The sequence below is a fragment of the Cupressus sempervirens genome, chromosome 5 (assembly GCF_028749045.1).
Source record: "Cupressus sempervirens isolate cs-2001-9-10 chromosome 5, ASM2874904v1, whole genome shotgun sequence".
Lineage (NCBI taxonomy): Eukaryota > Viridiplantae > Streptophyta > Pinopsida > Cupressales > Cupressaceae > Cupressus > Cupressus sempervirens.
The window spans coordinates 749211385-749499742 of record NC_143122.1 but is presented as its reverse complement, the minus strand read 5'-3'; the positions used below and the strand labels follow the sequence as shown (position 1 = coordinate 749499742).

General features: G+C 34.5%; 1 protein-coding gene and 1 long non-coding RNA gene across 2 annotated transcripts; both read right to left on the bottom strand.

The window, feature by feature from the left end:
• Positions 1-164527: 164527 nt before the first annotated feature.
• On the bottom strand, positions 164528-165021 carry LOC149558093 (uncharacterized). The gene is made up of 2 exons (XR_016352436.1): positions 165011-165021; positions 164528-164901 (listed from the first exon to the last, which is right to left on the bottom strand). It is a non-coding gene; the product is annotated as an uncharacterized LOC149558093 (long non-coding RNA).
• Positions 165022-223853: 58832 nt separating this feature from the next.
• LOC149558092 (disease resistance protein Roq1-like) lies at positions 223854-228393 on the bottom strand. The gene is made up of 3 exons (XM_089832488.1): positions 227568-228393; positions 224537-226435; positions 223854-224409 (listed from the first exon to the last, which is right to left on the bottom strand). The coding sequence occupies exons 1-3, from the start codon at positions 228122-228124 to the stop codon at positions 224040-224042; spliced, it is 2826 nt and encodes a 941-aa protein (XP_089688614.1). The 5' UTR covers positions 228125-228393; the 3' UTR covers positions 223854-224039.
• Positions 228394-288358: the final 59965 nt, after the last annotated feature.

The window sequence follows — 288358 nt, the reverse complement described above, 5'->3', positions numbered from 1 at the left end:
TGACTATTTTGAGTTTATAATGATCCCATGACCTTTTAGGTATCGATTACTATTATGGGATGAGTCAAAGTAGTTGTCAAATCATTATGGAGTGGATCTAGAAGCCATGAACTCCTAAATTCATGTGCGAATGAAGCACAACCTTGAAATGTCCCCTTTTCTGATTTGATATGTTATTTCACGCCTCTAATCAGATTTTTAAAATCAAACAACTGATATCACAAAGATCCACCAAATTTCTCAAGAAACCCCAAATCGGGTATGCCGAAAATAGTGCCAAAAAGCTTCACCGCTTCACCTGTTATTAATAAATCTGAAAGTAGACATTTTTACAGAAATTTGAGCAGCATAAAAGCCTATAAAATGTCATTTCCAGATATGTATAACATGCACACAATAGCTCCCAAATGGAGGACAAAAACAATGCTCATCGGGCTCCCGAAATTAACACAAAAATGCCCGGAAAGACCACAAAAACACTAATAAGCTATATCAGAAGTTTAATCACATCCCAATACATATATTCAGCTCTATTTTAACATTTAAAAGTCTGATATACAGCAGAAACCCAAAATGATATGAAATACTCAACCGGAAACACCAAACTCTTACAAAAAAATACACCTAAAAACTCACAAATCTGCACTGTTTAGCACAAAGGCAAACTCTGCATGAGCATGCACATGGAATGGCTTCAAACTCCCATCCTTAGCCTTCCTGGAAACTTGCAAACTCCCGTTCTTGGGTCTCCCTGGAAACCTGCAAACTCTCGTTCTTGGGTCTCCTTCTCCACAGGTTTGGCAGCCTCTGAAGAATAACAAAGAATGAGCAAAATCAAGTTTTGGAATGAGCCCAAAATGCCTCCAAAACCCCTTAAAAGAGAGCATAACTGTAACTCACATCCAAGAGAGGTTAATGAAACATATTTTAATAATAATTTTCATTTATTAGTCCAACAGTTTCCAAAGATTAACCCCCCTTTTTCGAAACTTCACTTTCTTGGGCCTGCCTGCCTTAGCAAAGATTATTATTTTTTAATTATTTGAAAAGGGGACATGACAAGTCCTCCCCTCCCAAACATTGCTTGTCCTCAAGCAATGGCTGAACAATAAACCAATCAATCCACCTGGAACCCAAATGTAGTCATGAACTATACTACTACCAATTAACACAGGCTCCTGCAATATCCTCTGCAATATGACCAAGACGAATCCATAATCAAACTGACAATTATAGCTCAACCAAACTCCAAAATCACCACTACCACAGTCAGAAACCCATGAGACACAAACTCTTAGAACATTAGAACCTAAGTAAAGTGGAAAAATCAAACTGCCAACACCATAAATACCATCAACGCATCCCACTGGCCTATACGGAATGTACAATCCAACTCGGCAACAATGGTGAATGCTCTCAAATGAAACTATACCAGGTATGGAGAATCCACACACTGTGCATCTCCTGTAGTCAACAAAACTCTGTAGATCATCGACAACTGTCTCATAACCATAACTCCCATGCACCCCTGATGGTGAAAAGCCATCACAAGATAAACAACAAGAAATGGACCCCAAACCAAATTTTCCTGCCATCAACTCCTCAACACAAGGATCATTTGCTAACTGATGTACATGCCCTGCAATATAATGTTGATTAAAAAAACCAACCTCAGTCAACAACTCACCATGAACAAGTGATACAACCCACTGTGACTGATCACTAGCTAAGTCATGAGATGTCATCGCAAAAGGAGTAGAATCAATAACAACACCTGCTAAAGCATCACTCCAAAACTCCTGCTCTAAGTCATGTATTATCAAGCTATCAATTGCAGGACCTATCGCCATGTCATGCCCATCACAACTCTCATCCTGAGGCATCAAACTCACAGTGTAATGCTGATAGAATGCACCAATCTCAGTCAGTGGCTCAAACTATAATCCAGATGAAACTAACTCCAATTGATCATTAACCATGTTGGAACTGACTACTAACTCTGAAGATATCACCAAGGGAGTAGTATTACTAGTAGGAACCATGCCAACTGTCGACTCACCAACATCACACATGATCTTTGATACATCTCTAGTCTCTGTGCCATCATTACTAGAGGCCACCACCATGTCAAGCATACAACAATCTGCTACAACACCCAACTCAACTGAACCTGACTCTAGTGGGAATGAACTTGATATGCCAATGTTAGTATCAAGGATGGATGCATCCCCATCTCCACTTTCTCTGACAATCTCGGCCATGGACATCCTCGAATCACCAAACACCATAGCTTGTGACTGTATAGAATCAGGTAAAGACTGTAGTCGCTCTAACTCCATGGTCACCTTAGCCAAATGAAACTGTGACTCCTTGAAAGCCAACTGTGTACTCTCAAGAATCTCAGAAGTCACCTCAAGCTGCTCAGTAAGCTCACTCACCTCATCTTCCTTGGACAACAATGCATCATATGCTGTACTACCCCACTTCATAAGATAATCTCTGTCGGCTACCAACTGCATATAATTCTGTGTCAAAATTTGAATAGCCTCCCATAAAGAGTGGATCTCTGTCAAGGAAAGATAACTTCCTTCCTGCTCATCACTAGTAGGAGAACCCCATCCATAAACTGCTAACAACTGACGAGCAACATCAAAATGTTGGCAAGTGATAGCAATGTCTCGGTCACTAACTCTCAACTGATTAGACACATGATGGCACTGGCTTGACTGTCTCCTACAAACCTCCTCTGATGCACTATCTAAAGGAGTATAATCAAAGTCACTAGTCTCTAGAGTATTACAATCCATATCCTGTGAATCAAATCTAAAGCTCATATCAACATACAGAGTATCAAAAACATTAGCATTGCTATCCAAATCCTCTATACCCAAGGAAAATAAGTCTTCAAAACTGCCCACTGCATCCTCCTGGATGTCATCAATGCCAATATGATCCTGGGGCTCATCTATACACACTGCCAAATATGAAATATCATCAACACATTCTAGCAAGTATGGTCGACTGGATATATGAACAAAGCCCAACATCAGTGTATAAAAACTAATACCAACATCAGATAAGATACTGGCACAAGAAAAGACAACACCATGTAATCTACTAATCAAATCCATGATAGCACCCAAACAAACACTGCTACCAAAAAGTGTTAAAGATCTCCAGTCAACTGAATCCCAAATGCCAATATAACAATCTCGAGTCCATATCCGTAAACTAGAATCAATTGGTAACTCAAGAAAACTCCTCACCTGAGTAACATGACCAATACCAACTAACTCCACATACCTGTCATGATGAGATAATGAAGTCACAATACTATCTTTGTTCACCTTCAGCTGGCTAGACAAATCACGTGAAGTACTACCAGCCTCAACCTCATGTGGTGAAGCATCTAACTGTGCCTAGTACTCTTTCTCAACAAGATCATGAATTCTCAATGTCTTCTCATCTCTACCAGGTATCTCACCATCCTGCACAACAACATCCTCATAATCATCATCTGAACCCACTACACTGTAGTCACTGCCTGTTGTAACTATACCATCCTGAATACCTGTGGCATCACCCTGTGACGACCTGTAAACAATTGTCTCAATTTGAGTATCAAGTTGACCATTACTATCAATTTGTGTAATATCCTTTCCCACCACCTCCTGTGGCAGAGTAGAATCTGAGACCTCTACCTCACTATCAGCTAGTTTCTCAAACTCTTCATGCAAGTTCTTGGGAATTGTGTCATTTGTCTTGTGAGAAAATCTGCCAAATAGAAATCCAGTCAACTTATCCACCTTAGCTAGGTCAGATAACATGTCATTCATTATACGGTGGTGCTCAACCAACTGTATAGACATGTCATGGCTTATTTTCATAAGTTTATCTCAAATGTCTAAATAACCATCCTTTCTACTGTTTTGACTCTGGCTATCAATTGTCCAAGATCGTTTCCTCTGAGACTCTGTACTATACCTGTCCATTCTGGATAAAGTAGAGTGTAACCCCAATAGGATATAACTTCTTCAAACACAAAGAACTAACATGCAAATGATTAGAAGTAGCATGCAACCATAGATTTGGACATGCAACTAATTAGAAGCAACATGCAACCACCAAATTATGACATGCAAGATCTGGGTAGTTGTCAAAACTGACATGCAAACTTCTACAACCACCAAATTCACTAAGAACTAACATGAAAATGATTATAAGTAGCATGCAACCATAAATTTTGACATGTAGCTGATTAGAAGCAACATGCAATCATAAATTATGACATGCAAGATCTGAGTAGTTGTCAAAACTGACATGCAAGCTTCTAAAAACCCTCAGGCTGGCAAGATCATGGCTCTGATACCACTGAAATGTCCCCTTTTATGATTTGATATGTTATTTCATGCCTCTAATCAGATTTTCAAAATCAAACAACTGATATCACAAAGATCCACCAAATTTCTCAAGAAACCCCAAATCGGGTATGCCGAAAATAGTGCCAAAAAGCTTCACCGCTTCACCTGTTATTAATAAATCTGAAAGTAGATATTTTTACAGAAATTTGAGCAGCATAACAGCCTATAAAATGTCATTTCTAGATCTATATAACATGCACACAATAGCTCCCAAATGGAGGACAAAAACAATGCTCATCGGGCTCCCGAAATTAACACAAAAATGCCCGGAAAGACCACAAAAACACTAATAAACTATATCAGAAGTTTAATCACGTCCCAATACATATATTCAGCTCTATTTTAACATTTAATAGTCTGATATACAGCAGCAACCCAAACTGATATGAAATACTCAACCGGAAACACCAAACTCTTACAAAAAAATACACCTGAAAACTCACAAATCTGCACTGTTTAGCACAAAGGCAAACTCTGCATGAGCATGCACATGGAATGGCTTCAAACTCCCGTCCTTAGCCTTCCTGGAAACCTGCAAACTCCCGTTCTTGGGTGTCCCTGGAAACCTGCAAACTCCCGTTCTTGGGTCTCCTTCTCCACAGGTTTGGCAGCCTCTGAAGAATAACAAAGAATGAGCAAAATCAAGTTCTGGAATGAACCCAAAATGCCTCCAAAACCCCTTAAAAGAGGGCATAACTGTAACTCACGTCCAAGAGAGGTTAATGAAACATATTTTAATAATAATTTTCATTTATTAGTCCAACAGTTTCCAAAGATTAACCCCCTTTTTTCGAAACTTCACTTTCTTGGGCCTGCCTGCCTTAGCAAAGATTATTATTTTTTAATTATTTGAAAAGGGGACATGACAAACCTATTATTTTATTAAATGATGTTGTGTGTTATCAATCTTGTCATATCCTTGATGTTGGAGGATTCTAGATTTTAGGAGTTCTTTTTTATGTCAATGTTATAAGTAAGCCAGAGTTTAGATTCTTGAGTTTTATTATCGATGGGAAACTCTCTTGTAATCTAGTAATAATGATATATACAATTATGTTTTTTCAATGTGTACTTATGAGTAGCTCATGAATAAAATGATATTTATAGTTCTTAAGCTCTAAGTTGTTGTTTATTCATTCTTTTGTGGGGGCCCACATAGAAGGTGAATGTAGTTCATAGCTAGGTAGGAATCAAACTTTCATTTCCATAGAACAAAAGCATTTTAGAACTCTACTGCTCCTACAGCCATATGGTAACATAACTATTGGTTCTTTCCTAAAACATAAGTAAATAGTTTAGTTTCATGTTTGTATCCTCATTTTTGAGTACTAGGTTAGATTGCTATTCCATTTCCTAGCTTAGTATTTCTATCAACATTTTTTTGTAAGGTCACAATGACATATCAGATGGATTAGAGCATATACTTTGTGGGAACTATTTCAAGTTTACATCCTTAGTTGATAATTTAATGAGTTTAGTGTGTTTTTGATTAGATAAACAAGTTTTACAGGGATCTTGAAACCCAAGTTTGAAACAATACAAAAGGCTGAAAATAAGCAATTAAAGCCCAACCAAAGGACAACGGCCAAACAAAAGGCCAGAACAATAGATCACCAAAAAAAAGGTGACCAAAGTGGCAACATAATAGCTACCAACACAGGTTTTGTCTAGGCTCCTAAAACCCAAAGAAGATAAGGGAAAAAAGTTCACAACCATGATACACAACAAAATACAATAGGCCAAAAGCTAGGGGACAAAAAAAGTATGATAGGCCAAAAAGACCAGTCATGCTTTGTCTTTAGATCCCTTCTTTTGAGAACGTAGTGCCATATCAAAAGAGGCAGTGGAAGGCTTGATATTTTTTCCTTTTACTATAGTCCATCCATCCTCCACCAAGCCAGTAGCCTTCTGCCACCATAAATCAGCAACCCCAGAGCCAAGCCTAGAAATCCTTGAGACTAGGGAAGAGGCCGCAATAGGAATATCTACAACTAGAGAAGAAGGCACAGGAAGGTCTAACCTTGATAAAGAAGAAGTGGAGGGCATGACCATATTTCCTTTTACTAAGGTCCTTCCAACCCCCACCAAACCAGTAGCCATCAGGCTCTGATAAGCAGCAATGCCACAACCAAACCCTAAAACCCTTGAAGCTAGGGGAAAACTACAACAGAGGAAGATATAGCAGAAACAAGAGAAGGAACATCAACCTGAGAAGGAGCCAGAGAGGTGGCTGCCCCTAGGACACCAAAAGATAGAACAACTGCATCCACAGAAGGAGCCAAAGGAAGATCCTCCATCAAATCACTAGAAGATGGGACAACATAAACCAAAGACTGATTTGCTGCAACCAAAGGTGCCAAAGGATGATCCTTTTTCGAAGAGCTAGGAACAGTAGAAGAATCCTCCACCAAAATATCTTGAAGAGAGTCAACATCACCTGTAGAGAGGACCTTGTGGATTATGTAGTGACCATCTAAGGCCCCTTTCCACCAAGAAGGGGGCATCTTCAGTCTAGATTTACTAGCGGAGTAGCCAGAAGCCAGGTGACCAATCTTGCGGTACTTCCTATCGCGGAAGGGGATACCCTCATAGTCAAGAAGGATATCCATGATCCTAATGTAGAAGCCACTGAAATCATATCTGGAAGTCCCTTGGAGACATCAATCTCAACCAGTATGCGAGCATATGTTGTTCGAAAAACATTGGATGAATCCTTATCAATCAGGCAGAATGCACCAAGGGATCTCCCCACCTCCTCGAAAATAGAATCTACCCAAAGGTGAAGGGGGAGATTCAATAACCTAACCCAGATAGGGAACGTATTAAAAGATTATGTCAATGGGTTGAAATCTTTATGCCAAGGTTTAGCCATTAAGGGAAACTTTGCTTCCCAATAGAAAACATGGCGAAGGATGGCATCTCTATCAGCAATAGATTCAAATTTAACAATGAACAACCCCATAGGAAAAGGGTAAATATGGGCTATCTTTGAAATTATGGGGTCCCAAAAATGGGAAATCTAGGCATGCAAGTTCGACAAAGAAGGCAAAAAACTCGTAAAATAAAAGATAGCAGGATTGGCTGAGAAGTCAGCTATACAGCTTGAGATCTCATCAATTATATTAGATTTTAAATCAATCTTTAAAGGGTTACTTACCACAACCAGAGCCCCCGAATGCATGGTATCATGAAGCCTTGGCTTATTAGCAAGTCCACCAAGACTAGCCTCAAAGGCAGCCACATTAGCATAGGAAATGGATGAACCACCCACACCAGGCAAACAAACCTTGGAAGTTAAAGGGACCTCCATAAAGCTAAACATAGGAATAAACTCGATCTAAAGCTAGTCGCTAGAGTTAGAGCAAGACTCACATTGGAGCGAAAGCCGAATCTAGGAATAGAAGCCGAGTCAAAGTCAAATCCAGGCACAAAGGCAGGATCGAAGCCAGGGGCCAAAGTCGAAGCCTAAGCCAGGCATAGGGAACTAGGCGAGAAAAAATCAAAAAGTTGTAGAGCCAATCAATGACTCCATAGCTAAGAGTCCATGTAGGTCCAGATGCAGAGGCTAGATCGCTAAGGACCGAAGCCGAAGCTGAAGCTAGGCAAGAAAAAAATTCAAAAATTGCAGAGTGGGCACTATTGATTTGGAAAATAATTAGCATAATGAGTTTAGTGTGTTATTCTAGTACATTACTTGGCATTGATTTTATACAGCTCAATGTAAGAAGGATGTCCAATCCTTAGATACAAAGTCATTATATTGACCAACCATTTTTGGTGTCATTTCTAGGGATGGTGTCAATTTAATCCATATTTGAAGTCATTGTGTTAGTTTAGCTTGTGCATTTTTATGCCTACAAGAAGAGATCATCTTGGGAGATTCCTTCCTTAGGATATTCATTTTGAACTAGAAGATATCTTTTGTTGAAAATATTAGATAGGCTAGGTTACTAAGAGGGGAGGGGTAAATTAGGAACCAATAAAACTTTAACTTAATTGACCAATTAGTCCTTCATATAATATTCTAATCTAATTGCATGCACGAGAGATTGAAAGCAGTAAAACATTCATGACACTTTGACACAAGATATGGTGACCTAGAAACCTTCCAAATAGAGAGTAAAACTGAGGTGGGGATGATACCCACAAGCATTAGTACCGCAATATAAAGTTGGTTGGTGAAGGCTTACAATTGATCACTTCTGATGATCTACTCTGTTAGGAGCAATGAGGACTGCTAGGTCCACCTTGTAAAAGGATTTACAAAACATACAATGAAGTATGCACTTGGTAAAGAGATTTGTCAAAGACTATAATGTCTATTTGGTTAAAGGATTTAGATTATATACCTGTTAGGATGAACCAATGGTTGATCTCTGATCTACAACTCTCATTTATTGGTTGAGATTCCTTTGAAATGTAAAGATCACCTTGCTATGATAGATAAATCTTTTTTGTCCCTTATACTACTTGTACCCTCCTCACTTTGCACTTTTGCTCTCTATATTCACTTCATACTTTCTTCTATATTATTTAGATGTGATACAATACATTACATATATACCAATCCAAATTATAACTCATCAAAGTCGACTATAATATAAGTTTCCATCAAGATCACAAAGTTGGCCCAACTGTTGGCACTCGGGTTCTGAAGAAAAATTTGGTGAGGTTTTGATACTCAGCAACCATAATCAACACTTGGCATTGTCATGCATTCAGTAGACATAGAAGCTTGGTTCACACTAATCACTTCCAAGTAGCTTGAACTCAGTCAGCACTTGTGTGACTTGGTGAGCACTGCAAAACTCAACATATAAACTAAATCACTTGGTTGATGCTCCATGGCTTGGTCAACACTAACACTATGAGCTCAATATAAACTGAATCACATGGTTGACACACCTTGGCTCGGTCAATACTAGATTCACATCATCAATACTACAAGCTTGGTAGATACTAGTGACCATGATTGACACTATGCAACATGGTTAATACTATGAAGCTCGGTTAACACTATCACCGATCAACTTGGTAAATATTGCTTGACATGAACTATATAATGATTGTGGAACTTGATAGCAACTATAGAACTTGGTACTGCCTAGATTACTTGGTCAACATTGCAAACTACAAGATAAGCTCGGTAACAACTTAACCAATTGACTAAGTGTGAGTTACTAATAAATAAACTTTGACCTTAATGTCAAAAATCTTTAATCTTGAACCTGAGGAACCTGAAGTTGAGAACGAAGAAGAAGAAAAACTATTTGAAAATCCATTTGCTGATGTAGAGGGCCAATTACCTCCATCATCTAAAGAGTCACTACACTTGAATGATCCTTTTGTTGAACCTAACTATTAAGATAATCTATTAGCCCTTGTTATTTATCAACTCCAACAACCAATTCCACCGCAAAGTATGGCTCAACTTACATTTCCTTTCCCCATCCCCGATTTACATGATAACAATAATTTGAAAAATATACTTGCCTTTGCACTTCCCAAATTTTATGGCCTTATCACAAAATACCCTGAAACCTTCCTCTTTGAATTTGATATAATCTGTAGGAGTTATGATTATACATTAGATGCTCACAAGATGAAGTTTTTTCCATCTACTCTCAAGGAGGTTTCTCTAAGATGGTTCATGAGATTAGGTGCCAATGTTGTAAGAGATTAGGATGCAATGAAAAATATCTTTCTTGCTAAATACGAGGAGTATTGTAGGGGTCATGATATGATTATGATGATGGAGGAAGGTGTTGTCTTAGGTCACTTCATTTCATCACAAGGCATTTAGGTGGATCCAACAAAAATTGAAGTAATTAGTACTTTTCCTACTCTTGAGAAGAAAAAGGACGTGAGAATTTTTCTGGGGCATGCTAGTTATTATAGAAGGTTTATCAAAGATCTTAGTCAAATTGTGACACCTCTCTACAATTTATTGAAAAAGGACTCTAACTTCTCTTGGGAATCTGATTGTAACAAGTCTTTTCTGTAGCTTAAAGAGGTTCTTACAACAACACTAGTATTGAGAGATCCTAATTGGGGATTACTATTTCATATTCACCTTTATACCTTCGAGTTTTCTATAAGGGAAATGCTAGGACATAAAGAAGAAGTGGTAGATCATGCCATTTATTTCATTAGTAAAAACTTGTAGGGAGCTGAATTTAATTATACACTAACAGAAAAGGAGTTGCTTGCAGTCATTTATGCACTGAATAAGTTCAGATATTGTATTAGTAGTTATGAGATATTTGTCCATACTGACCATTCAACTATTAAATACTTGATGAATAAACCTACCATATCAAGCAGAGTAACTAGATGGTTGTTGCTTATGCAAGAATTTGATATCACCATTGTAGAAAAATTGGGCAAAGCCAATGTAGTAGCCAATTTCTTCTCTCGTTTACATGTCCTTGAGGATCCTACAATCATTGATGATAGTTTTCTAGATGAGTATCTTTTCTTACTATTAGCACAAAATCCATTGGTATGCTAATATTGCAAATTATCTAACCATGGGGAGGAGACCAACTCATTTTTGTCCAAAGCAAGGGAAATTGTTAGCAGAGATTTTTTTAGTTTTTCTTGGATAGCTAGATTTATGTTCTACATTGGTTCTGATCAAGTAATGCATAGATGTGTTAGAGAAGATGAAACGTATGCCATCCTTCGGGCATGTCATGATGAACCATGTGGAAGTAATTGTGTAGCTAAAAGAACATCCTTTAAAATATTGACTACATGATACTATTGGCCAACACTTCACAAAGATGCAACTAGGTACACCAAGAAATGTGATAAATACCAATGCATGAGAAGGCCTACAAAATCAGATGAGATGCCCCTGTAGCCACAAGTTGTTGTAACACCCTTTGACAAATGGGGGTTGACTTTGTTGGATGACCTATTGAACCTACTTCACAAGGTAAATCTTATATTCTGGTTTGTACTAATTATTTTACCAAGTGGACAGAAGCCAAGCCTATGAAGCACCCTAGGGATAACAATGTCGCCAAATTTTTATATGAATCCATTTTCACTAGATTTGGTATTCCAAGAGAATTGGTATCTGACCAAGGTCCTTAATTCACTTCAAATCTTACCTCTACTCTGATGGAGGAATATAAAATTTTACATGGAAAATCTTCCCCCTACCATCCAAAATCCAATGGCTAGGTGTCGGTCACTAACAAAGAGCTTGAAGCAATCCTCACTAAAATAGTGTTAGTTCATAAAAAGGATTGGGCTGCAAAACTTCCTAAAGCACCGTGGGCTTACAAAAATACATGGAAAACCACCACTGGATTCACCCCTTTTCAACTTGTTTATGGTAAGTTAGTGATGATGCTTGTAGAATTTGAGCACAAGACATTAAGGACAACATTGGAATTAAATTTTGATCTTACTACTACCCATCAGGAGCATATTTTAACACTAAATGGACCAGATGAATGGAGGAAATTGGCCTTGCATAATACAGAGATAGTGCAACAACAAAGGAAACAATGGCATGACAAGTTTATAAAGGATACAAAATTTACAATTGGTGATTGGGCCCTTCTTTATGGTTCCAAATATCAACATACACCTGGAAAATTTCAAACAAGGTGGTTGGGGCCTTGTGAGATTGTTTTTGTCTTTCCAAATGGTGTAGTTCAATTGTCCACTGTTGATTTTGTGTATTTAAAATTTCTTGTAAATGGACAAAGGCTTAAGCTTTATCATAAGCCTTAAAGAAAACATAAGTTCCTACAACAGTTTCAATCTAATGATGCTAAAGACTCTCTTGTAGCATCTGGACTCAAGCTTTTTGCTCACAACCATTCTTCTCTTTAGAGTTCAAATCATTTTATAATAAATACTTTCTCTTTGAAAGTACTTTCTTCATAACAAATTCCATATTTCCACCTAACAACTTCCTCTCATTTCATCTCTCCACCTCATCATTCTTCAGCACAGGATGAATTTTTTTCTTCTTCCATTAGCACTTTTCCAGGTTCATACATACTATCCATGGTACATATTTCATCATTTGTTTCACTTTATTAATAGCACTCTTGTCACATGTACTCAATTAAGTTGGGGGGGGGAGATTTTATTTTCATTTTACATGATTATTTTTGTATATGCTATTTATTTTTCCAAATCTTCACAAATCTTGCCACATATCCAATTTTGTCCATGATGTGATAGTTCTAAACAAATTATTTATTTCACACACATTTTTCTAAGGTGGCTAGTACGTAAAGTTTGAGGAGATAATTATGGGAAATGAACTTGAGGTATGTTGAAGATTTGCAATTATTGTTCCATAACAACTTAACTTCTCTATCTTTTTCATTTTCTCCCATGATTATTTCTTTTTAGTCTCCATGTTTTAAATTTTTCTCTTCTACAAATCCTTGTTGTGATCTTGAATTTCATTTGTTGCTGTGAATTTCTTTGTCTCTGTGTTTGATACTCTGAGAATATGGGAGGAGTTTTTGTTCATCATGAACCTATAGTTCATAATGTTTTATCGAGGGACCAAGCATGTATATCAAATTTTCAAGCCAGAGGTTGGCTTGACTAAGTCTAGGAGCTTACCAACTGGAATGATGAAGTGGCTACTCAGTTTTAAAGCATCTTGAGGAATAATGTAGCTATGGTCAAAGGATTAAAGGTGTCATTCACAGAGTAAATTATAATAGAAGTTATGGGATTTCCATAGGAAGGGGAGGATTTTTTTAGAAAATTTTGACCCTACAATAGCTACAGCTCAATTTATGTTGCATTTAGACTCACAATTGGATGTTGACAAGAAATAGGGTATGAATAGATTGTCATTGCTAGAACCCTACAGAAATTGTGCAATATATATCATAAAATACTTTACCTGTGAAGGGTGGAAAATGTTTCCACATTCAGTTCATTTTAAGTTTGTAAGTTATTTGTGCCATGATAATCAACCAGTGAATGTTCCCAATTTCTTATTCCATATCTTGAACAAGAGGGCTTTACTCATGCAAGGAGGTAATCTTAACATTATTTCTCATCATAGTCTGATTAAGCTAATAGTGGGAAAGGCACTAAGGAAACAAACAAATATGTCATGGGAAGACTTTCTTTTAGGAGAATTTGAAAACTAGACCCCTAAGTCCTATAGGGCAGAGAGTGGGAAAATGGTTTCACATTGAACATGGGGTTAAAATGATAATTGAGGAGATGGAATCAACATCTTCCTCTAGGAAATCTAGAAGCTCTAGGTATAAAAATCCTTAGAGTTCCCCTAGAGCCTCTATGTTTAGGTCAAACTAGGCTAAAGGCAAGAAGAAAGTTAATTTTTCTGAAGCAAAGACTACACACTCTTCCATACAAACTAGGGCTTCTATGAGGAAGGAACAAAAAGGAAGTAAAATACCCTTTAGTTCTTTTCAAAGGAAAAAACAAGATGTTCCTATAGCTTCCCCTATTTCTAAAAAACTGAAAAATAATGAAAAAGAAAAAGAGACACTAGTAAGGAGAAGTCCTAGGGAGAAGCAAGATTTGTTTGCATAAGCCACAACCTAGGTCCACAATTAATCCTGAATCTTTTGAGCTATTGGAACAAGAAATAAATGAAATTGATTATCATCAACAAAGTCTTTCGAATTAGCCACCTAAGATTGAAACAAAGAAACCCTCTGAAGATGAAAAAGGTGAAGAACATATAACAATTGAAGATGATTCTAGTTCTTATGAACACAACTTTATATTTTAGAGGATGGGTTCATCTTCTTAGGAGCCCCATTTAATTAATTACTCTATGAACTCATAAAATGATAATGTGTCAGAGGAAGACTTCCTTATGGAAGAAGACATTCCAAAGTCACCTCTTGTAGCATCAGGAGGAAATTTTTTTGAAATAGATTTCAAGGTTGACATGAGTTTTTAAAATGAAGTGGTAGAAAAAATACTCAAACAAGGCTTAGATGCACTGGCCTCAGCTACCCAACAATTTGAAAAACCTAAGAAGACGAGAGTAGAGGAGACAAACCTTGTAGGGGTTGAAATTTTGGTTAAATATGAGATTGCTATTCCAAATACAATGAGAGGAGACCTTAGCATGAATACCAACTCAGGTGCCTCTCATTATGTGTCATTACTCTCTATTATCTTTTAGTTGTCCAATCAGTCAACTTTGGAATGAGAACAATGGAAGCAAAAACAAAAAAGGTTGAATCAAGTTATTGATAGTCATTATTAGGATCTCTTGGAAAAGGAGGAAGAAGTAGAGAAATTACAAACCAAGCTTACCAAGGTAACCTCAATGGTACCTAAAATTATGAGCTATCGTTCTCCATCTCCAATTTATGCATTATTCTTGAGAGAACAACTCCTAAATTATCAGATGACTTGTGTAATAAGGGACAAATCTTCATCCTTGGTTGAACCCCTTAAGTTTTTACAAGATTTTCATAGTTCTCCTTTAGCAATACAAAATTTATTGTGTGAATTTTTACTTCATAACCTTATAGTACCTAAAAATAGAGAATAAAATCCCTTATTGTATGTTGGGGATATTCAATTAAGAGCCCTAATGTCATGGATCCAAAATGAAATCAATAGGGAAGTACAAGCTAAGTCTTATAGGGAATCAGAGGAAGACATTCCCCTATACTTAATGCCTAAAGCTAGAGATCCTAAGACTTTTTATTATGATTGGTTAAAATTTTTCCCAACAGATACATGAAGCCATGCAATTTATCCCCTCAGAAATGCAACATTTGATGGGTATGATAAAATAGCTAAGATAGAGCTGCTTGAGGCTATGAAATAAATATAGTGGAGATGGGCTAGTTGGAAAGAGGATCTTAGAAATAAAGAGACACATTCACCCCTTAACTTCATTTTGGCTAACATAAGAGATCCTTGGTACATAATGTTGGGCAGGGTTCGACAGAGTTCTTGGATTCTTCTTACCTTTCAGCCACCTATACTTATTTCTCCTTTGTTGGCTAATGCTAAAAAAAATGAATGATTATGATATGGTAGAGGAGGTAAGAAAATGGGAAAAACACAGAGACACAAAGCACTTTTACTGGAGCTTTACAACAGAAGGTACAAGACAAAAGACTGCTGTAGATTACATAATGTCAGCCAGGGTAAAGAACTTCATATTTGCTAGAGGACTAATAAAAAATAAAGTTGGGGGGAAATGATGAGGCTAATCTAAGGCCTATTTAGTTCATATTTTTTTTATGCTTTTACGGTTAAGGCTTGAGAACTTTATGAGTTTTTAGTGAACTTATTCAGACTATTTATAGTTATACTATTATATGTGTGCACTTTGACATTTCTGAGATTGTATTAATATGCTACATATATTATATGGTTACATAGAATGGAATGATGTATCTTTCTATCTTGCATTGATTGGGTTGTTCTTCCTTTAGCCATGTGATAAGAGAAAAGATAATATGAGAAAACTTACTATGAATTTTATCTTGGATATGTATTATGATTTTTGCATGTGCACGATAATCTTTTGCAGGAAAATGATGAGTCAACAATGGAAGAAGAAGTTAGCATCAAAAGATCAAGTGTTGATAAGGAAATGGTTGACAGTTTTGAGTTCATAATGATCCCATGACCTTTCAGTTATCAGTTATTGTTATGGGATGAATCAAAGTGGTTGTAAAATTGTTATGGAGTGGATCTAGAAGCAAAAAAATCCCAAATTAATGTGCAAATGAAGTGCAACCTATTCCTATATTAAATGACGTGTGTTATCAATCTTGTCATATCTCTGACATTGGAGGATCCTAGATTTTAGGAGTTTTGTTTTATGTCAATGTTATAAATAAGCTAGAGTTTAGATTCTTGGGTTTCATTATCAATGAGAAACTCTCTTGTAATCCAACAGTAGTGATAAATACAATTATGTTTCTTCAATGTGCACTTATGAGTAGCTCATGATACAATGATATTTATAGTTCTTAATCTCTAAGTTGTTGTTTATTCATTCTTTTGTAGGGGCCCACATGAGAGGTGAATGTAGTTCATAGCTAGGTAGGAATCAAACTTTCATTTCCATAAAACAAAAACATTTTAGAACTTTGTTGCTCCTACAACCATATGGTAACATAACTATTGGTTATTTGTTGCAGCATAAGTAAATAGTTTAGTTTCATTCTTGTAGTCTCATTTCTGAGTACTAGGTTAGATTTCTATTTCATTTCCTATCTTACTATTTCTTTGAACATTTCATTGCAAGGTCACAATGACATATCAAATGAATTAGAGTATATACTTTGTGGGCATCATTTCAAGTTTACGTCCCTGGTTGATAATTTAATGAGTTCAGTGTGTTATTCTAGTACATTACTTGGCTATATGCAGATCCAATGTAAGAAGGATGTCCAATCCTTAGATACAAATTCATTATACTGACTAACCAATAATACCCATGATCTCCTTGGTGTCTTGAGATCTCTTGCTTGAGGGTATGGATAGGATCCTTTTAGAGGTCTCATGATGCCATGATGGTAGGGTGGAAAAGAGCAAGTTGTGAATGTCTTAGTTATCATCTTGTATTTTTGTTTTTAGATATTTATAAAGAAAAAAATTACACTTTTCCTTCAACTTGAGTTGATTGATTGCAACACTATTTTAAGATTCAAGGGAAGTCCTTAGCTATTGCATGTATTAAGAGTTCAAGGGTATTTCCATATGAAAAATAGAGGAATGACTATGATGGCACTACACTTTCAAAACTACAATGTTTCATAGTGTTTTATTATAATTTTTCCTTGAGTAGTTGTAAAATCTATTAAATACAATACATATGTATAGATTTATACAAAGAAAAAAAATTAGTGTTTTGCACTTGACTAAAAAATCCATGGGCATGAGAGAGAGAGAGAGAGAGAGAGAGAGAGAGAGAGAGAGAGAGAGAGAGAGAGAGAGAGAGAGAGAGAGAGAGATAACCAAAGAAGAGATATTTTTTAAAAATTGAATGACTGGTAATGAGAAGTTAAAGGTTGTTCAATTGGATGGGGCCTCTAGCAATTTGGAAATTAGTTGGAATCAAGGCTTAGTGACGTTTGAGTAGTTAGAAAATGGGAATAATTAAATAGGTATATTAGTGTGAATTTGAACTTCATTTTTCTGTTGTCATCTCTTTTATTGCTTTTTATCTTATCCTTTCTTATTTCATAAGTGTGGTATATAGGGCATATGAAGTTCACAACTTGGGCATCTTATGACAAGTTATCTTTGCTCTTTTTACATCATCACTTTGGACAAGTAGTCACTTTGCTTACCTAGTTTTAAAATCAAGTCTATTCTAGGTATCCTATTTGCTCCTTATATCTTCTCTCATGCTGGTTACAACTGTACATCAGATTCACCAAGGAAAGAAACCCTAGGGAAGCTTTGACAAGTCACCTAGAGGAGAATCAAAATCTTTGTGTTTTAATCCCTTTTCTCATACCTTTAGTGAGCCTACACCTTCCTTACCTAGGTTTGAAAATGACCTTTCTTAAAATTTAACCATGATAGAACAAAATAGGAATATTGATGAACTTTTGAAACAAATAGTATATAATCACTTTGGACAAGGAACCCAATAAAAATTGAACTTAGAATCTTTGGGTGATAGAATTAGATGGTTGGGTCAAGACTTTAATCTCATCATAGATCAAGACATGTCTTAGAAAATAATTATCGCCATACTAGGCATGCCTAACATGGCTAACAAAGTGATGATTTAGATTTGAAAATAATTGAAGAGGAAACCCTTTAATTCCTACGAGGCAAACATTTGTAAAAACTTATGTAGTTGACCTTAGATCAAGACAAAGACAATTAATTCATGCACTTGGCCTCTCAAGGAGTAGAATTGCCTCAAAATTTAAATGTGGATAACCTAATTCAAAAGGAGGAACCATAACCTTTAGATGTTATCATGAACCAAATGGAAAAAATGAGGAAGGAGATGTTACACATGAAAAAGGAGAAAGAGTAACCAAAAACATCTTTTTCACTTGATTCTATATGTTCATTGCCTTTTGACAAGACTTGAATATGCATCCTTTTTCTCATAAGGTTGAATTTACAAAGTATGACAAATATGATGGTAGTGGAAATCCTCATGATAATATTACAGAGTTTTTTGCACTAAGTATGGAATTATTGCATGAACCTTCTTATCTCATGAGACTTTTTCCTAGTAGTCTTAGTGGAAAAACTATGGAATGGTTCACCAAACTATTTCATCCACTTAAGTCATTTGGCCAACCAGTACAAAGATTTTTTCAACAATACTCTGACAAAATTCAACATGTAGTCAGTATGCTATAATTGTGCAACATTAAACAATTCCAAGGAGACTCTTTAGTTTCTTTTCTTCAGTAATAGAGGAAGCTCTATTCATGATATCCTTGGAAAATTCCTAAATCAGAAAAATATTGTCATCTTTGTCAACAACCTTGTGCTTGAACTCTATTATGAGCTTAGGAAACAAATTGTTTCCACATTTGACATGATGATAGAAATTTCCTTATGAATTGAGGATGTTTTTAGTCAAGAAGGGTGAACTCACTTTGAATAAGGACAATTCCAACAACAAATAAGGGTAAATCACAATCATGGAATGATAACAAGCATGTGGTAAATGATGTAGTGGATACACCCAAACCTAAGGATCCTATCTTTAATTTGACTAGTGGTATCCAAGTTACAAAATGAAAAGATGTTTATTCTAAAAATAATGATTCAAACATGTCCAATGACTCTAGAAAAGGTAAACCATCATGGGTGTCCAAACCTAAGCATAGTTTTACACCTTTGGGACATTCACTTGAAGTGGTGTTGACAACTTTGGTATCAAAGAAAACCAACACATTTCCAAATAATTCAAAGCCTTCTGAAACCCCCTTTTTTTCTAAATGGTGGAATGATGATCACTATTGAAATTTTCATAGGAACAAGGGTCATAAGATGGAAAGTTGTATGGGACTTAAACACCTCATTTATGACCTCATTGATGATAAGAAAGTTGGGGTGGATGCATACATGGATAATAATGATAATAAGGTTTCCAATGAGCCCTAATCAAGTATGAAAAAGGAGAAAGCTCTAAGAAGAAGAATGAAAATGTTAAGATCAACTACACTTCATAGGTAGTGACAATTTCATACACATTCTTGAACCTATTAATGAGAATGTCAACATGATTAGGTTTAAGAGAAATAAGTAAAATTATGATTTAGATATTGATGAACCACCTAAGATTACCCCTAGCACAATTGACCCTACTTCCACACCATAATCTTATGACTTTGGGAAAACACAAATGTAATAATATATGATCATCCTCAAAGGAGGTGATCCCTCAATGCATACATAGACTAAAAATGCGAACCTTGACTAGAAGTCAACCAAAGATCATACTCAATGGTCCTAACTCTTCCAAATAGACACTACCAAATAGTTGACATTTAAACAATTAGGGACCTCATCTTCTAAATAGACGTCCACCTCTACTAGGTCAAGCTACAATTTAGTGGACTAATTACAATGTACCCCTACTTAGATATACCTATTTGAGTTATTGGAACTTTCTCCTACTCATAAGGAGAACCTAGAGAAAGAACCACTCACAAAAAATATTCCTAAAGACATTAACATTGATCACTTCTAGACCATGATTAACCATCTCGCTACACCTCATACTTGAACTTTTCTAAAGAAGATGAAAAATCACTCAACCATCCACATAATCTTACTTTACACATTGAGATTAAAATATATTAAACTTATGTCAAGTGCATGTTGATAGATTGAGGTGCAGGATTAAACATTTATACATAAAATTTGCTAAAATAATTGAAGTTTTCTATACACACTATTGATCCTAGAAGAAAGATCACTATAAATGCATATGATAAATAGGAAAGATCTTATAAGGGTCTTGTTGTAAGTTTCCTATTCTAGTGGGTCAAGTTGAGAAGGATGTTGTATTCCATGTTCTAAACTTGTCTCTTGCATACAACATTTTTCTAGGAAGACCTTGGATAGATGACGTGCAAGCAAAACCATCTACATACCATCAACGTATCAAGTTTTCTTATAATAAGATTGAGGTTTATAATATATGGGCTAAAACTATGTTAGTAAATTCTCTTACTACTAAAACCTTTATACCACATAATAGAGCTACTTAAGAGACTAGAAACATACTTATTGAATGTGAAACTAAATTGAAATTGTTGGATACTAGGATGGGAGAATATTTGATTGGATTCTATTATAGCACTTCCTATTCCCCTATACTCTTATGGAAAACCTTTTAAGGAAATAAAACCGTCTTCATCCTCTATGCTTATCTATGGTACCTTTTTTCAATCCTCAATATCTTTGGAAGATGAGAATGAAGAAAGAGTTGTTAGGGATTGGATTTATCAAGGAGAAGATGTTGAAGAAACTACACTCATTGCTAAAATCTGCCCTAATAAATATGGAAAAGGAAAAAAAATTCTTACCAAAATGCATTATCCTGGTAATGGTCCTTTGATTAATATGAAACATGCTCTTTTTGAACCACTAAGTCACATTGAAAGGTGTAATTCTTGAGATACTACTAGATTGGGATTCTCTACCATTGACAATGGACCTATTTTTGATGAAGAACTTGATGACATTGAAGAGTCTGAAGAGGAAATTGTACCCATAAACACTATCTCTCAAGAGGATTATGATTTTACCCCATCCACATCCCTTCTTTAGGTAGAAGATAAAATAATTACTATTGATCAAGAAAAAGTTTCTACCTCATTCCAACATGATGATTCAGACATTGAAGATCCTAACATAAAACAAATCTGCACAAACGTTGCATGATTACTAGAAAGAAAAGATATTATTGAATTACATGACTATGGATAGGAACCTCTTTTACTTGAATCTATAGAGTCAGAAATTGATGTTATTCATAGTTGTTCTAACCAACCCAAGGTAGATGATGAGTTACTCACTATGCTTGATGAGTCAAATTTGCACATTGCTCTTATGGACCAAGTTGACCATGCTAGGAGTCCTATTAATTTAGATGTCTTTGAAGGGGACTTTATAGAATCTGAATTAGTTGTTATTAGACATGTTTCCCATCACATTAATACCTTGGAATCTTCCACCCCCCTTTCACTCATGCATCTTGATCTCATTGACTGATCTTAACAACACCAATGACCTCGACTTTTCACTTTACAAAATTACTATGAGATTTCTTGCTGCCTAAATGTCATTGAACCTATACCCTTTTCTACCTGTGGACCAACTACAAGCATGGAAGAACAATCCATCAAGTATCTCAATCACAAAATAAAAATAAAAAAATAGGCACTTGGATGACGAAAACCACTTTGTCATAATGTCAGAGCCAAAAATAGTAAAAAGAAAAGATGTATCCAAAGGTGAAAACCTCTATGAGGTTCCTGCAAATGAGATACCTGACAGTCTATCTAGCTATTTTCAAGAGATCAATAGTTTTGATATAACCAACTTATCCGATCAATATGTTGGCTCCTGATTTAACATTTTTTTAATAACCCAATGATAAGAACAAATATGTCTAGGGTGTAGCTAATTTCCATGCTCAACACATCTATTCAAGAATTGGGGCCAACTATGAGGTTGAACTCCTTCTTCACTTTAAGCTTTGCAAAACCTAGGCAGGAAGACCTTAGATTCTATTATGTGACCACTGCAAAAACCATAAATAGGAATATATACAAAATAGATTGAAAACCCAAAATCCTTCTATACTTATGTAATAATAGAGGCATGAAACACTAATAACATGGCCTATGCATTCACAAGCTAAGTGAGGGTTAACCTTTTCAACTCTACAACATGAAAGGGAAAATATATTGATTATAAAATTATATTAGCATAACCCATATATGAGAAAACAAGAAACATTTAGATCCTTTGACTGATCAATGCCCTATCCATTTGGTATTTCATAAATCAAAACATACATTAAGATATCTACGATCTATCCTTTCACTTTGTGAATCATACATCAATGTTCAAACTGAACCTCATACTCATCAAATCCTTCCATGAAATTATCAACCTTGTTAAGATATACTGAGCATTTGCTTGATTCTTTGAATCAATGTCAAAATATATCAAAACATACAACCCTAAGGGGCAACAACTGAGATTTATGTTCTTTGTCCATAAATCACAAAAGATTGCAAACAATAGAGATAGGAGACAAGAATCATAATGAAACTAAATTCATTTACTACTTTTGTATTCATTTCTTTGAGATAAATACATTTAAAATAAATGAAGTTAACTTAGAAAAACCAAATAAATCAGAACTAGAACACTATAACTTCATTGTTGCTACTCATACAAGAGTGAATACCAAGGGTGTGGAAACACAGCTAGAGCTCTACTCAATAGACTGGAACTAGCCAACCCTTTATAATGAGAAAGAGAAAGAAGATATAGAAAGAATGGAGAGTCTCGGATCTGATCTATATGTGACATGTGTCCACTTGAAATCTCATCTTATTATTGTTGTAAAGCCTCTCTCCTCTCCTTTCTTCCAACTGCATACCAAATCTTCATCATTGCTATTGAAAAACAAACCTGAACTACTCAATGATGAAAGAAAATAAATTGCCAAAAATATGTCAGATCTGCAACTAAAAAATTGTGCCAAAAAACACATCAAAAGGTTTCCAAGGTAAAATAACACTATTATGAACATTCCACCAAATTTGGGACAAACCCAAATAAGCCCCCACTATATCCTCCCACCTGCCCCAATTAATGTACGTCTGCTAGAGTACGAGGCTAGCAATAACTAAATAAGTGGCGGACCCTTCTAATTATAGTTGCTAGCAAGATAATTAATGAACTGATTAATAAAGAGGGTTCTTTTTATTTCTAGCCCCTTAGAATTGTAGGGCTAACAGGCATATTAATTTACTGATTCCCTACAATTCTATGGGCTCGAAAGGCAACTCGACAGCCATTGAAGTGGGATATCAATACAGATGGGAAGAAGGATCAACCACAACCATTTTCTCTAAAGCTAAAAATTAACCTCCAAGGTAAAATCAAGATTGTTTGTTGCGAATGTCCCCTATTTTACAAATCTGATAATAACTTTGACCTGGTTGGACCTGCTCACAAATTGATAGTAAAAATGGATTCCTTGTCTCTTCCCCTTTCTGATGATATATAATAGTCCTATAACAGGACAAAAATGATGCCATGGGTGTGCGTTTGTAGTTTTAGGCTTAAAATTGATTAGCATGCCCTTATTTTGCAAAAAACTTCACTTTATCATAAAGTCAAAAATTTATAATATAACCCAGTTTTATTTAAAACTTGATGCACATTCAAATGGAAATAATAATAAAAATTATTATTCTTACCACTCTAAGATTTTTCCTCATTTTCAAATCTAGGTCAAACTAGGTTGACTAACCTGTAGGCACCACATATAATCATTTGACAGGCCCTTGAATCCTACATCATTTCCAAATCATCTCCAAGTGGGGCCCACATGCCACTTGTTACAATATTAGCCTTTATCTCCAGTTCTCCACCTCTATTACTAACTGCCTACAAACTGTGGAGATCACGAGATTAACTGTCATCTCCACATCGCCACATCTCCACTTCTCCACCATCTCCACTTCTCTACTTGTGTCACTAACTGCATGCAAACTATGGACATCATGAGATTAGCTTTTATCTCCAATTCTCCACCTCTATCACTAATTGCCTACAAACTATGGAGATCACGAGATTAGCCTTTATCTCCACTTCTACACCTTTATCATTAATGGCCTACAAACTATGAAGATCATGAGATTAGCTGTCATCTCCACATCTCCATATCTCCACATCTCCACTTCTTAGCATCTCCACATCTCCACATCTCCACTTCTCAGCATCTCCACTTCTCAAAATCACCATTTCTCTACCATCTCCACTTCTCCAACTGTGTCACTAAGTACATGCAAACTATGGAGATCACAGGATTAACAGTCATCTCGACATCTCCACTTCTTGACATCTCCACTTCTCCACCATCTCCACACCTCCACTTCTCCATGGGAACGAGCACTTTGTGTTCCATGTCATTGTTAGCCAAGTGTTAGGTTGTGGTTGGTCAAAATTTCTTTACATATCCCACCAAGTCAACTAGGCTTCATGTGCACATGTCTTCACTATCAAAATCCCTTATGCTTTGACATTTGATATGTTTTCACTTGCATATGTAAACAATAATAGAACACTCAAATTGATGAATGTGGGATAAATCCCTTGAAAAATAATTTTATAATGTTGAAAATAGTTAAGTAGCCTTTGGAAATGACTTCAAAAAGTGACCAAATCGCATTCTCAGAAGTTAATGCTTTGCATGGTGATAGACTTTCACATGGAGAATCCACAACAACAAATGGATTTTCATTTGGATATTGGTGGAAAAAATTATTCACTTTCAAAGTTTCCCATTTAGTCATTTCTGCACATTTAAAAAATTGGTTCTAGAAACCTTAAAAAAATGCATAATGTATGAGCTTCAAAAGGTTATTAAATGGAGAGCTGAGGGGCCATGAATCATAAAAATGGTAGATAATATAGTATAAAATCATGGAGTATCATTGGTTTTAGTTTTAGGTCAATATTATGTGAGATAAAAATTTATGATGAGGGTGTTTAAAAATCTACTAAATATGCCAACACAATATCAGAACAATTTTCATTTTAAATGGCCATAAGAAACCTATCAAATGGACTTATGAGGGGGTCAAAATGGATATCAAGAATGTCTCTCATGTTTACAACACAAAATTGAAGTAATTTCATCAATAGAATCAACCGGGCACACAATATTAACCTTCAAAGTGGGGTATTCAAATTTGTGACATAGTGCAAACAACAGATCAACATGAAACACTTGATTTTGAGCAATTGAAAACCCTATCAAAACTCATTATGGAGACTTTAAATTTGAAATGTAGGCTATTTGATAGCCAATGTAAACATATACAAAGAGATAAGTCATGAAAATAAGTTTTGAGATATGCAAAGTGATCTTCTGATTACTGTTTGACACCTAAGCAAAAATGCAAATTTGACAAGTGCTTAAAACAACACCTCACCAAATGATTAAAAAATTCAATCTAATGACCTAAGGTGCATGAATATACTGAATGAATGACAACAATAGCTTGAAAAATATTCCATGGCTCAAAATGACAACTTGACATTTAGGCACAAAAGCATTTATAGTGTTTCATTTAGAAAAATTATTTAATATGGTACTCAAATTTCACTTGCAATTTTGAGTCCCATCACAATATTTGGATAGATGAAGTACCACACATCATTCACTTATATTATTCTCTATTAGAAGAGGAAAATTAATAATTTTCTGATTTATTCTTGAAGAGAATGATAAACTTTTCTTGGAATTACTTAGATATAAAAGGTCTTGACACTAATCTTATCATACATTACTTTCCCATATCTCTTGGTGGTAAACTTGTTAAGAATCATTTGAGAAAAATTCACCCATATGTGGCTCTACTGGTTAAAGATGAACTAGAAATGATCCTTAATACTAGATTTATATGAGCTATTTATTATACATAATAGATTTACAACATTGTTCTTGTTTGTAAACATGACAAATCCATTTGAGTTTGCACTAATTTTTGAGATCTACACAAGGCATTCCCTAAGGATAATTTTTCACTTCCCAATACTAACATGATAGTGGATATGGCTATGAGCTATGAGATGTAATCTTTTATGGACAAATTCTTGAGATATAACCAAATCAAGATAGCTTTTAAAGATAAAGAGAAACCAACCTTCAAATGTGCATGAAGAAGCTCTTGTTAGAATGTCATGCCATTTAGACTTAAAAATGTTGGAGCTACATGTTAACAAGATATGACCATAAGATTTCATGATATGATGCACAAAACTATAGAAGATTATGTGGATGATACCTTGGCTAAGTATACGAAAAGAAACACACATCTTGAAGACTAGGGGTTAATTCTAGATCACATGGAATAATTTAAGCTTAGGCTTAATCCCTAGAAGTGTGCATTTGGGGTTATGTTAGGAAACTAACTTGGTTACATCGTATCTACCAAGGGAATCAAAGTGTATGCCAAAAAAGTTCAAACTATCATGAATATTCCACCTCCTAGAAATATCAGTCAAATGAGGAGTCTTCAAGGACATCTACAATCTATTAGGAGGTTCATCTCTCAGCTTATAGACAAAGCACAACCATTCAAAAAAACCTTACATAAAGGAGCTAAGTGTGTGTGCATGGACTAAAGAGTGAGAACAACTTGAATGAGATCAAGGAATACTTGGAAAATCCTCCTATTTTGATGCCTTTGATTTTGAGAAAATAACTCATTCTCTATATTTTAACTACATAAACATCCTTGGGGGGTATTATTAGCACAACAAGATGAAAATGGAAAAGAAAGTGTTACCTAATATATCATTAGAACATAGGTATCTTATGAGATCAATTACAAAAACATTTAAAATGCTTTCCTCGTGGTAATATTTGTGTCCTAAAAAAATCTGACATTATATGCTAGCATATACTACACAACTAGTGGCTAAAATTGATCCATTGAAATAACTACTAAGTAAAGCCACATTTAATAGTCAATTAGCTAAATAGATGATGATTCTCTCTAAATTTGATATTGAGTATGTCATCTATAAGGCTATAAAAGGACAGGGAATTGCTGATTCATTAATGAATTTCCCTCTACAAGATAATACACTTATTCATATTGAATTTCCTAACTCATCTATCATCCATATGACTGGGTACACTTGGAAAATGTTCTTTGATGAATCCTATACACTATTGACCTTATGGTCAAATAATTTGTCTTTTAGTGACTTAACACTTAGTTGGTTTCATTGCTACTAAGCTCTATAGTTGCTATTGAGTTTATCATTCTTCTAGCAGTGCCAACCAAGCGTATCAATTGCTACCAAGCTGAACAATTCGATTGCAGTTCATGCCGAGCTTCATAGTATCTACCAAGCATCTAAGACAAATTATAATGCTTGTTGAGTTCTATAATGTCTACTAAGCTTTGGAGGTAATGTACAGTATTACCCAAGCATAGCAATGGCTACTGAGCTTTTCGGTATAAGCGAAGAAGATTGCAGTGTTAACCGAGCTTTGTAGTGTTACCCAAGCATATCAGTGCCTACCAAGCTTGTAGTGTTAACCAAGTGAATTTAGTGTTGAACAAGCTATGTAGTGTCAACTGAGTGTTTCAATATCTACTAAGTTTCTCAATATTCACCAAGTCATACAATGCTAACTAAGTTCCTTCTACTTGAAGTGATCAGTATGGACTGAGATTCAACATCAATCGAGTGCTAGAGTTTTTTGAGTGTTGACAGTGTTTTCTGAGTGTCAGAACATCACTGATTTGTCTTCAGAACTTGAGTTATAGCAATGGGCAGACTTTGTGAATTATGATGAATTTGGTATTGTAACCAACTCTAAAAGGTAATTAAGTGGATTGAGATATGTAATGTATTATATCAGATCCAAAATAAGAATGTGGAAAATTTAGAAGTAGATGAGTGTGAATTAGTGAAGGCTATAAGAAGTATAAGAAATTCCAAAGACTTATTTATCACATCAAGGTGATCATTGTAATTCAAGGAATATCATTAAATAAATCAAAATTGCAGATCAAAGATTAACCACTGGTTCATCCTAATAGGTGCATCAAAAAAATCCTCTAACAAGGTAGACTTAACAGTCTTATACTAAATCTCCTAACAAAGTGCATACTTCATTGTATGTTTGTAAAATCCTTTCACAAGGTGGATTAATAGTCCTTATTGCTCCTAATAGGGCATGCCATTAGAACTAATCAATTGTAAGCCTTAATAGGCCAAATTTATACTGCAGTACTAAAGCTTGTGGGTATCGTCCCCACCCCAGTCTTACTTTCTACTAGGAAGGTTTCTAGGTCACCATATCTCGTGTTAAAGTGTTATGGATGTTTTATTGTTTTCATTCTTTCATACATGCAACTAGATCATATTATATGGTGATGGTTTAATTGGTGAATTAAGTTTAAAGTTTTATTGGTTCCTAATTCACTCCTCCCCTCTTAGTAACCTAGCCTACCTTATTTTTCCAACAATTGGTATTAGAGCATTTAGTTCTCACATTAGAAGTTTAACAACTTAAGAAAAGATGAGAGACAATGGAGGTATACAAGTTAGAAAAGGCTATTGAGAATAATAAGTTGGATCTAGAACTAGCCATTGGAAATCTCAAGAAAGAAAAGGAGCATCTCTCTCAATCCTTGCAAAGAAGGAAGTAACTAGCAGTACAATTGAATGACAATCTCTACATTAATGAAACGATTGAAAATTTTTTCCAAGAGAAAAGTTTAGATGAAGCTGATGCAACAATCAAAGACCTACTTGAGAAGAATCTCACTCTTCAAGAAAAAGTCAGAATGATGAAAAGAGAGAAGGAAATCTAATTAGTTAGGATGTGTGAAAACTTGGAGCAAATGGACAAAATCAAAGAAGAGAAGATATTGCTTACTGAAAAGATATTAGAAAAAGATAATGAAATCCATCAACTATCTCTTCAACAAGCAAATTTTATTGATCAACTTAGTAATGCATATCAAGAGATTATGAACCTAAGATTAGAGAATGACAGACTACAGAATGATCTCAACATTGAAAAGAAAACCAATGAGAGGATGGTAAAATCTCAAGAAAGAATGAATCAATTGAATGAGAAAAATCAGTATAGATGCAAAGGTAAAGTCAGATTAGGATACATAGAAGAAGGTGAATCATCTCAGCAAGGAGCTCAAAAGAATAAAAGAACTACTTGAAAACATTGTGGTAAGATAGGTCATACATCAAATAAGTGTTGGAGCAATGGTAAATCAAAGTTTAGTGAAAAGTGCTACAATTGCGATAAGCAGGACACAAAGCAAATGAATGCAAAGAGAAATCCAAATTTGAAGGAAAGTGTTTTAATTGCAACAAACAAGGACATAAATCTTCAGAATGCAAGACCAAGAAGTGGAACCTAGCAGAGAAAATTGTGAAAGAAATATTTGGTTGGGATTACAATACATGGTGTAGATGTCACTATTGTGGTGAGTTTGGGCACAATGGAGAAAATTGCATAAAACATCATATGAGGAAAATAGACACTACAAAGAGATGTTTTTTTTGTATAGAACTTGGACATCTCACCAAGAACTATATGAATAGAGGAAGATTTGAAGATGAAAAGAAAGCCAAGTCTAACAATATTAGAAAACAAATGAGGCAACAACAGGTGTAGAAATATCTAGAGAATACAAGCCAAAGTCCAAAAATTATTGACACCTAAGTCAATGAGTTGGATGGCACAATCATTTCAACTTACACATCCATGGAGATTACTGGAGCTGAGATTCAGAAGAAGACATCCCATACTAGTCCTAGTCAGTAAGCAAACAATCCATATCAACATTTAAGATGCATGGGGATCATCAAGCTATGATGACAAATGAAGACCTTACCAAGCAAGGTCGTGTCACAAGACCTTACTAAGTAAGGCCAAGTTGCATATCTTTACCAAGTTTTGAATATGCTGAGTTGGTAACTCTATGAAGTACCAAGTTCAAATGGTAAGAGTCACCAAGTTCAAACTGAGTGGTGGTAACATTACCGAGTTGAAGATGTCTTTCGAGCATTAAAGACCTAACTGAGTGGAGGACATCCTATCACCAAGAAAAAATTTGTATGAAGCATTAATGGTGATTGTAAAGATATAATTTTGTTAAAAATGAGGAAATCAAATGTATTATTTCACCACAAATTTTTAGAGCAAAGAGAAATTTTAGAGGCCCCTAGCAATTCAAGTAGTTGCTATTGAAGATTTCACCTATGTTCGAAACCCTACCAAGTGATGGAATCTTCTAGCAACAAGATAAAGAAAGCTTTGGAAATGTTGGTTCGTAGAGTTGATTGCAAATTGCCTAAGTTCAAACTAAGTCTAGCAATTGCAGAAGCACTTGACCCTGCTGGAGTGCAATCTCAGATTCCACAAAAGGTACTTCTTGTACATGAAATTTGTTCATTTTATCACTATTTTATTCAAGAGATGGGAACCCTAGAGATGAACGAGGCATATAATGAGCTATGTGTAGATGACATTTTGAAACTCAAGCATAAACATTTGGAGATGAAGGGTTTGACACATATTTTACATATGTTGAGGGATTTTTAAGTAAAGTGGATTAGATTCATCTTGAGTTGAGTCTATGACATGCTATTATGGTTGATTACTCTATTGTGATAATGAAGAAGATGATACACATAATCATTGGATTACCCATGTTGAACAAAGTGAAGACCACAAAAACCCTAGGTTGGGTTGAATTAGCAAAGAGGACTCTTGCTAAGTGGGATGGAAGAGGCATGAAACTAAGTGGAGTGACTGACATGGAATTGAATTTTGGTATCCATGTGATAGCACACAAAATCTACAACCTAATTTGGTTGAACAATGTTCATGTGAAGCTGTTGACCTGGCATACAAGGTGGTAAAGAACAATTTATCCTTCGACCTTTTTGAGTTGTAGTTGAGCCAATTGAACAAGAACATGGACAACATCTGAGTCTCAAAGAAAAAATCATGTAAGTTTGGTTCTTTGTTGATATGTTTATTCTTTTATGTGCAAAAGCTTTTTCCTTCAAAAGGAACTATGGCGTGGAAGAAGGATACACCCGTGTTATATCAAATAAATGAATTTACAACAAAGATGGGAGAAAAATTTGACAGTATTATGGATAATTATTTTGAGACCTTCAAAGAGAAAATGACGAGTAGATATAGGATACCAAGGAAATTGGTAGAAGACTATGAATAGGATATCTATTTTCTAGTTAATTATAGCAAGGTCTATATCCAAGAAATAAAGCCCAGAGTGCCATGGGTTAAACCTCTAGAATATGAGGTTAACATAGATGACACCAAGGACATCATTGGGGCTCTCTTGAATGAGCTAGTAGATCCCAAGGCTCCATATTTTGGAACCTATGAGGAAGCAAAGGCTAGAATTGAACTTGAAATCAAGCTACCCCAAGCAGTAAATAAAGGAAGAAAGAGGATAGAGAAAATGATGATGAATACCAAAGCATCAAGCTCTCCCATCATGTTAACTGAGGGTAAAGGACATGACATAAAGGAAGATGAAGGAGAAGAGGAGAATGAAGAGGAAGCATAACCTAAAGAAGAGTAGCCTTCCAAGAAGAAAGGGAAGGTTATAATAACAAAACCTACAAAGTCTTCCCCTACTGTGTTCACCAGAAGAATTTCAAGTCAAGAAAGAAGCTAAAACTGTGTGATGATGAAGATGAAGATGAACTAAACATATCATATTTTAGAAGGCTGACCCTACCTTTGAAGAGAAATTGAAAAGACTAGGAGGAGGAGGAGGCATGGGGATCTTTCAAATCTCTTAAATATGATACTAAGAGTGCAACAAAGAAGAAATAGATAGAAGATGCCCTATTGGAAAATATGGCAAAATGGAAGTTTTCCTTTGATGAACTGGTCAAACAAGTTCGTAATGAAATCTTGAAAGCTGTAATGCCAGTATGGGAGAATGCACTCAATGTGGAAAAGGACAATAGAGAGAAGACTTTGAGGCAACTAATGCCTAATCTATTAGATAAGGAAGTGAAGGAATCATTGAAGAAAAATGAGTAGAAGCTCACACCAAAATTCAATGCACTCCTAAACCTTGCAAAGGACATTAGGTCAGTTGTGAAATCAAATACTATTGCATGGAAGAACATCTATATGCTACATAAGCCTAGTGATCAAGTTGTACAGATAGAAAAAAAGGATGATGAAGAAGAAAATGTTGAAAAAGATAATGAGGACATTGCTGATGAGGAAGTTGACAATGTAGAAGGAGGTGATGCTAATGAGGAAGAAGATCGAGAAGCTAAAGGAGGAAATCTTCCTAAGATTCAAAGTATTCAAGAAACTAATGTAGAGAGGATAGCAATAGAGGTTATGGCCTCCCTTACCCATTCTCTGAGCAAAGCCTTAGTGCAACCTAGCTCAGAGAAGGATTCTATCGAGTTGGTTGAGGTGAAGACTTCCGTATGAAGCACACAACCAATCTCTAGAGCACCATTACTGAGTGAAAATATGAGTGAAGTTGCTATCACTTCATCTACCAAGTAGCAGGCTCAAATCATTCCAACATTAGGCTTGACTAAGCAACATCAAGGTACTCCTGGTGTTAGTGTTATTTCTACTATTCCTACATTTGTTGTTGTTCTTACTTTTTTCAACTATTGTTTCTACCATGGCTAGTGCAATGATAGTTGAGACTCAGTCTCAACTGAGCACTGAAGTTTTGAATAAAGGAAAATAAATTATTTCCTCTATTATTCATAAGGAAAAGGGTTAAGAGGGTGAAGTCTCTAAGGAAGAAACTGATCTAGAGGAGGACATTGTAATACCAGATTGGGATCTTTCCAATGTGACTCCTGATCAGATGGATAGCCTTGGTGAGCTCTAGAAGAAAAGAGCAAGGAAACAAAAGCTTAGAGAGGAAAAGAAAAAGAAAAACTAGGTACTTGAAGACATCAAGAGAATATTTGTTGATGCTTTGAGCATTGAGGTTGATGAGAAATAACCTATTTAGGATCAACTTGTGGAAGTTTCTTACAAGTACAATGGGGAGTTGAATGGGAAAGAAAAACTTCTATAGAGGGTAGAAAGAAAGTTTGAGAATAAAGTTTTGGAGTAGGTAGCATAGAAGATAGCTATTGACCAAGTAGAATTATCTACTATTATTCCTACACTTGGAGTATATGTAAATAATATTATTAGTTTGTTTGTAAAGTTAAGTGATACATCTATCTTTTCTAAGGATATAAAATATAAATTATCCAAGATAGATGAGGATACGAAGGCAAGTGCACAACAATTGTCACTTGATCCTAGTTGCAGCTCTACACATTTTGTGAAGATCAGGTACTTGAAAAATCTTCAGGAATAATTATTGAGGGAAGAAGCTAGGATTAGGGCTACACTTACAGGTATTCAAGGCATTATCCTTCTCAACATGGATGAACTAAAAAATCATATTGTACATGCAAAGACATTGATCTATGACAATAACTTCTCCATAGAAGACCACATGATGAAACTTTTAGCAGAAGTGCAAATAGCATTACATGCATCTAAGGTATTGCAAGAGAATTAGAACAAGACCATGGTAATCATCTTGAAGGTACACAATGATTTCTTGTCACATTTTGGTATTAACTTATAAATATTTTTCACCTTTGGCATTTATGTCAAAAAGGGGGAGAAGATTATAGAAGGAGAATATTATCATACTCCAGATAGATATATGTACGGGGGAGTAGTAATATGAAAGGAAACACATTTATAGATAGCATAAAATATGTTTACAAAAGCAATTTTGGAAAATGAAAAAAAAATAGAGTAAGAGGTTACAGAGCTACAACTATAGACAACAGTCAAAACTGAGTTGGAGATCCAAATTGTTGATAAAAGGAGTTTTGACTTGTAATTTTGAGAATTCATATTTTTGGTATGATAAGTATTTTTTTCACTAATGCCAAAGGGGGAGATTGTTGACCTTATGGTCAAATCATTTTTCTATTAGTGGCTTAACACTTAGTCAGTTGGTTTCATTTCTACCAAGCTCTACAATTGTTACCAAGCTTATCATTCTTCTAGAAGTGCTAACCAAGTGTTTCAATTACTACCAAGCTAAACAGTCAAATTGTAGTTCATGCCAAGCTTCATAGTATCTATCAAGCATTTGAGATAGATTATAGTACTTTCCAAGTTCTACAATGTCTATCAAGCTTCAGAGGCAATGTACAGTGTTATGTGAGTGTAGAAATGGCTACCGAGCTTTCCAACATAAGTGAAGAAGATCTTAGTTTTAACTAAGCTCTGTAGTGTTAACCAAGAATATCAATGTCTACCTAGCTCATAGTGTTAACCAAGTGAATTCAGCGTTGACCAAGCCATGTAGTTCAATAGAGTGATTCAATGTTCACCAAGTCATATAGTGTTGATCGAGTTCCTGCTACTTAAAGTGATTAGTATGGACCAAGCTTCAATGTCAATTGAGTGCTAGAGTTTGCTGAGTGTTGATAGTGTCTGCCAAGTGTCAGTACAACACCGAGTTGTCTTTAGAACTTGAGTTATAGAAGTAGGCTAAATTTGTAAATTATGATGAATTTGGTATCGTAGCTTACTCCAGAAAGTAATTAAGTAGATTGATATATGTAATGTATTATGTCAAATCCAAAATAAGAACGTGGACAAGTAAGAAGTAGATGACTGCAAATTAGTGAAGGCTACAAGTAGTATAAGGAATAGCAAAGACTTATCTATCACAACAAGGTGATCATTGTAATTCAAGGAATATCATACAACAAATAAAAGTTGTAGATTAGAGATCAACCATTGGTTCATACTAATAGGTGCATCAAATAAACCCTCTAACAAGGCAAACTTAATAGTCTTATACGAAATCTCCTAATAGAGTTCATACTTCATTGCATGTTTATAAAATCCTTTTACAAGGTGGATTAATAGTGCTTACTGATCCTAACAGGCTAGGTCATCAAAAGTGACCAATTATAAGCCTTAATAGGCCAACTTTATACTGCAGTACTAAATCTTATGGGTATCATCCCCACCCCAGGCTTACTTTCTATTTGGAAGTTTTCTGGGTCACCATATCTTGTGTCAAAGTGTTATGAATGTTTTATTGCTTTCATTCTTTTATACATTCAACTAGATCAAATTATATGGTGATGGTTTAATTGGTGAATTAAGTTTAAATTTTTATTGGTTCTTGATTCACCCCTCCCCTCTCAATAACCTAGCCTATCCTATATTTCCAATAGGTGCCATAGTTTTGTTTGTCACACTTGAAGGATATACCATTCCCAAAGCATAAAAGTTGTTGTTTCCTTGTACAATTAATATTGCTGAGCACGAGGCTTCAAAAAATGGTATAAAACTACCCATTAAATGGAAAACAACTTAATTGCATGCATTTTGAGATTCATTAGTTATCATCAACCAAATAAATAATAATCATCAAACCAAGGATAAGAAATTGATTCCCTACAAGAAGATGGTTGATGATCTCAAGAACTACTTTATCTTTGTAACCTTTCAATAGATTCCTAGAGATGAGAACAAAGCTATTGATGCTATGGATACACTTTCTTCTATCTTATAGTTGCAAGAACATGAATCTAGACATGAATTCCCAATGGAAGAGATACGATTCCCCATAGATGACTCCCCTGATAACCATATTAGTTGCTCCATTTGATATAATTACCATAGTTTCCAAGCATGCACAATGGGGTCCTAGGATCTCAAGCTAGATCTTGATGGGCTCTAGTTCCCTCAAGACTAAATACACCAATGTTAATAAGATCATTTCACAATATTTTCTCCTAGGATGTTCTACTAAGTTCATAATGCTCTTACTTTTACCCTTAATCCTTGCAATATATTCAAGCAACCTAGCCTCCAAGTCATGCAAAATTTCTTGGAGGAGTATGGAGGTCATGAAATTTCACTTTATTCATTGAACAAGGTAAAATAATTTCACTTCTAACCTTCTTTTCCTTATTGATCCCCTTAATTCTTCAGTGAGGCCTTGTAGTCTTTTAGGGCCTCAATCAACCCTCTGATTCTATTTTTTAGGTCTTAACTCACAAATATTCCAAAGGGATTTCCAAACTAATTCCCATTCCAAATACCATTTTTGAAACCCTAAAATATTTTTTAGGTTTTGTTCCTCCATAACTTCTGTGCATGCCCTAACACAAAAGTGAGGGATTCTAGGCTATTTCAAGGCTTCGTTAACTAGTCAGTAGTTTTTGGCTTCAAAAATTGATTGAATGGATTAAAATATCCTTCTAAATGTTCACACACCTTTTAAAGTCTCTGAGCAACACTTTTGAATCATTGGTTTGATTCATTCAATAACCTTGTATGTCTGCACCTAGCTAGCTTATGAACAAACTCGCTTAGGAAAAGACTTAAAAAATCCACGCTTGACAGTCCAAGGCCCAAATCAAAACCAAAATAATGTACATTTCCTCTTATTCAAGACTTACAATGGCCATTATGATCCAATGATGGAGTTGTGATAAAAAGGCTTTCTTTTATTGAAACCATGAACCAATCCAGATAACTATTCAACTCAATTTGAATTTATTTGCATACCAAACATTTAACTTAAACATAAACCAAATATTGAAATTAAATAAAAAAGCTACTCTAAGTATCTATGATAAAAAAAAACCAATTTCAATCCATAGATTACAAGATGCTTGAATTGCAATGCAATTGCACACAATTTAGCAAAAAATGTCAAAGCTTTTGAATTCAAATTCGCTAAATCAAAGCATCCAATCTTAAATAATGCACAAGGTGGGCTTATATAATTTTCCCCTAACCATTTCAGCTGATTTCCAAGTGCTCCCAATCGTATTTCACATTTTTTCATTTTCTTGCCAAAAGTTGTCAAGCAACTTTTTAAAGTTGCAAAGTTGTCATTGACAACTTTTTGCAATTATAAGTAACTTTATACATATAATTTTTCCTTGCAACCAAACAAGCGTAGAATTTTTTAAAAATGTTTTTTATGCCTATATAGACTTCAAACATTCCCTCCTATCACTTACATAATGGTTTTGCATACTTAGCCCAATTTTGCACTATTAACACCATTTTTCTCAAATGAGAAACTTTTGGCCAAACTTGACACATTGGAGAACTAGATTTACTAACCCAATCCAAAATGCAGATGGGGCTTCAAAAATATCCCTTATTATCATCATATGACCATCCAATGGTCTTATAAGCCAAAATTATAGGGTGTTCACAACTAACCCTAAGATGCTCATGCACCACCATTTTTGGTCATGATTCCTCTTGCTATGCTAAAATCTATTCCTATCTATGTGATCAAATCATCCATGATAACCTTAATCATAAAAAAAATGCCAAGTCATATGTAATGCCTCTCATTATATTGTTATCTTTGGTGACTTTTTTAGGAGGGGTGTGTTAGGATTAACAACAAACAAAAATAATAATTACATGCAAATATAACCAATATCATAAATAAATAATGCACATAGAAGAGAACACAAGACACAAAGATTTAACATGGTTTGCCCAATCCCTGGGATACATCCACCAATAATAAGTGCAATATTATTATTATCCTTTGATTTTAACTTGATTATAATCTATAATCCCTTATAGCTTAATACCGCCACAAGAAGCTACTAAATCATCATAAATCATGAAATCCATAACCCTAAGCCCTATTATACAAGATTTTGCTTCTTAGAAAATTAGGGCTAGATTATTTTGACAAAACTTGGGAAATGATTGACAAGTCAACTAAAAAATCCTTGACGAGTCAACCAATTTTTTTTGGGCGATACCCCAAAACCCAAAGAATAATGAAAAGTGTGCAATACTTTCTTGATCAGTCACCCCATATCAATAATCTCCCACTTGGCGATTGATCAGGCTCTACACTAAACCACCTCCCACTTAAAGATTAACCTTGCAGCCACAACACTACTCACACTAGTACATTTGGGTTCCATTTTTGATCTAAAATTTTGATGATAGGACAATTTGGCTTGTCAAATTCACTTTTTTTTAATATGATCTCGATAACGTTGAAATTTCGGTGATACTTAAGAATTTAGTCAAAATTTCAATCACACTTAAGTTTATTGTCAAAATTTTGACCAGTGTATAAAGAAAAAATGAAAAATAAAACTTCATTTTATTTTCACATGGAAAAGTACAGGTGGGAGGGTTCAATGTTGTTCATAGGCATGATAGTGATCTTCTCAACGTTGTTCAAGGTAACTTCATGGTTTCACTAAGTAGGGAGAATGCTAGGGAAAATAAAAGTCATTAAATTTTGATTGATTATATTACAACTTGATCTTCCCCTTCTTATCCATGTCTCTGCTTTGATCTTTTTGAATGGAAAAGGAAGAAAATGAAGGGTTTTGTATACACAACGTAGCATAGGTGGCTTACATACAACCACATTTAGGGCCCGTGGGAGTAGCAGGATGCTAGGTCAGTACATGTGGCTTACATATATTAAAGCTACAGGGCTTTCATTTGACAATGAATCCTTCTAATCCATGTTGCAACATACATATCTTGCAATCATAAAATCTTAAGATCTCTTTGAGTTTTGTTATATGCTCATTACTAGTTGCTTGCAAATTTAAAATATTTTTCAACCAAATTTAGTAGAACTAAATTGTATTTGAGAAAATGCATGGGCAATGTATTTGAGAGATGCTAAAAAGCTAAAATAGGAAGGAATGTAGCTTCAAATTTAACACATTGTATTTATCTTTATACCGTCATCTATTTTAGTTATTTGTGTTACTTCCTCCCCTCATCCCTTGCCGTGCCTCTGTCCTATCAATTTTTCTAGAAATGTATCCTATTCTAGAACCTTAAAGTAACACCACAAGTTTTGGAATAATATTAGTTTTTACTGAACTATGCAAGATCATAGTGGATGATGTATCTATATTGAATGCTCATTTTGAAGTTCCAATCATTTGAAAGAAAAACTTGTTATAGATGACCATTTTAAAGATTGATTTCATCATTCATGCACATCTCTTGGAAGGTATTTTGAGATGATAATACTTTAATTAATTCAATTGAAAAACAATTCATTATCTATTAAGAGATTCTTTTGTAGTCATATATTATTTTTGATTGTTTGAGCTGCTTATTTATTGACATGCATTGAGCAATAATGAAACCTTGTACACCCACCTTCAGTAGTTGAGCCACAAGCTGTGATTTGATATTTTGGTCATATATTGTATGGTATTAGTGACATTCAAGGTCAATGAATGCAATAATATCAAATTTTTCTATCATGCATTAATTTCAAGAAATGCACATTGATCATATATATAGATTAAGATAAATGATAAAAGATATGAATCCAGTGGAATGAAGAGACAAATAAATGCACTGCTGAAAAAATGATGTTAGGAAACATGGTTTTCTCTTTCAAACAATGTTTCTTGTTTCTTTTAGAATGTGGGAAGACATTCTTTTTATAAAAAATATTATATTTTCTTATGGAAGGTTAAGGTGTACTTTTTATCGAAGTTATTTTTCAACCACTCAAAACCTATTTGGTTATGTGTGTTCAAATTTTGAGCATTGAAAACCTTCTTTCATTAGGGATTTAAACATCTTGAAAAAAAATACATAAATTAATGAATTCTTCATAGTTTTTCACAAAATAAAGCTCATTTTTAAGGTATAAATGATGATGATAATTAAATAATTAAAATTATTTTGAAAAATAACTTTAATTATTTATTAAAAGTTAAAATGAGCCATGTATTTTGTTGAATAAATAGACCTTAATTTTTTTAACATTTGACTGTACAAGGAACATGATAACAATTGGCTCTAACTATAAACATTAATTGTAAAAGGATGTAGGAGGAACCCATAGAATGCATAATTATTAATGTGTTATCCAAAGGGTCATAGAATCATAAGGAAACCAATAAAAGAGACAACTTATATACCAATTGGAGAAACTCAAGGAAGTCCAAAAATGGAGGTGACAAAAAAGAAACTTATACCTAATATATTTATATGGTAGGCAGACCCTTACTTTAGGTAGCTCTATTAAAACTATGCAAACCCATTGACTTGTTAAGAAAAATAAATTCAATGGTAAGCTAATAGGAAAAAATTGAAAAGTATCGATGAACTTATTTGTTATCTCACTCCTTTAGATTTGGTTTTAATATCCCTAAAACAAACATCATCTTCGTATTAGGTAGCATGTCCAAATAACCACACCTCAAAAAAACATTTGAATTTGGAATTCACTCTTCTTCCTGTCACATGTCATTTACAACTACTTCTTAAATAAGCTAAACTATTAGAATTTCAAGTCTTTTAGTGCACCTTAGATTATATTTGCATCTATAAATTGGTGACTTGAAGAATCCTTTTCTATCATTGGATTAGAACAACCACATATATTAAAGCTCTAGAGCTTTCATTTTGTGGATTTATCCCTAGACCCTTGGGTTGTAATATTACCTTTGTATCTTATTGAGAAATTTTTAGAATAAGCACCACTATGTACAAAGTTTTGTTTCATTGGTAAGATATTTGGTCGTTGGGAAGTTTTTTCAATTATAGTTATATATGGTTACACTGATGAAGTGGTCAGTAATTTTCTATTCAACATTTATATGTAGATTTTGCAAATGTTAGGTAGATAATTGGCAATAAGAAAAATATTGATAAATAAATTTTCATTTAAATAATGGTAGATGCATTCCATTAGGAAAGTTTGATGCTTCAATATTATTTTGCTTCTTGTTTGGGCATGTTTAAAATGTGGACATTAAAAATAAAAAAATTGTTAGATCAATGTCATTTTTTTGTAACATGCAAAGGTTATAAATCTAGAACTTTGCATTTTTTGTAACGTGGCTCCTCAAAAAGAGCGACATCTCTAGTAACAATCCCAATTTTTTGTGAATTTATCCATATTAATGTAGGGGAAACTCTCTCTCTCTCTCTCTCTCTCTCTCTCTCTCTCTCTCTCTCTCTCTCTCTCTCTCTCTCTCTCTCTCTCTCTCTCTCTCTCTCCCTCTCCCTCTCTCTCTTTGATTTCACACACACCTTGCAAAAGCCATTCAATTGACTTGAATTAAATTTGAAAACTTAAAACAACCATGAGATTCAAAATTTTAGAAAGCATTATAGTATTCTTCTTGATGTAGGGGATTCCTTGTACATACCACAAAATAATTGCTGCAAATTCCACTATGGAGATACCTTAATGAGCTCTCAAACAAGACCAAATTACCACACTTATATAAATTAGAAACCTCTCTTAGACATAAATTTCAATATAAAAATGCTTCAAAAAATTATGAAAAATTTGTAAACTCCAATAGAAATTACTCATACCAAATCAATTGAATTGACATGTCAAAAAAGAAAGCTGAAATAACATTGATAGATAGACATAGGGGCTGATAAAATCATCAAAAAATGATGTAAAATTGATCCATCACAATAATCTCACATAAGATTTAAATTTGAAAGAGAAATGAAAAACTATTTACATCTCTAAGTCCGCAGGCTTCACAAAACACCTTCAATTTTTGAATTTGACATCAAACCACCTTCAAAAGAAACTATAACACAAAGCCACATACAAATTTGATTACAACCTTCATTCCTTCCTTTTCCAAATCCAAATCAACAAAATCTTGCTTAAACTGGGTTGTCTAGCTTCTGCTATCTCTTCATTCTCTGCCTTTCATGATCTTAATTCAATGGTGAATTCACTTGCAATAAATAGGTATGTGGAAATTGCAAATATATTGAGCAAAATGGGAATTAGAAAAACTCATAACAAGAGTTATGTGCATCAAAATTCCCTAGTAACTTACACAAAATGATTTCTATACATATATCTATAATCCCAACACTCTCAAGATTCCAACCAATTCAAAGTGACGAGTTTCTTGGAGAAAAAATAAACTAAAAAATTACAAAATTCTAGAAAACTACGAAATTGGATACCCCAACTTGGTGGAGTCATAAGTTTCTATTTGGTGCCCCGAATTCAAAACTACTTACATTGTTAGAAAGGTATCGAAGAGATTTAATTTCAGTATTGTAAAACTATGCCTTTGATTATTGATTTAAGTGTCTGACAACACTTCCAACCCTAGAGTTATCTAAAAATTCCAATTAGTAAAACAAAGGAAATACCAAATAATTAGATTCTAGAAAGTATTTAGTAGATAGCTCTTTGCATTTTCTATTAGTTTCTAAACTATTTTGCAATGGAATAAATTTATCTTCTGAGAGATATTTTCTTCTGTATGTTATTCATTGATTTTCTTATTGATACTCCTTGATACACTTTAAGTAAATATTTCTTTAGCAGTGTTGTTTCCAAAAGATAAAGATTTTGTATAGGTTTTGAGCATGAATTGGAAAAGGAATTCCAACACCTAATTGGATTCTAACTTAGTGTTGGAATTCAAGTTCCACTATCTGGTCCAATTTTGACCATGTCTTGCAATTTTTCCATCCTTGCGTTTTGAAGGGTTTATAAATCCACATGAGGATTAATTTTTTTAGGTAATCAATGCGCAACTCTACATACTTTGTACCTTGAAGAAGTGCTTGCTACATTTGATAAGAAAGTGCATGTGAAGAAACTCCATGCCTAAAAATATGAAGCCAAAACAAAATAAGGTGATAATTTCTAGATTGTGGTCTCAGTTGAAAAGAAAAAGTGATGGAAAATGTTATTGTCCTTGCAAAAAATGAAAGGTCTTAAAGAATCAAAGAATTCTAATCACAACAGCTCAGAGACATTGTAGGGAACATGATCACATTGAAGGTGGAAATAATTTTTGTCCTCTAGTGAATGTTGATTTTGAGCAGGTGGAACATGGAGGTGTGAATTTAAAAGAAGAAGGTAATGATCCCATGGAAGAAGATGATCTAGAGGCAGAGAACACAATTGAAGATGTTGGTATTGGTGCAATTGATAATGTGCCAGAGAATAGGATTGAAGAAGATGTTATTGGCACAACTGATGAAGATGATGAAGACAATGATAGTAGCGCATGTAATGATGACAATGAAAGGAACCTTGATATACCTATAATTTAAAATTCATATGAGCCCCTTACCAAGGCTCCCAAACAATGCTTCTCTTCGATGTATTATTGTTGGTAAACTCTAAGGTTATGAATGGTATGTCCAACGTAGCAATCTCACGTATGCTAAGGTATAGTGTCATTTTTGTCATCTTCTATGTTAGCGTACCATTAATGTTCTTTATATTAATTTTTTCTCCACATAGGTTGATAGGTGAGTGTTTTTTACCACCATCAAATATTATACCTCTCTCTTACCGAGAATTATTGGCCATTATGAAAGATATTGGAATGGAGTATCAAATAATACATGCATGTCCTAGTGATCATATTATATATGATAAACACCATGAATTTGTAACACAATGCAATGATTTTTACATTCGTAGATATCAATCAGATCAAATAACCAAAAATATGCCTTACAAGGTTCTTCGGTACATTTCCATTATTCCACGTCTATAAAAATTATTCAGGTGCACTAACTTGGCACAATTTATGGATTACCATGCACGCAATAGAAGTCAAGATGACATTATGAGAATGTCTATAGATGGTTCTAAATTTAAGGACATAGAAGATAGGTGGCCAATATTTAAAGAAGAACCTCATAATTTGAAGCTTTCATCGGCAATAGTCGATGTCAATCCATTTGGAGAGATGAGATCAGTTTACTCAGTTTGGCCTATTTTTGTTATTAACAATAACATTCCTCCTTGGATGTTCATAAAGAGGGAGCACATAATGTTGGCAATGATTGTACTAGGTATTTTTCTATTTAATTATCATTTAAATTAATTTATAAACATAGTTTCAAAATGACCATAATAATTATGTTTTATTTATGTCCATTCAACTAGGGAAGTACCGAGTGAAAGATATGAATGTATATATTGAGCCCTTGATTGATGTGTTAATGAAATGGGGTCAAGATGTATCTAGACTAATTGGTAAAAGATAATTTCAATTTTGTGCAATGCTTTATGGACAATACATGATGCCCCTGGACTAACACATTTTTGTGGTATGTAAAATTGTTAACACATATTTATGGTATCTCATAGTGCTAACACATTTTCATTGTATATTTAAGTTTCATGTGATAATTGTAAATATGAATCTTCTAGTACACATGTCATCCAATTATACACAATCTTATAGGTCTTCAGACAAAGGGAAAAAATTCATGTCCAATTGGTGGTCCAAAGATAAAATCTCATCATTCAAAAACTTTAGAAGAGTAGGTGTTCAATGAGCATAGAAAATTTCTCCACAAAAATTATAAGTATCGAATTACTGAAAGAAATATTTTCAATGAAAAAGAAGAGACAACATCAAAGCCATGAAGAATGACACCTCACATATGAAAGCTGGAATACAATGGAATAAATTGTCGAGGTAATGTCATTCCATTTGATGCGGTTTTTTGTATGAAATTAAAATTTGGATACTATCTTTTTCAGTAATGATGTAATTGATGTTCATGAAGGTCACCAAGGCATTGATGAACAACTTCCAAAAGGACTTAAATGCTATCCTAGACAATTTAGTAGGTTGTTGTACTATGAGCACCTCCCAATCATGCATTTGTTTGATGCTATGCATATTGGAAAGAATGTATAGAGACACAATGGAAAATATTGGATGGAAGGTGTGACAAATAAAAATTGGTCAAAACTTGTAATGAAATTGATGAATCCAATCATGCATTAAATTTTTTCCTTGAATCAAATAGCAATGGAAACTAGATTAATATGAGTGCCATTCCTTATTTATTAACACAATAACAAACTGATGACATAATTAAAGCATAAAAAAAACTAAATTTCTCATAGGATTTTTTACAAACATAAGCAGTCTCATATCAAAGAAAGGTGATTCTAGGTTAGGGTTGAAAATGCATGATTGGCATACCTTTCTCAAGGTAAGTCATGTTCTTCTCTATTTACAATAAATTTGTAAAACATCATGTACTTTTCATTGTTTTATTTTATAATATATTGAAAAGATCATTTTATTATTATCACAGCATGTTAGATACCTCTATCTCTCCCACACAACTTTGACAAAATGAGTGTCAAACAAGTTATATATGATATTGGGAAATACATGAGGTTAGAAATGTTATTTGTTATATTTGTATATATATTATTTTTGCATCTTACTCTGCTTTTTCTATAATTTAGTGTATAATTTTTTGTAGAGTCTCGTTAATATGTTTTTGCATGATGAAAATCTTCTAGGTGGTTGTCATCTACAAAAATTGATAAAAAATACATAAAGCATTGGAAGAGAAAATTCCTCAACTTTTGTAGGAGATGCAAAAGTGTCTACCTTCAATTTTTTTCAATGCACAAGAACACTACCTCATACATCTAGTTGAGGAGATTTAATTATGTGGACCTATACCAACTAGATCAATGTGGATGTTTGAGAGGCATGTGGATGGTTGAGAGGAAGTTAATTTTTTTGAAGAGCTTAGTTCGACAAAGAACACATCCCGAGGGTTCCATGGTTGAGGGATATATGGTATGCCATACCATGGTGTACATTAGTGAATCTTCCCAAGTTTGCATCAAAGATCCATGTAGATCACATTTGAAATCCCAACTCCATTACTATATGTGAAGGGAAGTACTTGATGGGGAAAGGTAGATTGAGGAAAGCGAGATTTAATTATAAGTTGTTATTGTAGTTAATTAACTCATATCCATCATCAATATAAGTTGTTTCTAATTGGTCTATTTATTTTATACTATTGCTCATGAGTGGGATGCACTTCACTTGTATATTACAAACAATCTTGATTGGATGATGGTATGGATTGAACGATCTCAACAAAATTGTCACGCATTAACATGAGAAGATGTTGCTTCATTGGTTAAAGAAGCTCATCATAATAGAGATTCCAATTTTACACTAATGATAATTGATCTAGCAAATAGTTTAAGAGGTGGAAAGGTACATATAATTTAATCTATCATGACCTATTAGTTTAATATCAACTCACAAATGGATGTATAATTTTGACATGTTTGAAAACTAATAGGTCAAGCACCACAAATCTATGTACTACAATGACCATAAATTTCACATAAAAAAGGTGGATGACACCAAGAGAACTTGTGATTATGGGATAACTGTACTCTTTGAGGTTACCAATATTTCATCTAGAAATGATATGAAAACAAATACTATGATGTTTTGGATGATATAATTGAGTGCAACTTTAATTCCTTCAAATTAGTTCTATAGTTCTTATCAAATGGTATAGGTTATGACTAAATCAAAATGATCCTAATATAACTATTATTAAATATGATAATGGATTTACAATGATTAATTCAAGGTTATTTGGACCAGTTGGAAATGAGCCCTATGTTCTTCCTAGCCAATATGAGCAAGTGTTTTACTTTGGTGTTCCACATAAATCAGGTTGGTCATTTGTCATTAGACATGATCCAAGAGGAATACTAATAAAGTATAATGTGATTGAATAAGAAGATACCAAAGAAGTGGAAGATTAAGTAGATGATGATAATGGCAAAGATGAAGATGATGATGGCAAAGATGCTCATGATGATGGTGATGGCATTGATGATGGTCATGGTGGTTTGATGATGATGATGATGGTGGTGGTGGAAATGATGATGATGATGATGATGGTGGTGGGAATGACGATGGTGGTGGTGGTGGTGATGGTGATGGTGATGATGATGACAATGATGATGATAATGATGATGGTCATAGTGACAATCATGATTCAATGACGATGGTCATTGTAATGATTTGGATGATGATGGCGATAATGATGTTATTCATGATGATGAGATGGAGGAAGAAGATGATCAATGACATAATCAATGCAAATGCATTAGGTGCTGCCTAGGTGCAAATATTTATTACGAAGCTCAATTCTTGGTGTTGATTACATATAATATTTTTTTTTGTAGAGGTAATGAATTAAAAAGTATACAATTATTATGATGTCTGCATATTGTTCATGTTATGTTCTATATAATTTGTAACATAAGTATCATGAAATTTGTAACTAACTTAAGAAAAATGATTTAGATATGTAGGAAACTATACCCCTTTGACGAGGATCATACATAGTGACATGAATCGAGAGGTATAAGTTTATTACATGCTTGCTTTCTCTTTACCTTCAACATTAACTTTAGGCCAACTTCATCAATATTAGCTTCATTTTATAGAAAATATTTCATTCCTTCAACTATATCTCTCATTTGATGGGATAGAGGTACCACCAAATAGGTATTTTTCATATTTGTCTTCCTCGAGTGAGGGAAATGCAGGAATAGAATAGGATAGTGAGACATATAGTAGGTTTATAAAAGAGAGACAAACTAGAGAGCAAAAGATTAGAAGAAAATTCAATAAACATATGCAAATTTTCCTTGCTCAAGGGGGGTCATGTTCTTATGATGATGAGAAAAAGGGTGACATCAAGGTTCCCTTGAGGTAAACACATCTTCAGAAAGAATGGGTACTCAAGGAATTACCTCCAATTAACACTGGTTTTTGTGTTAATGAGAGGATATATTGCATAACTCCATCATCATTACATGGATTGGGCCTATTTTCCATGGATGGAATAAAGGTTAGTTATAACAAGGTTTTTGAATTGATGGAGTATGTAGGACCTTGTTACAATTACAATAATTGGATGTAGATAGTTCAATATAAAAAAAGTATGCGTAGATATGCACTATCAAAAAATTATCTACAATGAAAAGAAAATGATAAAAGTAAAAGACTTTCTCTATACATTCATGGAAGGCCAAAAGTAATAGGGAACATTGTACATTTTATAAATAGTATGCATCTTGGGTCAACTAATAAGCAACCAAATTGCATTTTTGAGGCATGTGAGGGAAATCATGTTTTTGTATGTGTGATAAAATCAATAAGTGCAGGGGAAGAGCTGCTAATAGATTACAATTTGAATCACATAGATACAAAGAAAGTTACTATCATGGGACTTGTAAGTACTATATATGTAATATTTAAAATAATTACTTCCAATTAATAACTCCAATATAAAATATACCATTTTATTGATAAGTTTTTTTGCTAAGCCAACTATTCTTTTCATTATGCTGATGTTTATATATATATATATACATATATATATATACATATATACATATATACATATATACATATATACATATATATATACATATATATATATACATGTATATATATATATATGTATATATATATGTATGTATATATATATATGTATATATATATATACATATATATATACATATATATATATATATATACATGTATATATATATATGTATATATATATGTATATATGTATATATGTATATATATATGTATATATGTATATATATATATATTCTTTGTCATAGGGCAACATGACCGATGCATTGGATGATAGAGGCAGGTATATGCTCCCACCCCTTCTTCAATGTAGGTAAACCTTTGTATAAAAAAATGTGTAACTGTAATTTAAAAAAATGTCATATTATAATGTTATTTTCATTAAAGTTTTGAACTTGTTTTGATTGTTTTACTGATGTTTTTGTCACAATTTGATGCTTAGGGAAAGAGAAAAGAACCAATTACATAAGAGAAATTTGTTATTGATATGGAGGCCATAGTATTATGCAATGATGACATTGCATATACTAGTGACCCTATAAGAATGTGTAAAAAGAGCCTTAAAAGCATCAATCTACAAATTCTTGCACTTGTGATGGATCCAAATCCAACCAAAGAGAAAAAGGTGATAAGAAATGAATAGTGTCAGAGAGTACATTGTTTGGAAGTAAGAAATAATGAATCTTTAGCTAGGACAACAGTTTAATAAAGCTTTATGTTTTATACTAATTTATGGATCATGAACGAAAATATGTGTGTTGTTATAGCATTTTTTGAGACCTCATTGAGTTGTTCCACCTAATGAGGGTAGCAGTGCAACTCCCATAGGTATGTGATTTCAATTTTCAACTATCAGAAGGGACATCATCAAAATCACCAATGCTTGTCTATTGTAGTCCATTAATAGTTAAAATTGTACCATTATTTTCTTCATGATTATTATTGACAGTTTTATATTTTGCAGTCTATACTTTAAAAAGACAATACATTGTATATATGATTATTTTTTAGATCTTGATGATGTGCATACACCTCCTTTGATGAGGCTTGTCAGCACTCCAAGATTGTCAACTGCAGGATCGACAACAAGGAGCATGCAAACATCCACACCTTCTACAACTAGAGCAAGTAAATCCTTGTTTTGCTACATTTTGTTATGTGTTAAATATGATTTGATTTGTACTTTATTGTTCATTTGATCATAGTATGACATTGATTAACTTTTTGTAGTGATAGGTACACCTTCTCATGATGATATAACAAATACCAGTGCTGGTGATAATTTAATAGCCTTCCTGGAGCAACCCTTGTTACTTCTACTAGATTGGTGGAGGCATCATTGTTGATGGCCAAGAAAGATATGATTCCATTAAAATTGCCTAAGCTTTTGGGTACTTTAAAATTGTAATTATTTAGAGTGTAAATGTAGTTTACTTATTCATAACTCATTTTTGACTAATGATCCTATGATGATTTTGTAGGAAATGATCTTTTTTATGAAACTTTTTATGATTTAACATTGAAGATATTTGGATCCACATTACATAACAGGTACGTAGCTTCATATAATTGGTTGCCACATTTTTTCATTCATCCATTTGTTGTAATATATTCAAGGTACATAACTTGAACTAATCTTTTATCTAACAATTTTATTTTTTGTTAAAAGGTGAAATGAGAAAGACCCCAAATTAAAAGATCAGCTCAAATATCTATGGGCCCATTTGGTAGCTGGAATTAGAATGGAATTGGCATTCAGAATTCTAAAAAAATTCTAATCCATTGTTTGGGTCTGCACAATCGAAATTGGAATTGGAAAAAAGTGGAATCCGGTATCCCCATTTGACCCCCAAAACAAGGATTCCCAATTCCTTCAAATACTTGTTATTTGGAATTTCCGTTTTAATTCCCATTTTAAATCCCATTTTTTGAAAATGAGGATTTCAACTAAAGTAAAATTTGATTGGGTTTGACTTTCGGATGCCCATTTGGGGGCACTTTTTTTTGCATTAATTTTTTTTAAATGGGGGGAAAATTTTCTGCTATTACTTGCTTATATATTTGCCACTATTGAGTAATTTATCAGGCTTTTTCTGCCTGATCCGCCTCAGTAGTTACTGCAAAAAAGTTTGGTGAAATAACTTTTTCACATACATTGTTTGTCAGTTAAATGAATTGTATGCAGGAAAAAAACAATCTACTCTATTGATTTTTTTCTGGCGTAAAAGTGTTTCTTGGTAAGATTTCGTAAAAATTTAATATAAAAATTTAGACTTTGCACCTGTGAGTTTGAATGTTGTGATGATCAAATTTTTTATTGGATCTCTACAAATATGTATATTTTTAATGGGATGTTTCTGACTCGTATTTCATCAATTCTTGTGATTCGGATTCATTCAATGAGACTTGAACAATATACATATTTCATATCAGTAATTATGTGAATTATAATCAATGGTATTTTTTTTATAGAGCAAGAGTCATAAAAGTTTTAGTATCCATTAGTACAATCTCATCCTCATCCGTTATGATAATGTTTACTTTCAACATGACTTAATCTTTGTATACTTGTTAAAAATGTTTGGACTTCAACAAACCAAATAAGTATTGAATTTTTTTGCATGATGATAATGCTACAGTTGGATGATAATATTTTGCATGTTATTTTGGCTAGTATTCCAATTCCATAATGTGCAACCAAACGGAGAAAATCTATATTCTCACAATGAATTCTTGGTCAACCAAATAGTCCCAAATTGAATTCCCTAATCATAATCTGGATTCCAAGTTCCAGAATCCCAAAGCTAGCATTCTGAATGCCAATGCTTAATTTATATTCCAGCAACCAAACGGGCCCTAGAGGATCTCTTTGGTCAAAATATTTTTAATAGAGTCCAAATTCTTAAAAAAGATTGCAAACATCTAAAGACTGTGAGAGACCAATACATAAGGGCTCTAAAGGTCAACCCAAAGTACGAACTTCCTCCTATGGTTTGAGAGTTGGAGTGGAATGAAATCATTGAAGATGTAAAAGAGATAAGACTAAGAGATAAAGGAATTAAACCACCACCCAAAAAAAATAGGTATGTGGTAGTAGTAATGTAATTTTGCAGAAATTAGTGATCTTTATATTTATATAATCTAACACATTTCTAACATATTTCAAAGTTTACATATATAGGCTATAACACACATCAAAGGCTACACAAGCTAGAAAAGATAAGGTTCGTCAACACCATCTTGGCTTTGGTGGATATATGAAAATTCACTCACGACTTGTAAGTAGCAGTAAATAAAATTTCGTATCAATTTTTTTATATAAAATTACAAATAAGAAATACATTCAATATTGATGAAATTATGTAAAAAATGTAGGGCATTGAATTTAATCCAACACCTGTAGAAGAGGACAAACAAATTGGTTTCAAGCAAGGCTATAAAGCAGTGGTTGCCTACCACTACACAAATTCTAGTGGCCAAAGAGATGTAGAAGATTATAGTGCACCAATTCACATGGAAGTAAATAGGCCTAATGAATAATAAATAAAATTGAGAACTTCATGAGAAATAATCTATTTGATGTTAATTTTGAATAATGATAACAATGCACATGACATTTCACTGTAACCTTCTACTCCCAACACATATCCTACTCATGATGACGAAGGCACATATCCTACACATGATGAAGGCCCTGATGTGTATCACAGTAATAGAGGTACATATTCAATTTCATTGAAAATTATGTAATTATTAATAAAATTTAACATCTTAAATTATAATTGGTGTAACCTTTATGTGATAATTTTTGAGTATACAGAGCGTCATGATGATGGAGTCAAGCTTGATGGTAATATTGAGCATGTTGAGGTTGAGTCTGAATGAAATGTGATAGTGTTAACCTCATAATAGTTTTTGACAATTGAGTGCCAACACACTTAATTACATTCTACATTGGAGTTGAGTACATCATGTATGCCGAGCCACAACATGTGCCGAGTCAGAAAAGACATCAGGTGTCGAGTAATCTTCAAGTGATGAGCAGCTTTTAGGTGCTGAGTGAAGATTAGGTGCCGAGTGAGTACAGGTGCCAAGCATGATCCAAGTACCGAGCATCATTCAGGTGTCAAATCTTAAAGGATGCCGAGAAAGATAGGAGCATGTACAGAAGTCGAGTTATAGAAGGTGTCGAGCATCAGGAAGCAGTAAGTGCCGAGTAACACAGAATCAACATATGAGTTTGAAACTTCACAAACTCAGATGTAAAACATTTTCATAGCCGACATAAGACAAATCTCGAAGGATCTAAGTGATAAGATCAAATCATTTATATTTCCTATGCAATCTACATGCAGCCAATAAGAAAAATGGAGAAGGCATGAAACAAATAAGTGATGTGCAAGGAATAAGAAAATATCAGAGATTAAATATGGATCATAGATCCATACCTAACCCTAAGTATTCTAGTGTATTTATAAGGAAGATGAAATCATATCAAGATTAGATAGAGGGGCGAATGAAAAAGGTGTGTAAAGAAAACTATTTCATAGAAAAGAGTATCAGATCTCAAAAAGGATCAAGATCACAGAAGAGCAGATCAAGTGCCTGTACTCAGCAATCGAAGGATTGTAAGCCATCAGGTTTATCATACCTAATACTCTTTAGCCATTGTATTAGAAAGTAAACCCTATGATGATAGGTTAGCTTAGCAACTATTTTGTAAATCCTTTCAATAGGTGATTAAATCCTTTAACAGGGTAACACTTCATGTAAAGTGTTTGAAATCCTTTAGCCAGGTCACTATTGATACAGTGTAAAGCCTTTGATAGGGCAGGCCTTTAATAGGGAAAACCATCAGAAGTGGTTAAACATTATTACTGCAGTGATTTTGTGGGTATCATCCCCACCCCAGTTTTTCCTTCTTATTTTTGGAGGGTTTCTGGGTTACCAAACCTTGAGTGTTATGTGGTGATGCATATTTGTTTCTTATGATTTCTTAAAGTTTATATGCATGCATGCTCATTTCAAAAATATGTTATTAAGGATTTGAAATAGTGAAAAAGGCTAGTACTTCTGATTCATCCCCCCCTCCCCCTCTCAGAAGCATTCTTTCCAATAAGATAATCCAAAAATTGGTATTAGAGCTTAGTTTCTCTCAAAGAAAAGCCTAATAGCTTGGAGGAAAAGATCTAAGGATGGAAGTCTTCAAACTTGGAAAGATCATTGAAAACCAGGTGATAGATGTGCATCTTGCTCTACAAAAGGTAAAGGAAGCTAGAGTGGAATTAAGAAAATCTTTAAAAAGAAGAGAGGAGATAGCCATAGCTGAAAATGACATACACTACAAGGAGATTGATACCACACAACTGTTTTCCAATGGAGACACTAAAGAATTTGATGCAGCAATAGCAGAACTGATGGAGAAAAACAAATATCAAGCAAATGAGATAAGATCTCTCAAGATGGAACATGAATCACAGGCCATAATGTTATGTGAAATCATTGAACAAAAGAAAAGAGCAGTTGAGGACAAAGTCATGATGGAAGATGACAAAAGAAATCTTGCAAACATACTGGAAGAAAAGAGTGCTGAAATAACAAGGATCTCAAACATGCAGATGGATACACTTGCTCAAATGATGAACCTTCATCATGAACTTAATATGAAAGATATTGAGATCTCTACTCTGAGGATGCAGAATGAACAATTACAGAATGAACTAAATAGAGAAAAGGAGATAGCAGAAAATCTCAACAAGTCAAGTGAAGCCATAAAGTACTTTGAATAGTTACTAAAATTCCCAAGATCACCCCATGATACATTAGGACTTGGATACAATAGCACTGAAGTTGGAGAATCATCAAAGAGTATTGAGCAAAGAAGTGACAAAGGCAAGGAGTCTAAACCCACTTGTCATTTCTGTAATAAAAAGGGACATACTGCTAATATTTGCAAGAGTAAAAGAACCAATCAGTATAACACACATAAAAGCAAGAGTTATTGTCACAAGTGCAAAATGCAAGGACATATGACACAAGACTGTAGATTCAAAATCCCAAGAACACAAAGATTTGATGGACATTGTCATAACTGCAAGAAATATGGACATAGGGCATTTGAATGTAGATCAAAGCCCATGTGGACATCATATCAACCAGAAAAAGGGAATGAAAGTCACTACTATTGGGATTACAATACTAGGTACAGTTGTCACTATTGCCAGGAATATGGACATAAACCCCAAAATTGCATAAGAACACATTTCAAGGGAAACTATAAAAGATGGTTGAGTCAAACTACATGTTTCAGTTGCTTGAAAACTTGTCATACCAGCAAAAACTGTCCAACAAGGTCCAAAGCACCAAATACTAATGCCAACAAAGGAAAAGAAAAGATTGATGTCATAAGAGGACAAATGAACAAGACTTGGAAGAAGAAAGATGAGTGCAGTACATCAAGCAAAGGGATCACTTCACCTAAAGGGTCAAGTGATCACACTTCATTAAACTAAACATAAGGGAGATGTATGGGACTGATATACAAAGTTATATCATACATCAGTCCCAAGACAAAGAAGCACTGAAAAGAAGAATCAAGCATAAGATAAGATGCTAAGACTAAAATCGAACAATGATGCCAAGTTATCTTTGGATGCTGAGTGAAATTGCTTTGGATGCCGAGTTATCAGCAAAGTTAGTAGATGCTAAGTAAGCATAGCTGCCGAGTGGATGTCGAGTTGAAGAACATTTGGAAGCCGAGTGACAGGTATAGGTACTAAAATGCATTAAATGCAAAAGTTTCTTCTGTTGTTTAAAAGTAAAATTTAATTCATTCCCGAGTCATTCAAATGAAGAGTGATTATTTCAAGCATGTCTGAGAAATTTTTAAGCTTTCAACAGTGATTTGCAGCAAATCAACATCCACCCGAGCGATCAAAGTATCTATTTAGGTATTTCCCACAAGTGCCAAGTTTTACAGTTTGAAAAGTTTTGCTTTAAAATTGTTAAAACCCTAGTTTGGATACAAATGGCGACAAGCTCAAAAATGACCCAAGAGAAAATGAGTCATGAAATTCAACTTGTCAGCAATGAAGTTAAGCAACCTGAGTTTAGACCAATACCAGAGGTTGCATACAAAAATGATCCCGCTAGTGCCCTATCCGCCATTCCTGAAAAAGTTGTGCGAAAATGCTACAACTATAAAATAGGAGCAATAGGAGATTTGGAAATCTTCAATGCCTATGACAAACTCTGTGAAAATGGTATTCTGAAAGATGAATTTTCTATCATAGAAAAGAAGGGTTTAACCAAAGCCCTAGTTTTCCCAATCGTATTAAAAAATGAGTGGATATGCATTATACTCAGCAGAATCCATGATGGATCATTCTGGTTAATACAAGGGAAAGTTAAGATTACTAAGAAAATGGTTCATAGGGTTACTGGTTTTCCAACCCTAGATCGGCCAAAAACATTGAGGAGCAAAAAGAAGGAAACAATTGAGAAAAATACAGGTGCAAAGTGGAACAATAGAGGAATGACCATAGATACTGTTACTGATCCTCTTTTAGATTTTGCTATAAGGATCATATCACATAAGTTCTACCAATCCAACAGGTTAAATAGTGTACCCTGCATAGCAGTTAATGTGGCATACAAAATTGTAAAGAAAGACCACACTTATGATCTTGCAGAACTCCTGTTGCAATAGATTAATGAAAATCTTGGAGCTATTAGAAAATCCAAAGGAGCATAGTGAAAATTTGGTTTAGTGTTGGTTTGCATGTTCTTCTATGTAATGAAGGAATTCCCTTCATTTGGCAAAGTCAACTGGAGTCAAAATAAAACAATTGTTGATCAAATTAATGATTTCATTGCACAAATGGGAGATAGCTTTGATGATCAAATGTCTATCTATTTTGAGGATTTCAAAAATGCAATGAAGAACAGAATGAGAATACCAGTCTCACTGGTAGAAAAGCATATAAATGACATATGTTTTCTTGTTGATATTGATTACATCTACATACAAGCAGTCCTTCCTAGAACAAGATGGCTAAGACCATTAGGATATGAGCTTGATGTTGACCAAGCTTCTGCAGCCATCACAGCTTTACTTGTAGAAGAAATGGATAAATCTACCAAGGCATTTGGGACATATGACACTATAAATCAAGAGTTGTGACAGAACTCAAGACAGTGTCAGCAGTAAAGAAAAAGGACAAGTTGGTAAAGCAGATAAAGAAGAAATTTGGTATTAAAGAATCAAGTGCAGCAGATGAAGAAGAAGAGATCAGTGAAGGTGAGCCAGAACAAGAGCCACCTGAACTGACTCAAAAACAAGGTGAAGAGAAAGATGAGAGTGCCAAGGAAACAAAAACCAAGGAAGCACCTATCAGAGGAAAAGTCATTAAAAGGAAAACAAAGACCTCTCTTGCCTCTCAGCCCTCACCAAAGAAAGCTATCGTGCAAACACCAAAGAAGCCAACAACCAAAGCTACAACAAGGGCCTCTACCCAAAAGGCTAAAGAGGAATCCACAAAGAAGAAAAACACAAAGGCACATCAAGAGCCAAAGAAAAGGAAAATATATGTGGCCAAACTTGATACTGATGAAGAAGATCAGATTGAAGAGGTAAGTCCTCCAAAATCGTCAATTGATATATTATGTAAGAAGATTAGGAATGGAGACATAAATGAAATGAAAAAGATTGATTACAATAAGTTCAGTAAAGAGGAACAAAATAGCATAGAAGAATTAGTCTATGCATTTATGGCACAATTCAAGTATACACCTCTTGAACTAGATGGACAATTGCCAAAGGAATTGTCTAAAATTGTAGAAGATAGATGACATTTCTGCCTAATGATGGAGAAAGAAATGAGGGAATCAACCCTAGCAAACTTACTACTTGATTTGACAAAAGAATAGGTAACTCAAGCAGTCAAAAGGCATAATAAAAGGTTTACACCCAAATATAGGGCATTCTCCATCCTACAAAACAAAATTGAAGAAGTTGTACAGAGAACAACAAGAGTATGGAAAAACTTATACAAAACATTTGAAGATGTTCTTGAAGAAATATACAAAGAAGAAGCTGCTACCAAACCGGAAGAAAGAAGGAAGATGAGAGAAGAGAAAACTGAAGAAGAGAAAAAGGTTGAAGAATAGGAAAATAAGAAAGAAAGAGAGGAGGACAGGAAAGATGAAGAAACAGGAACTGATGAACAACAAAGTGTGCAAGACACACATCCTTCACCTCCTAGCTCACCTCACTCACCTACCACACCTGCAAAAATCATAAAGATTAAGGATGTTTTTGACACCACTTGTCAAAACATCAATCCACTAACTACAACGAATCTTACTAAGATCCTTGACCAAACGAATCTACAAGCACAATTATTTACAAATCCCATATTGGTCAGCGTGGATAGTCTTCAAAAGTCAGTAGATAAACTTAAAGAGGTCAAGGTGCCATCACAACAACCACCTCAAATCACTCAAACTAATGGACTTACATTTCTACCACCTTCGTCACCACCAAGATTAGGCACTCAAACTCATCAGGAGCCGAGTGCAACAATAGAGGTTATCATAGGGACAACAACTCAGACAGTGAGTACAGCCCTAGCAGTAGTAACACATCAAGAAGAAGACAAGCACGAAGAAGAGGAGAAGGAAGAAACCTAGAATAAAGAGGAGTTTGCAATACAAACTTTGGTAGAATTACCAAAAATAGCAACTCCCGCAAAACCTAGTCATGAGCAGAGTATTGAAAAGATAATTTTATATGCTAGTACACCAAGTTCAAGTTCTACAAGGGTAGCCATGACCATCCATTATGGTATTCCTCAGCTTGATGAAGAAATCAAAATACCCTATTATGATTCAAGCACTCTCAATGAGGAGAAGATGAATGACATACAAAGTGCATTGGATAAGAGGAGGAGACAAGAGGCAATGAGAAGAGATTACAAATACAAGCAGGCAATGAATGAAATAAAAGATATATTCATGGATGCTTTTAGTCTTCAACCTCTAGATGCAAACAGGCCAATACTTGAGCAATTATCTAATATAGTTGATCAAGTAAATAATGAAGACCATGATACTAATGCAAAACTATTGGAATGGTCAGAAAAGAAGTTTTTGGGCAAAGTCAACCAAAAAATAGCTAATAACATAATTTTGGGACAGGTTGACCTAGCCAAGAAATTTGAAAATGTAAAAAGTGTATTAGGGAACATATTCTCCCTTTACAGTAAATTGTGTGATTTTTCCAGGTTCACACACGAAATAAATCAGAAAATTTTGAATCTTGAGAGTAAATTAAAACTCTCCAGCATGCAACTACCCTCCAATCCTACATAGAGTGAAAAGTAATTTGCTCATACTTTACACACTCAGAGGGAATTAGTTGCATTATCAATAGAAGAGGCCACTATCAAAGAAAAGCTAATGCAAATTCAAACCTCCATAACTCCTCACTTAGAAGTATTGCACAAGGAGAAATTGTATGCAAAAACAATCCTGAAGAAGGATCCCAATATTTCCACACATGAAGGACTTGTTGATCTCACAACAGAGCTTGCAATCCAACACAAGTCATTGGATATTGCCTTAAATAACTGGGATGCAGCTCTCCAAATACTCCTTGAGGTAAATAAGACATTTTTGGCCAAACATGGCATTACTATTTAGGACCCTTTGACATAAGTGTCAAAAAAGGGGGAGAAAAGATATAATGAAGGGGATATAGATATTATACACAGGGGGAAATAATGAGTTAATGAAGGAGCATAATACATAGCACAAGATAACATAGATATTGGCACAATCAAATCAGGGGGAGTTACATAAATTTTGAGGTATATATACATTTTGCAATTTTTAGTAAGGTTTTTCAACCTCTGTATAGACCGAGTAAGTTTAGTACATGTACTCATAAGGTCAGTTAAGTGTTTTTGTCACTCATGTCAAAGGGGGAGATTGTTAACCTCATAATGGTTTTTGACAATTGAGTGCCAACACACTTAATTAAATTCTACATTGGAGCCAAGTACATCATGTATGCCGAGCCACAACATGAGCCGAGTTAGAAAAGACATCAAGTGCTGAGCAGCTTTCAGGTGCCGAGTGAGTACAGGTGCTGAGCATGATCCAAGTACTGAGCATCATTCAGGTGTCAAATCTTAAAGGATGCCGAGAAAGATAGGAGCATGTACAGAAGCCGAGTTACAGAAGGTGCCGAGCATCAGGAAGTAGTAAGTGCTGAGTAACACAGAATCAACATATGAGTTTGAAACTTCACAGACTCAGATGTAAAACATTTTCATAGCCGACATAAGACAAATCTCGAAGGATCTAAGTGATAAGATCAAATCATTTATATTTCCTATACAATCTACATGCAACCAATAAGAAAAATGGAGAAGGCATGCAACAAATAAGCGATGTGCAAGGAATAAGAAAATATCAGAGATTAAATATGGATCATAGATCCATACCTAACCCTAAGTCTTCTAGTGTCTTTATAAGGAAGACAAAATTAGATCAAGATTAGATAGAGAGGCGAATGAAAAAGGTGTGTAAAGAAAACTATTTCACAGAAAAGAGTATTAAATCTTAGAAAGGATCAAGATAATAGAAGAGCAGATCAAGTGCCTGTATTCAGCAATCGAAGGATTATAAGCCATCAAGTTTATCATACCTAATACTCTTTAGCCATTGTATTAGAAAGTAAACCCTATGATGATAAGTTAGCTTAGCAACTATTTTGTAAATCCTTTCAATAGGTGATTAAATCCTTTAACAGGGTAACACTTCATGTACAGTGTTTGAAATCCTTTAACCAAGTCACTATTGATATAGTGTAAAGCCTTTGATAGGGCAGACCTTTAATAGGGAAAACCATCAGAAGTGGTTAAACATTATTACTGTAGTGATTTTGTGGGTATCATCCCCATCCAAGTTTTACCTTCTTATTTCTAGAGGGTTTTTGGGTTACCAAATCTTAAGTGTTATATGGTGATGCATATTTGTTTCTTATGATTGCTTAAAGTTTATATGCATGCATGCTCATTTCAAAAATATGTTATTAAGGATTTGAAACAGTGAAAAAGGCTAGTACTTCTGATTCACCCCTTGCTCTCAGAAGCATTCTTTCCATCAAGATAATCCAACAGATAGTAGATGATGTGGCACTATCAGGTAAAGAAAAATCTCTATTATGTTCTTTAGATTAATGAAATACTTATAACATTTAAAAAAATGTTTAGAATTCAACCCATTTATTTCTTATTATAGGGGCTCATCAACCTTGTGCTCGAAAAAAGAAGAGGAAGCCTCATGTCATAAGATTAGAACCATAAGAGCCTCAAGAGAATGCTGAAGGTAGTCATGATGTACCTATTAGCATTTGTCTTCAATAAAATGAAAAACAAAAAAAGAAATGAATGTTAAAAACCGTGTTTAATGATGAATGTGTTGATGAATTTTTTTTGATAAATGTTACTTATTAATGAATTTTATGTCATGTTATTGAATATTGTTATGTGATTATAATAATTGATGTGTCCACAAATCATTGATGAATGTTTATATGTATTAATGAATTATATGTCATGTTAATGAATGCTATGCAATTATAATGATTAAAGTGTTCATGAATTATTGATGAATGTTTATACATATTAATGAATTGTATGTCGTGTTAATGAATGTTATGTGATTATAATGATTCAATTATATATTTCTTAAATGAATGAATGAATGAAATATTTACTTAGGTGTTAATGGGGAATTTAAAGTGATTATTGTGGGGGGGAGGCCAAATGAGCTTCCACCTTCATGTGGTTGGCCTTGTTAAGTAGAGAATATGAAAGAATTCTCAAAACCAAGTGAAGCTCAAACTAAACCTATCAAAAATAAACACCAATAAATGGTCCCATCATCGAGTGGCTGGAGAACTTCACCATAGTCACTAACAACTTTCATTTCTTCCATGCTGATGTAGATGTGTATATGATGTTTGTTGCTATAGACTCCATATCAATTGCCACTATAGTTTCATCACATGTCTACACTATTAGTTATTATCGCTACATTTCCATAATGAATCACTTGAATCTTTTCTATGAAAAATATTATCTGTTGGTAAATAGACTTGTCACTTTGAAACTCTTGACAATGTTCCCAATGGAAGTGTGAAAAACTAAATACAAATATAGGATAAACCACTTCACAGTGTGATATTCCTCTGCATTTAGGAGGGAAAACTCCCTTGTATATATTTTAAGAATGAAACAAGAAAATATAAACACATTATACACTTTTTAATATTCTCAAAATCTTCTTTGTAACTTGATAATTTGTTTTGTTTCTATTTTTGTTTCATAGCTATCTAAAGTAATTGAAGCAACACTTGAACTCTTCATAGCATCTGCATCAGAAACTTTTTTTTTCCATAGATCTGTGAGTTGATCCTGTTAGTGAACATATTCAAGAGAAATTAGCAATTAATATGTTGGATATCCTTTACTATTTATGTTTCAAAGAAAAATTAAAATATTATGCTTGAGTGGACCAAATTAATGGGGATTGTATTAGATACTAATTGTGTCAATCTCTTGGTTTCAAGCAATGCAGATGGAAGCCCTAGTTCAATATGCAATCTCAATTGATATGCATAGGACATTAGGTGGAGCTAAAAAATGCAGAATGTTTGCATTTTTTATACAAGTCATTAATGTAAACATGGTGCATTTTTTCAGCTCCACCTACTGTCCATGCATATTGAATGTTGCTGCATGTGCATTCTTGATTCAGAGTGGTTGAATGTTATTTTGGATGGGAGGGAGAGAAGCCAATGACATATGGATGATTTAGTGGCTACATATAATGATTCTTCACTATTTACATTGTAGTTCTATCACTGAGTTCCTTATTTTGACTATTGCTACATTCTACATTTTGATGTTATTAAAAGTAATGTTCTGTTTCCTTTGTTGAAATGTGTCATGCCTTCATTCACTAAAATTGATCTCTGCTAATTACAACCATATTGGTAACATGTTGAGCTTACTCTTCTTAAAGTTTTTTTTATAACACTATAGATCCTAATATGCATAGCACACTCACCAATGTAATGAAACTAGAACATATCTTGGAACTTTTCAATGTCTTTTGTAATGCTAATTGATCATGATTTCGTTGTATTTGGTTGCAAGGTACCAAGTAGTAGAATTAAATGAGAAACTGAGGTTGTACGGTAAAGAAAGAATCTCTCCATCATTTGAGGGTAATTTCAAGTAAGGACTGAATCTATTTATGGTTTGAATCTAGAAGGAAAGTATTGATGACAATGTGTTTTTAAGGTTCCTGCATAATGTTGTTCTATTACATGTTTGGTGCTGAATGAGGGATGTTATGTACCTATACCTCTCTTGCTCATGAATTTCTATTTTATAAAATAATTTCTATATTTCTAAACCATATCCCAACCATTCTTTTTTTAGAACTTGTACCTCTCTAGTGATTCTTCACTATTTACATTGTAGTTCTATTACTGAGTTCCTTATTTTGACTATTACTAATTCTACATTTTGATGTTATTAAAAGTAATGTTTTGTTTTCTTTGTTGAAATGTGTCATGCCTTCATTCACTAAAATTGATCTTTGCTAATTACAACCACATTAATAACATGCTGATGTTAGTCTTCTTAAATTTGTTTTTATAACACTATCGGTCCTTATATGCATATAGAACACTCACCAATGTAACAAAATTGGAACACATCTTAAAATTTTTTAACATCTTTTGTAACACTAGTTGATCATGATTTTGTTGTATTTGGTTGCAAGGTACCAAGTAGCAGAGCTGAATGAGAAATTGAGGTTTTAGGGTAAAGAAAGCATCTCTCCATCATTTGAGTGTAATTCCAAGTAAGGACTAAATCTATTTATGGTTTGAATCTAGAAGGAAAGTATCAATGGAAAGGTTTTTTTAAGGTTCTTGCATAATGTTGTTTTATTACATGTTTGGTGCTGAATGACGGACATTATGTACCTGTACCTCTCTTGCCCATGAATTTTTATTTTTGTAAATAATTTTTGTATTTCTAAACCATATCCCAACCATTCTCTTTTTAGAACTTATACCTCTCTAGTGGTTAACATACATAGGTAATTGGTATCTTGCATTTAGAACCTTTATTTTCTTTTCATGGTCATCATTTTAGCCTAGAAAAGTACAGAAAACATAGCTCGCATATCTTACAGAGAGTTGTTTTTTGAATTAGAAGGAACATTTTTCATAGGTCATTCCTTTAGGATCCGTTTAGTTTGTGGAATATTTTCACTTCAAACTAATTATGCTTATTAAATTCTTCAATGTAATGCCCCTACTAGACTTAAGAGACATTAGGTTAATTTCTTACCAATCTTATTCCTAATATCATCGTTAAGGCTTGATTTGATAAAAGGATTCTAATTCATTCTTTAAGAATTCTATAACTTATTCAAAGACCTTCTTGGTTGATGTCTTTTTTTGAATAATATCATCTATTTTCCATGTATTTGTCTTTATTCAAGCCTCCCATGAATATCACCCATCATTTCTAAGAAGATAAACCAAGAACAATCCTAAAGTTGGCCTCTATGTCATCTATATCCACTATACTAGCATATCAAATATATACGCTGATTATAGAGTGCTTGGTATAAGTTGGCATATAAGTTTAAACTTCATATAGTAGAAGTAAATGCTTTGAGATGGCAACAATATTTTGGAAATGATCTTTATTATTATTGCATCAATATTCTCCATTTGCAGATTGCACATAATGTCTTCTTATTGAAGTCAAATTCTATTAACTTCCTAGAGGTACTTAGTAAATCTGATCCCCCATTCCATATTAGAGATTGATGTTTCAATGCCTATCGCATTCCTTTACCTTTGACTATAACATGTGTGATCTTATACATCGTGCTTGTTGATTGCAATTATCTCTATTTTTTGAGTATGTGATATTCATTCTTCTAATATATAATATTCTTGTCAAAGCTTATATGTGACTTAGGAAAGATCCTTGGAGCATTTATATATTATAGAAAATAATGATCTACTTCATGTATTATAAGTCGACATGTATGTTTTTATTCCCTCAAGTAGGTAGTTTTCTCATCTTCTCCCTAACCTCCTTCTAATTTGATCTCCCTGAATGCTATCTATCTATGTGAAAATGATATTAGGGATGATTTGGATTCTATCTCCTGGTAGGGAACACGTTGGATTGACATTGTTGATTTCTACGATGGTTCTAAGTTTAATTATGTTTGTCTCCTCATCTAATTCAATATCTTTTCACTTACTATTGAGTCAGATGTGTGCACTCCAGATCTGTATGTCCAATTGGATTGAGCATAGCCTTAGATTGATTTTAAAATAGGGATGCTTACTTTCAATGCTTGCTGATTGGGATCATTCTTTCTATTTCTATTATGATCCTTCATAATTTCCTTGGAACTCAAAATAATTAAAGAAGTCAATCGATGATCTTCTCCTTCTTATTCCAATTGGATAGAATGTTATTAAGGCTACTTTAATTGTAGTAATATGTAAAGGATAATATTGTAATATAAAACTATCTAGCTTATCCCTTCTTGAAAAGAGTTTGAATCCCATCTTATATCTTGAAAGGATGTGAAGAGACGCACCTCTCCAAGCATAGATTGGTTGGTTATAAATGGACACTACACACAATGTTTAAATAAGGATAAGTTCTCAAATATTTGTAAGATACAACTTCTCACATCATCTACCCTTACCAATGTCATTGTTCAAAACTCAACTCCTTAAACATCAAGCACTCAAACTTTGATCAACCAATCAACTGTTGATCATATTGCAAGGCCCAACTTCTAATCTCAATCATAGTTTTTGATCACACTCTCATCATGAGACATCTTGTCCTTCCCTATATCCACACCCTTGGGCTGTTCAAACATACTATTTTCCATCCTTTAATGCCCATTGAAAACTACCATCACTATCAACATGTAGACAATAAAATGTAACTTTCCCTCTCTCTCAACCAACCCACATTACATCTTCTCATTTATCAAGTCCTTGGATCAACCCTTTACCCTTTAGTCCTTGACTCTCTTTACGCCTAAGGATGTTACTTGTGACATACCCTTGAACTAATATATGATACTAAACCCCCAATAGCAACCTTAACTTTGTCAAAGTTATGACAATCAACTAAAAATGTAGAACATTCACCTATCAAACTAGAAAATGTATTACCCCAATCTTAAATCAATAGGGAAACTTAATCCCCATAGACTGAGAATTGCCTTACCTTGGATCACCAAAAAAATATGATTCTTACACTCCTAATGCTGCCAACATGATAGTCACCACTTACCTTGGATCACAAAATAAACATGATTCTTATGATTTTTTAAAATACAAAATAGGGCTATCATCAAAGTTTTGATGACCATTAATCAATCTATCAATGATAGTTGTTGTCAATGCTATCAGTATCTCATAGGATTCCAACAACATTTTATTGATATTTCAATGAGGCTTGCCATTGATGGCATGAAAATCACATTGATAACCATTCCTAATCATCGAAGTTTCAACATTTTCTAATTATGGTTTAATGTTGCCTCCTGACAAAGATTGGGCTCATTTTCGATGGGGTCGTGCATTGATAAATAGACAGCCTTAGATTTTATCAAAATTATAGCGACATAATTTTTAAACCATTGGCAGTCAAAAAATTGACCAACCCTCATCGAAAAATAGGTGCAAATTGACCACTAGAATGAACCACCTTGGACTCAAATGTTCATTCATTATGTTCAATCTAGAAGATCACCCAAAGCTGAAGAGGAGTTCAAATTCTCACTTGTCACTACCTTGGTAAACATATCTACTATATTATCATTTGTATGTATCTTTTCCAACTTTAACTATCCATCATTCTAAACTGATTAAATGAAATGATAGTGCAACTACATGTGTTTTGTCTTTGAGTGTAGAGAAAAATTCTTGGCAAGATGAGAGCGGCTTTAGCTATATGTATATAGATAATTATCCCTCTATGGGTGTCCATATTCTTCCATGAAGAATTTAAGTCATATCATCTCCTTGGTTTTCTTTGTAGTAGTAACGTACTCTGCCTCTGTGGTGGATAAGTCATTCACCTTCTAAACTAAGAAACTCAACTCATTTTTGTCCCACCAACACTAAATACATATCCTATAGTACCCCACTTGGTATCAAGATCCCCTATCAAATTAGAGTCAACATAGCCTTGTAAATTAGTAGTAGAGCCCCCAAAATCTAAATATTTGATGGATGTTCCTCTCAAATATTGAAGAATCCATTAGACTACATTCCAATGCTAAATCCTAGGATGATTCATATACCTACTAACAACTCCCATTGTATGTGCAATATCTAGCCTAGTACATACCATAACATACATAAAACTTTCTACAACTAAAGCATACGGTACCTTGGATATTTTATCCTCCTCTTCTTGTGTCTTTGGATAGATCTCCTTAGTCAATTTCAAATGACTAGGAAAAGGTGTGCTGATAGCTAGCATTCTCCATATAGAAACACTACAACACCTACTCAATAAAGTCAATTTTTTGTTCTTCTTATCTCTACAACATTTCATACCAAGGATTTGTTTTGCTGCCTCCAAATCCTTCGTAGCAAGTGATTGTGTTAACTATTTCTTCAATCCCTTGATGTGATTCATGTTAGACTCGTCTATATCATCAACATATAAACATAAAATAATGTAGTTTTCATCATCCAAGCTCTTAAAATAAATACAATGGTCTAAATGACACCTAGTATATCCAACCTCATGCATAAAACTGTCAAATTTAAGATACCATTGCTGAAGTTCTTACTTCAAGCCATATAGACATTTCTTCAATCTGCACACTAAATTCTCCTTACCTTTGACCTCAAATCCCTATAACTGTGCCATATATATTTCTTCATCAAAATTACCATGAAGAAAAACTAATTTAACATCAAACTACTCCAAATGCAAACTTTAGTAGCCACAGTACTTTAAAAAATATGAATTGAAGTCATTTTAAAAATTGGGAAAAATATCTCATCAAAATCAATGACCTTTTTTTTGTGCGAATCCTTTTACAACTAACCTGGATTTAAATATTTTCTTACCTCCATCCTCTTCTTTCAGCTTACAAACCCATTTATTCTATGAATCCTTTTTACGTGCAGGTAACTTATATAAATCCCAAGTCTATTTTTTCAGCAAGGAGTCCATTTGTAATACCCCTCCTTTTCTATCATTGTAGAATTAGTTGTTAATGTTCTATATAACTCTTCTATAGATGTGTTAGCCCTTAATTGATATTTGAAATGCAATACTTTGATATATTGAGTAATTGATTATGTTAGGCTTTAATAATTTCCTACTTGCAAGGAGGATGCTTTAATTGTTCTTAGTTAATGAAATTACTTTTATGACGATGTCATCTGATGTTTCTTAGAAATATGTTTATTATGGCCTCATGATGATGAGATGTTCATGTTAGAATATGATGTTATTTATACTTAGGATTTACTATTATACTCACCCCATACTTGCATGTGTATGGTGTGTGTGTGTGTGTGTCTATTTTACATTTATGTTTGACATGTTTGATATGGCTGAGGGAGGGAGTTGTAGTCACCCGCTAGTCATAATCTACGTGATGTACCACTCTCGCCATTTCATGTTTATCTTAGATCTATATGCACATGTACATGATCATCATTTATACAATTTGCAGGTATCGAGCATCAACTTCCCTAAATTATTAGGATGAGTGTGCCCTATCACAATAACTCAATGGTAAGAATGAGGAGATAATGTTAAGGTCCAATCTCAACCATAGCCTAATTACTTGTCCTAAGGAGGACATGTATTTGACTTTCCACCATTTTTAAACCCATGAATTTATCTTTTCTTGTGTTGTTTGATTTTGAGTTTTGGTTAGTTTTTGTAATGTTGCTTTCATGTGGATTTGGCTATGTGATTTTTTTGGTAAATGATTTAATTATAATATTTGGGTTAATCTTATAATATTGAGAATTATTAAATATTATTTGATTAAAAAGAAAATATTAAAATATGAAAATATTTAATTTATTAAAAACTAATTAAATATGTGCTTTAGTTTAAAAGACTTAATTTGGAAGTCTAATTTGAAATTTTGGTTAAAGAGAAATTAAAATATGATGATATTTAATTAAATAAAAATTAATTAAATATGTGCTTCAGTTTAAAATATTTAATTTAAATATCTAATTTAAGAAGTTGAATAAAACTAAGTAAAAGATTAAATATTTCATATCACTTTAATTTTTTTTTGATCAGTAAGAGGTTGAAGCTAAGATTCATTATTATTTTGTGAGATTAATTATTATTATTTATTAAACTTGTGTAGAGTTGAACCTAAGACCTCTCAGATAAGAGTTTCACAATTTACTATTGTGTTGTAGGCTCTTGCCTATTTAATATTACTTTATTATAATTATTTATTTAATAATAATTAAATTAGAGTTACATTTAAATAATGAGCTTTAATTATTATTATTAATTTAAATAATAAAAAACACTTGCATAATACTTTTACTAATTAATAAAGTGGAGGAAAATAAAATAAAAGAATATTTTAATTAAAAAGTTCTTTAAGTGTACATAAAAATATTAAATAATTAAAGTAATTATTATTTATTAAAGTTAGTGACTTTTAGTAATTGGAGAAGAAAAATCTTATTTAGGTTTATGATTCTTGATTAGAGGATTTACAGTTCATTTAAGGGAGACACAGGTTTTGGGGAGCAAATTTTGGAATGAGAGCAAAAGAATTATTGGAAGCTTCAAGGGTTTTGGATTGATAAGGGTTTTACCAGATTGTCTAGATTAGTAACAACAAATTAAAGTAGGGTTTGAAACCCATGGTAGTAAATTCATTTGAAAAGATCTGTATTCTTCGTGTTCTCCTGAGTGCTTGCAATTTGGTTAATTTATTTATTGTGGTAACTTGTACTTGTGCAAATGGTACAAAATTTCATATCTAAATTGGAAGGATTGGAAAACTTGTTATTATTAAACCCTTAATTGAAACTTCATAGAAGAAAGAATTGGGGAAAAATAAATACATTCAAGATAGAGAACAAAGTCTATTATGCTTGCATATTTTTAGAAGATCAAAGATGTGAAAATAATAATTGCATGTTTATTTTTAGTTTATAAAAATATAATATAATTTTTAGATTTATTTTATAATTTTTATTCATGATTAAATAATAATTTTGGAAATTTTTAAGTTTTATTTTTAAAAATAATTTTTTTAAAAAATTGAATAAATAAATACTACTTATTTTCTTATAAGTATGTTTTTAATATCAATTATTTTTAGAACTCTTAGTGGGCTATAACTTGTTATATATTTATTAATGCAAGTAGAGTTATAAGTTAATAAATATATAATTGTGTCATAGTTACATTTTAAGAGAAGTTATAATGGAGTTCACTACATAATCATTTAGTTATGAATATTTAATATTATGATAGAAATTGTAAATAACTTAATTATAATTATAATTTCAAGTTTGAGTTATCTTTAGTTGCATTATGGATTAAAGGAAAAGTAAATATATATATTTTTTTGATAGGCAACATTTTGTATTATATTGATAAAAAGAGATTTACATTGCTTTGGTATGGCTAAATGTCTTTCTACCTATTCTACCCATACCCTAACCATGCACTTGCCATTAGACAAAAAATTCAGAGTATAAACACTCAAGAAGACAAGACCACCCAACCCAAAACACTTAATCGATCAAATAAAAAAAACATAACAAAATAGAGCCATCACCATCTCCATTGTCTACTATTTCTTACTCCTTGAACCATCGTGTAGCTTCCTCATGAGTGAATGTAGGAGTTGAATGGTCATCCATCATCAAAATCCCTTGCCTCCCCTGATGACACTTTCCACTACCCTCCTCCTCTTCGATGAGCAACAAGGCATCCACCCAATCTCCTTTTGATGTGGCCGCTCCATCCTTAAGTTGACATTTCTTCGCTATTTGGTGGCCTATTTGTTTTCTAGGAGTGAGCATGCTCTTCCTCAATGTGGCCTTCATAAAACCTCATTCTTTCTCCTTCGGTGCCCAAATGTGCTCAGTTAGGAACTCCACTATCATTTTCCACCCCTGTTCTTCTTTGGGGATATGGGCACCTTGTGGATTTGAGGATAGCCACACAACCAGTGGCTGAATCAAAGAGTCCACTCGACCAATTAGCCTCCAAGGCTTAGTTCCCATCTCAATACCTACACCCCGAACAACTCTCTCCATTATGTCCTCCAACCCCAAAAGCCACTGCCTATTCACACATGCAGCAACAACCTGACGGATCTCTTCTTTTGATTCCCCCACCATCAAGGCGAGCATGAAAAACAACAATGCCACATCCATATTCGATCTCCTCTTCCAGAATGCATTCAAATATTCTAGTCCTAGCATCTACTGTATGCCCTCCAAAAAGGCCAAGTCATTAAAAAAAAAGTGTTTGAGACACCGCATGGTAATCTATCCTTCGTAGGTTTGTATCTAAGAATTTGAACCCAAAGTGAAGTTTTCCTCCATTTTTGTCATAGTGGAAAACAAATGAACTTGACCTACCTTCTAACTAAATCTATCTACCTTGGAACTCTCTAGAACAAAGTACCAAGGAAAAAAACACCCTAGTTGACACATGCGAGGCATACATCGATAGATTAAAAATCTCTTCTTACTGTGGAATGATTTAATGTCATCGAAAGTGTTAGTTAATAGGTTTTCCCAAAATCTTTGACACATTTGAACAAGGGAGAAAAATGCAAACTAATTGATTGAATTCATATGCTATGATTAGGAATTCACTACTTTAAAGGTTTATTCAATATTGATTAAGGTGCAGCTAACCTTTATGAAAAGATAATCATTCTTCCTCAATTGAGGGAAAATCTTTTTAAGGAGTATTTTACTAAAAATCCTCAAAAGTTCAAAATTATCTCACAAATGCAAGATAAATGCTAATGCTGAAAAACCATTTAATTTTAAAGATTAATATCATGTACATGATTGAATGCTAAGATTCCACATGCCATGTTAAAGGCAAGACTCCACATGCTGTGTTAAAGGCATTCAAATGTTCCTCAGGCAACTTCTTCTCATCCTTTTTGAACTTAGGTAAGACCTCTCATGCTCCCTTAGGAAATCTACACAAATTTCCTACCAGTTACAGAGGTCTTATCATAGCACCCTAGGGTTGATTGTGAGCCATTACTGGTAATATATAGTTGATAGGGATGATTGTGATAATGAAAGGAATCAAAGTTCGAGGAATAATCAAAGATTGCAAAGAAGTGACGGGGCTACCACTTTTAGAAGGTGATGATGGTCTACTAGTAGTTTTAGCTCATTTCTTTTCAAAGAAAGATTAGGTTTGAAGTCGATTTTAGCTAGAGCTTCAAAATCTTCATCTACCAAGCCAGAGAATCTATTGGTCTGTGTATATCTTTTTGTAGCCAAGGTGATATTTTAGAATAATTGGTTTACATGAGAAACTCTTTCTACCATAGCTTCTTCTTGAATGATTGACAAACCTCTAATCCTCTCAGCTATTTCTTCTTCTTTTTCTAGTACCATTTGTACTTGGAGGTACTATTGGTTATTGGTTCTGTTAACCCAGTCACAAGCATTAAGGTCAGAGACAATATCCTCTTGTGTATCTTAAAATCCTAGGTTAGGTTGTAGGAAAAGTGACTGATTATGATTAGGAAGAACCATTTCATAATACCATGAGAAGTTGTTAGAATCTAAAGGACAACTCTATCTTTCAGGTCCCCAACAGAGTCACCAAAAATTGTTAGTTAACAATTTTTCCCAAAATCTTTGACAAATTTGAACAAGGGAGAAAAATGCAAACTAACCGATTGAATTCCTATGACTTGATTAGGAATTCTCCACTTTAAAGGTTTATTCAATATTGATTAAGGTGCAACTAACCTTTATGAAAAGATAATCATTCTTCCTCAATTGAGAGAAAATCTTTCCAAGGAGTATTTTATTGAAAATACTCAAAAGTTCAAAATCATCTCACAAATGCAAGATAAATGCTGATGCTAAAAAACCATTTAATTTTAATGATTAATATCATCTACATGATTGAATGCTAAGATAAAGGAAAAGTGTTTAAAAACAACAAAGATTTAACCTCCCACAATTTTCAAGATTCAAAATAGATAATTTCAAGAGAATGCAGCAATCACAACTTAACTCCAAACATAACACACACTCTCAAGAATGCATATTACCACAAAGAAAACAATAGTATTCACTCCAAGAAGCCTTAGTAGAATAAAATTATAGAACTTTACTCCAATTGCTACAAGTTTATAACATTCTATTTCAAAATCCAAAAGCAAAAAGTATAAAAAAAGAAGTATTTTTGCTTATGTCTATAGAGAGATTAACCCCTTCAAATATATATATATATATATATATATATATATATATATATATATATATATATATATATATATATATATATATATATATATATATATATATATATATATAGGTCTAGATAGTTATCCAAAATTACCCTGCTAGGAGTAAATAGTCCTTAGTTAATACAACCGTATCAACTGAAATGTAGAAAGAAATAAATAGGAAAAATAAAAACAACTATCCATTGTTCATTCACCACGTTAAGAGGAACTGTCTGCTATGGCTGCAATCCTTATAACTCTCCATGTTTCATATGCAGTCGTGAACACAAAGATAATAGATTGATGAGGTAAGTTGACATACACCGTCCTCTATTTCTAGATTTCTTTTCTCTCTCTTTAGCTTTGTCATTTTTTTGGCATGCATCTCCAAATGCTTTAGATCAATTATTAACATAGTCTCAGTATGAGCAATTTTGGAGAAATCCTCCATACATGGTGCCTTTTTGTCTCAAGCCTCATGGAATTTTCTCTGAATTTCACTTACCAATTCTTCCATAGGGGCAACAGAGTCATTCTCTTTTCCTGCACAATGTTTACCAAACTATTTCAGATCACTTTGAGTGATCTCATCCATGAGTGTGAGGCTATCCAAGATTTCTTTTATCTCATTGATTGCTTGGTTTAGGACCTCATTTCTCAATTCGATGTAATCCTTTATCACATACAAGGTTTTCTCATCAAGGCCAGCGATAGGGCATTCAACTTGAAATTTTTGTAAACCAAATTCTTGAATCTCTTCAATCCAAAGCACTACCTCCACCTAGTTATTTCTCTCTTTTTCAAAACTTTCATTTCTAGACTCCACCTTTTAAATGATGACAATAGTTTCCTTTGAGGCCTTGTCCAAGAGTCTAACCCGTTCCTTGATTTTCTTTAGGATGTATTGCAACCATTCTTTAGATGCTTTTGCAATAGCCTTGCACTTTCAAAGATTGTTAAGAAATTGCTGATTGGCTGAAGAGGATACATCCACCAATGCTAAGATCTCATTTAGTGGTTTGGGTTCTAGATGCAAGATGACATTGATATATTGAGCCATGTTTTTGATTGCCTCTTTCATTTCTTGCTTGTCTTGATCATCCTTCCAAACTCTATCTGCTATCTTCTTATTTGAAGCTTCAAAAATATTCATATCAACTGCATGATTCCCCTTTCCAAGATTGACCTTTGTTATTTGATAGTCTTGAAGAGAGAGTCTTTTTGGGGGCATGTCTTTCAGTGGCTCAACTATTTCAGCTATCTAGTGTCCCGAGTTCTTATCAAAGTTCAACCTAGACTCAGTTTTGGCCCTTTTAGTTTTTGAAGGCCTTCCCAAGAATTTGCTAACTAGATCATCAATAGGCATGGATATTGGTACTAGACTCCTTTTCTTCTCAATAGAAGTTTTTAGCCATTTGGGGGTAGTAGGTTTTTTACCTACTAGAGGAGAAACTTTTTCTATGGCCAGAGTATCGGATTAAGAACCAATATTATCAAGGAACTTCTAAGGATTTGGGGTATTATTAGCCATGATAGAAATGGGAGACTACTTCAAACTTATCTTTTCTTTGGTGGGATCTAAGTCAGTCGGGACTTTACCCTTTGCTTTTCTTGACATTGCCTTTTTAGTGCTAGAACAAGTTACCCTTCTAAATTTTGGTACCTCTTCTTGAAGTTGAAGTTGAAGTGGCTTTAGGGTTACTTCAACTTTGACTTTAGCTTCAGCTTTAGGAAAACCTGTGATAGAGTTAGCAATATCAAGGTTAGAGATGGCCTTAGGTATGTGCTGTGCTTTCTTGTGTTTAGCTTTTGAGTATTTTTCTGGGGCTTCAAGAGTGGTTGATTCAAAATTCTTTGATTTTAACCACTTCTCAATTCTTCTTAACACTTCTAAAGTACGAGACATTAGGCCATCTTCTTCCCTCTTAGTCTAGTCGAGCTCAGGGATGGGTATGCATTCAACTTGTTCAACATAAAATGGGTCCATTACCTTCTCAGCTTCATCTTCTTTTATCCCATGAGTATTGAGATTTACCTTAAACACACTAATCTAATTGACTGTCAATCTAGACCCTAACCTCTTTCTAACTTCAAATTCATGAATACAATTTTCTCAGTAATCTTCTAGGTGAGGAACATGGGTTGATGAAGATGCATATCAAAAATTATTTTAAGCAAATCTTGCGTAATCAAACTCTTTTCTAGCAGTATAGGGTTTGAGGCATAAACATGATAATTCAGGTTGTGCTAACTTAGCCTATTTATAATTTGAACACTTGTAGTGACCGATTTCAATAGGAAACAAGCATGCAATTAACTTCCTTGTGCTTTTGGAGGAGTCAAATATAGAAATGAGTTGCCTACATATTTCTGATAAATCAATACTATCTAAACAGTAATGTGGCAACTTAAGTGGTTCACCAAAAAAACCCCCAATACTGAGATATGTAAATTTAGGGAATTGGATATAAAAGCAACCATAAATTTTAATAGCTTGCATGGATTCCTCTGATAACCTATGATTTTCATGACCTTGGAATTGAAAAACTAACCTTCCAAGGAAAACATCATTAGCCCTCTTGAACTCCTTGCAAGATTTAGTTGCATGAAGGTCTTTGTAGTATTGGTAGATAGTCATATCTTCCATCCAGGGCATATGTGCAAGTCCTTCCCATTCTTTGGGTGCTACTAAAATATAGACTAGGAAGGAATATAGAAAGAATGGACTGAAACTATCTACCGCTATAAGGCCTCTATGCAAATTCTTAGCTATTAAATTTGCCTAGTTCTTAAATTTTTCACCTTCAATGATCTTTAGAATGAAAAGATACATCCAACTTTCCCAATGAAATGCATGATCATTACCTTTGATCCTATTCAAAAGTAGCACAATGTCTGCTATTTCTTTAATGAAATGCTCAATTGTTAATGGCTTAGGCAATCTAGAACGCCCTTCAACTAGTCTTAAAAACCAAGTTTGAGCTATGATGTTGTCATAATTCTTCTTTCTATCATGATATAGACACTCATATTGCTGAAAGGTCCATGGTTCATAGGGTTCCTTATGAGGGATTCTCAGGGCTGCGCTAACACTTGTCCTACATATCCTTACTAATACCTCACTTGAAGCTTTCTTCCTCAAAGGTCCATGGTTCATAGGGTTCCTTATGAGGGATTCTCAGGGCTGTGCTAACACTTGTCCTGCATATCCTTACTAATACCTCACTTGAAGCTTTCTTTATGCATCTGGTGTTGGGGTCATAGTGATTTGCACACTCCACAACTAGTTCTAGACATTCAATAGCTAGTGGCAAGGCAAAAACTTCCAACAAACCACTACTAGCCAATTTTTTATGTATGGGACTAGACTGGATGTCCCTCGCCCGCTCAATTATATCCCCTAGGTTTTTGTTTACCATGAAAGTATCCCAAATTTTAGGAAGGGAACTTAATAGGAAGGGCTTTTTAAGCTTAGCCATTTTTGAGAAAAAAAGCATCATGGTTCAACTTGAAAGATATAGATTTATAGAATTAAACCAAAACACTTCAAAGGGAAAACTAGGCATGGAAATGACCGAGTGAGAGATAATGCACTTAAAGTTTTTGATAGAGTCCAAATATTCACTTTCCTTTCTTACTAGATGGCATTGAGAGCTCAAGATGATGAAATGAGCAATTATGTAGGACAAGAGGTTATTATAGAGGATATCAGAAGATAGATTTGAGTGGGCAAAAAGGGTTAATTACAAATGTGCCATCTGTGCTTTGAAAAGACTCACAAGGCTTATTTGTAGTTAATATCCATCACATTTGCATGTAGCTTGATCTTTGATGATGTCACAAAAATTTGTGCACCACCTTCTTCATAAAGTGACCATACTTAGCACGATTTCTCATAATTGCCATAATTATTGCCTTTTGCATCTTCAACATCACCATAGGGTGGGACCCATTCCTTTAGCTCATAGAGATGAATTTATAACTTCGCTATCCACTTTTTGCAAGGAAATATGCACACGTTAGAAAAAATCTTGAAGTCAAAGTTGAAGTTGATGTTTAAATCAACTTTGACTTCAACTTCAACTTCTAATGCTGGACCTGGGTTGACGGGGGCGACACTTCGCTGAGAAAAAAAAGAATGGATGAAGTTGAAGTTGAACTTGAAGTGAAACTGGATTTCATATTCAACTTCAAATTACAAAATGACACTTGTGTGATAACTTTGTACATTAGCAAAAATATATGGTAACAAAAATTCAAACTCATGATGCCTTCCCCTTAAGCCATCTATTTTGAAAATATTCATGTGTGAATTAATGTGTCTAGTGGACGAACAAAAGTTCTCTCTTTATTCTAATCTAAGGTGATGCAAGTCCTCAAAAATTTCATTTTGTGGACCCAATACTACATTAGTGCCCATGTTGGCTAACATGTCCGCCACCCTATTTGCTTCCCAAAATGAATGTGAAACCTTAAAATCATCAAATTCTAGAAGCAATTCTTTGATTTACTGTATACATTGATCCAGGTGCCATGCCTCCATCTTCCCTCTCTCAATGCCATTTAAGATGATCTCTAAATCACCTTCCAGAAGAATTCATTTGTAACTAATTTTTGCTCCTAAGACCAGAACCTCCCTAACTGTAGAATAGTTTGCAATATTATTTGTTCCATCTTGCAAATGTTTGGTTGCAAAAGCAAGAATGTTGCCCTTGTGATCTCTTGCCACACACCTGTGAGGAAACTCAGGTGTGGAAACAACTTCCTACACTAATCCCTTAAGGAAAGTATTGTGCAAATTCTTTCAAATCCTTACAATTTCAGATTCGATATTATGTAAACAATAATATTGTAGTGAACCATGAATATAGAAAACATATAGAGAAATAATAACACATAAACACAAAGATATTTTGACAGGGAAAAACCTTTTGATAAAACAACCCCACCCCTCCAAAACCTACACAATGTATTATCCTCAACTCAAAAGTTATAACACACTTCTAGTGCAAGTTCTTTCAGGACATGAAAAAATTATCGAATAGCTACCAAGAATACACTATTCACTCTTATTTATCTACAACCCTAAAAGTGCTTATATAATACGCTTTCCATTTTTTAGGGAAACTTCCAAAAATAGCTCTTACATGTCATAAGAATCTGTCATAACCATTTCAGTCATGCTTTCCTTACACATAATTAAATCTTCCAAAGATAGCTCTCACGTGTCATAGGAATCCATCATAACCATTTCAGTCATGATTTCCTTACAAACAGTTCAAGATGCCAAAACATGAGAGTGGAGTGACACATCAACATGCCAACTAGACATGTACACTCACACTTAATTATATTATTTGCAAAAAATACATTTACAAAACAAATAATAAGAATAGGAATTATCCAAGGCTGAGACACCTTATTCCTAACAACACCCACACCTTGAGACACCCAAGTTTCCCCTGGTTGCCTTGTCAAAGCTAATCTTAATCTAACCATCCTCTAGAGGTGTCCAAAAAGCTATTGTCCTCTTCAAAGTTGGATTAACCCCAACAAGCCCATGAATGGGCCAAAGTAAATATCAATACTAGACTTAAATATAAGTCATATTAATATTTTAGAAATGGAATTGGTATCAATATTTAAATCTTATAATATACATTTATGTTATTGATTAAATCATTAATGTTTAAGATTAATTAAATTAATAACATGATAATGTTGCATGCTATTTTATATGCACAAAGAGAATTGACATTTACATACTTATTCATTTAAATAAGTATATTAACTTAACAATTTACGTAAACATGCATATTCTTACTTTATTTCTAAACACATCCTTATGTCACAATCTAAATATAGAAGATGATGGAATTAAATCATAATGCTAAAAACTATGTGTTTTCTTAAATATTCTATTTATAGTCTTGTGATGTTTATTTTTGTGATGATTTTTTTTTGTAAGTTGTTTAGTTGGCCAAGTTAGGATGTGCACCAAAGACATTTTTTGAGATTTATTTTATGATTATTTTATGATTGGATGTCATGATGTATTTTATGATTTAAATTGAGATTTATTTTGATGAGCATTTATGAGAACTTGGATTTTGAGAACCAATGTTATTTTCAGGTTGTCTATTAAGGAACCAAATTGATCAATATTACTTTTGTGATATGGTATACAATTGTGGTTTGTGAGTTTTGGGAAGGTAGTCTAGGCGCATGTCTATAGGAGTGGCTTGCAATGGGGGTCAAGGCCCAAAGTGGTTGCCAGGGTAACTCATTGTAAGTTGTGTAACTAGTGATAACATAGTAATTAAAATACTTTCCTACCCCATGCCTTGAGATAAATTAAAAATATAAGTTAGAGATTTTGCCTCACCGATGCCTTGAGTGCTTGTCTAGGCTAAGGATGAGAATGAGATGATACCTTGAGAGGTATGACTAGTTTTCTTATCTTTACAAGAGGGTATTTTGGTTCTACATAGAGTCACTTGGGGTTCAGAGTCCTAAGAAACTACGATGGTAACCTTAGAGTTGGCTGACACTCCCTATTATGTATCTTGAGTCTCCTCTATTACCTAAGTAAAAGCCTCATACATTTTTCTTAATAAATTTCAATTTCTTTTTCTCTAATTTGAGTTTTGAACTTAAACCTTAACTAAATTGAGTTCAAATTTCAAAGTTCACTAATTCATTTTCCTATCGACTTGGTACATGCAAATCTTTCATTTCCTTTCCTTTCCTTGAACTCTAAACTAATTGAGTTTAAAGTTCAAAGTTCACTTTGCTTGTCCATATGTTTATCTAGACTCGGTGTTATCAATGAAATTTGTTGAATGTTGGGCATCTTTGCAACTAAATCTCAAGCAATCATTTTTCAAGTTCATAATTTGCTAGTCACATTTTCCTTTTCGAGGTTTAATATTGGTTTCATATGCCTGGATTCCTATAATTACCGACTTTGAACTTGAAATCTCAAACTTCAAAATAGTTCAAGGTTTTAGTTCGCTAGCCTAGAGCATTCACAAATATTGGCAAGTGGTAGTACAAAGATTCATCAAAATCTTTCTAAAAAGATTGAAGTGACACTTTGTAATGAATGATTGATATGAAAGGTGGTGGAAAGATTTGTTACGTGGGAAGGAAAATACTCTCATCAAATGATTAAATGATCCTATCAAATTGATAATTCCCATATTAAATCATAATGCGAGTAACCATTTAAAGGATTTTCTAGAATGTTTTTCTTTTCTTTATGATACCAACAAATAAGGTAAACACTCATCCTTGTATGGAGTCATCGGTGATTTGCAATAAAATTGTTTGTGGAAGTGCATTGTCATTTCTCCTGCATGGTGAGTTCTCTTACCTCTTCAATGGTTACTGTTACTTTCTCCACTTTGAGTGATTAACCATGTTAAGCCTCTTTTATTATCATTTTTTCTTAACTAGTTTTAGAAAGGGATTTTTAAGTTTTTTTCCCATGGCTAGTTCTCACCCAAAGTTACCAAAAGAAAAGCTTGTCACCTCCCTTACTAGTTTCTTGCTCGCACTAAAGTATACTTCCCTTTGTGATGAGGATATTAACAACCTACTGTCTATATTTTCTAAGCCAAAACCTAGTTCCATCACCAAAAAGATAGTCAAAAGTGAATTTCTATAGGCCACTAGTTTTCTAGAATCAATAGTTTTCCTAGAGCTGGTTTTCAAATGCATGAATAGATATGACGCCACCCAAAGATGTATTAAGACATATCTCAGAGAAGTTCTTGTCTATGTGAATAGGGTTAAAACCATGGATGCTTTGAGGTTCCACCACATGAAGAATATGACGCCTAGACAATTGGTCTCTCAGATGTTAAATTTGTGTTAGACCCAAACACATTCGAAAATGCCATTGGAAAAAACTACTTGCTCAAACCAGAGAAAGGAGGGCCCCATCTTCCTCATCCTCTAATGAGGAAATACATGATCCTAAAATAAAAAATGTAACCACTCTCTTGAATTGGGTCAAAGGAAATCAACATGCTTTCCACTAGGAGAACTGGATGTATTTCTTATCTAAGACATCTTAAGTGATAAAAATAAACACATTGATTGGGAAGAAATCATAGCCGATAGGTTGCATGAGGAGATTTCCTAAGCATCTAGAGTGTTTAGTTTTTATTTGAGCTCATACTTGTTCTATGTGCTAGCATGTTACAAAGAATGGGCCAGACTTCCCCATATCAGTTGGGTAAATGACATGCCTATATATGAATACTTCCCCTCCTTGCAAATGGAAAAGAATCATGATGATTTCAAAAGAGTGCAAGGCATTTTTCTTCCTAAGTTGGTCTTCGAGCTACAAGGGAAGGAGAAGAAAATATTGATCAAGGAAGAGATGCAATTTATACCAATCTATGGTAGCTTCTTCACCCAGTTTTCGATGTTCACATACATTTGAGTTGGTGGGTATGAAGGAAAACCTCTTAAATTTCCCAGGCATTGTCTAGACTGTTATGTTCTAATAGAAGTTTGTAGATAGGTAGCAGAAATTGATAGAAGATGTAAGGTTCAAAGAGGTTGTGCTTCTGCCTTCCCATAGAGCTCGGTCACTATAAGTACAAAACTATACAAGATGCCTTTGATCTCAAACATGAACTAAAGTTGATCAACCTAAGGACCTATAATATTCACCTTGACTGTGCTCAACCTTGTTTGAGTTATGTCTAGCATTCTCATGTGTCCCTCATTTAGAAGACTTTTGGGCTGATTGTGATGATGATTATGAAGTTAGGAAGAGTTGGTGGTCTAGGATCACCTTGAAGAAAATAGAGGAATTTAAACTTCATATGAATATACAAGGCATGAGGGAAGACCAAGATGAAGAAGTGGTAGATCATTCTTACATAGCTCAGATTGAAACCTATCCTCTACCATAAATAGATTGGGATTATCTAGAAGAAGACAACTTACAGGCTAGGATTGACCAAGTCATTATGAGGACTAAAAATTGGTTAAAAGAGAAAAGGCGGTCTAAAACAAGAAATGTAGAACAAGCCTCACGAGAAGCCTTCATCAACTCTAGTTCACTTTTTCCTATTCATTATATATATAAGGGTGTTATCTTTTCCTCTACAAGTATTCTAAACCTTGAAGTTGAAGTTGAACTCGAGGTTCAAAGTTTAGTTCAACCCACAAGACCAACAAGGTGGACTCACTCTCGCGTTAAGAAAGAGAAAGCACAAAAGGTTATTGTGAAAGATACTAGTATAGAACCAACTGAGGTTGAAGTTGTGATAGAACCTTCTAAAGAAAGAATACAAGAAGCCATGGATCAGAATGATCAACTACCAACAAGTGATATGAACACAATAAGTTCAATGATTACTAATTATGCCTCTCTTGCCTTACAAACCCCTCCATCCAAAGGCACCTCCTCGGCATTAAATTGGTTCGATGTATCAGTGAACAAGAAAAGGAGCTTGGTTCTTGTAAGCATTTTAGTCAAAGACATGGTTGGGAAGTATTTACTAAAGACACCCAAAATAAAAAAGCTGAAGATAGAAAGTTTACTAGGGGTTGATGAATAGATAAAAGACTAGGTTGTTGATGTGTTCAAGTTGTTTGAAGATAAAACTTTAGATGACATCACACCTCAAGACTACACTATAGAGAAAGGGTTCTTGGGCTAGCTTCCAGAGCTATGGAAATGAAAATATTGGATGTAGGACATGCTAGGGTCACTAGTTGTATCTAGAAGGACTAGAAAGAGAAGAAAGAGTTGAAATAGTCTATCTACATGCTAGCAAAGTACATCCATAATCTATAAAATAAAGAATTTGAATGCCAACGCCAAGCTATTTCCATGATCAATGTGACTTCTCTGGCTAATAAAAAATTCATCAACCAAGTGAAAAGAGATAGGTTAGTCTCTTGGGCATTTGATTAATGGATTGCATCTGTAGTTTCCTATGATATCATCTACATAGCTTGCTTGGCCACGATGAAGGTGAAAGATGAACATATGATGGTCAATTTGGAAATAAAATTAGGTTCCTAGGCTGAAGAAAAAGAGAAATTGGAATAGAACTATAGTGTCTATGTAGATTTCTTATATGTCTCCAGAACTAACTTGGAATGGAGGAACATTGTCATTGAACAATGCCTAGAAGAGTGTTCAGAGCTAGTCAAAGAACTTAATTGTATAAAAGAAATCCTAGAAAATGATGTGAAGTGTATCAATGTTGAGATATTAGTAAAAAAAGATAAGTCTAATAAGAATCTAAAGGAGATAGAAGCAGCTTGCTAAGACAAGCTATGAGATCTTAAGGACATCAAAGAAGTCTTTGCTACAAAGTTTGTTGTCATTGCCCAAACAAATTTGGTGATCATAATTAGAGATGATCATTTGATTATGAAATTAAGAAGCTAGAGCATGCTCACAAGGTCATCACCATATGATAGCTAAGGATGGAATAGTTGGGAATTTCATAATAGAAGGAGATTGTGGATTTTGAAGTAGCCTATAAAGATTGGAAAGGTGCAAGTTCCAATGCAACTTTTGGGCAAGGACAACCAAGAAATCCAGTCAACATTACAACCACTTAGCTTAGGACTAAGCCTTTGACCATTTAATCTTTTTCAGTTTCTTAAGTTAGTTGCTTTATAGTTCTAGGCATAGTTTTATCAACTCCAATTGGAGTTAGTTTCATAACTATTTTATAAGCCTTACACAACTATATATTGTAAAACTTTTAATGTTTTTGGTATCGATACTTTGGTGATTTTTCTATATGAAATTTAGCTATTAAAGAAGGTTTAGAGACTAAACCATTTTGTAGTGTCATTTATTCGATGAAGAAATAGAATTAGAAATATTTTTGGGCTATTGTGACATATCGTTTGTCATTTAAGATCTTATGATTTTGGTAATCCTGATTCATTTCATAAGGAATGTTTTATTGGTTGTGATTAATGATTATGTGCTCTATTTTATGAATGGTTCTTTATTTATCTTCTTTAGCTAAATCAATGACCTCTTGTTCAAGTTTATATAATACATCTAATTAAGTCTATTGACTTAGCATTAAACCAACATAATTTTGCAATAGTTTTGCATGGTGATGGAAAAGTGGCCAAATTGGTGGTCAAATAGGTACAAAATTTTTTTGTTGTTAAAAATCCTAGACTAAAGAACTATAGGAATAGAGTATGGGATAAGTTGGAGGGGTTTGGGGCTTTCTCTATTGAAGCTATGTCATGAGAACTTAACACGAGAGATGATGCTCTTTCTAGATCACCATATTTACTGATTCCTCACCCAAATTTCAGAGAAGACCTCTGTACTATATAATTGATCCACCAACCCAATGTGCCTAACAATTTTGGTTCATGAAAAATTTTCAACAATGACGCTCACATCAATGCTTTCTTGCATGGGAAGGAAAATTTTGGCAATATATTCTTTGAAGGTTCCTCGTTAGAATGTCATGAATTTTGCCCATAAGAGATTTCAAACAAGGATACAAAAGTGCTCTAATTGAAAGGCAACATAATTCCTAACGGGCTGGTAGCCTTGGAAAACCTATTTGATAGGATGTAGTGCCTCTCGTGTTTGTAGTTTGTACCTTGTCTATTTTTGATTCGAGAGATACTTGATACTTTTATTGTTATTTTTATTTTGAGATGACCTAGGGGTCAAATGTTATACTTTGATTTAGTACCATAGATGCTTTACTCCTATGGTATTTAGTTTATCATATTTTCATGTTGATGCCATTTTCAGATGATAGTAGATCTATGATGATATCTGGTTATATGGTTATTGGACATATTTGTTGATTATGTTATGAATTGGATTTTATGCTATGGTTATTGACTTCATTCTTATTCTTTGTGCTTTATGTGAACATGAGTGATGTAAATGGATTAATTAGTTATTTAATGCTTTTTCTTCACCTATGCTATTATTATGCAATTGCACTTGATTGCGTGTTTTAGTGTGCATGAATTATATTCCTGGTAGTGGCACACGGAGTTAGTGATTCAACCATTCATATTTTACCAATTTTGTCCCTATATGGTTGACATATCCTTATTTAATTATTTTAAATTAAAATCTTTGAGTGATTAGTAAATCCAAAATCATCTGCATTATGTGATTAGACCATTGAGCATGTCTACACATTTAGAGGTTCACTCTGTCATGAAAGTGTTAAGTGATTTTCTATGATTTTGGGTTTTTTGGTTTTAAATCTTTTTAGATTTAATTTTTGGTAGCTTTGCCTTAGGTGAATTCCCATTACAGAGAATAATCTATTTTCGTTTGGGTCGATTTAGAGTCTAGCTGCTCTAGTTGGCTATTTTCCCTAATCAACTATTCACTCAAAAAGTGAATAAGTATTGAAAAAGTGATTTTATTATTCACTTCTCACTTTTTGAAATAGAAAATTTGAGAGCTTTTTGAGAATCCTCTTTTGAAGGATTCAAATTCTATTCATTTTAGGAGCTATGAGTGTGGGATTTTTGCAAGGTCAATCTCGTTGGATTTGGCTCAAGAAGTTCTTGCTTTGCCATCACTTTTAGTATTTTTGACAAGATATTTATTTTATTTTGTGGGTTTCAATTTCTACCCCTTTTGCTATCAGGTAGGGCCTTCTTGTTTTATTGTTTTTGCTTTGTTTTAGCTTCCATTTCTTGTAGTAGTATGTTAGGAGGCTGAGAAATAGTGTTCCCCTCCATTTCTATTTGTTGGTTCTGCCTGATTGGTTAGGTACAAATGCTTTCCCTATTTTTGGGATGGGGGTTTGGTGTTTTGAGCTATTATGCTGGCTATTTTTGCATACGGTGACTGAACTCATTTATCATTGGATTTTTGGGGGGTTTTTGTACCAAAAGGTTAAATGGGTTTTAATTTCAGATTTTTTCCAATTTTTGGAGTTTTTACCTCATTTTGTGTGTTGCCTAATTTTCTCAGGTTTTCTTGGCATGAGTTGGGTTGTGGACCTAGATTATCTGTTTGGATGTTAGTCAAACCTTTATTGCTCTTTTTTTTGCATTGGGATATGTGTTGCATTTGTTCTCCCAATTCTATTTTTAGTTGAGTGACTTTTTGCATTGTTTTCTCATCTAGTCCTTGTGTTATGATCTTTGTGGTGGTGGTGCACCCCACACGAGTACGTGCGCATACATCTGTTGGGTGACTTGCGAGGCGTGATCTTCTGTAGTACTTCTAGAAGTTTTGATCATTGGGGTTGGGTTGGGAATTTGCATGCCTATGGGTACTCATTGTTAGATGAGCATGGGTAGGGTAGGGTAGCATATGGAGGGGGCTTCTATCTCCGTAGCTCGGTGTCTATTTACTGAGGGTTGGCATGTAGAAGCTTTGTAAACAAGTGATAACTAAACTTAAACATTGGGTGGTAATAAAATGTAAAGATAATAAAAATGATTCAGAATGTACTCCTTCTGTTGGGAAGTGGAGAGCTACTACTACTAGCTTGGGCTTGTTGATGCCAAGTGACTCTCCATGATGTCCTACCCTACTTAGTAGCCCATTGAGTGTTTGATCAAGACCTGTAGTTTATGCATTGTCTATGTCTTGGATTTAGTCATCATACTTCTTGGCATGTGTGTTAGCCATGGATGTGTTGCTTTGTGTGTGTTTGTGATTGGATCATTATCTCCATTAGCATGGAAGGTGTGGACCTATGAGTTCCACGTGGTTAGGAGGCATAGGTACCCATACAATTTCTAGGGACCGATGTACAAAGACAACCTTTTTGTCCTAGTGCGACTGTTGCTGGATGTTTTCACTTGGTACTTCAGGTTCCAGAGTATGCTTTCTTGTGATTTATGCTTTCATTGGAATGCTTGTATATCATGTTTAGATGATGTTAGATTTGAAATATTTACTTATTATGATGAGTGGCATGTGATAGGCGATGTTATCTACTTGTAGGATTATCTTATGCTTTACTTCTAGCATGTTAGATTTCCTTATGCTCATGTTGTAGCATGTTATAGTAGTGACATCTCTATTACAATAGTATCAACAATTTGATTGATGGCTTGGGATGTTACACTCAGGGGATGGCTAGGGCCCATGATGGTCTTATGATGCTATTGATGGTTGGGAGGAACCGCGTATTTAGTTTGTGTGTACTGCTCATTGCAATGTTAATTCTGTTAATTGCAATGTTACTTTCAATATTATGCGATGTTTCCCTTTTGTTCTTTTCCTTCACTGTATGATTAGATGGTTAGATGTTATTTCTAGATATCCATCTTTTAGATATGGTTTGAGTGTTCTTACCTCAAAAAGTGGATCCAGTACTCCCCAGTGTGGAGGAATTCTTTTTCTAGTTTTCTTCCTTTATTGTTTTCTGGCTTGCTATTTTTCATTTTCGCATGAAATTTTAGTTTCTCGCTCCAGAATGTAAGTTTATGCTATTGGAAAGGTGCTTTATCGCACGACATGGTGCACATCCTTGTGGGGCATGGTGCACATCTTTACGTGAAAACTAGCAGTCTATTGGCCTCGTGCAAAAAATAGGGGCTATCTAGGCTTGCCGGAGAAAAGTTTGAAAGTTGGTTTTGGACACCCTTTTAGGTTTTACACCTTCCTAGTTCAAATTAGATTTCCTAAGGGTTTAAAATATATCATTAAGTATAAGTTGATGCATATTTAATTCCTTATACTTAAGATATATTTTAATATATGTGACGAGCCCTAGACCTCTACGAGCTAAGATAAAGATTCTAGGAAATTTCAGGGCTTGAGAAATTCAGACTTAGCCAAATTTCAGGGCTTTAGGATTTTAGACTTAGCTAATTTTTAGGAGTCAGCTTTTTTCTTTCAGCTTGGTTGATATTTTTTTTTTTATAATGTTTTTTGTCAGTTGTGACGCTTGGAGATCTTTGGTGGTTGGTTGTTGGTTAGTCTTTCGTTGTGATCTTTATGATACACATATGATGGTTGTCTTGTGCTTTCATACTTGTTAATTTTTTTTTTATCTTGCTTATATTTCATCCCTATTCCAAGGATCTCTGGGCAGGGCATTACACATGAAGGATTATCCTTGCGGAAGTATTGTTAATAGGATAGAAAAGACAGAGAAGTTTGGAGATACTGAAATTTAATATTAGTACATAAGAGATTGTGAAAAAATTTACCAAGTTATTGAAAGAATTCAATGACATTTTTTCTTGGTCTTGTGAAGATTTGAAAAACTTCGGACAAGGAAAGTTCAAACATCAAATTCCACTCAAGCATGGAGCCACCTCTTTTTGACAGAAGTTAAGAAACTACAATACTAGAGTGGTTGATGCAATATTCATGGAAGTTGATAAGATGTTGAATGCCCACATAATTTACCCTATCCACCACTCCACTTGGGTGGCTAATATAGTGCCAGTTCTTAAGACAAGTGGAAAAATTAGGATTTGTGTGGACTTTAGGAATTTGAACTAGGCAAGTTTGAAAGATAATTTTTCCTTTCCTAATATGGATCACATCCTTCAGATGGTAGCATGCTCTAAAATGATGTCCATGTTGGACAAGTTTTTAGGTTACAATTAGATTAGTGTTTCTCCCAAGGATCAACATAAGACTGCTTTCATCACTCTTTGGGGTACTTTCACATACTTTTGTACTTTCACTAATAGTTTTTGGTGACTCTACTAGGGAATCCTTTAGGGTTCAACATTGTTACAAAGAATGGTCTTACTGCATGTAGCCATTTTCCTTGTTCTTCAACCAGGATTAGGATTCCAAAATACTCAAGAAGATATTCTTTTGGACCTAAACACACAAGCCTGGGAACTCAAAACCAATATAGAGTAGTTCTTAGAGGTTAACCAAGTGCTTGAAAGAGAAGAAGAATAGGCAGAGCTCATTAGAGAGTTTTCCTCACCCATGCCTTAAGTACTTCTATAGCCTAAGGATGAGAATGAGATGATACCTTAAGAGGTTTGACTAGTTTCCTCATCTTCATGAGAGGGTATTTTGGTTTTTCATAGAGTCACTAGGGGGTTGAAGTCCTGAGAGACTACCACAATAACCGTAGAGTCAGATCATGTGATAAAACTCCCTATTATGTATCATGAGTCTCCTTTGTTACCTAAGTAAAAGCTACATACATTTTTCTCAATGATTTTCAATGTTTTTTCCTCTAATATGAGTTTTGAACTTGAACCTTGAACTCAATTGAGTTCAAAGTTCAAAGTTCACTAGTTCTTTTTCCTATCGGGTTGGTATGCATAAATCTTTCATTTCCTTTCCTTGAACTCTGAACTAATTGAGTTCAAAGTTCAAAGTTCACTTTTCTTGTCCATATGTTTGTCTAGACTTGGTGTTATCAATGAAATTTGTCGAATGTTGGGTGTCTTTGAAACTAAACCTTGAGTAATCATTTTTCAAGTTCATAATTTTTTAGTCACATTTTCCTTTTCAAGGTTAATGATGGTTTCATATGTCTGGATTCCTAAAATTATCAGTTTTGAACTTGAAATCTTGAACTTCAAAATAGTTCAAGGTTTTATTTCACTAGCCTAGAGCATTCATGGAGATCGACAAGTGGCAGGTATGGAGATTCATAGAAATCTTTCTAAAAAGATTGAAGTGGCACTTTGTAATGAATGATTGGTATGAAAGGTGGCAAAAAGATTTTTTGCGTGTGAAGGAAAACACTCTCATCAAATGATTAAATGCTCCTATCAAATTGGTACTTCCCATATTAAATCATGATGCAAGTACTTGTTTAAAGGCTTTTCTAGAATGCTTTCCTTTTCATTATGATACTAGCAAATAAGGTAAACATTCATCCTTGTATCGAGTCATAGGTGATTTGCAACAAAATTGTTTGTGGAAGTGCATTATCATTTCTCCTACATGGTGAGTTCTTTTACCTCCTCAATGGTTACTATTAATTTTTCCACTTTAAGTGAGTAAACCTATTAAGCCTCTTTCATTGTCATTTTTTCTTAACTAGTTTTCAAAAGGGATTGTTTAGTTTTGTTTCCATGGCTGGTTCTTGCCCAAAGTTATCAAAAGAAAAGATTGTCGCCTCCCTTACCAATTTCTTTCCCACACTAGAGGATACTATCCTTGCCGATGAGGAAATTAACAAGCTACTATCTAGATTTTCTAAGCCAAAACTTGGTTCCATCATTGAAAAGATGTTAGAATTACAATAGGAAAGGTAAACTTTGGGAGGGCAGGTGTGAATTAGTACTTCAAAATTTGACCCATAAAATATTCACCACACATCCATCTCACATATTTATTAAGTAAATTGAAATACCATGTAAAGCATGTAAACAAGTAAGAATTCACACATATGACACAAGATATGATTACCCAGAAACCCTCCAATGAGAAGGTAAAACTAGGGTGGGGATGACACCCACAAATCTTCACTGTTGCAGTAATAAAGTGTATCCAATAAAGGTTATAATGTTTGATCATGAACCATGATCTACCTTGTGAAAGGTCTACCTTGTTAAAGGCTTACAAAGATTGTTAGCTCTTACCCTGTTAAAGGATTTCAACACCTAGTTAAAAGTGTGCCTTGTTAAAGGACTTCAACTCATAATTACGTAAGCACCTTGCTAGAGGATTTCAATATAGCCTGTTAGGACTACTTTGTTAAGATACTTAAATAATTCACATGTTAGAATGTCTTAGCATTGATCCTACAATTAGCACTCTTATTCTTGATGATAGATCATCCCTATCCCTGCTGTGTATTTAATCCTTCTTGATCAAATGTCTCTTTGTTATTCACTATTTCCTTCCTCTTTTCTCCTTTAACTAATTCTATAATTCAATTCAAATCATACAACCTTGGTCACCATGAAGTTTGTGCATGCAAAAATCTCCTTGATCATTCATTCATTCCCTTTTCATACTCTCTTAAAATTTTGGGTTTGTCTTCCTTAAGAAGACCTAGGTGACTTAGGGTTAGGTATGAATCAATGACTATGATTTATCCATTTTGTTGTCTAAACCTTCCTCTTACCTAATTGGGTGCATGTAATGCATAGGGATTCCAACTTAAGGTTCATCCTTATCACCAAAATATCATAATTCAATTTGTAAGTTGGCTCAAAAATGGTTTACATAGTAGTTTGTGCCAATACAAACAGCTATGAAAAAACTATGTTACTTGACATCTAAAGTCCCTGATGCTTGACACATACTAATTTCAATACAATCACTTGGTATTTGAATGACTTAGAATGCACTATTTTCTCGGCTCTTGAATCACTCAAGATATACTGTATGCTTCGTACTTGAGTGACTCAGCACATGAGTGACTCGACACTCATTATTGACTCGACATGCTCTAACTTATACATGTTGTGCTTGACATATGCTACTTGTTCATTATGAACTAAGTAAATGACTTAAGTGTATAGACACTCACTTGTCAAAACCAATCTAAGATCACCAATCTCCTCCTTTGACATAAGTGTAAAAAACACTTGGTCATGTATTAATACTTTTATTCTTATGAGCATAACATAACATAACTAGTTAGCTTCTATCCAAAATTTTAAAATATCAAAAATTTGCAACAACTTATACCTCAAAAATCTTATAACCCCCCCTGAGTTGTTTGATCTACTCTGTAACAAATTATCTCCTATTGAGTAGATTTTCCTCAACTACTAATACTCTTTCTCTCATTCGTGCTCCCTCATACTTGCATACTTGCTCCCTCATCACCCTTACTCCCCCTTTTTGAAACTGATGTCAATGGGTTATACACTAATAGTATGTTTGTCCAAAAAATATTTATGGACCTCAGGAATAATCTTAAGTGGCATCCCAATTGTCACAAGCTACCTCCAAAGACTTGATTTGGATGGCTAGCTTGACAACAAGGTGTTCTAGGCCATCTAATATAGAAAGATTGGGGTCTTTCTTGATAAGAGTTTCTACATAGCCTAACTCCTTGTGTAGAATCTCCATGTGAGGAGTTAATGTAGTCTGGATGTTTATCAATTTATCCCTTATGTTGGCTTCATCTATAGATAGTGCTGCTTACTAACTCTGGGTTTGCAATAGGATCCTAAAGTGTTTCTCACTTTGAGCTAGAGTCATGGGCAATTTAGCTCTAGATGACTACATCTGACTTTCCAAGCTTAGGATGCGATTCCTTATTTCTTGTGTGAAGAGTGTAGGATTACACAGTTTGGTGTACAAAGAGAGAATGTTCTCTAGTATCTTTTTCACACTGTCTATCTTAGTTTCCAATGCAACTTGTGTAAGTGTTATATCACTAGATATCTTCTCATTTACTTTACTTTGAAACTTATTCTCAAACCATTCTAATAGTTTTGCATTAGTATCAAGGTTTGTATCACTTACTTTTTCCACTATGTTAGTCAATTGTTCAATAAGTGGGTTTGTTTCATCTAGAGTAGGAAGACTGAATGCATCCAAGAAGATGTCTTTGATATCAAGCAAAGATTGCTTCTGCCTATGCTCCCTTCTAAGTAGTTCTTGATGTTTCTTTGTTGCTAGGGCTTCTTGAAGTCTACTTATATGCTCAATTGTTATTGCTGCAAGATCAAACTTGGGCAACATAATTTATTCATCTAGGCTAACATCTCCATAGGTTATTATCTCTTCTAGCTTGGATGAGTGCATACTCGACATTGAGAATTGAAAAGGTGTTGCATCTGTGCCTGGCCTCTGAAGAGTTTGATTGGAAGGAGTGCTAGACTCTAGTAAAGATACCAGTGCTTGAATTGTTGCTAGCTCCTTTAGCTTAGGTGTTAAAGAAATCTTTTCAGGCTTGTCCTTTTCTACCTCATTGATTTGAATTGCACTTTGTTGTTCTGTTGGAGGTGCAGGTGAATCTACCTAACCTGTTTGACTTTCTATCTTATTAGTGACTTGTGTTTCCACTTTATCCTCTCCAATTGTCTCAACCTTTTGTGTTGTAACTTCTAGTACATTTTTTGAGACTAGAGTACCAACTGTATGTGTACTGATAGTGCATTCTATTGTATCCTTCCTTTGATATTCAACCAAGGGTTATGAAGGTTTTACACTAGTGCCTTGAGGAGTGATTGTAGGAAGTTCTTGTTTTTTCACCTCCTCCCTTGTAGTTATAGTCACTAATTTCTAAATTTCATTTACACTCACCAATACAGGGTTGTCACATAATTTGGCTTGCAGTGTGGATTGGTCAAGTATATTTTTCAAGTCTTCCTCTATTAGGGGATTGATATTTTGAGCAGTGGAATTAGAAACATCCTTTATTGTAATATTTTTAGTTTTACACTTATTACCAATGGAGGGCTGACACTTGGCCTTTGTGTATCTTGTACTCTCTATTCTTGTTGCTACTCTTCCTCAGTTGTTCCCTAATCATCTATGTTCATATCAGTGCCTCCCTCAACTGTGCCTTCTTTATTGTCATCATCTTTATCTTTGACCTCAATAGGTTTTTGTTCACCTTGTTTCACTATGGCTAGTCCATAGGTGATCTTCTACATTTGTTTGGACTTGTGAACAACATCCTCAATGTTGTTCTATAGTATGCTAAATGCCCTATATTTAGGAATAAATCTAACAACATATCTCTTTATGGATTTTGATATTTGTGCCTTGCTAAGTTCTAGCATAACTTGGGCGAGGGATGTCTTCATGATTTTCCTTTCTAAGTTCAAACAATAATGCCATTTTTTCTCAATTCTTTCATATAAACTTGTAGGTATGGAGTTAGCAATTTCTAGAGGAGCCTTCTTAAAAGTAGCCATCATGGCATATATTTCCTCCTCCACTTGATTCTTTTCAACTTTTCCAAGATTTTCAAAATCAATGTGAGAGAAACTTGATAAATCAACATTATTTCTAACATTTTCACATAAGCTATCTAGATCTAAAGATGGATTATGACTCACCACTTGGAATTGTCTAATGTCATCAGATTCAGTCCTTTCCTCATCAGATTCAACTTGAGCAACATATTTTCTTCTGGGTCTTTTCTGTGCTCCACCTTCCTACTTTATAGGCTTGGCTCTCTCTTTAGCCTTTTGTGCAATGACACATGTATTTTCCCTTGTGGTAGGTACTTTAGGTTTGGGATGGCTTGGTTTAGCAACCTTTTTAGGTCTTGTCTCTACTTGTGCCTTGGCCTTTCTCTTCTTCTGATCCATAGGAATAGATGCTTTCTTGACTTCTTCTTCCTTGACACCTTCTGTAGTCTTTGTCTCTTCCTCTTGCTGATCCTCACCCCATCCTTGTGTTAATGCAAGTGGTGCTTGAATTTGAGTGTCTTCTTCCTCATCATCCTCTTCTTCTTCTTCTTCCTCCTCAACACCTTCACCAAAAATTTCTTTTAGTTTCTTTACTAGTTTATCCTTCTTTCTAATGATAGAGGCAATCTTCAAATCCATAGAAATCTTTGATTTGGCCAACTCTTAGTTACCAAAAGCTTTGGCATTTTTGTCCACTTCTTCTACAAGTAATGTTGTGATTTTTGCAGAGGCCTCATCAACATTAATCTCATAACCTAATGGCCTCATCCATCTCACTCTAGGAATTATTGCATGAACAAATGTGTGATCAACATCAACTAGGAAACAAACATCATCATGATTTTTTTCCACTAATGACACTAGAATCCTTAATCTCTTCATCATGGATTTTTTGAAATCCTCAAAATAACTAGTCATTACTAAATCAAAATTTACACCTAGTTATTCAATGAACTCTCCTATTGGAACTGCAACAGACCTATTTGTCTTCCATGCAACAATACCAAATGTAGGAAATGTGTTCTGTACATAAAAGAAGATACATACAAAAATAGATCTAAATTTACATAGAGCACTCTTTTTTTTCCTTATTTCTCCTAGGTTTTTAATTAATTATTGTAGTTGTAGCTCAGCAAGATCATATGTATGAACCTTCTTCACAATCTTGTAGCCCATATCCACTGCAATGTAGGGTACACTATTCAATCTACTTGATTGTTAAAGCTTATGTGTAATTACCCTTATTGCAAAAGCTATCAAAGGATCTGTGATTGTGTCTATGGTCATTCCTCTTTTATTCCACACAACTCCAGTGTTCTTTTCAATAACTTCTTTGGACTCACTTCTCATAATCTTTGGCTGATCTAGGGTTGGGTACCTTGTTTCCTTATGAATTATCCTCTTTGTGATTTTGATTGGTCCATCATCTAACCACACCAAGCTATCATGAATTCTACTCAAAACAATCATGATCCCCTAAGTTTTGAAAATATTATGGAAATCTAGGGCACAAGTTAATCCTTTCTTTTCTAGAATCTTAAATTCTTCCCTCAACATATTATTTTCACATAGTTTTCCATATGCTTCTCTAATTTCCATGTCATCGATACTACCAATCTTACAATTATAACACCTTCTGACATCTTTAATCATTAAAACTTGTGGTGGTATCATAGATAACACACCAGAGGGATCTTGTTTGTATGCTATGTCTAGAATGGCCTTGAAAATAGGTTGTTTTATCTCATTGCTAACCAATTGAACATTTAAAACCTCTTTTCCTTCTACACCTTTTGCTTTTGAAAAACTAGATTCCAATATATAAATCTAGGGTTTACGAAATTCAAAATAGTGTAGCTCAACACATGTAAATACCACGTGAATCCTGATGAAATGATGTCAAACAACTGCTCAAATCCCCTTTAAACACTTCAGATGAAATTTACATATTTCCTTTAGCTCTTCTTGATCTCTCTTGGATTCAAATGATGTTAAATGAGCAAAAATTGATCAAATACCCCTTTAAAACACTGCGGTTAAGACTAAGTGCTTACATAGTTGTAAGCTCAGCATCAACTAATTTCTAGCTCTCTTAGCATCCACTTGTCTTTCCATTCACTCGGCAACCATTATGAGCTCGACATCAACTAGCTAATCTATTAGCTCAACATCCACTAGAATATCACTCGGCAACCACATACTTTTCATGCTCGGTAGTAACATGAAAGATTGACAAAACTTAAAGATTTTTCTTTGATGGCTAATAACACCTTGCATCTTTATTCATGCTTATGTAATCTTTTCAAAACTAAATCCTTTGGAACTAATGTATGGTATGAATTTTAAATATTAGTCCCACATACCTCTTGATTGCTTAGTTTGATGAGGTGTGATCACCTGACCCATTGGGTAAAGTGATCCCTTCTCCACTTAATGTGCTACAATCCTCCTCTCTCTTCCATGTTTTTTTCATTTCATTTCTGAAATTTTCAATATCTTCCTTGCCTTTTCCTTTATTGAACTCACAACTTGATGCCCTTGACCTTGTTGGACAATATCAACTAATGTGAGCAGTCTTCAAACAACTAAAACATGTGGTTTCACTCAACCACTTTTATAGTCACTCCTGAAGTGTGTTCTAATGTAGTTCTCAGGAATATGTCCATACTCTTGATAGTAGTGACAACTATACCTTGTATTATAGTCCCAATTATAAAAGTTTCCATTATTCTTTATCATTATTTTTTTGTTTGATGACCATATTAGGCTGGATCTACACTCAAAAGCTCTATGTCCATACTTTTGATAGTTGTAACAATATCCTTCAAACCTTTGAATATACATGGTCATGGTTTTGCATTCATGTGCATGATGACCTTGTTTGTTGCACTTATGGCAGTGACTCATTCTCTTCTGCTTATCATTCTGATTTATAGTCTTACTCCTACACATGTTGTTAGTATGCCCTTTCTTACCACAATTATGATAAGTAGGTTTGAAATTCTTACCTTTGTTACTCCTTTCTTCAATACTTTTGGATGATTCTCCTTCTTTAGTACTTGTGTATCCCAATCTAGATGTATCATTGTTAGATCTAGGGGATCTCATCAATTGTTCAAAGTACTTGATGGCTTCACTAGGTTTATTGAAACTTTCAGCAAACTTCTTTTCCCCTTTTAGGTGATTCCTCAACTATTCATTCTACAACTTTAGTGTTTTTATCTCAATGTCCTTGGCATTTAGTTGATGGTTGGAATTCATCAGTTGATCCAAAGTTTCTAAGTGCATGCTAGCAATCCTAGTTACCTCTAATGATCTCTCTTCCAATCTATTGGTCAAAACTCTTTTGCCATCTTCAATCATGGCTTTGTCTTCCACTACTTTCTTTTTTTGTTTGATCACCTCACATAGTAATATGGCTTGTGATTATTGTTCTATCTTGAGATTTTTGATTTCTTCAGCTTGGGTTTTGCTCTTTTCCATTAGATTTGCAATTGCTGCATCAAATTCAATGGAGTCTCCATTTTCAAATAACTCGGTAGCATCCATTTCTTTGTATTGTGTGTCATTTCTCCTCAATGGTGATTTCCTTCCTTCTCTTTAGTGATTTCTTTAGATCATCTCTTTCTCCATTCAACTGATGTAGAATGAGTTGTATTCTAATTCCTTAATTCTCATTGATCTTTCCCAACTTTTTAGACTTCCATTTCCAAGATCTTTCCTCAAAGCTATAAAGCGTCTCTTTTAGAGAACCAATGCTCTAATACCAATTATTTGAATTACAATAGAAAAGGTAAACTTTTGAAAGGGTGGGGGGGGGAGGTGAATTAGTACTTCAAACTTTGACCCATAAAATATTCACCACACGTCCTTCTCACATATTCAATAAGTAAATTGAAATACCATGTAAAACATGTACATCTAAAGCATGTAAATAAGTAAGCATTCACACATACGACACAAGATATGATTACCTAGAAACCCTCCAATGAGAAGGTAAAACTGGGGTGGGGATGACACCCACAAATCTTCACTACTATAGTAATAAAGTGTATCCAATGAAGGTTACAACATTTGATCATGAACCATGATCTACCCTGTGAAAGGTCTACCCTGTTAAAGGCTTACAAAGACTATTAGGTCTTACCTTGTTAAATAATTTCAACACCTTATTAAAATTGTGCCTTGTTAAAGGACTTCAACTCATAATTAAGTAAGCACCTTGTTAGAGGATTTCAATACAACCTGTTAGGACTACTCTGTTAAGAGATTTAACTAATTCACCTGTTAGAATGTCTTAGCATTGATCCTATGATTAACACTCTTATTCTTGATGACAGATCACCTCTATCCTATTGTGTACTTGATCCTTCTTGATTAGATGTCTCTCTGCTATTCACTATTTCCTTCCTTTATTCTCCGTTAACTAATTCTACAATGCAATTCAAATCATAATACCTTGATCACCATGAATGTCTTGTTTTGTGCTTGCAAAACTCTCCTAGATCATTCATTCATTCCCTTTTCATACTCTTAAAATTTTGGGTTTGTCTTCCTTAAGAAGACCTAGGTGGCTTAGGGTTAGGTATGAATCAATGCATGTGATTCATCCATTTTGCCACTTAAACCTTCCTTTTACCTAATTGGGTGCATGTAATGCATAAGGATTCCAACTTAAGATTCTTCCTTATCACCAAAATATTGTAATTCAATTTGTAAGTCGACTCAAAAAAAGTTTACGTAGTACTTTATGCCAATACAAATAACTATGACAAAACTGTGTTACTCGACATCTAAAGTCCCTGATGCTCGACACATATTGATTTCAATATTGTCACTCAACATCTAAATGACTTGACATGCAATGTTTTCTTGGCTCCTGAATCACTTGACATATATTGTCTACTCAATGTTTGAGTGACTTGGCACACAAAACTCATTGTTGACTCAACATGCTCTAACTTATACATGTTGTGCTCAACATATGCTACTTTTTTTTATAGGAACTAAGTAAATGACTTAAGTGTATAGACAATCACTTGTCAAAACCAATCTGAGATCAAAAAAAGATAGCCAAAAGTGGATTGCTATAGACCACTAGTTTTTCAGAATCAGTACTTGCCCAGAGCTAGATTTAGTATGCATGAATAGATATGATATCACCCAAAGATGCATTAAGACATATCTCAAAGAAGTTCTCATCTATGTGAATAGGGTTACAATCATGGGTGCTTTGAGGATTCTGCCACTTGAAGAATATGAAGCCTAGAGAATCGGTCTCTCAGACATTAAATTTATGTTAGACCCAAACACATTCAACAATGCCATTGCTAAAAATTGGTTGCTCAAACTAGAGAAAGAAGGGTCCCATCTTCCTCATCCTCTAGTGAGGGAACACATGATTCCTGAAATAAAAAATGTAATCACTCTTCTGAACTGGATCAAAGGAAATCAACATGCTTTCCACTAGGAGAACTAGATGTATTTATTTATCCAAGCCATCTTGAGGGATAGAAAAAAACACATTGAATAGGAAATATCATAGCTAATAGGTTGGATGAGGAGATTTCCCAAGCATATGAAGTGTTTGGTTTTTATATGAGCTCATACTTGTTCTATGTACTTGCATGTTGTAAACAATGGGTCAGACTTCCCCATACCAGTTGGGTAAATGACATGCCTATATATGAATACTTCCGCTCCTTGCAAAGGGAAAAGAATTAGGATGATTTCAAACAAGTACAAGACACTTTTCTTGCTAATTTGGTCTTTGAGCTACAAGGGAAGGAGTAGAAAATATTGACTAAGGAAGTGACACAATTTATATCAATCTATGGTAGCTTCTTCACCTAGTTCTCTAAGTTCACATACTTTCAAGTTGGTGGGTATGAAGGAAAACCACTTAATTTCCTTGGTATTTTCTAGACCATTATGTTCTAATAGAAGTCCCTAGATAGGTAGCAGAGGTTGATAGAAGCTGCAAGGTTCAAAGAGGTTATGGTTCTACCTTTCCCATAGATCTTGGTCACTATAAGTGTAAAACTATACAAGATGCCTTTGATCTCATACATGAACTGAAGTTGATGAACCTAGTGATTTTTCTATAAGAACTTTAGTTGTTAAAGTAGGTTCAGAGACAAAACCATTTTGTACTACCATTTATTTGACGAAGAAATAGAATCAGAAATCTTATTGGGCTATCGCAACATATTGTTTGTCATTTGAGATCTTATGATTTTGGTAATCTTGATTCATTTCATAAGGAATGTTTTCTTGGTTGTGATTAATGATTATGTTTTCTATTCTATGAACAATTCTTTATTTATCTTGTTCAGTTGAATTGATCACCTATTGTTCAAGTATATATAATACATTATGATTAAGTCTATTGACTTAGCATTGAACCAACATAATTTTTCAATACTTTTACTTGCTAATGGAAAATTGTTTTATAACCTTAGTTCTTTATGGTAAAAAGATCTCATCTATTCAATTCTTTTGAAATAAAAGAGATTATTGTTCATCATTTAAGGAGGGAGCTATGCCTCAAAACACAAAGAGTTCAATCAAAAGAACTCAATTGTGGTGGAAGTTTTTCATATCATTCTTTTCATGTCTTATTGATAAGAAGGAAAAACTATTCATTAACATCCTCCATAGATTTTTTGGTATTTACCTCTGGTGGTGTATTGATTATTGTATTTCTTAATAGGTGATTTACTTTCATTGATGACAGTTGGTGATTTTTTAGTTATTGTACTTTTGACATTTGATACTTGGTTTGGAAATGGTTATTTTTTTAGTATTGTATATTTTGGTTTTGATACTTGATTTATACTTGGTATACGATGTTGGTTTGGATGAGTGTCTTTTTGGCTTTGGTTATCTTTTCTTTATTAGTAGTTCTAGTTACCCTTGAGGTAGATTTGGCTATTAGGATTTCTTGCCCAATATTGTTTTATGATTTGATTTTCTATGTGTGGATCATACATTATCTCTCCTACATGGTGGTAGTGGGAGCCTAATTAGGTGACCACACAATCGAGAGGTGGTGAATTTTTACCATTGGGTTCCACCATATATTTATAATTATCTGATGTTCATGGATAGAGTTTTACCTTTATCATTATTGTTATTGTCTTGAGGATTTCTATTCATTTGATATATCTACATATTATGTATCTTATATTTTGAGATCCTACAAAATGTATTGTATATTGATGTACTTGTATTTATTATTGTATACATTGTGACATGTGCAGCAGATGATGATATTTGAATGTAGTTTATCATATCATTTGGTTTTATGTATGTGTATATGATATTATGTATGTTTTTTTTTTCATTTTATGATTTTGGACATTGTAATTGAGACTTAAACTTATTAATAAAACTTTCTTAATGTGACTCAAAGAGAAGGAACCCTTTAGGAATGAAATTCATATTGCAATTGTATTTGTGTAAATGTGTGTTTGTGTATATTGCTTTTGCATTGTTACTTTTATGTTGTTTAAACTTAAAAAAGAAGCTCACTAAACTTTGTAACATATTAGATTTGTTTCTTTTGGGTTCCCAAGTGGGGTGTTACACAATTTATTCTATCATTGCAGACTCCCATTGAAGCTTTGTATCCATATGCATAACTTCATCATAACATTTAGGTTCACCGGTATTTGTTAATAAAATAGAATACAAAGAGGGATAAAATCTTTCTGGAGGTCTACCTAGCCATTCACTAGTGTTTGTGGTATTTTTTTTTGTTGTTGTTGTAGAAAATGAAGAACTACTAGAACTTCATCATTTGGAGTATCAACCAGTTCTACATAATCATTTTCTTTCTTCTTATGCTATTGTAATAGATCTTTGTACAACACTTTCTCATTTAATATGACATCCCTACTTCTTAAAATTTTATGTTTTTTAAAATCCCGATTCTTATAACCAAATTAATAAATGCCATATCCAACAAATATAAATTTCTTTAAATTAGCTTCCAACTTGGTTCTATTTTCAAAATCTACATGTGCAAATGCTTCACAATAGAAGGTTCTAAGAAAAGAATAACTCACTTTATTATCAGTCTTGGCTTCCTCTAGAATACCACAACTCAAAGTAGTAGAGGGACCTCTATTGATCAAATATACAATAGTATTAATAATTTAACAATTGTTTCCCACTTGTTTAAGGGAAGCACAACATGCAACCCCATGCTCCTTGCACACTCCATTATTGACTTGTTCATGCATTCAACCATTTCATTTTGTTGTGGAGTTCTTTGGACAATTTTCTATCTACAAACACCATTAGTGGAATGATAATCTTCAAACTCATTACTACAATACTCACCACCATTATTAGATTTAAGAAATTTTAGGCTTTCACTTGTCTCATTTTCAACCAAGCATCTCTATATCTTGAAAGTTACAAATACATTAGATTTTTGTCTAAGGAAATAAACCCATATGTTTCTAGTTGCATCATCAATGAATGTAACATAATAATGAGAGTCACCAAGGAAAGATACATTAGTTGGTCCCCATAAATTTTTACACACAACTTCTAATTTCTCATTTTTCTTTTCCTTCCCACTCTTGAAAAAACTAACTCTTTTTTGTTTTCCATACATAACTTTCATAGAAATCCATATTGACACATTCCAAACCTATTAAAAGTTTCCTATGAATGAATTAATTTCATACCTCTCTCACTCATGCACCCAAGTTTTTTGTGCCATATTGCTTTTTTAGAATCTACAACAACTATTTGTTCTCCCCACTAAATTACAACAATTGTTCCTAGATATTCATTTTTCTCTGAAACAATTAAAGTAGAAGGAACAATATGACCTATACAAATATATAAGGTGCTTACTTTCACACCTTCTTCTAGTACTAAGGAAACTTTTGAAACCTTCTAATTTTTATCATTAAAAGTAATTATGCAACCCTCATTTCCTAGTTATCCAGCTGAAATTAAATTCCTAGTCAGCCTTGGAACATGTCTTACCTCTCGTCATAGCCAATGATTCCCATTTTACAACTTAATCTTAATTTTTCCCTTTCCAACAATCTGATAGGGTTTATTATCTCCCAAATAAACAAGTCCAAAATCCCTTTAGACATAATCAAGAAAATAACCTCTATGGAGAGCATCATGAAATGAAGCCCCTAAATCTAAAACCCATGAATTATCAACATTTTCTAACGAAAGAAGCAAAGCATCCTCTTCAAATTTAAAACTGATCACATTTCCCTCTTTGTGTAATTTTCTTTTGTCTCCTTAATTTTTCCCTAGAGTCCATCAATTTTTCTTCTTATGACCCATTTTCCCATAGTACCAACAATCTCTTAGTCCTTTGGATTGCGACTTTTTTGCTTTTGATTTTCCTCTTAATTTTTGGCATTTTCCAAGATTATTTCCTCTCTCATTCATTTTGCTTTTGTTTCACATGTTTAAGATACTTCTTGGTGTAGATGCATCTAAGCTTTTCCTATGAATTTCCTTACTCAGAATGACACCAACTACATCATAAAATTTTAGGTTATTAGAACTAGAAACAAAATAACTCACAACCATTACCACACCATTCTATCTTTTAGGAAAAGAAAACACAATCAAGATGGCCCTAATTTCTTAATCAAAATTAACATTTACATAAGATAACTTATTAATAACTATTTTAAACTCTTTTAAATTATCAACAACAAATCCACTTTATTCCATCTTTATATGAAATAATTATTTCATGAGAAATACCTTGTTTGAAGCAGAGGGATTTTTAGACAACTGTGCTAGGGTTTCCATCAACTCTTCTATCCTCTTTTCTTGCATAATATTAAATTTCACTAATTATTCTACGTATAAACAAATAATTCCAAGTGTCTTTATATCTAATATATCCCATTCCTCATATATCATATTTACCTCTTTCTTGGCCTTTCCTTGCAATGGCCACCTTAAATCCTTATGATAAAGATAGTCCTACATTTGCATTTTCCATAACTTAAAGTTCAACCCATTAAACATCTCAACCTTAATCTTACCCTTGTTTTCTATTTCTCCCACTCAATGTGAGACTCCCTCTAAATAGTGAGATTTTCCTACAAAGGATAATTGAAACAACCTCACTCTGATACCACTTGTTTGGATTAACAATAGATATAAATAAAAATTATATGCAAATATAAACAATATTATAAATAAATAATACACACAAGACATAGAGATTGAACATGGTTCACCCAATCCCTAGCTACGTCCACAAAAAAATGAGTCTAATATTATTATTATCTATTGATTTCAACCTGATTACAATCCATAATCCCTTGTAACTTATTACCACAATAAGAAGGTACTAAATCATCATACATCATGAAATCCTTAATCCTAAGCCAATTTATACAATTTTTCCCACTTACAAAATTAGGGCTAGATTTTTTTGACAAGTTAACCTAAAAAACACTTGATGAGTCAACCTTGAGAAATAGTTGACGAGTCAACTCAAAAATCCTTGATGAGTGAACAAATTTTTTTAAATACAAAAATGCCCCAAACCCCAAAGAATTATGAAAAGTGTACAAATTCTTTCCTGATTAGTCACCACATATCAACACAATGCAGATAGAATGCTTCTTAGATGTTTGGAGAGACATTAATCTAAATGTGCATTACCTGAAGTCCATAAGGGCATGTGTGAGTCTCACTCTAATAGTCTTGGACTAGCTTAGAAGCTACTTAGGGCTAGTTACATTGGTCTACTATGCATACTGATGCCCTTAGATGATATGCTAAATCCTATATGAAGTGTTAGATACATGATAACCTGGTAGGGAGCTCATATTTTATCACACATTAGCCTTTTCAGTAGTGAGCATTTGATCTAGTAGGGTCAAATACATCCAAACTCATGAGGGGGACACAAATTTATCATCACTACTATTGAATGCTTCACTAAGTGGGTTGAAACTTATAAATTTCTACTATTATGGGAAAAAAGTGTCTATTTTAATCCTAAACTACACCATTTATATCTATGGTGTGCCATCATCTATAATTACTAATAAAGGAGGATAATTTAAGAACATAGATTTGAAGCAATTGCATAAGAGATTTAAGATCAAACAAAACTGGTCATCTATCTACTAATCTTAGGGAAATGGGCTAGATAAAGCATGAAATAAGACTAAAGATCTTGCATGTAATAGTTAACATGTTTGATAGTGATTGGAATATTCAGATTAATCCATCTCTATAGGCTTACAGAAGTAGCAAACACACACCAACAAGAGCTACTCCTTTCACACTTGTCTATGGGGCCGAGGCTATCTTACATTTTTCTTGATAGAAATACCTTCACTTAGAGGACCCCTAAAAGGGACTACAATAGATGAAGACTATCAATATCACAAATCCAAGAACTTGGTCTATTGGATGAATGTAGACAAGCCACATTTGATCACATGAGAGTTTTCCCAAAAAGGATGGCACAAAGCTATAACAAGAAGGTTCATCATAGATCTTTTGAGGTTGGTGACCTAGTTTTGAGAGAGAACCCTAAGAATCAATAGAATTGTAAATAGAGAGGAAATTTTGAACCTGACTGATTAGGTCCTTATATCATCATTCTACCTTTGGATCCAGTGCCTATAGCCTCTCAACACTAGAGACAAAAAAACTCCCTAAGCTCATTAACACTCTCTATCTAAAGAAGTTATATGCATAACACTCTCCACATTCTAGAATCTTTGTACATAGCACATATGATCCTAAAAAACTCCTAAAATATCCTTAAAAAATGATCATCTAACCAAAAAACTTGACAATAGGCACTATGATGTATCTCCAAAAAAAACAAAATATTGAAAATTAATTAATACTTTTTTTTATAGAAAGTCATGGAAAAAAATCATGTCAAGTGGTGAAAATGTGGAAACCGGCTTTACTTGTGACATTTTCACTTTCACTTATTAGTTTACGGCTTCAACCCTGAATTAGTTGACCCTTACTATGCTTTCTTATCTCCTTGGTCTAGAATTGATCTTTGTCTAGGTCTAGAGGGCATGTCCCATGTCATCTTTGGTCTCTAGGAAAAACTAAAGTTTCTCAACACCACACAACTAATGTTTTCTAATACTATCCTGGGTATCAATTATTTTTCAACACTGATTGGATATCTTACATTGAACCAACATCTTGTTAGCAATCCAGGTTGTGTGATACATCACACTTATAGGCTTAGTTCTTAGAAAGTTAACACCAATCTTTACATTGGTCTTAAACTAAAATGATTGCACTATACTTAATGAAGTTTCCTTTGTATGCTGATTTTTATCAATGATTTTCATTCATGTTCCACCCCTAATCTCTCCAGGATGTCACTTGTGTTGGAAATATTCAAGATATAATAGGTTACTGAGAGGGGAGGGGTGAATCAGTAACAATAAATTTTTTAAGTCAATTCAGAATAACCATATACAACATTCACTCATCTAGCCTGCTGCATAAAAGAACTATTAAACATTTAAACCATATATGTACAGAGATTTGGTGACCCAGAAACCTTCCAAAATAGAAAGTAAAACTAGGGTGGGGAGGATACTCACAAAGCTTCATTACTGCAGTATGAAGTTGGCCGGTTAAGGCTTACAATGATCACTTCTGGTGATCTACCCTGTTAGGAGCACAGAGGATTGCTAGATCCACCTTGTTAGAGGATTTACAAACACACTTTACAAGTATGCACTCTATTAGGAGATTTGAATAAAGACGGTTAAGTCTACCTTGTTAAAGGATTTACAAGAATGATTCACCTGTTAGGATGAACCAGCAAATCAACTTACAACTTGACTAGATTCTTTATTGTAGATCACCTTCTGTGATTGATGAAATCATTTCTACTCCTTGTAGACCTTGCTGAGTATTCTTTACTGCTGATGAATTCACATTATCATAATTCCATATATTCCACTTCTCATATCATATCTTATGTCCCTTTTTTGTGTAGTATTCTATATCTTGTATATCTATTGAATGATATAATACATTACATATATATACCATTCCAATAATTATTCATGCAAGATCGGCCAAACACAAGTAAAAAAAATATAATTGAGTCGGCCAAATAGTAAAATAAACTTAGGTTCTTCAGATAGACTTGATGACCTTCTGATACGCGACATCCACTACGTTACTCAGCATCATCATGCACTTGGTAGAGGTAGGGGCTCGGTTCATACTAGTCATACAACGTTGCCTGGAATTCGATAACCATTGGTGACTTGGTAGATATAGTGTCACTCGGTAGAAACTAACTTCTTCATTAACCTCCTGAGCTTGGTTAACACTGAGTCCTTCCTCACTCAGTTAATACTGAGTGTACCTTTACTCGGTTAACACTAAGTGCATCTTCACTCGGTTAACACTAAGTGCTTCTTCACTCGGTTAACACTAAGTGCATCTTCACTTGGTTAACGCTAAGTGCTTCTTCACTCGGTTAGAATTGTGTCTTTGATGCTTGGTTTGGACTGTATCTTCGACGCTCGGTTTGAACTATGTCTTCAGTGCTTAGTTTGAACTATGTCTTTAGTGCTCGGTTTAAACTAAGTTGCCATCACTCGGTCTGAAGTGTATTACTCGGTGCTTGATTAGAACTGTGAGATGAGTGTTGTCACTAATGGAAAATAACATTATGCCAAAAACTTGATTGGAGGACTAGGGGCATGATGCCCAATTTATTTATCTACTAGTTTAGGGTGTGATTTCGATGATCCTACATGTTCTAGTGCATTACATGTCTATAATAAGTGCCACCACTTGATTGGAACACCACATATACCTCAACCCAAGTACTTTGGACACTTAGGTGAGTTGGAATTACATCCTTGAGTGTTACATCATTTTTGTTCTTGCAAAACTGTGCTTATGGCTATCTTAACACTTATGTCTTGATATTTGCCTAATATTGCCACATTAACTAGAAACTTAACCTAAGTAATCCTAGACCTTATGTCTTTGATGTATACATTAGTTTCCTATACTATTTAATATAGACCATATTCATATCTTCATAGTCGCACTTGCATTATTGTTGGTTGTATGATCTTACGATGCCCCTTAATAAGGCTCAATGATGACACTAAGACCCACTAAAGATCCTTGTGCTATGATGCATTTTTTATTATTTTAGGTTACATCTCAGTATTTACATTTTTATTGGGTGAGGAAATATTATTCATCATTATTAGATACTTTTGGTCATCATATTCATGTAGTCAATTGTGTTTGATCATCTTGACATCATTCTTCTTCTCTTAATCATATATTTGTCATCTTTTTCTCCTTTTTTGATCATCAGTCTTCTCCCTTGCTATCAAAAGGGGTTAACCTTATCATAATATCTAATCTATTCAAAATGCTAATTTTTCAAATCATGTAGTCCATATCACACATGATATCATAATAACAACTATGAGAGCTATGCATATTAACATCAAATAAGCATAAAAATAAAAGAATTGAAAGTAGAGAATATCCATAACATGATTATCAACAACACAAGGAGGAAAGTAGACATGGTATATCTTGAAATCTAGTATCTCATAGATATGGTATATCAAGTTCAAGTACAATTAGACTCAAAGTATGGATATATAAAAATCTATGAAGTGTAAAACTACATGAGAGAGGCCATGACTGACTCCCTCCCTCCTATGTAGGAGGAGGAGGTGGAGGAGCTTGTGTCCTATCGAATGTACTACTCCCTTTGATCATCCTACCCACTTAGAGTAGTTAGGAACATGTCTATCCACTAACACAATTACAATGTAAGCTTCTTGTGCTTGATGCCTCTCTATATCCTATCATTCTCTCTCACTCTCTTGTGTTAGAGTCATCTCCCTAGCTCTCACCTCCTGAAAATCATCTTGAAGCTGCTGATCTTTGAAGGAAATAGTGATGTGAACCTATTATAACTCTTCCTATAGAGATATAACCTCAACCTCTATCTATGCTACTCTACCACCATCTCTAGGCTACTCAAGTGCTCTCTACTCTTGATGCTACTACTGCTACCCTTTTGTTGCACCAAAAGATCAATCTATCAATTCCCAATACAACTCAACTTATAGTACATAGGAGGTAGTTAAGCACTTGTCATAAATCCCAAGGGGAGTGCTAATTTTTTTTTCTAACAATCTCCCCCTCAGTGTTACCTAGGGGTCCAAGGATCCAAACTTGACAAAGGTTGGATACCACTTGTTAGAGTGGGGTTGCTGTTGCACCAAAAGATTGATCTATCAATGCTTGATACAACGACTCAACTTATAGTACATAGAAGGTGGTCAAGCCATTGTCACAAATCTTGAGGGGAGCACTGAATAAATTTCTAACACCTTTGTCAACTTGATGTTTGGTTAGGATAGGTCCCTCTAGCTCATCCTCCTCCACCTATGTCAATTTTACTTCTCTCTCCTCTCCTCCTAGTTTGAGAACTTGGATGACTGCTAGAAGGGGTACTGCCCCTAGACCCACCACTACTTTTGCCTCCACTACCTCTCCCTCCACCTCGACCTCCTCCATATCCATCACCCTTATCACCACCCTGATACATTTCCTTGAGTTAAGGGAATATATCTATAGGATATGTGAATCTATTCCATGAGTGCTCATGAAACCATAATCTATACTCAAGAATCATGCTCACGTCCGTGATCTAGGGTAGAAGGTCCCACACAATAGCCTACAAATATTGAGTCTCTTGTAGGCACAAATCAAAACTCCACATTGGCCCCCAACTGAGAGCCCCCTCTTTAGGGTACTAGCATAGTCTATCAACTTTGTATCAATCCTCTACTGATGACCAAACTACTTCCACACTTGGCTAATCCAAAATTAATCTATTAATCCTGAGTTTCTAACTAGTAGAGGCCTACTACAAAAAATATAAAGGAACTCCTCGTTGAACTCTCCTACCACTCACATCTTAGGTAGGGCTTCTATGTCATTGCAATAATATCATCAAGGGGTATCCTCCAATAGAATGTCTTTCATAGTTGTGCCTAATGAGTGTAACCTATATATATATGTAAATACAAGGCTACCCCATCTGTCTAGGTGTCACTATGGGACAAGTTACATGAATGTGATCCAACATCCATATCTGAGCTATCAAAAAATTGACATACAAACTATACCACATCATAAATCTCTCTATATATGTTACATAGTATACAAGGCCCCCTACTATATGTATGGGAGAAGACAATAGATCCATTATTAATCTCCCCTAACCACACTAGAAGCCCTCATGGTTCCTGTCTGCATCATGTATGCAACCAATCAAAGAGAAAGGTATGAACACAATTGGATAATTTTCCCCATATGAAGCCATCATCTTCTCCCATAGGATATGCCTATCTAGTATGGTCTCATCATCTAAGACTCAGTGCATGGAAACTATACCCTCTGGTGAGGTTTGATCAAAATAAACCTACAATAAGTAATGAATCCATATCAATCTCTAACAACATAAGTATATCATCAAGAAAGTACCATAATGCAATATCAAAAAATACTTACTAGATCCCCTCTACATAGAACTTGCAATATATGGTACACATCCTCTAAGGTGATGGTACCTATTTAGTAGAAAAATGGAATGTGTTATGCTCTTAATAGAATCTCTTTGCTAATGTTACCAATATTCCATGATTTTCTTAGATATGAAGAAAATGCACTAATGGCCCTAGTCCCATAGCATAAAATGTGGATACCTCATCGTCAGTTAATTGACTCACTAATTACAAGCCTACGAGATAAGGGCATATGATGCGTAAATCTAGAAACCTTACTGCATCACACATGAACAAAAAAATATGTTTGAACACATCAATGGTCCATGAAAAGGCATCTAAGAGAATCATGAAATAATTCAAGACAATTAAAAGATCAATATGGTTAGTCAAATAATCAACTAAGTGTTCAAAACAAGCTAGGTGATAGAATAATACTAAACATACATCGTATGCCATTTTGCCTTCACTCATGCAATAAAACTAGTTCATGCAATAGTTCACCTATCATTATACAAGATTAGGGTATAACATGTACAATAATCTAGATAGAGTGCATGTGATAAAGTGTAATTGGACAAAATGCCATATGATATTTTACATAAGGGCATATAATAAACTCAATCATCATACAATGAAGTAGGTTTCTAACCTAAAAAATTGAAAATTTTTACAAATGGAAGCAAAATTTGGAATGGTTTTCAAGTACTCACCAGTGAAGTATAATCCCAAGGCCATTTATGCCTCCTACTTAGCTTGAAATGGTACTCTTGTACTAGAACTTGCATTTTCACTCTCAAAGGACTCTGAGTCCACTAAAGGGTGGATGAACAAATGATATGAAAATGACCCTTTTGAATCCCTTATATGGCCTTTTTTTGACTTAATATTTGAACATATCATATTTTTTCAAAAATTAAACCATAACCTAATTTCAAAATCTTGAATATATTTCCAAGATTGAAATTAAAATTTGGATTCATCTCACTTGTCAAAAATGTGATTCAAAACCTTTTTTGCTCTAATGTAGTTGACCACTTCTTGAGGCTTATTCTTTTCATCCAAAAAGGAAAATCTTAATCAAATATCATCAAAATCATGTGAATCAAACTATCATCATATTTTTTGACCTATTTTTCATGCTATATCTTTCTGGTCCAACTTAGTCAAATTGGGGCACATTCTCATCGCTTGGCGGTTAAAATTAGTTCTTTGCTTTCTGAATCACTTATCAATCATCATGAGCCTTATCTTATATCAATTTGTTCAAATCTATCTCATTTCTCCATCTCCTCTACATCATTTCTATTTTGATCTGAAGGGGGTAGGAATTATCTATCATTGATCTTTCAATGCTACAAAGTGATTATGCTCTATTATCATCACTAGGGGCATCTCAACTTTGTCACTTTATATCAAATTGGGATTATTCAAACCTTCATGCACTTGGTGTAGATGCTCTTAGAAATTTTAGCTCTTATCACATTACATCAATTCTAGTATTATCTTATCAACCTTGTCCTAATGTTCAATTTCATCACTTCACATCAAATTGTGCATTCAAGATTATCTCTCTAATTCTCAACCAATTGGGTACTCTACCAATCTTTGTTCGATCAAGTTTAGGGCTAGTTATCCCACTTTACATAGTTCAATTAGTTTGGAGTTAGATCTCTTATCAATTTTTGACATTATCATTCTTTGACTCAATGTGCTTGCTCAAACACTGACTCAAAAGGAGCATGTAATCACCTAGTTTTGGTGTAGTGAACTATAAGCCCCCTTTCTAGATATTTAAATCTCCATACTAGAACTTATTATGCATTTAATCAATTTTTCATAATTAATTAATCAAAAATCCTTGATCAAACCATCAATTACTTGTTTATTCATTTGTATCCTATGGTTTGACCACTTCATTCTAAGTTTATTTGATTAAAAGAACATGATCCCTTTTAGTTAAATACAAATCCCCTTATTCTATGTGCACATGAAAAAGACATTTTCTAAGATAAAAATAAAAATAAAAATAGTTTTTCTACAACTTGAAGGTGCAATTTCCAAGGTGAGTGGAATATTTTGAGTTTCAAAAATGCTTTTACCTCTTTATCTCTACCACTCATTAATCATCCTCTTAATCTCAACCACTCCTTTTGCCTCTTAAGGCCATGTGCACATGGATCAACCAAGAATTAATCTCCACCCTTGATCATGTTTTTGCCTCTTAATCTTGTCCATCAATTGATTTATTAACCTCTTTAAAAGAAGACTCTCTCCCAACTCTTTTCATCTCTAGAGTTCATGTTATTGTTATGCTGTCACTTTGATTCTTGAGCACTTGAGAACTTTTCACGTTTGCATTCTCATATAGCTTAGTTTTTACTTCCTTTATTTATAGCTTACTACATCTACCTTAGCTTATCATGGAGTAACTTTATTACCTTGTTAGATTAGATTTACTTTCTTTCACTTGCATATCATTCTAGATTAATCTTGTACTCTTACATCTCATTTAGATTAATTTGAATTTGCATATCACTTTGAGGATCTTGGATAATTATATATTTATTTCTTGTTATCTTTGAAATCTTCCATTCTATGGTGAACCTTGCAAGGGTAAAATCTATTGGGTTCATTTGTGAGTCACTACTACACATCTCTTTGATTCTTTCATGTCATAGATAGGCAGCTATAAGACATCTTTAAAGACTCTTAATCTATGGGATGTCTAGGAAATAATGGTTTATAGAAGTGGTCACACTTTTTGACACATAGGTACTATAGTGAGATATAGAAGAATGAGGACCTAAAAGAATAATGTAGAATGAGATGTCTAGGCAACAACATACAAAAAATGCACATTTAGCAGTTGATCATTGGAAGCTTATTCTATCCCAATTCTTATTCTAGGTTGGTTCTTACTCTTGAGAATTTATGGGAGTCAAATGATGAAGAGGATGATGAAGCATAACTACATCAAGAGAATTCTATGATGAAATCTCAATTTTGTATGTGTTTTGGAAATTAAACCTTACTTTTTATAAAATTTCTATTTTCGTTGATAAAAGTACACATCTTGGTGGTCAAGAAAACATGTATTGAGATAGTGAGATATAATTTAGATTTCTTAAATTTAACTTCATTCAGGACTTTCACTTTCTTTGGAAATAGTAACATTTGGTGGAGGACATTAGAAAATTTTACATTTACTTTCTATAGAAATAGTGACATTTTGGTAGCATTATAAACAATGTTATATTCTTCCACAATATGCAAATAAAAAGAAAAACTTAGTGATGAGAATATTGTTAGGTAGTTTGATTCATATTTTTTAAAATCAAACTTCATTATTCCACTTGGACATGTTTATATAACTTCAACTTGTTTCTTATCACCTTACACTAGCTACAATAGATTTCTTGCAGATTATGTAATCTCTGCAAACATGTAATGCACTAATATTTACATTTAAAAAAATCATGAATAATATATGTGAGGGACTACCTAAAAAATGATTGAACAAGAGAGACTGCATCATAGTCTAAACTTATAATGCACATCATAAAGTAAATTTCCCAAAACAAAAGTGCACATCATGAAAATAGTGCACACTATTATGCTACAATTTTTTTTTGTTCATGTACATACAATAGAAAAGGACTTTTGATTTGTGTTTTGATTATAGAAGAATTTCTATGTAAATTCTTAAGAAACAAAAATTCATGTAACAAGTGATGTGTTCAAGTTTTTCTTTTGGATATTGTATCGTTTTAATACAAATCATTTTAAGGAAAAAAAAAAATGAAGATATAAAAGAATTTAGAAAACATGTCAACTAATGGAAAGTTTTTTGTTGGGGTTAGATAAGAGAGTTGATGACAGTAATTTAATGGGACAATAACAATTTTTTTGAAATATTTCTTTAGTACCTCATTCATAAGCCACATGAAGGTACTCGATGCATTGGTCAGTCCAAAGGGCATGGCTAACCAATCATATAGACCCTCCTTCATCTTGAATGCATTCTTCCACTCATCTCCCTCTCTTATCCATGTTTGGTGATAACCACTCTCGGGATCTATCTTTGTGAAGTACCGAGCTCCACTCAAGTAGTCTATACGATTATCCATCCTTGGAAAAGGAAACTGATACTTGATGGTTACCTTTTCTATAGCTTTAGAGTCTATACACATCCTCCACTCTCCATCCTTCTTTGGTGCCAATACTATAGGTACTGCACATGGACTCAAGCTCTCTCGAGTCAGGCCTTTCCTCAATAGCTCCTAAACTTGTCTGTTAAGGTCCCCAGTCTTAGTAGGAGTCATCCTATGAGTAGCCTTGTTAGGAAAACTAGTTCCAAGGACTAAATTTATTTGATGACTAATTTTCCTTATTGGTGGAAATCCTTCTAGAATATTACCAGATATGATATCTCCATACTCACTTAATAGACCTGAAACATAAACTAGAACTTCACTACTACCTTCCTTATCCTTTCTAGGAATTAAAGCATAACACATATGATGATGTTTCATGCCATCCAAAAAATTTCTTCCATCAACAAGACATACACTAGCACTACTACATACCTTTTCACCCTCCTTTATCAAGGGCTTCAACTTGTGACAAAATCCATTCTTCATCATAAAATAGGTGTTTGCATGACCATCATGTATACCATGCCTATCATAATGCCACAACCTTCCCAGCAACAAATGACATACATCCATCAGGATGATCTTAGAGAGAACTTTGTCATGGTAACTCCCAATCTCAAACTTTACCAAACATTGTTCACTAACCAAGACCTTATGATCATCCTCACATAGGAAATTTGATATGGATGGGGATGTTTCTCCCACTTGACCTTTATCTTTAAGACCATCTCCTCTGACACCAAGTTGCTAGTGCTACCATCATCAATAACCACATTACAACATTTACCCTCACACTTGCACTTGGTACAAAATAGACTCCTCCTTTGTCCAGGTCTAGTCTCATCGCTCACCAATACTCTTTCATTAGCCAAAAATTCTCCTCTTTTTTCATCCTCTGATTGTGATGAATTAGTATCATCATCCACATAAACAACCCTTTCTTGACCATCTGCCCTCCTATCAATCCTTCCTTGGCATTGAGGGCACTCATAGGTGTGATGACCTTCTTCATTACAATAAAAATAGGTACCACTGAAGCCTCCTCTTCCAAAACCTTGTCCATGTCCTCTACCTCTTACTCTTTGGTCTCCAAAGTTTTGATCATGGGAGAAGTTGAAACCTTCATTCCTTTGGTTTCAGCTGGTACCCACATCTTCATTTTTTTTCTGGTTCTCATTTTGGCCTCCAAATGACCTATGATTACCCCTTCCTCCTTGACCAAACCTTCTTTTCCTTCCATAATTTTTTTTGTTTGGCTTCTCATTAAATTGCAAGAAAAATTGGTAGACCTCTTCAATGTTAGTCATTCTAACCAAACTTAGCTCCATTTGAATGCTAGGTCTTAACCCATTAAGGTAATGTGCAACCTTCTCCTTGTTTTCTTCTGTGTCCCCCATCCTAATAAGGACTTGATAAAACTCCTCTATGGGCATATGCACCGAGTTGTGGTGCCAAAAAGGTGACAAGTAGTTTTTTTTCCCTATTTTAAATAGTGCACATGCGCTATGGCTTGGGTAACCCAAGCCATAGTGCCGGCACGCTATAGCACGTACGCGCTATTAGAAAAACATAAAAAGTATATATGATGGGCTGTAGACCTGCAGCCCATCATTTTCATTAGTATTTTCTTCTACTCCTACAGTGAGTAGCACGTACGTGAGTTGAAAACTTAACATTTTCACCACCATTTTCCAAAATGCCTCCTCTTCAACGAAATCCAAGACCACAAGCACACCCATGATGATGCTATAAGTGATATAAACCTAACTTTGCATTTTTTGATATGTTTTGTAGGTTTTTTATATTGTTTTGTAGGGTTTTTACAAATTTCATTTAGATTTGTTTATTTATTTAGATTTCAATTAATTTTTTATTAGGAAATATCCATAATCAACCAGAAAATCCACAAGAACATCAAAACCCTCAAGAACTTCAAAACCAAAACCCTCCTCAAGAAGAACAACAAATTCCACAACCCAAACCAATTGCAAGACTTCTGCCGAGCACACAAGAAAATATAATAAATGAAATAGTGAGAGGCAAAATTGAATTAGAAAGACTCATTGCTCGATTGAAAGAATCTAGACAAACCAATCCAATGAGGGCTCAATTGGCATCATCCCTCGAATCCATTAACACCCAGATAGCCTTAGTTAGTGGTTAGTTAGATATTTAGTGGGTTAAGAGGGATGAACAAAAAAGATTTTATGCAAATAAATTGTCATATGAAGATGTTAAAAAAAAAGAAATACCAAAAGGTAGTATATGTGCATTATTTAGAAAACCCGGTGAGCAAAATACTGTTAGAGAGGGTACTAAACGATTCCCCATCCATTGGTGCATACACCATGCTATTAGAAATAATTTTTGAGATAGATGGTGGATGGTTTTTGATGCCCCTCCTTGCAACAATCACGAGGTCCCCATGTATTTTTTGAAGAAATTATAATGTGAGTTTGTCCTTGGGGAGATCCCCAATTATTTTGATATATTAGACTCCCAGGGTAGAGGTGGGGGGTCATCATTTGAGAGGCCAGGAGTGTAGACACCTAAATTTGATTATACTGCTTTGGTAATCTAATTTAGCCATCTCTAAAGGCATCATTAATTAAATTCTTATTTAATTAATCCTTTGCCATCCCTAGTTGATTAATTTAATTAATCATCTATAGTCCTAATTGATAAATCAAGTAATCTATTATTTATCAATTAAATCCTTTTCTCCTATGTAATTCCAAAAATCCCCATTTATTAAATAAATCCATTTGATAAATGAAATCCTCAAATTCAAAAACCCCTAACCTATCTCTAATCCTCCATTTAGCCTAATCCACCCCATCTACCCATACTAACCAAGCTTAGCCACTAACTCACCCACCCTCATTAATGCCATCCACTTGCACATCTCTAACATCCCTAATCTAATCCTAAACCCAAGCCTAATCCACCCCCTAATGTTGTCACATTCCTTAAACAAGTTTAAGACTTTCCTAATCCAAACCAAAGTCTCCCCTCAAAAAACCCAACCATTAAGTCATGAGTGCTCTTACAAAACATAAAAGACTCTTACAAGCCCACTCATGACTCTTACACCCATCTTCCACACTCTTCCCTCTTCCACACTCATTCTTCTTACATCCCTCTTACATACTCAACCCCACTCATCATGCCTTTAACCAACCCTTTACCCTACCCTCTCACACTCATCCTCCTTGTGACAAGTGTCACCTTCCCATTGGTGCTAAACAAGCACAATCCATGTGCTCTCCTTTGAGTGCATCCTAGCCCTCCTTAAGCCTTCATCCATCCTTGCATCTAAGCCCTCCATCCCTCTACCCCTTAGCCTATAAATTGAATCCCATCCCAAGCCATTTCATCAACAATCTTTGAGCTAAAGTTACCATGCTATTTTGAGAACCAAAGCCATCAATCTTACCCTTATAATGCCAAATTGAGAGCTCACAAAGCTACCAATTTTCCATTACCCATCTCCATTGAAGCAGCTTTTGAGCATCTTGAGCATACATCCATAGCAAAAGGACACATCTACAGAATCAAGAAAGCATGGAGTGTTTTCTCTTGTGAGGTTTGCACTTCTTGTTTGCTTTCTTTGTCAAAGCATATATGTGAATTTAGTTTTTTGGTTTGTGAATGTTTACTTTATTTGTTAATGTTCTTTGCACACTAAGAAATCTTGTTCTACATTTTGGCACGCCCAGTGGGACCCCACTATGGGTCATTTAATCATCTATTTTCATCTATATGTCATTTTTTCTAACCATCTAATGTTTGTTGTTGTTTGAGTGTGTTGTGAGGGTGTTTTGCTTGTTTTTGCAGGTTAAAGAACACACTTAGGAAGAAGAAATACCATCTAAAAAAAAAATTTCACATTTTTCAACTTTTTTTCGCGCAGTTTTGGCGTCTGCAACTTGTTCTGTCTTCGAAAATCCGCGTCTGCGCAAATCGATGTCTGCGAAAATCCACGTCTGCGCAAATCAACGTCTCCACCACCGCCAATCCAAACCGTCGTCTGCGAAAATCCGCATCTGCGCAAATCGGCGTCTTTGCTTGTCACCTGTTTTCTGTGCCGCAAATCTGTTCTGTCATCTTCGAATACTAGCGTCTCTGTATTTCAGCATCTTCGTATTTTGGCGTCTCCGCTTGATAGACTGTCATCTCTGCCTGCTTATGTTGCATTTCTGTTTTAAAATCTTTATTTCTGCACTTTGTAGCTTAAAAAAAAAAAAAAAAGAGTATAAATCAAAATTTGACTTTTAGTGGTTGCATAGGATTTAGACCATTTTAAGCATTTTTACGCGTAGAAAAAACAGCAAAAAAAGTTAAATTTTTTTTTTTCATAGTTAAGCTCTCATTTTTGAAGATTTTGGCTAACTAACTAAATTGCTTTTTTTTTTTTTGTCTCATTGCAGGTTGGAGCACATATGGAACCACTAACCATGTTTCTTGCAGGTTTTCATGTTGCTAAAAAATAAACTTGAATGTTTAACCATTTGTCTTTGAATGCATGTTGCTAAAAAATGAACTTGAATGGTTAAACACATTTTCCATTGAATGAATGTTGTTCAAAACACACTCTTGAATGTCATGGATTAAAATCAACTTTCCTTAGAATGCATGCTTAAAACAACAAATCCAATCTTGAATGCCAAGGATCAATTAACCATTGCAATATCAAAACACTTCATTTGGAGCTTCTAAAATTGAACAAAACAAATCTCTTTTCCACATGCAATCTAGGTAAAGTTTGATTTTTGGACATTTAAAAAACTTTGTTAAGTTAAAATACAAATTTACAAAAATCAATTTGAGTAGTTCCTTGGACTCACCTCTTTTCTAATCACCCATCAAATATTAACCATTGGTTGCAATCTCATCGCCATTTATGGGGATGGGTCTACTTGAAAAAGGTGTTAAATGTTCCACAATCTAACTCACTCACTTGGTCTTTGAACGTTTGCTTTAACTTTATCAAAATTCTTAAATGGCCAAAACTCTAGATTAAATCGATCACACTTCAAGTTTGGGCACTAAAATTGAACAACAACTGACGTGGAGAGCCTCCGGGCGCGCGCTTGAAATCGAATCTCACACACTTTTGTTTTGGGCTTAAAACAAACTCACACTCAATCTTGAATGCCTTAAAGAAAATTAATCGATACTTGACATGGAGGGCCTCCGGGCGTGCGAGTTTGCTTTTGTTGACCCTAACTCTTCTTATTGTTTGCATTCTTCGATCGATTTACTTTTGTTGGCGCTTCAAGTTGGAATTGAACATTGTTTCTTAAACATGAGTGCTTGCAAAGTCTAGATTAGCACACATAAGAGTCAGTTGGTAAAAGAACAAGCGTATTTTTTAGCCCAAGGTCATCCAAGTCTTCTCTCCCCTTGTCGTCTTTCGAGGCCATCTTGGGTGCATAAGATTAGGATCCAAAACCTTGTTTCTTTTTAGGAGGCTTGCTTGGGGATTTCATCACCCCTTGGACGACCTCAACTCCAGCATTTCGACAGAGTATAAGAATCGGGAGGTGAATCGAAAGACACCTCTCTTGGGATCGAGATTTTGTCATTCGGGCTAAGCCTCAAGGAACTTTATACCCTTGAGAAGTGAAAGAGGAGAAGTGGGTTACCGCTCCTCTCAGCTGTGTGACATCCTTTTGGTCTCATCTACGGATTTGGGCCTTACGTACCTTGCGTATATCGAGGACTCCCTAGCTAAACCAACTGTCAGCCTTGTAGAAAACCATCTAGGATGTTAATGTGTTTGGAGTGACTGATCGAAACATTTATAGAACATACACACTCCTCGGCGCAAATATCACATTCTGAGAACCACAAACTTCTATCTGGGTGTTCCTATCTATTGCTTGTTTTTATTTTACTTGTTGAATGAATGTTTGCCAAACTTGGTCAATCCTAGCTTAGGGCACACTTAGCGTAGTCACTGCCTATTTTAGAAGTTGAACAAGTTGAAGAAAAACAACCAGAATCTCCCAAAGCCAAGAAAATTCAGGAATTTATGTCGGAACAACCCAGAACCAAACAGAAGTTTCACAAGGTCAAACTCAAGCCATCTCTAGCATACCAAGAACTTTCAGCCAAGAGAAAAGAAATAAAACCAAGCCCACGAGTTGCCAAACTCCACAAAGTAGAGGATGAAGCTACCGACGAAGCAATTCAAGAGGCCTGGTTAGAGCGCACCATCAAATTTAGCCAACATCCAGGAGTTAATCCTGCTTATGCCTTACCAACTAGGCATGATTTCTATGATTAGACACCCTTGTTTCTCCCCATCTTCTTGGATAAGCTTCACTCTAGAGTCATCTTTGTAGAAAATCCAACCATCTTAGGTTATCCCCTTAAGCATTATTAGCTCATCCATCTCATTTAGAATCAAACCATCTAGCCAACAATCAAAAATCTGCACATCTAAGCTTTCAAAATTGTTGTCACCTTGCTAAAAGTTTGCCATTCCTAAAATCTTCCAAATCCACCAATCTCACCAAGGTTATCCCTTTGAAAGAGCTTTCTCTAGGGTAATCTAGCTTTGTCACTTGTTATCCCTCATCACCTTGAGCTAAAGGTTGGGATCCGCAAGTGGTCAATCTCGTGTTCTTCCTAAAGGATCATCAGTCTATCCTTAAGTTGACACAATCACCACCAAGCTTTCACATAGGAAAGCAAACCTTTTGTGCTTTAACAACATATCTTTGAAGTTAGAATCCCCAACCCAATCCTCCTTAGGTTTTTTCATATAGCTTTGCCTCAACCTAGGAAATCATTTGCATAGAAAAGCCTTCCCCCTTTTGCATCCATCAGCATTATTGCATCTCATCCCTAGGATCATTTTTCATGCCACCTATCACTCGCTTAGCCAAGAAGAAAGAAACAATGGAGCCCTATCATTTGGATCGAACAGCCTCACCCCCCTTGAGCACTCAGCCATCCTTCAGCCCAGAGCAAGCTATGCCATCACCTACTGACATTGAAGCTTTCATGAACCAACCAGGAAATGCAGTATTGGTAAACGCCATTATAGACAAAAACAAAGAGACAATCATGGCTAATTTTCGAAGGGACAATGTAGGAACCTTTGACTTTGGAAGACCCCCTCCATTATCAGATCCATCTCACCCATTGTTTGGGCAACTGCCACCACCCATAGGCTCTTATGATCCAAATTATCCTCAATATATTCCAAAAGAAGAGCCTCCAGCCAATCCATATGACCCAACAGACCCAAACATACCATCATCCACCCAAGTTGAAATCTCCATGCCGCAAGCCAACCTAGCCACCACCACTCCATCCTTGGTTCATACCTGTCTGCTCCAAACCCCCTTTACTCAAAACACCTCACTGTTCACCCCCTTCACTATTGCTGCTGCTCCCCAACCCAGCCTTCCAAATCCACCCATCTCCCAAATCAGTGCTAGCATCTTTGGCCAACCTCAGCAATATACAACAGGGATGCCACCCATGGGGCCAAGTAATCAACCTTTCATCACCCCCAGCTTGTTCACCATAGCCCAAAGTACAATCCCATCATTTCTATTAAGTCTTGGGAGCTCAATACCACCAGCCACAAATCCACAAGCTACTACCTTCACTCCACAAAGCTATCAAAACCCACAAGCTATTGCCAATCTTCTACCAAGCTCCCAAGTGTCCCCAACTCCCACCACCACTCTACCAAGCTTCCAAATCCAGCCACAAAGCTATCAAACCCCATCAGTTCCATTCGCAAGCTTTCAATTCCCACCACCTCCACCACCAACTAATCCATTACCTCCAATTACCAACTACTTTTCAATGCCACTTCTAGGAGGTAATCCACCACCCTAGCCAACCACCAATTATTTGCAAATACCATCCCAAATGGGGGCACAACCCACATATATTGGTCAAACCCCACAAGCCCCTCGATCTTTTCCCCAAGCCTCACAACCATCTTATACCTTACCTCCACAAAGCAATCCATTTATCCCACAACCAGCTTATGTTCCTCAATCCCAACCTCAAATCCCATATCAACAGCAAGCCTCGCAGCACATGCAACAATATGCACCACCTCCCCCTCAACAACCCGTCATCGACCATGCAGCTGCCCAAACAATGTACAATCCCTATTAGCAAATCCCTTACAACCATCCATATTCAGTGGCCCCATCCAACACATACCTACCTCAAGGCACTCCTACATTGGGGGCACCCTAGCCATCACCTATCAATTCAGAATGGGAGCAAATGAAGACAGCTCTGAAAGCCATCCAAGAAGGGAATGATCCAAAGACATTCAAATTTGAGAATGTGTGTCCTTACCCATTTGACAAAGCCATTACCATGACACCATTTCCCAAACACTTTGAGGTACCTAAATTTGACAAATTCAGAGGAAAGGGAGACCCTGTCACACATATCAAAGAATTTTACATGCATTGCCAGGACGTGGCATACAATGATGTCTTCCTCTTGCACCTTTTTCCCAAAAGCTTGGCTGGACCAGATCTTGAATGGTTTTATAGAATCCCCTATGGCACAATTAAAAACTTTGCTGAATTATCTGAGGCATTTGTAGCCCAATATGCCCATCTTGTTGAAACAGAGCTATCAATAGTTGATCTTGTCCACACCAAGCAAAAAGGTGGAGAAAGACTTGCTGAATACCTGCAAAGATGGCAAACCCTTACCACCCGCATATCTTGCACCTTGCCAGAACGCCATGTGGTGAAAATGTTTATTGATAATGCACATCCCAGCTTGGATCACCACATGACCATGAACTGTTTGCAGACCTATAAGGATATCAAAGAGAAAGGAATGATTCTTGAGCAAGGACTCATCAAAGATGGTGTGGTAAAGATATACAAAGAGGCCAACCAAAATCAATCACATTCCAATGACAAGTCTAGGTATTGGAACAAAAACAAGCATGTTGCAACAGATGGGGTTACTGACACCAGACATGTGAATATTGTTGGTCCTTCTCAAAACCAGTCTAACCCACCATATCAAACAAACAACCAACAAGCTATCAATTACCAACAACGAAATAACCAAAGCTATCAAAACCACAATACAAGACCCAACTTTCAAGGGTCTAACAATCAAGCTAATGCCATCAATGTAGCTACAGGGAAAAAGCCCAGATTCCAACCTGCACCTAGAAACTATACACCCCTTGGTGAGCCATTGGATGTTATTTTTGAGAAATTGGCTAAGGAAAACCTCATCAAATTTCCTCCTACCCAGCAAATTGATCCAAGCCAATCCAAAGCTGCATGGTACAAGGACAATGAGTATTGCAAGTTCCATAGGGTAAACGGTCACACCACCCTCAGATGTATGAAACTGAAAGACTATGTGCAAGACCTCATTGATCGGAAGGAAATCACTGTTGGTGCCCAAACCTCTCCCAATGCAGGCTTACAAATTTATCAAAATGCTTTTCCTCCACACAACAACCAAAATCTTGGAAAAGCACCTATCCAAAACAACACCAACAACCGCCAGCCAAACCAAGAGCATGGGAAGAACAATGAACACACTTCATCCTATATAGACTATGGTAGCCTTATAGGTTGTATATCTGAGAAAGAGCCTTCTGTCAATGTTATCAATATCCAAGGACCAGACAATGAGTGTGCGGTCACCACTCGAAGAGCGCAATTTAACATCGCAGGCCCACCAGTTTCATTAGCATCATCAGCTCCATCAAAAAGCCGGTACAATATCTTGGAACACCTTGGGAACATGCCAGCCCAAATATCCATTTTAGACCTTCTCTGCACTAGTCCTGTGTACAAAGACATCCTTGACAGTGCTCTCATAGAATCTCATGTCCCTTCTGATATCAATGCTACTAATTTTCATAATCTTGTTGGACACCTTTCATCCTCATGTGCCCTATCTTTCAAACCCACCGACATACCCGCGGTTGAGCCAGATCACACCCTTCCGCTTCGCATAGCCATCATGGTATCTAATTTTGCCGTAAAAAGAGTAATGATAGATAATGGATCAGCCTTGAACATTTGCACCCTAAAATTCATAAAAAAAGCTGGGTATACTGAGGCAGATATGATCAGTGAGGTTATCACCATCAAAGCTTATGACAACTTGGAAAGGACCACAGAAGGGACTATTTTGCTACCAATCAAGGTTGGGCCAGTCATCCAAGAGACAGTTTGCCATGTTGTTGATCTAAACCTACTATTTAACATCCTCCTTGGTTGCCCATGGATTCATGCTATGAAGGCCGTTCCATCCACCTACCATCAGTGCATCAAATTTCTGCATCAGGGCACTGAGGTAACCATCCATGCCGATCCAGAACCCTTTGCTTACTGCAATGCAGTTGAAGCTTCATATACAAACCATTGCCCTGGAATAGACATCAGCACAGCCATCGCCAGCTCATCCCACACTTGTAATGACGCAGAAACCATCCTCGCCTCCACCCTATCTACTGTAAAGATCAACAACAAAGGCTATGGAGAATATAGTCTATCAGATGCATTTGTTGTCGGAGCAATCCCACTTGATCCACATACCCATGGACGACCAACATATCACAAAGCTAAGGAGATTCCACCTCCTCGATACAAATGGTTTGGCCCAACCACCTTTGTGTCCTCCAAAATGCCTCTTCATGAGGAGCTCACTCCAGATATCAACAATTGGTTACATAAGGATGCACCTCCAAGAAATCAAGCACGCCTTGATCACTTCAGCTAGAAGTATCCCCAACAACATAAGCTCATCACTAAAAAATGGAACTATCAAGGAGGTGGACTAGGACCAGAAGAAAGGGGCATGCAATGCCCCATTGAAGCACATAATGGGGAAACGAAGTCAGGACTTGGCTTTGGCATACCCACAACTGGGGGCACCAACGAGAACGGTCATGCTTTTTCAAACATCCACCGCGACCTTGTTGAAATTGAAGACATTCCTGAGGAAGTTGAAAAGAGAGCCTACGACGATATCCCAGACCAAATCTTCCTAGGAGACTCTGTTCTCCGAGAACTATCCATCCATCTCATTGACCTACCACTTGCTCATCCACAACTCATAGATTGGGACCGACCAAGTGTCATACATATTGATGAGTTTGCATCAGAGGAAGCACTTCTAAGATTCATGGGAGCCGAAACTCCTCATAAGAAGAAAAAGCCAAATTCTGCCTACATCTACAAGCTAGATCCCAAGGGGTATTTTGGAGAAAATCCCCAACCTAGTTTCGATACACCCAAAACTGGAACTAAGGTAAATCTGGGACTAGCTAAGGCAGCGAAGAGAACCCCTCAGCAAGAAAATACAGAGCCACAAGTAGAACATGAGGATTTAGTATTGCCTCCTCAAGATAATCGACCAGAGGTGTCTTCTATTCTAATAAAGGATACTAGAGAAGTCAACATTGGTTCTTCAGAGATCCCTAGAATTGTTCGCATTGCTGCATCCCTATCACAAGACCAAGCTGACCTCCTCTTTGAGGTTTTACGAGAGAACATTGGCCGATTTGCATGGTCATATCAGGACATGCCAGGACTTGATCCAAAGCTTGTAGTTCATCATCTTGCAGTCGATCCAAAGATCAAGCCCGTAAGACAAAAGCTTAGAAAAATGCACCCCAAGGTGGCCTTACTAGTCAAAGCTAAACTAGAAAGAATGTTAGTTGCTAAGGTTATCCGACCTATCGACTACTCAGAATGGATCTCCAACATAGTCCCTATCACTAAGCCTTCCGATGACATCAAAATCTGCACTGATTTTAGAGATCTTAACAAAGCTTGTCCAAAGGATGATTTTCCCTTGCCCAACATAGATATGATTGTAGATCTTACAGCTAGACATGAAATTCTGTCCCTTATGGATGGATTTTTTGGGTATAATCAGATCAAGATTGCAGAAGAGGACTAGCATAAGACAACATTCACTACCCCTTGGGGAACCTTTTGCTACACCATGATGCCTTTTGGCCTAAAGAATGCTGGGGCTACCTATCAAAGAGCTATGACAGCCATTTTTCATGATCTTATCCATAGCATTTTGGAGGATTATGTGGATGATATCCTAGTCAAATCCCACACCTTCATGGATCATCTTGCTGACCTGGAGAAAGTCTTTGATAGGTTGGCCCAATATCATCTCAGGCTAAATCCCAAGAAGTGTGTCTTTGGGGTCACATCTGGCAAGCTTCTAGGCTTCATAGTTTCTAAACGAGGTATAGAGATCGACCCCAAAAAGGTCAAGGCTATCTTAAACATGCCTCCTCCCCAGACACTACGACAGCTTCACTCTCTTCAGGGAAAACTTCAATCTGTCCGGCGCTTCATCTCCCAACTTGCAGATAAGTGTACACCATTTTCACACTTGCTAAAGAAAAATGAGAACTTCAAGTGGGATCTTTTATGTCAGCATAGCTTCGATCAGCTCAAGCAATATCTCACCAATCCCCCTATCTTGGTTCCACCAGTTCCTGGTCGTCCCTTGATCTTGTATATATCAGCAACACCGACTGCTCTAGGGGCACTTCTAGCACAACATGATGATTATAGCAGAGAGAGAGCCATCTACTATATCAGTAGAACCCTAGTTGGTTATGAACTCAATTACACTCCTATGGAAAAAGCTTGTTTGGCAGTTGTTTTCTCAACTCAAAAGCTTCGCCACTACATGCTAAGTCATACCATCCAACTAGTCTCCAAGATTGACCCTCTCAAGTATATGCTCTCCAAAACAACACTTACAGGCCGTTTGGCCAAATGGGTTATGCTACTAAGTGAGTTTGACATCCAGTATGTGGACAGAAAGGAAATCAAAGGGCAAGCTATAGCAGATCACCTAGCTGATGCACCTCTAGTAGATGCATATCCTTTGCTCATAGAATTTCCAGATGAGCATATCTGCCTAATTGAAGAACAACCCTCATGGAAGCTTTATTTTGATGGCTCATACACCTCTCATGGATCAGGGGTAGGAATATTATTAGTTACACCTCAAGGAGATTACATTCCAAAAGCCTTCAAGCTACAATTCCCTAGCACCAACAATATAGCAGAATATGAAGCTCTTGTAGCAGGATTAAAGATAGCTGCAGAATGGAATATCACTGAGTTACAAGTCTTTGGTGATTCCCAACTCATCATCAAACAATTCTTAAATGAATATCAAACCAAAGATGAAAAGCTATTACCCTACAAAGAACTAATTGATCAGATGACCCAGCATTTTACAAAGCTTCAGTTTACACAAGTGCCACGAATGCAAAATAAAGCAGTAGACGCCATGGCCACTATCGGCTCGCTCTTGGAAATTCCCCAAGATGCTACACAGTATGAATTTTTAGTTGAGCAGCTCCTCACACCCGCTTATGCGAATGACGATTCAAACCGTGTTTGTATCTTGGTTGGTCCCCAATCCCCTTGGTACCATGAAATTCACGCTTACCTTAACGATGGTATCATATCAACTCACCTCACACGCACCCAATGCCAGAACCTTATTCAAAAATCATCCTGCTATGTTATCATAGCCAATACCCTATATCGTCGGGGTTATCACGATACTCTCTCTCGATGTTTAGATGAAAATGAGGTCGCGATGGCATTAAAAGAAGTACATTTCGGACTTTGCGGTGCCCACATGAGTGGTATTTTCCTAGCATGAAAAATCCTTAGAGTAGGCTACTATTGGCCTACCATTGAACAAGACTCTTGTGACTTTGTCAGAAAGTGTCTCCCATGTCAGCAGCATGCAAATCTTGTGCACGCTCTAGCACAAGATCTACAGCCTATTGCACCACCTTGGCCTTTCGCTTGTTGGGGCCTTGATCTAGTTGGAACTATCACCCCTCTCTCATCTGATGGACATAAATGGATAATAACAGCTACAGACTATTTCACTAAGTGGGTGGAAGCAGTCCCCCTAGTCTCAGCTACAGGAGTTCAAGTCTCCAAGTTCATCTTGTACCACATTGTTTGTCGCTTCGGCATCCCATCCACCATCTTCACTGACCACGGAGGTAACTTTGAAAATCTCAACATGGAAGAATTATGCACTTCCCTCCGCATCCATCACCACTTTTCTAGCCCATATTTCCCACAAGGTAATGGCTAGGCAGAGGCAACTAAAAAAACCATCCTCAAAATCCTAAAGAAAGTTGTCAATGATTCCGGCTGTGATTGGCACCTTCAAATAAATCTGGCTCTATGGGCCTATCGAACTTCCTTCCGTACATCCACAGGCACAACTCCATACTCCCTAGTCTATAGTGCTGAAGCGGTATTACCTATAGAAGTTGAACTTCCCTCACTACGCATATCTTTGCGAGGGCAAATCTCAGATGACGAATACAGAGTAGCTCAACTCACCCAGCTAGATCTCTTAGACAAGAAGAGACAACAAGCCTATGACCATCTCACAGTCTACCAAACTCATCTCAAAAGGAATTTCAACAAGAAGGTGCTCCCACGACACTTTCAGCCAGGTGATATGGTCCTCAAAGAAAATATGAAAGTCCAAGTAGATCAAGAAAAGAAAGGCAAGTTTGAACCTACATGGCTTGGTCCCTATGTGGTTACTGCCTCCTTTGGCTCTGGAGCCTATCAATTATCTACACCAGAAGGAGAACTCTTGAATGATCCCACTAATATCATTCATCTTAAGAAGTTCTATGCTTGAAGATCTTTGGTATACCCAGCTTTTGAAAAATACAAAAAAATAGTAAAGAGAAATAAGCATCCAATGGTGAAAACTTGGCAATTCAAGCGCCTTGGATAGGTACCTTGGTGAAAACCTGGTAATTCAGGTGCCTTGTGTGCTAAAAACTAATCCATTATCTATCACTATCATATCCCTCATCCATCCACCCACCATCCCATAAAACACCTGCTTGTTCCCTTGGTGTTCCAATCAAATATCCAAAATCTGATGGAGCTTGTCAATACCTCCTGTAGAGCTTGTAAATCTTGTACCAAAGCTTGTATTATACCTTGTAAATCTTGTACCATACCTTGTATATATCCGAATCTTGTCCAAAGCTTGTACCATATTCCAGCTTGTAAATAATCTTGTATCCTAGCCTGTATCCTATCACATGCACACACAGAATCCCATTTTCCTTAAGCTTTTCACAAACCATCTACCTATCCACCTATCAACTATTATAGACATCCCATCCTTCACAAACATTTCCATCTCACAAAAAACCAAAACATGAACAAACTTGTACATTTGTAACATATCTTGGTCTGTCAGCTTGTACATCCTCTTTAGCTTAGTATCATTGTATCTATCCGGCTTTCGTGTTAGTTCATCCTTGGTCAACATCTTGCACACATCGCTCACCTTGGCTAGATATTCCAATGCATCATTTAGCTAGATCTCCTATCACCAAAGTGTTATCCTTCTTAGTTCAGCTTGCTAGATGCATCACTCATCCAGATCCATCAGCTTAGGTGCTCTCTGATAGATCCTTGCAGGATATAGCTTTCCTCATGTCTGATCTTGGTCCGTTAGTACCTCGTCCTACCCATCTCGTTGGAAAACAATTCTCTTTTGGATTTTTGCTCTCTTTTGATTTGGGATCTTTCCTTTTGGGTCTTGAAATATCTTTTCCAAGAAATCTCCTTGTTCCCTCCTCAAGGTTGCCACGATCTTCCATATCATGGTATGCTGCGAATGGGGCAATTAGAGCATAAGGTCTTGATCAGGTCTTTTTCTTGTTTTCTTTTTTTGCTTGTGGGTTACCTAGTTTCATTTCCACGCTGCTTCCTCTGGGATTCATGTGTGATACTGGGGCAATCCTTGTGTGTTTTTTTTGAGTCAATTCATCAGTCCTCTGGACGGTTGGTAAAAAGGCCTTGATGTTCTTGGTAACCCTGGCAATTAACCAACAGTCCTATAGCAAATCTAGTGCTCAACTACATGGTGGTACTTCTCTTTGAAGTATCCCCCCACTCAAAAAGCTTCAATGGATTCCCTTCATCTCCATTATCCCCCATCCATATCCTACATCTGTCACTCCTACCCCAGCTTATGCATTAGTATCTCATTGAATCACTCCTCATGCTTAGCTTTAGGGATCCACAATCCTAGTCTTAGGGATCCACCAATCAAATCAATCCACCAAGCCTCATCTTTCGAGATCCACAATCCTAGTCCTAGGGATCTCCGAAACCCATCTTCCACCAATCTGACTCTTTGAAATCCTGTTGCATTAGCTTTATCATTCTATCATCCATCTCCCTACCATGGATTCCTTTTATAGCGCTCCGCTCCTCCATCTCCCCCCCCCCAATCCTGGAAAGTCTTAAGCTTGCTTTACTATTGTGCCTCTGATTTCCCTTTATCATTCTCCCGTAGTGAGAGTTTGAGCTAATTCAGCCCCTTCTCTTCACCAACCTGCGTCTCAGCTCGTCTCAATTTCTTGTACTTTTCAAGAAGTCGTCGAGCCTCATTTCTCTCCCCGCCGCCTTCTTGAGGGGGCATCATCTAAGTCTAGTCTCTCCTCTTCTTATCCGAGACTGGGGCAACCTTGTTGCTAAAACATCTTCCTCGTGTTGTCTTCATTCAAACTTCTTTGAAATAGTGTTGTCTCAACACTATGTCAAAGAGGGGCAAAATGTAGACACCTAAATTTGATTACACTGCTTTGGTAATCTAATTTAGCCATCTCTAAAGGCATCATTAATTAAATTCTTATTTAATTAATCCTTTGCCATCCCTAGTTGATTAATTTAATTAATCATCTAAAGTCCTAATTGATAAATCAAGTAATCTATTATTTATCAATTAAATCCTTTTCCCCTATCTAATTCCAAAAATCCCCATTTATTAAATAAATCTATTTGATAAATGAAATCCTCAAATTCAAAAACCCCTAACCTATCTCTAATCCTCCATTTAGCCTAATCCACCCCATCTACCCATACTAACCAAGCTTAGCCACTAACTCACCCACCCTCATTAATGCCATCCTCTTGCACATCTCTAACATCCCTAATCTAATCTTAAACCCAAGCCTAATCCACCCCCTAATGTTGTCACATTCCTTAAACAAGTTTAAGACTTTCCTAATCCAAACCAAAGTCTCCCCTCAAAAAACCCAACCACTAAGTCATGAGTGCTCTTACAAAACATAAAAGACTCTTACAAGCCCACTCATGACTCTTACACCCATCTTCCACACTCTTCCCTCTTCCACACTCATTCCTCTTACATCCCTCTTACATACTCAACCCCACTTATCATGCCTTTAACCAACCCTTTACCCTACCCTCTCACACTCATCCTCCTTGTGACAAGTGTCACCTTCCCATTGGTGCTAAACAAGCACAATCCATGTGCTCTCCTTTGAGTGCATCCTAGCCCTCCTTAAGCCTTCATCCATCCTTGCATCTAAGCCCTCCATCCCTCTACCCCTTAGCCTATAAATTGAATCCCATCCCAAGCCATTTCATCAACAATCTTTGAGCTAAAGTTACCATGCTATTTTGAGAACCAAAGCCATCAATCTTACCCTTATAATGCCAAATTGAGAGCTCACAAAGCTACCAATTTTCCATTACCCATCTCCATTGAAGCAGCTTTTGAGCATCTTGAGCATACATCCACAACAAAAGGACACATCTACAGAATCAAGAAAGCATGGAGTGTTTTCTCTTGTGAGGTTTGCACTTCTTGTTTGCTTTCTTTGTCTAAACATATATGTGAATTTAGTTTTTTGGTTTGTGAATGTTTACTTTATTTGTTAATGTTCTTTGCACACTAAGAAATCTTGTTCTACAAGGAGCACGTCATGACCCTAATGTAGTTAGGGCACCTGTGGTCAAGCCACATCACAAGCATGTGACTATTCCTTCAGTTGTGAAGGAAAATGTAGAGGCCAGCACTCTAGGGACCATTAATGCTTTGACGTAGACCCTTATCCATTCCACAAGTGCATTAGTTGAGGGGGAGCCTTCTATGCATCATGGTCACATGTGCACTTCATGCGGATCCCTATGCACATTTGGCACTCATGCTGGAGATGGTGTAGATGATGGGCTTGTCACCGGGCAGTTCCTGAATGACACATTTGGCATTGACACATAGGTAAATTACAATTATAATTTATTAATTTGATCACATTTCATATGTATAGTTAATGATTAATTAATTAGCATCTATTGACATTGTTCAAAATTTAGGGTTAGAGTGTTGCTAGGCCTAGCAGCGATCCTCCGGGCCCATTTTTTGTCCCTTCCACGAGTCTTGAGGTATGTATCAATTTAATAATTTTAATTAATACATATATTTATTATGTAATCATATTAAGCATTGACAAAAAAAATTATTCATGTGCATCAGTTCTCCATAGGACCCTCAACCTGTACCATAGACTCGGAGCATAGACATCATATGAGCTTCACACAGGTATAGTTGTTTCATGTTAATTTAATTCATTTGATTATATTTATTTTATGTTTCATGTTAGATGTAACGTGTATTGTATGACATGCAACTCATGATGTCGGACACACCTCCTCATCTGCGGCAGCCTGTTGATAGTGGAGTGGCCGCAACTGTGGCTAGCTCACAGCCATTAACAGAGGTATGAAAGAATTTTCTTCATTTTAGTTGTTGTTTAAATAGTTAATCTAAAAATTTCTAATGTTAAACTTTGTTTATATATTACTATAGCTTTTATGGTTTTTACACAAGCAATATGTATGTTAGGCCTACTGATACTCTTTTAATTATGGATCAAAACCTTGTTTTTGTTTTACTAAGTGGTAAGGGGTAGTTTAGTTTAATGGTTATCTGCTGATAGTAGGTTAGTTTGTTGTTAAAGGGTCAGCCCCCTAGTTTTGGCTACTTTTAATTCAAAAACTAGGAGTGAAGGTAGAAGTGGCAGTGAAAGAATTAGATAAAGAAGAACTAGGGGCACACATTGAAGTTAGAAGTAGAGAAGGAGTAGGAAAATCAAATAAAGGTATGAGGACTAAGAGTAGGAGATAATGAAATTAAAAGTAAAGATAGGAATAGAAGATTAGTTGTATTCCAAGTTGATTGAAACTAGGAGTAGGACCTACAAGATGGAAGTTATATGTTTTCTATAAATAATAGTCTAGTTTAAAGATATAATTGGTGATTAGATATACTCACCTTGGTCTAGTAGAGTCATAAGTGCAGGAGAATTTGTGTTTTAAATTAATATTATTCATAGGCCAAAGTCAAATGTTGAACTTGATAATAGAACTAGGCATATCCTTAGGATTCAAAGAAACTATAGTTTTTGGAATCAACACCATCAAATCTCCTTCACTATTTCTTTGGGATGAATGGAACTAGCATAACAAAATTCTACATTCTTTCATTCTCATCCTCCTCCTCTCATACAAAATAAACTTGGATAAGATAACTTACTAGAATTTTGGATTCATGGCCCTTCTCTCTTCTTTTCATACTCTTATAGCTATGCTAGTGGGATAAATCATTGAGTATTTTCTTATCTTTTATTTTTGCTCTTTCTTTTCTCAAGTGACCACTTGAGCTTTTGCTATAGCTTTTTTAACACGATGCTTGAGATTGAGACATTTTCTTGAGTGAGGTCTCTTCAATTAGTTGACTTGGAATCTTAGTAAGCTTTAGGATTTTGTTGTTCTTTTATGTATCCTTGCAAATGAATGTAATAGTTACTATTCTTGGTTTGGCAACTTCTGTCCTTCAGCTTGGTGAGATTTAATCTCCTTGTAGTTTTCCCAAATTTTTTACCTCTTTCTCTTTTTTTCTTCTACTTTATTGTGTGCATGAGGTGGACACATGCTTCCAATAAAGTGGGGACTACATGTATCATTTGAAAAAGTAAGAACACTTATTTGGTATTAATTTTAGCCCCATTTTAATATACATTATGGGTTCCTATATTGATTTCACACTCTCCTAACACTCATTGGACCTTCAAATTATTATTTAAGTCCTATATTGATTCATTTTCTTTAAAAACTCAAGGTTACCCTTATCTATAAGTGTGCTTCTCTATTTCAACTTCAATCAAATAATTCCTTTCATTTATTGGACCTTATCTTACCATTTATGACATGTATTTTCTCTCTAAACCCAAAAATAAGTTGTTAGATCAAATTTCACACGCTCTAAATATCTTGGACCCACAATCAGAACTTGGGTTGGAATTGGTGGGTATAAGATGGCTTTGGTGATATTTACTTGGGTACAATATTTTTGTTGGTGATATGTGTATTTATAAGTGATTATATTTATTGAATTGTTATAAGGTCTCGTTACGCTTGATCATCCACGAGCATTTGAGGTGAACTTACAGAGTGACTATTTTTTGGCGATAAGAAAATAATTGATTTTGTGTGTACATATATTTGATTTCAACTTATAATAAATATTGATTCATATCTAATTTCTTTGTATTAGTTGGAGCTGGAGAAGAGCCTCAACAAGAGGTCGAGTGAGCATGTCAGGAGGCCCCCGTCATCTCCATTGTCTCCCTCCACATGATAAAAAAGGACGTCGAGAGACTTGTTTCCTTCCTCTTGTGGGAAGGAAAAGATGTAGTTGATCTAGACAAACACACACACACACACACACACACACACACACACACACACACACACACACACACACACACACACACACACATAGGCATCAGTGGACATATTTGATGCACATTTGATGTATATGACATTCTATATTTGATGTATGTCATTTATTTGATGTATGACATTATTCGACTTATGACATTATTGGTTAATATATGATATGTTTTTTCATGTTTGTTCATGTATGACATTAAATTATATATGTATGAAATTAAATTCAATACCTAATCTATTCAAAACTTTGATAGAATATTGATTAACAATAAACTTTATCATTGTTTAAGCATAAGTTAATCATTTGCAATATGTCATCGTCATATGATTTATGATCTTGTTCATGTTTAAAGTTTTCCTTCTCTATCATTTGTTTATCAAGTTTAATTCAATACCTAATTAATTTGAATTTTTGATACAATATTGATTGGCAATAGACATTATTAGGCAATATTCGTGGACCTCCTAGCAATTGGTCACCTAAATGAGAACCTTGAGATTTATTAGGAACTCCATTAAAGAAATAAGTAGTTTGAAGTTACTATATCCAACAAAATAGTGGTCTAAAAATATTAGAGAGATAGACTTAATATTTACCAAGTGGCCATCCAATGCCAAGTGTTGTGGATGTATCTCCATTTAAAGTTCAATCACATGTTAAATAATAGACATTTTAGGAGTAAGAATAAGTTATCTAACCTTATTAACATTCTTTTGTATGAGTTCCAAGTAAGGTATCAAGAGTGCTTGAAATTCAAGACTTTGTCTTCTCATCTTGTCCATGTCTTTACTTAAATCAACTTAGATTAACTCAGGTACCTCTGTTAACTTAGAAACACTATTCTTTAAATCCTCATCAATATTTTTCAACTTTCTTTAAAATATACTATGTCAAATGTAGTACATCACATAACTATTGTAGTAGGTGGATTATCTCCTTAAGAATATTTTCTAGCTCGGTTGTAATACCACCAAGTTCAACTTGTTGAGCGATAATGGACTCATTTAGTTTCTCCGTAATCTTCTTCTCTATTCTTTTCTCTTCTAATTGTATCAAATTTTCATTAACATCAATATTAGGTGCATTTACCTATTTTACAAGTAAACTTAATTGATCAATCATTGGAGGTTTGTCATTGGCTGGTGCATCTAGAACAATTTGTAATAAGATGTCCTTTACATCTTATAATACTTGTTTGTACTTCACTTCCTATCTTTCTCTTTTGCACTTTTCCCCTTCACAATTCTCCATAATTTATCATAGCATCAGAATCCAATTTTGTATGACCATAGATTGAAAGTATGATAGCTTCATCTAATATTACCTAATCTCTTCTACTCTTTTTCATCTTTTTCTTGTCTTGTAATGTGATTGATCTTGTACTTGGTGATATAATTGGTTGCACTAAAGCCATCTCCTCCTTAGATTTCTTATTTTTCTCATCAATTAAAGGTTTGTCTTACTTTACCCACTTTTTGTTGTGCAAATATTAGGCTATTTAGCTACTGTCTCTATAAAAACATTTGAAATAACAATTTTGTTTAGTTTTAGCTATGCGTATACAACAGTGTTCATTATTATTTAAGGGAATAGTGATAGTTACTAATCCATGTAATCCCAATGATGTTTCCTTTTATTCATTACAGTCCTATAATAGTTGATAATTTCTATAAGGATTTAACTAATTCTGACTTGGTTGTGCATAAGGTGCCTATTAGTAAGTCATATTTTGTGAATAAGGACTCTAAGAAGAATTTTGATCCTTTGCAAAGCTATTCTCCACATCAAACTCCCATGCTTGATTCAATTCAAGTGTCTACTTGTAAGAGACAACAAAGAAAACCTAATGCTTAAAAGATTAAGGAGAAAATTTCCCTTGGTATTCAAGCTACTCTGGATAAAAATTTGATAGATAGAAAAAGGAAAAGGAGTGCAAAAGACACTCCTTAGAAGAATAAGGGACCTTTTGTGAAATGTCAGACAAAATATCTGCTCTCTAATCTAACTTGATGCAGGTGGTACTGATGTAATTTTGCTTCAAAAAACCAAATTTTCTCAATAATCATATTCTTCTATAATTGCAAATTTGACTAAGTGGAACTCATTTCATGTTCATGTTGCAGGTGCTTCGGGTGGTTCATGTATTCTTTGGAACCATAAATCTTGCACTGCTATATATTCAATCTTTTCCTGACTAGTGTCAAGTAGTTGTTAATAATTTTGGTATGTCATTCACAGTGCTCAATATATATGGCCCTACTTCTACATGTGATGATAAGACAAAACTTTTGGATTCCTATTCTTAGGCTATTTCTAGCATTGGAGATGATAAATTTATTGTGCTTGGGGATTTTAATGACATTCTATCTCAGGATGAGAAAATTGAAGGTATATTCCCCCTTTGATTGTTTCTAAATAGAAGGGGGTTTATTTTTGGAAGAGAAACTACGGATGGTGCATTAGTTTTTCATAAAGTATTGCATTCCATTAAAAAAACCTCCCTTCCCTCATGTGTCATTAACCTGACTATAATGAAAGCTTATGATAGGCTTCAAAGGGATTTCTTGCACAAATTTATGATAAAATTTGGTTTCGTTAAGAAATGATGTAAATGGAGTATGTCTTTTTTAGAGGGTGCAAGATTTTTTGTAATTATCAATGGTTCAATTGATGATCATTTTCATGCAACAAAAGACATTCATTAGAGAGATAGACTTAATAGTGGTCTACACATATTTGTTTAATAGGTTGAGGATAGGGTTTACCCAGCCACCCAGAGCTAACGAAGCAGACAGTTCGATCCCATGATGAAAGGTGAGAGAGATTTGGCAATTGGCAACTTTGTACTAGCCAACACTATAAGTTTTAGCATCACTCGAGATGGCATTGTAAAATGAAAACAAAATGTGATCTTTAAAAGGTGAGAGAGGTTATTGTAGGTCTCTGCAACATGGTCCTGTAGAAACTAGAATCACATCCATACCTCACACGAGCTCTGAGACATGCCCCATCAAAGATCGCAACCTTGTGGGATTTAGTGACCCTTGGGGACATTTTGATTCGGCATGCTGGAGAATGTTCAAGTGCTAAAGGGGACATGAAGAGGTTGAGGATAGGGTTTACCTAGCCACCTGGAGCTAACAGAGCAGATAGTTTGATCCCACAACGAAAGGTGAGAGAGATTTGGCAGTTGGCAACTTTGTACTAGCCAACACTGCAAGTTTCAACATCACTCGAGATGGCATTGTAAAATGAAAACAGAATGTGATATCCAAAAAGTGAGAGAGGTTATTGTAGGTCTTTGCAACATGGTTCTTGTAGGAACTAGAATCACATCCATACCTTGCACAAGCTCTGAGATATGCCCCATCAAAGATCGCAACCCTCTGGCATTTAGTGACCCTTGGGGACATTTTGATTCGGCATGACTGAGAACATTCAAGCACTAAAGTAGACATGATGAGGTTGAGGATAGGGTTTAACTAACCACCTAGAGCTAACGGAGTAGACAGTTTGATCCCACGACAAAAGGTGAGAGAGATTTGGCAGTTGGCAACTTTTTACTAGCCAATATTGCAAGTTTCAACATCACCCGAGATGACGTTGTAAAATAAAAATAGAATGTGATGTCCAAAAAGAGAGAGGTTATTGTAGGTATCTACAACATGGTCCTATAGGAACTAGAATCACATCCATACCTCACATGAGCTTTGAGATATGCCCCGTCAAAGATAGCAGCCCTATGGGATTTAGTGACCCTTGGGGACATTCCGATTTGGCGTGCCCGAGAATGTTCAAGCACTGAAGGGGATAGGATGAGGTTGAGGATAGGGTTTACCTAGCCACTTAGAGCTAACAGAGCAGACAGTTTGATCTCACGACGAAAGGTGAGAGAGATTTGGCAGTTGGCAACTTTGTACTAGCCAACACTGCAAGTTTCAGCATCACCTGAGATGGCGTTGTAAAATGAAAAAAGAATATGATCTCCAAAAAGAGAGAGAGGTTATTGTAGGTATCTATAACATGGTCCTATAGGAACTAGAATAACATCCATACCTCACACAAGCTTCGAGATATGCCCCATCAAAGATCACAACCCTGTGGGATTTAGTGACCCTTGGGGACATTTTGGTTCGGTGTGCCCGAGAATGTTTGAGTGCTGAAGGGGACATGAAGAGGTTGAGGATAGGGTTTACCAAGCCACCTAGAGCTAACAGAGTAGCTGGTTCAATGCCACGACAAAAGGTGAGAGAGATTTGGCAGTTGGCAACTTTGTACTAGCCAACACTGCAAGTTTTAGCATCACCCGAGATGGTGTTGTAAAATGAAAATAGAATGTGATCTCCAAAAAGTGAGAAAGGTTATTGTAGGTCTCTACAACATGGTCCTGTAGGAACTAGAATTGCATCCATACCTCACACGAGCTCTAAGATATGCCCCATCAAAGATTGCAGTCCTGTGGGATTTAGTGACCCTTGGGGACATTCCAGTTCGACGTGCCTGAGAATGTTCAACCACTGAAGGGGATAGGAAAAGGTTGAGGATAGGGTTTACCTAGCCACCCAAAGCTAACAGAGCAGACAGTTCGATCCCATGACAAAAGGTGAGAGAGATTTGGCAGTTGACAACTTTGTACTAGCCAACACTGCAAGTTTCAACATCACCTGAGATGGCGTTGTAAAATGAAAATGGAATGTGATATCTAAAAAGTGAGAGAGGTTATTGTAGGTCTCTACAAAATGGTCCTATAGGAACTAGAATTCCATCCATACCTCACATGAGCTCTGAGATATGCCCCTTCAAAGATTGCAGCCTTGTGGGATTTAGTGACCCTTGGGGACATTCTGATTTGGCATGCTCGAGAATGTTTGAGCGCTAAAGGGGATAGGATGAGGTTGAGGACGGGGTTTACTTGGCCACTTGGAGCTAACAAAGCAGACAGTTTGATCCCATGACAAAAGGTGAGAGAGATTTGGCAGTTGGCAACTTTGTACTAGCCAACACTGCAAGTTTTAGCATCACCCAAGATGGTGTTGTAAAATGAAAACAGAATGTTATATCAAAAAAGTGAGAGAGGTTATTGTAGGTCTCTACAACACAGTCTTTTAGGAACTAGAATCATATCCATACCTCACACGAGCTTCGAGATATGCCCTGTCAAAGATCCCAGCCCTCTGGTATTTAGTGACCCTTCGGGACATTTCGGTTCGACATGCCTGAGAACATTCGAGCACTGAAGCGGATAGGATGAGGTTGAGGATAGGGTTTGCCCAGCCAATCAAAGCTAATGGAGTAAAAATTTTGATCCCATGACCTTTTTTCCACTAAGTTGCAAATTTGAGCAATTTTTACAACTTTCAACAATGCAACTTTGCACAAAAAGTGCAATTTTTACATTTTTCACTTGATTCCAATTCTATGAATCAAAAAAGGTTTGGCAATAGTATAACCTCAAAGGAATATATGAATATAGATAGTTTTACGATTATTTCCTAAAAGTTGCTAAATTGTTGCAAAAGTTGCTAATGCAACTTTGTAATTTTTGCATTGACAACATTTGGGTGAATTATGCATTTTGGCTTGGAGGATATGGAAACTGAAAGGTGTTGATGGGAACATGCTAGATAGGGTAGAAAAAACCTATTAAATCCTAAAAACATCTTAAAGTTGACTGTTTGTAGAATTTTCTCATTAGGACCTAGAAGGGTCACTTGGCACATTGTTACAAATTTGCTCATTTTGGATTGTTACTTGGGTCCATCACCCTATCCTCTGCATTAGGATTGATCCTAGGTTAAGGGTGGATAGAAAAGACCTATAAAGGTATTAAATAGTGTAATAAGGCTATCGAAGCCTCTAAAAGATGTAAAAGGCACTAAAAGTGCAATATTTTGTAAAATTGCCAACATTGGCAATATATGACAAAATGGGCTTAATCAAGTCATGTAAAGGGTCCAAAGGGAGGTTTAATTTGGTTTTGAGAGTCTAAATGAGTTTAAAACCTCATTCCCACATGTGGGAGACAAGTTTGGGTAGTCGAAATTGATTGCTCCAAAGGTGGATTTAGTGTTTTTTCTAAACAAGAGTTTCATTTTACATTGGAAGTCATCTAATATAACCAAAGTGAAGGTGTTTGAACCATTTTGGGATTCTAGAGATGTTGCAAAGTAAGATTTCTAGAAAGCCCTAGGGTAAAGGGGCTAGAAAGGAGGGTTTTGTAAAAATCATTGTAAAGTTGATCATGAGACCAAAAAAATAAAAGAATCCTTGTATTTGAGTCATCTCTTAAGACTTTTTTGGGTCATCGGAGTTCCAAAAGTCAAGCGATTGTAAGTTGCTTTGTAAATGGCCTTAAACTAGGACTAGTTGGTAGACTGAAATAGCCAGTTTTGAGTCTTTATAATAGTTGGTATGTACTAGGTGCATGGTGCATGGTAATCTAGCCTTCTGGTGTTGTCAATTTTGATTGTTCTAGAAAATCAGTTTCAGTTTGGTATTGGAAATAGTTTGGAGTTGGAGGACAAATGATGGGGGGGATCTTGAACAAGGTTCTAGCCTCAACTACTAGAACTCACTCCATGCTTTCTCCTAGCCTCTTAGGGTATTTCTCCTATACCCTATTACAAGGGAATCTTCTCTCTATTCCCTTATTACAGTAATCCTCACCAATCAACTCAAAACTCTATTTCACCATGGGGTCTCCCTAGTGCTCTCATTGCAGGTCGTTCTTTACAACTAGCTTCCAAGAGTGCACTCTTGGCTATATTGAATTTGAAGGCTTGTATTAGGTCTCATTCAATAGTTTTTAGGATCACTAAGTGGATTGGAGTATTGGGTTTCCAATCGATTTGCAGATTGCATAGTTAAGAGGGCTACTAGGACTAATAACAAATTAGGCCTCCAAAACTAATTTTTGGCTTATGTCTCCTGAAGCCCTTAAGAAGAACTCAAAAAAATTTATGATTTGGGTACCCTTTTGGCTCCCCTAGAATATTTTTCAGGTCTGCAACACCCAGGTCATCCATACAAGGGATTCCCAAAAATATGCCTATTTACAAGGGTTTCTTGTTTGTATGAACAGGAATAGAGAAGGTTTTTTCCTTCCACCACTCAAATGGACTCTAAATAACTAATCTTATAGAATTAATTTCCTTCACTCACCACTCTTGCCTTCCATGACTTTGTATTGCACCCAACTGATAGGGAGAGAAGGGATGAATCAATCACTGATTCATGTTTCCAGTCTACCTCTAAGACTTAGGGTGTCCTCAAAGATCACCACATGGATTTATAGGATCTTTTTCAAGCAAATATCCCCCAATCCTAAACCCTTCTCCACTATCTTGAGAAGTTTTCACTTGTTGCTATATGCCAGGCTACCATTCTCAATGAAGATCATTCAAAACCTTCAATCAAACTAGGTCTTCTTGACCAATCTTACCAACCACTTGTAGTATCATGGAAGGAGTCTCACACCCTTGCAATGTACTCCTTTATCATGTCAAAATATGTTGCTGAAGCCTTCTTCTTTATTGATTTCACCAAATTGTTCCAAAATAGAGCTACAAGGAATCAAAGAACAACCTACTATCCTATCTTGTTTGTTGGCCAAATGGATTGGTGGAGCACTGTCCTTTCACCCAAAGGATCTCCTTTCACTCCTCTTCCAACTTCCTTCAACAACCTGCAACAAAATCCACAATCTTGCAATGTAAAATGCTTATTTATGCAACTCTTCCCTAACCGAGCTTGCTTTGGCTCGCCTAGGGCAAGAGATTAAAAATGCTTGCCAGAATTTTGAAGGGCCCTTATTTTTCTTTCATATAGTACATTGAGTGTACTCACTATCCCCAAAAAGCCATACAATTCCTACAATGGGATAGTAAGTTATCTCATTTTCTTTACAAAGTGCTGTAAACTGGACAACAAACTACCTAAAATAAAAGATTTTTATAACTGCCAAACGAAATGCTTTCAAGCCAAACTTCCTAAATAAAAATTGTTCTAAATAATTCCATCTAACATTATATCAGGTAAAACATGCAAAAAAACTGAAGGAAAACCTCAAAACTGAAAAAAACCAGTCTTTTTGCTCTCAAAATGCATGCTACAACACTTGTTTTTTTCAAAATGACAACTTCTTCCTCACTTTAGGGTTTGGGAAGTCATTTATACTCCCTCCTAGGTCTTTTCATCCCCTCCTAATTTTTTTCATCAGCCTCTTTATGTTTTAAAGAAAAAAAAACTCCAATTTCTAGCAAAGGACAACATTTTTTTCAAAAATTGCAAAATTGCAATAGAGCAACTTTTGCAATTTTTCTTGCTTACATGCCTTTTTACACTTCCAACTTGTCAAATAGGTCACCCCTTATCAATTTCATGCTAGAGACCCTTTCCTAAGTTAGTTAGTCATCACTTAAGCTACCCATTAACCCATGGTAAGGTATACCTTGCCTTTTAGGTCATTTTGCACTCTACCTAGGATATTTTGACTTCCTACACCCCAACTACCACACTTAGGTCCAATGACCCTTATTGTTATTTACAAGATCTCTCTTGGAGCACAAGAAAACAAAAAGAAAAGGTGAGGGACCTATGTTTCAAGGTTTCCCTGCACCACCAATACCCCATTCTATGCTCCTTTCAAACACTTATTTGCTGATTTCATTGCCTAGCCGGGTATGCAAACTCGCCTAGGGCCTCTTGGAAAAAAAAAAACAAACCTCTGCAAAACAAGACCAAAATACATATTTACATTGTTTATATAGTCTATTATTTGATTCCAAAAGGCCATCATGTTCCACCATTGGAATTCAAGTTATAGAGGTTTCTTTGCTGATTGCTTTGTATAGACCAGTGAACTAGCAACTTAATTTTTTTTTTTCAAACTAGTAAAGAAACTGATTAAAAAAACTCCTAATCTTTACCAAAGCATCTAAATTACATACACTATCAAACCACATCAAAACAAAAACCCTATCAATCCATTAAAGGTGTGGATGAAGGGTGAAATTAGAAAAATGTCATCAAAATGCTTAGTTTTCTCTTCATTCCAATGCCAAAATTCATACAAAAGAATGTGCCAACCCTCAAACTGACTTGGATTGGTCTTAAATACCTCTTACCCACATGAATCAACAGATATCATAGGTTTCCAACTGATTCTTGAAGCCCTTATAAAGTTTTAGCACTTTTTGTTAATGTTGTCAAACAACTTTGCAAACTTGCAAAGTTGCCAAGAGCAACTTTTGCACTATTTTGCATTTAATGGATCCATGACCTCAAACATGGTTAAATGAACCTATTTCCATGTAATTACAACTTTTAACATTTTTTCCATCTTTCCCATCCTCTTGGGGTTTTGGTCAATGTTTGACCATTCTAGGCTCTAACAAGCAATTTAAGCAATTTTGCCAACATAGAAGCAACTTGGGAACTCAAACACAACAAAAACCTATTTACAAAAATAACTCACACACTTGGGGCTTTATCAAATAGCCCTTATTCATGTGGTCTGGCCAAGACCACTACAAGCCAAAAATGATTTAGGAAACTTGGCATATTTCCTAGGTGCTCTTGCACCAATTGAGATGACTAGAGATAAAGGGGAAATGCTTTCTTTCTTCAAAAAGGAAATTTTTGGTTTGTAGGTGATATTTTCCTTTATAATATGTCATGTATCTTCAAGGAAAGGTGAAGTAACCTTTGTTTGAATTTGGAAGTGGTTGGAGAAGGCACTTTGAGAAAGCCCTAGTTTTGAGGGCATAAGATTGAGGGTTTGGTAGTTAGCCTATCGAATTCCCATGGCTAGGTAGATGGGTGTGAAAATATGTTGTTTTATATCATCATAGAATATTACCATAGCCCGTATAGGGCCTTGGGTTAGAAATATTGAGAGTTTCTTTGTAAGTGAAGGGTAATTAGGCCTATTTTGTTGAATCCATAGTGTTGGATCAAATAGTTGGTCCAACGGAACTACAAATGAGATTGATATATGTTGTCATACTCCAATATTAGTATTTGTAACTATAATTTACTTGTATGGGGTTTGCAAGAAATTGGTGAAAATAAGGAATTACCTGATTCATAGCGATACTAAGATCAAGCCTAGATAATGTCCAAGTAAGGGGTTTTGAATAAACCTATTAAAGATATGCATTTAGACTATTGGAACAACCTAATTGAGATATTTGAAGACCTTAGAAATAGTGGGGACAAGCCAATAAATTTGGTAACCCAATTTGAACATTTGGAGGGACCCTTGTGGAGAAGGGTAGGTATTTAGTTTAATGGTTTGAATCTATTCTTGAAACAAATCATTTGCTAAATGTTTATTACTTCTTGGGGATCTAGTTTGACTCCTCAAATCATTTGTATCAAATCTAGTAGATCTATTGAGGGGTGCAAAATTAGTTACTTGTGTTGTAGATTGTTATATTGAGAAGATGCCTCCAAAAAAACAAAATATAGAAGGAGATACAAGAGCTGATATAAGCTACTAAAATAATGGATAGAGAGTTGAGGAAACAAAGAGACTAAGATGCAATAAGGTAAAGAGAACTGAGACAAGTAAGCAAGTAAAATGCAACCATCTTGGAAATCTTGGAAGCTTTAGAAAGGATTCCTACGAGGGATGTGCATGAAGAACAAGAAAGTGATGCTTAAGCACTTGAGAATCCTCATGGAGAGGATGGAGGGGACTTAGATCTTGAAGAAAGATGGATGATAAGGTTGTTGAAGATATTTCAATTTGGTAGAAGAAAGAAAATAATTGATTTCCATATCTATCATGGCAAGATAGATAGTGAAGAGGTTTTGGGGTTGATAGATTCCCAAGAGAACTATTATAATTATGGAGATATAAGTGAAGTAAAATAAGGTAAAGCTATACAAAACATAGCTAAGAGGGACAACATTGACATGGTGGAGTAGTGTAATGGAAAAGAGGTTTTGTAAGGGTGGAACAAACATGATCAAATGGTGAAGGATGTGCCTCTTCCATCAAATAATACAATCCAAAAATAGAGGATAAGGAATAACTTGAAAGAAAAGGAGATGGGTTTGATGACCTACATAGAGGAATTTCACAAGTTGAGCATAAGAGGTGGATTAGAGCATAAAGATGAAAATGTTGCAAGGTATCTTAATGGGCTCATATAAAACTTGCAAAATGGGATTACCTTGATTTTTTCTAAGATGCTTAGAGATAGTTTCCAATTGGCTATAAGTGCATAAGATATGATCAATAGGAAGAAAGAGAGACAAGAAGGTGGTAGAGGAAATGCAAATAGAGGAAGGGGAAGAAAAACCAATAATATAGGAATAGGACAAGGAACAAATGACAAGGGTAATGAACCTTTTTTTCTTATCAAATAGGAGGTTATAGAGTTGGAGGAAGATTTTGTTTAGGTAGAGGAACATGGATGTTTATAGGAAGGGTAGGGAACACATAAATTAAGTGTCAATTAAATGATCAAGGTGAAAGGAAGATTAAGAAGAGGGTCAAGAAGTTAGAGCACATAGAGGTTCAGATCCTTATGTTTAACTAATTTTAGAGACTAAACGATAAATGTTGATTTTTATAAGGGGAAAACAAAAAAAGTGAAACCAAAGCTATTAATTTTTAGAGCACAATATAAGAGTCAAGATAAGTTGTGAATGACAATAATTCATCTAGGTTCCAATGATAGTTTAGTTTCATATGAAATGGTGAACAATTTATATTTGGAATGGTCACCACACAATAGGCTGTATAGAGCATCACATGTAAGTAGTGACGATTTTCTTAAAAGATAGATGACTATGAGGTGACTATCCTGAATTGAATGAAATCTCTAGGAATTGATTGGAATGCAGCTCTATATGATTGTGCTCTACTTTAAACAAATGGAATTTTTGAGCATTGTAAATCTATTTCAAGTCATTAGAATGTGACTTCCCAGAAGTATGTACTTATAACTATTTTAAACTATGTCAAACTCTTCATGAAAGCTATGACCCAAATGCATCACCATTGTGTTGAATCTTCTAATATACATCTCCATTAAAATATTTTTGCTAGTGTAAACCTGTGAGGAATTGTTGGTCCCAATTCAGTTGTGTGTCAATATTAGGAATGTGACCAATTAATGCTACAAACCTTAGTATTGACATAATTTAACCATATTGCAGGTTGAATTCAATTGGGTTTGGAAATAAGTTATTATTAACATGTGTATGAACTGCCAGAGCAATTCTAAATATAGTAGATAATAGCCTTCCATGTTTGATATTGAGGGATAATGTATGCACATGCTATAACAAAACTAGAGGATCATATTATATGCAGATTGAAATTTCTATTTTTCATTCAAAGCATAGTAAAATATTTATTCTAGGAAGTCTATGCTAAAAACTATAGTGTAAAAACAACCATTAATTCATAAATCACTTCAACTCAATCATTACGTTGTACAAACAACCTCATTGAATATGTCACTTGAACAAACTGATCATGTTACAATAGTATTAACCTCATGGAACACACATGGGATGAATATACATAATCAACTATTAACCCTTTCCAACACACCAACTTTATGATAATAATGAGTCAAATTCCAAAAAATTGGAATCCTTCAAGAGAGCTATATTTGTCATTGCCCCATTATCATCAGATCGAGACCTATTTTTCTTCTTAATTTTTGATGATTGTGATCCTTTGCAATTCTAGGCATAAGTTGATTAGCATACAATGGTACTTGAACAAAGCACACTAATAAATATTGAGGATGTGAATTGATAATACCATTTTGCAGATAATTTTGGCATCTCACCCTTTATCACTTGTGCATCAAATTTATTAGCCCTCTTCTTTGGTGACCTGCAAATGAAGAATTAGCACGGTAAAAAATCTAAGATAAGATTAAAAAAATGGGTCCTATTAAAGAATCTAATATAAATTCAAATAATGTATCTAGATTCTAAACAAATGAAAACTAAATCTCATCACTTACACATCATAACAATACGGTCCACCTTAGTCATGTGATAGTCTTGGGGAAGAGGTTGTAACATTCTATTTGGATCCAATTGATCACTTTTTATCTCTCTCCCTCTCTGCTTATTCAATCTAATAAGCCAGTTGGATCTACTCGACATTTTAATGTCTCAAGTATTGCCTCATGGTTTGACTCACAAACTTTCCAAAGAATCTTATTATGTGGTTTTCCACCATATTTTATCAAGTGGACATTTGATGAGACAACAAGGTTTGAATAATGAAGAATCTTCCTCTTTGTTTGCCAATCCTCGAATAACCACAAGTTAGGATTCTTCATAGGATATCGTCTAAGCCATGTGCCTGTTACAACCACCACACCGACATGGTACTCTAAACCTTCACCATCTATAACCGAGTGATCCAATTTTTTTTTGGCTTCAACACAATGACACAAATAATAATCTGTCCCTTCTTTATTGTCTTCAGGTGCAATAACAACAAAAAAATGGCCTACGGTGAAAAATGTACAAAATGTGGTCATTAATTCAAAAAATACTTGGGCAAAAGTTATAAAGTTACATATTGAAATTACAAAGATATATATATATATATATATATATATATTTCTAGGTTGCACTAGATATGACAAGCAGTCAAAGTCAATAGACGAATCCATCTCTACCATTTCCAGTGCTTGTGGGGGACGATAGGTGTCAATTGGGTCCAACACCCATATATCCCATTTGTCCACCCATTTAGTTGACTCACAGTCATCCCAATTTTCCTCTGCACATGATGGACACTAGCATGCCATTTCTCGTGTGCGGATACTCCATGAACCTGCATTAGAGCTTCTAAAAGAGTGTAACTCACTAGATCCTATTAGTGTACAACAATCCTGATATAGTGCAATGTTAGTATTATCTATCAACCAAAAAAATCTATGAACTATAGACTCACCTTCCTTACCTGGACCCATTGTAGCGTTACACCATTAGACAATGGATTTTGCATCTATCAATATTGCTCCATCTTTGTACTTTAGTTCTTCATGATCCAAGACTCTTTTAATGCATGAGCCTGCACCATCGTGCTCTCCCTTACCATGACCAGCCTCTATGAAATTCCACATATATTGAATTCTACACAACCTATGCATCCTGCTCAACCAATAGAACATCCATGCATTCTTGAATTGAGATGCACAATTGTCTGACCAAATTATGTGTTGACGATATGATATGCCCCTGTTAGCCAAATATCCATAAAATAGTTGAAAACAGCCATGTATGAACTTCGTAGAATGTGATTGATCATCGCTAATGTAAAAATGGTACTCCCTCAAAATCTTCCTATCATCCTCTGTACTTGTAGATGAATGCATGAATGTTATGTGAACAAATATGGAAACTTGTTGAGATGTATAATACTTTTCTTGCACCTCATTTTGTGGTTGTAGTGTGTAGTTCTCTACAAAATCTACAACCGAAACAATGGTATCCAATGGAAACATATCCTTGCACAACTTGAATTGCAAATCCAACCATTGAGCTCTATGGGTATGCCTTGCATACTCATAAATAATCTTTTCACGAAAATTCTTCATGAACTCATACACTGGAATCTTTTCAATGACTAGATCACATCTTTTACCATGTTAAATCTACTATTTTATTTCATATTGCATGTGTACTATCCATATGTTAACAAGTTGATAAAAGTTGTAAAGAACCGCAAAATAAGCACGTACCATCCAAGCATGATGTCTTGTAAAATTGTTGGCTATCCCCTATTTCACATAAAATGTTGGATATGAATTCCCTTGAAGATCTTGGTGGCTCTTTTATGTCACAATCCTGCAAAACAAACTAAGAATGCAAAACTACGCATATATGCCTAAAAACATAAAAATGGTTAGAAAATTCAATATGTATCCTACAACAACAAGTTGTGTGTGTGTGATTTATCTTCACATAAAAAGGTTTACCCATCTCAAAAAATCTTTGACTTATTTGAATTTGAGGATACATACCAATAAATTTTGCAAAAAATTGTGTTTGAGTTGAGTCCAAAAAATGTTTCGCATGTGGCTCACAATGTCAGCTACCATTCCTCATTCTTACAACATCTATTTGATTAAGAGAAACACGTGTATTAGTTTTCCAAAAATCTTCGATCAATGATTTCAAGGCTTCACTAATTTCTTTATCCTTTCGCGGTAGTCTATCGCTAAATGTCCATAACTCATTTTTTGTTGGATCTTCTAATCTCTCACGCGTTAGCATGGCTCTCCTTAGGGTACCTCTACCAATTTTAAATATTTTTCTTGTCTTTCTCATGAGTTGAGCTTTCTTCATTTGGCTACTTACTATTGTCGATGTGAGTACTCATCTTGTGATATTACTATCTTTGGTGTGTGATTTAGAACTCACTTTGTCATAAGCACTAATTATATTCTTTACAATATTTCTTTCATTTGAATCGTCCATCATTCTTAGCCCAACAATCTTCATGATAGGCCTAAATTTCAAATTTCTCATCATTTCAAAAAATAATTGGCATTGACCTATAATATTTAATTCTTCAAAAAATAATCTCCACATACGATTAACTTTTCTTTGACAAGTATGCTTGCTAATCTTGTCAGGCATTGATTTCAAAATGTTAGTATCAATATCAATCAAATATTTTGGTCTTCTAAAACAAATTCTAGAAGGTGTTCTAATCTCTTCAATTCTCTCAACATTTTGAACATCAATATAAGGTTGAGTGTATTGCATACCTTGAACCGAAGATGATGTGCCTTGGAAATAAGATGTAAAAGATGGAATATCACATACTTGATGTGTTGATGTTGTGCTTTCAACATGACATGATGGAGTGCGTATATCATCGGATCTACAAATTAGTGTCTCTTTTACATGAGAAGATGATATGCCTTCAACATTGGAAGATGGTACTCCAACATTGGAAGATGGTGTAGTGGACGATATGAATCCAACATTGGATGATGGTGTAGCTTCACAATTCAGTTGTCTTCTCTAGCATAACAATCTCATTCGTTCTCTTTGTCTTTCTAATTCTTCCTCTTTGTTTCTTTGTACTAGTGGTTCTTGATCCTCTTTGAAAGTCTATTCTTCACTATTGCTTTGTAATTTTCTTTGTTCACGTAGTAATTTCATTTTATCTCTTTTAATTGCCAAATCTCTCTCCCTATCTTCATTTGTTTTAATCTTTGGTTTCTTCTTTGGCATGATGATGATTTTTACATGCCAAATTATTCAAACATCCGAATTACTTAAAATGTGTAAATTACAAATTATTCAATTACATATAAAAATTATAATTATTTGAATGAATATACAATATATATCAAACAACTTGTCAAATTTCTAACCATTCAAAAATAACATTTCATTCAAACATACAATTTTTAATGAATTCATTATATATTAAATAACGTGTCAAATTATAATCAAATTTGTATCTATATATTGACAAACAATATTTAAAATGGATTGCACTAACCTTTTCTATATAAGGAATATTCAAAATGTCTTCAAATCATGTATCGAATAATTGAATTTGGTGTTTGCTAACTTCCAAAAGTGTTAAAATAGTGTTTGCTATGTTGAAACTCGTGATTTCTATCGGAATAACATAGTGCATAACAGACCAAAAGAAAAAAATAGATGAAATGGGCCCCAAGGTTTTTTACCATTTTTAGGTGATTTGAGATAGTGCGTATGCACTATGTAAAATCACATCACTCCCCATCCTCCCTACTCTCCATCCTTCCTACTCTCTCTCCCATCCCCTCCCTCTCTCTCTTCCTACTCTCTCTCCCCTCTCCCATCCTTTACTCTCTCTCACTCTCCCTCTCCCACCACCTACTCTCTCTACCTCTCTCACCCTCTCTCCTCTCCCATCCCTGACTCTTTAGATCTCTCATGTTGGAAATGATTGAAAACATCATGAGGAAAGTTTTTGGAATGATCATATGGAATAGGTAAAGAATGTTCTCAATCATTGTTTTGTCATTGATGTCAAACTTGCTGCTTGCAGGAATGACAATTGCTTTAGTGATCCAAATACTATCAATTGGTTGATTGACAAGGAGGAGGCAATCAATAAGATGTAACTAGAACACCTAGAGAAAGGTTGAAGTTATGATGTTGTAATGAAGTCCAAGGATCAGCTAAGTCATTGATGAAAAAGTGTATTGATGACATACTCTAAGACACAAAGAATAGGCACATTGAAACATATCAAAGATGTAAGGTTTTAGCTAAGTCATTTGTAAAGACTAACTAAGATCATTAAAGAGCAAATAGATTCCTAGTTGAAGCTGAGCAAGTGCCGAGTGAACTTCAGATGCTGAGCAGAATTAAGTGCCAAGTGCCGAACAGAATCAAGTGCCGAGTGCCGAACAGAATCAAGTGCCGAGTAGATACAAGTGCTGAGTAACACAGAGATGCTGAGCATCAGTAAAGCAATAGTGCCAAGTTGCTACATTATTTCAAAAATCAAAGATTCGCCAGATCTAAGCCGACAAGGTTGTTATCTATAAATCTATGAATTAAATGGAAGATAAGAATGATGAGCTAGTGGCACAGAACACCATGTAGAACATTTTTGGAGAATACAACTGGACTTTAGATGAAGTTTTCTAGATAAGAGAAAGATATGGGGTAGATACATTATATCCTACCTAATCCATTTGAAACCCTAAAGTTGGAAAGGGAGAATCAAGTTGCAAAGGCAAACCAGATTTCTATTTAAGGAATCATAAGGTCAAGAAGAGATAGAGTAGAGGTCAAGCATGAAAGCATAAAGTGCTGAAGGAGGTGCTAAGGAGGAAGAAATAACAATTACTCTACTTCAAAAGATGACCAAAGATATGGATGCATTGGTATGATGAGTAAGAAGACTCAAGGAGACAAAGCTTGAGATGACAAGCTGTCAGAATTGAAGGGATTAAAAGCCAAGAAAAAGGACTAAACTAAAGAGAGATCTAAAATCTGAAAAGTATGTTATAAGTTGTATCAGATCAACAATCCATTATTGTTACTCTCTAGCAATTGTAATAGATAGTTTAAATCCTATGGACTTAGGTTTGTTTAATAGCCATGTTGTAAATCCTTTAACAGGGTGACATTCCAAGTGAATGTTCTAAAGTCCTTTGATTAGGCCCATTCCTAACATTATGGTGAAATCCTCTAACAAGGTCACATTTAACAATGTGTTGTAAGCCTTTAACAGGGCATCACTTTAGAAGAGTGAAAATCAAGTAGCATGTTACTGGTGGTTTTTCCCAAATTGGGTTTCCACATAAATCACTATGTCATGTGTTGATCTTGCATGTTGATTTGCTATAACTTGCTAAGATGGTTGATTTAAGTTTGGATGGATGAAAAGTTTATAGACTCATTATAAGTTGTGAAAAAGTATTATTAGGGCATTTGGACCTTGGATAACTGATTCACCCCCCCCACTCTTAGTTATTCTAAAGAATTCTAATACTCTCACACACACTCTTATCCCCCTATATCTCTCCCTCTCCCTCTCCTACTGCCTACTGTCTGTCTCCTCTCCCATCCCCTACTTTGTCTCTCTTACACACATTCCCATTCCCCCTATCTCTCTCCCTCTCCTACTGCCTACTATCTCTCTCTCTCAAGTTCTCTCTACTCTCTCTCTCTCTCTCCCATATTGTACGAGCTCTCTCTACCACCACCTACTCACTCTCAAACTCTCTCCCATTCCTTACTCTGTCTCTCTTACACACACACTCCCATTCCCCCTCTCTCTCTCCCTCTCCCACTCCCTCTCCCACTGCCTACTTTCTCTCCCCCATCCCCTGCTCTCTCTCTCCTCTCCCATCCCATACTCTCTCACACTCACACTCTCTTCCATCCCTTACTCTGTCTCTCTCTCTCACACACACACTCCCATCCCCCCCCTCTCTCTCTCTCCCTCTCCCACCACCTACTTTCTCTCCCCCATCCCCTACTCTCTCTCTCCTCTCCCATCCCCTACTCTCTCACACTCACACTCTCTTCCATCCCCTACTCTGCCTCTCTCTCACACACACTCCCATCCCCCTCCTCTCCCATCCCCTACTCTCTCACACTCACACTCTCTTCCCTCCCCTACTTTGTCTCTCTCTCACACACACTCCCATCCCCCCTCTCTCTCTCCCTCTCCCACCGCCTACTTTCTCTCCCCCATCCCTTGCTGTCTCTCTCTCCTCTCCCATCCCCTACTCTCTCACACTCACACTCTCTCCCATCGCCTACTCTGTCTCTCTCACACACACACTCCCATCCCTCCTCTCTCTTTCCCTCTCCCATCACCTAATTTCTCTCCCCCATCATCGTACTCTCTCTCTACCACCCCCTACTCTCACACTCTCACACTCTCACACTCTCTCCCATCCCCTACTCTCTACATTTGCAACACACACTCCCATCCCCCTATCCCTCTCCCTCTCCCTCTCCCACTCCCTCTCCTACTGCCTACTATCTCTCTCTCTCTCTCTCAAGTTCTCTTTCTTCCTCTCTACTCTCTCTCTCTCATCCCTTACTATCACTCTTTCCCTCCCATCCCCTACTCTCTCTCATGCTCTCCCATCTCGTAATCTCTCTCTCTCTCTCTCTCTCTCTCTCTCCCATCCTATACGAGCTCTCTTTGCCACCACCTACTCTCTCTCTCACACTCTCACACTCTCTCCCATCCCCTACTCTATCTCTCTTACATGCACACTCCCATCCTCCCTCTCTCTCTCCTCTCCCATTCCCTACTCTCTAGATTTGTCACACACTCCCATCCCCCCTCTCTCTCCCTCTCCTAGTCCCTCTTGCACTGCTTATTATCTCTCTCTCTCTCTCAAGTACTCTCTCTCCCTCTCTACTTTCTCTCTCCCATCCCCTACTCTCACTCACTCTCTTCCATCCCCTACTCTCTCTCTCTCGCCCCCATCTTGTACGAGCTCTCTCTGCCACCTCCTACTTTCTCTCAAACTCTCACACTCTCTCCCATCCCTTACTCTATCTCTCTTATAAATAAATACACATTCCCATTCCCCCCCTCTCTCTCTCTCACAGTCCTTGTCCCACTACCTACTCTCTCCCATCCCCTACTCTATCTCTCTTACATGCTTACATTCCACCTCTCTCTCCCTCCCACTCCCTCTCCCACCGCCTTCTATCTCTCTCTCTCTCTCTCTCACTCTCTCCCTCTCTCTCCCATCCCTCTGCCATTGCCTACTCTCCCTATCTATCTCTCCCTTCTCTCATTCTCTAATCTCTCTCTCTTTCACACACACACACACCCATTCCCCCTCTCTCCTCTTCCATCCCCTACTTTTTCTCTCACTCGCTCTCCCTCTCCCACTGCCTACTCTCTCTCTCTCTCTCTCTCTCTCTCTCTCTCTCCCCCTCTCTACTCTCTCTTACATTTTCACACTCTCTCCTATCCCCTACTCTCTATCTCTCTCTTACACACGTTTCTATCCCCCCTTTCTCTCCCTCTCCCATTGCCTACTCTCTCTTCCATCCCCTACTCTCTCTCTCTCTCTCGAGCTACTTTGTTTTTCGCCTCTCCCATTCCATACTCTCTCTCTTTCACACACATGCACTCCCATCCTCCTCTTTCTCACTCTTCCTCTCCCACTCCATCTCCCATTGCCTACTATCTCTCTCCCCCATCCCCTACTCTTAATCTCTCTCTCTCCCAACTTGTACTCTCTCTCATACTTCCTCTCTCTCCCATCCCCTACTTTCAATCTCTTTCCCCCATCCTGCACTCTCTCTTTTCCACCCCTACTCTCTCTCACATCTTGTACTCTCTCTACCACCCCTACTCTCTCTCCCATCATATACTCTCTTTGCCACCCCTACTATTTCTCACTTTCTCTCTCCCCTCTCCCATCCCCTACTTTCTCTCTATCTCTCTCACATACACATGGCCATTCCCTTATCCCCCCCCCCAACCTAGTTCTCTTATGCAATTTAGGTCTTAATAGTGCGTGCGCACTATAGCATGCACGCGCTACTGAGAAATTATGTTTTAGATAGCGCGTGCACACTATAGCATGTGCGCGCTATAAGGTGCACGCGCTATTGAAAGATTATTTAAACCCAAGCCTAAGGCTTGGTTTTGCCTTGGAGATCTAACCCAAAGGTTTGGAGTTTATGAACAGGTTTGAGACGTGTTTTCCAGCAAACATACCAAAAATGATTGTTTTTTCTTGTGTGCTCCCCTTCAAGATTCCTCATGGTTGGGTATCGATAAGATCAGGTTACATAGCATTATAGGTCTTTGTGTTAGCTATCTAACCATATAATTTATTTTTAATTTAAACTATTTCAAACCTTTCATCTATAATTTCTTTTGAATGTATGTTCATTTTTTGTCAAAAACCACCATGTACTAATTGGGCTATAAATTTTAGCTCGTTCATCGAATTTTGCAACAACTTAGTTTTTTAGAAACTAGACTCCATTCTACACACTTTGATTTTTTTTTTTTTTTGGTTTTAGATTAGTTTTCAATTATTTATAGCGGGAGTACATAGATATTTCACATTTTTGGGATGTGTCTAGTTAAAAAATTCATTAAAAAAAAATACACATTATAAAATTACCCAAAAAATTTGGGATAAACTACATAGTGTTAAGTAAATTTTGACTAGAGCGATTAAAGAATTTCAAAAAAAAAGTTAAAGTTTTAAGGGGGCCACACTTTGTACAGTGTTATGTTTTTTTGGAATAAATAGTACCACTTTTTGTGGCCCCCTTTTTTGAGGACCTAAAACTAAACCATTTTGAAAAAAAAAAAATAGTAGTTTAGAAACTAGATTCAAAGGACTATGACTTTTGTTTTTTTTCATATCTTAAAATTTTGAGCGTAACTATCTTCAAATTCTTGTTGAAGTTCAAAATTTGCAAATTTTAGGAAAAAGGTGTCCACTTATACCCCCCTTTTGGCACCACAACTTTGTGCACTTACTCCTATCTATTCCTGGACATATTTCCCCCCTTTCTTTAAACCTTACATCTTCTTGAAAAAATAAAGCTCGTAGTATGAACTACTTCTTTAATTTGTCCACCATGCGATCCCATCTTGTGATTTTATCCTTCTCGCTTCTATTCCTTTCTTACTAAATCTCTTGCCACTAGATTTTAGGATGGACCTTCAGTCTAGCCTTCACAAACTTAACCCTATCAGGGTCCTCAATATCCTCATACTCAAAATATTCCTCCAGCTCATTGATCTAGTCAACCAACTCATCTAGGTTTAAATTTATAGAAAATATGCCAACCTCAAGTTTAGGTCTTTTGACCAGCTTGACAATAGCTCTAAAAAGATTCTCCTCCACCTAGTTCAAGACTTATCCTTCTTCTTCCCCTTCTTGTGCAACATTTCCTTCTTCATTGTACTCCTCACTTTCATCCCTTATGACAAGATTCATCCCTCTACGGATCTCCTCTTGCAATGCTTGAAACTTAGGGGGAATACATCTAGCCCTTCCACAATGCTCTCTTCATGGAGGCATCTTCTCACCATCTCAAAACCCACAACTACAAAGTCCTGGTAAAAAATACCTCATAGTTGGTGCTCTATCTACACACTTAGGAACTCTAGCTTTGATACCACTTGACGAGGGCACAACCCAAGAAAAAATCAGCACAATAGGAAAAGAAGAATCTTATTATAAAAAATGATATGCTATTACATTCAATAAAGAGAAAATAGACTCAACTACATGCCCTATGGGCTTACAATGTTATCAGATTCTAGAGAAAATCCCTTCTCATAGTACCTTCTCCTAAACTCTGTCGAAATCTACCTTTATAATGCAATAAATGACCTTAAGTAAACTGAATTAAGTTTAGGGTTAGGAATACATTTTAGAATATTCTATTTGGAATCCCCTGCCAAAGAAGAAGGTTTTGGAAGACATGTCAAAAGTCGGTCTAGAAATGGTAGGCTAACTTTTGAGAGGCATAAATTTTTATTTAGGACTCCGATTGACCAACCATTTACATTTTTAGAAATCTCTCGAAGCACTCTATGTCCTCCATTTTTTGGGCCCATATGAGGTCATTTAGTGCCTCAAATATGAATTTGAAGAGTTCTTAGGGGGTCTCCAAGAAACTTGAAATTGTAATAACTCACACTTAAAGTATGTTGTCTACTTAAATCCTCCATTGGTCAAGTTGGTGCACCAATAGGAAGATCCAAGTCAGTAGACTCTAGTTGTACATCCCATAACTTTTCTACCCCTTCCTTATACTCATCATATTTGTCAGTAAGAAGGTAAAAGTTAGAATACACATAGACTCAATAGGACAACCAAGTACCCTAGTCAATTCCATATTCGACTCCAAATAGTTTCCATTTTAGAATTGATTTGTTTCTGGGTACGAAGCACTAAAGGTAATGATCCAGTAATGTAGGTTTGAATAGTAAATAATATGTTTGTTTTAATATCTAATTTCTTATAATGCAATGACAACACTTGCTTATGGGATGGAGAGTTTTTGGTTCTAATAGATATTCCTATGTTGAATCCTCATTCACTGTTTGAGAGTACAATCTTGCAAATATTTTGGTACCATATTCAATGATTCTCTTTTTTTACTTATCACTATTTAATATAAAATACAACTTTATTTTTAATATAAAACTTTTTGTACTTATCACTATTTAATATAAAATACAACTTTATTTTTAATAATACAGTATCTTCTTTTTATTTGAACATTTTGATTTCATTATACTCATGATCTATCATGAAAAGAGGAAATTGATTTTTTTAAAAAATGCGTAGATAAAGATGGTTAGAGCTGTGAAACGAAAAATGTAATTCATGAACACATGAAACTGAAGCTCAATGAAGGAGAGAAATTTAGGATAATAGATTTTGGGCATGCAACTAGGTGGAGTACACTTCTTGTTACAGACACCATAGTCAAAGCTGTAAAATATACACTTGGAAAAGGGGAATAACAATAATTTGAAGTTCATTTTGTTGATCTTCCCTCAAATGTTTTCAACTTGTTGCTTTGAATGATGCCTCCAACTTAACAATCCTTTGCTGATGCATAAAACAATGGTGATAACAATCCAGTGGCTAAAAGATCTTATTTTGTAGCTACTATTTGTGGGTCATGTTTCAAATGCCTATTTCCAAAGAAAATCCTACATTTCTACCATTCTTCTCTTAATCTCCATCAACTTTCAAAGGTGGGTTAAACCTATAAGATATTATACTTTACAAAACTAATATTTGTTTATGGATTTAATTGTGTGAGAATTTTTACTATGAACATTTTTTTTCTACAATATTTTTGTGTATTCTGATGGTGAATGTGATCTAAAATGTTCATAATAAAAATTATCACACAATAAAATCCAAAAAATAAATGTTAAAACCATAGATTATCTATGCCTTAATTCTAAATATAATTTACTCATGATATGATGTGAATGCAGGTTTCAAAGAGTGTTCAACAAAGAAGCTCTTGTCATGTGTATATTTCAAGTGATTGTGAAGAGGTAATGGGAGTTGCATAATACTTGTACAAGTGATTATGTTGGAAATTGGAATGCCCTAACATGCTTATGCTTCCCTTGTTACTTCTAGAAGTCTTTCAATTTCCACATGGATTATAGGAAGTCCCCTATAGTTTCTCTCTGTCATGCTATCAACTCCTTATCTTTTGATGTTTGATTTCAAGCATATGCCATTTGATTCCTATATGCTATTAGCCTATAAATCTTCTTTGTCTATTAAATTGAGATCTTCTATGCACCAGAATGTTTGTTTTGATCTAGAAGTGTTGAGAGCACATTGAAGAATGTGTTTGGGTTAAGTTCACCCAATAAATTCAAATTGTATATAAATTTAGGAGTGCATTTTCAACCTCACTGTAAAAGATGAATTTAATTTTCTAATATCATGATATCTTTATATACCTCTTTTAATACTTATATTTTGATGCATGTTTGTCGTCAAACTTTGAAAAATAGTAATAGTATGTGTTGCTTAGTTGGCACGATTGGGATTGTGGGAATACTAAATAAAGTAAGGAGAGATGTCATTGGATCCATAGGATAGAAAAAGAATGTTGTGGAAATTTATGGAGGCTTGTATGGCCACTATGCTCTCTTTAGGCATAACATGAAAATTGCAGTCAAAGAATTGCTTAGGAGTAACTAACACCAATAAGGTGAGTATTGAAGTGTATGGCGTTGAGATTTATGCTCAAATGGATGTAATTTTTTTTCCCTCTAATCAATTTCATGAATTTAGGAAACATTTGAGTTCGCAACATGGCTTGGATCACAATTTATTACTTTGAAGTGTTTCTACTATGTTTGCCCTTATCGGTTAAACTATACACTTTGCACATCTAAATGTGGTGAATTTTTTTAATGATATCACAAGGTCTCCTATTGCATTCCATATTAGGGAAAAGATTCTTTATTCTACCTCCAAAGACAAACTTAGAAGGGAGCTTGATGATGTACAAAATTAGAACGAAGCTTGATGGTGTTCACTATGAGTTGTCGGCCACATATCCGACTAAGATGGACATTCATGTCATTAGGGACCGTCCCAATTAGACTGCAAGAAAAGTGCAAGAGTTTGAAGATCTTAGCTTATGAAAAGAGTGACATATCACTCCAAAATTTAAAGATATTTGCTTATGGTTTTCTTTATAAAAATATATATTCAAATCAATGATATTTTGTACTACACCATAAAACTTGGTGGATGCATAATATGAAGGTAGTTATTATTCAATGATGGTTATGTCATATCCACAATATACTTTATTAGTTATGGTGGAGGATCTGCCACATCATTTTGTAAGAAACAAAGCATTGGAAATTAATTAATTAATTAATATAATTTTTCTAGCCAAGTTAGTTTGTTATACGATACTTTGTTGAGTGTCTTTTTTTATGCTACTTTGTTGAGTGTCTTGTAAGAAACAAAACATTGAAAATAATTACAACAAAACAATATATGTTAGAAATGTAGGAGAAAAATACTAATTTAATAGACTTGTGGATGACAACAGATATTGTCTCTCTAGAAACAATAGTTGGATGTCAACACATATTGTTGCTCTAGAGACAATACTTGGGATTATACAAATATTGACTCGAAAGAGGTAAAGGTGAAATGTCTTATTGTCTTAGAGAGACAACATTTTACGACATATTTTAAGAAACTCAATTAAAGATGATATTCAAGACAATGCAAAACTTTTTTATTGTCTCTAGTTACTACAATTGAATTAGAATTTGTCTTAAAAAAATGTCTTTAAACACCCCTATATGTAGTAGTGACTGTAGAAACTAATGAACAATCAAGCAATCAGAGTCTCAAAATAAAGAAAACATTTAATGATATATACATATATATGCTCAAATGGATGTAATTTTTTTTTCCCTCTAATCAATTTCATGAAGTTAGGAAATAATTGAGTTTGCACCATGGCTTGGATAATAATTAATTACTTTGAGATACATATATACTATGTTCTCCCTTATCAATTAAACTATAGAAATTGCACATCACTGTTTATCTCTAACATCTAAATGTGATGACTTTTTTTAATGATATCATCAGGTCTTCTATTGCATTCTGTATTAGGGCAAAAATGCTTTATTCTACCTCTAAAGACAGACTTAGAAGGGAGCTTGATGATGTATAAACTTAGAAGGGAGGTTGATAGTGTTTACTATGAGTTACATGCCACAAATCCCATTGAGATAGACATTCATGTCATTAGGGACTATCCCAATTAGATTGCAAGAAAAGTATAGGAATTTGAAGATCTCAGCTTATGAAAAGAGTGACATATCTCTCCAATATTTAAAGATATTTTCTTATGGTTTTCTTTAAAAAAATATGTATTCAAATCAATGATATTTTTACTACACCATTAAACTTGGTGAATGTGTAATGTGAAGGTAGTTATTATTCAATGATGGTTATGTCATATCCACAGTATACTTTATTCGTTGTGGTGGAGGAACTGCCACATCATTTTTAAAGAAACATAGCATTGGAAATAAATAAATAATTATTTCGGTATGCTTTCGTATTTCTAATTACTATTTAACAATTATTTTGGTGTGCTTCCACATTGTATATCACTTTAGGATTTTATAATCCTTGGAATATTGAAAGATCAAAATTCTTTGGACACAACAAAATATTGCCTCTCACTCTACAAAAAAATCTTGACTCTTATCATACCTTCGAATAAGAGAATGGTACCTAACAATTACTACTTTCTTTCCTTTTTATCAGCCCACCATTTCACCTTCTGACTTAAAACAAAACCCAACGTATTTTAAAAAAATTGATGGGTTGTATCAAGAAGCTAACCAAACCCATGACCCAACACAAATTTTGTGTAAATGGGTTCAAACACCTATGAAAAAATCAAATATCTAGACGTCCTACACCAACCAACATTGCTATGTTTTAGCAATAGCCATTGTCCTATCTAATGCATGTCTTACATCCCACAAGTTGTTAATTTCAAAATTAGAACCCTATAATGGTAATGCTCCGACATAAAATACTACCTTTTGAGGGCACCCATTTCCTCTATATGCTACGATAATCACATTCCATGAGACATTGTCTCATTCTTTTAGGTTATCAAAGACTTTTCTAGCATCTACCAAACTTTTGCACTTGGTATACATCTGAATAAGCTTATTATGAAAATTTGTGTGTGGTACAGGAAATTTGCTTACCAGCAATGAATGATTGGACATTTTTAACTCATGAAGGAAAGTTGTTGGGAAGACATATATGCAACAATCTAATATGTGTAGAGAAGTCTTCAATTAGTTTTTGTGTGCATCACCTCCTCCAACACAATACTGGATGGTAATCAATGCGAGAAAAATATATAGTGTTATTCAGTCTATAAGGACATTGTCATTGGTAAGGCTAGAAACATTTTTCATTTATACCAAGAGGATAATTGCGTATGATTAAGATACAGACCCTACATGTATAAAACAAATCAAACCTAGAGAACTTGTTCCCATTCTACAACCCCAAATATTTTTATAACAATACAATGAACAACAGACATTAAAATTAAAAAGAGATGATCATTGTGACAGAAAAATACTTAGTTAAAAAGCCTATACACAGTCAAACAACACACCCACAAGAACTATAAACCCATGAAATGCATAATTTGTTATTTAAAGAAATTTAAAAGAAAAAGCCACTAACATGGTACCTAAAGCACAATACAGGCCTTAGTGTCCCCATTTGATCTCCATGGTAACTCTAAGAAATGATCTTGTAATGGAATTGTGACAAGAATAAAACATATTGTACTATAATTGCTTTGATCTTGTAATGGAACTATGAAAAGAATAAAACATATTGTACTATGATTGCTTATTATTCATCTCCCAAACTAATAATTTGTGTAATGCATCTAAGAGAAGAACAAAACATATTGCATTGCTGGATTTGTAGTTATTACAATTAAATATGATGAATAGTCACTTCAACTCTAATGAGTGCTTGCCAAGAACGATTGTAGTTGTTGTAGAGTTCTATCACTTGTACAACTCAAGTTTGGCCAGTCCATAATAGGTTCAGAAAAATATTGGAAATCCTAATAAGAATGCAATGCATTAGGAAGCTACATGTAGATACATGGAGTGTTCATATGTTAAATCATTACACATTGCCATGAATACTAGAAATCTCAACAACCAATCAAAAGTGAAAAATTAAATTAATTAAAACAATTCAGACAAACCATATGATATGTGAAATTTTATTAACTTTGCAAGGTGTCCCAAAAACATATTAATAGTGCAAATGCGAGGTTAAAACATTAGTCCTTGACACTAAGGTAGCAATAAAATAAAACTTAACTTTGTGTTAATATTATGAAACTTTAGAGATATTATCAGAGTTGAGATAGTGTAAAAAATAAAATGACTTAGATATTTCTCTATAACACATTATTGAAATTTTAACAAGGAATGGATCCCAATTTCTTAACCAATAGGTGTGAAAAAAATTAAAATTCATCATTTAAGAAAAAAAACATTTTACATGGAATTTTTTTATAAGAACTCTGAAAAAATATAAATACATGATTTTAATTGATTAAAATCAATTTTGTTAATAGCTAGTTAACCGATTTGACTACAATAGTATATACCTATCAAGAGATATCAATATGTCTATGAACAAATAGTAGAAAGTTTTGTTAATAAGTAATTAACCAAATTGATTACAATAGTATATACCTCTCACCAGATACCAAAAAGGTAGTTGCATAAAATAAGATAACTTCATATCTTAAAAACTTTGATGTTTGAACTTTTCCAGTGTCTTGACAAATTTGATACGATAGGGATGTGCAAAGGCGCGAAGGCGCAGACCAATGACAAGGCCGTTGGAGTTGTTTATGGCCGCTAACATTCTCATGCATTCATTCGACTCCACAAACCTCTCGGAAATAACGGGGACAAAAATATCACTGCTGTCAGCAACCTCTCTAAAGTCAATACTTCCGTTATCTTCGCTGTCTCTGCATATACGAAGGGATCCCGTGCGCAGGCATTTGTACTTATCACCCATACAGATTTCCCCTTCATCTTCGGCGTCGTAAACAAAGTAGACATGAAACTTCTTCTGCACCAAGCTTCCTCTGCAAAATTTAAAATGATTTGAGAGAATTTCAAACAATTCAATAAAAATAAATCATTTTCCAAAGTTATGAAATAGTGTCCTCACACATCAAGTTAAATGCACCTTACCTGTTGAACTCTCTAAGTTAAATGCACCTTACCTGTTGAACTCTCTAAGCTAGGCTAACTTGACAACCCCATCATGAAAGCTCTCTCGTTGTACCCTACGTAATAAATAGATTTTCCTAAGAATTCTTTCATGTTTTTTAGGTTTAGGTGACTAATATGCTAACCACAATAATCAATAAATTAGTTATTGGTAATATCATCATCTTGGAAAAAATTTATCATCTCTTCAAAATGATAAACAACATATAAACTTTTACCAGCTATATACTCCTAGAAATTTGAATATTAGAAAATCATATCTCCCTATGGACTAAGTCTTATGCATCATGCAACCATCCACTTGTCAAAAGCCTATAACCTTTCTCTACTTGTTTTGTAGCTAAAAGTCCTCTATTTATAGAGGCTATTTAATTAGGTTTTATGTGTGCAGCCAGATCTATATGAATATTGAAAGTTACATTTTTGTGATCTGCTGTCACCATTTTTTCATAGTTCTATTTTTTTTTCATAGTTTTTAAATTTTTAATATGGTATCAAAGCATTTAGATCTTTTAGGGCTGTGAACATTTTTATATACTTCAAACTATAATCTAAGAGTAAGCAACATTTTGTTCTTTAGATAATGAAGACAAAAATGTGTGTCAAGCCGATCGCTGTTTAAAACACGTTGGTGGATTTGATCTTAAGATATCAGAGCCGTCAGTAGGAGAGAAGGCCTTTTTTGTGCTGTTGTGCTCCATTTTTCCTCCACATGGTGGACAAAAGGTTAAAGTTGGGGTAATGTAATTTGATGTGAGCTCATTGGGTGCAAGGATTGGTGGGTGGTTTTAGAAGGTGACTTTTGGTTTAGCAGTAAAGGTGGTTTTCATGGTCTCTATGGGTGTATTAGATTTTGTGTTTTTTATGTGAGATTTGTATTTAGTTTTGAATTGGGGGGAAAAAGTTATTTAGGGTGGTGAGATTTTCTTTCTGATTCATGATTGTTTGGAGAAATTGGAACTAGTGAAGCAATCATTAGGACAGAGGATCCATGTTTTTTGTTCTGTTACAGGAATGAATATTTGTGTTTTTTTTTTACGGGTTTTTAATGGTGAATGCAAGTTTTTTTCTGATTCATACTTTAGTTTATGGTTATTTGGAGAGATTGGAACAACTTATAAGTGATTAGTGGGATTGGGAATCCATATTTCTTCTATTACAGAAGGACTATTTTTTAAAATGGAAAAATCATGCATTTTGGGAGCTTCAGTAATGTAGATTATCATCTCTTCAAAATGATTAGAAAAAAATTTAATCAATAAATTTTATTATCATAATCGTATTTCATTAGTATTGTAGATTATTTATTTAGTTATAATAGCGTGAGCAATGGTCAAGGAAGCTTTCAAAATTTGAATTCTGAAAAGGGCAGGATCTCTTTGGATCGTCAGAATCAGATCCCTGGACTGGAGCACGGGCTGCAAAAGGAGGACTGTCAGGGGTTGTGTATAGGGGATCAGTCAGAAAATGCTGATGGGGACCCAGATGCTCCCCCCAAGGAAGTGGACAAGATTCCTTTAGTTCAGAAAGGAAGTTAGCCAGTCAAATGGTCATCCCTTTTTGGAATCAAGCCCTCAAATAAGTCTTCTTTTCTGCCTATTAAGATTCTTCCAAAGATGGAGAAAGGTTCTTGTGCCATTGCCATCCCAGATGAAATCGTGGATCACAGCATTCGATCCATGGCTTCTACCTTGATTGGCAAATTTCTGGGGCCTAGACCAAATATTGATTTTGTGAGGACTTTTATTAAGAAGAAATGGGCTCTTAAAGGTCATGTTTCGGTCACAGAAAAGGCTAAGGGTTTTCAATCTTTTGAGTTCACTTGCATGGAAGTTTTTTCTTCCATTCTTAGTGAAGGTCAATGGGCTATTGGTCATTCCACTTTGGTCCTCTAGAAGCGGTCTTCCAAGCTGAATCTGAATGGCTCTTTTTTTATTCAAACACCTATTTGGGTTAGATTGCTCGAACTGCCTTTATAATGCTAGAACAAAGATCTTTTTGTGGGGCTAGCAAAACCTTTTGGAGAACTTCTATCTATTGATCCAATCACTGCCTCCAAAAGACACCTCAATTATGCACGCATTTGCGTAGGGGTTAGAGAAGGAACAAACATGCCAAAAACTGTGACTTTCCACTCAAAACTCAGGGTGCATGTCCAAAAATTGATCTATGAAACTATGCCTTTTGCTTGCTTCCTTTGTTTGAATGTTGGTCATAAAGAAAATCAGTGCCCAAAGGTTGTGAAGCAAAATAGTCAGAAAAGTCAGGTTCCTGCTAACTCGGCCAAAACAAAGAAGAAATCCAAACCCATTGGAACCTCTGTCAAGGGAAGGAAGAAACTGATCTGGAGATGCAAACCTGCTAAGTAGCCTAAGAACCAAGATGACAAGGAGGCTAAGAGTAACTATGCTAGGCAGAACAGAGTCCAAGGAGATAAGAGTGGTAACTGCCCATCCCACCCTGTCTTAGATACTCAGGTTAGCCTCCATGGTAGTGCTCCAAAGGAGCCTTTGAAGGATGACCCAATTGTTGTGGCCATAGCTGTGGTAGAAGATAATGTGATTCCTAAGAAGGAACAAAAGGAAGGAAGGTAGGAGACCCCTCGGATGGAGATTCCAAGGATCTTTGACTCAGACCCCCCCAATGAAGCTGTCAGTAATGGGCCTGGTTAGGTGGGAAGTCTTGGACCTTTGATGAATAGGGTAGTATCTAAAGATTTGGGGACTAAGATCACAGAGTTTATAAACAACTCTTCCCTAGAAAAGATCTCACAATGGGAAGATTGGATTGATAGTTATTCTCAAGATAGTAACAACAGCTGGAGTATGGTAAAAAAAAAGAAGAAGGACCATGACCACCCTCCTCTATCATTTGTGACAACCAAAAGCAGGGTTAAGGCCAATGTTGGGGGTAAAATCAAGTCTCCAGGAAGGAAAAACATGAACTGGCTACTGCAAGAAGAGGCCAGAAAGAACTTGGCAGGTGGAAGCCAGAGAACCATCAAGGAATACTCTGGAAAGAAATGAAGATCATCTCTTGGAATATAAGGGGCCTAAATGGGGCTCACAAATAGGAGTTAGTTAGGAATATGATCAAAGACCAAAGACTAGACTTTTTATTGATTCAAGAAACCAAAATGAGAAAAGAAGTGGTAGGCAAGATTTCCTTCAACAAAAACATGAGTTGCGAGGCCACAGACTCATAGGGAGCTGCATGAGGGGTGTTGATCCTCTATAATAGCAAGGCTTATCAGGTTTTTACTATCTATAGTATTGGTAATGCCCTCCTATGCAAGGTGTCCTACATACATAGTAATGATTCCTAGTTTATTTTAAACCTTTATGCTCCCAATTCCAAAAGGGAGAGAAAGGCTTTCTCGGCTAAGCTTATAGAGGTTATCAATTCCAATAATATAAAAAAAGGGATTATAATGGGGGATTTAAATTCCCCCCTAACTGATGATGAGAAAAGTGGAGGGGTTGCCCTAGATCAGGATAGTAAGTTAGACCTTTCAAACTTCATTAACAACTTGGCGTTAATGGATGTTGATCTTATGAGAGGCAGATTCACTTGGTCCAACAAGAGAGTTGGGAAGGATTGTATCTAGGTCTATCTTGATAGAGCCCTCATTTACCCTGTTTGGTTGCAAACTCACTCTTGCAAGCTTTCTCTTCTCCCTAAAATGGGATCGAACCACTCTCCCATTTCTCTCTCTGTTTGTCCTCTTACTTTCAAAAGGTCTTTCCCTTTCCGTTCTAAGAAAATGTGGATTTCTCATCTGGCTTTGGAAGCCAAGATTTCTTAATGGTGGAAGATCAAGGTGGAGGGTATTGCAATGTTTAGGGTGGCCCAAAAATTGAAGAATGTGAAAAGAAATATTAAAATCTGGAACAAAATTGACTTCAGCCACATTTTCTAGGAAAAGGATGAGAGGACTGATCAACTTTGCATTATCTAGGAAGTGATACAACAAGATGGATATAATGATTAGTACTGGTTGGAGGAAAGGTCTATTCTCTTTGACTGTCATAACATCATCACCAGGGAAGAACACTTTTGGAAGCAGAGATCAAGAGCAAGTTGGATTAAAGAAGGAGATCAGAACACCAAGTTCTTCCACTTAACCACCTTAAAACATAGGGATGTTAATAGGATTTCCAGCATCAGGAAAGGATAGGCTTTGTTATCTAAGGACATCGAGATAGTGGATGAAGTAGTACAATTTTTCTCTACTCTCCTCTCTAAGGATCATATTCTCGAGGCCTGATCAAGAGGATATTCTGTCTGCTATTCCCACTATTCTACAAGCTCACCATAACTCTATGCTAAAAGCTATTACTACCCTGGAGGAAAATTTTAAAGGATGGTTTACTAACTTTCTTCTTCCAAGTCTATTGGGAAGTGGTCAAAAAGGACATTGTGAAGGCTATGTAGGAATTCTTTGGGGCTAGAAACCTTTTGAAAGAACTCAATGCCACTTTTCTAGTCCTCATTCCAAAAACCCCTGGGGCAAATTTGATGGATAAGTTTAGGCCCATCAGCCTTTGTAATTCCTTCTGCAAAATCATCTCCAAGGTCCTTACTACTAGGCTTCTCAAAGTTCTTCACCTGATTATCTCCCCTCAACAAATAGGCTTTGTTCCAGGGAGACAAATTTTAGACTCTATTATCATGGTGTATGAGGTGATTCACTCTCTTGAAGCTGGGAAGAGGGAAGGTTTCTTGCTCAAGCTTGATATGTCCAAAGCTTATGATAGGGTGGATTGGAATTTCTTGATGGTGGTCCTCCAAGCATTTGGCTTTGACTCCCATGTTTGTAAACTCATCTCTTAGCTTATTTCTTCCCCTTCTTTATCTATTCTGGTTAATGGCTCCCCTTCAAATTTCTTTTTCCCTTCAAGAGGGTTGAGATAGGGTGATCCCCTATCCCCTGTTCTCTTCATCATTTTGGCTGACTGCCTGGGAAGACTTATTTTAAGAAAAAGACAGGACTAGAGTTTGCAAGGACTCAAGTCTTCATTTGGTCATCTTTCTTTCACCCACCAACAATTTTGGGATGATACTATCTTGGGGGCGAGGCCACGGTCTAAGAGGGTAGAGAGTTAAAGGGCTTGCTAAATACTTATACCAGGGGTTCTGGCCAGGCTATCAACTAGGACACGAGTTCAATCTACTTCATCAATACTCTATTAGAGAGACAGAGGAAAATTGCTCATTTATTGGGAAGTGGTATAGACACTCTTTCTGCAAGTTATCTTGGTATGCCTTTGGGTTCCAAACCCCTAGAATCTTTTTGGAATAGCATCATAGATAGATTCAACAAGAAACTTGCGGGCTAGAAAGGTGCATTTCTCAGCTAGGTAGGTAAATGCACTTTGGTGAAATCAATATTCCAAAACCTCCCCACTTACGCCTTAAGCCTCTTTGGAATCCCGACTAAGCAAGCTGAAAGAATGGAGAAGATTCAGAGGAACTTTCTCTGGATAGGGGCTGAAGAGCATAAAAGATATCATTTAGTTTCCTGGGACCATGTTTGTCTTCCTAAATGTTATGGAGGCCTTAGTATTAGAAAAATTAGACATCTAAACAATGCCCTTCTAGTCAAATAGATCTAGTGCATCTTTCAGAGTACAGGAGAATGGAGGGAAATCATGATTGAAAAGTATTTAAGAAGGTAGTCGCTTAGCCTTTTGCTTCATGAGATTGATATCCCCCAAGGATCTTACATTTGGAATGGGATCCTAAAGGCTATGACTTTGGCTAAGTCCAAGGCGAAATGGAAAGTTGGCAAAGGCGAGAATATCTTATTTTGGCAGGACGACTAGACTAGCTAGGGACCTCTTATTGACCACCCTAATTATGGTAGATGGACAGAGCCATGCATAAGAAGATATTGTAGACACCTAAATTTGATTACACCGCTTTGGTAATCCTATTTAGTTATCTCTAAAGGCATCATTAATTAAATTCTTATTTAATTAATTCTTTACCATCCCCTAGCTGATTAATTTAATTAACCATCTATAGTCCTAATTGATAAATCAAATAACCTATCATTTATCAATTAAATCCTATTCTTCTATCTAATTCCAAAAATCCCTATTTGTTAAATAAATCTATTTGATAAATAAAATCCTCAAATCCAAAAACCCATAACTTATCCCTAATCCTCCATTTAGCCTAATCCACCCCATCCACCCATAATAACCAAGCTTAGCCACTAACTCACCCAACCTCATTAATGCCATCCACTTGCACATCTCTAACATCCCTAATCTAATCCTAAACCCAAGCCTAATCCACCCCATAATGTTGTCACATTCCCTAAACAAGTTTAAGACTTTCCTAAACCAAACCAAAGTCTCCCCTCAAAAATCCCAACCACCAAGTCATGAGTGCTCTTACAAAACCATAAAAGACTCTTACAAGCCCACTCATGACTCTTACACCCATCTTCCACACTCTTCCCTCTTCCACACTCATTCCTCTTACACCTCTCTTACATACTCAACCCCACTCATCATGCCTTTAACCAACCCTTTACCCTACCCTCTCACACTCATCCTCCTTGTGACAAGTGTCACCTTCCCATTGGTGCTAAACAAGCACAATCCATGTGCTCTCCTTTGAGTGCATCCTAGCCCTCCTTAAGCCTTCATCCATCCTTGCATCTAAGCCCTCCATCCCTCTACCCCTTAGCCTATAAATTGAATCCCATCCCAAGCCATTTCACCAACAATCTTTGAGCTAAAGTTACCATGCTATTTTGAGAACCAAAACCATCAATCTTAACCTTATAATGCCAAATTGAGAGCTCACAAGGCTACCAATTTTCCATTACCCATCTCCACCATTGAAGCAACTTTGAGCAATTGAGCATACATCCACATCAAAGGACACATCTACAAAATCAAGAAAGCATGGAGTGTTTTCTCTTGTGAGGTTTGCACTTCTTGTTTGCTTTTCATTGTCTAAACATATATGTGAATTTAGTTTTGGTTTGTGAATGTTTACTTTATTGTTAGTGTTCTTTGAATACTAAATCTTGTTCTACAGATATGGCCTGAAAGTTAGCGATTGCAGAACAGGTAATGGATGGCAAGACTTGTTTTTGATATCCCTAATTCTTAATTCTTTGATGATTAGCCTGACTGCTATTCCCATAAATAATAAGGAGGATGAAGTCATTTGGGGAGGTAACTCAAATGGCCATTACTCTGTCACCTCTGGATACTTTTCTTTATGGGATAGAATGGAGAAACCCATTTGGGCAAAGGCATGAATCCTTGGTCTTACCCCAAAAATTAATATATTTTTCTGGCTTTTGCTCCAAGACAAAATCCTTACTCTGGACAATCTAGCTAAGCGAGGTCAGCCTATCCCCAATAGATGTAGTTTATGTAAGCATGCTTTGGAAATGGTCAATAATTTATTTATTCATTATCCCTATTCATCTAATGTTTGGACCTCCTTACTAGGGACTTTGGGGTCAGCTGGTGCCCACCAGCCAACATTCAAGATTTCTTCAGCCAATGGAGGAGTTCACATAATGGTTTAATCTCCCAATTAATTGGCTCTTGGCCTGTTCCACATTTCTGTTGGGGCATTTGGAAAGAGTGGAATAACCAAATCTTCAGAGATAGGGAATCTTTTGAGTTTGTCATTGCCGAGAAAATTCAAGGACTAATGAAGGAGAACTTTGTCACCACTAAGGAAGGAAATATTGAAAAAGGAGGGAACAACAAACATAGGAAAATGGAAAGGGATAGGAAAAGACAGGAGGCCAAGTGGTCTTTTCCCCCTGAAAATTGGTTCAAGGCCAACTTCGATGGGGATGCTAAAGGGAACCCAGGACCTGCGAGCAGTGGAGGCATCATTAGAAACAACTATGGGGGAGGAGTTGCGGCTTTTTTCTACCCACTCGGACATTAGACGAACCATTTTGTTGAAGCCAGTGCTACTAGTCACATTGGTAAGCTAGCCCTGGCTTCTGGGATTGAGAACCTATGGTTGGAGGGGGACTGATTAAACATCATTAATTGTCTTAATGGTCATGCTAAGCCCTTGTGGACCATTGAAAATATAATAGAGGAATTAAAGTCTGACTTGAGCAAGTTCAACAAGACCTATATTAGCCACGCGTACAGGGAGGCCAATTCGGCTACTGACTGGTTTGCTAATGAAGTAGTCACCAATAATGTGGAGATGATGTGGCATGTTGGTGACATTTTTCCAGCAGCAATAAATAATTTATTATTGCAAGATCACATCCAGGGAAGTACTAGAAAAATCCAAAATAAATGATGGAAAGATTTGCAAGATTGCACATAGGAGGGGGAGTTATTAAAAATCATGCGAAACTCTTTTCAAAACATAATAGCATGTACGTACGACACATTTTAAGGGTTGTTTTGAATACTACCATTAATACTGGTATTTTTGAAAACATCTTAGAGTTTTGCAGCTTGATGAAGGTCAAAGTTTGTAAGAAATTAGTGAGCAAGTGGGGGCTTTTAGTATCAGAGGAAACCATGGTGGGAGAGAGAAACAGGAGGGAGTCATCGGGAGAGGCGAGGAACTGGAAGGAGGAACTGAAGGTTTGGCGCAAACTATAAAAGGGTAGAATTGCTTGATTCCTAGAGAAGCTCCATGGTTTCGATGCAGGGATAACCAAGGTTATGGTGGATTCCTGGAAAAATGGAAGAGTCAAAATTGATGGGGTCTCCGATCATGTCAATGTAAAATTGATAGCCCGGGTTGTCGAAATCCCTCTGGAAGGAACCAATTTGTTCAGAGATAAGAAAATGTTGAGAAACACTATCAAAGTTTTTGCGAAGGATAAAAAGGAGCTAAATAAGCTCATCAAGGTGGAGATGTACTACAAGATGGAGTCAATCAAAAAGCTATGAGGTATGTTCTGAGGATCATCATTGAGTATATTTCCTTGGACCCCAGATTTGATAGGATAAGAACACATCATTTTGTCTTGCTTAATCACTTTAGGCATAAAATCAAAATCTCTTTTCCTTTTTACCTCTTCACCTCCATGAGCAAGGGTATCGAGGGTTTCAAGAAGAAACCCACTGCTAATTCAGCTCTTCATGAGGGATTACTCCTCCTGGTTTACAAGTATCTGAAGGCTCAAACCAAGCGAAAATCCCTTAGTGATGCTGGGTGTGCTTTCGAGGAAACTGGGAACTCAAATTCTAAGGAAGTGCAGAGCATAAAATCAGAAGAAGAGGAGTCCAAATCCAAAGAAGATAGGAAACCCTCTGCTTGCATTCCCTATAGAAAGAGCTCGAGAGGTTTACCCCTCATTCCCCCTAAGCTTGAGCCTTAAGAGTAGGAGGAGGATAATGAGGATGATGAGGACATTGAATCAAAGGATGAGGAGAAGGAAGAGGATGATGAGAAGGAGGATAAGAAGGGGAGGGATAGTGAAAAGGAGGAGGAGGATTCTGTCAACGTGTCAGGGAATCCTAAGAAAAGGAAAGAAGATTAGGCTTTTGACACCAAAGACCAGATTCTTGAGATTCTTGGCCTTGGCCCCACTTCCTCTCCAACTATAGACATTCTAGAAAAAGAGAGTGGGGAGGTGATAACAAAAAATAGGAGGAGGCCTTGGAGGAATTTTAATTCAAATAAAGACAAATTGGGGATTGTCACGGAGCCTTTGAATATTCAAGTGATGGAGGACATTGATGGAAAAATCCATTATGATGATCTCATTGATCCTGGTCTGCTTGTGATATCAGATAACATTAGGGAAACTAGGCTTAACCTTTTGAACAATGCTAGGAACAACATGATAGACAATTTTCGGTCTATCAAATGGTTGTTCCATGAAATTGAGGAACTCAAAGTGAGAAGAAGCTAGGAAGGTGACCAAAAAAGAGGTAGCGACAGGGGCACAATGAAGAGGGTAGAAGCCAGGACCAACAACATTTCAATGTCCAGGATGACAGGGCCAACCAAGAGGATAGAATCACCAAGGTTGAACAAAGAGTCCAAAGGATGGAGGTCTTCCACCAGAACCTGGCAAATTAGGTGATCACCACCTTGAATACCATGAACTAAAATATTAACAGCTTGGGTGAATCACTGATTAGTGCTGGATTTGGTGGGGAGATTATGGAGAAGTCCAACTTGGAAAGTGGGCAGGCTAAGGATTATTTGAAAGAAACCAGGGACCAGGTGGATGCTTAGAACCAGGACCAGGAGGACGCGAACAACAGGAAGACCATAGAAGCTACAGAATCCCTGCACGTTCTCGATAAAGAGAATTGATAGTTAGGTTGTTGCCTCGTTCTTTCCTAGTGTAGCTAGTCCTTTATTGTTTTAGTCTTGCTAGTTTTTTGTTCCTGGCCATGGGCCAATTTTTATGGTTGGCTTTTGTTAAGCTGTTTTGCTTATGCTGGACATTTTTGAATATTTCTATTTTTGATATGATATAATACTTTCGAGTTTCAGGATCCCTGTAAAACCTATTTTACTTAATGAAAATAAGTAATTTTTAATATGGTTTTTAAATTTTTAAATTTCTAGGAGTATATAGCTGGTACTGCAGTTTGGTTGCAACAAACAATTGATGTGGTCAGAGGAGGATTATTAATATTCCAACGCCCTCCCTTTATTTCTACCACTAAAGAATCTTTCAGTGGGAGAAATTACAATAAGAAATTTAGATAGGATAGGTCCCACCATTTAGCCTTGTTAGGTTGCATTTACAACATAAATTTTTTTGTTTCCTCTTCTTTAGGGTTTTTCACCCAAACAAGTGGTTTTGGTTTACGACATGCCCTTCAAGACTTTTAGATTTTTCACCTAAACAAATGGTTTCGGATTACCACAAACCCTTCAAACTTTCCAAAATATTATTCCAATGATGGGGAAACCAGCTCTATCTTTTCTCATGCACAATAATATTGAGTCCATATGAAAAATAATCCATCTACCGAGTCACATGGGTACCCAGCCGCTGTGCTCGCTAGTTTTGTAGAAATATTTTTTAGATACATGGTTCATCAATATGTGAAAACTTTTGAGGTGTCAGGTACAACCGATAATGCACCTCTTGCTACAACTAGAAAGGCAACATTATTGAGTAAACTTGTAGTTGTGTCATCTTCACCTTCTCCACATGTGAAATCAGTTGAGTGTTTCTTGGTTCTAGAAAATGTAAACTTCTCTATATATAAAGAAGTAATTGTAGTGCAAAAAAATCAATAAACAATAACTATTCTCTATTCTCTTCTTATTCTTATTTGACTGTGTGGTTCAATAGTGTGTTATTTTTATTTCAGTTTTCATCAGTTCGGACCCTTGTCATCTTGGATGATGTGAATGATTGGAGGCACTTGGATGCAGTGAATGGGGATTGGTTTGGGCCGAGCAGCAGAATCATCATTACATCCAGAGACAACCACATACTCAACCTTGCCAAGGTTGATTCAGTTATTTACATGATTGGGCTACAGGAAGCTGAAGCTCTTGAATTGTTTACCTGGCATGCTTTTTCCAGGGCATTCCTGGAGACCCCCTACAAAGATATTTCTACAAGAATTTCAAGAGCCTGCAAGGGGCATCCCCTTTCATTAGAAGTCATTGGGGCACATATGTTTGATAAGAAAGAGCCCAGTGACGTCCAATGTTGGGAAGAAGCTTTCCATAACATTGGGGAAAATCAAGAAATATCCAGAGTCCTCCAAATCAGTTACGATGGACTCAGCCATGTTGAGAAGGAAATATTTCTGGATATTGCTTGTTGTTTTGCTGGTGAGGGGAAAACTAGCGCTGTTATCTTCTGGGAAGTTTTATACCCAAACAGAGTTCAAACAGTCCTCAAGAATCTTTTACTGAAAATGCTTATAGCTATAAAGAAGACTGACCCTGAAGACCTTTTGCGAGGAATAGGAAGAAAGATTCAAGAGCAGCTTGATAATAATAGCAGATTGGGTCTGCCAATGGGTACACACAGAGCTTTGAGCAGAGACAGAGCAGAGAGAATAAATATGCTTGTTTACACAAGAGAGAATGAAAAAGAGCCAGTAAGCTTACATAGAATGCCTTCTCTCGGCTACCTACTTGTGCAAGATACAAGAGTAGTAGGCTAATACAATTGTTATGTATAGAAATTAGAAATTGTGAATTCAATGAGACTTATACATGGTTAACATTAAGAAACAGATTGCAACTGGATAGCAATTGAGCACATGTCAGGGTTTTAAGTGTAGAGCAATGTGCAAATCTTACAAGAATCCCGAAAACAGTTGACAGCTTGGGGAATCTCCGATGCTTGCATGTGCGGAATTGTGCAGCTCTCACAACACTTCCAAACGCCCTTGGCAGCTTGTCACAATTGCAGGTGTTATGTGTGTACTGCTGTGCCAACTTGACAAGCCTTCCGAGCACCGTGGGCAACTTAACTCAGCTTTTAAAGTTGGATTGGAAGGTTGTACGGGGCTAAGCAAGCTTCCCAGCAATGTAGGTGATTTATCTCAACTGCAGGAGCTGAAGTTGCGAGGATGTACAGGGCTAAGGAATCTTCCAAACACAATGGGCGACTTGGCACAACTCCGGCGTTTGACCCTGGCTGGTTGTTCTGGTTTACAGAGCCTGCCCTACCTAGTGAGCACGATGCAAAATCTTAGGGCATTGTTCATGCGTGATTGCTATGCATTTTGCGGAGACATAGAAAGCTTTCATGATGGGGTTGTAAAGTTAGCCCGGCTTAGAGAGTTAAGCAGGTAAAAGATCATTTATAGGCTGATTTAACATGGTGTATCTTTGAGCGAATATATATTTCTCTTTGTTTGATCAAAGAAAAAAGTAGTGAGCATTAAAGAGATCTTGTATTTTGCAGAAGCGCCAGATTAGGAAGTTTGGTACAGAAGAAGTTTTAAGTATGCATTGTTTGCCACGAAGAAGATGTGGAAGAGACATTGAGACATTATAGAGACAAGTATCTTCGCAGTAGGTCAACTCGTATATGCGGAGTGAGCGAGGATGAGGAAAGTAGTGACATTAGAGAGGCGATTGAAAGCAGCGATATTGTCATTCCTGTGATTTCCGAAACCTTTCTAGAGAAATTTAGCAGCCATGTACTACACAAATAATGGCCTTATTACTCCTCTACACCTTCCTAGCTATTTGACCTACTACAGAAAATTTGGCTGCGGATTGGCACAGTTTGAAAATATATTGTAAGATAATGTATATTTTCCTTTGAAAGCTTTGATTTTTAATAAAAACGTGCTTAGTGTTTGGTAAGAGTGTCTAAATGAGATAAATATTTTCAACAACATTGGAATTAAATAACTAGATTTTAAAAGTAATAAATTGTATTATGTTTCTAATTAAATTATTAATTAATGTCTGTACCTTTCAATTTTAAAGGTATGAATAAAAGTAAAATTTTATATATAATTATTTGTATAAAGTCTTTAAATTTGAAAAGGTTCATTTTTGTTGATAAGCATTTGATGAAATTGACTATTATAACTTATTAGTTCCTATCTATGGTAGGACAAATTAAGCGTTTGTTTGGAGATTAAGAATTATTCCTACAATGTGTCAAAGAATTTGTCACCCAATAAATGTTTCTATTAAAGTTTATAAATTTTTATATATTTTTAAAATCTAAAAAAAGTAAATTATTGAATTGGCTATTAGAAAAAAAAGACAAGTAGAAAATTCTAATTTACTCACCAAAATATTAAAATTTGTCAATCGTCCAAATCAATAAATTTGATTTAATCCAAATATTCCAAACACCTTTTTCTTTTAAGACTCAATGCTATGTGATAAATCAATTCCATAAAATTTTCTAATGAAAATGTAAATAAAAATAGCAAGTGGAAGGCAAAATGTGCTTACAACATGCTTTAAGTTTGTTTCTTTCTTTCTAGGGTTTGGGGTTAAGGCAAGAGCCATAGAGCTAATTGACTGATTATAACTATCCATCTCTTCAAATATGCTTTAAGTTTGTTTCCATGATTACTCAGTGTAATTTAGGATATTTATTTTTCCAGCCAAGCCTTTATACTAAGGTTTCCTTTTTATGTAACAAACTTTTGATGTAATAGAACCCTAGGTTATTCAAGTTGGTATGAGTTTCTATAATTTTGTTGGCAAAAAATGTATTCAAATAAATTATATGAGAATATTTAAATTTATAAAAGAAAATAGCTTGCTAACAACCTATTTTTTGTATGATATTATGCTTTACAATTTTTGCTCTTTTTAAGAACTGTTTTATTTAGCTTTTGAAATAAATCTCTCCTCAAAGATTTAGCTTCAAGTTTATCATGTTAAATCTTAAAATTGAAAAGCCTTTCAAATAAAAATTTTCAAACAAAATTTATGAGACAAAAACTTCAAAATTGTTCTTGTAAATAAGATATACTGAGATTGAACTATATATCACTATCATTAGAGTGTAACCTAGTTAGAAATGAAAAGCTACAATATTTACATATGCTCCAACAAATTAAATATAGTTAGAATAATCAAAATTTTGATGTGTGTACCATGTTAGAACATGTGAGTTACCCAAAAGAACTAAACAAATGGAACTTTACTTGATGCAGTAGTGGTGAACTAGTGGGGCATGATAGTGAAGTCATTCTCTTGTAAGACCTAATATTACAATCCGTATTCTTAATATAACTATCCATCTCTTCTAATATGTCTTAGTTGTGTTGTTGTTTGTTCATAGCTTTGTATAAGCTCTAAATTTTGTAACACTACTCATAGTTTTCTCATAATTTGTTATAAATTTTTATAGTCCCCAAGTTATATCGATTTCAAAGTGGGAAGTATATTTTGCCAAACTATTAACATGAGGTAAACTATTTAATGGTAGAGATTTTTGGAACTTTACATTCAATTATAACAATAAGGCCACAAAAGGACATGTTGGGTTGTAACACATTGGGAGTCATAATAATTCTGTCAAAAGATAAACCAATGATTCAAGATAGAGAAATTCAAAAAGTCAAAAGAAATCATGTAGAGTACCCAAAGTGGACTAGTTACTTGAAAATGAAATTGGAGATAATGGTCTAAAACCATATTTGGATTATTTGTGATCTAAATTAAGAATTCAGATTACAATACCTGGTGTAGAACCTGTGGTACTATGATTTAATTGAAAGCACGTAAAATTCAGCAATAAATATTTTTGCAAGCCAAAATGTGATCCATTCAAATCAAAAATAGAGTTTATACAAGTCTAGTGGATCCCAAGGGTCACCACTATCCCTTGAAAATAAAAATGAAAACTCCACAAGCTAATTACTTACAAACTAAATTCTAGCAACTATGAAAACTATAAAAATATATATTAAAAATTATGCCTACTTGTAGAAGTCATAACTTTATACTTGTAGTTCAAAATCACAAATCACCATAATTTCTAGAAAGACATTCTAAAGTTCTACATTAGGGTGAAGGTTTGAGCATAGCTTGGCACTACAGAAGTGCAAAAATGCCCCTGAGGTCTCCAAAAATGTGAAATACTAGAAAATAGGAAATACAAAAAAAAAGTTTAGCATTTTCCCTCTTTTTCTTTTGCCAACATCTTGTGCATCTTCCTAGACTGTTTTTTGATCAATTTTAACTAGAAATAGAATATTTTTATATTGCTCCATTGCCTCTCTTCTCATTATCAATATTTAACTAGGCATATTTTGGAGAATGCTTGGATGGTTGCTAAATTACAAATTTATCAAGCAAACAACTTAATGCTACTCAAGTGCTACATTTGTCTCTTTAGTTTTTATTTTACTTTTTATTGCTACTCAGCTATTTAAGGGTAGATATTTCGAAAAATTTACATTAAATTATAAAAATAAAGCCATAGAACATGTTGGGCTCTAACAAATTGGCAGTTATAACAATGCCCTCAAAAGATAAATCTGTGATTCAAGATAGAGAAATTCAAAAAGTTCAGAGAAATCACGTAAAGTACCCAAGGTGGACTAGTTACTTGAAAAGAAAGAAAGAAAATTAGAGACATTAGTATGAAACTACATTAGGATTATTTAAAATAGAAATACATTTATTTTTATCACTCCATCATCGATCTTCTCATCTTCTATTTTTAACTAGATGGGGAATGCTTGGATAACTACTAAATTGTAAATTCATCTAGCCAATAACTTAATGCTACTCAAGTATTTCATTTGTCACTTCAATTTATATTTCCTTCGATAAATATTTTTAGTCATTTTTGGGCTTGAAATATTAAAGTCTTCATTTTATGTCTTTCTAACTCTTATTCCAAAAACCAAGGGCATTTTTTGATGCCACACCATTATGAAGAATTTTAAGCTAGGTATATTTTGATCCCTATTACAACATGCACTTGTTAATTTTTCATTTGCATAAGTTTTATTTAATGTATGCTACAATATTAATTTGTTCTTATTTTGCCTAAAATTTTGATGAAAGACATTAAAGAATAAAATTCTCTCTTTTAGATCATATTTATTTGAAATCTAGATGCTGCTATATGCACACCTTGTAGGAATTTTATATCATGAAATGACATCCATTTGAGTCATTTTGTCAAACAATTTAAGAACCTTATGTATGCTTCCATATTTTGCATATTTTTATATCATCCCATTAGCAACTACATCATCCAAAAAGAATCACTTTCCCTAACTTAAGGTAACAAATAATCAAAATTTATGAGGTTTTTGAATGATTTTTACAGTGTTCTTATAAGATGAGATACAAATCAATGAGGTAGACACTTGAATACATTAATAGATAAGATACAACAATTACTAATGTTTAAATAATCCATAACATATGATTATAAGTATAATCCATTTTCTAAAGAAACAACATGAAAAGTACAAGTACAATAATCAAGAGGATAAGATAAAAAGAGAAGGTCTAGCAAGGTTCTTCATTTATAATAGAATACTACCCCTATTCTCTGATCCTTAGTTATGATATTAGTAGCAATGCCTCCCAATGACATGGGACATGTAGGCCCATCTCATTATTCTCATCGAGATAATGATGCAACTATAGTTACATAAGACATAAACATCCAAGGCTTACAAAAATTCCAAACAATGCATTTCTCAATTATACAGATGATCATGAATTCAACAAAATACTGTATTGAAACAAATAAAACATGGGAGTTAGTGAATCTACCTAAAGGAAAAGACTAAATGAGAGTCAAATGGGTTTGTAAAACTAAATTTGATGTAGAAGGTAAAATTGTAAAGCATAAGGCACAACTATTTATTGATTAATTTTCACAACATTATGAGATTGATTATAATGAGATGTTTTCCCTAGTTACTAAAAGTTAGAATTAATTTAGAAATGAATGGACATAATAGGTAGAAAGTGTATCAAATGGGTCTAAAATCAACATTAATGAATTCTTTTCTTGTTCCAAATGTTTATGTTCACAAATCACCCAGTTATTTGGTTGGTAGTTATAGAAATAAATCATATAAATGTTTACAAACACAATTTATAGTATGAAATATACACTTAGAAATGCAATTTATAGTATGAAATAGACAGTTAGAGATTTCTATAATAGGATTCGTTCATACAAAATAAGTAATCAATTGAATAGAAGTAATAATGATCCCACAATGTATATAATAATTAATAATAAATTTCAAATCTTGATTGCACATTTACATTGAACATGTTTTGATATTCACTGGAAGTTTGTTAATTAAAATTATGCATGTCGTTTTCATTGAAGGGGCAATATATTATCATGTATGTTCATATTGGGGGGTTTAAAATGGGAAAGGGGGTTAGGGGGTGTGGGGCGGTGGGTGGTGTATAGTGCCTAAAGAGGGGGAAGGAGATTTTGGAGCAAGGTGTTGGGGTGGGGGGTATATAAAGGAAAATAGGTGGGGATTGTACTTAGTGAGCATTGGATTGGGTTAGAAAATGGAGTTTGGAGCAATATTATTTAAAAATAGGAGAATTCTCTAGTATGTAATGAATGTAAATGCTATGATTTAGGTTCACTAAGTGAAGCCCCCATATAAGGATGAACGAACTTGAGATTTAGATTTGGGCTTGATCAGATGCTTCTTGTGCATTGAAGTTATTTAATTTTTATAAAGGTATCTTTATTTATTGAAATGAAACAAAATTAATCAGTGATAACATTTGATTGTGATAGGAACATAATTTAGAAGACAGGGCAAGGGATCAAATATTGATCCAAATATGATTAAAAGGTTAGAAGTATGATGTATTTTATGGTTATTGGGCCATATATAATGCATAGTATAAGTTTGATGTCAAGGTTCTTGAAGACATTGAAAAATTCCCATTGATATGTTGTGGGAAAAAGAAAGATATAAGATTCTATATAGAAAAACTAATAATTTTAGTTTGATTAGTTAAACTAAAAATAAATTTGCAAGTAGCATACATAATAGGAAGAGAAGTTTTGGGTATGTCTTTCATCTTGTATAATTATGAATGGTGTCACAAGCATAAAAAAAGTAATGTATAGTAATAATTTCAACAACTAAATTAAGATATGTAGCCACAACTACCATAATGTATCAATCAATATGGATGCAAAACATTTATTTCACAGTCAAGGGGAGTCCACACAAGTCCTTTGAGGTAGAAATTAAGAAATTTTATTATCAAGGATTGATGTATTTCATAAGAGAAGCAACCATATTGATACAAAGTATCATGTCATTTGGGAATTGATTGAAAAATGAAGAACTCACCTTGAGTTTTGAAATCTAAAGATCATATCACACATATTTTTGCTAAGACTAAAGAAAAACATTGAATTTCCACAAATAAAAATTGGCATTATTGATATTGAATTATCTATTAGTATAAATTAATGGGCAATGTTGGATTTTCTTAATCACTATCACCAAACTATATTGCATCATCAACCATGAATTTAATATCAAAGCTTCCCACTATCTTCATTTGTATTAGGTTAATATTGTCCATTGTTTACACAAGTTTATTTGACTTACATTTTCTAATGCTTATCCCACCAAAATCCGCATCTTTCACATTATAATTATTAGTATTGTATGAATGTGCATTTTCTTAGACTATTCTAAGCCATCTATAAAAAGAGGCATTTTCTAATTGATTGAGTGAAAACAATAAAATTTTGGTTCATGTATTATTTTTCTTTGATTTTCACCAAGTGGCATATGAAAATGTTTAATCGGTTGTTCTCTAGCTATGCAAAGTCATTTGTACATCATTTTTAATTTATTTGGTCCACTAATCCTAACATGGATTGTCCTATTATGTCAATTAGTTGTTCATACCTAACATATAATTTCTTCCCATAATAGACTAAGTGAAACCCTATCCTATTTTCTATTACTTGATAGTACATGTCTTTGTTTTTTAAATTAAAAGGAAGCAAAAAATGGAGACTAACCCAAGAAACAAAATATTGTAAGCTAGCTAAAAGTTTGATGTGGTGAATACTTAACCTACCCCATTTTTTAATTTCAAAAACCCCCAAACTAGAGTATCCCAATGTTCAATAGTACATCTATCAGTAACCATAATATATATAAAACTTGTAATTACAAATAGTCCATAAAAGCACCATAAAAAGCCCACATGGGTTAATTTTGAAAGAAAGAAAAAAAAAATCCATAATAAATAATAGAGACCTAGCTATCCTTATTATTCTCCTTCCCCTGAGGCTTGTATGAGAGTAGATGCATCTAGTGATCTATCAAAAACCTATAAAGTGAACTAGTGGTGTCCACCTCCACTGCAACAATGAGGCCTTCTTTTTTATTATTAAGTAGGTAAAGAGTCCAAGCCCTTGAATGCATAAATCGAACCACAAACTTGGCCATATTATCAAATCTATGTTCTACAACCTCCTGCGTCTCCTCAAGTTTCTTAAAGTTTCTCTCCAAAATGGAATGTTCCTCTTTCGGAGTCTAGGTTTCTAATACCCCCTCCTTGAGATGAAATCTAAGTAATAAGTAATTAAAGCAAATAAATAGTATGTATCTATTCCAAAGATAAAGAGATAGATATAAAATCTTCAAATACAACCATCCATTAAATTGATGATAGTTGATATCCCTATTTGAATAGTAGATTAAAGAATGAAATAATACCTTATTTAATAAATGGACAAGTTCAAATATTTCATTATATAATGTACTATTTAATAATAAAAAAGATAACAAAACATAATTCTAGATTAATAAACACAAATGATTATTCATTAAGGAAGGAATAAATATAATTATTAAACTAAAAATAAGTTAATGGTCGGTCTCCTTTACACTTGTCATGAGACATAATCGATTGAGAAGTATGGATGCTATAGGTGCTATAACCATTGGATTATGTGGGGTATAATTACCACACCACTCATGGAGATTAAAAGAAAGAAAGGAGAATGAGAGTTATTAGAAGAATATAAGGTAGCAAATGTAATATAAAACATCAATAATAACACTGAAGGAGGCCTTTCATCAACTTGATGCATTATTGGAGGAAGTCAATTTAATACTACCACCCTCCATAACCATTATTAAATGAAAGAAAATTGAAATATAAGCACGGGCATCGAAAATAAATGTAAGGAAGGATCTTTTAATTATAATGTCTTAGGAATCGAATAGATAGTACTATCAAATAGAAAGGAGAACAAGAGGCATGGTCCATGGAGGCAATTAGTTGATGACAAGAGTGCCAGTAATAAAATTGGGAAACATATTCCACACGGATGCTAGAACCAATAGACTTGGGAAATGACTATGCAACTAGTTATTTAGATAACTTACCAAGAATAAAAGTAAATATCCAAAAACCATATATCTCTCTAAAGAATCTCATATTGAGTATTGGTATTATGCTCTCAATTGTGGAGATTGAGCTAACACTTATGAACCAAACATATGGGTTCATTATAAGGGGAACTATGATAAGGTTGCTTCACACATCAATTACTTATATACCATCCATTTTGACCTAAGAAGTGGTATTGATATTTGTGTACTACTCCTCCATATATTGAGTTGTAAGAGGAAATACTAATTAACTCATCTCTCAAGTAGTAGAAGTTAAGGTTTCTTCATTCCACCATTATTCATACACTTACCATTCTACTTGTGTAGTTGGTAAACATTACTATCCTTGTGAATCATAAACAACCCATAGGTTGGTACTCAGTAGGGTTACAAGAAACAAACACATAAGAGGTATGACTTTGCCCATACCTACATACAAACAAAACAATTACTACTTTTATACAACACCCAACATTTAAGCATGGATACTAGTTCAATCCCATTTACAAGGGAATGACAAATGACATCATCCATAGTTTTTCAAGAAATAATAAAATCTATTAGTAAGGTATAGAGACCGTAAAATTAAATCCAACAAATCACATAAGATATTTCTATCTAATCAATATAAACCATAATGATCATCCAATTTTGATCCAAATAAGAACATATATGATATTTCTTCATGCAGACCATAAAATTAAATCCACTGAATCACATAAGATATTTCTATCTAATCAATATAAACCATAATGATCATCCAATTTTGATCCAAATAAGATATTTCTTCATGTAGACCGTAAAATTAAATCCAATGAATCACATAAGATATTTCTATCTAATCAATATAAACCATAATGATCATCCAATTTTGATCCAAATAAGAACATATATAATATAGAAAAGCATCATCTATAATCACATAATAGCCTCATATAATATATGAGCATTTCCTTTAAATAAGATCATATTAGGCCATCATTGTTGCATGATTATACTTCACATTAGGTCTCTATTCCTTTCATTACCCAATAAAGCAACATGATAATTTTAAATAATTCATTAGGCACCTATAAGTAAATTTTAGTGTCATACTAAAATTAAATTTTTATTTTAAATTAGGGAGCATATAAATATTACTTCTCATACCTCAATTAATTCACCAAAACATTCATTTTCATCTAAAAGTTAATAATTGAATCTTACAATACAAGGGCCAAACAATAAAATAATCAAAATAATAAAATATTTTATCATCAATTATTTCAATAAGGGCCCCAACAAACTCTAATTAAAAAAAATTCTAAACACACATACTATACATTCAAAAAATCATTAAAATCATACACTTGTATTTTGTAACAACTTTTGGTAGGAACTCATTGAGTGGATAAAGGAGGGGGAAAGATGGACATAACCTACTATGGTCTAGTTGTTATATCACACAATCAATTCAGCTCTTTGATTTCTTAACAACATTATTCATATACAATTCAAGAAGATAAACCACAAGAGAGAAAGAGGCAAGAAAGGAAATGATCCAAAAATAATTATCAAGATTATGTAATTTAGGCACATAAAACCTAAAGATCATACTATAGAAACTTGGCTTTAATACCAAATGTAATGCCTTGACAAGAAACCCTAGAGAAAACAAACTAACTTAACATATAATTGAAACTATTTTTTAACATTAGATGTACTAATACAAAACGAACATGGAAGAAACCAAATTTATTTGAAAAAATACTTTAATCAATCTAACTTCCTCAAGGTTCACAAGATGACCTTACTTAAAACAACCCTAATTATAAGTACTTAAATTGTTAAAATATGCCCACATAAGGTATCTTACAAAAAATTCAAATAATTATTTTCTACTAGTAAATTAAATCAACATCTTAATATCACCTTTCATTTATATCATAGAAGTTCATAGAGTTAAAAGTATCATACCACTTGACATGCTCAATGCATAATGATTAATGTTATTTACCTGAGAGTCACTAATTCTCTTTTTTTAATAATGGTCACTATGTTGAACATCCATAACTACACACATTTTAACCAGCTATGTGCAACTCATTAGATAAATTATCATAAATAAATACTTCAATAATACCTTAACTATTTGAATAATTAATTAGGTAAGTAGTGGAACAATAATATTAAAATGTTAAATACACTCTAAGGGACTAAATCTAAGCCTTAGGGGCTTATCATTGATGACCTTTCCTACATTCACATTTAGAGACTTCATAGTTTGGCACTTCCAAGGTAAAATCATTTATTTATAAGATAATGAAAGTAGGTACTCAACCTTTTCTATGGTCTTACTCCCTAGACAATTTTCCCCATCAATTGCCACCCATTCAAATGAAAGGAAGAAAATAATTTCTAGAGTTAATTGATAACTTTATATTATTTGCAAAAGTCAAGAAGGAGTCTAAAATAGGCTTATTATGCTATCCATGTAAACACCTCAATAGTATTATTCACCAAATGTCGCCCAAGCAATCATAAGAATGAAATTCCATAACCTTCAAAGAAGATATCTAAAAGTCACAAAATTAATACTACCAAGGATGACTTCATTAAATAGGAAAATTTATAATTAAATTAAAATAATCCCAATCTTCAAGATCCTATATAATCCAACAAATATATATCCTTGGACCAATACCTCATTTTCTCCCAAGGATGGAGTTATTTATAATTAAATGTAATCAAATGAATAAGTAGTTACCATAATTTGACTAAGAATGGCTAAGTGATTCAAGAATATGTTTACAAGTGTACAATAATAATCATAAGAACATATAAAAAACCATAACATACACAAATTTATCCATTAGAACTTGTAAGAATTTCTAACCATGTGTAACTCAAAGAAAACTCAAATAATCATAATCTCATAGCCTTACTCAAGCATATAGTATAGTATTATAATTTCCATGAAGAACCATCTTCATTTTCTAGACATGACACATTTAATGCACCTCTTCAATTAAGAACCTTTAATTGGTTAATTTATGATTGATTTAAATTGTAATATGGCAAAATATGTTTGTTATGAATTCTGATAGATTTTTATATTTAACTAAAGTAAAATTAACCTTTATAGAAGTATATATTTTTACTAACTACTCATCCTAATACACCATTGCACCTTCTATAAATGCATGAAAATTGAATAAAGTTATAGATAATGCTTAAGGTTTTATCAAATTATAATCGTATTCTATATATTCATTTTCAAGTTTAATAACAAGATTTCTTAACTACAAGTATAACATATCATAATATAGATAAAACTTGTTGATATAACCTAAATAATTATCAAGATCCTTAATGATATCTCAACATTATTCTTAAGTCACCACTCACTAAATAAGTCCACTCACTAAATAAGATCAATCCTCTAAGGATGTATTCTATTACAAAATTATTATGTTCATGAGTGAAATAAAGATTTACCATAGAATCCAAAATACAAGATGACATAATTGTCCACTTGTAGGAACAACTCATTCTTTGTCATAATTACTATAATTGATTTTAATCAACAATAATATCATTAATTATTTCATTGATAATAAATTAAAAAATATAGTGGAGGAGGCAAAATACATAGCTAAAAAAAATTAATTTGAACCTATAAGATTACTCAAATGAAGATTTTACTTATTCCCCCAAAGAATTTATGTAGACAAGCATTTTCCCCCAAAGAAATCTTATATTGCTGAAAACACAATATAAAATCCATATCTCCTACCAAATAAATATATCTTGTTAGAGTAAAATGTTAATTTAATTTCATGTATTAAATTAACTTTACTCCCTTCTTAAGATTTCCCTTAGTGCACGTGCATTTTCATTTAAAAATTAATTAGTAATTATTAAATGTGATTTACCTCTTAGGGTTTCCCTTTTAGATTTTTTGATCTCCTTCTATAAGGAATTGATCAATTGTAAATTTCAATCATCTGTTCAATTTGATAATATAATTTTCCATATTTTCATAGCAAAACCCTTGCCTCTTCTTTGTCTTTTGTTCTCTATGACAAGTTCTTGCATGCAGGTGTTCTTCAAGTTTTGAAGATTTTTGTTGCTCAAATCCTTCATGGTATCAAAGCTTGACCTAGTGTAGCTTGTTCTTATTTGAAGAAAAAGAGAAATGAGGGTTTGACATAATATATATTGCTTTTTTCTATTTTTTTTATAAAGAAAGTAGGGGGGTCTCTGAATTTTGAAGCTTTTTAAGGCCAAATAGACCTCATGGTTGGATTCAAAAGACATTACAACCACCATTTTTATATAAAATTTGTCAATTTTGGATAACATTGACTGGGGAGGCAAATTGTTTTTGCATATCAGGATCGTACAACCTTTGGCACACACTCCAAGGTGAAAATAATCCAAAGACCCAAAAAAAAATTCAAAAAAGGGGATTTTAATAAACATCATGTTGTAGTTAAGAAACCAACCATGATGATTTATAAACCATGTGGGGTTTGCCAACTGTAGTGGTTTAACCGTTAGCAGTCTCTACACAATGCGTTGCCACTGTACTACCTACTCACCGCCATAATGCCACTCACTTGCCACCCACACCTCTCCTCTAATGCATGCTCCACTCATGTACCATCACCAGGCTACCTCTATCTCCTCCACCTAGCCCATGGTTGTGTGGGGGACCAGGGGCCAAATTTTAGCCTTTTTTTCAATTTGTGTGGTGGTTTGAATTTCTTTTGTTTTCTCCAAAGGCCCTGTTGGTTTTTTGGTGATATCTTGTGCATTCAGAGGCAGTTTTTAGATTCGAAAGAAGAGTCAAAAAGCTTATTAAGAGATGGTCATGACGGTAAAGGTATGTTTTGGATAATTTTTGAGTTTTGTACCTTTTCTTTTGCTCAAAGTTAGATGTTTCTTTATATCTTTTCAGGGGCATAAGTTACTTGTTTTAGCTCCTTTTTCTAATCTAAAAGGAGCAATGGAAAGATACCAGAACTATCCATATTCTCTATTATTTTCATCACCATTTTTCAAAGGTATATGTGATTCTTGAAATTAATATTTTTTTCTCTCTTCTTGTTCACACATTTCTTCTAGTAGTTGGGGTTTGACTCTTTGCATTATGGGGGGTGTTGTATTATTGTTTCTGTTATTTACATCAAAATATAGGAAATTTTCAAAAATCAATCCAACACCTTTTAAACAATGACCAAGAACTCATCTTTTCTAGAACTTCTGACCCCTCATAATTATCACACATGGAAGTCCCTGATGGCACAACTTCTTTTGTAGAAAGGGTTGTAGTCTTGTTTATCTATAGTGCAACTAGTTTTATAGGGGCCTTTTGAGGTCATACAACATAGGAAAAAGATGAATGAGGCAATGTGGTTGATTTCTTTACAGGTATTTGATAGTCTATGGTTTCATCTTGATGGGTGCAATACCCCTCTAGCTATGTGGACCAATCTTGATGGTTTGTTTGGTATAATAAATGAGTTCAAGGAACTTCAGATTGAGACAAAGCTTACCTCTTTTGCACCAAATTCTTTTCCATTCATTGAGGACTTCTTGACGAAGTTCAAACAATAAAGATCTTTATTGTAGAGTTGTGGGAAAACCAAGACTGACACTAAGTGCATTTACCTCATTCTTTCTTTAAGCTTTGTGGAAAATTTCAAATTTTTACTTCCACCTTCTATTCCACCAATGATGCTTTGGATACTAGATTTACCATGACATTAGTTGAGGTTTTTTGTGATCATTTGACTAGAGATCAACCTAAACTCTCTCAGTTGGATTCTCTCACATGCTTAAAGACTTATGCATTGGTAGCTCGACCATCTTTTGGGATGAAGGAGAAGAAATAGAAGTCACATTCTACAGAGTCTTAGATTGATTCTAACCCTCACATCACATCAGGTATATCTCCTCCTAAGGAAGATAAACCAAATCTAGATAAACCAAAGTGTGCTTATTTTAATACGCCAAATCATGACAAGTCATATTGCTATGAGAAGAGTTAGATGGCTATGCCAAAAAGGTTTCAGATTTGACAACTCTCCTTTAGAAGAGCAACATTGATATTCCTTCTACTTCTCATAGATCTTCATCATCATCATCATTTTAGTCAGATGGAAAAGACATAGGAAAGGGTCATGCACTATGTGCAACTACTACTCCACATTCTTCTAGATGGTTACTAGATTCAACTGCTTCACACCATATGACATCTTCTCAGGATTTTTTCTCTTCTTTTGAGGCTTCTCCTACTCCATGCATTTTGATGGGGAATAACATTGTTATGACTATGTGTGGGAAAGGTTCTATTGGCATTGATGATGGTACATTTCATGATGTACTTTGTGTTGAACCATCTTTTTCCTCTAACCTTCTCTTATTTATCAGATTACACATGGTGGGATAGGGAAGATAGTTGATTTTGCACAAGATTCAGTGCACATTAGACATAGTGAGATAGGAAATCTTGTTGCTATAGGGGCTATTGATCATTCTCCTTGCTTATACTCTTTCTCTCATTTTGGTTGACCATCTCCACTATCAGAGACTCACTCTCCTTTACAAGAGACTACTGAGGTGAAGTCAGGTCACTTAAACTTATGTTTTATTCCTAATACCACTATTTTCATATCTATAGCTCTACCTTCTATTCAGATTCTATCTATTGCACAGAATTACTACTAAGCATTGCTTACCATTATAACTCCAATCATTGAGCAACCTATTGTAGTTGTTGAGGATATATTAGAGGACTCACATCTCCACTTAGATGATATATTTAGTACACTTGTTATCCCACCTCCATTGGAGATTCCATTTAAGTATTCTCATGCATTCTCCTTTGAGCATTAACTAGGACTTCAAGCTTCACCTTACATTCAAGGGTTTTTCCCTACTTGTTCACTACCTTTATTTCTTTCAAATTGGAGCCACATTGGTATTTTCATCGACATAAGAGTTATACAATTTGGGGAGTGGGGGGGGGGGGGGGGGGGTGTGGCGGGGTGGGGGGTGCAATGTAATCTCAGGCCTCTATCATGGGGGGTTTCATTGTACCTATGGTCTTGAGAGAGTCTCTTTAGACATATCATTTGTACTTTTTTCTTTTCTATCTCTTTTTGGAGTAGGGTTTTTCCCATGTGGTTTTTTCTATTTCTTTTTTTCATAGGGATTTGGTTGTGATTGGGTACCTCATCAGGCCTTGTTGTTAGGACCCAAGTGTGCTATTAACGTTGTAGTTTCTTTTCTTTTTCTTGCATTGTTCTCATCTTAAGGGGGGATGTTAGAGTAAAAGGTTAATTTAATTTAATTTATCAACTTACCTTTACTCCCTTCTTAATATTTCCCTCTATGCACTTGCATTTCCATTTAATAATTAATTAGTAATTATTAAATGTCATTTACCTTTTAGGGTTTTCATTTTAGATTTTTGGATCTTATTCTATAAGTATTGGTTAATTGTATATTTCATTCATCTTTTCAGTCTGATAATATAATCTTCCATATTTTTAGAGAAAAACCCTTGCCTCTTCTTTCTCTTTTCTTTTCTATGATAGGTTCTTGCATACTAGTGTTCTTCGGGTTTTGTGGATTTGTATTGCTCAAATCCTTAATTTCCTAGATTCAAACAACGAAATAGATATTACCTTAATCTGATCATTGAAGAAAGAAGAATAGAATAAGGAAAGTGATTTAAGACAAGAGTGTTATGTTTTTAAATGATTAGAAACACAATGAAATGAGGGGTGCGATGTTGATGTTAACAAAGATCTCATGCATAGTTGGATAGAAACATGTAGAAAATAAATAAAAAATGTATTCAAGAGACAACAATATAAACTAATTACCCTTTGTCACAACCCACTTTTTTTCACCGAATAAATTAGTATCAAATTTTCATGTGGATGGTAAAATGAACCATTTCCATAAATTATAATTAAGATAATATTGATAACAGACTACACCACAATTAATTTAATGATAATAATTTGTTAGAATAAAAAAATTAGTTATTGAACTGTATGAATAGAGGAATGAATTCTTTTAATTTATTCAAGAAATTACTTGGCTTTCAAGGATCTTGTGGGGAAAAAGCTAGTGGGAATCAATTACTAGGGAAATTGGACAATAGTGGCTAAAATAACTTGGGATATTGTACTATGAATGATAGATGTTCTTGATCATTAGGCACCGATTTGGAAAGTGAAGTACAAGGTGCCTTAGTTTTTTGGAACTCATCAATCATCCTAGAAAACACTTTTATTTTCTTGAATCAATTACAATTATTGCATTTGATGATCACTAAATATAGAGTTTTTTTATATATAATCTGGAAATAATGAATGCTAACACTCTATTACCATTTGAAAAATAGTAAATACTAGGGAGTCCTTCCTACACATAACTGAATGTCTTCTCTAAATCCATAGATTTAGAATTTCAAATTTCATTCCATCTTGTCAGCTTTAGCATTGAATTTAGTATCAGACCTATGTGTTGTGTCTTTCCTTGGAAGCACCCTATCATCTCCTTGTTTGAGTAATTTGATTCAAGATCATGAAGACTCTAGACCAATGTAGCCAAACTATGCAGTATCGATATGTAAAGAGGAATGTCGAATAGACCATTAGCTAGTGAACCACCAAAAATTTGGGGAAATGTTTATCCAAGTTGGAAAAGGTCTAAGATGTTATCAGGCCATGATATCTTACATAGGGCCTAAAATTTAACTTTGAATAAGTATCAATATGTTATTATTGAGAATGAGATTGACTGACATAGGGAGTAACAAGAGATAACTAGGGCCCAAGGCACACCCAACTATCTGAGTCACCTACAAGAGTAAGCACAATAGAAAATAACACAAAGAATAGCCACCAAATAAGATAGAAGAGCCAAATGCTTTATAGATTTATCAAAATAATGATATACATGCCCAACTGTAAGGCCTTTTGGGTTACGACCAAAATTACAATAAAATTTCAATCCTCAAAGATAAACTTCACATTCCAACTATATCTTTTCCCTTTTTCCTCTCTTATTCTCCTATTTATTCTACCCTAAGACCTCTTTAAATACTTGTATGGCCACAAGTCATCATGTTGCAAATACTGACAAAATACATCCTTACATTAAATGCCAAAATAAGCCACAAGTCACCTCTTAACAAATATTAAATGACAAACATGAATTAACCTACAAGGTTGGTTCAAATTAGATAGATAGCTCAGAAAATGAGGAACCTAAACCAAAATGTTGTCACTTAATGAATTTGGAAACCAAAGGAAGTCGGCAACAATTGTGAACTTGGTAAACAAAGAGAGCTCAGAAATGCAAGGCATTGTATCTTGATAGTAACTAACGAGCTCGGCAAACATGCAGGATGACCATACAACTTAGGATGCTCCTACATCATTAATATAGGTGAAATTTTGTATAACTTCTCATGTGTTCTATGAATCACTATCTATGAGAATACTTCCTTTATGATCTAAATACCAAAATAGGTATTTTGTTGAACATATAAGGGTTGTGTAACTGAGACCAACTTTTTTCAGTCAAATTGAAGAACATTGGTTCTTAGTGTATATTTGTACTAAATGAAAAAATAAAAGAGTCCAAATATAGATGAATAAAAAAGTAGACATGAACCTAGAATAGAGAAATCAATTGGTATCTCTAATATTTCCAATTAGCATCATGCTACATGTGTCCAACTTTCCAATTATTTGTCCCAATCATATTGAATTTGATTGAGATGTTCTCTAATGTAACCAATGATGTAAGCTAACCACGTAGTGGGTTGAGGTGATATCCTTTTATTAACTTCTTTGGAGCAATAGTGAACTCAAGTCACAATATTACATAACTTCTAATATGAGATTCAAACAATGAACTTGCTTTGAAAATAAAACTTATCAATCAAATGTTATAACTACTACTGGGATTAAAAATTGATCTATTATTAAATTTATTTGATGATGTCTACTAATGGAGATAGATAGACAAATTTCACTTAGTTAAACAACCTCTGCAAATACTTCTTAATTTGAGTATTGTTTCTAATTGATAACAAGATAAATAAAAATCTATTGGAAAAGTGAAGAAATATTGGTTTACTTTATGCTTTGGGATTGTGCTTATTCTCATAGAAGAAATATTGGTTTATTTATGCTTTAGAATTGTGCTATTCTCTTGGGACTATTAGTAGGAATAATGAGGTGAGTGACAATATATGGCGAATAGGCCTAGAGAAAATGTGAGCATCTATGTGTTTCCATGAAAATTTGACTATATATGCTTCATATAGATGTATTTAATTATACATTTTTATCTATGGTAATGATTGGTTGGATTATGCTTAATGATATTCATTAATTATTTTTTAATGAATAAATAGGTTACATATTACAATAAATATTTGAATTATTGTTGTTCGTTGCATTATTTATTATAGGGAATGTAATGCCATGAATGATGAATGAAATAACATTGTGCTTCCTCATGATAAATCAGATAAGAGTAATATGAACCCCTAGTTCATCATTGTTATGTATAACATTATAGATGGACTTGGATGACAACTTGAAGAATTAAGTTCAAGAAAAAAATTGTCTATGTTATTTAACTTAACTTTGGAAATCACTTACATTAATGCATATGTGATGATGCCAATAGTGGCATGTTGTGATGGTTACGTTGTTATGTTGTTATCCTTGCCATCAAGGTTCAAATCTCATGGGGATGAGGTCCCCCGTTTGTGGCCTCGCTGGTTCATAGCTCCAGGTCAAAGCGTTTACCCCTCTTTGAAAAAAAAAAAAAATGCATATGTGATGATAGTGAATGTGAATGGAGTATCTTCTAGTTATTGGAAATTAGTTATTATTTATTGCAAGATATTGCATCGTATTTTGATTGAGTGCTAGTATTGCATATAGCTATTGTTGAGACCATTGTTAACTTCTTGAGATGAATGTTTAACCTTGCTCACTTTGTGAATGAGATAAGATTTGTATGCTTACTAGAAAAAGATATAAGCATGACATAGTGGAAATTTGAATGTGCTAGAAAAGATATCGGCACATGTTGTTCAAGAAATGTGAATGGGTATAGAGCATACTTCATTTAATCACATAATTCCATTACTTTCTTCGCTTTACTTGTTTAGACTTCCTCGATGTTAGGCTGAGTATCTTTCATATTAGGAAGGATTTTAGGGAGGTTTAACAACTTTGTGGTGGGGTGATAAAGCACTCCTACAATATTGTCATGCTTATGTTTCCTCGGTAGGTTTTAGATCTCCTTTTAGATTGATTGTCATGTTCATACCATCTTGGTATTCTAGTATCTGGTATCATGTATATCTATTTCTTTTAAATTTAATAAATTAGGAATTGATGTTGACTAGTCAATGCTCAAAGGACCTTGACTCTTGTTAATTACTCAACATTTTATGGAGAATGTTGATGTGGCATTAGTTTTGCAAGGGAAATCCTTACAACCTTTTCAATATATGCTAGAGTCTATGGAGGTCAAAAGAATTTTTACATTGTGTTTTTATTGTATCATCCTTTAGCATCCTTGAGAGAGAGGTGACTACACTTTTTGGTGGGGACTTCTCCTTGCATTGATTTATTATTGAAATATATTGGAAGTGTAAGGAAAAATTACCAATCACTAAACAAACATCCTCCCTTTCTGTAATAAAATGAAAGCTTTGAGATAGATAGGCTCATTCTTCAAGGTACAAAGAAGGCACAATTAAATCAAATATTATGGTACAAATATACTTTGGTAGATATTTATACAAATTTGGAAGCATTAACAAGACATACAAATTGTAACATTTGAGGATAATGAAGTTTATCAATTGGTAGGACTTTCAAAAATCAAGTTTTAGAGAAAAAAGATAAGTAGATAAGTTTCGTATATACAACATAAACTTGCATATATAAACATTAAATTTTAATTACATAGAGAAGTGCATATGATATCAGTAAAATCTAAATTTTCATATGGAATTGATAGAATACCTTGGGTCCATGAAAGGAAGCTTAGAGAGATATGAATACAATAATTTTTTAACCATTATTAGCACTGGAAACATCCATCTCTCCCTTTAGCATATCGATGATAGAACATGTTTACTTCTCTTCTTTTCTATTGGTGGACTGCCACCCTCTACATATGGCATTACATTCTAGAAAACCTTTCTATCGAAGTTCTTTACTGATCGATATATGAAAATAATAATGTTGATTCTTCATTCATCTCCTTCAATTCCCTCAGTTTGTGCTTTACTCTCTGACCTATCTTAGTGAAAGACAACTGCCTCTCAACCTCGCTCTCTGTACCTTTCTTTCTTTATGTATTTTAATCCCTCCTCCTATGTTTGTGTGCTTGAGTTTATTTTGCACATATTAGTAGATCTTTATAAATACTGATCTTAATTAGTTCATGACTAAATCTATCAATTACAACCCTATTAATTCTTCATTCAATAATTAAACCTAGTTAAGTATATTTTTGTATCCAATATATTCTATAACTAAAAAAATTCAATTATAATTAACTTATCATTTAAACACACAATATATAGTTAAATAATATATTTATTTATCAACCACCAAAACAACAATGACTTAAGATATGATTATCATAAGTTCTTCATCACTATACTATACATACAACATATATACAAGTAATAAATCACTATTAAAAATTTCATTAGTTTCACTTAATAACATAGCTCCTTATCTCACTTGATTTTGAGAGGTGCTACACTACTACACTTTAAATAAGATTTTAGACACTATCAATTGAAAATTTCATATTCAATAAATATTTGAATTTCATTTTAAACTTAAAAAAGGGGAAAAAATTCAATGTGCAGAGGAAAATAGAAATTATAGTTTCAATTATCATCTAGAAAAAATGTCTATAGGAAAAAATGGAAAAACTCCCTTTTGTATCTTAAAAACATTGATTTCTCAACTGTCTCAATAAGTTCAAATATTTAATGTGATAGCGTCGTGTGTAAGTACAAAGGATTGAGGGAATGAGGAGAGGAACGAGGGGTGCATGTGCCAAAGTTCTTGCCTTCATGTTTTTATGGTTGTCTGAAGTAGTATTGCATGAAGGGGAAAATAAATTAGTTACAATTTTAGCCAAAACTTGTTGATGATAAACTTTTTCAACTACTTAAATCAAAAGAAAATAAAATTGTTGATTACTTAAAATAAAGTACCAAAATGTGTAGTAAGCTTGAAGGGTAGTATTAATGGTATTAAAAAAATTGAGCAAAATTGTAAAATAGTAGCTAGTAAAACATAGTGTAAATTTTAAAAAAATAACATTTTAAAATTGTCAAAAATAAACATCAATGTAAAACTAATAAGAAATATATATAAAGTAAGAAATAAAAAACATTTAACTCTATATTTGAACTTGGTAAGATAGCTAGTAAAATATAGTGTAAACTTAAAGAAATAACATTTTACAAATTACAAAAATAAACATCAATGTAAAACAAATAATAAATATATTTAAAATAAGAAATATAAAACATTTAACTCTATATTTGATTAAAATATCTAAATTATACAACTTAAAAAACATTTTACTCTATAAATTCATATGACTTCTTCTTCATAAACTATCTTAAATAATAAATGTATTTAAAATAAGAAATATAAAACATTTAACTCTAGATTTGATTAAAATATCTATATTTAAATTTGGTAAGAAAAATAGACAGTGATAATTACTATTGATTAGACATTTATTTATGAGGTGGAATATAAAAATAATTTTTAATAAAAGTTAATCTATTTATCACAAATGCAAAAGGATAAAGTTGTAATTAATGTATTCATTAATAGAGTTGATAGAAAATATTTGTATTTTTGTTGTAGAAAATTTAATTTTTTCATTGGTCTTTTTTTCATGGGCCAATACAATTTTCAAAAAATTGTATTTTTCAATTTGAAAAAAACATACAAATTAATATAATTTTTGCAAACATTAGTATATCTTCAAATTTTTAGAATTATGAAACTAATATAGAATTTAATGATTCCATTAGTTTCCTCCACGATCTAATAATAAGTCCATTCAAGCGGAGCATCGCTTCAGACGATCGAATTCACAAAGCTTTTGGAAAACACGGGAACACGAACATCATTGCTATTAGTTGTCTCTCTAATGTCACCACTTCCATGATCCTTACAGCTGTGTGTGGATATACGAAGTCATCTGGTGGGCAGGCATTTGTACTTAAAATTCATCAATATTTCCCTTTCATCTTGTGCGTGGTACACAAAGTAGACATTCAACTTCTTCTGCACCAAGCTTCCTATGCCCACGCTTCTGTAAAATATAAAGCTTTTTCAGTCACCACTTCATCACGAGACAATATTTGAAGTATCTTCTTTAAAAGTTCTTAAATAGAGTCTGTATACAACAAGTGATCACATGCGCCTATAATTGCCTGCCAATCATTCACATCGTCCAAGATGACAAGGACTCGACATTCTCGCAACAGGTTTTTCATCAGAGCCTTGCCCTTATCTAGAACTTCTATACTAAGATGCAAATTCCAATCCTTTGTGAATAAAATATTTTGTTTCCAGTGAAGCTGCATATCCTAGTCTCTAAAGAAAACTAATAGAAAGCAAAAAAAATATGTTCTGAAAAGAAAAAACAAACGTACATACTGATCAAAGTCTAACAACTAGTTGATATTCTAAGCAAGAGCAAAGCTTACCACTAAGAATCAAGACATGTAAATAATCTTAATCAGGCTTATGTTAGACATGCCTTATTTATTCAAAATCAGAATTACATTATTTCATGAAAAATAGGTAAAGGGATAGCTGATCGTTGTTGCGTTTACGAATAAAACTAGTGCGTTTAACACATAACTTAACTGATGACTTCTTACAGTAAAGAGCATAAAAATCTCCACACGATCATACCATTGGAAACTATCAAAATGAAACAAAGACAAGATTCACAGGACTCAAATTCCATATCCTGGAATGAAATGATCAAATACCGTGGAGTATAGAGGAGAAAGTGTCACAAGCAACACAAATGCACGAACAAAGGATTAACAAGAAATTAGATGGCTAGATAATTCGAGCGATGAAGCAAATCTCGAAGAAATAAAAGGGGTCTGAGAAAAATGGGTACAAAATTGAAAAGGAGAATATAGGCATAAAAATTAAAGAAATACATGGTTGGTTTACCATGAAAAATTGTTTCAGAAAATTGAAGAAAATACAGATAAAGAAAGAATTTGTGTTAGCTAAAAAATTTGGCTTGATTCCTGGTAGCTTGGATGCAGGGATCTCAATCTACTTTGATTATAGTTTTCTATATATCTAGTCATCTATGATCAACTTCAACAAATAGTTGAACACGTATAAAGCACAAAGAATATGTTAAATTTGAAGGATCTAGTAAGCAAACAGTTTGTTTCCCCGACAAAAGGCTAATATTACATCTGGGCCTCTAAGAAAAGTTCTCCTGGAGTTTTTACCATGGGTTGATTTAAAAAGAATGCAAACTACTTACCCAATTTCTTCTTCCCATGTCCAACCAGAAAGAGAAGAGATTTGGTGAAGCACTTTCTTCCACTCCTCAATTGTATTTTCATCCTGTTGATCTTGTGAAAAATCCTATTGTAGTCACTGATTATTAATCTCCTATTGTAAATGATTATTAAACTACTAAAATCAAATTCATAGCTAATATCAAAAAATAACACAACTGCAACTTCACCAATAAAATAGGGAAAGAAATTCACAACACAAAGAACATAATGTTTTTGGACAAATTGCCCCTGGAAAAACCCCCAAGGGAAAACCAGTTTTGCAGATGGAAAATATATTAACTTCAACAAACAAGAGATACAAAATTCTTTGCCTCTCATTGGCAAAATTTAGACAACCTCCTAACTTCTCCTACTGATATTCCCCATTGCTATCCCCAACACTATCACTATGCTCTTGGTAACACTGCAATAACATTTGCTATCACTGCAAATGCTTCTACAACTTGTGTTCCTTTGTTCTATCCACCAAATGCCTCCCTTGACCCCCCTTTATACTAACTAATTAGGAGGTTTCTAGTTGCTTCTTGATCAAGACAACCTAACCAAGAAGTTTCTAGTTGCTTCTTTATAACAACCTAGCCAATAGATTACTATTTGCTTCTAGAAGGAGTCAATTAATTGACAAATATTTGCTATTTAATCACACATGGATGAACAATTGTCCAAGCTACCTAAAACTAACACTCCCTATTAGAAAGAAAGTTGGTCTGCATGACACCTAACTTATCTTTGAAAAAGATGAGTTTAGCCTTCCATAATGCCTTAGTCAGAATGTCTGCTACCTGCTCCTCCGTAGATATGTACTGTATCTCAACAGCCCCCTATTGTACACAATCTTTGATGAAGTGATATCTGATGTCTATATAATTAGACCTATCATGAAACGTTGGATTCTCAGACAACTTGATGCAACTCTGATTGTCACAGTATATCATAGTAGTCTCAACCTTCTAACCAAATAAAGATACTAACAACTTTCAAGGCCATATAGCTTCACATGTCACCATGCTAGCTGATGAGTATTCTACTTCTAGTGAATTGAGAGCCACAAATGTTTGCTTCCTACTCAATCAAGATACAACTCCTGATCCCAAACTGAAACAGCACATTGAAGTGCTTCTTTTGTTCATTGTACTTCTTGCCCAATTTGCATCTATATAGTCCATCAACCTGATTACTTTACCTCGAACATATCTAATCCCATACTCAATTGTACCACTCAAGTAATGCAATACATGCTTGGCTACTGTCCAATGCATTCTCTTTGGTTCTACCATGAACTGAGTAAGAGAGTTTCTTATAAATGCTATATTTGGCCTAGTCTTGACCAAATACATAAGCGAACCAATCAATTGTCTATATAAGGTTGGATCTACATCCTTCTCCTTAGATTTATCTACCTTCCTCCAATTTGTGATAATGGGTGTAGACATGGCTTCACAATCCTCCATCCCAAATCTCTTCAAGATTTCAATGTAATATTTCCCTTGACCAAGGAAATCTCTCCATCTACCACACCTCCATACCTAGAAAGTAGTGCATAAGTTCTAAGTCCATCTCAAACTCTTCTATAATGTCCCTCTTGCAGTCTTCTATGAGCCCTAGTGAACTTGTAAGAAACATGTCATCTACATAAAGAACAAGAACAAGAATCTCACCACCAACCACCAAGTAGTAGAGGTTAGCATCCACTTCACTCTTCACAAAGCTCATTTCCTGCAAGTATGTGTCAATGTGCTGATACCATGCTCTAGGAGCTTGCTTGAGTCCGTACAAAGCTCTCTTCAATCTACACATGTGGGTCTCTTTGTTGTGTGCTGCAAAGCCTTCTGGTTGCTCTATGTATACCTCCTCCTTTAACTCACCATTAAGGAATGTTGTTTTGACATCCATTTGATGGATCTACCATTCCATCTGTGGTGCAAATGAGATCACAACTCATATAAAAGTATACCCAGCCACTGGAGAAAAATATCTTCTTGTATTCTATTCCCTCCTTCTGAGAGAAATCCTTGGCTACAACCCTTGCCGTATATTTCTCAATTTTATGATCTGCATCATGCTTTATCTTATAGATCTAGTGTGATCCAACAACTGCTCTAATTGTTAGTCTAGGGACTACCTCCCACACATCATTCTACATTAGTGAGGAATACTCCTCAACCATAGCATCTTGCCATACTTGATGTCATGCAACCTCCTAATAGCTGGAAGGTTCACTATCTACACACTGACTAACTAATGCCACATAGTCATTGAACTTGACTGGTTGTCTCCACTATCTAGTACTCTTTCTAGGATCTCCCACAAACTCCTGAGTAAGTATCTTGAATTTTTTGGTTCCCCCTACCAATTATAGAGGATGAAATATCAACCTCTAAGTCTTCTAGATGCATCTATTGTTGCATTTGTTTCTCCATGCTCTGTGAATCTTCACCATCTAAGCCTATACTTGTACTAGTAATTCTGCTTGCACTTTGCTGCCCTTGACTAGGCCTTGGAGCTTCTATTGGCCACTCACTCTGATCATCTGCTAGAAAATCTCTGGACCTTCTACATGCTTTGTCCTCCATGAACTTTACATCATGTCTGACAATAATTCTTCTAGTCCTAGGGATAAAATCCTATATGCCTTTAAGGTTTCATTGTACCCAAAAAAATACCCCCTCTTTGTAGTTTGATTTAACTTGGTATGTGTATCACCTAGAATATCACAATATGCCAAACTCCCAAAATATTCTAAAATGGCTAACATCAGGCTTCTTTCTTGCAAAATCTTCCTCTAGTGCCTTCCTCCCTAGTACCTTGTGTGGAACCCTATTCTGAATGTAGACTATTTTATTACATGCTTCTACCCATAAGTAGCAGGGCATATCCTCGTCGTGTAGCATAGCTCTTGCCACCTCTGATATACAATGGTTCTTCCTCTCAACAACTCCATTTTACTATGGATTGTAAGGAAAAATCTAGTCTCTCTTGAGTTGTTCCCTGGCACAAAACTCCTAGAAGTTATTTCCTTTCTACTCGACTCCATTTTCTGACTAAAGAACCTTTATCTTCTTCCTTGTCAAGTTCTCCACTAGAGCCTTGAACTCTTGTAACTGAATGAAAACCTCATCCTTGGTCATCAAGAAGTATATCTAGGTCTTCCTAAAGAAATCATTGATAAAGGTAATATAGAAATCATATCCACTGATAGACTTTGTTGACATCAATCCACATACATCTAAATGTACTAGATCAAGAACACCTTTAGATCTGGTGTCACTCAGAAAAGATGCTTTCATAAACTTCCCCAATATGCATCCCTTACATAAATCATCATGCTTTATGCTCACCTTTGGAACACCTATCACTGTCTCATGAAGAAATTTGAGTGGCACATGATGAATATGACCCATTATCCTATGCCATAGCTCTCCAAGATCTCTAGGATTACTATTTCTCATGAGTGCCTTAGGAGTATCAAACTACAACCTATAAATGAGACCACTCCTAACTCCAATAGTTATGGGTGATTTTCAATCATTGTGCTTAATCAATAGATGTGTCCTTCTAAAGATTACATTATACCTCCTATCCTAAAGAAAAAATATAGAAATCAAATTCATACCTAATCCTAACACATGCAATACATCATGAATTGGATTTATCTTTCCATTCTCCCTCTAAAACTAAACAATCCCTTTCGCAATTGGGTTGAGTTTGAACAAGTTTTCCATAGAAATATGGATATTGTTGTTCTCCTTATAACTAGAGAAGTACTCTCTAACTCCTGTCATATGAAATGATGCCCCACTATCTATATATTAGATAGTCTATGAGGTTGAGCTCACCATACAAGCTATAAGTGGAAACTCATCTTCCATTCTATTGGAGAGTTCTTCTACACTTGCTAAAGCTACCACCTGCTTCATTGCCTTCTTCCTTTTTCGGTAATCACTAATATAGTGACCATACATGTGACATCCAAAGCACTTGACCTTAGAAAGGCCCTTTTTCTTCTTCTCACTTTGTAAATTTGATCCTTTGCTAGATCCCTTCTTTGCTTTCCCTTTCACCACTAGGGCAATTTTTTACTATTCCACCTTACTTTTCTGACTCTTGTTGGCCCCATTGACAAGACTTAGTATACAATCCTCCTGAGTGAAATTAGTCTATAGTTGATCCCAACTCGATAAGATATCTCATCCATTGACAACTTGAACAAAGACACAATTGTTTAGAAAACCCATTTAGGGCTATTCTCACTAGGTCATCATCACTAGGAATACCTCCAATAGCTACTAACTCATCCTTGACAAGTCTTAGCCTAGTGAGGTAACTTGTAACATCTTCTCCCTTGTTCATCTGGGTATTCTTCATCTTCTCTCTTAGAATCATTTTCCTGTTGGTGGTAGCATTTTGGTATAGATTCAGAATGGCATCCCACATTTTCTTTATCATGTCTAGCTCTAAGATATGTGGAACAATATGATCCTTGACACCATCAATGATAATCCTCCTTGCCTTGGCATTGTTCTTCTCATATCTTGCAAGTTGTGTCACATCCGTTGGTACAGGTACAACACTGGCAACATAATCCTTGAAACCATTCTCTTCTAATAATAAAGAAATTTTGGCCTTCCAAACACTAAAATTTGAGGCACCATCCAATTTGTCCTAATCTCTCAAACCAGCTGAAGCCATCTCAAGGGATTAAAGAAAAAATAATTCTAAAGAGATCACACTGGATTATATAAACCCTTAATTTATTTTCTAGGGAAAAACTCTTCTACCCTCAACACTGCTCTGATACCATGTGAAAAATTATATTGCAACCACTGATTATTAATCTTATATTGTAAACAGTTATTAAACCACTGAAAAAAAATTCACAGCTAATATCAAAAAATAACACAACTGGAACTTCACCAATAAAATACAGAAAGAAATTCACAACAAAAAGAATGCAATATTTTTGGACAAATTGTCGTTGGAAAAACCCCTAAGGGGAAACTAGTTCTACAAATGGAAAGTATATTAACTTCAGCAAATCAAGGGACACAAAATTCCTTGCCTCTCACTCGTAAAATTCAAACAACCTCCTGATATTTCTTGCTAATATTCCCCATTGCTATCCCCAATGCTATCACTGTGCTCTTGCTAACACTGCAAGACCATTTTCTATCACTACAAATTCTTCTGCAAGTTGTGTTCCTCTGTTATGTTCATCAAATGCCTCCCTTGACCCCCCTTTTATAGCACCTAACCAAGAGCTTTCTAGTTGCTTCTTGATCAAGACAACCTAACCAAGAAGTTTCTAGTTGCTTCTTGATAACAACCTAACCAATAGGTTACTAGTTGCTTCTAGAAGGAGTCAAAATTAACTAACAAATATTTCATAATTAATCACACTTGGATGAACAACTATCCAAGCTACCTAAAACTAACAGATCTAAGTAGTGAATGTCGTGGGGCTCCACATCATAGAAGATAGGAATGACAACCCCATTGGATTTGCACATCTGGGTCACCTCTTTCAGACCAGAGTTGATTTTGCATAGTTTTGAGAAAATATCAGGATGCATATACCAGTTATTGCTATGGTTGTTTGCAAGCTAGAACTGATTACTTTGCCCTTCACTAGTTCCTCGATATCAATAAAAACTCTAAGTCTTGCTTGACAACGGGATCTGTACTAGAGAAGTTCTACAAAATTTGTTCTTACATCTTTTCCACGAAAGCTAAGAAACGCATTAAATTTGGTGTTGACATGGAAATAGATTTTGTTGGGTGGAGGGTGATACTGATGAAGCTTCTCGTTGAGATCAATAACGATCTAGGTTGTGGGAGACTAGTACTCAATAGAAATCTCCATCACTTATTTTTCCTAGGTTTCAAGAGCTTGAAGATCCAATTTTTAAGTGCATCAAAAATTAAATATCATACATGTAGATTGAGCTCTAAAATTTCTAGGCTCACTCCTATATTTCTAGGCTCAACAATAACTACAAAGACTTCACCTATACACACAATTTAAATACCATGCATGTAGATTGAGCTCTAAAATTTCTTTATGACTTTAATATATGTAAGTTATTGCTTTTAGAATTTTACTTATCAATTGAAACTAGTCCATATATATGGTTATAATCAGGAAAAATCAAAGGAATGTCATCAAAGTTTTCATCTTCATCTTTGTTATTTGTATCAGTAACAACAAGTTGCACCAAAGTCCATAGACCTACATATCCATGATCCTGATTGATGCATTCATTGCAATTCTTAGCAATCCAATAACAACAAAAATATGAATAGTCTCTCATGTAGAATGTCTAATTGCATTAATTGGTACCTATAAAAGAATGTAAGGATCACATTTTTTTTATCCTCTTGCAACTATGCATAGTTTTTTAATCCATACTTGAAGCCACATGTTTAATATATACAAAACAAATTAGAGACAAAAATATATATTTGAACATGTCATGTATGTATAACTTAAATTCTAGATTTAAGAGATTTTTATGTGTGTGTGTGCGTGTGCATGGGCGCACACACACACATATATACATTTACTTGATATCTCCCAAAAGACTCTACATGGTACTATTTGACTAACTCTTGATGATGCGCCAACCTCATTTGATGCAAAATGTGTCTTGCACCATTCAACAATGTCATGTGCACTATTTATACAAACTCTCTTATAATTCATTTGATACTTTCATAGAACATGTTTGATACAAGCTCCAACACCATCATTTTCACCTTTTTCATGACCACTTTCATAGAAATTCCTTACATGTGGTATATTTTCATCACAATACATGTGGTATATTTTCATCACAATGATATCAAAAAAGTGCATAAATGGTCAAGATGATTTGAATTGTGCAACACCCATATGAACAAACATAATCTTTATTGATACTTATGCCTCTTTCTTTGATATATGCAAAAAAATTCTTAAAACAATACATTCTAAATAATGAATATCATATTCTTTATCATCACTTATGTAGAAGTGATATTTTTTTTTGTAATGCGTGCCAAGGGATCCAAAAGAAATAACCTAAAGTTTTACTAAGTTTGGTAGCATTTTTTTTTTTAAAACAATACATTCTAAATAATGAATATCATATTCTTTATCATCACTTATGTAGAAGTGATATTCTTTTTTTGTAATGCGTGCCAAGGGATCCAAAAGAAATAACCTAAAGTTTTACTAAGTTTGGTAGCATTTTTTTTTTGAACAAGAAGAATAACATACACATCAAACACATAGTAGCGGAACCAATAACATACAATCAACTAAAAACATACATAATAGGTTACATTCCTTAAGGATCCCATGATGTTGAATTACATTTAAATTTAATTAATACTAAGTCTAGCAACTAGCACATCCATATGAAAGAACAATTAAAAAGTCCAATGTCCATTTAAATAATATACATTTGTTCCGAATGCCTCTTGGCAAATGAAATCCAAAATGCTCAATCATCCACTGTACATGTCATAGGGTATGAAAGGCTTAAAAGAATATACATATATGGAAATAGAAATACATCATCCTCCTCAGATCCATGGTACAAATTACAATAAAAATAAATGAAACCATCCACTGGATACATGATACATCCATCCATCGTAAAAGATATAACATCTATCATGAAATATAATCATCCATTATAATGATACATAGAAAGAATGAAAGAAAATGCACACAAGGAAGCTCTAGCCACGGTGACCACAGAAAGAATCTCAATGGTAAGAGTGAAAAAGCACTACCACCCAACTGTATGGAAACTAAATGGCTCACTGCCACCGCATTGAGGAGATAGTCTCAAGTCCCAAAAAAAGATATCAATCCAAACATCAAAATACTCTCTAAGTCCAGGAAATCCTAAAAGTATTCTAACTCAAAGGTTCTCAGACAGGTCAACATCTAATTCTCAAAGGCATGCAAGACATGTAGGAAACCTACTATGTAAGTGGACAAGTGTCATCGCAACATTCATGTTAGAGTTATCCTGGCAATCTCTTAGGACCCCAGGGTCCCTAGTAATCCCTATGTGGCCACTAGTATCCTCTCATATTGACAAGGCATACTACGGAATGCAAGGTCGCAACCAAGTTTTCTCTCTACTCCCATCCTATTCTATAGTAGCACTCGAGGCATGGTTGAGAACATACAAAGACTCTTATTAGGTTCATTTTACTATCATTTAGTGTAATGTTTTCACTTATTAAACAACTTACAATGAGTTACCCTGGTAACAACTTAGGGTCCCGACCCCCATGGCAAGCCAATTCTCGACACTAAAAATAGATAACCTACCCTATGCTCATAAAAGTACAAATCAAAGACTCGTATAAAATCACCTCAGTCTTGTATAAGTGACTGGAGAGCATCAAAAGATAATCTAGAATAATCACATCAGTTCTCTATGAGCAATTGGAAAGCATCAAAGATAAATCACAATATCCATCGATTCTCAATGAGCAACCAAAAAGTATCCCAATAATACTGATCAATAACTCAAAATGGTTAAGTCAAACATGTCACATCATGACATCACCAAGATCAAGCAAACAAACACCTCAGTCCTATCAAAGCGACTAGAAAACAACCCAAATATAATTGATCAAAGACTCAAAAATGGTTAAGTATCTCATATACATACACCTCAGTGTCACACAAAAACACTAGAAAGCAATAACGAATAGTAAATACAAACATATCATAGAGTATACCATCACATTACCACAATTGGGTTAAAAGATAGAGATCAAAACATCAACATGACATCACAAACTCATAGCCCCCGAGCCTTTGGTAACATCCTAAGACTGGTCAATACTACGACAACCTAAAACCCCAAAGTATATACAGTACATAGAAAACATAATAGTCACACAGTTTGGTTTGATTTGAAAGTATATTATTAATTCAAATGTAAGGGTTTCAGTTTTTGTTTCAGTGTATATTTTAAGTAAAAAGATTCATCGTATACCCCAATAATTAACCCATCCTGATATTCCAATAACAAGCACCCTATTTGACTTTTAAGTAAATTTCTTCCAAAATAACCTAAGGGTAGTCATTAATTAAATTATTACAATAATAATCATTGATGCTTCAATAATACCACTTTATTAAAAAATAATTTTATTAATAATAAAAATGAGATAACTCTATGTCTTCTTTAAGAAATATTAATCATCACTTAAATTCAATTAATCTAATTTTTAATTTAGTTAATTAATAATTATACAAGATTACTATATTACCATTCATTAATAATCTATTAAAATTAATAATTATTAATAAAAAATTCATTATTAAAGTTAATAATTACAATTAAACAATCTTATATTAATACTGATTAAATAATTAAATATTAATAAATTATTATATCATTAATAAAATTATTAATAAATAATAATTTAATTAAATATATTTTATTTTTTATAAAATTAAATTATATTGAAAAAATATTATACAAATTTTAATTTAAAAAAAAAAAGAGTGTAGTTTATGGCCCACTACCCCTCACATTTAAAATGGCTACGACCATTGTCCTACCATAGCAGGCTATTGCTATAGCAGCAGTACAATGTACTATGGCTATTGTAGTAGTACCTGTTGTGGTAGCGGTAATAAAGGCCGCTGGTTATAAGATAAGGGGTAGGGGTTGGGTAAAACCCACCCCTCCCCAATTTATTATTATTATTTTTGTAAAATTATAAATTTAATAATAATATCAATTTCAAAAAAATGATTTCACATAATTTTTTTATTATATATATTTTAATAAAAGTTTCAACCCAAATCTGATAGACGAAGTACAAACAATCAGTCAAAATTTCTATTTAAATTTTCCTTTATAGAACTCAAAACCCTTCTCGATTACAACTAAATTTGTGAAATCATTAGACGAGGATCCTAAGATGTTTCAATCTCTATGTATTTAGAAGATTTAACATGCATAATAGAAATTCACTATTATTGAAATACTTGTCATAGATAATCATTCAGATAATCATTTCACAGACACGAAGAAATAAGAAAAGAGAGCATATTAAATTGAGCAATTAATCACAAGTGTCTACCTAAACTTTGATGCTAATTGCTATGCTCAAGATGATTGTAGAGAAATTCCCCCTCTCAAAGCCTTCTCTTTTCCGAAATTCTTTTCTCCTTCCAAAATTCGCTGTTCAAAAATTTGCTTCCAAAATTTGTTTTCCTCAAAAATGAACCCTCAATTGGTGATAAGGAGTTCTCTCCTCAAATCGGGGCACTAATTGTGCGATCATCTGAGTGGACTCCATGCTCACTAGACTTAAACTCCTTATTATCTTTTCTTTATCTTTCTTTAATATTTTCTTTTTCTTTCCCATGCATGTTAATTGAATTGTAAAATAACTTTATTTAATTTTCACGTGACTTCTCCTTTAATTTATTAAATTAAATCTTATGAGCACTTTATGCATTTAAAATATCTTTATTAAATCCACTTGTTTTATTTTTTTAAATTAATTTCTTATATTTTCAACTCATGCATACATCATGCAAACTTAAAACTTTTTCATAATTAATATATTTTCACTTTTAAATTTATTTTTGAAACTTAATTGATTAAATGTTTATTAGCTTAAATAATAATAATATTTAGCATTTATTTAAAAATAAACTCCAAATATATTATTATTAAATAAAATAAATATTATCACGTTCTAAATTTATTCTTATAAATTTTATCTTTAACTTTAATTCTTTTTATTTAATTAATTTTCCAACTAATTAAATATTAAAATATCATAATAATTTCCATTAAATGAAATCATTAATTTAATCTTTTAATTAGATTTAATTAATAGAAAATTCACCAAAGACTCATAAAATAATATATGAAATTCCATCATAGCAAAACACATACAAAATCAAACAAAAGGGTTATAATCATGAATTAACGTCATTTGACATATTGATTCGGAATGCTCAATCATTCACTGCACATGTCATAGGGTATGAAAGGCTTAAAAGAATATACATATGTGAAAATAGAAATACATCATCCTGATCAGATCCATGCTAAAAAGTACAATAAATATAAATGAAACCATCCACCATACATGATACATCCTTCCATCGTAAAAGATGTAACATCCATCATAATGATACATAGAAAGAATGAAAGCAAATATAGACAAGGAAACTCCAGCCATTGTGACCACGGATGAAATCTCAATGATAAGAGTAAAAAAGCACTACCATCCGACTGCATGGAACCTAAATGGCCCACTCTCACTGCACTGAGGAGATAGTCTTAAGTCCCAAACAGAATATCAATCCAAACATCAAAATACTCTCTAAGTCTAGGAAATCCTAAAAGTATTCTAACTGAAAGGTTCTAAGACAGGTCGACATCTAATTCTCATTGGCACACAAGACACGTAGGACACCTACTATGTAAGTGGGCAAGTGTCATCGTACGAATCACGTTGGAGTTACCTTGGCAGTCTCTTAGGACCCCAGGGTCCCTAGTGATCCCTATGCGGCCACTAGTATCCTCTTGTATTGACAAGGCATACTACGGAATGCAAGGTCGCAACCAAGCATTCTCTCTACTCCCATCCTAGTCTATACTAGCACTTGAGGCATGGGCAAGAAATATAAAGACTATTATTAGGTTCATTTTACTCTCATTTAGTGTAATGTTTTCACTTATTAAACAACTTACAATGAGTTACCCTGGCAATCACTTAGGGCCCCGACCCCCATTGCAAGCTACTTCTCGACACTACAAGTAGATAACCTACCCTAGGCTCATAAAAGAACAAATCAAAGACTCATATAAAATCACCTCAGTCCTATACAAGTGAATGGAAAGCATAAAAATATAATCCACAATAATCACATTAGTTCTCTACAAGCAACTGGAAAGCATCAAAGATAAATCACAATATCCATTGGTTCTCAATGAGCTATCGAAAAGTATCCCAATAATACAGATCAACAACCCAAAATGGTTAAGTGAAACATGTCACAATATGACATCACCAAGATCGAGCAAACAAACACCTTAGTCCTATCAAAGTGACTGGAAAGCAATCCAAATATAACTGATCGAGGACTTAATAATGGTTAAGTATCTCATATACATACACCTCAGTGTCACACAAAAACACTGGAAAGCAATAACGGATAGTAAATACAAACATATCATAGAGCATATCATCACATTACCATGGTTGGGTTAAAATATTGAGATCAAAACATCAACATGACATCACAAACTCATAACCCCCGAGCCTCTGGTAACATCCCAAGATTGGTCAATACTAAGACAACTTGAAACCCCAAAGTATAGACAATACATAGAAAACATAATAGTCTCACAGTTTGGTTTGATTTGAAAGTATATTGTTAATTCAAATGTAAGGGTTTCAGTTTTTGTTTCAGTGTATATTTTAAGTAAAAAGATTCATCGTATACCCCAATAATTAACCCATCCTGATATTCCAATAACAAGCACCATTACCCCTATTCGACTTTTAAGTAAATTTACTCCAAAATAACCTAAGGGTAATCATTAATTAAATTATTACAATAATAATCATTGATGTTTCAATAATACCACTTTATTAAAAAACAATTTTATTAATAATAAAAATAACTCTATGTCTTCTTTAAGCAATATTAATCATCAATTAAATTCAATTAAACAATTTTTTTAATTAAATTATTTAATTATTATAAAATACTACTATATTACCATTCATTAATAACCTATTAAAATTAATAATTATTAATATATATTTTTTTTATTAAAGTTAATAATTACAATTAAACAATCTTATATTAAAACTGATTATATAATTAAATATTAATAAATTATTATATCATTAATTAACTTATTAATAAATAATAATTTAATTAAATATATTTTATTTTTTATAAAATTAAATTATATTGAAAAAATATTATACAAATTTTCAATTTAAAAAAAAGAGAGTGTATTTTATTGCCCATCGGCCCTCACATTTAAAATGGCTATGACTGTTGTCTTGACATAGTAGGCTACTGTTGTAGCAATAGTACAATGTACCTACTGCGGCAATGGCAATAAAGGCCCCTGGTTATAAGGTAAGGGGGTAGGGGTTGGGTAAAACCCGCCCCTCATCAATTTATTTTTTTAATATTATTTAAAAAAAATTATTTTATTATAAATTAAATTATAATTTCAATTTCAAAAAAAAATTTCAATTAATTTTTTTATTATATATATTTTTAATAAAAGTTTCAACCCAAATCTGATAGACAAAGTACGAACAATCGGTTGGTATTTCTATTTCAATCTTCCTTTATAGAACTCAAAACACTTCCTGATTACAATTAAATTTGTAAAATTATTAAAGAAGGATCCTAAGATGTTTCAATCTCTATGTATTCAGAAGATTTAACATGCATAATAGAAATTCACTATTATTGAAACATTCATCACAAATAATCATTTAGATAATCATTTCATAGACATGAAGAAGACAGGAAAAGAAAGAGCATATTAAATTGAGCAATTAATCACAAGCATCTACTTGGACTCTGATGCTAATTGCTACGCTCAAGATGATTGTAGAGAAATTCCTCCTCTCAAAGCCTTCTCTTTTCTGAAATTGTATTCTCCTTCCAAAATTCATGGTTCAAAAATTCGCTTCCCTTGAAAATGAACCCTCAATTGGTGATAAGGAGTTCTCTCCTCAAATTAGGGCACTACTTGTGCGATCACTTGAGAGGACTCCGTGCTCACTAGACTTAAACTCCTTATTATCTTTTCTTTTTCTTTCCCATGCACGTTAATTGAATTGTAAAATAACTTTATTTAATTTTCACTTGACTTCTCCTTTAATTTATTAAATTAAATCTCATGTGCACTTTATGCAATTAAAATATCTTTATTAAATCCACTTGTTTTATTTTTTTAAATTAATTTCTTATATTTTCAACTCATGCATACATCATGCAAACTTAAAACTTTTTCATAGTTAATATATTTTCACTTTTAAATTATTTTCAAAACTTAATTGATAAAATATTTATTAGCTTAAATAATAATAATATTTAGCTTTTATTTAAAAATAAACTCCAAATATATTATTATTAAATTAAATAAATATTATCATGTTCTAAATTTATTCTTATAACTTTTATCTTTAAATTTAATTCCTTTTATTTAATTAATTTCCCAATTAATTAAATATTAAAATATTATAATAATTTCCATTAAATTAAATCATTAATTAAATCTTTTTATTATACTTAATTAATAGAAAATTCATCGAAGACTCATAAAATAAAATACGAAAACCCATCATAGCAAAACGCATACAAAATCAAACTAAAAGATTATAATCATGAATTAACATTATTCGACACATTCAGAGGGTACTCGACTTAGATACTTGTCCAAATTTTCTATTAGGACAAATGGCCTAAAGGTTTAGGATTTGGACTTAAGAATTTATCTCCCCTCTCTTACTATTGAGATAATGCAATAGGGTACACTCATCTCGGCAATTCAGGGAAGTCAATACTCGGTACCTACAACCTAAATAAAATCCATGCATGTACAAACACAATATTCTAAGCTAAATAGGCAATGGCAGGAAGTGGTGTATCATGTAGATCCCGACTAGCAAGTGACTATGACTCCTTTCCTTAACCACATCAGAAATGTCATACATAAAGAAAACAAACACGCACACCATACACATGCAGTATGGGGTAAGTATCCATAAGAAAACACATATGATAATCCATTTAACTAAACATCATTAATAATTGAAAAACACTATAATAATCATCATGCATACATGAAGTATAGAGTACCAAGTAATCTCATCATATAATCAACTAAATTTAAAACAATATCTGTTAATCTGAAAGTAATGTTACTAAACATCAAGCATAAAATTGGCCTAAAAGAGTTTTTCATGATAGCAAAACGTAACCTAGGAAAATGTAAACTGGGGGCAGGCACTACATTTTTGATGATTCGTGCTTCAACTGTGCTTGAATACCATCCAAATCTAACTATGCATGATGATATCACACTTGTACCATAATAGTAACCTGATCTAAAAAATAGTAGTCTCATTGAATAGCCTTTTGATGAACAAATAAATATTTTTCTGCAAAGTCAACAACTGATAAAATGGTTCCAAGTGGGAAGTTATCTCTAAGTGTTTGAAATTGTTGTGCTTGTGTTGTAGGAGCAGAGAAAACAAATTATGCTACAGGAACTAATAGGGCTAAAAATGTTACATAAACAAACAAAGATGATTCAATGCTTTAGAATTGTGTGATAGGAAGACACAACAAAGATAATGCTACAAGAAGTACAAAAATTAGGAAGGAAGTAAATGACATGTTTTAAGGTTGTTCTAAATTTAAATGTTTGAAATAAAGTCCTATGATGTGGTGGCATAAATGCAATAGTGATTCGATAAAGTCTCCAAGTATAGCCACTTAGGAAAAAGTTGTTTTCATTTTATGTTGAGTCTATTTTCTTTATGTGTGTTTTGTGTGTGTTTAATAATTAGGCCAGCTATGTAATCAATGACTATAGGAAGTTGGCAATAGATTATGATGTTTTGATTCCTCATGATTGAAAAATGGTTTTGTTTTCTTGCTTTTAGGTTGATGTTTCATCTCTGAATCTCAAGAAAGAGAAAATATTGAAAATGCATATATGTAATCAAAGAGGATCAGAATACAACAAGGTGAATAGAAAGATTTGAGTTTTTATTTTCTGATTTTTGTGATTTTTATTTTGAATGAGTGCTCCCTTATTTTCTTTCCATAAACTAATACTCTGAATTCTAAAATCATATCGATGACCTTGTTTTAGAACAACAATACATGTATTGATCTATTTCGAATCCAAATATTTTTTTTTTCAAATTTGTTAGAGGAAATCTGATTCTCTAAATCGTTGAATATAAAAATTTGTTGTTTTGAGGGTTGTAGTAGTCGATGGGATTTTTTAAAACTCTCTGCATTTATTTCAAAGATCATAGAGGAGTTATGTATCATATAATTTTGGTTTTCTTTTGTTTTATTATTTTAGTTATTCTTGCTTGTGACCGTGTAGAAGGAAATCTCTGAATTCAGTGAATATCTTTGCGTATTCACTGACATGCTAAAATCACATAACTAATATGTGATGGTGGTAAAGTTTGATTCAAAGACAAAGAATGGACCATGGTTGATGATTTGTTTGTTATTTGGTTTAAAACCTCATATATAGAAAGGTGCTATAGATCCGAACCTATTTCAATGTGATTGGGTAGCTAGTTTGTACTTGGTTTGGCATTCAACTTTACATTTGAAGGTGATCAAATGTGTCCATATATTTCAACTGCAATGGGGAGGAGTCTGGTCGGTTTATATTAAGTTGATGTAGGAATCCTAATATTGGTACAGGTCAAGGAAGTTCCTATCGCATGTCACTTTTTGAATTGGTATTAAGTGAGTCAGATGAATAATAATCCAAGACAAGTTAAAATCAATCCTTAAGGTGCATGGGCCCCTTGATGTGAAATTAGTTGAGTGATTAATTTCCTCCTCAGTTTTCCAAGGTAAGGCTCTGCATCAGCTTTCCAGTTTGCAAAAAATGTGTGAAGAATAAATGGTTGTATCCAACTTTTAAATATATCCATAAATGCTCCAACATTCATCTCCTCTTCAACATATTCCAATATTTTCAATTCTTTTCCATATTTAGTTTGATTCATTACATAGTTGTAAACCTTGAAAGTTATCATTTTTGTGTCATTAATATCTTCATTATTCAAAGGAAAAAGAGCCAAATTAGAACATATGTCACATGTTCCTCTAATGCAATTACTTAGACCAATAGGATCATCTATTTTTTCACATAAAATAGATGAGATGAACTAACTTTATCTAATAGGAGGGGCATTTTTATAACCAAAATTTTCTTCTATAAATTTTTGATAAACTTGATAGTGAAGATCAAATTCAATATGATAATAACAACATGTTTCAAATACTTTATTTCTCCTAACATAATATGGCATCAATCTTTCAAATAATTTTTGCCCAATTTTTCTATTAGGATTTGAATGACAAAATGAGACATACACTTAATGTTCTGTTATGTCCAAACAATGTTTTGTATGATGTTCATAAAAATTAGGTATAACCCTATGCCTGATAACATCTCTTGCATTTGATGAAGAACAAGTATTATCATTCCAAAATGATATTACCAAATTTTTTATTCTATCATCAATCATATCACAATGAGGAGCTAATTACACATAATTGACCAATTTCATTCCAAAGTGCTATCATCCAAAATCATGCTCCTCTTAATATATTTTGGTTTGGTTGTTCTACTAAAACCAATATGTGATGAAATTGAAGATATTTGTCTATTTTGGAGGGGTATACTACTTCCAAGAATAGATTGCAACATAACTATTCTTGAAGTGCTCTTATCTTTACTTCAAGTTTTCTTCCCTATAGAGCTTAAACCTTTCCCAACATTTTTAATAATATCACTTTGCATGTTAGAAAATTTTCTCTTTTTTGATATTGTGTGTACACCTAATAATTTTGATGACTCTTCAAAGTTTTTCTTTAAAAGAACACGAAAAGTACTTGAGTTTCAAAACATTAAATTTACTTGCTATATCTTTTACTATCTTATTCAAAGCTCTTTTTTTGGAAAGACTTAATGATTTAATATTAGCAAGTCATTTCAATTTATCCACATCCATTATAAGTAAATGATCTAAATTTCTATGATTGATATTTTTCTTTACACTTGTGGCTAGTCTTATGTGCTCATCTATACCAATTTGGGAAATTGGTCCTGACCCTTCTCCAAGTTCCATTGATTCATGTCTTGAATTATGATGTCCTAGATTGTTATGTCTTGGATTGTCATGTCTTAGATTGTCATGACTCAAATCTTCTTCAACATGTATTTTCTCATCTTGTGATTGTTTATTAAGACCTACATGCATATAAATGAATAAATTTGGAAAATTAATTATAAAATTGCAAATATATACATGTCCATATGAATTTACACATGTACATACCTTCTCTTTTTTTGTGATAATTTGTTAATTTTTTCTCACGATTTCTCTGTTCTGCATCAGTTGATCTATTTCTTGCAGATTTACTTTGTCTTCCTTACCATTGTCTCATCTTTGATTTTCAAAAAATTATCAAAAAAAAAAAATTCAACTCAGTCATAAAAAAACTATCAAACTATTTCAAATTGTCTTTACTCTTCTTCCCTTTTCTTCAAAAACAATAAATTACTTGTAAGCATTCTGGTGTATTGATTCAAAAAATAAAGACTAAATTTATCTTATATCAAATAAATTTATTTAAAATTATTTTTGGGCAAACTAGGGGCTTTGAACGAAGCCCCTTGGCACCCAAAGTGCTCTAGGGTGGAAAAGGGGCTTCAAACAAAGTCTCTTGATTGCATAGGGGCTTTTTACAAAGGCCCTTGCATCCCTTGCATTGTGAAGGGGCTTCAAACTCATTTACTGCACAAGGGGCTTCAAACAAAGCCCCCTAGGCCTTCTGACATAGCCATTCTTGATTGTCAGGATATAGTGCAGGGAGATTCAAATGAAGCCCCTTAAGAAAAGCAATAAACTACCTCAGAGGCCTCATTTAAATTCTTTATGCAAAGCCCCAAAAAGGGCTTAGCACTAAGTTTGCTTCACACGAAGCCTCTAAAAGAGGAAATTTTTCAATTTATATAAAATTTTCCTCTTTTGATGGTTCAAACAAGGCCCAAATAAGTTTAAACTCTAAAAATAAGTTTGGAAAGGTGTTCTCCTCTTAATAAGGTTTCCAATGAATGTAATTTTAGCATATATTGTGTCTATTGTGATGTTTTATTTTTAGTTTTATTAAATATAGGTTTTTTTTTTTTATCATTTTAGAAATATCTATTTTAAGCCTTTGGAAAAATATAAAAGTAAAGAATAATTTTTTTAAAAAAAATGGTCACCAAAGCTATGTATATTAGTTTTCTAGCAATTCAAGGAAAATTGCATTTCGGTATATATAAATCAAGTTATACTGATCAAAAGCAACCTATGTCTAAATTATTGTTAGTGTCACTTTGTCACTATTATTGAAATTTTTGATGACATTGAACAAAACCAATAAAAATTGATAGTTATTGATGTCACTATTATAACCTTGAAATAATTTTGCAATTATCCTATTTCAAAAAAAAAAAAGTTATGTTGATCAAAGCACCCGTCACTTTTTGAAAATATCAATTTTTGTATAAACCACTTCTCAAAGGAGATTAAAAAAATGGACTTAAAATGAAATTATTAAAAAAATTAAAAAAATTGTTAGAAAGTAGATAGAAAATTCTACAAATCACTAGTTTACATTATCATCAAATTCTTTATGGTTTTTAAGTAACATGCATTTGAAAATCAAGTTAAAAAATAAAATAAAATCTATTTTAGTGTCAAACTTGGCCAAAAAGAGGGAACCATTACCATGGCCTTACCCCTGGACTTGCCATCACAGAAATACACCCAAATTTCATTGCACACTTTCTATCTAGATCTAGATTTAATTAACTCTTTTCCTTATTCGATGTGATTCCAGATGTTGGACCCTTGAATTAGATTTTGGGAACTCAAGAATTGCATAATGTTCATATTGTTTACGAGGCATTTACTCTTAAGGATTTTGTTCCAATCTTTATTGTCTTCAAATATATGCCAAATTTGTTTCACCAAAAGGGAAGAGTTAAATAATTTGATAGATTGGATACCCAATCCACCATTCGCTTCTAGATTACAAACTTTATCCCAAGCAACCACCACCAACATTTTTTTCCCTCAACTCTAGACCAAAGAAAATTATTCTAAAGTTTTTTTAATGGTTTTCAATAATTTATCTAGCATTTAGAATAGACTGAGAGTGTGAAGTGATAAATTTTGTAAAGTTGACCTCAGAAATTGAAGTTTCTCTTCTTGGCTGGGAAGAGTCCCTTTCTAGCCTACCAACTTCACATCGAATCTATCAACTAGCTTAGCCCAGAAGGACTTCATAGGTTACATCCCTAAAGGGAGCCCAAAATAGTAGGTAGCCAAGTTCTCAACTTTACAATTTAGAATTCTAGCAATCTTCTTCAGTCTAGGGATAAGAGTATTGATAGAAAATTATAGAACTTGTATCCCAATTTATCAACAAACTCGATGCCATTGTGCACACTCGAAGGAATTCTTACATATTCTTTCTGCTTTTATTTCTTTTTCCTCCATCATGACTATGCCATTAACAAACTACTTATAAGAGCAAGTATGCTCACCAGAAGACAGTTTGAGGCTAACTATCAACTATTCAGAAACACAAGCACTCACTAATCTGCCTAGGGTCTCCACCATGACCACAAAAAGAATGGGAGATAGAGATCTCCTTGTCTCAATCATCTAGAAGGTTTGAAGAAGTATCAATAATTGTGTGTTGTGTTTGATTCATCTTTCATTTGTTATTTTTTAGCTTTAAGCCAGATTATATTTGTAGTGAGCCTTTATTATATTCCTTTGTAGTCAACCATATTGGTAGTGAACCTAACAACAATGATTTAAATTAGAGCGAGCATAGCTAGTAGTGAGCCTCTTGTATAAATTATCTCAACTAGTGTCACCCTAATAGGTGTCTATTTCTTGCTAGTTAATTTCTCTATGGTTTTTCCTAGTTTGGGTTCCACAAAACTTTTGGTGTTCTCTATGTCAATGTTCCTAATCTTTTTATGATACATTTTCTTTAAATGTTTTTTGTGCTTAAATATTAGATCAAAAATTGGTATTTCTACTATTTACATATTTATCGATTATTTGTTAATAATTTTTGTGGGAATAACATATTCAATCTCCTCTTAATTATTTGGCCCATTCAACAAACCATACTTCTTTTGGATCAAATTATTTTTCATTTGTACAAACCACTAAATATATCTGAACATGTCTCTACAAAGCTCCTTAAAATCATACTATTTAGTATAATGACAATTGCATAATACTAAATAGAGATATATTTCCAACAAATGTATCACCAAAAATAACCCTACCCATAATTAATGACATTTTTCATTAAATTATGAGATTTATTAACCGTTATAATAATTAATAACATTAAAAACTGAATCAAAAAATTGTTGAGAAATTAAACAAGTAAATGATTAGTTAAAGATATTAAGTTAACTTAGTAGGTGCAGCCTTTGAAATAAAAATCATCTAATTAAATTTCATCGAGACTATTAAATGAGACATTAACAAATTAGGCATGCATATCAACATTCATATCATTCTACATGACCATACATCAAGTACTATTGTCATTCACTAAGAAAATTCTACATCCCAAAGAGGATAGTCCTCCAAACTCTTTATCCTTGCACTTATCTTTTCTACATGACTAGAGGTGATCCACCTACTATCTAGCTAATGTAACAAGTATTGGTGCATAATTATTTCTAAGCATAATAATAACGATTCGTATGTGAGGCATATAGTTTTAAACTTTGGAATATCTTGTAAAATAAGGAGCATGTGTTCCCTAAATGACAATGTTCTAGAATTTTAGGAAACAAAGGATGTGTACTTTCCTAGGGATAGTGGGGAAACAAGGATAGGGAAAGTGATGTATATTAAGTAATATAGGTATATATGGAAGATATCGATTACTAAGGGTGACTGAGAGGCCAATGATGGTTACTCAAACATGCCTAAAGGGAATGAAAGGAAAACAATAACATTTTGACAAGAATAGAATAGGGAAAAGTGCTATTGTAGTCAATGGTGAACTAGAATCTTCAAATAAGTATGGGAGATAATTTCTTATTTGGACTAATTATTAAAAAATCTAGACATTGATTTTGCTTAATCTACATACTATGAGTTCCTCTCCACATTTGTGATAATTGTGAGTAAAAACTAAAATAAAGATATAAAATTAGTGTCAAATATTTTATACAAATTTTATTTTTTAAAATCTATTTTACAATCATAAATAAGAATATGAACAATGTAGAAAACTTACTAAAATCTCTCTTACATAAAACATTTTATAAATTTAACAAAAATCATATTTTAAAATAAATATTTTATATAGTCAATTATACTTAGAACTTTATGTTAACTTTAGTTTTAAGATACATTTCCCTCCTAAGATGAAAACAATAACTAAAAATTTTAATATAATTTATAAAAATTAAAATTTAACTATCAAAATTTAAATATATAAACTTTAAGTATGTAAAAACTCTTGTTTGGAAAGTAAAATCCATCGAATTTCCAATTTAATTTAATTATTCTTCCATAGATCCCACCACAAAAAATTCTATCTTTTAAAAAGAAATTCACAATGTTAGTATGTGGGGGAAATAGATATTATAGTTTCAACATGCACTATGAAAAAGTATGGAGGGAAAAAATAAAGCTCTCTTTACATCTAAACAATTTGACGTTGTAACGTTTTCATTATTTCCCGACGTTTGTTAGGATAGGGCCGTGTATAAGTGCGAAGGCATAAAGGAATAAGGAGGCCTTTCGAGCGTTCCATGGCTGTGTACTTTTTCATGCACACAGTCGACTCCACAAAGCTTTGGGAAAGAACAGGAACAAGAATATCACTGCTAGCGATTGCCTCTTTAATGTCACTAATTCCGTTATCCTCACTGTCTGAGGATATGCGAAGTGCTCCTGTATGCAAGTATTTGTACTTATCACCCATCAATATTTCCGTTTCATCTGTTGCGTGGTACACAAAGTAGACGTTAAACTTCTTCTCCTTCTGCACCAAGCTCCTCATGCCAACGCTTCTGCAAAATTTAGAATCGTTTTAATCACTACGTTATCACAAGGCAAAATTTCAAGCAATTCAATAGCTGATATACATCTTTTTTGAAAGTTCTTAGATAGTGCCCACATAAATAAATGATCTTTTACCTGTTTGACTCTCTAAGGTGGGCTAAATTGGCAACACCGTCATGAAAGCTCTCTTGGTCTGCCCCACCTGATAAATAGAATCTCCTAAGATTTTGTAACTTGTCCAACGGGTAATGGACTCTCTGTAATCCTGAACAACCGCGCACGAACAAACGTTTGAGTTGTCCCAAGTCGCCTATTGTATTGGGAAGACTCGTTAGCCCTGTACATCCTCTCAAGTTGAGCACTTCGAGGTGAGCTGAATTACCTACAGTGCTGGGAAGACTTCTTAGACCTGTACAGTATTCCATCTTCAATGTTTCTAGCTCCCTCAAGTCGCCCAAAGTATCAGGTAGGCTTGTTAAACTAGTACATCGGTGCAAATACAACTCTTTCAATTGTGGCAAGCTACCAAGTGTGTTTGGAAGGCTGGTTAAAACGGTACAGCCCTGAACATATAACTTCTTCAATTGTGACAAGTTACCAAGAGTGTTCGGAAGTGTTGTGAGAGCTACGCATTTTTGCAGATACAAGCATTGGAGGTTCACCAAGCTGTCAACTGTTTTTGGGATTCTAGAAAGAGTTGCACACCGCTCTACACTTAAAATCCTTACTTGAGACCAACTGCTATCCAGCCAGAATCTCTCTTTTAAGGTTAACCATGTATGCTTATCACTTACAAATTCACAGTTTCTAATTTTTATCCATAACAAATTAGGAGCAGTGTTTCCAATGTTGCCAATTACTTTTGTATTCTGCAAAGCTAGGTAGTGTAAGGAAGGCATTGTGTGAACGCTAACGGGATTTCCTCCTTTCTCTCCTATGTAAACCAGCATATTCACTTTTTCTGCTTTGTGTCTGCTCAAACCTCTGTGTGCACCCACAGGCAAGCACATTCTGCTATTATCACCAGCCTCCTCTACAATCCCTCTTCCCAATCCCCGCAAAAGGTCATGCATATCCAGGAGATGTTCAGGGCCATTGTAGTTTATAAGCATTTTCAGCGAGAGATTTCTGAGGGCTGTTATAACTCTGTTTGGGTATAAAACTTCCCAGAAGATTGCAGCATCAGCTTCCCTTTCACCAGCACAGCAACAGGCTATATCCAGAAATATTTCCTGCTCAACATGGCTAAGCCCATCATAACTGATTCGAAGGACTCTGGATATTTCTTGATTTTCACCAATATTATGGAGAGCTTCTTTCCAACATTGAATGTCATTGGGCTGCTTCTTATCAAACAAATGTGCTCCAATAACCTGTAATGAAAGAGGGTGTCCCTGACAGGCTCTTGCGATTCTTGTAGAAAGATCTTGGTATGGGGTATCCGGGACCGCCCTCGAAAAAGCGTGCCAGCTAAACAACTCGAGGGCTTCATCCTCCCCGAGTCTAGTCATCTGAAGAACTGAATCAACCTTGGCAAGATTGAGTATGTGTTGGTCTCGGGATGTAATGATGATTCTGCTACCAGGCCCAAACCAATCCCCATTCACCGCGTCCAAGTGGCTCCGATCGTTCACATCGTCCAATATGACAAGGACACGGACTCCTCGCAAACGGTTTTCCATCACAGCTTTTCCCTCGGCAACACTTGAAACTTCTCCATGGTACTTTCCCAGTCTTCCTAGAATTGACCGCTGCAAGTCTAGAAGTGTACCATTTTTCTGTGCAAAGAAATATGCTTCGAAGGTACCATGAATTCTATTGTAAACAGCCTTGGCCAAGGTGGTTTTCCCGACGCCGCCTATGCCGCAGACTCCCACCCTCACTGTGCTATGCCACGAACTCAGATCTAATCTGTTGAGTAGATCGTAGATATGCGTTTCAAGTCCTACAAGATGGACGGGTATATCCAGCGGAGTAATCTTTAATGTATTCAACACATCTTTTACAACTCTTTTTACAAGTCTTCCTTCGAAACTGCAAATCACATTCCATATCCTATTTCAAATTCAAGCTGTAACTTAATATAAAGAGCACTAAATTGCACAGAAACAGCGAGTTTATCAGGCTATAGAATTACAAGTATCTTTTGAATTTATAAAAGGAGATGGAGAAACTTATAATTATTTATTTCGAGATGAATTACAACATAATATTAACTATTCACAAACATCAATCTTGTTAGGACAATTACGTTTTTGCTATATAGATTAAGGAGAGCTAGTCAAGCTACTGAAAGGGGGAATTTTACTTTGACACATAAACTGATAATCTGAGGGAGTAATAAGGATATCCAAATTCTGTATGGCTCCTTTGGTTACTGGAATAGGAATAGGAAATTAAGAATATGTTTTCTATTTTCTGTTTGGTGTGTCAATTAGAATAGCCAATCAGAATTCTAGAGACTTTTTTTGTGCTTGTTGTAGGCTACACTATTGCATTTACTTGTACATAATTAGTAAATAGTTTTGCACCAATCAACAACGATAAGTAACAATTTTTTTTTTGCTTATTTTTAATATTTATTTATTTATTAAATATACTAAATAAATCACTTATCTCAATTATAATTGGTCAATTGATTTGGTCTTATACAATTCACAATCCTTATTTATTTTTGTTATATTTCTATGTCTAAATTTTATTACATTAACTTATAATTTTAAATTGATTTAATTTAATTTAATTTTTTTATAATGTTCTTCCTATTTTATCATTTCATACTTTATTTTATAAATTTATGAAATCATATGCTTTGTTTGAAAATAAGATATATTTCAATTTTATATTATAAATATGTCAATTTAGATTTTATGAAAAATTTAAAAAAGTTGAATTAATTAATTATTATTATAGTTTTCAATTTCTATAATTAGAATTTATTCTAATCTCTAAATAAAAAGTAACAGAAGCAAATAAAAAAAAAAAAAAATGAACCTTTTATGAATAGAAAACAATATTACATATCGGTCAAAGTCTAACAACTATAATAAGCTCTAATCAAATTGTCCTTTGAATGAATGGCTACTATAATAACCGAACCCCTAGAGAAAGTTCTCCTTTTAGTTTTTGCAGTGGTGTAATTGAAAAAAAGAGGCCAATTACATACCCGAAGTCTTCCGCCCTTGTCCATCCAGAAAGAGAAGAGATTTCATAAAGAGCATTCTTCCATTCATCGATAGTCTCCGCTTCTAAATGGCTGTAATGTTTCTGGAATGCCTCGGCGAATGGACCTCCCTTTCTTTGAGGGTAGCGAACATCGCAAGGCTCCACATCATAAAAGAGGGGAATGATGAAGCCATTGGATCTACACATCTGGGCTGCCTCCTTCAGACACCATGTTGATTCTGCATAGCGCTGAGAAAATATCGGGATGAAGACATCGCTTTTTTCAATTGCAGTCTGCAATCTGGATTCGATTTCTCCACCCTTCTCCAGCTCCTCGCTGTCGAGGAAAACCCTAAGTCCCGCTCCAGAGAGAGCTTCGTAGAGATGATCGACAAAAGTTGTTCTCACATCTTTTCCCCTAAAGTTGAGAAACACATTAAATTTATTGTTGACATCGAAGGGGATTTTAACAGGAGGAGGCTGATAATGATGAAACTCCTCATTGAGATCGAACAGAATTTTGGAGGTAGAAGTGTGAGAGTGAAGAGAGATCTCCATCTCTTATTCTGAACAACTTAACAACAGATATGATCTTAAGCGTGCCGCAAAGAGAAAGAATGGATATGCAGTCGCAAAACTGAGCCGGGGTATATAAACAAAGTCGATTGCGATTAACAACAAAGAGTAGAAATTTCGTGTGGATTTCTAGAGAATTTCTTAGAAATCACAAGGAAACTAACTGAAGTGCGTGAGATAGAAATTGTCTAAAGCCGTGAAACACGAAGTGGAAGTTTCCTGAGAAATTTCGTAGAAGCCAAATGGAGGAGCCCAACCATGTCTGAAAAGTTAAAATTCGGTGAGATCGACGCGGCAATGAAATAATTCGACCGAAAAATTGGTTTTGGAAAGCTGACGTGAAGTTATTATGTTGAGGTTGAGAAAATTTCTTTGAAGCCAAATGGTGAGGACCCACGAAGTTGGAAGAGTTCAAAGTCGGCCAGATCGACGTCATGCGTGAAAGAGTAGGGAACAATTATAAACGCTCGTGTCATTTTCAATCGACATCTTGCGTGAAAGAGTGGTGGAGAATCTCAACTCATTTAAACATGATTTCTGACTCCGAAGGCACTTCCACACATAGCTCTTTCAATCGACATCATGCGGGAAAGAATGAGTACTACAGAGAATCTGGAAAAGGGTGCGAAATCTCTTTGATGGGGGTTATGCATGTGGTACTACTTTTATTACGAGACCATCTTTGTGTTTTGCATCTATCATTCCATATTTATTGTGGGAGCATAAGGGGTTTAAAAATGACTTCGAAATTTTAGTCCAGTTGCTGGTGTTGGTGCTAGAGAGGTTTTGACAGATGTTTGTGGCGCCTCCTCTGAACAAATGCCCGAACAAATTTGATCCGAAGGTGTTTTACGAGGAAAGGCCCCTTTGGTATTGTACTTAATAATTGGGACTTTGATAATGCCCGTGAATGGTTGGAGAAGCATACTTTGATCGGCTGTTTTGTGCATAGAACTCCACCTAAAAGCATGCTAGAAGAATGGGTTGTCACGGCTTGGATCCCTCATGGGGTCGAACTTGAAGGCGTTCAAAGCCTCACCAAGGTTTCTCACTTTTTTTTTTTTTGGTTTAGAAACCCCTCCTAGGGTGACGTGGTTTTCAATTGTAGGCCTTGGACAGTTAGGTCTTTGTTGCTTGCTTTTGAGTAGTGGTCTTGATACTTCACTATCTTAGATGACAAAATTTTGAAAGTCCCTCTGTGGGTCGAATTTATAGGGCTTCCTTTGCCTTGCTAGTCATTTATTCAAGCTATTGCTCAAAACCCTTGGCAAGGTAGTGTGCATGGAGTCAACCAAGCATTTTAACACTCATCCACAAATGAGTGTTTGCATTGAGGTCAACTTTTCTTGTGACCTTAAAAAATAAACTATTGATATCTTGGTTAGGGCTCAAACCTTCATTCAAAAGATGCTTTATTTGAACTTGACAAACACATGTTATTAGTGTTAGTCTAGTGAGCATAAAATCAAGGAGTGCCCACTTGTCGTGCCTCGCAACAAGGCTCCTCCTATTAGAGATGCATGTTAAGTATGTTGAGTGTGGAAAAAAAGATGAATGGACAATTGTCATGCGCACGGGTAAAACCTCCTAGACACTTAAGAAACCACCATCCACCAAAAGCCCAACCTTTAATGGGGCTTGTCTTGTAACTCTTGTTGCTTCGCTAGTTATGCCAATTGTGCCTCATTCACTACTAGCAGTTTTAAACCCTATTGATAAGGGGATGACAATGATTGCAAGTGCATCTTTGCCCACTTTTGTCCACACTCTGTAGGTGGCCTCCATGATTATTTCTCTACCTTTATAGAGGTCCAACAGTTCAGATGGCCATAGAGAAGACCCAAAAGATGGCTCCAAGAAGTGGAGAATCATCTCTAGTGGAGATTCTTCTCCTAGCTTCACAACCAATTATTTCTTGCACAATAGTTTCTCCTCTCCTAGGGTTAAGGATGATATTCAACATTTTTTATTATTAATTTCCTCTATTAGAACGTGTGAGGTCTTACAAACCTCCCTCACAAGTACTATGTTTGTGATACCAGATGCACGCTTGGTTTCATAGATATTCAGTGTCTCGAGGAGGTTAAATTTTTTGAATTCTGGCTCAAAATTGTTTGTCGTGTTATTTGACTAGACATTATAGTTTTTTCTTCATAGCATGAAGTTCGCTGAGGTGGTGTTGTTACTTTACTTTCCCCTCATTTGATTTCTTTAGTTATTTTTCATAGTCCTAACCCAATACTGAGAATTGTATGGATTTTGTTGTCCTTCAATAATCATTCCATTGGTATAGTTAATGTTTATACTCCCAATGATGTTGTTTAAAGACCACAACTTTGGCATTAGATGGTGGATCAATTGCCACCTGCCACTTGGGTTGTATGTGGGGATTTTAATATGGTAGAGTTGGCTTCTAATAAAGATGGGATTTGGCCCTTTCAATGGACAAATGGGGAACTTGAGGCTTGGTACTACATGCATAGTAAATTGGGTGTTTTTTTATCCAAATGATCACTATCGCCAAAATGGTTGTGTTTGCAACACCTAGTCCAATTTTAGAGTCGGTCCAGACAGGATTTTCAAGTAGTTTGATCGTGCTATAATAGTTTCTCAGTCTTTTTTCATTTTTTCAAGGAATTAGAATTACCTATCATTCCTCTGCCTGATGTAACTTTGTCATACCACTATGCTATACTATTTACTATTATCTAGCAAACAACTCAGTGATGTCCTTCTAAAATACAACATTTTCTTAACATGTTACTTCTTAATCGTGAACCCACTATGGCTCAAATTTTTCTTGTTCCTAATTTGGAGCCTTAGCCCCACAATCATTTTGGTTGGATTCAATGGTGGAATTATGTCATCTTGCATATGTTTAGACTTCTCTACATCTATGGTAGACAACTTTCCATGTATTGCGTGTGTTCCTATGATGCAACTACTAGAGATATGTGTGCGGCTTTTGAGGCCTTGGCCACAAATCTATTTGATTCACACTTACAACTTCAATTTGCTAATCTCCACCAACAAAAAAAAAAATTACTGACAACTATGTGTGATATCCCCATCAAAATATAAATTAATAACAAATAAATAAGAATAATTTAATTACAATATATTAAATAATATAATTATACTAAAATATGTTAATCATATAATAATAATAATAAAAATAATAAAAATATAAAGATGAATTAGATAGTCAATTATAAAATGTAGAGTTATAAATATAATAATAAGTAAATAGAGGAATAATAATATAATGTATCTTATTCAATATTTAACTAATTAATGTTACATAATTAATATGTTATAATACTAACATAATAGAAGAATAAATGAAATATATTACCTATAGTTAATCATGAGGAGGTGTAATTAAAGAAGAGAGGTGTCCATTTGGAAGCAACCACCACTCCCATGGACTATATATAAAATGAAACTCAAATTCATTTAAGGGATATGGAAAAAAAAAAATCATTCCTTACTAAAATTTATCTTATCAAACATGGATGGAGAATGGGGTCATTACACTATGCCACTAGAAGGGGCCAGACCAAGGGTCATGTCCACATACTTCAAGTTGGAGATCAAGCCTCCAAGGAGCTTTTTTAAGCTGTTAAAGTGTGCCATACCTTAGTGGGGATTAAAAGAATTGCAGAAGGTCAATTGATTTTCTCTAATCTTCCTAACATTCTTCAAGCTTTTGTTCGACACTATGAGAAGGTGTTTGCAATGCATGGAAATTTAGGTGATAGCGACCAAGCCTTGAAGGAATGCATTGTTGTTAGTCCAAACCAGCTTGCAGTTGAGCAACGTTCTTTCTATGAGAAAATTCTCACCATCACTAACCTTAAAGCTTCCTTTTCCATGGCAAATGATAACGCTCCTAGGTGTGATGGTTTCCCTTGTAAATTTTACAAATATTTGTGGGATTCCATTGGACGTGGCTTAGATAAAGTCTATCTTGAATATTTTCACACTAAAGCTTTAGGAAAAATTATCAATAAGGGAAACATTAAATTCATACCTAAACCTAGAGAGCCTGAGGATATCTACAACTGGAGGCCAATCACTATGTTGAATGTATCATGTAGAATCATAGCTAAGGCTTTAGCTCTCAAGATTTCTCATCTCTTTCCCTTGATCATGTACCCCAAGCATATTGGCTCCATCAAATCTAGACATTATTGATGTCTAGGAAGGCATGGAATGGTCTCACAAATATAAGAAATAAGCTCTTTTTCTCAAAATTGATTTTTCTAAGGCCTATGACTGCATTTAATGACCTTCATTCTTTCCACATTTCATGCTCTTGGATTTGGTCTAGTTTTTATATAGCTGATCCAAATGCTCTTCAAGGATACATCTACTTGCATCACCTTCAATGATAGATAATTTGAGGCCTTTTGTCTCTTTCGGTCCATCTGTCAAGTATGACCTCTTTCTTTGGCTTTGTATGTTCTTGTTGCTAAAGGGTTTGGACATCAACTTGCTAATGCCATTTCTTGTGGCCATGTTAGAGGAATTTCCCCACCTAAGTCACCTAGTCAACTTGTGAATCAAAACTTTTTTGATGATTTATTTCTCAGTCTCATTGAGGAAGAGGAAAATATTTCCAATACTTTGCAATTCCATCACACTTCTTCCTTGGCATCTAGATCATCTATTTAATGGATCAAGACCTTGTTTTACAGACAATCCTTCCTTCCAGAGTTGCCATGACTACTGCACTATAAATAGAAATGGATTTGACACGGAGAAATCTTCCACTTTCTAGGTATCCCCTTCACATTCTAAGCTTTAGATGTAGACATTTGGAATGTTGGTCTTTCCAGGATTGCAAAGAAGCTTGATTACTATATCACAAGCCTCTTTCTTTGGCTAGAAAATTCCAATTTTTTCCTAAGGTTTTGGCTGCTTCCCATTTTTTTAATTCCTCCTAATGGGATCCTTCCAAGACTTCTTATTTGAAGTTAGAGAAACTCCTTAGGTATTTTCTTTTGGCTTCAAGAGTGGATCATCATGGCTTTCATAGAGTCACTTAGGGGTACCATTGTGTGCATAAGGATTCTGGTAGCCTCAACCTTAATTCCACTCAGAAACATGGTATTTCGTTATGTTCTAGATGGGTCATTGACGCTCTCACTAGATATGAAACCTGGAAAATTCTTCTAGGGCATTGTATTTCTTTTGGTTTCCTACTCAATAGACCTTTTTGGAAGGGGTTTGGTTTTCAAACCCTTCTCATCACTCCTAAACTAGTGCAAATCTAGGCCACTTTTATTGTCTAAAGCATCTAGAGAAAATGGGAAGCCATCAAGCCATGGCTCCATTGAGTTGGTTATGGTTTCAAGGATGGGTTATCTATGAACAAGTATAATATTTGATGGTCTCCTCTTTTTGCAATGTAAGGGGTTCCACTTGCTATAGTACAGGGCACAAGTGCACTGCATTTTTTTAAATATGGCATCAAGACACCTAAAGATATGGTTTTTAGAGTTTCTATGAGCCTTAGAACATGGGATGACATGTAGGTCTAGTTTCATTAGATTTGTCTAGTTCATCAAATGTTTGACCTACTAGTTTTTGCCTTGCCTCCTCATATAATCCACAACTTGGGTATTCAACAAGTCAAGCCATGATGGAAGGACTAGAAGCTGTATCTTTTTACTCCTTTTGTTCATTATAAACCTAAGACGAGATACCTTTGGTTAGTGCCACACTTTCCTATGGTTGATACTCTCAACCAATAGTGGAACCTCTAGTCTTCTCAACAGAACTGGGGATATAGATTTAAAACCATTTGGAATGTCATCACTGAGCTGAAGATTGTAAACTTTCCTTGGTGTGTTTTGTTCTAGGGTTTTCCCTTAGGTCCTTGAGTCAAGCTTCTAGGAGTTCCAGACCCTCAATGTCCCTTTTGTGGGAAGATGAGTCCTTTTTGCATATATTTTAGTTATATTGTAGAGCCCAATAGTATTGGCTTTAGATACATGATTTTTTTAAGCTCGTTAGGACAGGGTCATTTTCTTGAAAAATGATTTTTCTCAGAGATTTTCCCATAATTCCCTTCACATATACCTAGATATGGTATACTTTCAAGATGAAGATTATATTCAGACTCTGGAGGGATAAGAATGTTGTTCTTTTCACTCACAAGGTTTTCTATAAATATTTCTACATACACTAAATATTTCACATGTAATAATGTGATGATGCAGATATAAGTACATGCGAACAACTAGGTCGCCCTTGAGTTGACCCTCCTACAAGATCTACTCAACCAATGCGGTAATGCCCCTTGTACGGTGGCTAGAGTGCTGCCAAATTCTAGTTTTTAAAACTATACTACACCACATGGTTGCCTCTAGGGCCATAAATATTTTGCATGACACTTCTAGACTCCTTGATCATAGGGTCCTTATTGCTCTACTGGTTGTGGGAATGATGGATGGTGTCCCCACTTGGCCTCTCTATTGTATGGTAGCTGAGCCAGCTTCTAAAGTCCTACTCTTACTCTTGTTGTTGTTTGTGTTAGAATATGTAGAATAACTAATAGGGGGGAGGGGGCATGAGTCAGTTATCCAAGGTCTAAATGTACCAATTGAAAAAAAAAATACTTAAACAACTTCATATCTTAACATCCATTAGCTCAACCTTTATAGAAAACTTTCAACAATTTAAACTAGCAACCCACTATCTTAAATATAACAAACTTGCAGACTATAAACATTAAGAGTAAATTATCACAAATAACATCCACACAAGTTTGACAGTAGGATTTAACATGAAAACCCAATTTGGGAAAAACCACTAGCAACATGTCACCGATATTTCACTCTTTTGAAGTAAGATCTTTTAGGAGCCAACCCTGTTAAAGGTTACAAAACACATTGTTAAATGTGACCTTGTTAGAGGATTTAATCATCTTCCTAGGAGTGTCCTTGTTAGAGGACTTCAGAACATTCCATTAGAATGCCATGTTGATTAAAGGGTTTACATATAACTATTAGGTCAGCCTTGATTAAATTATTTGAATATTGATACAAGGTTAGAAAGTAAGTGCAAGTTTTGATCTAGCAATTACAACTCACTTTGCAAATACAAATCTTAGTTTAGTTCAAATGTCAATCCTCTAATTGGCCTTCATTTTCATCTCACTCTCAGATTATTTTGGTAATCCTTCAAGTAATCACTCTTTACCTCTTCTCAACTCATCTCATCTTTCTGTTTAAGTTTTCCAATCAATAGCATCAACAACTACTCCAACCTTGCCAGGTCTTCACACCTACTTTCACATGCACAAGCTTAGCTCTTATGCCTCCTTAAATAGGCAATTTTGATCCTTTTCTGCTTAATCATATTTATAGATATTAGGGTTTGGTTAGATTCATTAAATCCTTCCAACATTTTGCCTCTTCTTTTCTATTCTATAAACTTCTCCAAACTTTTCCTTGAATCCTTGCATAGAAATGTGAAAACACTGCTTCTCTTGATTTAAATATTCCAATTCAACCATCCTTATGTTCAACACACTTTACATATTCCATGGAATCAACTCTATCAGCTAGAAATCAATATTTTCTTTTAAACTATCAAAATGTTGTCTCTTGGATGACACTATGTTCTAACACTTGATCATCAATGGGTTACTTAGTCGATACTAAGTTTCTATTTCACACATATATTATCACTTGATCAATACTAATACTCAGTCAACACTATTTTTCCTCAGCCTATACTAGCACTTGGTCAACACTAGCATCACTTGACATCTATTGCAAGTTCCTTATTGTTTTTCTTTGTTGATCGGTAAAGTCTATGCATTTGGTCAATCTTTGATCACTTCTTTAGGGATCTAATACTTTTTTCTTTTCTTATAACATGTTTAAACAATCACTTTATCTTGTCAAAGTCTAACTAATCAAGTGTCCATTGTGGTTTCTTCTCATAACTCAACATTTCCTCAAGGTTCTTTTGTTATGACCAACTTCTCGAATCCTCTTCATCAATCATCTAGATATGACACTCAAATTAGATAAATATTTGTGTCACCAATAAGCTTTGACATCAATGAACATAGAATAATTGTTTCAATTATAGTTTTCAACAATCTCCCTCTTTGGCATTGATGGAAAAACCTCTAGTTATCATGCAATCTAAAACATGTACTAAATTTTAAAAAAACTCCCTCTATGTGTAGTATCAAATCTTCATTAATATTCTTTCTCATCTCTGTGTCCAACAATCTTTCTCTTTTAGGTTCATTCTAATTCTCATCCATGTAGCTCACATAAGATCCCTCTATCATATCAAATCATGAAATCAATCATATTCTTCTATATTTTTGGCAGTGACATTTAGTTCTATTTGATCTCTCCCTCTTACTGATTACTACATAGGTAACTGAATTTCATCTTCTCCTTCGTTCTTATGGTAATTGCAATACATCTTCTCCCTCTTTGACAACAATGCCAAAGACACTTTATCAATCTCTTGTATCTTTTCTAGATATCTTCATGTCAGTACTAAAGTCTTCCTTTGTCATATATGTATGACTTGACACAACATTATGTCTATCTTCCTTCTCTACTACTTTTGGAAACTCCTAAAATAGGACTATCTACATCGACTTTTAAGATATTTTGATCAAACCATTTGATACATAGCTTCATCTCATCTAAAGTAACATTGTCTAGGGGAATCACTCCTAATTTACCTCTTATAGATTCATGAATATCCTTAGGTAAAGCTTTAGTGAATGTATCATCTAGATGCTCCTTAGTGTTCGCAAACTCAAATCTCACTTTTGAGTCTTGATCTAGATCTCTCAGGTAATGATACTTGATAGAAATATGTGTAGTCTTTGTGTGCATTAAATGGTTCTTTGATATGTTTATACACTAGTGTTATCATAATAGATAACAACTGGATCAGTAATCTCTTCCTTCATATATTTTAACAATTGCTTGATCCATATGATATTTGATCAATTCACTGCTACTGCCACATAGTCAACTTAAACTATTGATTGAGAAATGTAGTTATCTTCTTGTTTGTCCATGGGACTAGTCTCTTTTTCAGAAAGAATGCTCCTCCACACGTATTTTTTCTGTCATCAACATTTCCTTAGTAATCTGAGTCAATGACCACTATCAGTTCAAATTTTTCATTCTTCTTGTAATACAATCCATAGTCTTCTATTGCTTTTAGATATCTCAGTATCCTTTTTTCTTCCATCATGTGATTCTCCTTAGGACTTGTAGAAAATCTTGTAGCTATCCCAACTGCTAATGAAATATCAAGTCTTCTATGAACAACATATTGTAGTTTCCCAATCATTGATTTATACAGTGCCTAGTTCACATTAGTAGAATCATCATTCTTAGATAGCTTATGTATAATGACCATAGGTGTACTAACTACTCTCTATTCTTCTATTTGAAATGTTTTTAGTATCTCCTTGATGTATTTGGAGTGAGTAATAACGATACCTTGCTGCATTTGATAAAGTCGTAAACCAATAAAGAATTTGATCTCACCAAACATAGAAATTTTAAATTGCTTCTTCATCTCATCTGTAAATGATTTGCATAATGCTTCCTTGCCTCCAAATATGATACCATAAAGAAACATTTCATATAACAATACCTTATTGTTATTACTTGTCTTCAAGTATGAATTGTTGTTATCATTAGTTCTAGCAAGATCAATCTTCACCAAATAACTGTGTAGTCTTTCATACCATGCTTTATGGGCTTGTTTCAAACCATATAAAGCCATGTGCAACTTAAAAACCATATTATTCTTTTTGGGTCAACAAATCCTTTTGGCTGCTCTATGTACACTTCTTCTTCAAGTATTCCATTCAAAAATAAAGATTTGACATCCATTTGATATACCTTAAATCCTGTAGAAGAAGAATATGAAAGTAGTGTCCTAATGCCTTCTAATCTTGCAATAGGGGAAAATGTTTCCCTATAGTGATTTCCTTCTTCTTGTGCATATCCTTTGCATATTAATCTAGACTTGTTCCTTGAGAATTCACCTTTTTCATTTAGCTTGTTCCTGAATACCCACTTTGTTCCAATAACATTTCTTTTCCTTAGGTCTAGGTACTAATTTCCATATTTTTCTCTTTTCAATCTACTCAATCTCTTCATTTATTGCTTGAATCTAGTCCTCATTCTTTAATGCATCTTTTACTGATTTGGGTTCAAACTCACAAAGTAAGTATGTCTCACTTTTGAGTCATTTTCTTATCATAACACTAGATTCTTTATCTCCAATGATTTCTCAGATGAATGATGTCTTCTCACATTTTTTTTAGTACAGGTTCTTTCCCTTTCTCTTCTTCTACAGATTCATCTTGAAAATGATTTCAAGCTCATTTTCTCTCTCTTGTTAAGGTTTTGGTTCATGTCCTACTTTTTTAACATTATCTTCCTAATGTTTGACTCCTTCTGTCTATGACTTGGCATCATTTTGTTGTTTCTCAACACCCACTATCTACTACTCAACAACTTATTGTTGTAGCTTGACATTCTCATTTGTTGTTGATTTTTAGCTTTGTTCTCTTTGCTAGGAGGGGTTTTGGGAGAACCTTTAGTTACATGCATGAATGTACTATAGTTTTCAAGTTCTGTCTTGCAATCAACTTCATTATTTTTTGCATATTTCTCAACTTTCACATTTTCACTTTCCACAACTTTGTTAGTGCTAGAATGTAAGCACTTATAAGCTTTTCTCTTAGTGGAATAACCTAGGAATATTCCTTGATCACTTTTAGCATCAAGTTTTCCATTTCTATTATCCTTTAGTATAGATCATTTTCTTCCAAAAAATTTGAAATGCTTCACATTAAGTGCATACCCATACCATAATTCAAAAGGTGTAACATTTTTACCTTTCTTGACTTCCCCTCTATTCAATGTATAAATAGTTGTACTTATAGCTTCTCTCCAATATTTTTGTGATATATTTTCTTCATCATTAGTGTTCTAGAACAATCCATGATTGATCTATTTCTCCTTTCATCTATTCCATTTTGAGGAGGGGTCCTAGGTGGTGACATCTACCTTTTTGTTTTGATGAATAGACCTTTTCCATTAATTAAAATTCAAAGATACATATTCACAAAAAAGGGGTTGGTGGATACAAGACCACCCCATGAGTTCAAATGGCCCACAGTCAGAGATTAACTATTCATAAAAAAAACATATTAAAGAAAAACATAAAGCCTTTAGGCTGCAAGAGTAGTGCTAGCTAAAGGAGGGTCTTCATCATCAGAACCTCATAAATCCTTGGGGTTAGTGGTTGGCTTAGGGGGAGCCCAACTGTTAGCAGCAACAACATCTTTATTAGCATCATTTTCTTTATCTTCCTCAGCTTTGTGAGGAGAAATGGCTAGGTCTAGCTGAGGGAAAGTCCACTTGGGGTCACAAAGAGCAGGATGACCAACTCATACCAATGACAGTAGGGTTAGCCACTAGGGACCAACTTGAGCCTAGCCTCTGAGGATGTGAGGTTGAGCAATGATGACCAAAAAAACCACCACTAGTAGAGTGGAAATGATGCCATGACTTGGGGGTCTGTGAGCAGCAATAAAATCTACTCCAACCTCGCCAACAACCGTGAGGAGGAGTGCAATCACCAGACAAAACATTTGGAGGCATGCAGGCAATTGTACAAGAGGCATTTCCCCAGTGAGCAAGTAGCTCATGTAGGTGAGCCACCTCTAGTGCAAATTTGTTAGTTTTTACTTGTATTTACAACATGACATTATTACATATACGTGCTTTAGAGTACATAGCAACATGAATATCAAGAAAATTGTTAGAGAATAAAACAACATTGTGATCTTTCCAAATTGTAAACAAAATCTCCATTCTGAAAGCATGCCAAAACTAGGCATATCTAAAAGGGAGTTTGAAAGCATCACCCAAAACCACCATATTCCAAGTAAAAGCCTCTAGATAAAAAGGCATGAAAAAATCATAATTCTAGAGCCAATAATTTTGGGCTTGTCTACAGAACCAAAAAATATATAGGAAGCTTTTAGTCTAACCAAAAAAAGGGCATCTAGGATCTGGAACTCCTAGATGTTGGAGCTGAGGACCTAAAGGCAATCCTTGGAAAAGGAGACACCAAGTGAAGTGATAAATCTTTGGCTCTATGATGGAATGCCAGACAGTGGAAAATCTAAGACTCTAAGTCTTATGAGAAGAATGCAAATGCCAAAGTTGGTTGAGAGTATCAACCATCAAAAAATGGGGCACCAACCACTGATACCCTAGCCTAGGTTTGTAAATGATCATTAGAGTAGTAGGATACCATTTCCAATCTTTCCATCAAGGGCAAGATGAGTGAATTTCAAGCTCGTGTAACAAATTGGGAGAGATTGCAGAAACTACTAGATCAATTGTCTGCCGATCTGAATAGATAAGCTGATATTGCACCTGTAGATCCTCCCATGAGAAAAGGATCATAGTAACTAACTCCTTGAATCTTGGCTAAAGGCAAAGCACTAACTCCTTGAATCTTGGCTAAAGGCATACCTTGAGTGGCAAACAAGGGTGACCAACCAAGATTTTTTTGGTTCATTGAGAGCCCATCTCTAAATCCATTACCAACCCAATGAAGCCATGGCTTGATGGCTTCCCAGGATTTCCAAATGCTCTTAGCAACAAAAGTTCCTTGAATCTAAATAGGTGCAAAAGTCACAAGAAGGGTTTGAAAGCCAATCCCTTTCTAGGCCGACCGGTTAATTGGAAAGCCTAAAGAAATGCAGTGCCATAAATTTTTTTTCCAAGCCTCATTTGCAATGAGAGCTCGAATGACCCACTTGGCATGGAGGGAAATCCCTTGTTTGTAAGTGGAAAGCAGTCCAAGGCCACCAAATTCTTTAATAAAAACAACAAAAATCCCATGCAACTCTTTGAAAGCCATGATGTGCAACATGATAGGCCTAGAGAAAGTCCTAGAGGAGAAATTCAAGCTTAAGGTATAGGGCTTTGGAGGGAGCCCAACATGAAGAATAGTACACATGCATAGAAACAAGCACTTTAGAACTTCCCTACAAGTGAAAGGAGCTTAGTGATCCAATATTCCAACTTCTTCTCAATCTAAGAAAGCACAACATTCCACAACTCTACATAAGAGGCTTGAAAACCAAAGGAAATTCCCAAGAATTAAAAAATTTCACCATGTTGAACCCATTTCCACTCATACTACTATGACAACTGAGGGCCTAACAAGAAGGATTGTCGGTAGTAAAGGGTTTTGTGCCATTGAATAGCAAACCCTAAAGCAAGGAAAAATGTATCCAAGCATTGGCAATGTTCTCCTCATCCTCAATTAGAGTGAGGAAAGAATCATCTAGAAATTGACCATTAACCAACTGAGTGGTGGACTCAGGGAGAGAAATGCCATGCACTAGACCCTGTGATATGGCATTGGCAAGAAGATAACCAAAGCCCTCGGCCACCAAAACATAGAAAGAAGGTGCAAGAGGACAACCTTGTCGGATAGACCTAAAGAGTTTGAAAACTTTAGACTATCGCCAATTTATGGTGATGCAAGAAGAGGCATCCCCAAAAAGCATATGCACCAATTACTGAAAGATTGGGCCAAAACCTAGAGCTTGAAGCATAGCTAAAACAAAAGACCATTCAATTCGGTCATATACTTTGGCAAAATCAATCTTGAGGAATAAGGTCTACTGTTTGGATTGCATGGCCCATTCCATACGTTCCCAGACAACAATAATGTTGTCTAGGATATAGCAAAACTTGATAAAACTAGTTTGTTAAGGCTGAACAATCTAAGGGAGCAGATGTTGAATTTTAAGAGAGAGGGCTTTGGCAATGATCTTGCAGGAGACATTCAACAAAGTGATGGGCCTCTAGTTGCAGATCTTTTCAAGATTGCCAGCTTTAGGTATGACTTTAATATTCCATTTATTAATGATGTTACCCAATGAATTAGAGTTGTATACTTCATGATAAACATGAAGCAAATCAAGGCCAATGTCATCCCATAGCACCTTGTAAAATCCACAAGGGAAGCCATCATATCCAGGGGCTTTGTCATTAGTCATGCAAAGGATAACTTCCTTCAAGTTTGCAAGCGTAAGCTTTTGCTCACAAAAGGCATATTGTTTATGAGAAAGCCTATTGGGATTAATAACAAGGAATTCTTGTAACATTTGATCACATGCAATAGAGGGCCCTTGAGTTGTAAAAACCTGCTCATAATGATGTACAAAAGCCTAGAGAATGTATGATAGGTTGGTGAGAACCTGTTGACCTTCTTGGATGCATTTAATACCCATTACAAAGTGACGGGCCCTCACAACATTGAAAAATTCCTTGGAAGCCTGATCACTGACCTCTAACCAATGGAGATAAGATTTGATTTGAGATCCATGAGCAACATAGCTATCAGCAAGTTGCTTCTAGTGCTGAAGGTTGGCAAGCCAAACTTGGAGATCTGTATTAAATAGATTTATGGAAAGAGCCTTAGAGGCCATATACAGATCTTGAGTAGTGGCTTCATAAGATTGTCTATGGTACATAGCCAGTTGTCTACCATAAATGCAAAGAAATCTCACATTACGAAGGATATCATCATTCCACCATTGAATCCATCCAAGGTGAGTGTGGGGCCAAGGCTTAAGATTCTAGACACATAGGATGTGTGCAACATTTGGTGGATGGGACAATAAGGAAGTGTTGAGGTAAAATTGGGTTTTACATGGACAACTCTGAGTTGTCTACCAGGTGATAGAAAAGAGAATGAGGGAGTGATCTGATAGTGTCACATCTGGAAAGGGAGTGATAGGCAGTGCGTGCTTTTGAGAGAAGGAAAAAAATGACTGCACATAAATCATAGACTTGTCAAGTCTCTTGAAGACTCTATCAGTCCCAACTCAAAAATTGGACAAAGTATGCCAAATCCCATCTGGGTGGCAGTGGCTAGCATTATGATAAAAAAGGCCTAGCTTGTTCCACATGTAAAACTAGGCCTCCCATTCACCAGCTACCCTTATAAAAGGAAGAAGACCTTCCTTTTCAAAGGCCAGCTCAACCATGTTAAAATCCCCATAAAAGACCTGGGTCGCAAGTGAAAAATGATTCACCAATCAATGCCATAGGTGTGATTGATCAACAACATCATTAAAGGCATAAATGTTAACAATATCAAAAGAATGATTCTGAAAAGACAACAAAATCTAAACCACCCTATGCATAGGGTCAGAACCATGTGAAATAACTGAGGAAATTAAATGAGAGGAGAGAAAAGTGACAACACCACCTCAACCCATTTCATGCTAAGAAGCAAACATGACACTATTTGGCCAAATAATATTACAAGCTGAGGTGAGAATAAACCCAAAAACTCTAACTTCTTGAAGACAAAGCACATCAAGATCAAGCCGATGCTTGTTATCATGAACAAAATATTTTCTAGGGAGGTTTATCAGCCCCCACACATTCCATGAAAGGAAATTCATGATAACCCATCTTGCATGTCATCCTTGGCCCCAAGAGAGGAGAAGATATTGTGTAAAAAAGAGGGAGCCTCAAATGAGGAGTCATCAAGAGAAATGACCCTCTAAATCTTCTCCCCATTATTAAAAAACTCATTGCAGCTATCTAGGTTATGAGATCTACGTAGCATTTGCTGGGAAATGAACGATGCTACTTACAGTGCTCAAGTCCAAAGAGGGTACGAATCTAGGGTATGATATCCCACTATCCCCTAGCCTCTAGGGTTTGAAATAGGAGTCAGAGGGAGCAATGGAACTAAGGATTCTATTGGTATTTGGATTGAGCTAAATCTACCATTATCCATAGGTAAAGAGCTCACCTTAGCTACAATTGAATCCTTCCCTTTTGGTGGCCATAGTGGGCTTAGCTTCTAAAACAAGGGGTGGTTATGGTCCAAATAGGGACAATCCCTAATCTTATGCTCAACTAACTAGCACTGATAGCACGTATTCAAAAGTTTAATATAAAACACGTTCTGAGTAAAGCTGGTACCACCTATCTAGACTTCTACTAAATCTTTGAGGTCCTTAGATAGGTCAACTTCAACATAAACCCTACACTAGGGTTGAGCATTGGAAAACTTGTTTGGTTCATGGAACACAACCTTGTTGATGGTTTGTGCAATAGCGGTTAGAAAAGACCAGCAAGGAATGGGAAGCCCAGGGAACTCTACCCAAATGAACACCTTGAGCTTTTGATCATCAAAAACAACAAAATCTCACAACCAACATTGAAAAAACAAGAGGGAGGACCTAATAGTCCAAGGACCTCACACAAAAAAATGTTTGGCTTGGCTTGAATTGCCAAATAGAAAAAGAAAAAAGCCTTTGGTAAGGCTTTGGATGCCTTCAAGGTGAACACCCTGTGGTGTCCAAACCTTGGAAACCCATTCTTGTAGTATGCTTATAGAAGGAGTACGACCCAAAAAATACCTAATTAGGCTTTTCTGTTCTAGCCATGTGCATGCACTATCAAACTCCTTGACATTCAAAATAATATCAGGAGAGGAATTACCTCATGAAACACCTTGGGTAAAAACTTGCATGGGCATTTGGTCAGTGGAGCCATTCTCTCTGGTAGCAACAATAACTCCAGCACCAATATCAACTGCTGGGCTAGAGAAAGTTGGACTTATTATAAATAAAAACTTATTCCTGTAGTAAATGCAATATGATAGATGGTAGAAACTAGTGAGGATTCACACTAGTACATTTTAGCCAAATTTTCAACCAAAACTTTTGACCATATGATAAATTGGGGTCAATTTGGTTGAATTGTGATGACTTTTTTTAAATGTGAGCCCGTGTTGGTCAAAATTTTGACCAACATGGGATCATGCACTATGTAAAAATTGAAAAAAGTGTCGTTTGCCGCCCTAATCTTAGTGTTACGTGACCCAGAAGACAACTCGTGCACTGAACCATTTTCTATCACTGTGTTTTGTCCCCAGGAGTATGCACCAAAAGGGTTTTATAGTGTCAGCACCAGTAGGATTTGACATCTTGAGTTCTTTGGTGGTTGATTGTAGCAGAGGAGAGCTCGTGAATGCTTCAAAGTTGATCCATTGAAAGAGATTTCAGAAAGAAGGCGGCGTGAAAGGATTAAATAATAGGTGGAAATGTTGAAGAGTCTCCTTCCTACCGTTACAAAGGCAAGTTGAAGTTTTGTTTTATAGATTGACATTTGATCTCATCATACTCTTAATAATCCACCCCATTTCTACAAAATCATTAGTCATTGTAATTTGCGCTTTGATTGCTTGCTTTCTTGCCTTGTTTTGAATATATTTATATGCCCTATACAATGTTTGCCTTTTTTTGGACTAGACATTTCTCATTTTCTTTGTTCCCTAACTTGAGTTTTCAAACTAGTGCTTATAACAACCTCCTAAGATATTCATAAATACCAGTAATCCAAAAACAAGGCAAAAAAATTTGATGAGTCAAAAAATAGAACACAAAACTATCAAGATCTAATCAATGGACACAAAAAGGCCCTCCAATAATAACCCTTAGATGAAATCCAAGGTATTACCCCTGTCATTTCTAAACTCTAGACAATTCAAATTCCAAAATTGTCAAAAAGAATATCTATTATAACAAAGTTGAGTATCCCTATCTAATTTGCATCTACTATCCCTGTGTATAATTACAAACTTATCCATACTTACAACATTCATTCTATACACATGAATGCATCTTACTAGATCAATCTAGATGAAGCTTAGAAAAAGTTTGCTTCAAAATAATAAAATCAACTACTAGAATAACCTACAAATCTATTACTATGCAATCGAGCCAACTATGCTAGATAGTTTGAGGGTATCATGCCAACGTTAGGGTTCTTAGGGATGAGCAAAGGTGAACAAGTGATTAGAATATTAAACTTCATCAATAATAAAGTCTTCAGCCCTCTAAATGCTCAAAGGGCCAACTGACAAAAAAAGGTTAATGGTTTCTATTATTGGTAGCCTTTGGAAGACATTATAAGAAAGCAAAATCAAATTAATGATGCTATGCAGATGTTTCACAGGATAAAATCTATACTTATGAACAATACACAAATTGTCTTGGCTTTATTTACATGAAGAAAACAATAGATAAGTTTTCATTTAGTCGGGTATAATGTACAACATTATAGCATGCCGAAAAAAACATAAAATGTCAATTTAATTAAAATCCTAAAAATCTCACAATAGAAAGCAATTATGTTGAATAGGCTCATTAGAAGACCTTTCTATCCTACAAGGCAGGAAACATATATATCAAACCCAAAGGTGATGGTTTCCATGGGTTTCTAGGTCTACACAAACCGATTTTGAATTAGGCTTTTAATACCCCTTCAAATGGTTTGATCAATTCCTACCACGGATATTGCATACTCCTTATACATTCCCCTAACACAATCCAAATTAATTTCTTGAAGTTCAATCCACTCCTGCAATGTCCAAGCACATTTCTCGGTTAACCACCTAGCCAGGTTGCTCTAGGGCACGCCTAGGAATGGCTGGTAACAATAGCAAACTGTACCTCCTCCATTCCAATAAAAAATGAAATAATGTATATAGAGTCTACTTTCATTTACCATAATTCCATGCATTTTAAACCACAATAAATGAATCTAGACTCCATTCTTTTGAAACTGCTTGGGTTTGTCCAGTGACTAGCAGAGTACAAAATAATAAGTATTAACCCAACAAAGCTAATCAAGAATACACACAATTATGTATAGAATATCAAGACCACATACTCTAACTACTAAATGTAAATAACTCAAATTTCAATCAATATGATCATGGATGTTCACCATTGCATAGTTGTACAGTCAAAATTGCTCAGCATTCAATTGCTTCTAGTTGAAAAACACAACATCCAACCATACAAACTAGTTTGGATGGGCTTAAATAGCCTTCCTAAACCTTCCCCAAACTAAATTTTGGGAGTGGGTGACTAATTGGTAAAATATTGAACCAAGTTACAAAAGTTTCACATAAAGTTGTCAAACTTGCAACTTGACAACTTTTCAATTTCTTGACAACTTTTGGAAATGTTTAGTTCCTTTCAGCCTAGGTGTGTAGAACCTTACCAAATGGTTCCCCAATCTCACATGAGTCTAGACTCTATTCAAAGCCATTCTAGGCCTTGGATCATATACTATACTCCTAGAGACAATTGGACCCATTGACAACTTTTTACCTAGGGAATGCAACTTTACATCTTTTTCCACAACTTTTGAATTTTGACTTAGAAAACATGCCAAGATGCACTTGGATATCACTTTGAGATTTCATTTATCTATTATTAGATACCATGGCCCATCAAAGATCCAAACACAAAAAAATTTCAATAGGACCTTGACTTGTCCTAGAGTGCTACTACACCATTCTCCCCAACAAAAGAAGTCCTCATGGGACTGTGGGAGAAATCAAGTTGAGATCTATTCCCTTCTTCTTGAAATCAGTCACTGGTATCCATGTAGCTTCAATATCTAGCTTTCCTTTCCATTTGATTAGGTATTCCATGTGGATCTTTTGCCTAGTCTTCTTTCCCAATCTAGAACTCAACACCTTCTTAGTCCATGGAACTGAATTAGTAATTTTTGACAATTTCTCAGCTACCATTTAAAGCTCCAAAGTCCGAAGAGAACACAATATATTTTAAGAATAATTCTCATATTCAATTGGACTTCAGAGAACCCTCTATCTCATGGAAATTATGTGGAATGAGCTTCCAAGAAGTGTCAAGAGGTATCTAAAAATACACGACTCATGTTGCTCATATGATTAGAGGATGAGTATCTCACACTTCCTGAATTTTAGAAGTTATATCCTCTGTCTACCATTTTAAGGGAAAATGCGGCTTTTCCTCATACTTTGAGAATGAATGCCAATTTCTGGCATAGAAGAGGTCATATATTATAGAAAATAAGGCCTAACACAAGGAACAACTCTTTTTGTTTCAACCAAAGACTTGCTGAGCCGTACTCTTGAACATGTTTTGTATTTGCAGATTATAGAGCTACAAAACAAAATTAGTGTATTACTTAGCAAAGATCTTCCCACAGAAATTCATTTGTCAAAAAATACTTTTAAATACATTCAAAGATATAACTACCTCCTTCAAGCCCTCTGGGGAAGTTTCTAACAGTTCTAAAATTTGATCAGCTCTTCTTTCTCCAATACCCTAGTTAAAATTTTATCAACAAAATCAGGCCAAGAATAGGCATAAACATAGCACTAGTTAAGATTTCAACAAAACATGATTTTATAGCTAAAGACCAAATAAGAATACCCAATAATCTAAATCATATGGTCTTCTTATCTTTTATATTTCTTTATTCACTCAGGATGATTGAATGATTAATATAGACTGATTGAATTAATTGAAGAATTGATTGCAAGTCTGTTTGATTCCCAACTGATGTTCGATGAATGATACAATGATTTCCTTTGATTTAACAATTTGATAGTTATTGAATGATGACTAAATGAATGTTGTAATTCATAAATTGAGGAGTGATGATTGTGTGTTGATTTAATGTATTTGGAAGTGATGAATGGTAAATGATCATAAAAAAATTTCTTCTTTTATATATTATTTGTGGAAGGTTCAACACCTGTCATAAAAATTGAATCACCACTTTAGATTAATATGTTATTCCCCAACTTTATCTCCCTTGGATGCCCTCCTCAAACAAAACCTCTTATTTATATCTTAAAATGTAAGAGTCACTTCTCTTCACCACATGTGCCCCTTGCATTGGTCACAGCCTTTCACAATTACCACCCTTCAAATAAGGTCAAACTCTTCATCCTTGTTGACCAAATGAAGGTACTTCCTTACTATCTTCCCCTCCCTTCTTCCATCAATCCTTCCTTAATTCCTATGCTCCCTTTATGCATATCAAAACTGTCTTATATCTTAGGCTAGAATTTACTATGGGTATCTTATGATTATCTAGTCTTCCATGCCTTCAAAAGAAGTCTTTCCCCCCTGTTTATATCTTCATGATGGGAGAGTCAAAACCTTTCATTATTACAACTCTTCATCCTTTATGCCCTTTGAAAGAGTCACAACCTTTCATAGCTACCCCCTTACGAAAGAGTCACAACCTTTCTCAATTACCACCTTTTGGGAGAGACATGACCTTTCCCTTTGAAGGAGTCACTTTCCTATGCAAATTTTAGAGTAATATGTAAAAGCTCTATCATATGTATATATCTAGTTTGGATAAGAAATACATGTGGCTTTCTGATTGAATTTTACTCTCTTCACTTGCAAACAACAAGTGGAGTATCTGTTGAAAGCATTTGAAGTCATCACCAAAGCCTTCATTGATCTTCTATTCAATGTCTTCCATACATAAATTTTGCCCACCATTATTTCTTAGCTTAATTCTAGCTACAACAACCATTGAAATAAATCTTTAAATACAATATCTCTATCATCTTTTATTAACCAGGAGAAATTTATAATCAGTCACCTTAGTCATACTTTATAATGTTGTGTACTCTTTTGGACATGCTTTGCAAAATTTATGAACTAAAAAATAGATGGTATTTTGTTTTTGTTTTCTTTGGAGAGCCAAGATTCTAGTGTTCAATCCAAACAACATTTAGGCTATCTTTACTAATATAAATACCATTCCATTAGAACTATAATGTTCCCAATAGATTAAAGTAGAAGGTATTTTGAACTAAAAATGCTTTCCTTCCTACTTGCAAAATTTATGAACTAAAAAATAGATGGTATTTTGTTTTTGTTTTCTTTGGAGAGCCAAGATTCTGGTGTTCAATCCAAAGAAAATTTAGGCTATCTTTACTAATATAAATACCATTCCATTAGAACTATAATGTTCCCAATAGATTAAAGTAGGATCATTTTGTCATTGTTGTAATTTGTAATAGAACTTTGGATACATCTTTGCTGAAGATTTATGTTTACCATATGTTTCAGATATGATTAAGTTCTTAAACCATAGCTTTCAAACATGAAGATTTGGATCTGAAGACAGGGTTTGGGAGTGGGTGGGAGTTGGAAGCTGAAATAAACATGTGCTCAGGAGTTAGTTGAGCCAGCGAGGTGCAATTTAACAAAGAACAATCCAACAATTCCTCAACAAATCTGAATTGACATTCTTTTTTCCTTTCAAGCTTAGCATGCTATCAGAAAAGCTATTCAGTGTTTGACTCGAATGGAATGACGACTACTTAGCATTGACATTAACTAATCTTGTGAAGAGTGAGTGTATTGTGTGATTCATTCATTAGTGTAACTTCAGTTCAAAGGAACTTGCACTAGGCAGAGATGCAAGGGCAATGCAAAATATTATTAACCTAGGGATTCTTTAGTCTCACAATGCAATTCTAGAAGTCTAGAGTAACTTTGAAGCAAGCCATCTTTGTGAGAGCAAGGTCATGTACTTCTATTTCTAGTATCTAGATAATAGACAAGTACATGGTTCTCATTCATTGGAAAGATCATACGTTGACCAGTAACCCTTATAATACACTTCCATTTAAAGATAGAATGTTCTTCAAGGTTGATTTCAAGGAACACGTTATACATGTATGTTCATCTTGAGGAGTGGATATGGGCTCTATAGGGATGCAAGATCCAAATTGGGTATAGAGATGTGCATTGGGTTTCTGAGACTTGTTCAATACCTGTGAAAAATTCTTTTATTGAAACATAATGTTCCATTTAGTCCATTAAATGCACTTCTAATAGTTTATCTAAGAAACCATATTTTTTATTTTTTGTATGCCTGCCAATATTTTTTAGCAAGACAGAGCATTTATGAACTTATTTCTTATCCAGTTTTTGCCATTATTTCTATATGAAAAGTGTATAGATGTTTTTTTGAAATAGAATCATACTAAAATCTTTTGACATGCTTTTTAATGGCTTTGGTTTATTGATATTTCCTATTACAAGTGTATGAAAAAGGTGTGGCTACAGTTAAGCTTCCTAAATCAATAATTAAAGGCTCAAACTTACTGCTCATGGGTTTTCTAAACTATGGAAATTCTTATTACCTCCTAATACAATTGGATATGGATTTCAAGCCTCTTTTTACCATTTTGGAGTCCAAGAAAGACTCAACAAGTAGATCTGGTCTTCTTTCCAGTTCCATCCACATGTTTCATTTAAATAAGATTGATATTAGAAGAATGCAAATGGTGGATCATGAGGTGAACTTGAGCCTTTTAGACAATGGGCAATCATCTCTAGAGAAAGAGATAACAAAAATTTCATGTTTAATGTTAGAATCTATGTCTAATATTGATGCATTTACAAATTCTAATCTTTAGGGCCAAGGGTGCTTGCAGTCAAGATTTTCATCTCTAGTAGATGATGTATTTGAGTTTGATAAGGGAATGCCATTATCTGGATATTTACCAAAACATGATTTTCTTGTTGAATCTTCACCATCAAATCATCTAAGTGTTGTGTAGGGTATTCAACAAGGAGGAAAGTATGGTCCATCAGCTACATGGGATAGGAACTCTCAGTTGTCCTTAATTAATAATACTAGAAAAACTTCTATTGGAAGCTCACCTTTTAATACTAGGTTGATGTTTGAACCAAATCATAAGAATGTATGGCAGACTGGCTCAAGCCCCATAGCTGGTGGACACAATTATGGAGTCAATACATCCACACTCAACCCTGCAAGAATCCAATCTTTTAATAAACTTTCATCAGCTACAAAGTATTATTTTAACCATGATCTCGCTTCTTCAAATTCTCCATTGCATCTGGGAGACACTTTAGGTTATCCATCAATGGAGGATAATCATCTAAGAAAAGTAATGGATTCTCCAAAGGAGGGGCTCCCATCACATTCTACTCATTGGAAAACTAGTTTGTCATATACAACAAGAACATCATTAGTGCATAGGAATTCCATTCAACAGTTAAGGTATTCTCTTGTTAAGACTTCAACTGGTGGTTAAACATCAACTATTCAAAAGCTTTACAACTAGCTTTCACATGATCCCCCCAGCATGCAAGTTTCTATTTCTAATTCACTATACTTTTGAGATGGAAAATGGTAGCATGTTGGGTTGGGCATGTCAATTGTGTCTGTTGTATGCCTTCTATTTTTAACTGAATATCATCTAGCTAATGCATGAGGTATACATCTTATAGGTCAAATGTTAGATTCTTTAACTTGTCATGGTAACACATCTGACATAACTCCAAAAATAAGTAGTCGAAAGCATTGCCTTTCAGATATTGTCTAGTCAATTTCATCCTTGCAAGGAATATCAACTTATGGAGAAAATTAGAAGAAAAGAAAGACCTTTGAATCAGTTAATACAAAACATGCTTCTATTCAACTAAATGCTTCCAACACTTTGGGGAGATTTGCTAGCCATGCATGTGGGAGCATTCTCAGAGAAGCTAATCATGGGAAAGCACCTTCAAGTATATATGTATCTGTTCTTCTTCAAGTGATTAGGCATTCTTCTTTATGTATTAAGCATGCCTGAATTACAAGCCAAATGGAAGTCCTAAATATCCCATATATCAAAGATGTGGGCTTGTGAAAGCCCTTTATAGACATATGGTTTTGGCTGCCCTATTCAAAAGAGGATGCATGGGAACCTATTTGTTTGTGTCTTGGTAGACTTGGAAGCACCTACTAGGATGTCAAGGTAAATGATGAACACCGAAGGCCTACTCTAAAAGTGGATCTCTCCTCTTTAAGAGTGGTCTTACTCAATAATTCCATATGAATATGTTTTATTTGATTGAATTCATTTATCATTAGTATCGACATGATACCTTCATATCATTTGACTTCTTAATATGATTCCTTATCTTCTAATTCCTCATATTGGTGCACATCAAACTACAATATTTTCCAATATCTTTCTTAAAATAGTAATGGATGACTAAGATCCCAGATAGCAATGGATGACCAAGTTGTTACAGCGAGTATCCACCAATTAGTGCCAAGACTTTTGAGTGCTCTTAAAGGATTTTGATGTGCCTTGTTCTTGCTGACTTGCTATGCCCAATTGAAGCAATATGATTGACATAAGAAAGTAATGCCTAGCTTAAGATGGCTAGAAATACGAACTACATAGCTATTTATACCATCAACTGAACATGTGGACTATGAAGTTATTAGCAGCCCAACTCTTCATGGAAAAGATTCTCACATGAAGATTAATTGATAACTTTACTAAAATATTTCCAGCTACTCTAATAAGGTTTTGATGAGCATACCTTCTTCCTTCACAAAAATATACTTTAATTCACCATAGCCTCTCCAACCAATAGAAATGGTTAAGTTTATCGTAGTTCCTATGTGGCAATATCGTGGTGCCTAAGTGGCATAGTAATTGTAATGTGCGCCAGTCACTTCCAGAAAACTTTACAATGCAGATCTTTACTAACATTTAAGTATACTATAAGTTGATCTCTTGTGATTGTAAAGGCTTTTTTTATTTTTCAAAAGTTCCCCAAAGGATACAAAAATTGTTTTGTAATTGGAACCTTTAAACATCTAAATCAAGTAATGGAAAAATGAGATTGACTGTTTTTGTCTGTTTATCCATTGTGTAATTTTATATGGAGTATTTAGTTTTCTTGATTATCTAGCAAGAACCACAAATTTTTTTAATGAATTAATGTCTTTGAGTTAATGAATAAATGATGGTACTTCTGATTCTCTAGCTCCAGCTAAATCAAGTTCTAAAAACTCAAAAAAGGAAAATGGTCCTAATGCTGTAGCTATAAGTCTTACATTCAAAATCAACAACAAGGTTTCATACAAAATAGTACTAAAAGGTGTGTGTCTTTTTGGGGATCAAGTTTCAAATTGCAAGTGCACATATAATTTGTATATTATATTGGCACCTTCTATGCTCAAATGGTTGCTGATCTTTGTTTCACAACTTTCTATTCTAGCACATAGTGCAATTGTGCTAAAAGTAGAAAGTATAGTAGATAAAACAGAGTGGGTTAGCAAAATCAGGACCTTATTTAGGCTTCAAAAGGTGTATCAACAGAAGGACCAGTATTATTTTTGTCTTGATCTTATCCATTATTGTATACTAGGTGTGTTTTTTTGGTAGAAGGGTGGTACTGCACATTTTGTAAACATCTACACCTTCTAGAAATTATAGGATCGTTTTAGTTACATTTGAAAACATTAATCAAGAAAAACCATATGTGCAGATATAAACATTAATCCCAACATGTCCAATTTATTTGCAGATATATTTTCCTGTGAAGAAAGACCACGCCTGACAATATGAACGCTGAACAAAATGAGACAATGGCTCCATTGTGGGCTCAGTTTCAAAGAAAACCTAATAAATGTTATTGTCTTTGCAAGAAGTGTAAATGCTTAAAGACTCAAAGAATTCTAATCACAATAGCCCAGAGTCATTGTAGGCAACATGGTCATGTTGAAGGGGCCCACAATTTTCGTCCATTGCTGAATGTGGATTTCCTACTGGAGGAACATGGAGGTGTGAATATCCAAGCTGAGGATAACACTCTCATGGAAGAAGATGATAATGTTCCAGAGGACATGATTGAGGAAGATGGTATTGGGGCAGTTGATGAAGAGGCTCACAATGATGGTACTAGAAAATTTGATAATGATGATGAAGATGGTCTTGAAATACCTTTACTTGAGAAAGCACACGAGCCCTTATACAAAGGCTCCCAAACAACTCTACTCTCGGCTATAGTGTTATTGGTGAACTTAGGTTATGAATGGTATATGCAATGTAGCAATGTCACATATGCTAAGGTATGTCATTTTTGTCATCTTCAATGTTAGCATACAATTACTATTCATTATATTAACAATGCATATTTGTTGTTGTAGGTTGATTAGTGAGTTTTTGTTACCACCATCAAACATTTTGCCACGTTTGTACTGAGAATTATCTAACATTATGGATCATATTGGAATGAAGTATCAAACAATACATGCATGTCCCAATGATCACATTCTATATCATAAACAATATGAATTTGCAACAAAATTCCCTGATTGTCATAGTAGTAGATGTCGATCATATCAAATAACAAAAAAAGTGCCTCACAAGGTTCTTCGGTACATTCCCATTATTCCACGTCTTCAACGGTTATTTAGGTGTGCTACCTTAGCACAATTTATAGATTACCATACACACAATAGAAGTCAGGATGACATTATGCGAATGCCTACCGATGGTTTTGCATTTAAAGATATAGAAGAAACATGGTCACACTTTAAAGAAGAACCTCGTAATCTGAAGCTTTCATTGGCGGCGGACAGTGTCAATCCATATGGAGATATGAGATCTGTTTACTCTGTGTGGCCTATTTTTGTTATTAACAATAACACTCCTCCTTAGATGTCCATAAAGAGGGAGATATAATGTTGTCAATGATTGTGCCAGGTATTTTTTTCATTTTATAGTTATCTAAATTAATTTATAAATATTGCATGAAAATGGTCATAATAATAATGTAATGTTTATGTTCATTCAATTGCTAGGTAAATACCAAGTTAAAGATATGAACGTGTATATTGAGCCCCTAATTGATGAGTTGTTGAAGTTATGGAATGGCATCACTATGTATGACATCTCTAGACCGATAGGACATCGACAATTTCAATTCTATGCAATGCTTCTATGGACAATACATGATGCCCCTGGGCTAACTCATTTTTGCGGTATGTTATATTGTTAATATCACATATTTTTGGTCTGTTATAGTGCTTACACATTACTATCAAATGTTTAAGTTGCACATGATAATTTTACATGATCCACTTCTACATGATCTTGTAGGTCTTCAGACAAAGGGAAAATTTGCATGTCCAGTTTGTGATCCGAAGATGAAATCTCATCATTTGAGAACTTTAAGAAAGTAGGTGTTTGATGAGTTTAGACACTTTCTCCACAATAATCATAGGTATCAAATTTCCAAAAAAAATCTTTTCAATGGGGAAGAAGAGACATCATCAAGGCCACGAAGAATGACACCTCATTTATGGAAGTTGGAATATGATCGACTAAATTGTCGAGGTAATATCCAATTTGTCGTCCGAAGTTTAAAATTTGCATTTTGATATTGTCTTATATTTACTAACATTGTAATTGATGCTTGTGAAGGTCGTCAAGGCATCAATGACCAACTTCCTAGAGGAATGAAAAGTTATCCTACTCAATTTAGTAGGTTACCGTACTACAAGGATCTCCCAATTACGCATTTGTTTGATGCTATGCATATTGGAAAGAATGTAACAGAGGCACTATGGAAAATGTTGGATGGAAGGCATGATAAAGAACAAATTGCCAAAATATGTACCAACATTCATGAATCTAATCATGCACTAAAAGCTTCCATTGAATCAAATAGCAATGGAGACTGCATAAATACAAGTGCCCTTCTTTGGTTATTAACGGAGCAATAGAGTGATGCATTAAAAGAAGTCATAAAGCACTCTTCTATCAAAGAAAGGTGATTTTGGGCCTGGGTTGAAAACACATGATTGCCATACCTTCGTCAAGGTAAGTCATGTTCTCTATTTATAGTATATTTGTAAGATTGAATGTACTACCTATTGCATTATTTAATAATATATTGAAATGATCATTTTAAATGATTGTAGTTCATCCTACCTCTATCCCTTCCACAACAGTTTGAGAATGGTATTAAACAAGTTATATATGATCTTGGAAAACACACGAGGTTAGAAGTGTTTTTTCTTAGATTTGTAGCTTTTTCTCTTAAATCTATTGTATAATTTTATTTGAAATCTGGTTTATGTGGTTTTGTGTGTTGAATCTCTTTTAGGTGGTTATCATCTAAAGAAATTGACAAAAAAGATATAAAATATTGGAAGAGAAAAATTCCACAGCTCATGTGTGAAATGCAAAAGTGTTTACCTCCAACCTTTTTCAATGCTCAAGAACACTACCTCATACATCAAGTTGAGGAGATTGAATTGTGTGGACCTATACAAGCTAGATCAATGTGGATGGTTGAGAGGCACTTGAAATTTATGAAGGGCTTGGTTCGACAAAGAGCACGTCTTGAGGGTTCTATGATAGAGGGATATATGATATACCAGGCCATGGTGTACATTACTGAATATCTTCCAAAGTTTGCAATAGATATCCATGTAGATCACATTTGGGATCCTAACTCTAATGAAAAATTTGAAGGGGAGTACCTGACGGGGAAAGGTAGATTGAGGAGGGTGAGAGGTGATTATAAGTTTTTTTTTTGTAGTTTAATAATTATTATTCATCATCAATATATATAAGTTGTTTCTAACTAGTGTAATTGTCTTCTTTACAGTTGGTCGTGAGTGGGATGCACTACACTTGTAAATTGCAAACAATCTTGATTGGATGATGGTATGGATTGAACAGTCTCAAGAAAATGGTCGCTCATTAACATGGGATGGTGTTGTATCGTTGGTTAAAGAAGCTCATCGTAATGGAGATCCCAATGTTACACAAATGGTACTTGATCTAATATATGGCTTAAGAGATACAAAGGTATGCATAAGATTACTAATCATCACACATAAGTTTAATATCAACTCAAAGATTGATGCAAATAATCTTGACATGTTTGAATAATTGCAGGTCAAACATCACAAAGATGGTCAAACACCACACAGCTATGTACTACCATGGCTATACGTTTCACACAAAAAAATTAGATGAAATGAAGAAAACGTGTGATTCCAAGATAAGTGCTATCTTTGCAATCACCAATATTTCATCTAGAACTGACATACATCCTCAACAATCTGAAAATTGATACTATGGCATTTTGGATGATATACTCAAGTGCAACTTTAATTCATTCAAAATAGTTCTATTTATCATCAAATGGTTCAGGTTACGACTGAATTGAAATGATCCTGATAGGACTGTTATTGAACATGATAGTGAATTTACTATGATTAATACAAGGTCATTTGAGCCAGTTGGAGATGAGCTCTATGTTCTTCCAAGCCAGTGCGAGTAAGTTTTTTATTTTGGTGTTCCACAAAACCAGGTTGGTCATTTGTTGTTAGACATAACCCAAGAGGAAGGCCGGTAAAGTATAATGTGATCGAAGAAGAAGAAATTGAAGAAGCAGAAGAGGAAGTAAATGATTATTAGGAACACCAGTTACCTAGTGATGAAGATGAAGAAGATGGTGATGATTTTGGTCATGCTAATGATAATGGTGATAATGATGATGATGATTTTGATGACGATCATGATCATGGTGATGATGGTGATGAAGATGATGATGATGGCAATGGAGATGGTGATGATGGCGAAGAAGATGGTGGTGGTGACAACGATGATCAAAGTGACAAGTACAATGATGGTGATGATGATGATGATGACATGGATGAAGATCATTATGATCAATGAAATGTCTAGCTAGGATCAATATCAACTATGATGGGGTCTTGTACGACCAAACTTTTCTTTCTAAACCATATGTGCACATATAAACATTAAGTAGAACATGTCAAATATTTTTTTAGATATACACATTAGTTACACTAAATTTTTAACTTAAGACAAATGATTTACATATACAATCTACTTTATTATTAATATTTTTTTTGGTAAGTCTATTACTTTAATTTCGCTGCTGATTTCTAAGACTTACTAATTTTTTTCACATGGCGATATGGATGCACCATGTCAGACACCTTTAGTAGAGGTAAACGTTAAATATTGTAAATTTTAATGTTAATATAGAAAAAAATGTTGTATTATTATGTTCTTTTATTTATGTCTTTGGAGTTGTTTTGATAAAATTTTACTGATATTTAATGTCACAAATGATAGGAAAAAGCTAGAATGACCGCTGATCAAATGCGATCTGAAATATGAGCTTCATATCTACATAACATCACCCTTAGTACTGACCCTGTGTTCATCACCCAGAAAATCAAGCAAAGATACAATGATTTACTTGTTAACGTTATCATCAAGGGTGACAAAAGTGAGGAGAAAGAGGCACTGAGAACAGAATTGGGCCGTAGAATCCAATCTTTGCAGGTAAGCAGTAATTCAACTAAAGCAATAATAGAAGTTCAATAGATATGAATATTTTATACTATCTTATGGATCTTGATCTCTAACTTTATGTGTACTTGTATAGACATTTGTGCCATTTATGACATCACATGGTGAACATGGTGATGGTCGTTGCGCGCAACCTTCATGTAAGTAGCACTTTGTTTGTTTTCATCAACATTATAACACTTACTTTTTTTTTGTGGACATTTCTAGCTAGTATCCCATTTGATCTTTATCCATTGCAAATGTCTTTGCTAACAATATTGTAGTCTTTAGCTCATGATGAAGTGTGGACTCCTCCTTCGGTTGCTGGTCCACTATTGCCTTGTGCATTGTCGACAACAAGGGCCATGCAAACATCCTCATCTATGCCCACTAGAACTGGTAAAACCTTGTTTTGCTATATTTTGTAATGTATTTGTACAAGTTGATGAACAAAAAATTAGCATATCAGTGCTTGAATGATGTCTACAGAAGCCTGTATATAAACAAACACATGCATACACACACCACACATACATACATACATACATTTATTGTACTATGTAGGCAAGATTTTGTCACTGAATATTGTATACCCTACTTAGATCCAATGATTGCTATATGTTCCATTCATGAGAGATGAATTCTTGTGAACTAACTACTCATAGAATCCTTATAAACTATTGCAAAATCTGATTGTTAAAAATATCTCATTTGATCACTATTTGAGAAATTTCTACTCTATTTAAAGATTTATTAAAAGATTAAATAAAAATCATTTTGCATATATTTCTACTCAACCAACTATTTAAGACATTTTTATATATGCATTTATGAAAATAAAATTGTGCTACTTTTTGAATTAATGTTTCAGATTCACATGGAAAAAACATTCTAACTTTTGAATCCAAAAGTAAACTGAAACATCATTTAAAAAATATATTTTAATTTTGTCTTTTATGTTTCTCTACGATGTATGTGCATAGATACTTTTATATTCTTGAACTCTCACTGTGATAACCGACCATGGACCATTGAAAGCTATCCTAAACATAGATGATTAAAAATCACACATTATCTTATCATAAACATAAACAACAATATATCATGAATTCTAAAAATATGGTATCTTTAATACACTATTTTTGTATTTAGTTTTTAGAAAAACTCATTTATTGTTGGTCAATTGATTGAGTAGACTTTGCCGAAGCTGCTACCTACAAATTTATTATTATTAATTTAACATTTCTACTATAGATAAGTTCACTAAAGAATAAAACCCCTATCACACCATGCATTTGAATATAGCTTTCTCTCTTCAATTCCTGCATGGAGTTCCCTCAAAGACACTACCATGCCAACCTAGGATATGAAATAAGTATTGTTAAGAAACTTTATAATCATAGGTAACAAAGATAAGTGGTAGACGATGGTTAGACATAGAAACCTGTTAAGTAAATTCAAAATATAAGGTCTAGAAATATGGTTTAGGTGTTTCCTACATTCCCTTTCATCCAAATTGGAAGAGCTTGGGGCTCCTATCCTGGCCTCAGTCTACTTTACCTTGGCTTTGATACCAGGCTAAAATTTTTTGTGTACTAGCCAGGAGTCAAACTGAGGACCACCAGGTTGATGCTGGGATGATCTACCACTAAGCTACAAGCCCTTTTGGTGACCAATCCATCCATGGTCACTAGAGACTAAAGCTATAATTTCCACTAGACTTCTAATGGTTTACCTACCAAAAGAAAATCAATCCTGAAATCCCTCTATTGGGTTTACTTTCTTGAATATTTTAAATTGGTTGTATGTGGGCATTTTATAAATCATTTTTTGAAAATGTACTTATAACTTCATGGATTCTTTGAGACATTTTCTCTTTTCTCCAATAGAACTTCCTAGAATGTTAGTTCTGTGGTCACTAGGTCTTGGTCATCCCAATAGTGTTGTTCTTTGCCTTACCAGGGATAGGCTTTTAGGTTCTTAGTTTCTATTTATAGTTGTTTGATAAGTTTCATGGTTATTTGATCCACAAATTATGTTGTCACATGTTGTCATGTTTGTCATTCTGAATCCTATTATGCATGAATGTAATAGCATAGAAGATGGAAGATAGGTTGTTGGAAAGGATTATCATGTTTTGGATCACATAAATGAGCATGTCAGATTGTGCCAACATCATGTACTCTAGAAGGAAATACATCGGCTAATCGAGGAAATGGATCTCAACTAGTTGGTGTTGCTAATCAACCCACATGTTTAAATCCATCCTTACTGGCACCTCTCTCTTCCCTGGCTTCATTTACAAATTCAGGTAGTCCTTCTACCGTTAAGTCACCAAAAGTTTTCTTGTCTCTGTCTGCCAATGTTTGTTCACCTGGTGGACCAACATCAACCATGTTTGCTATAGGACCATATGCACATGAAACTCAATTGGCATCACTTCCTATTTTCTCAACATTTACTACTGAACCTTCAACTGCTCCATTAACTCCCCTACCCGAATTAGCTCATCTCATGACTCCATCATCCCCATATGTGCCTTTTTATCAATTACTTGCATCTTCATTAGATGTAAAAACTGTTAATAAGGAGAATGGTGTGACTTTCTCATGCTCTCTTTATACAACATCAGGTTATGTTGCTACAAGTGATCTTCAAGCTACATACCAACTATATCCAGGGAGTCCTGCTAGTCAACTAGTATCATGAAAGCTAGGAGTTTAATATTTTGGTTCACCATTTCCTGAGCTTGAGTATCTTGGACATTGGAATGCATCCCTGGCTGGTCAAGACACCTTATACAAGTATGAACCATCCAAGTTTTACCATGACATACCCTCCCCTATAAGTTTTCCACTAGACTTCTAATGCACCTAAAGATTAAAAATCATTGACCCATGTTTCATGAATAGTGAGTAGAATAGTACTTGTTCATAAAAGTTGTAAGAAGCATAACCAGTTCTCACATTAGTTGAGGAAACAATCTTATGGACCAAACAAATCACATTTTGATCCTAGCATAGAATAGGGTAAGATATATTATATGCAAAGACTACAACCATATATATGAGCATTTGTGCAATGACCTGATGAATATATGATCTATAGATGCCAGTCATAGTGTTGTAAGAAGCATTGAGTTGCATTGTTAAATTGTCATTTCAATCAGCACAAGGAAACTTAAATCTGTAGTGTTGAATCATACAATGGAATAATTGCCAATCAGTCTTCCCCTTCGAATGCACGAAAAATTCAAATCTTGAAATATTTCAACTATTAAGACTTAATTGGAACAAAAAGCAATATCTATGCTAGCTGCTATAAATAGAATGACCACAGTGCAAAAAAGATAATTTTCCATAAAACTCGTAGTTTTTGTAATGCAGAATATTCATATTGCAATTAGTTGGGCTTGCCTTTAACATACCAAGTTCAACATCTAGAAAATATTGTGATAAAAAGCATGCTGTCAAATACATTCTTTCCTCTACAGTGGTTCTTGTAAGAAAGGGGTATGACAAGTTTGAGTGACAAATAATAGTAGCGCCCAACCATTTTCTGAAAGCAAATCAATGCGAAAACCAAGTTTATAGAATATGCTTGAATTCTAGATGAATCTACTTGTTCACTCAAGGATTTGATTACTTCTTTGCAGCTTTGCATTTACAAGATTCTACCAAAGCAAAAGATAGGGCTTCTTGTGCCTTCTTTGTATGCTAATTTTTAAGATCTTGAAACTGCATGGCTTTACTAGGCACTTATAATGAAATGAGGCTAGTGCTCTAGGCCCCATATTAAATTACAAAGTGTTATGGAATAGAGTACTTGGGATGAAGATTCCAGCTCTATACCACACTTGTCACCTTGGGTCTTTACTTCCAGAGTTGTAGATTGTGTCTTTGAACCTTTTCATTTTGATTTTTATGGTCTATCTCATATATCATTCAAATGCGTAGAAAGCATGTTTTGGTTGTTATTATAAGATACCATTGCCAGTTTTGATGCTTTTTCAATTTGGCAAAACAAGAATCACATAAACAGTGTGGTTTATTTGGATTTAGTGCCAGTACAGCCTTCATGATCTTTATTGAACTACATGAATGGTAGTGAAGTAAACCACAATTATAGCATTGGTCACTAGATACTAAAGCTATAATTTCCACTAGACTTCTATCGTTAAGTGTATCATAGTGCCTATGTGACAATCTATTTACATACATGAATACTTCAAGAATTAGAAGTAGATCTTTTAATCTTTATGTTGATTATAGAAAACTCATTCTATAGTTTTATATATATATATCATACTAAGAAAAATAACTATGCATCTTTCTTTTCTCTAATTACTATAATTCACAAAACTTTTCAACAATTCCTCTTATACTTCAAACATTTTCCTTAATTTACAACAATGAATATTATTTAAATGGTTATAATCTCATTATAATAGTGTGTCTAATATTAACAATTATCTTGATATTATGGTGATTTACACATATTCTACTCATTTTTACCTTGTTGCAAAATTTCTTGAGTAGCTTCAAAATGTATTATCTCTATTTCTCAAAACCCTACTATATTCTTGAATAAGAATAATGAAGCTATGAGTTACTTACATTATGATATTAAATGTGTTTATAAGAAATGATATTATTTTGTTGATAACCAAAATTCATCTCTACATTTAGATGAACCAATTGTTTGTAAAAATATCCACTCTATTGAATGTTCAAGATTTTCCATTCCCCGATAGTGATAAGGTGCTAGATTGTGTTCTGAAGTTGGTCTCTGACCAACAAAACTCTATTCTCATGGAACCTTTCTTTCTATATTTTTGGGTCTTTAAAGGGATATTGAATGTTCAAGATTTTCCATCCCAAGATACTAATAAGGTGTCGGATTGAATTCCTAAGTTTCTCTCTAACCAGAAAATTTCTAAGCTCATAGAACCTTTCTCTCTAGATGAAATTATAAAAATAAACTTTTCTCTAGTGGTTGACAAGGATCTGAGCCCAGATGGTTTTAGCCCCCACTTGTTTCTAAAATGTTGGGTTCTCATGGGCATATATATTTGGAGGGTGGTAGAGGAGTCAAGAATCTATAGCTACATATTGAAATATTTCAACACTACATTTATTAAACTTATTCCAAAGTGTCATCAACCATCCACCTTTAAAGATTTCAAACCAATCTCATTGTGCAATATACTAGATCTTCACCAAGGCAATTGCCTCTATACTAGCCAAGGTTATTTCATCTATTATTTCAAATCAACAAGGAGGTTTTGTGGCCCATGAATTTCTACAATCTATCAAGGTTGAAGTTAGCCCATCTATGATCCTAAAATTGGAATTTTCTTAGATATGTAATGGTAATAATTGGGTTTACTAGAAATGGACAAAGTGGGTTATGTCTTGTATATCAAGAACCAAAATTTTGGTTAAACTAAATGTAAATCCATTTAGATTCTTCTCCCCGTCTCATAGGGTGAGAGAAGGTGGCTTGTTGTCCTTGTCCTTGTTTATTATCTTAGCTGAAGGATTGACCATATTGATTCTACATAAGCACCAACAAGTGCCTTAGGAAGGTATTAGTATCCATAATTAGTTGTCAGTGGGCCATAATATTTTTGGGGATGATGCCTTTCTGGTTGGTAAAAGGTCCCTTAAGTAGGCCAAATGCATTATAGAGACCCTAAAGGAATACTACGAGGTTTCAAGGAAAAAAATTAATCTAGATAAATAATATTTTCTTCTTCAATATAGGGAAATTTATGAGGGTGAAAATCTAAAGGACTCTTGGTTTTGTGGTAACTGAAGCTCCTAGAAAATATTTGGCAATCCCTTTCTTCCAAGGGGTAATAAAGTTATCTCATTGGGAAAATATCATACAATTAGTCAAGGATAGAATTGGAGGATGGAAAGCTAGATGGTTGTTCATTGCTAGTAGTATTTTGTTGCTAAAATCAGTCCTTACTACAATTCCAAACTATATCATGTCAATGATTTCAAAACCAAAAGGTGTCCTTGAATCGTTAAAAAAATCTTGGAAATTTTATTTGGAATGGTAATATGGCATTGGTCACTAGTCAATAGCGCTTCCCAATATGATTGTCACCATTCTACTTGCAAAAACCAGTCAAGCACATGGTCTTGCTTGACCTAGGGCCAGCTAGGAAAAATACTTGCCCTTCTCAGCATGCCTCCAACTCCTGGAATCATGTTCATAGGTCTCTTAACTTGCATATCCCTCAATTTTAGAGGTTGCCACCAGTGGATTTGCAAGTTAGGGCTGCATATGTACAAGGCCATAGCAAACAGGGATGTTTAGACCCCTTGTTACTAAAATGCTGATAACTTGCAAACCCCAACTCCAATTTATGTCAAATCAAAGCCAAAAAACTTATGAACACACCCCTACAACTAATCCACACACTTAGCAATCATAATAGTACCGTACAGAACTGTACAACCCACTGTAACAGCAAAATTACCAATAAATCAGAGGTTTTTTATTCGTTTTCTCCAAGCATCAACTACAACCTGATCTTCCTCGCCTTCTGAGATCACACATGATATATATAGAGGCCTATATGACCATTGGAAAACCAAGTAGCCATTCCCATACTTAAAACAAACAATAAAAACTTTTAAACAATACTGAGCAACATTTTTAAAAGTTGTCAACAACTTTTATATGCAACTTTTTGCATTTTTGCAAATCCGACTACCTAATGAACTCAACAAGTTCAAAAACCATAAAATTGGCCTATATTGACTCAAAAACCCTATTCTAAGGCCTCTTGGTCCCATTGAGCCACTTCATTTATAAACACAACAAAGTGCTAATGGACCTTACATACATGAGCCTTTATTACAAAACATGGGCCACCTAGTAAAGTATGGAACAAACCTTTATTCCAACACCCTAACTAATTGAATTCTCCCTTTCATGGAGTGGCAAGGTGTCCTGCATCATAGGTATTTGTTCTCTTGCCTCATAGATACTTGTTCCCCTACCTCATTGGTTAGGTGTCCTGCACCACAACCGCTTCATGGAAACAAATCCCACACTATCTAGTCCAGTATCAAACATCATGTTTTGGACAATGTACCAGCTATTGGCCACATGGTGTTTTGAAGTACCAGCTATTGCATCATGGTGTTGTGCATCTGCCATTGCTTCTTCCAAAGAATAGGTGTTAGGCTGTCTCTTATTTGTACCCACTAGAAACTCTAACTGCTTTGCTGCCTGCAAAGATTACTTTACAAATATATTCACAAAATGAAGGTACATTGTCTAGAATGAATGATTTTCCAAAAATGTGATCTTATTAATAAGATAAATGGAAAGAAAATCCTAAATTAAATCCTTAATGTAATGTGAGGAAAAAAAATTTTTGCTAGTCAATTTCTTCAATTTGATTATATCCATAAGTATGCTTTAATTCATTTGGTGTATGCTTTAATTGTCACGATGTTTTAGTTGATAGACCAGCAGAGAGCAATACTGCTGAAGCTGATCCATTTCCTGGAGCAGTTCGTGTGATTAGTACTGGTTCATATGAAGGGACATTATTGTTGAATAAGAAAGCAATGTTTCCGTTAAAAGAACAAAAGCTTCCAGGTGCTTTAAAATTGTTTTTGTTTAAAGTGTAAATTTAATTAATTTTTATATTACTCATTTTGCACATATAAATCCTTTATGTTTTTTTAGGTAATAATGTTTTCTTTGAACATCTTTTTCATATGAAATTGAGACTATTCGGACCCACCATACGTAAAAGGTACGTAGTTTCATATCATTGCTACATAAATTTTCTTTTCTTCCATTTACTGTAATATATTAAAGCTATTGATCTAAGAATCTATTTGTTTTTAAAAAGGTGGAATTTACAAACCGTGGAATTAAAAAATCAGCTCATTGCATCTTTTGACGAGAAATTTGGAAAATACATGTTTGACAATGGCCTACTTCTCAAAGTAGCAGCAAAGCATATAAAGACTATGAGGGATCAATATAGAAGGGCTCTTAAGGATAACCCAAAGTACGACTATCCAGCTATGATTCCACCAATGGAATGGAATGAAATAGTAGAAGATGTAAAGGAGAAAAGGCTATGTGAAGATAGAGATAATGAAGTAGCACAGGGCAAAAAGAGGTATGTCATGATAGTATTAAGTACATTGTAAACATGCACTAATTATTCATATTTGTAAATATATAATCAAAGATGTTTGAAATTGTTCATAGATTGCAGGATACATCGATGGCTACAAAAGCGAGACTAGAAAAGTTTGGCCAACACAAACTTGGCTCTGGTGGCTATATGAATCTCCAGTATCGAGTTGTAAGTAGGAACAATGATATGAAATAATTTTTTTTAATATAATGTTGCAAAAAAATTTGTTTAGTGAAACCATACATACAAAACTAATGATATTAAACAAAAAATATAGGGCACAGAATTCAATGTGGAGGTCACAGATGAAGATAGAAAACTTTCCTTGAAGGAAGGCTATAAAGTCATGGTTGCACGCCTACACAAAGAATCTGTAAACCTTGCCCAAGAATCCAGTTCACCAAATGATATCTCATAGGTAAATTGGTTAGATGAAAAGTAAATGAAATTGAATAGTTGATCCTTTTCTTTTTTGGTATTAGTTTTGAATGTAAATTGACTACATAACAATGTGCATAACATTTTATTACAGCCTTCATATCCTACCACAGAACCTGCTCGTGACGAAGGCCATAATGTGCATTATAGTGGTGGAGGTATTAATTTGCTATTGGAAATTAATTATGCAATCAAAAACATGAAATGTTCTCCTTCCATTTATTGTCCAAGCATGGTCTTATCCAAACATATATTCTATGCTCATTGTGCAGATCTTTTAGAAAACATATTGTTTAAAGACTACAACCTCTTTAAACTTTTCTCCAAGTGAAGGTTCCATGCTAATAAAAATATAATAAAAGACTAGTTATTAGCATCCTCAAGAATATGCATCTCAAATGACATGAGAGACTTGACTTCCCAGTCTTTAAGATGTGTGTATCTTTATACTTTATAGTTGTCGAGAGTCTTTTTGAATATACACCATCTAAGTTCAAATATTGGTCATAGTTGAAAGAGGATAACAGACTGTAATCACTATGAAGCAAATGGTAATGAAAATATAACATGATTTCAAGAAAACTGTTATCTCTCCTTACTGTCTACTATTTTTCTAATTTGGGTTAAGTAATATTTGAAAGAAGCAATTATCATACTCATGATTATGTGCTATTTTAGCAAACGATGCTCCCAAGTTTACAGTATAGATGTGAACAAAATGACATAGTTGGTTTGGTTGCAAGACCTTGTTGAATTTACCTTGAGAGCACCTTCACAGAGGAAGATTGTTTGAATTATTTTAGGTAGGAAGATTCTTTTGCAATCTAAGCTAAATGAAGAGCTTCTGTTAGTAGTTTTCAATTAGAAAAATTGGGTTTTGATGACGAACAGGTGCATTAAGTGTAACTTTTTCGATTGCAAGAGTTATGGTCCTGTACATTATATGAGAATACCCTACCAGGAGAAGGCCAAAAATATTTTGATTGATTGTGGTTGTAGATTAAATAGTTTTAAACTCTACAAAGAATTGGGACATATCATGTTTCATTCACTTGGAAAAAATATCAATTTGGTTAACTTTGGAATATATGATCATATGTCTTAATACATTTTACTCATATTCATTGACTTCCACAATGCAACCCAAATATTATTTTACTGCATATCAAACACAAAGTATTGATATTAGTTTGTGAGTCATTACCACCAGGTCTTCAGATCGGTGAGGCTATTTTAATGTATGATTTGAAAAAGTACATATCTTTAAAAATAATTATGGATGAAATCATAAGAAGCTTTGCTAATGATAAATATTTTAAATCCATAACTACAATTTTCATCACTGGAAGGTGTCTCTGTGTTGCTGCTCAATTCCATTGCAGTGTACATGAGATTTTGTTTGTTTGAGCTGAGACTTTTCTCTTGGCTATTTGTTGTTTATTAAATCATAGTAGTTTGCATTTCTTTTATTATGTATTTAGGGTATTCTTGAGCAATGACAACCAGGTTTATAGATTGGCAAGGCAATTTATTTTAGGATTTGGAACATTCACATAGTTTTGTTCTTATTTCTCTAACATCACTACTTTAAAGATTATCTCTAGTTGCTGAAACATATTCATTATTTTAAAATAGGGATCTTTAAGCTTTTGATCAGTAGTTGATTATGATTTCCAACTTTGTACTTTGATAAATAATTTCTTCTAACAAATCTCATAGAGTAAATATTGTGATATTGCTACCATGATTTAACTGTGTAGTATTTGAGTCAAATTTATTGACTCATATTTCATGTGCAGTGCTCAAAATGAATCCATCTCTCATGATAATATTTTTTTGAATATTTCAGAGCATGTTGAACATCATGTTGAAGGAGTGGAACATGTTCCAAGTGTTCAACATGTTGACATGGCAGTGGATCAAAATGTTAATGTACATGATGTGGCATTGTTAGGTAAGAAAAATGCATGTTATGTTGTACTAGTACTTAATTATACATTGGAAAAAGTTAAAAAAAGAAAAAGAGTATGCCAATTTATCCCATTCACTTGTTCTTGAGCACCCTTTAGTGCAGCAGCCTCTTGCTCCTCCAAAGAGAAGGAGACATCATAATTTGACATTACACATGCTAGAAGAGGAGGAGAATGATGTAGATATGGATGCTCCTATGAGCGCTTTTCTTAAGAGAGCTCATAAAAACAAAAAGAAGAAATGATGTTTTAAAAATCTTCTTTGATAAACCTTGTTGGATAATGAAAGAATTTTGTTTTAAGTAATTATGTATGAATGATGCGTATTAATACTGATTTTTATCTTATGTTAATGAATATTTTTATGTCTTAATGAAGTCTTGATTAGTATTGTGTATTAATGAATTTTATATCATATTAATGAATGTTATGTGATTGTATTGACTGAATGTTATAGTTCATAAATGGATGAATGAATCAATGAAGTATGTAATTAGATGATAATGGGTACTTTAGATTGATGTTAGGGGGAGGGGGGTGAGGCTAGATGAGCTTCCACCTTCATGTGGTTGGCCTTGTTAAGTAGAGAATATTATAGTATTCTTGAAACCAAGTAAAGCTCAAACTAACATAAAATGGACACTTCGCATGTGGTAGGTCTAAAATGATCCACGACTACTACTGCCCATAACATGAATTTGTGAAATACATTCTAATATCACCAATTTCAACACTCTATTCAAAGCATAGGAGTGTCCTATAGTCTTAGCATGAATTTTGAGTAATGCCTCAGTCCAGATTGCCTCAGAAGTGGCTAGAAGAAGCCTGCACAAGTCTGAGACTATGAACTCTCCCCGCCTTGGCCAAGAAGAACTTGCCAACTCTCTACTATTATGGAAAAATACAGAGTGGTGTGGCTGGTCTACAATGAACCAATAAGTTCACAATTAAAGGAATGAGCCTTCCTTCACCAAGGATTTCCAACCAATGATCTTAAGTGTACCAATCTGATCAATGCTCCAATCCTTATTGAGAATCTTGTCCCAATCAATCTCTAGATGAAACAGGGACACAAAGTGACTAGTCAAATGGTGAATAACACCTAAACATATGAAACTTTCATCCTTATATCTTCCAAGGTCACTCCAATGAATCCCAACTAGTTCCATTACTTCTTGTTGAGAAATCCCAACATTGACACCCAATCGAGATTGATCCCCAAGACCAATGCATCACATGAAGAAACTACATTCCCAAGCGCCATAACAAGTGCAATGCAATCTTAGTCTATGATGTAGAGGTGGTGTTTGGTATCCATCTTCTTCATATGAGATAGAAAATCCATTCATTTAGCAACAACTCTTTACTCCAATGTCCCCTCAAGGACTTACCTTCCAAGCTACCCCAAGTGCACTTAGAGTTTCCCAAACACTATAACTTTTTCCAAGGCTTCAACCTTCATTCTTCCTTTGTGAATCATCTCCTCATGGCCTTTCCACCATGTTCCATCCATCCATTCATTTTGGACAACTAATCTCTTACCCAACATTCATATCTAGCCTTAAAGCTAGTAGCCCTCACCAGTCACTAATTTGGATTTCTCTCCAATAGTTCCCAAACAACTAGGGAAACTAAAACCTTCTTAAGATACCCTTTTGGGATCTATACATCCTCCCTAAGTTTCAATATCAACTCTTTTGGACCATACCTAAGATCCGATACCCCTAGCCTATCGACACTAGGCCTAATTCTCCAATTTTACACAACAACCCACAACTCCACTCAACCCTACGATTCCAAAGGGTGAAATAGTCCTTCTAGGGGTTGAGAAACAATAGATTTTCAAGATTTTAAGGTTCTACCCTTTACACAACACATTTTCCACCAAACCCTTAGTTTTGGGGTCACTAATCTAGGGCTTGTTCAGCAGGACCTCTAACCATATCACCAGAACAAAATAATTGCATAAACACTTCATAATTGATCCCCCCATACGCATTTGATCACCAAACATCTTCAATCCCAAAGTAAATTACTTTTAATATGACTAGTGTTTATCCAGGGCCTGTTCTTAGTCAGCAGCCAACTATCATTGTAGTTCTTTAAGAATATTCCTTCAATTGGAATTGCATTAGTTGCAATGGCTGAAGAACTAGGACTTGAAATGGCCATCCATTCTTTGGAGCATCTCTTGCAGTATGGAGAGCAGAATATTAGAAGAGTAGTCCCATTGGCTCTAGGCCTATTGTCAATATCAAATTCAAAAGTAATGTTCATTGTTTTGTCCTTCTGTTTGCTTAAATACTCAATTCTTGGCCCCTTAATTTGCTTGATTATTTATGTGATAGAAGTTTATTGCTGAAATTTGACATGTAAACATCTATATTAGGTCAATGTGATGGATACTATGAGTAGGCTTAGTCATGATACCGATTCAAAAGTTGCTATGGTGAGTGGTATTCGTTATAATATTTCTTTGTAATCTTTCCAATTTCCACCAGATAGTTTTTTCTTATGAATTTGCTTAAAATTTGACAATCTAAATAATAATGTGTATTTATAGGCTGCAAGACTGGCTCTAGGATTAATCAGTGCTAGAACAAATAATGATCAATGAGCTAGCATGCTACGAAATCTATCGAGCTATTATTACAAAGATCCCAGCCTTCTATTCTGTGTATGCTATATTGCCAATTATTAATGTTGATGCTGCAATTTTATTTTCTAAGTTTAACAATGTCTAACAAATCTTAATTCAGGAAATCTGACATAAATAGATATATTGCAGGTCCGCATTGCTCAAGGTTTGGTTCATTTAGGAAAAGGGTTGTTAACACTAAGTCCATATCATTCAGACTACTTTTTGTTGTCATAGTAAGTACCTACATATTGCATTCCTGAAGCAAGATTTTAAAAGTGAAAACTTCTAAACCCATCTGCTTGTATTCAATTTGCTTCACTCTTTGCACTTGTTTTATATTGATTTGGATATGTTGGGACTTTAGCAGCTTGTTATCTATATAATTGGCCTACTATGTTCTTTGCACTCTTTTTCTATTTATTTGTTTCGTGTCTTGCTAATCAAAAACCTAAATTGATTTGCAACTCTGTAGTATCTAGTATTATAACTTTGCTTCATGCATGTTTGGACATGAAGTCGATTATCTTGGCAAAATATCATTATGTTCTTTATTTCCTTGTATTGGCCATGCAAGTTTGTATCATGTGTTGGATGCATGTTTTTTACAATTTTAACTTGACATATAAACAAATTCTTAAAATAGAATTGTCTTATATTTGCATTGACATAATATTGGCAATGAAATCATTGATTAACCTGCATTGATTAACATATGAAATTCTCTAAGTTAGATGAAGTTTTTGCAATGAAATCATAAGCATATTGGCTATATTCTTTACACCGGTGCTGAAGTGTTGTGGTCTGTGTGATAAGACCTAGTGAAATCCATGAATAATACTAACAATAATAGCTGGCTTGCATTCTCCCTCTCACCCCATTGAGGGGGTAGGGATCCTCTTTCAATTATAATTCATCACAGCTACGGACAAGGTGGAGGGGGGCAATTCTATACTACTATGCCCTTGGGGTCTGATGGTTCTCTCTCTATCATGGAGGTTCTCAGTAGGTCCCAAACTGAAGGTAAAGAAATGGTAGCCAAAAAGTCCATAACCAAAACCTATGGGTTATCTTCATGAATATCTAAGGCTCTTGAAAAAGCTAGTAGGAATGAATAGTTCTTTTAAACATGAACTTGGATTAGTTTTAGGTTATAGAGTGATGATTTGGAGTTGGTTTTGTAAATATTATGTATTGCCAAAACCATATTTGTTTCCTTTCTTTTGGTTTTGTAGATTGGAATGATTTGAAGCCCCCTAAACTACAACCAACAAGCCTTCAGTTGACAAACATGGTGGACGAGAGGATTTCAAGAGTACAGGCTACACAATATGATCCAGGGGCAGCGCTTTGGAAGCACCAAACAAGTCTAAGCACCTTGGAGATATCAAGCAAAATCAAGTTGCTACTCCAAATTTCCTTAACACCATAGGGTTATTCAGTGTTTGGCTCACATCAAAAGGGACTATATTGCTGTTTACCACTATCCAACAGGTTTCACAACCACTACTCCACATTAGGTTGAACCCCAACTTCTTCTTCCTTGCACCAAGCAAGACTCCCTCCACACTCAACTTAAAACAAAGTGGTTTCAACCCCCTCAAACCTTCTAACAATAGCAAGGGCCTAGAAAACATATAACAAAAGCAAACTATACCAAACAGTGATTAGATTTATGAGCAACTTGATTGTTGTCAGCACCCAAATAAGAATGCATCATTTAGGCTTGTTTCACAAATTAGCAAAAGTGGGATTTTGAGACTTCATGACTTCAAAACACCAGAGATGGTTTAAGACACATTCATAATGATCCAAACAAGGAATACCACTGATTAGAGTCTCTGCAACCAACAAATAATGAAAATTGATACCACAGACCTAGTAGGCAATTAGGTCTCTCAATACTATTTTTAACCAACCACTTAATTTTGTTACAAAGGACTTGGCAATCTAGGACCAGTTTCAAATACCCTTTTCAAAGTGCTAAAAGACTCCAAAGTTTGGAACCTTGACTCCACTCTAGCATGCATTAACCCAACTGTGCACTCAGGCCTAATTAGCAAGTTTAGGCTTGGTCTACAAGGAAAATGTCCATGATATGAGTTGATGGATCAAACTCCCAACTTTAGGGTGTGCTTCTAGTCCAAATAAAGGTTCTTTGTCTTCACACCAAGTCCCAACTTCCCTCTTTCACACCGATTCATCAAATTGCATCAAATAAGGTCTAATACATGGGCATAGTCCTTTTTTTTTTTTTAATAGAAATTTAATACATAGATGCACACCTTTGAATAACATCCTTATGTACAAGTCAATATCTATCATAAAGATTATGTGTCAATAGATCAATGGCTAATACTTCATGCTTATATATTATGATCCAAATATAACCTTAAACTCCATTTACAAATCCTTTTTACTATCCATAAATCATATTTGTATATTGTTCTCCAAATCTATCCTAGAACTCTATTAATAGGTTGTTCTTCTATCCATAAATTGGAAGTTAACATTCCCTTGCATTTTTACTCTTAGAAATAAGATTGAAATTATATGACCTAGTCACATACTCATTGTCAATAGATGTTTCAATGCTAAGACAACTGAAAAGTGCACTAGGATCTCTATTTAATTTTCACAGTATATGTTTTATTTTTCTAAATAGATGTATTGTATCATATTTATTTTTCACTATTTTAAGAAATATTTTAATCCATTCCATGTGGGTGTTGCAGGAAGCATATATCGATTTAGGATCTCCAATATTGGAATAGCCACTTCTTTAAATTCTTGATTAGCATGGAACTCTATAGTCTACATAAATAATAAGATGGCAATTGTGGCTGGCAGTACATTCTGAAAGTTGGTGAAGGTGCTGCGGCAAGGTGCCTAAGAGGATTTGTGGGCGTGGATGTCCCTCCACCACTGGGTCTGACATGGTATGTTGTGCCATGTAATTTTTATTTTCTATTTGCAAACATAGATTTAGAGTAAGTTTTTGTAAACACTGATTTTTTTTCAAGATTCTTGGAGATATTTTCATGAGTGCATACCATACAATTTTTGATTACGGGAACTTAAGAGTAGGCTTTGTTAGGTAGAAGCTGCCTAACAATGCACATATATTTTATCTACTATGAAAAATTAGTGCAATATTGCATATAGGCAAACCATGCACGTTAACTCATCATTGTGAACCTCTCTAAATTGTCTTTTATTGCTTTTGATGCCTTCTTGTGTGGACTATTTAAGTAGCTGGTGTCTTATTATACGTAGTTTGTTCTATGATGTTAATATTGTAATCTAATATATGTACAACAAACAATAGTGTAAACTCTGTTAAGGAAAGTGTCAAGATGTATTAGACTGGATATGCAACATCAAGCAGTCAAATGATTTGGACTAGATATGCAAATGGATTGCTTGTGTAGTGGGATTGCTAGGGTAATTGTATTCAGGAATTCATGCATTCATCTAATGCTATTCAATGTTTGTGTGCTTTAGGAACAAGAATTTGGATTGGATACGCTAATGGGAGGGTTCATGTCATGGAACAAGATGCATGTCATGGAACGAGGAGCTTCTTGGTCAGGGTCTTGCATTGAATGACGAATTGGATCGTATGCTAGGGAAACACGCCTCCATTACTAAGTTTTATCTGTCCATTGAAGCTTTTAGTCCAAGGCAAAACTAATAGCATATAACAACTAGATGCTTAATTGAGAGTATACCATTTAAGCAAAGAATTTTCAGATTTTGTTCGACAGTTACACACTTTTTTTGGCTTGATAAAGCTTAGATGTGAGGATGAAGATGGTCATGTCTGGTCTTGCAAGCTATAATGGAATGTTCCTAAGGTTTTTCAAGCTCCTAAATGGCTATGTTTTAGTGATTTTTCATTCTCAGCACCTGAATCTACTTTGAAAATCTTGGGTGCAGCCTTCATTAAGGTGGATTCTAACCACTAAATGCTATTCACAAGTCTTCAGTCCTGCATATGATCAACACCAACAACATATGATAAAGGTGATGCTTTTAATATGGATGATATAGTAATCAAAGGTGATTAAATTGTAGTTAACTTGTGTTTAAAAAATTGGCAGTATTCAAATTGGAAAATCAGGAGCATCGTGGAGGAACATTACATTCAGGCATCTTGTCAAACAGTTCACATGACTTATCTATGCTTCCATTTTGCAAGCATGTCTCCCAAGACAAATGCTACTACTTCATCTACACTGTCTAAAAAAATCCTTTATGCTTTGATGGATGCCTATAGCTTATCCTAAAGCTCTCATTCAACAATTATGAGATGATCAATCAAGAGGAAATAGTTGAGAGCTTAAAGTGACACAAATTTCAGAAGATCATATGAAATAAAATGGGCGTGTGAGTAGAAAGAAACTAGAAAGACATTGTGTATAGATGAAGGCATGAAATGGATGGTTTTTGAGCACTCAGCACAAACACTCAACATTCAATACATATCATTCGAGATCAAATGGGTGTGTGGGATTATACACACAGTAAATGATAAAGGAGGGAATTGAACCCTCCCTAACGCTCACACTTGTTGAGGTTCACTTTAGTAATGACCCTTCCTATGAAATTTCCATCTAAAAATTTTCTAATGAGATAATGTGTTATGAGCTCTTCATCTATGGGATGGAACATGAATCCAGGAGGCAGTTGTGCATTACCCATATCATGACTATATATAACTAAAGTTAAAAGCTTCTATTATTGAATTCTCTTCCCTATCACCCATATTCATTTCCTTTGCTATTCATGCTTCACACGGGAGTCTTTTTATATGATGATTTATTCTCAATCATGTCCATTCACTACGAAACAATTTTTATTCTACAAATTTGAGATGCTGAAACTTTTGTGGATGTGCAGGCCATCGGAACATACTGTAGGGAGGATGACGAACTTAATCTCAACTATTAGACTTAGGCAAGTGATACAAATTGTAGAATCTTAACATATGGTTGTTCAAATTTTGTATCTCCTAAATGATTTCCTTTTAGCATATAACTTGATGTGCATAGTTGCCAAGTTTGGTTATTGTATCGAGCATATAAATGAAGAAGCATATTAGTTACTGTCGGTGATTACGATAGTTTGATTAGTTATTGTCGATATTTTTCAAGCATTCTATAAAAAAGTTCACATGCCTTTTGTATGATATGACATTTTTCATGCATCCTCCACTCTCTCATCTAGTTGATGATGGATTACAGAGAGCGATCTAAAACGACGACACTAAAAAACACACAATCAAATCCAAAATGAACTTGCATTACAAATGGATTGTGGAAATCTGATATTGTTGATTTTGCATGCAAGTCTACTAGGACAATCACAACTTAAACATAATATGTTTAAGTTGTGATTGTCCTAGTAGACATGCATGCAAAATCAACAATATCAGATTTCCACAATCCATTTGTAATGCAAGTTCATTTGGGATTTGATTGTGTGTTTTTTAGCGTCATCGTTTTAGATCACTCTTTGTAATCCATCATCAGCCGGATGAGAGACTGCAAGATGCATGCAAACTATCATATCACATGCAAAGCATGTGAATTGTTTTATAGAATGCCTGAAAAAAATTTACACTCAGGTGTTGGTAGAAATTTCTACCTTCATTGGTCAAAATTTTTGACCTTCATTGGTCGATATTTCTACTTTTCTTGGTCAACATTTCCCACCTTCAATGGTCAAACTTTTTTACCATCAAATTTGGTCAAAATTTATAACTTTCTTGGTCAACATTTTCTACCTTCACTGGTCAAAATTTTTGACCTTCATTGGTCAAAATTTCTACCTTTCTTGGTCAACATTTTCTACCTTCACTGGTCAAATTTTTTGACCTTCATTGGTCAAAATTTCTACCTTCATTGGTCAAAATTTCCACCTTTCATGGCCAATACTTTCTACCATCATTGGTCAAAATTTCTACTTTTATTGGTCAAAATTTAAATCTTCAATGGTCAAAATTTTGACCAATTCTAGGCAAAACTTGCACTATGGCTATTGAGATTTTTTGACCAAAGTATTGGTCAAAATTTTGACCAACCAAAAGGTTGGTCGAACTTTCAACTAGAAAAATTTTGACCAATGATTTGGTAGAAGTTGGTTGAAGTTTGGTCGAAATGTGGGTCAAAATTTTGACCAATAATGGTTGAAAAATGACCTCAGATGTAGTAGTGTCACATGAAAACCATACAAACCCTAGCAGAGCTCATCGATTGGTCCCATTGATATCTTCCTTTATTGTAGAATATATTAAATTAATTGGACATGAATTCTCTACCTCTATCAGATCTCAAGCACTTCAGACTCTTTGCTATCTCCTTTTCAACTCTGGTTGAATACCACTTAAATAACTAAAAAGGATTAGATTTTTCTTTAAGAAACATCAAAGTCATCATTCTAGAGTAGTCATCAATAAATAAATGAAATATTTGTCTCCAAAATAGTTTTGAACACCAATAGGTCCACAAAGGTCAGTACAAACCAATTCTAAAATGTCATTAGATGAATATTTCTTGCTCTTGAAACTAGAATTTGTCATATTTCGTAATTGACATTTTTTACACATAACATTATCATGTTTCTTTAGTTTTGGCAACCTTCATACTCTTTTTATCTTACTAATGCTAACCAAATTATAAAAAATCACATGGCATAACCTCTTGTACCATAACCATAAATCCTCATATCGTGTAAAAGAACATGTCTCATCGGGTAAAGCTAGATAGAACAAGTTACCTTTTTTTTTATCACCACTTCCAATTAGTTCACCATCAACATCAAATATCTTGACCTTTTTGTAGTGGAATTCAACTTTGCAACCTAATTTGTTCAACTGAGAAATACTCAACAAGTTATACTTAAGTCCCTCAACCCAATAGATATTTTCACACTTGATCTTATCAATCATTTGTAATGATCCTTTATCTTTTACAAGACATGGTAGATCATTACCAAACTTAACATAGCTACCCTTGTATGGTCAAATTGTCTCAAATTTGCCTGTACCACCAATCATGTGATTTGAACAACCACTATCAATTATCCATCTATCATTTTTATTCACATATGAGTAATTCAACTTTCTAATCTTCATCAAAATCTTCTTTCATAGAACATAGACAACTTCTTCATCATTACTTTTAGATTCATCATTAGTTTCTTCTTCAATAATGCAAGACAATTTATTATATTTCTCTTTTTAGTCCTTGTTTCTCCTATTATCTCAATCATCTCTTCATCCCTTGTTATTTCTTTTATTTCTTTCATCCTTGTCCTCTTTGTTAGGACATCTTGCAACAATATGAACAACTTTGTTACATGAAAACAAATTATAGGAAGTTTACCTTTATATTTTCCTTTGCCTTTGGGAAGTCTTCTAGCCATTGGTGCTTCAAGCTCATCGAGTTCTTCATAAGAAGTATCACTATCACTTTTCACATATTTTCCTTTTCTATTCTTGTTAAGAACCAATTTTGATTTAAAAGAAGATTCAATAGTGGTAGGAGTGAAGTTATCAAAATTTGACATCTCAAAAGTAGTAAGTCTACCAATCACACCTTCCAAAGTTAGGTCATTTCCTCGAGTACATCTTAGTTCTTATATTGAAGAAACCCTAATAACATAAATAGGGAGTAGAGTTCTCAATACCTTTCTAATTATAGTTTCATCATTAATCTTTCCACTAGCTCCTCTTATAGCATTTACAACCTCTTTGATTCTTCCATAATAATAGACTATATTCTCACCTTCTATCATTCTCATTTCATCAAACTTACCTATCAAGCTCTCTAATTTCTCTCTCAATACATTCTTGTCTTCTCCATAGATGGTCTACATTTTGTCCCACATTTCTTTAGCATTCTTGTAATGTTTTATGCCATCAAACTTGACATAGCTTAGGGATGATGCAATCTCCAACATAGATTGGTTGTGTTCTTGCTTCTCTTTCAGCTACATAGTCATTAGAGGGACTGTTGTTATCTCCACATATGCATTATCCATAAAACATATTTAACCTTCTCTAATTCCTACTAGGTGTAGCCTCGTCAAACTTTTCCATGTAGGGAAGTTCTCTTTGTTCAACCTTGGCACCTCCCTTTTGTACATCTTGATCTTTAGCTTCAAGTAGCTTGAAATTTTCTCTACAAGCATCACTACTTTGATACCAATTGTTAGAATATTTAGAATAACTAATGTGGGGGGGGGGGGGGGGGGGGAAGTGAACTAGTTATCCAAGGTACAAATGTACAAATTGAACAAACAAAAACTTAAACAACTTTAGATCTTAGCATCCATTAGCTCAACCTCTATAGAAAACTTTCAGCAACATAAAATAGCAATCCACTATACTAATATAACATACTTGTTGAATGTAAGCATTAATAGTAAATTGTCACAAATAACATCCATACAAGTTTGAGACTAGGATTTAACATGGAGATCCAATTCAAGAAAACCACTAGGAACATGTCACCAATCATTCACTTTTCTAAATTGAGCTTTGTTAGGAGCCAACCCTATTAAAGTTTATGAAACACACTTTTAAATGTGACCTTGTTGAAGGATTTAATCACCCTCCTAGGAGTGGCCTTCTTAGAGGAATTTAGTACATTTTGTTAGAATGCCACCTTGATTAAAGGATTTAAATATCATTGTTAGGTCAACCTTGATTAAAGGATTTCAATATAGATACAATGGTTAGAAAGTAACAAGTAATTTTGATCTAAAAAATACAACTCACTTTGTAGATACAAATATGAGTTCAGTTCAAATGATGATCCACTGACTGGCCTTCATTGTCATCTTAGTCTCATATTTTCTTGGCATTCCTTTAAGCAATCACTTTTCACCCATTCTCAACTCTTCTCAACCTTCTATTTAAGATTTCCAATCAATAACATCAATAACTTCTCTAATCTTTCTTGGTCATCACACCTCCTCACACATACACAAGCATATCTCTTATGCCTCCTTAAATAGGTAATTATAATCTTTTACCACTTAATCATCCATATAAATCTTAGGGTTTGGTCAGATTCATCAAATCCTTCCAACATTTTGTCTCTTCTTTTCTGTTTTGGAAACTTCTTAAAACTTTTCCTTGAACCCTTGCATAGAAATGCACAAACATAGTTTCCCTTGATTTAAATATTTTAGGTCATTCATCCTTATCTTCAACACACTTTCAATATTCCAATAAATTAAATATGTTAACTGGAAGTCATGATATTCTCATTAACTATCAAAATTATGTCTCTCATCCAACACTTTTTTCTGATACCCAGTCATCACTAGGTTACTCGATTGCTACTAACTTTATGTTTGGCACATATAGTGTCACTCGATCAATAGTGATGCTCAATTCATACTATTAATACTTGGTTGACCAATTGGCACTCAGTCAACACTAGCATCACTTGACATCTATTGTAAGTTCCTTATTCTTCTTCTCCATTGCTCAGTCAAGCCTATGCATTTGGTCAATCTTTGATCACTTCTTCAAGGATTGAGCACAACTATTTTCTTCACTTATAACATGATTAAACAATTACCTTATCTTGTCAAAGTCTTTAACTAATCAAGTATCCATTGTAGTTTCTTCTCATAACTCAACCTTTTCTCTAGGTGCTTTTTTTATGGCCAACTTCTCAAATATTCTTCATCAATCATCTAGATATGACACTCAAATCAGATAGAAAACTATCTCACAAATAAGGTTTGACATCAATGATAACATAAGAATTGTTGTTTCCAATAGTTGGTTTGTCCACCCTTGGTGGTGGTTTTGCATGGTCAGAGGCCACTTCTTCTAAATTATATTTCTTTTGCCTGGCCCTAGAAATTTTGTTGATGTATCAGGTTCTCATGATACTCTGGGATTATCCCCCCTCAACAGGCACTTCTTTTGCAGCCTGATGTTTCTTATAGTATTTATTTGTGATAAATAGCTTGTAAGTTACCTAGCCTTTCTGCCATGTGCACTTTCATGGGGCAATCTCATATCCCCCTTTCCCCATTTTTTTAATATGTAACTTTAATATTTAATTACTAGAGAAGGGAATATTCATAAAAAAAATAACATTCTACATGTGGAAAGCAAGGATGATTCTAGTTGGTAAGAAATTTAGTCCTATGGTGGTGGAAGGATTTAGTTCAACAATAACCCACCCACACACATGTTAGGATTAAACCACAGACATAAATAATAGTTACATCCAAATATAAACAATATCATAAAATAATAGATCACATAGAAAAGAACACAAGACACAAAGACTTAATGTGGCTCACCCAATCCTTGGGCTATGTCCACCTAACAGCAAGTCTGATATTATTATGATCTAGTGATTAAAACTTGATAACAATCCGTAATCCCTTATAGCTCAATACTGCCACAAGAAATAATTTTTGCATCACCACACTGAAACAATCCCTAACCCTAAGCCCCCTTATACAAGTATTTTTACTGCTTTAGGGTTATAATTAATAATTACATGTCAGCCCAAAATCCTGATAAAATAGGGCCCAAAATTTATTTTTTCAGGGCAATGCCCTGAGCCCCAAAGAATTTATGAAGTATGTATAGTACTTTCTTGATTAGTCACCACAATCTAACAACACAAAGAATCATACAAGGAATGTATTATAGAGGTTATCATAGAGTAATTTTGCATATCTATATATTCCGATCACTAAATTAGATTTTTTTTTTTAATAGTAGATTTCCACAATCCATGCTAATCTGTCAAAAATGATTTTAGGAATAATTGTCTATAAGCCTTCTATTGTCAATGTTTCAAATCATATTCAATGATCTGTCATTAGGATGAAAGAATACAAGGATGAAAATGATTGTTGAGTATGATATGAAATGTTGATGCCAAACAACTTATACACAATCATTTCCAAAAGCATTGTTGATACATTATATTCCAAAGATCTTTATGGTGTTATCTCTATATGCAACTTAGTTATTTATAACTATTTTTGTAGCTTTTGGATTGTAACAATAAATGTTGAGGTATCAATTATACATGTAAGGATTGAAAAGGGGTCATTTCAAAGTGTCTTTTAGTACATAGTTCAAGATGTAAAAAATATTTGTATATTAACTACCTCAAAATTTTGCATAACTAATCCAATACATATTATTCTAATGACCAATAAATCATCCTCTAATAACTATTTTTACCATCACTTAGCTATGGGCCTTGGTTTTTTCACTCCTCATTACTAGTTCTTCATTGTTGTTCATGAGACTTCACTATCTTAGATGATATAAAATCAATGATTCTTGTGTGGGTTGAGTTCCATGCTCCTCCCTCTCTTTGTTGGTCATTCATGCAAGTTGTTCTATGGAATCTAGACAAGATGGTTTCTCTTGAAATTAACCTTTTTTTAATGCTCATCTACAAAAGAGGGTATCTATTGAGGTTGATATTTTATATGATCTTAGAGAAACTATTGATATTGAAATGGGTGGCCATACCTTCACTTAGAAGGTATTGTATTTGAATCTCCCAAACACTTTTAATTCATACCAGTCTATAGAATATAAGGTTAAAGATTGTCTTCTAGTAGTGCTACAGATAAAATCCCCTACTTAAGACACTAGTTCTCATCCCATAAAATATGGAAAAGAATAAGAATAGATCACTATGGTTTGCAAAGGAAAAATTCCTCTTCTTCAACTAAAAAGAAACCCATGGGTTCAACTTCTTTGGCCACCATGACTACTCATCTATTTCTTCTCAATGAGTATCTGTTTCAAACCCTGGTCAACAGGGGAATGATGTCTTATTTCAAACCATAACCAGAATGGGATAGATATCTTTGTGGGTGGTTCTCAGCCTTCTTGGGTATACACTTTATAGGTTACTTTAGCTATTATTGTTTATTCCCCTTTGTATTATTCTCACATCTCTTCAAGACATGTTGCTAATGAAAATGGTGGTTCAAAAGAATGGAGAGTCATCTCTAGAAGACATTCTTTTCCTATATTCAAAACCAATTCAAATTTATTGTGCAATAGCTTTTCCTCTCTTGGGGATGAGGATGACATGCAAGACATTTTATCATGAATTATTAATCCTTGAATGTTCAAGGTCTATTTGATCTCTACAAAAAATATTTTGTTTGAGATACCAAATAGAGGATTGGCAACTTGGATAGTCTTTTGCTCTGGGAAGTTAAAATTTTTGGCTACATACTTAACATTGCAAACTACTTCATTTTGTTAGTTGTTATTTTCTTTTCTTCCCAACATAAAGATGGTTGAGGTTGAGTTTCTAGTGTCATTTCTTCTCATTTGCAATCTTTTTTTATTGATCATGGTTGTAACTCCATGCAAATAATTGTGTGGATTTTGTTGTCCATCAATAACCATTATTATAGGATCATTAATGCACATGCTCCTATTGATTTCATTGAAAGATCAAAGCTATCATGTTGGATGATAGACTCTTTGTCACGTTCCACCTAGGTCATGTCTAAGGATTTTAATATAGTAGAATTGGCTTCAAATAAGAATCAGAGTTTACCTCTTCGATGAATAACTAGAGAGATAGAATCCTAGTACTAGATGCATAATAAATTGGTCCTTTTTTATCCCAATGCTAACCACTTCCATCTTGGTGAGGTTTGACATACTTGGACTAGTTTTAGAGTTGTTGTGACATGCTTTTTCAAAAGGCTTGATCATTCCATTATTACAACTTAGTAATTTGTTCTTTCTTTGAAGATCCAAAGTTACTTATCATATCTTTGATTGATGTGACATTGTCAAACAATTGTCCTATTTGTTTTTCTATTTAATGAAAGCTAACTAAGACATGTCCTTCTAAGATGTAATATTTTGGAAACATCTCTATCTTGATTTATCAGCCCACTATGGCTCACCTTTTATAGGTTTCAAACTTAGGGGTCAGGCTTCACTCTTGTGCATACATCTTGTATCCAATAATGGAATGAGTCCATTACCTACATTTTTTCATATTTATGGTACACAACTTTCTATTTACCATTGATGTTCCTATGATGGAACTACCAAGGATGTCTATGAGGTTATTGAAGTTTTGGCCATTAGATTACTTTATATAGATATGCAATTTAGGCTTTCCCACCTTCAAATCTAGAAGCAAATTGTAGACAATTATGTTATCAAGGGAGCTCAAATTATGGTTTTCTTTCATTTGCTATAGGTTGCAGACTAAGGTTCTAAAGAATTTTTTCTATCCTTGAGAGCCTATCATAACTCCATGGGGATTAAAAGGATCAAGGAAGGCTATGTCACACACTCTTTGAGCTTCTTGAAATTCTTTAACCTTTTCTCTGTCACTCTGAGAATGTGGTCACAACATAGGGAAGTTCTTCTACCCAGGATAAAGTTTTGAAGGATTACAATGTTATTTTTCTCAATAGGAATTTTGTTGAACAACAAAACTTTTTTGATCAATTTCCCACCATTGATGATCTCAAGGAGGTTTTCTTTTGCATGGAAGATGACAAGGATCCTAGGTGTGATGGCTATCGTTATAAATTTTATAAGTCCCTCTAGGATTGTGTTGGCCTCTACCCTCACATGGCTAATCTAGAATCCTTTCATTCACATTTGATGAGAGAAATAATTAACAAGAGAAATATTAAGTTCATCCCTAAGTTTTGAGATACTAAATATATTTGTAATTGAAGACCTATAAATTTTCTCAATGTCTCTTATAAGAAATTTCCAAAACCTTGGCTCTCAAAATCTATTAAATAACTTTCTTTAGTGGTCCGCCCAAAGTAGACTAGTTGTATAAAGTCTAGATATATTCTTGAAAAAACAAATTATTGTTTGTGAAGGGTGATAATGGTTTAGAAAATCCAAGCTCTATGCATTAAGAAATTAGTATACAAAGAATATAAAGAAGAAAGCCAAGCATTCACACACTATGATCAAAGAAATAAATAAGATTGACTGTAAGAAAATGAAAAATGTGAATGCAAACCTTGTATCTTCCTAGTTTCCTTGATGCATAGATATAGTCAAATGATCATGAATGTATGCTCAAGGGGTACTCAAGCTTTAGCAATGGATGGATTGAATAGTTTAATGTAGGAAAATATGAGTATTGTAATAGTAGTTTGATAGTTGTTAGCTCTCAAAAATGGTATATTAACCTTTCTTAAATGATAGATGATTTGTAAGGAGTAGAGGATTCAATTTATAGGCAATTGGATGAGGAGGAGATAGGAATTCTTGAGAGATAGGAATTCTTGATGGATAGTTAATTGAGTGAGTTGTTAAATATGCTTTAGTTCACTAGGATAGGTGTAGGAGGTGGACTTTTGTGTTTAGAGGTGGAAGAGGGAGATGTGGTAGGAGTGTGGACTTAGGCTTTGAGCTAGGAAGAATGAATCATGCCTTACCTTGTCCAAGTGATCTTGAGAGAGATTTAAGACATGGATAAGGAGGTGATTTGGTTCAATTAAGGTGGAAAAGGTGGCTCAATTGACTAGGTGAGGTGACTAGTGGATGGATTTGTTAGAAAACAAGTTGGTGGAGGAATTTAATTAAATAAATGAATTATTTAATTAAAAGGTGAATTATTGGTGCATGGGTTGAGTTTGGCTAACTTTTAGGTTTGAGGATGAGTGTGTGGTTGGAGGGATTTAATAAATTAAATTAAATAGGTTTTCATTTATTTAATTAAATAGAGGAAGGGGGATTCGATTAATAAATTACACTATTGATTGTCATTAAACTTATTAATTGGGATGTTATTAATTAATTCAATTAATTAATTAGGGGATAACATTAAAATAATTAAATATTAAATATTTAATTAAAAATCCCTTAGAAGATAACTAAATATTACTATTTATTTGCATGATTAGATTTAGGTTCCTACAAAAGAAACCTGAAATATTTTTAAAATTTGATTTTTCTAAAGCCTATGATAACATTGAATGACCTTTTATTCTTGTAATGCTTCAAGCATCAAGCTTTGGTCACTATAAGCTTAATTTTATGTAATGTTTAAATGGAATTTTTTAATGATGATGATCTTTATACTCAATTGATTATATTTTCTTGTGACATAATATGTATTGAATCTTTATATACCTCTTTGGGGTATCTTGGAATTATGAGACAACTTGTTTCAATTCTTTATTCTTTGTATGATTTAAGATAAAGACTCATGAATTGATAATACAAAGTTAATGATATGTCAATTGTGTAATATTAATATTTCTACAACCTCTGATTTGGATAATTGGATGGAATTTTAATTAGTTGATTTTAAAAATTACATCTATACTTAATGAGTACTATGTTGTATCAGGTGTGGATTGTTGTCTATAATTCTATTTTTATGCCTTATGGTAACAAGGAAAGTATTCAAGGGAGTAGAAATTAAATATGATAACATAATAAGTTGAAATATATTATGTGTTCTACTACAAATATCCCATCTTTAAATAATTAGTACAAATTATTTAAATGTGAAGGATTTGAGCAATACAAATCCACAAAACCCAAAGAACACCTACTTGCAAGAACCTATCATAGAGAAGAACAGACAAAGAAGAGGCAAGGGTTTGGCTTTGAGAATATGGAAAATTATATTATTAGATTGAAGGAATGAATGACATTTACAATTGATCAATCCTTATAGAAGGAGATGGTAAAACCTAAAAGGAAAAAATCCTAAGAGGTAAATGCAGTTTAGTATTTAATATTTAATTATTAAATGAAAATGCAAGTGTATAAAGTAAAATATTAAGAAAGGAGTAAAGCTAATTTAATAAATGAAATGAAATTAAACCTTTACTCTAACACCCCTCGTAAGATG

What these genes read in the sequence shown, in the direction of transcription:
- LOC149558092 (XM_089832488.1), bottom strand. Translation starts at nt 228,124, where the DNA reads ATGGAGATCTCTCTTCACTCTCACACTTCTACCTCCAAAATTCTGTTC. An exon ending in ACAAGGGCGGAAGACTTCGG is followed by an intron (nt 226,436 to 227,567) that starts GTATGTAATTGG and finishes TGTGATTTGCAG; the next exon opens with TTTCGAAGGAAGACTTGTAA. An exon ending in CACCTTAGAGAGTCAAACAG is followed by an intron (nt 224,410 to 224,536) that starts GTAAAAGATCAT and finishes TAAATTTTGCAG; the next exon opens with AAGCGTTGGCATGAGGAGCT.